We start from the raw sequence: 265,764 nt of genomic DNA, 5'->3' as shown, positions 1-265,764 counted from the left end.
GGACCTGCTTTGAATTTAAGAATTGAAGAATTTGTTTGTCGTTAAAAAATCGGTGTTTTCAATTTAGTGTACATAGCTAGTTTTTATTTTGTTCCCACCTCTAAACTACAATCTTGGAATAAAGCCGTTTAAGTTTTTACTTGTCACTCGAAGAGAACGCACGCGAGTTTTTCGTTCTTCCGCCAAATCCGAGTGAAAAATTACAGTCCACTGGCTAATTAAGCCGATTTGAGGAAAACATTTGGTCCTTCACGGCCGGATCGCTGAAGTAGTGACCGGACGGAAGTTTGACAGGTTGCCGGCGCGGGAACCTGAGTCGAAGAATCGCGAACAAAGTGTCCGCGAGTGAAGGCGTGGGGCGCGGGGCGTAGCTCCCACGCGGGAAGAAAAGTTTGTGATCCGGAAGTCGGGCAGCTGGAGAGCGGCTCGGGACGAACGGATTTAGACGAAATTCGGTGGAAACCGTTTAGTGAACACTGACCGAGGGTTGGTGAGTGAAAAAAGTGCGCGTGCTAAAAGTTCTCGTGTGGCGTGGGGCGTAGAACCCACGCGTTGAAAAAGACACTTCCGGCGGGGGCGTAGCACCCTTTAAGTGAAATCGGGCATGTCGAAACATGACTCTGCCGCGTACGCCTAAAAGTGCAAAAAAGAAAAAGAATACGCCGAAAAAGAAACCGGGAGTGCCCAAGGAAGAAACACAAAGCGGTGACGAGAAAAAGGAAGAAGTGACGCCGATCAGCAAGCAGTTGTGGGAGCAACGGAAAAAGGAAAACGCTCGCAAGATGGAGGAACAACTTAAGGCGCTGGTGCGTCAACGAGATGCAGCGGAGAGACGACAAGCGGGTGCAGACGGACTTGAGAACCAGTGCAGCGGCGCCGAACGAAAATTTGCGGAATCTGCATTTTCTGAAGTTCCAGCTAAGCGACATCGAGAATATCTTTGCTAAGTTCTGTGAGTACCAGGAGCAGATTTTCGCGATGGCACTCTCAGAGGACGAGCATGCCAAGCACGAGAAATGCGAGCTGGAGATCGAAGCGTTGCGCCGCGGGCTTACGCTTAGGATCAACGATATCATCGAGAAGCTGGAGAAACCCACACCGACCACTGCGCTCGTTCCGGCAGCCCCGCCGTCGCCAACACACAACCGAATCTTCCGCCACTAAGTGTACCTCTGCCAAAGTTCGACGGAACATACGAAACATGGTACTCGTTCAAGTCCATGTTTCAGAACATAATGGCGCGGTACACCAACGAGGCACCGGCGATCAAGCTGTACCATCTCCGGGACGCGCTGATCGGCAAGGCAGCCGGCGTCATCGATCAGGAAATGATCAACAATAATGATTATGACGCGGCGTGGGCTGTCTTGGAGGAGCTGTACGAGGACAAACGTGCGATCATCGATCGGCACATTGACAACATCTTCGCGCTGCCGAAGATAACCCGCGACAACGCCGCAGAGCTCCGGAAGGTCATTGACATCTGCGTGAAGAACACCGAAGCCCTGAAGAAACTGAACCTCCCAGTCGACGGACTGGGGGAGCAGATGGTTGTGAACCTGCTGGCCTCCAGAATGGACAAAGACACGCGCAGAGCATGGGAAGCAACCCAGAAGGCGGGTGTGTTGCCGACGTACGAGGCCACGATCACGTTCCTGAAGGAGAAGCGCAGAATCGCGGATAAGCTGGAGCAGAACAGTGAGAGTGAGAAAGTGAAACCGCAACGTTCGGTTACAAACGAAGACGCTGGTGGTGGCCAGCGAAGCAAAGTGTTCAGTGTGTAACCAGGATCACGAAGTGATTAAGTGCGACCAGTTTAAGCTGAAAAGTGTGAACGAGAGGTACAGCCACTTGCGAAAGCATGGCCTGTGCTTCAACTGCTTGAGGATGGGGCACCGCACCGACGGGTGCACGTCGACCAACTCGTGCCAGAAATGCAGCAAGCGACACCATACTTTGCTTCACACCGATGGGCCGAAGAAGCAGGAGGCGGCTGCGAACACGACGTCGACGGTTGTGCAGAAGCCCAACGAGGAAGGCCGCGCTCAAACTGTTCCGCAGACAACGGCGGGGACGTCCCAGTCCGGCCAAGGTTTGACACTCTGCACCACGTCCGAGGCCCCAAGGAAGCAGACGCTACTCGACGGCTGTAGTGCTAGTTTACGGCGCCGGCAGCGTACCCTACCTGTGTAGGGCGCTGATTGACTCGTGTTCACAAACCATTTCGTGACCGAGCGCTTTGCTAACCTGTTGGCGAGCAAAAGGAACGGACTGATTACCAGGTCAGCGGATTGAACGGGGAACGACCAGAATCAGTCACCTGGTGCGCGCGAAGGTCAAGTCCCGCGTTGGCAACTTTGCTGCCGACCTCGAGCTCCTGGTGGCCCCGAAGATCACTGGCGACGTGCCGGTGAAGACGATCGACATCGCAGGGTGGAACTTGCCACGAGACGTTGACCTTGCGGATCCTAACTTCAACCAGCGAGGCCGGGTCGACATGCTGCTCGGAGCGGGCATATTCTGGGATCTCATGAAGGCGAAGAGAATCACGCTGGCGGCGAACCTCCCATCGCTCAGAGACACGGAACTGGGCTGGGTGGTCGGTGGCGTGATGTCAGAATGTACACCAGTGATCGCACGTACATTCTGCACCGTGAACGAGGACGAAGAGCTGAACAAGCTGCTGAACCGGTTTTGGGAGATCGAAGGAGTCGAAAATCTGCGGCGACCGGTGACGTCGACGGCTGAAGAGAGTCTCGAGCACTTCCGGAGCACGTACAGTCGCAGGCCAGATGGGAGAATTGTTGTTCGCCTCCCGTTCAACGAGCGCAAGAGTGACCTGGGCGTGTCACGAGAGATGGCGATCCGTCGGTTCCTGAACCTCGAGCGGCGGCTTGATCAGCAACCCGACCTGAAACAAGAGTACGCCAAGTTTATTCACGAGTACGAGCAGCTTGGACACATGAAGGAAGTCGATGTCGGACCGTCCGAACCACCTGGATCCGCGTACTACCTGCCGCATCACTGCGTCTTGCGGCCCAGCAGTACTACAACGAAGTTGAGAGTCGTGTTTGACGGCTCTGCGAAAACGTCGACTGGAGTGTCCATAAACGACGCGCTGAAGGTTGGCCCCACGGTCCAGAACGACCTGTTGTCGATCCTGCTGAACTTCCGCTGCTACCGGTACGTCTTCACCACGGACATCCCGAAGATGTTCCGCCAGATTGAGCTGCACCCCGAAGACACGCCGTACCAGCGCATACTTTGGCGTGACGACCGATCGCAGCTGTTGAAGGTGTTCGAGCTCAAGACGGTGACTTACGGCCTGGCCTCATCTCCGTTCCACGCGACGATGGCGTTGAACCAGATTGCGGAGGATGGCGAGAAGGAGTTCCCGTTGGCCTCGGCGGCATTGAAGAAATCGTTCTACGTGGACGACGGACTCTGCGGAGCGCAGAGTGTGGAAGAAGCCCGATTGCTGAGTCGAGACTTGCGCAAGCTGCTGAACACCGGCGGCTTCGACGCGCACAAATGGTGCGCAAACGATCCAGCGATTCTCGAAGAAGTCCCGGAGAGCCTCTGGGAACAACGTTCGACCTGAAGGACGCGGCTGCCAAGTCGGTCGTGAAGACGCTGGGTGTGGCGTGGAATGCGTCGCAGGACTGGTTCACCTTCAGCGTGCTGCCACCCGAGGAAGAAACGAAGCCGCTCACGCGGCAGAAAGTACTCAGCGAAATCGCCAAATTCTTTGATCCACTTGGCCTGGCTGGTCCGGTGGTGACAACTGCGAAGCTGATCTTGCGGAAGGTCGGCACGTTGAAGAACATCGGCTGGTTGGATCCGGTTCCGGAGAGTGTGGCCAACGAGTGGCGTCGATTCCGGCAGCAGCTGCCTGCACTGAACGACTTTCGGGTCTCCCGGTGGGTCTACGACGAAGGGGCAGAACGCGTTGAACTCCACGGTTATTCCGACGCGTCGGACGATGCGTATGGCGCAAGCGTGTACGCACGCAACATCTACCCGGACGGCGAGATCACGATGCGGTTGATTTGCAGCAAGTCAAAGCTCCTCCCGAAGAAGGTCAAGAACGTCCCGAAAGAAATCAGCACTCCCAAGGGCGAACTTGAGGGTGCGCTGCTTCTCGCTGAACTGGTTGACAAGCTGATAAACGCCGTCGATGTTTGCTTCGATTCGGTGAACTTGTGGTGCGACTCGCAAGTGGTGCTGAGCTGGATCGCGAAGAAGCCCGACGACCTGGAACTGTTTATGGCCAACAGAGTGAGGAAAATCCAGCAGCTGACCAGTAAGTACCGGTGGGGATACATCCCGACGGATGACAATCCTGCCGACCTGATTTCGAGAGGGTGATGCCCAAAACTTGATCCAGCGGGTCATTTGGAAAGACGGGCCGGTGTCGATGAACAATCGCACAATCGAGGTTGTGCAACCCCTCTTCTCGACGGCGCGGACCTCCCGGGATTGCGATCCTCGAAGTGTCTGGCACTGGCGGCGCCGACTCAGCGATTGCGGATCTTCGACAAGCTCGGAGATTTCCGCCGACTGCTTCGCAGCATGAGCCTGGTGGTGCGGTTTGCGAACTACATCATCTCAAGAAGGAGGGTGGTGGTGAAGGGCTTGCCGACGAGCGAGGCGCGCGGCGGCGCTGAAGCTAATCCTGCGCTTGGTGCAACGAGAGACGTTCCAGACCGAGCTGTTGGCGTTGAAGGAGAGCCACTCGCACCGTCTGCGAGGACTGAACCCGTTCATCGATCCTGACGACGGCCTTCTGAGAGTTGGCGGTCGGATCAAACAAGCATTCGTGCCGTACGACAGCCGGCACCAGATCCTGATGCCTGCCAAGCACCCTGTCACGGAATCGTTCATCCGCTACGAGCACGTAAAGAACCTCCACGTGGGCCAGAAGGGCCTGCTTGCACTGATACGCCAACGCTTTTGGCCGATGAACGTCAAGACGACTATCCGGAAGGTGATTCGGGGATGCGTGACGTGTTTCCGAGTGGATCCAACAAAGACGGTTCAGCTGATGGGAGATCTCCCGTCGTACCGCGTGCAACCTGCCCCGGCGTTCTTCCACACTGGTGTTGATTTCGCTGGGCCGTTCCTGATCAAGTCGCTGACCGCAGCACGAAGGCCGATGATGACAAAGGGGTACGTGTCCCTGTTCGTGTGTATGAGCACAAGAGCCATACACCTGGAGCTGGTCTCTAGTCTTACAACGGATGGGTTTCTGGCTGCCCTGCGGCGTTTCACTGGACGACGGGGCCTGGTGAATAAGATGTACTCGGACAACGCGACCAACTTTGTTGGATCGGAGACCGAACTCGAGCGACTCGCCAAGTTGTTTGCAGAGGAGCAGCACGTTGAGAAGGTGGAGGAGTTCTGCAGCAGCCGCGGAATCACTTGGAGTTTCATCCCGCCACGCAGCCCACATTTCGGTGGAATCTGGGAAGCTGGGGTAAAATCGGTCAAGTATCACCTGAAGCGAGTAGTCGGCAACCAGAAACTCACCTTCGAAGAACTGACCACCGTGCTTGTGCAGATAGAAGCCGTGCTGAATTCGCGGCCTTTGACGCCGTGCTCCAACGACCCGAACGATTTGACCGCCGTGACCCCAGCACACTTTCTCATCGGACGAGAAATGCAAGCAGTTCCAGAGCCGTCGTATCTCCAGCTCAAGCAATCGGCGCTGTCCCGCTGGCAACACGTGCAGGCAATGCAACAGCAGTTCTGGAAGAGGTGGATTGCGGAGTATTTGCCGGAGCTGCAGAACCGCCAAAAGTGGTTGAAAACCACCAAGATCCAACCGGGCGCTTTGGTGCTGATCAGCGACCCGAACGCTCCGCCGATGCAGTGGCAACTTGGTCGAATCATCGCACTGCATCCCGGCAAGGACGACGTCACCAGGGTGGTGACACTACGAACAGCGAAGGGCGAGTGCAAGCGAGGCGTGTCGGAGATATGCCTGCTTCCGCTGGACCAGGAAGTAACGGAGGATTGAAATGCACCATTTCAATGGGGGAGGATGTTTGTCGTTAAAAAATCGGTGTTTTCAATTTAGTGTACATAGCTAGTTTTTATTTTGTTCCCACCTCTAAACTACAATCTTGGAATAAAGCCGTTTAAGTTTTTACTTGTCACTCGAAGAGAACGCACGCGAGTTTTTCGTTCTTCCGCCAAATCCGAGTGAAAAATTACAGTCCACTGGCTAATTAAGCCGATTTGAGGAAAACAGAATTTTTAAATAAAAAAGAGAATTTAAGAATTTATAAATATAGTTTTATGAATTTTAGGAAAGGAAACATTAAAGAATTCTGAATTTAAATTGTTTAATTTCAGGATGAAGAATTTGAAATCTCGGGTGAGTTTTCAAAAAGTCGTAAGAGCCACCGTGACCTCTGACACTATTTTCGTTTTTCTCGAAAAAGAGACAAAATTTCATTTATTTTTAGTTTGGGGCACTTGAAGGACATGTAGATGAACAATCTCGAGCATTTTTGATATTGGTTTTTTGTAAGTAGGTCGAATACCAATGCAAAAAGGACTTTGTTTACCAATGGCTCTTACGGCTTTTTGAAAACTAATGCGAGGAATATTTTATCCATAAGCACTACAATTGCTTATGCAATTAGAAATTCTAAATTACTTTTTCAAAACAACCAATGCGCCAAAGGTTTCCTATGTACATAGGACCTTTTGAAAAAGTAAGCTTGAATTATTGATTTTTATGCACCAAGTTTTTTATTTAAATAAAAACTCCGAATTTATGTAGTACTTCAGTGTTTCAGCCATTGTTGGAATTCGAGCGAGAAGAAGGAAAGCATTTCTCGCTCGCGAACGAGGGAGAGAACTTGTAGTATTCTTTTCTCGCTCGCGCTCGCATTCGTTCGCGTTCTCGCTCGCGGCGAGCGCTCGCGAGCGCCTCGTGCTAGCCGTTCGCCCCAAGCTAGCAATTTGTTTATCAGGCTTATGAATACGAACCAGGCGATGGTAAAGAGGTGTAACTTCAATCGCTGTGTTGTTTTTTTGTTCGTTTCTAACACGTTCAACTTCTCGCGAACGGGCAATTCTGGCTCGCGAGAAAGCCCGTTCGCGAGCGGAGGAGAGCACGGGCAATCGGTGAGTTTCTCTAGGCAGCTCGAGACTCGCGGCGAGAACTCGAGAGAGAGAAAATTTTCTCGCGAGAGCGCGATAATACCAACACTGGTTTCAGCATATAATAATTATGGAAAATTTAATAATTATTTAAGAATTTTAGTAATTAAGCATTCAGAAAATAAAATATATTTTTTAAAGAATTTAGAAATTTAGGAATATTAAAATTTAAAAAAAATGTGTTTTTGAAAATCAAGAATTCAAGAATTTAAAAACTAAAAAAATTAATGTAAGAATCTATGAATTTTAAAATTTGAAAATTTAAGAAATCAAAAATGATTCTAGAGTTTTTTGTTTGAAAAGGTCTTATCAAAATTTAAAATTTTTGCTTTTTGAGTATTTTTATAACCGCCTTGAGTTTTGTTTAAGGGGTTACATACATGTAGAAAATCACAAAATTTCATATTACAGAAAATTTATTAAATCAATTTAAAACATGATTTTCAAACACTTCATAATTTAACTGAGTTAGAGACGATTTAAGCTCAGAGTTTTGCCATGCGCAAAGCAAACTGTCTAACTTTCTGAGCGTTTTTCTCTGAACACCAAGTTAATTTACGGGTGCCACGATATCTCGAGATGGGACGGACCAAATTGGCTGAAATTTTGGGTGAAGACTCCCAAGACATATTCCGTGTGCATGTCGAAGCCCGATTTTAAAATTCTGAATTTTAGAAAAAATACAAAAATCAAAAACTGGCGATTAAAAAAAAGATAGAAGATAAAAATATTTTTATCTTTTTTTTAATAAACTTTTTGAAAATCGGCCTTCGTCATGCATACGAGACCGGTTTAACGAGTTTTCACCAAATTTTTGAGCCGATTTGGTCGAAGCAATGTTGAGATATCGTGGCACCCGTTTTTTGAAACTGCTAACTTCAAATAGCTATATCTCGGCAAAGCTGTTGTCTTCAAATTTGTTTTGTTAATAGATGAAAAGTAATATTTTAATGCCCTGAAAACAGATTTTAAAAAAAGTTTAAGTGTGTGCTCAAACCCACCTCTGACATTTTTGCCGATTTACATGTATGTAACCCCTTAAAGGACCTTTTTTTAAAAAAATCCAGAATTTAAGAATTTTGGAAATCAAAAATCTAACTAAAGAATTTGAAAAAAATATAATTTAAAATTTTCATAATTAAAAACATTACGTACTAAAAAATTGAAAATAGTGTTTTAACTAGTAATATAAGAATCAATACATTTTAGATTTGAGAAATTTAAGAAGACATACATTAAAGATTACCAAATTTTAAAGTTTTACATTTTCGATTTGTTTGTGTTTTTGTCTTTCATAATTTTAGATTTTTTCTATTTAATTATTTTAGTATTTTAACATTTAATATTTTAATAAATTAATTATTTTAGGATTAAAGAATTGAAAAATTTAAGTTCAAGTTTGTTTATAGGACCTTTTTAAAAATCCAGAATTCTTAATTCTGGAATTCAAAAAATCTTATTGAAGAATTTGAAAAATAAAATAAAAACATAATTTAAAATTTTTATAATCAAAAACATCATGTATTCAAATATTTAAGATATTTTTTAACTAGGAATATAAGAATCAAAAAATTTTAGATTTGAGAAATTTAAGTAGACATACATTAAAGATTACCAAATTTTAAAGTTTAACATTTTCGATTTGTTATATTTTAATAAATAAATTATTGTAGGATTGAAGAATTTAAGAATTGAAAAATTTAAGTTCATGGAATTCAAAAGTTCAAGCAATCTAAAATTTAGCAACATTTTAGAATTTACAGAATACTGGAATTACGAATCTTTAAAAATTAAATAATTTAAAAAATATATGATTTTAGCTAAAAATTCTAAATTCTAAAACATAAACTTCAAACAATATTTGCAAAGACCTTATGTGAATGAAAGAAATAACGGAATACAAAAAAAAAAGGTTTAGAAAGATAACTTTTTTTATAGTTAAAAATTTAGAATGAAATAATATTAGAGTTTTAGCTTATTTCTTTATTTTTTGATATGGTTAACCCACTAGATATTTTTTAGAATTTTGTAATTTTAGTTCTACTGAACAGTTTTAAAATATTTAAAGTGTTTTCACTTCAATGTTTGAGATTTCCAAATTAACAGAACATTCAAAATTAAGGAATTTTGTCACAGCGGCACTTGCCTGGAATGGCGTGCTGCTGCTGCTGCTGGTGACCAACGCCGAGCGTCGACATTGGCCCGAGCAGTGGCGGCGCCCCGTTCGGGGTGGTGGTGAAACTGGCCCCGGCGGTGCCACAAATCAGTCCTGCAGCGTGGGCAGCACACAACAAGAGACGAGAAACGGTTGAGGATAAGCTTGTACTGGAGAGGTCACCACACACAGATGATCCACTTACCTTGAGCTGGCGTCGTAATATCGATGTAGGTTCCCGTGGGCGGTAACAGCGTCGGCGGCGGACCGTTCGAATCACAAATAAACTGGATGTTGGCCTTCTGCTGCGAAGAAGAAGAAAAAGAAGAAGCAATTAGATGCAAGTTCGACCCCTCAGCGTTCCCTCTCCAAACTCACCTTCTGGTACATTTCCTGCATCTGCTTCTGGTACTGCGCCTCGTAGTTGGATCGCATAACCCGCTGCTGCTGTCCTCCGTTGTCCTCGCCGATGGGTTCGCTGCGCACTTGCTGCGCTTCCGAACTGGTTAGATTCGGCTCGAACGGCGACAGTTGTTGCTGGTTCTGCTGAGCCTGAGCTACGGCGGTCGCAGCCGGTTGTTGCTTTTTACGCAGCAGACTTCGCTGTTTGTTGCCAATTCCGGCGGCGGCGGCGGCAGCAGCTGCTTGTTGTTGTTGCTGCTGCTGCTGCTGCTGCTGGAGAATGGCGGCGTTGTTGGCGATGACCTGCTGTTGTTGTTGCTGGGCAGCGACCAAGTGGGTTGGGATTTGCTGGGAAAGGACTTGATGCTGTTGTTGTTGCTGGTTGGTGTTGTTGTTGTTGCCGGGCGCTCGGGACAGGCCGTGGGCGAGACCGTCCTTGAAGCCCTGCATCTGGATCAGTCGCATCTGGGCGAGTATTGAGGGGTCGGCCGACGCGATGTTGCCATCGAGGAACACATTCGGGTTGGCGGCGACCAGCATTTGGTTGTTGGCGAGCAATTGTTGTTGCTGCTGCTGCTGTTGCTGGTCGAGTACGCCACCATCCTTGGCAGAGGGGTGTTGTTGGAACATTTGCTTGTTGGAGACTCGATTCATTTCCGGGACTTCGTGAAGGCCGGGTGGTGCGGCAAGCAGTTGTTGTTGCTGCTGCTGTTGTTGCTGGTTTTGGGTGATGATGAGCTGCTGCTGCTGTTGTTGTTGGGCAGCGGCGGCCGCGGCTGCAGCTGCGGCAGCTTGTTGTTGTTGGAGTTGCTGCTGCGCTTGCTGGAGCTGGATCTGACCGTTGTTCAGGAGGTTCTGCTGGGCGGCCGTGTTGGCACTGATCAACGAGTGCGGGAAATCGAGCAGAAGCTGAACGACGCCAATGTGGCCACCCTTGGCCGCCTCAATCAGCATCGTGCTGTTGTCCTTGAGCTTGTGGAACGGGTCGGCACCGTTTTTCAGCAGGAGTTCCACGATGTTCTGATGGCCACCGGCACAGGCCAGTGACAGCGGGGTGTGGTCATTGTTGGTCGTGTGCCGATTCACGTCGGCGCCCTTCTCGATGAGGAACTTGACGATGCACCAGTGACCGGCGCGGCATGCCTTCATCAGCGGAGTTCGGCCCCCTTCCGACTCGTGCTCCAACTCCGCACCGTAGTACAGCAGAATGTCCGCCACCTCGGTGTGACCGTTCTCGCACGCGTACGTCAGTGCCGTGTCGCCGGTTTGGGTTTGCGCGTGGACATCGGCCCGATTCTCCAACAGGAACCGCACCAGATCGATGTGACCCTCCTGGGCGGCCTCCATCAGCGGCGTGGACGCACCCAGCTCGATGTCGGCACCGTGCTTGATCAGGTAGTCCGCGACCTCGACGAAGCCGCCGCAGCAGGCCAGCGTCAGGGCCGTCTCCTGCGTTTCCTCGGTTTGGGCGTTAATATTTGCACCTGTGAAATTGAGAAAAAGATTTGTTCAAATATTATTTTTTCAACACATTTAGAGAATCTTAAAGACATTTCTTAAGGTTAGCAAATCAAAAGCAAATTTCACACTAAAATTATTGTCCTTTCTAAATGAGAAATGTTCGCAACAGCTGGGTCAACACATTGCGAAACGAAACAATACCTTCTATATTCACAACTGACTTCTCACTTTGCGCATTTGTCCAGCAGTTATTCAACTTCATAATCGTTGTTTAAGCAACAAAATGCAAAATGAAGATTTTTTCAGGACGTGCGACAAAAGGTCGAACGATTTAAGATCGAATGGACAAAAGGTCGAAAGTGGACAAAGGTCGAATATGAAAAAGGTCGAATGTGAAAAAGTTTTTAAAAAAATCTGAATTTGTTTTAGTGAATTTTCTTATACGATTCATGCATTTAAACATGTACAAAAATAGTCAGATTTCTAAAATATTTTGTCAAATTAATTTTCTTAAACCCAAATTTAAATGTTTTGTAAGTTCAGTTTTCCATTCTTTTGATACTGCGCAGTTCTTCCAATAAGTAGCATAACTTCTGAATTATTTTTAAAAGAGTGCTTCCATTCCTTGAATTTGTTTTGTGATAATGTTTGTAAAGGACGCATTAGACTATCACAAACAAACAAACTTTTTGACAGTTTTCCTGCTCTATTTCTTTGCCTGCATTTGTTTGCAGAAACGTCACCCTGCATACATTTTGCTTTGTTTGCGAGTTTGGCAAACTGTCAAACACAAAAAAGCGCGATTTTGTTTGTTTGTTTGCCATAGTCTAATAGCTCCTTAAGTTATCCCATTCTTTTAAACATAAGCAGTAAAAAAAGTCTAACTTCAAAAAATATTCTTGACGGTTGTAATGGGACCATCCATGAATCACGTAAACAGTTTGTTTGGAAATCTTTTTTCAGGTCTAGTTTCAGGTAGTATTTTTTCTATTTTTATAACCAATCTATTCTTTATTGTTGTATTTATTTTTTCAAACATGTGCAATTTTTTAAAAGAAAGTCAAATTCAAGTCGAATTGCTAAATATATTTCTGGAGTTTTTTTTTAAAAAAAAGGACCAATAAACCAAATTTTCAGTTTTTGCGTTTTGGGTGATTTTTAATATTCCTGAATCAAGGCTTTTTCGAAAACACTCAAAAAGCAAAAACTGAAAATTTGGTTTATTTGACCTTTCCAAAAAAAAACTCCAGATTTTTTTTTTAATTTTATGTCTAACCCCCAAATATCAAAAATATCTTCAAAAATCCTAGGATTTTTTTTAAGTTCTAATTTCAATGAAAATTGAATAAAAATAAACTAAAAGCCGTTCATAATACCTTTTCATTAGGGACCTACATAGGAAATGAAATGATCTGGGAGAAATGTCAAACACCCAAAGTCGTTACAATTTAAGGTTGAAAAACTTGTTGTTTCATGTCACCTACGGTACGTTTTTTGTACCAAACAAACACACACATAACAAAAACTACTCGGGTGAGTTTTCAAAAAGCCGTAAGAGCCACCGTGACCTCTGACACTAGTTTTCGTTTTTCTCCAAAATGAAACAAAATTTCATGCATCTTTAGTTTGGGGCACTTGAAGGACGTGTAAATGAACAATCTCAAGCATTTTTGATATTGGTTTTTCGTAAGTAGGTCGAATAGCGATGCAAAAAGGACTCTGTTTACCAATGGCTCTTACGGCTTTTTGAAAACTAATCCGAGACTACTAGATTTTTTATAAACAACAGTTTTCCAATAATTGTGATGGTTATAAATCTCGATTTTTGGTCAAATTTATTTTACATTGATTCCGACCTTATTCTTGCATGGTCTTGTTGCTCGATTGGAATCCCAATTTGATAGTTCGATTGGAACCCTGAGAGTGACATTTCGCCTCTCCATATAGGCTCTCTACTTTTCATACATGTTTTCAAGATTCATGCATTTAGGCTCATGTTTAAACGTTTTTTTTTAATCAAATTTCGACCATTTAGCATTCGACGGTTGCCCATTGGGTGCCCAGAAAAAAATGATCTCCTGCTCCACAAGCGAAAAAGGATTTTTTGGGTTATTTTAAGAATCTGTGCAAATTTTGAGCGAAATCGGTTGAGATTAACCCACTGATGCCCGAGCCTAAAGTTGGTGAAAAAAAGTTTTTCATACAACAACGACTTTTTTAAATCGCTGATAAATTTTCAGGATTAAGTTTTACAGTTTTGATATGTTTTACAAAGTTGTAGAGCATTTCATTTTGAATGAGAATCTCACTTTTGGGAACAAAACCGACCAAACCGTACGAAAATTAGGTTTTCCATACATTTTTTCGATTGTTTTCCCATACAAACTTCACCTTCGAGGTATCAAAGGGCAAATGTTGGCCGATTTTGCTCATATTTGGCCCAGAACAATATTCAGCTTGTGGAGCGAGGTTTTAGAATACCTCCTGACTCAAGGCGGTTATAAAAAATACCCAAAAAGCAAACTTTTAAAGTTAGTTCACTGCTGTACGCATAATTGTCCCATGTTCAAAAGTGCAACTGAGAAAAACGCAATGGAAATTTTTCGACCGATTTCTGCGTTTCTACGCATAATTGTCCCGTGGATTCCTATTCGCCCTATGTGTCCCTAATCGCCCCAGTTAGTAGTTTATCACACTTATTTGTGATTCTCTTGCTATACAACAGGTAAACAAGACATAATGCTTCGTAAAAATAATGATTCCGTGTAAGAAAATACTTGGTGGGACAATTATGCGTAGAAGTTTAACGATGGGACAAACAGGCTTGTTGTTGTTTTTAATGAGTTTCCGAACAAAGTACCAAATTTGATGTGTTTTTCTTAAAGTACACATCAAACTAAACTTAAAAATGTCAAAAAGTCAAAATCGTCCAAAACTGACATGGGACAATTATGCGTAGAACGGCATTTATAAAACCTCAACAAAAATCATTACATAAATACAATAAAAGTGGATTAAGAAGATGGGAAGTGTTGATGGTCCACTTTTTCAAGGGGACAAGCGAAATTCTCCACGGTGTCCCCAAGTTAACTTTGCTCGGAGTTGGAGTTTGTTTTTGGAAAGGTGAATGACTGAATGAATGAGCTTCGATAAGCCACCAAAGAGCCCCTCACCTTGTTGTAATAGTAACGCCACCATCTCCTCGTGTCCCTCGCGGGCCGCCTCCATCAGCGGCGTGTACCCCTCGTCGTTGACCTCCTCGATGTTGGCGCCGCGCTCGATCAGCAGCATCGCCAGGTCGACGTGGCCACCGCACGCGGCCAGCGTCAGCGGCGACTCGAACGAATCGGTCGGCATGTTGACCTGGGCGCCGGAATCGAGCAGGAGCCGCGCCACCTCGACGTGACCGTCCATGGACGCCTCCATCAGGGCCGTGTGCATCTCGTCGGTTTTGTGCTCCTGGTCGGCGCCCGCCTCCAGCAGGTACCGCACCATGTCCAGGTGGCCCTTGTAGCAGGCCAGCGTGAGCGCACTTTCCTTGAACTCGTTCGAGTGCGTGTTGATGCCGGCACCGTGCTCCAGGAGAATCTGCGGGGAGAGAGGGTTGTCAGTTTGTAGTTCAAGACATTTGGGAGGAAGAGCTTGAAGAATGCGCGACTTAATCCGAACATCAGATAAGATCAAACTGGGGTCATCGCCCGAATCGGAACGCATTGGCCACAGAAGCTCCCCCAAGGGAACCTCAATGTGGCCGCATTCCGACTCCAGAGCTCTTCTCTCGGGTTCTAATCATTTGTCCGTTGGTCTGAGAAGTCTGTCCTGCGGACATTCAATCCTAGCTCACCTTGGCCACTCCGACATGGCCGGCCGACGCCGCCTCCATCAGCGGCGTGTGCCCGTTCTCGTTGTGGTCCTCGACGTTGGCGCCGCGCTCCAGCAGCAGCCGGACCGCGTCCTCGTGACCGCCGGCGCACGCGTACATCAGCGGGGTGTTTCCAGTGGACGACTGGGCGTTCACGTCGGCATCGTGCTTCAACAGCAGCGCAATGATGTCCACGTGGCCGGCCGAGGCCGCTTCCATGAGGGGCGTGCAGTCGTTCTTCTGGCCGCGGTCTTCGACCTGCGCCGACATCGCCAGCAGAACCTGTTGATAGATAGACAAAGTGGGTTAGTCCAGTCCGCACGAGTCAGTTAGCAAAAATTGCTCACCTGGGCCAACTCGTAGTAGCCGGCGGAGCAGGCCAGCGACAGCAGCGAGTCCCCGTCGTCGGTGGCCTCGTTCAGCGAGTTGCCCTCGCCGAGGAGCCGCCGGACGGTGTTGACGTCGTTGTCGGTGCAGGCCGCCAGCAGCGAGCGCGAGAGCAAGCTGAAATTACGAAGAGCATTTCTGGAATGTGACAAAAGAAACGTCGAGGAATGTGTGGGTTTGGGTGGGAGGAATCGGGAATCGGGGAACCAGGTTTGAATGTGTGTGAGGAAGTGGGAGATAAAAAAGAGGAAAACAAAGAAGCAAAAAACGGTGGTCGTGTCAATGAAAACGGGTTGGCAACAATTTTTTTGGTGGTGGGTTTTCAGGAAAAAAAATATAACAAATTTTGGCGGTTCAAATCAACAAAAGAAAAAGAAAATTAAAAAAAAACGAGAAGAAAGTCCAAATACTTGGGAGTTTCTGGAATTCCTTCCCAGTTGGTGAAAGAGAAAGTTGTTTGAAGAAGGGGGAAGAAGGGGATCTCGTCCAGGACGAACGAAACTCGCACACACTTACTTCTTATCTCGCGGGCTGCCACCGCCTTCACTAGATCGCATGCGGGTGAGGGCTTGTGCTGCTTCGTCTGAAAGAAAAGAATAAAATATAGAAAATAAAGAAAAAAAAAAAAACATATTTTTATTGATGGTTTCAACAAAGATTTCTATATTAAATTAGATTTCCAAAACCGACAGCTGTTCGTTTATTTGATTTTTTGCTAAAGGTGGCATTCAATTGCGGGAAACTTTGTTACGAAACATGTCAACAAATAATTTACAAAGTGTCTGTGATTGTGTTGCCCTATCACACTACAACAAGCACTACAGTCCAGACTTGATTATCCGAAGCCTCGTGTTTGTCGTTAAAAAATCGGTGTTTTCAATTTAGTGTACATAGCTAGTTTTTATTTTGTTCCCACCTCTAAACTACAATCTTGGAATAAAGCCGTTTAAGTTTTTACTTGTCACTCGAAGAGAACGCACGCGAGTTTTTCGTTCTTCCGCCAAATCCGAGTGAAAAATTACAGTCCACTGGCTAATTAAGCCGATTTGAGGAAAACATTTGGTCCTTCACGGCCGGATCGCTGAAGTAGTGACCGGACGGAAGTTTGACAGGTTGCCGGCGCGGGAACCTGAGTCGAAGAATCGCGAACAAAGTGTCCGCGAGTGAAGGCGTGGGGCGCGGGGCGTAGCTCCCACGCGGGAAGAAAAGTTTGTGATCCGGAAGTCGGGCAGCTGGAGAGCGGCTCGGGACGAACGGATTTAGACGAAATTCGGTGGAAACCGTTTAGTGAACACTGACCGAGGGTTGGTGAGTGAAAAAAAGTGCGCGTGCTAAAAGTTCTCGTGTGGCGTGGGGCGTAGAACCCACGCGTTGAAAAAGACACTTCCGGCGGGGGCGTAGCACCCTTTAAGTGAAATCGGGCATGTCGAAACATGACTCTGCCGCGTACGCCTAAAAGTGCAAAAAAGAAAAAGAATACGCCGAAAAAGAAACCGGGAGTGCCCAAGGAAGAAACACAAAGCGGTGACGAGAAAAAGGAAGAAGTGACGCCGATCAGCAAGCAGTTGTGGGAGCAACGGAAAAAGGAAAACGCTCGCAAGATGGAGGAACAACTTAAGGCGCTGGTGCGTCAACGAGATGCAGCGGAGAGACGACTCAAGCGGGTGCAGACGGACTTGAGAACCAGTGCAGCGGCGCCGAACGAAAATTTGCGGAATCTGCATTTTCTGAAGTTCCAGCTAAGCGACATCGAGAATATCTTTGCTAAGTTCTGTGAGTACCAGGAGCAGATTTTCGCGATGGCACTCTCAGAGGACGAGCATGCCAAGCACGAGAAATGCGAGCTGGAGATCGAAGCGTTGCGCCGCGGGCTTACGCTTAGGATCAACGATATCATCGAGAAGCTGGAGAAACCCACACCGACCACTGCGCTCGTTCCGGCAGCTCCCGCCGTCGCCAACACACAACCGAATCTTCCGCCACTAAGTGTACCTCTGCCAAAGTTCGACGGAACATACGAAACATGGTACTCGTTCAAGTCCATGTTTCAGAACATAATGGCGCGGTACACCAACGAGGCACCGGCGATCAAGCTGTACCATCTCCGGGACGCGCTGATCGGCAAGGCAGCCGGCGTCATCGATCAGGAAATGATCAACAATAATGATTATGACGCGGCGTGGGCTGTCTTGGAGGAGCTGTACGAGGACAAACGTGCGATCATCGATCGGCACATTGACAACATCTTCGCGCTGCCGAAGATAACCCGCGACAACGCCGCAGAGCTCCGGAAGGTCATTGACATCTGCGTGAAGAACACCGAAGCCCTGAAGAAACTGAACCTCCCAGTCGACGGACTGGGGGAGCAGATGGTTGTGAACCTGCTGGCCTCCAGAATGGACAAAGACACGCGCAGAGCATGGGAAGCAACCCAGAAGGCGGGTGTGTTGCCGACGTACGAGGCCACGATCACGTTCCTGAAGGAGAAGCGCAGAATCGCGGATAAGCTGGAGCAGAACAGTGAGAGTGAGAAAGTGAAACCGCAACGTTCGGTTACAAAACGAAGACGCTGGTGGTGGCCAGCGAAGCAAAGTGTTCAGTGTGTAACCAGGATCACGAAGTGATTAAGTGCGACCAGTTTAAGCTGAAAAGTGTGAACGAGAGGTACAGCCACTTGCGAAAGCATGGCCTGTGCTTCAACTGCTTGAGGATGGGGCACCGCACCGACGGGTGCACGTCGACCAACTCGTGCCAGAAATGCAGCAAGCGACACCATACTTTGCTTCACACCGATGGGCCGAAGAAGCAGGAGGCGGCTGCGAACACGACGTCGACGGTTGTGCAGAAGCCCAACGAGGAAGGCCGCGCTCAAACTGTTCCGCAGACAACGGCGGGGACATCCCAGTCCGGCCAAGGTTTGACACTCTGCACCACGTCCGAGGCCCCAAGGAAGCAGACGCTACTCTCGACGGCTGTAGTGCTAGTTTACGGCGCCGGCAGCGTACCCTACCTGTGTAGGGCGCTGATTGACTCGTGTTCACAAAACCATTTCGTGACCGAGCGCTTTGCTAACCTGTTGGCGAGCAAAAAAGGAACGGACTGATTACCAGGTCAGCGGATTGAACGGGGGGAACGACCAGAATCAGTCACCTGGTGCGCGCGAAGGTCAAGTCCCGCGTTGGCAACTTTGCTGCCGACCTCGAGCTCCTGGTGGCCCCGAAGATCACTGGCGACGTGCCGGTGAAGACGATCGACATCGCAGGGTGGAACTTGCCACGAGACGTTGACCTTGCGGATCCTAACTTCAACCAGCGAGGCCGGGTCGACATGCTGCTCGGAGCGGGCATATTCTGGGATCTCATGAAGGCGAAGAGAATCACGCTGGCGGCGAACCTCCCATCGCTCAGAGACACGGAACTGGGCTGGGTGGTCGGTGGCGTGATGTCAGAATGTACACCAGTGATCGCACGTACATTCTGCACCGTGAACGAGGACGAAGAGCTGAACAAGCTGCTGAACCGGTTTTGGGAGATCGAAGGAGTCGAAAATCTGCGGCGACCGGTGACGTCGACGGCTGAAGAGAGTCTCGAGCACTTCCGGAGCACGTACAGTCGCAGGCCAGATGGGAGAATTGTTGTTCGCCTCCCGTTCAACGAGCGCAAGAGTGACCTGGGCGTGTCACGAGAGATGGCGATCCGTCGGTTCCTGAACCTCGAGCGGCGGCTTGATCAGCAACCCGACCTGAAACAAGAGTACGCCAAGTTTATTCACGAGTACGAGCAGCTTGGACACATGAAGGAAGTCGATGTCGGACCGTCCGAACCACCTGGATCCGCGTACTACCTGCCGCATCACTGCGTCTTGCGGCCCAGCAGTACTACAACGAAGTTGAGAGTCGTGTTTGACGGCTCTGCGAAAACGTCGACTGGAGTGTCCATAAACGACGCGCTGAAGGTTGGCCCCACGGTCCAGAATGACCTGTTGTCGATCCTGCTGAACTTCCGCTGCTACCGGTACGTCTTCACCACGGACATCCCGAAGATGTTCCGCCAGATTGAGCTGCACCGAAGACACGCCGTACCAGCGCATACTTTGGCGTGACGACCGATCGCAGCTGTTGAAGGTGTTCGAGCTCAAGACGGTGACTTACGGCCTGGCCTCATCTCCGTTCCACGCGACGATGGCGTTGAACCAGATTGCGGAGGATGGCGAGAAGGAGTTCCCGTTGGCCTCGGCGGCATTGAAGAAATCGTTCTACGTGGACGACGGACTCTGCGGAGCGCAGAGTGTGGAAGAAGCCCGATTGCTGAGTCGAGACTTGCGCAAGCTGCTGAACACCGGCGGCTTCGACGCGCACAAATGGTGCGCAAACGATCCAGCGATTCTCGAAGAAGTCCCGGAGAGCCTCTGGGGAACAACGTTCGACCTGAAGGACGCGGCTGCCAAGTCGGTCGTGAAGACGCTGGGTGTGGCGTGGAATGCGTCGCAGGACTGGTTCACCTTCAGCGTGCTGCCACCCGAGGAAGAAACGAAGCCGCTCACGCGGCAGAAAGTACTCAGCGAAATCGCCAAATTCTTTGATCCACTTGGCCTGGCTGGTCCGGTGGTGACAACTGCGAAGCTGATCTTGCGGAAGGTCGGCACGTTGAAGAACATCGGCTGGTTGGATCCGGTTCCGGAGAGTGTGGCCAACGAGTGGCGTCGATTCCGGCAGCAGCTGCCTGCACTGAACGACTTTCGGGTCTCCCGGTGGGTCTACGACGAAGGGCAGAACGCGTTGAACTCCACGGTTATTCCGACGCGTCGGACGATGCGTATGGCGCAAGCGTGTACGCACGCAACATCTACCCGGACGGCGAGATCACGATGCGGTTGATTTGCAGCAAGTCAAAGCTCCTCCCGAAGAAGGTCAAGAACGTCCCGAAAGAAATCAGCACTCCCAAGGGCGAACTTGAGGGTGCGCTGCTTCTCGCTGAACTGGTTGACAAGCTGATAAACGCCGTCGATGTTTGCTTCGATTCGGTGAACTTGTGGTGCGACTCGCAAGTGGTGCTGAGCTGGATCGCGAAGAAGCCCGACGACCTGGAACTGTTTATGGCCAACAGAGTGAGGAAAATCCAGCAGCTGACCAGTAAGTACCGGTGGGGATACATCCCGACGGATGACAATCCTGCCGACCTGATTTCGAGAGGGGTGATGCCCAAAAACTTGATCCAGCGGGTCATTTGGAAAGACGGGCCGGTGTCGATGAACAATCGCACAATCGAGGTTGTGCAACCCCTCTTCTCGACGGCGCGGACCTCCCGGGATTGCGATCCTCGAAGTGTCTGGCACTGGCGGCGCCGACTCAGCGATTGCGGATCTTCGACAAGCTCGGAGATTTCCGCCGACTGCTTCGCAGCATGAGCCTGGTGGTGCGGTTTGCGAACTACATCATCTCAAGAAGGAGGGTGGTGGTGAAGGGCTTGCCGACGAGCGAGGAGCGCGCGGCGGCGCTGAAGCTAATCCTGCGCTTGGTGCAACGAGAGACGTTCCAGACCGAGCTGTTGGCGTTGAAGGAGAGCCACTCGCACCGTCTGCGAGGACTGAACCCGTTCATCGATCCTGACGACGGCCTTCTGAGAGTTGGCGGTCGGATCAAACAAGCATTCGTGCCGTACGACAGCCGGCACCAGATCCTGATGCCTGCCAAGCACCCTGTCACGGAATCGTTCATCCGCTACGAGCACGTAAAGAACCTCCACGTGGGCCAGAAGGGCCTGCTTGCACTGATACGCCAACGCTTTTGGCCGATGAACGTCAAGACGACTATCCGGAAGGTGATTCGGGGATGCGTGACGTGTTTCCGAGTGGATCCAACAAAGACGGTTCAGCTGATGGGAGATCTCCCGTCGTACCGCGTGCAACCTGCCCCGGCGTTCTTCCACACTGGTGTTGATTTCGCTGGGCCGTTCCTGATCAAGTCGCTGACCGCAGCACGAAGGCCGATGATGACAAAGGGGTACGTGTCCCTGTTCGTGTGTATGAGCACAAGAGCCATACACCTGGAGCTGGTCTCTAGTCTTACAACGGATGGGTTTCTGGCTGCCCTGCGGCGTTTCACTGGACGACGGGGCCTGGTGAATAAGATGTACTCGGACAACGCGACCAACTTTGTTGGATCGGAGACCGAACTCGAGCGACTCGCCAAGTTGTTTGCAGAGGAGCAGCACGTTGAGAAGGTGGAGGAGTTCTGCAGCAGCCGCGGAATCACTTGGAGTTTCATCCCGCCACGCAGCCCACATTTCGGTGGAATCTGGGAAGCTGGGGTAAAATCGGTCAAGTATCACCTGAAGCGAGTAGTCGGCAACCAGAAACTCACCTTCGAAGAACTGACCACCGTGCTTGTGCAGATAGAAGCCGTGCTGAATTCGCGGCCTTTGACGCCGTGCTCCAACGACCCGAACGATTTGACCGCCGTGACCCCAGCACACTTTCTCATCGGACGAGAAATGCAAGCAGTTCCAGAGCCGTCGTATCTCCAGCTCAAGCAATCGGCGCTGTCCCGCTGGCAACACGTGCAGGCAATGCAACAGCAGTTCTGGAAGAGGTGGATTGCGGAGTATTTGCCGGAGCTGCAGAACCGCCAAAAGTGGTTGAAAACCACCAAGATCCAACCGGGCGCTTTGGTGCTGATCAGCGACCCGAACGCTCCGCCGATGCAGTGGCAACTTGGTCGAATCATCGCACTGCATCCCGGCAAGGACGACGTCACCAGGGTGGTGACACTACGAACAGCGAAGGGCGAGTGCAAGCGAGGCGTGTCGGAGATATGCCTGCTTCCGCTGGACCAGGAAGTAACGGAGGATTGAAATGCACCATTTCAATGGGGGAGGATGTTTGTCGTTAAAAAATCGGTGTTTTCAATTTAGTGTACATAGCTAGTTTTTATTTTGTTCCCACCTCTAAACTACAATCTTGGAATAAAGCCGTTTAAGTTTTTACTTGTCACTCGAAGAGAACGCACGCGAGTTTTTCGTTCTTCCGCCAAATCCGAGTGAAAAATTACAGTCCACTGGCTAATTAAGCCGATTTGAGGAAAACACCTCGATTATCCGAAGGTTTGTTTGGGACTTCGGATTGTTTAATCAAAAACAAACGAAAAATCGGATTGTTTTTCATTTTCTTGTTTTAAGCATCAAATTTGACTTCTGTGATCCCATTTTAGTCAAATTTGAATACAGTAGTTGTTCGGAAACTGGGCTGAGAACGTAGCCCAGTCACAGAATGTTGCTCGTTGACTAAGCTGTACAAAAAATAACGAGGGGACCACTGATGCATAATATTTTCCAGATGGAATATAAAAATAAAAGTTACTCAAATTTATTTACAATGCTTACTTTTTATATTTCCTTAATTTTAACTTGAAATTAAACAAAAGTTTGAAAATAGTAGTTTATGCAACAAGTTGCAAAAAGAGGATTTTTTCAGCACGAGTCGTACATTTATCCAACGAGGTTCACCGAGTTGGATAAATACGAAGAGTGCTGAAAAAATCAAGTTTTGCAACGAGTTCCATACAACATTTTTTGCAATTCCAAAAACACATTCTGAGTGAAATTCTAAGTCAAATTTTCATGTATTTTGTCAATAATTCGTTTAGATCAATTTTTTTTTGAAAAGTATTACTTTTCGAAACAAGTGCTGAAAAGTTCAACTTTTCAGCACCCATTTGAGTGCTGAAAAGTAGAACTTTTCAGCATTTATTTTGAAAAGTGTTGCAATTCGATTCTGTTATTTTTGGTACAGAAAAGTAGGCTATTTCGTCGTTCAAGAATGACAGGAAAAGTGAGTAGTTTCACGACGGAATTGCAAAAAAGTTTTTTTTTAGATATTGAATATGATTTTTGCATCCATTAACCCCTCGGTCATTTTGGTTTGTTTTGGTTTTTTGACGTTTGTCTGCTTTTTAACTGGGCTACTGTAGTTGATATCCTGATAAATAATAAAATACATTTTTTCATCATTTCATCACCGCTATATTGGCCGCCATCTTGAATTTACAAATACTAAATCACTTTAGCGTAGTTTAGGGGTCATACTTAAACACAATACACAAAAAAAAACCAACGAAAAAACAAAATTTTTTTTCGTGGTTGTATTATACAAAGCTTTGATTATCTCAAGTGAAATTTTTCCGATTCCTTCGGTAAATCGAGTCTAAACTGTACAACTTATTTTTTTAACGGATTTTTTTTTTTTTGGTGATAAAAGTTAACTGTTAAAATCAAACAAGCAAACAAGTTATTTTGAAAAAAAATATCTTGAATTATGAGCAAATGAAAATTCAACAAACTTTTGAAGATCCATCAATTATATACCCTGTTCCCAGAGTGCATCCAGGTTTGACAGGTTTCTAAATTCTACTTATATTTCCCTTATTATAGACACTAACAATGTATTGACAATTTCTACTTCTGAACGATGTTCGGCAACGTTGTAGATTATGATGTGGACTTTCCAGAAAAAAATGGACATACGGAAGAAATCCCCACTTTTTTATTTGGATTTTTATCAAAATAGGTATTTTTACTTATTTCATTTACTTAAGGAGCTATTACACTACGGTAAACAGACAAACAAACTCGCATTTTTTGACAGTTTGCCTGCTTTGTTTGTTTGTCTGTATTTGTTTGAAAAAACGTCAGCCTGCATACACTTTGCCTTGTTTGCGAGAATGGCAAACTGCCAAACACGAGGGGCGTGACAAAGGCCTTATGTCGGTGCAAGTAGGCGTCCTGATTGAGGACCCAATCGTAGTAGACTTAATTGATGACGGAAAATAAAATTATCATTCTTGTTCAAACCACTGAGCTGAGTAGTTTACTTTTTACGAGCTCTACCACAATCTAAAAGGTTATTGGCCCAGATTCAAGAATTTAAAAAAGATGAATCCGCAAGTCAACGGTCAAGTTCAAGACAACCCTCAAGCCCCGCAGCAAGTTCCCCATCACTCAAACATGCTCAGTCTCCCGTCGATTGAACGTTTAACCGGCCGGGACAATTGGTCGACGTGGAAATTCGCTGTTGAGACGTTCTTGGAACTGGAGGAGCTTTGGGAAGTTGTGAAGCCAACGTTGAACGCTGACGGAACCTTGCCACCGATTGACGAACGGAAGTGCCGCAAAGCGCGCGGCAAGATTATCCTACTTCTAGACCCAACGGTCTATGTGCACGTGAAGGGCGTCAAGACAGCTCGTGAAGCCTGGTCGAAGCTGGAAGCGGCTTTCGAGGACGCGGGACTGATGCGGCGCGTTGGTCTTCTACGGAAGCTGATTACGACGACCCTCACGGCATGCGGTTCTATGGAGATCTACGTGAACGAAATCGTGTCCACCGCTCACCAGATCCGTGGCGTTGGATTTGACGTCAGCGAGGAATGGGTCGGAACTTTCCTACTCGCTGGTCTTCCAGAAGAGTACAAGCCGATGCTGATGGCCCTGGAAAATTCTGGTCTCGCCATTACCGGGGACAGCATCAAGACGAAGTTACTCCAGGAAATGCATTCGGTTCCGGAGAAGACTGCGTTCGTCGGACGAAAACCGTATCCGCCGAAGCAGAAGCCCAGCGCAGCCCAAGGACGGTCAGCTGAGCAACAACCAAAAGGACCGAAGTGCAAGCGTTGCCATCGACACGGACACGTTGCCAGGGACTGCCAATCAAGAACTGGTTCAGCCTTCGCAACGGTGTTGGCGACGAACGAAGGTTTTGAAGATGACAGCTGGATTTTTGATTCGGGAGCATCGGAGCATTTCACGAAGAATCGTAGCCTGCTGACTGGTGAACGGGCGGCGAGCGGTGTCGTTATGGCAGCTGACAAGCAACCGATGAACATCGTAGCCACCGGAACCGTCCTGCTCAAGCCGAAGTGTAACTCCGAAAGCCTGCCGATTGAAATCAACCACGTCAAGTTCATCCCTTCGATGTCCAACAATCTCTTGTCGGTGAGTCAAATCGTTCGACGAGGTTTCGAGGTACGTTTTACCAACCGTGGTGTCAGAATCGAGGATGCGGATGGCGATCTCATCGCTACCGGCCGCCACGACGTGAAGAACGGGTTGTTCCAGTTCGAGGAGAAGGAGAGGGATGTTGCGTTGACCCTAGCAGCTTCACCACCAAGCATGGACGTCTGGCATCGAAGGATGGGACATCTCGGCAATTCAAGTTTGAAGATGCTGAGAAACGGCCTCGTCTCTGGAGTGCAGTTCAAGGACGCTGTTGCTGACAACTGCGTGGTGTGCGCTAAGGGTAAGCAAACCAGACTACCATTTCCGAAGAAAGGACACCGTGCCAACGATATCCTGGAACTCGTGCACACGGACATTTGCGGACCGATGGAGGAAACGTCAGTTGGCGGGAGCAGGTACTACGTGTCGTTCGTGGACGACAAGACGAGACGGATTGCAGTCTACTTCTTGGAGACGAAGTCCGAGTCTGAAGTTCTTCACGCGTTCGACGAGTTCCGCACTCTCGCTGAAAGACAAACCGGGCGGAAGCTGAAAGTACTCCGCAGCGATAATGGTAAGGAATTCGTTAACCGTTCCTTCCAAAAGCGTCTACGTGAACTCGGTATCAAGCACGAGACCACTGTAGAGTACACCCCGGAACAAAACGGTATGGCCGAGCGGGTCAACCGTACCTGTGTGGAGCGAGCACGCTGTATGCTATTCGAGGCGAGGCTACCGAAGTCATTTTGGGCGGAGGCGGTGTCAGCTGCGATTTATCTCATCAACCGTTCGCCCACCAAAGGTCACAACCTCACGCCGGAAGAAGCTTGGAGTGGACGCAAGCCTGACCTGTCGCATGTTCGAGTGTTCGGGATCAAGGCGATGGCACACATTCCAAAGCAGAAACGCAAGAAGTGGGACGAGAAATCGAAGGAGACCATCCTTGTCGGTTTCGACGAGCAAACCAAGGGGTATCGTCTCTACGATCCTGTGAAGAAGAGCGTTTTCAAAAGCCGAGACGTGATCTTCATTGGCGAAGCAGGACGACCAGAGACTGCAAAACCAGCCGAAAGCAGCAACCCGAAGCGAGTGCGTACTTTCGTGAGTCTGGAGTTTGACAACATCTCGGAACCTGTAGCTGAACCTATCGTACAGGAGATGCTACCTGCGGCTAACCCCGCGGTACCTGACGCTGAACGCGATGATGTCCCGGAGCAACCAGCTGCGTTGGCACCTTCCGGACCGGAGGTCGTGCCACCTGCGACCGAGCCAGAGACGTCTGAAGATGAAGAGTCGGAGTCCGAAGCTGAATTTTTCTCGCAAGTTGAATCAAGCGTTGGCGAGAGCTCGGACGACAGTGACGTGACGATCTTGGCGCTCCCCCCGCGAAAAACTCTATATCCACCCGAGTCACAGGTGTTGAGGCGCAGCGGCAGGGAGCGCGCCGTCCCAGGCAAGTACAAAAATTATGTCCTTCCGAGCAAAGGCTTGCCGTCCCATCACTCCACAGATAACCCATCTTCTGTCGATTTTGCGGAAGCCGGCCCCAGCAGCGTTAAACATGGACTCAAGGCGAGCAAGGGTGCTACCAAGAAGTCGACGGATCCTCGAACGGTGGCCGAGGCGCTGCGCAGCGACGAAGCTGATCTGTGGCGGACCGCCATGGGCGAAGAGCTCCAGGCGCTGATGGACAACAACACGTGGGAGCTGGTGCAGCTTCCTTCGGACAAGAAGGCGATCGGTTGCAAATGGTTGTTTAAAACCAAACGTGACGAGCACGGACGTGTAGTTCGTCACAAGGCACGGATCGTGGCTCAAGGATTTACGCAAAAATATGGCACGGACTACGATGAAGTTTTCGCACCTGTGGCGAAGCAGGTGACTTTCCGAGTGCTGCTAACCATTGCGAGCCGCAGGAACTCCGTTGTCAAGCATGTCGACGTTAAAACGGCTTATCTGAACGGCGAACTGGAGGAAACAATTTTCATGCGGCAACCCGAAAGTTACACCACCGGCGACGAACGGACCGTTTGTCGTTTGAGGAGGAGTCTGTACGGTTTGAAGCAGTCCGCACGTGTTTGGAACCGTAAGGTGGACTCAACTTTCAAGTCGATCGGATTCCAGCAGTCGAAATCGGATCCTTGCCTGTACATGCGGCGCCAGAATGATACGTTTGCGTACATTCTAATCTACGTCGATGACATGGTCATCGTCACGCAGACCGAGGAGGAGTTCAACGCCATCTTCGAGAGTCTGCAGCGGAATTTCACCGTAACCAATCTCGGTGATATCCGACACTTTCTCGGAATGGAAGTCGAGAGAAGCGATGCCGGTTACAAGCTGAACCAAGCGACGTACATCCGGAAGCTGGTACAACGGTTTAATCTGGAGCAAGCGAAGCCGTCCAAGGTACCACTCGACCCCGGCTACCTGCAGCAGAAGGAGGAGGAGTGCAAGCCACTTCCCAACAACCAGGACTACCTCAGCTTGATTGGAGGTCTGCTGTACGTAGCGGTGCACACCAGGCCAGATATTGCAGTGAGCACGTCGATCTTGGCCCAGAAGTCCAGCAAGCCGAATCAACAGGACTGGAACGAAGCAAAGCGAGTTCTGCGCTATCTGGATTCGACGATCAATCACAAGCTCCAGCTGGGTGCCACGAACGAAGAATTGCAGATGTTCGTTGACGCAGATTGGGCTGGAAATTCACGGGACAGGAAGTCCAATTCTGGCGTACTGTTGCAGTTCGGAGGTGGACTTGTCGCTTGGTGCACAAGGAAGCAAACCTGTGTGGCGTTGAGCTCAACCGAAGCAGAGTTCGTTGCCTTAGCTGAAGGATGCCAGGAGCTCATCTGGACTCGCAGATTGCTAGAAGAAGTTGGAGAGGCAGCTCTTGGACCAACCAGGGTGAACGAGGACAACCAGAGCTGCATCAAGTTGGTGGAAAGCGACAAGATCGAGCGACGAAGTAAACACATCGAGACGCGCTACTTTTTCGTTCGAGATCTGCAGGAGAAGGGAACGATAAGGTTACAGTATTGCCCCACGGAGAACATGCTAGCTGATGTGATGACGAAGCCGCTTGCCAGGATCAAGTTGGAGAAGCTGCGTTCGGCGATTGGGATTCGACCGGATCAGTTCGAGGAGGAGTGTCGGTGCAAGTAGGCGTCCTGATTGAGGACCCAATCGTAGTAGACTTAATTGATGACGGAAAATAAAATTATCATTCTTGTTCAAACCACTGAGCTGAGTAGTTTACTTTTTACGAGCTCTACCACAATCTAAAACCTTAATATATTATTTTTTGCTATTTAATACATTAAGGAATTAAATTCCTCGTGTGATTTGACATTTGACAGCGCCACACCAGCTTTGAAAACATTGGTTTGCTTCGTATCTCTTTCACGCGCTCGGCTGTCAAGTTTGTTTTGGTTTCGCGCTTGGTCGCGGTGGACAAATAAAAAGAAGCGGAGGAAATTCTTGAGCAGGACGATGCAAAAGTGCCATAGGCGGAGAAGTTGCAGCCGGCGGATTATGATTACATTGGCCAGTAGCGAATCAAAAAGCTGGGAAAGTGCGGTTTAATCGAAGACGAGATCCTGGGACGCGCCTTGCGTCGGTCACTAGCAAGATTTCTTTGCAGCTGGTGGTGGCTTGTGACAGCGATGCCTTCAACAAGTCGACACCGGATGAAATAAAAATCTGTTGTCCACTCACGCTCGGATGCTGGAGTGATTAATCCGGCAAATGGTTCGACTAGCTGGCCACTCTAACGCTCGCTGGTTCAGGATCAGGGGTCAAGGAAGAGCAACCAGGAGGGAGTGGACCATTATAATTATGAGTCCATCAGGGTTGGTTATTCGAAATGGCCTTCAGTTCTGTTAGGTGGTGACTTTTTTGTAGATTTTATTGAATATAGACAAATAAAAAACTCAACTCTGTTGTTTCATTTATTTCAACAAGAATCGCATCAATTGTGGAACCGACGACGGCCGTCGGTGGAACCATGTTGAGATAGTAATTCTTGAAGTGTCTGGAATAAAGATGCCAAGTTGCCGATAGCTAAGGACTTTGATTAACACGTGAACAAATACACAACTTTCCGTTCCCGGGAAGAGTCCTGAATTTCCACCGGGCTCATGGTAGTACCGGTGATGGAGGTCGTCACGGGACTAACGGAGGTCAAAGACTCAGCGGTGATGAGGGTGGCAACGGGACAACATCGGGGAAACCACTTCTGATGGGTCTCGTTGAACATGCCCAGCTGTTTGGCGGGAGTGCTGACGAAGAAACCAGACCAAATAAATAGGACCATTTTTGCCGAAATATGTGGCCCATGGGAAGAATTGGAGTCGAGGATACTTTTCAGCAAACGCAGCATCCAGGTGTATCTCAATGCGCCGCTTCCACTGGGCCAGCTTCGATATCGTCCCTAGTACGTCCTGGTCACTGCCCTGGATGGCGCTGCGGAACTTTTCCGGTTTGCCCGTGCCGCGCTGGCACTTATCTGCTCGCCCTGCTTTTCGAGGACGCAAATTTTTGAGCCAAACACAACAACAAACACGCGCGGTGCCAAACTGTCAAATCAATGTAGTGTAAGGAGAGGTGGCGTTGTTTTGACCGTAAACAATCGTTAATGTATTTAATTCCTGCCGTTAATTAATTAAATAATTTAATTTCTTACTATTGTCGCGCCCCTCGGCCAAACACGAGAAAGGGCGAGTTTGTTTGCGGTAGTGTAATGGCTCCTTTAGCATATCTGTAATTGCTAAAAAAGATTTTTGCTGAATTTTCAGATCGAAGCCCGTCTAGAGACAGGGTTGAGATTAAAAGGGTTAAATAATATTTTACCAGCGTCATATTGTTTACCATCATTATTATCACATTTCCTTATAATTTAAGAGTTTTGAAGGGATTATTTTCTGTAGGTCGACTTTGAAATTATGGGAAAGTATATTCTGTTTGAAAACCATATATTCGGAACATCCACAAATTTGCAACACAGGCAGAAATTTGTCAAAAGTTTCCAAAGGCAACATTTCTTTTGAATAAGTCGATTTTCTGGAATATATTTTTGCCGTTTTCGAGAAATCATCATTTTAACAACCAAATTCCCAAGCTTGAGAAAAAGAGGAAATTGTTATGGAAACTATCTCTTTTTTTTCGCTCGTAGATCAAAAACCCAAAATAGGCAAGTTTAACGTGTTTTCAGAATCTGTTAAAATACTAAAGCGTAAAATCAACGTTAAATTTCAGAATTACAGCAAAAAATCTCAGAAAATTTTGCCTCATCTACAATAAAACTTACGTAAACTCTTACGAAAACAAATCATCAGATTGATCTAGATCACCGTCGAGTGTCGAGCATCGGTTGCTGCTTTCCCTGTTTGACATCAAAGTAACAAAGTAAACAGGGGCAAAATTGACAGGCGCATTGTGGATCAGGCAACGTCACGGTAGAATGTGTCCATTTCATTTTAGTAGGCCTCGATTTCTACATGGAAACTGACACCCTTCAAAATTCTTCTGAATCAAATCGCGATGTGGCGAACAACAACTCAGGAAGAGTTCAAACATCCTCGTAAAAAAAGCTGCTGCTGCGTTTGCCACTTTCATCATGAACAGTCAACCACTAGCGAACCTGAAGAATCAGCGGAAGCTAGCTCCTTCCGGAAGCCCGGTTTCTACGAGCAAATGATGATTGACCACTACTTTCACACCCAATCGCAGATGGATTTCTCCGGCCGGAAAACGATTGCCATGGTTCATCCGTTGGAGGAGTCAAATAGGGCTAGGTTTTTTTGTTTCCCAAATTAACTATAATCAACATTTCAAGATATCCATTTCAGGAAACCCTCTTCATACGTCGTCGTTCTCCAATCTCAATGCGCACGGCGGACGCCGTCTGTCGCTACTGCCGGCCCTTCCACCCGGACCGGTTCCAGCCCTCCTGCCCAACCTTCTCCCGAATCCACCACATCCCGCGCCGCGACTTTCCCTCGCCCCTCCCAACCTCCACAACCTATCAGGAAACCCTATGCCTGCCGGCAGCCCGCGTCCTCCACCGAAAGCTGTAACCGATTCAGCGATCTTACCTGCCGCTTCCAGCAGGGCTTCGAGGCGGGCCTTTTTGTCGTGGGAACCGGTCCCGCCGCCTCCACCACCACCGCCACCTCCGCCGCCCCCACCTTCGTGCTCCAGCTCCTCGTCGTTGTCCAGCAGGAACTTGCCCGCGACGACCGTGCTGCTGTGGATGTCGTCGTCGTCCTCCTCGTCGTCTGTGTTGCCGGAAGCAAGGAGAGTAAAATGCGTGTTAAATTTGACACTTTGGAATTGAAGGCGGGGCTAAATTTTGGCTCACCTTCGGAATCCTCATTGTCGTCGGCGTCGTTGTCGCAACTGTCCGACTCATCCATGTCGACGTCGTTCTCGCAGCTATCCGAACACTCCGTTTCTGGAATTTCGATCGATTGCTGATCTAGGGGGAATGAGTCAACCTGGAAGAAGCAGAAAACGTAAAAAAAAAGTTGAATTAGTAAAATGCATTCTTGTTTGGTGAAGAGGGAAACGACGAAGTTGCTTTTTCCCCCCGGGACAATCTTTATCCTTGCCGCATTTTGTGGGGGTTTTGGGAGGAGGAAGGGATCAAGCAAAGAGGAGCAGCATTGCCATAGCACACGTACAAATCATCAATCACACACGAGCAAAATGGTAGAAAAAAAACACACATACATACTTAAAGAGCAAAAGTAGAAATGTCTTTAAGAGGTTAAGGTAGGGTTGCCAAACTCTTAGAAAATTTCCGCGCTGCAGTGCTAAGAAAAGGACTCATTTAATCGCGTTGCTTTACACGTAACCCGACGAAGTGCCTTCCGATTCACGATTCGGAAATGTCATGTCCAAAGGCATATTTTTCACAAAAACCGTTTTAAAATACTGTTTCAACACTAAAAACTGTAATATGTTGAAAACCTTCAATTTTATTTATATTGCAAATAATTTAAAAAAACGTTTCTTAATCCGCCATTAAGTGGTTGGTGCCTTCCTCACATTTACAATTTAATTCAACTCCGAAGTTGTCCTTATCCAGATTTGCATTGTTTCCAAATCAAGTTCCAGCACCGAAAAAGACTTGTTGAAAAGAAGTTTATGAGTAAAAAAAATCTTACACAGACTTTTCCAGAAAACGTACAGACTATCATTTGAAGCAATGTGGCAACCGGGCGTTTCACCTCTGGCGCGACTCCCGCACGTAAACAAAAAGACCCGGCCTTTTGAGGTTATGCAAAAATCACTCTTTTTTGTATCTACATAAAACTTTTTCATGCCATAACTTTAAAAGTACTTCACTAAACAGAATAAAATTTAATAGGGTCTTAGGGGACCCCAAAACGAACAGAATAAGGTGGTTCAGTCAGGTCTGAGAAAATTGTGTGGAAAAAAATCATGTCTACACGCATCCCCACAGACATTTGTTCAGAATTTGATTCTGAGTCGATAGGTATACGTGAAGGTATATCTAGGAGGTGTATTTAAGAAGTTCATTTTTCGAGTGATTTTATAGCCTTGCCTCAGTGAGGAAGGCAAAAAGGTTTAAAAAATACCGTATTTTGTAAAAATATGAGTATTTGGTATGAGAAACCAGCAAACAAAAATAAATAAATCTGGAGTTTTTTTTTGAAAAGGTCCAATAAACCAAATTTTCAGTTTTTGCTTTTTGGGTGTTTTTCAATACCCCTGACTCAAGGCGGTTTCAAAAACACCCAAAAAGCAAAAACTGGAAATTTGGTTTTTTGGACCTTTCAAAAAAAAAAAACTCCAGAAATTTAAAAGAAACTCCGTATTTAAAAGATAAATGTCCGTGCAAGCCACAAGAAAGAGAAAATATTGACAACTGAAAAGTTTTTTTTTTTTTGTTGAATCCAAAGGACCGTTCAGAGAGGCATTCATCGAGATAGAAAGAATATCGAGGAATTCGCAATTCGCAATTCGCAATTTTCAGTGTAAGAACGGGCCTTGACCGATCTTATGCACCAGGTTCCCGACGAACACGCACTGCCCTTACACCTACATCTCACCCTTGCTCTGAGTCAGTACGAGCAGCACGCTAGAACACGCTTTGAGTGTTCGTGCCAGGCATGCACACCTTCTTTTCCGGTTACGCATTTTAACTCGGCCGGGGGTGGTACATTACGTAGGGTTTGATGTAAGTATAAGCGCCTAACCATTTATAGTGTGCCTATCAACTTTCATTAAAGCAAAAACTGTTTTATTTTTAGTTTGAATTCAAAAACTAGTTGTTATTTTACTGTGTTTTGTTTTCTCCTGAAATTTTTCCTAGTGTTGAGTCGTGTTTTTATGTTGCTATTTCTTTTGTCGCGGTGTTTTGTTACAATTTTTGGTCCTAAACATTTTATAAAAGATTTTCAAAAGTACAATAGTAATATTTGTGTTAATTCTTTGATCACTCCAAAAATTGAGTAAGGGCTCAAAGGCTCAAACCTCACTTGTTTGAAAAAAGGGTGAAGATTGAAAACAATGGACAGTGAAAGAAATATACTATTTGAAGAATCAATAGTAAAAGAAAGATAGTAATTTATGAAGTAGATAAATAAATTAACAATAATTAATAAATAGAGGTAACAAACAAGCTTAGATTGTATTGAGGGCAATTTATAGGGCAAATGAAAAATTATTCAAATAGATAAATAAAGAAAAGGCAGATGATAACAAAATTGACATCGCTGCCAAATTAAGGGAAAGCAGAAAGTATGTTACAGCAGCATCAATTGGTAAAATAGAGTGAAAAAGCGTTGAGAAATAAGAGAATCAAATGAGTAAAATCGAAATCAAATGGAGGATAGTAAATAGAAGCCGCGTTAGAAAATCAGTGAAACAAAATAAACAGAAGATAGGTGGTAGCTGAGAATGAAGAGAAGAGAAACCCCGTTGTGCGATGTTTCAGGTACATCCACAGCAGTTGACTCAACATACTGCGAATCAAAACAATACCGTCTACAATCACAAATTACATCCCTTTCCCACATTGTCGCGCCCCTTTCTTTTAGCCGTCTCGACTTTGACCCGCGGTGGTCAAAGGTTTACGATCCGTTTCCACAGGCCACCAGCTAGGTCATCATGAAAACCAAGCCAACGTGGAGGTAAGAAAATAGGACACTTGCAAGGAACCAGAGCTATACTGTCTTGATCAAGTATGATCTAACAGGACTACGGACGTAGTCAGTGACGCTCCTTCCAGGATGTTCCTCGCCTGAGCGTCAACTGAAGAGGTATCATCAGCATCATTCGCACTTGGCCTGCAGAAAGAATATCGAGGAAGGAAGAAAACTAAAGAATTCAGTTGGCAGGGCTTGAAGAAACATCCATAAATTTAGTAACTTTGAGATAACGAAGATCGGCTTTATTATGTAACAGTTTAAGTATTTAACACTCAAATTGTCAAACTGAAACAAATCCTTCAAAATTACGCGTTGTCTTATTTTTGGTTGTTGGGCAAAAGTATGACCCCTAATCTACCCTAAACTATTTTACTGCCCATGTTCGCATAAATGTCCCTTATGCAAAAACAACACGCTGAGAAAAACGTATTTGAAGTTTGTCCGGAAGTTTTCACGAAAAAACTGAATTTCCTCCTGATTTCTAGAACAAAGTACTGGATGTTGAAGGCTTTTCTGAAAGATCTTACAATTTTGAACCAAACTGCATCAATAACTTAAAAATGATGAAAATGCATTTGGAACATTTATGCGTTCAGGGGGGAAAATGCATTTTTTAAATTTTTAATTTTAGGCAAAACCACATTCAAATTTAACTGAAATTGGGTCGCAGAACTCGAATTTGATGTTAAAAGTATGAAAATAAAAAACAAGAAAAAATTTTTGTTCTTGATTGGATTATCCAAGGCCTATACAAACCTTCGGATAATCGAAACTTCGGATGATCGAGGCTTTGGATAATCGAGTCTGAACTGTATTTACTTATAGGGTTAAATTAATATTAAATATGAGAGAGGAAAAATAAATAAAATAAAATCGAGCTGAGACATCGCTGCAAAATTTAAATAAATGAAGTATAATAGGTCAGATAGGCTTTTTTTGCACTTTTTTTCGAATAATTTATTTCGATTAAATTTTGAGACTTCCTAAACTGATTGACACAATCAATACATCTCCTGGCAACCCTATCTGCCCAGCCAACTCTAAGAAAAAAGAACCCAATAAGATTCCTATCGTTTCGCTGCAGACCAACCCCGTCTTCTCTTTCCTATTTGTTAGAGGAAACGTCGTTCGAGGACACATCCCTCCACCCTGTCCAGCGGACTGGCAAGCGTTAAGGGATGGATGCAATTTTGGATGCAGCAACCACTTTTATGGCAACTTTCTTTACGACCGAATGCGCTGTTGCTCCAAAGAACCCCCGCGAGGGGTTCGACTTCTTCAACCAGGATAAGGGAGCGGTTTCTGAGTGGGCAGAGGACGAGACGAGACGATCCATCGCGAAACTTTCATGACAGTTCTACTGCTTTAAAATTTAAGTTTGCGAGGAGGAATTTAAGGACGGACCCCTCGCCTCACATCGCCGGTGGAAAATGGGGTAAAATTAACGATTATTCTTTGCTTTCAGGGGGGGTGCTCCTGGTTCAGGATAACTCTTTGTTCTCGTCTGTGGACGTGACGGTTTTGCCGCTCACTGATGATGATGCAACATAATTTTCATTGGTGAAAACAGGTGGTGTTGGAGCATTTCAACGAGGAGGGTAATTTAATCAAAAGAATGAGCGAGTTTGACAAAGAACCGAGTCGAAAAATGTTAAAAAACATCTTGGAAAAAAAACTTTTCGTCAAGTTTTCTTCAAATGGCACTTACGTCACATTGTATATAAAAAAAAACTATTGTACCTCAAAATGTGCCGTAATAGTTAACAATTTAAGGTTTAACTACGATTTCGTGACTCTTATATTAATGACAATTATAGCGCATAAGAAGTTAGCTGCTAACTTTTATGAAAAAGTGGCGTAACCGACAAATATTTTTTTTACGATCTTCATTCAGAAAATTTTAAAATATTTCGAACACAGTCATATTATAGGAATCATTTGACATGTTTGACCATAATCTCATCCTCAAAAAGAAGCGCCACATAAAAGTTTGCTGCAAAACGAAGTTCACGACTTTCTCGCTCGTGAATATTTTTGCAGTGCAGCTTGAAAAAGGGTGTGGATACTGGCAGTATTTATTTTCAACGGATTCTTTCTGCAAACGCCGTTGTTTTTCAACAGAAACTCGACGTCGTCAACATTCTCTCTTGTCACAATCGCATTTTTTTGTTATTGATCAATTTTAATTTTAGAATAATTCTTTATTTTAGAACGCATAAACATTAAAAGTTTATAAATCTAATAAATAACGATTGCGACAAGCACGTCGTAACACGACAAACTGCGTTTGGCAAGCGCCACCTCGAGCAGAAGAGCAAAAAAAAAAGGGGAGCTCTCAACCAGCAAAAGGAAAATCAATAAATATAAGGTGCTCATCAGCTTCAGTGGTGTGGTGGTGGCAACAGAAGGATGACGGAGCGAAATTTGATGAGGACAACATAGAGAAAGAAGAAAAAAACAATCTCACTTGAGGGCAAAACTTTTAACAAAACAAGTGCAGTGCAAAAGTTTAGAGGTTAGAAGGGAGAGCAAAAAAAAAAAAATGTTGCGTAAAATCTCACAGCTTTCATGCAACTAACGTAAACGTAAACTAATTACTTTGAATTTCCTCTCTTTCACTTTGGCTCCGCTCTCTCGGTGGTAGTTTGAAATTTAATTAATATGTAACTTTGAATTTGAGAGTGACGATGGTTGACCCTTTGGCGCAAACATCGCCGTCGTCACTTCCATAAAACAAAGTGACGCGCGTTAAACTGACAAATTGAAGTTTGAACCCATTGTGGAGAACAAAATAGAGAAATTTAGCTAAAAACTAGAAAGCTAGATTTAAACAAAGTGTCCGCGTGGTTTATGGATGGTCCCCAATTCATTTCACTATTGATTGATCGAGACTCTATGGAAATTTTGACAAATCAGAATGGTTTTTATGCTACTTGAATGAAAATCACCGATTCTGATAGAATTACTAAATTCACTGTTACTAATTTTGTCCCTAAATAACTAAAGGCAAAGTATAAAAAGTTGATATTTATAGTTAAAATCCTAAATTCTACAAACACTATTTTTTTAAACCCGCATCCTAACCTGACACCCACATTAAGATAGGGAAAAATCACATATGTAGCGGTTCATTGTACAAATGTGATATTTCCACTATCAGAGAACCTCCTTGTCTCGATGACAGCTTACCGGCCATCGATTAAGCCCTGAGACTACGCCAAAGTGGGTTCTCGCAGCATGAAGTGGTGTCCATGTGTAAAAATGGAAGCTTCAGCAATATACTGAACACTTCGATTTTAATTCCACATCGAATCAAATCATACTCTTTGCCAAACAAGCATCAAACCTATGACACTCATTATGACAAAGCCCAGGGTTTATGTAATATTTTACTGACAAAGATTTTTTTGTTTGAAGATGTAAAATTTTGAGGTGCGATATTTTACTTCCATTTTCATGTAATTTTACGTCAAATTCTGTGTTAAGATGTAATTTTTTTTTCACGTTTTTTTTTTTGTAGAGAATTACTGTAACATAGGTGTAGAATCTTTGATGAAGTGATAGTACACATAGAAATGTAATTTTACACATTTGTCTAGGTATTGTAATATTACTATGATAAATGTAATATTTACTTTAATTTATTTCACTGTGGAGCAAGTATGTGAGCAGATTCGATTTTTTTTTGTATTTTTTAATCCGACTGAAACTTTTTTGGTGCCTTCGGTATGCCCAAAGAAGCCGTTTTGCATCATTAGTTTGTCCATATAATTTTCCATACAAATTTGGCAGCTGTTCATACAAAAATGATGTATGAAAATTAAAAAATCTGTATCTTTTGAAAATTTTTTTTGATCGATTTGGTGTCTTCGGCAAAGTTGTACGTATCGATATGGACTACACTGAAAAAAATGATACACGGTAAAAAAAAAATTTGGTGATTTTTTATTTAACTTTTTATCACTAAAACTTGTTTTGCAAAAAAAACACTATTTTTAATTTTTTGATATGTTTTAGAGGACATCAAATGCCAACTTTTCAGAAATAATAATTCCAGGTTGTGCAAAAAATCTTTGAGCGAGTTATGAATTTTTAAATCAATACTTATTTTTTTCAAAAAATCGAAAAAATTGGTCGCAAAAATTTTTCAACTTCATTTTTCGATGTAAAACCAAATTTGCAATCAAAAAGCACTTAAGTGAAATTTTGATAAAGTGCACCGTTTTCAAGTTAAATCCATTTTTAGGTGACTTTTTTGAAAATTGTCGAAGTTTTTCATTTTTTTAAATTAGTGCACATGTTTGCCCACCTCTGAAAAAAATATTTTTGAAAAGCTGAGAAAATTCTCTATATTTTGCATTTTTGAACTTTGTTGATACGACCCTTAGTTGCTGAGATATTGCCATGCAAAGATTGAAAAACAGGAAAATTGATGTTTTCTAAGTCCCACCCAAACAACACACCATTTTCTAATGTCGATATCTCAGCAACTAATGGTCCGATTTTCAATGTTTAAATATGAAACATTCGTGAAATTTTCCGATCTCTTTGAAAAAAATATTTTCAAATTTTTAAAAACAAGACTAACATTTCAAAAGGGCCAAACATTCAATATTACGTTTATTACTAATGAATAAACTTTTTTTTTCGACACAAAAATTCTACACAGTTTCAGACACAGGTAGTGTTATCATGCTTTTAATGTTTGAAATGTTTTAATGTTTAGTGGAAAATTTAAATACTCAATAAAAATCGAAAAAGATTTTTCCGACCTTTTTAATTTTAACTTAATTTTAGAAATTCAAAACAATGTCTTCTACAAAACAAAAATTCGAAACCCAAGCATTACTTCACCGAACAACAAACACAGCAATATGGCACCGGATGGAATCGACCCCCGCCAGGGTATTGCCAAATTCGCGACTCGTGGGAAAATCGCACCAACAAATCGCAAGCAACACCCTCTCCGATACAGAAAACCAAACGTTTGCTAGCAGCAGTTTGACAGGATAATTGCCCGTAATTGGACGGTTAGAGACAAATGCAGATTACGGTTGAGGCAATACTTGGTGGGACGGAGGTTTCTAACGTGTTGCAACGATTAAAACGCCGATGTAACTGATTTGCAATTTAAAAGTACAAAGTGAAAAGGTTTAATTTTTGAAGGTTGAACAATTTTGTGGTCGAATATATTAAATATGTGAAATTACACAAGAAAAGATGTAAATTTACATGTTCCTCTGTAAAATTACCATGTTTTTTTTTCAATTGATTTCTGTTTATAAAAGTTATATACATTTTGGATGAGTTAATTGACTTTGTCAGTCTACCAAAGTTTCACTGTAGTGTGACGTCGGTCAAGGACGAAGCTGGCAACACTGCTGGGGCAAGCTTGAGCCAAAGGGCCAAATAATCGATCCGACATTCAAATTATCGCACATTATCGTCACATAAACCCGGATCGTGTATCATGAATGGTGGTGCGGTGAGTGAATCACGAAATTCGAGTTTTTCGACAATTTTTCGCAAAACTTTCATAAATTTCAATTAGGTGATCATTTTGTCAAATTTCACCTTAATTCAATTTCCCAAGTACGACCAAGTGAGCAGTGGCCGGAAGTGACCAGTGAAAGTGACGGATGGGAAGCTCTCTCGTGTCTCTGCCACAGCCACAACAATGAGCGCAAACAGATAGGCAAGGGGAGGCAGCTACTAATAATCATGACTTCCTCTCACGCGACACACTCCTCACAGAGCACGCGGTTTATGGATTAGCGGTGGCGATGGCACTTTTGACGGTTGGTACACTTTTTTGTTTATGATAGAAATTGCTATTTAGTCGTCTTCATGTAAGTGCGAAATAAACACTCGTGTTGACACTCTGAGCGTTTTTAGGATGTGCACGCTTTGTAAATTTCAAGCAAATTTTGCTGAAAAATTCTCGTTTCAATAAATTTGTCAAACATTAAATCGACATTGAATCTTTTTTATTTTCGACGTTCGCTTCACGAAAACATTCAATAAATTCAAGACTAATGTCATTTCTAACCTTGCTCCACAAATGAGTCAATAAAACAGGCGGTCCCAACGTGAAACCCAAAACCGACGACGTCCAGCAGCAGAGAGAATTACGAAAACAATCAACCCAAACCCTCCTCCCCCTAACCGGAGCCAAAACGTGAATTGTTTTACAACTACCCACTACTATACAATGTTCCCGACCGCGGAAAGAATAATTGCTACCGACCACAAAATCGTTTGTGCCAACTTCCCTCCCTGGATGTATGCAATGTACACCTACACCAGCACACACACTAAAATGCGTTTCCTCGAATTTTTCAGCACGGTCCCGATCGATTGACCTTTTGTGAAAGGTGCATTGTGAAACGGAGAAATTTTTCAAAAAAAGTTTATTTAAATAAGAAGTATGGCAACCCTGTTTATTGATTTGAGCACATAGATGAAAATTACTTTAATTTTTATAGCTGAATGGCGGAAGTTTTGAATTTAGACCTAGGTTTTTCCATTGAATAATCAATATTGGCAACCCTGTCTAGCGATGTGAGTACTAGAGTGAAATTTATTTATCTTTGATGGGTAGAAGTCGCTCATTTCTAATTAATAATTGTCGTATGGGAGGCATTCCTATTTCTGGCAACTATTTAATGGAATGCACACTAGAACTGAGATGATTCAAATTTGGCAACCCTGGTTAATGCTATGAGCACCTAAGAACTGTTAAAATCGTGCTTGCCATTTCATTAGGGCACATAACTTTTGTAAACAAGAGTGTGTCCCTTTCACACCTTATGTAAACTGTCATTTGAGTGAAAGAGATACACTATTGTTTACAAATGTTATGTGCCCTTTTGAAATGTTGGGCTCCAAATAACGTTTATTAGACGGATGTCCTTAATTTTGCATGTAGTGTTATCTAACTTTACAACGTTTTGTAGGCATTTTACTGAGTTCTTGGAATTTGCAATATCAGAACAACAAAATCTAAAGATAAGAGCATCGAAGCGTTTTTTTTTAATAAACTGTTTGTCGTTCATTATGAGCCCAGATTCGTATCGAAATATATAGCAATATACATCTGGCAACCATTATTAATTATATAAGCACTTAAATGAAGTTCTCATAACTTTTTATGCACGGATGTCGCAAATTTTGCATCTAGGATTTTTTTTTAAATAAACGCCACTTTCAGGGTTGTTACGGGAGAGTCGAAAAAAAAAATCCGCGCCAAATCCGCGCCGACCTAAAATCAGAAACCGCGCGAAATCCGCGCTATAGAAAAAAATATCGCGACAAACATTTAAGAAATTTTATTTTTCAATGAAAAAAAACTAACTCAGAAAGTATTTGATTAAAAAAACTCGTTTTATGTTTAAAGGCTCCAAAAGAATGAAAGCAATAAATCCATTAAAAAAAAACCCTCAAGGGACGGTCAAGGCTAGGGTCATGAAATAAAAATCTTCAAAATAGAAAATACAATATTTAAAAACCTAAAAATTGAACTTCAAAAATATAACCTCAAAATTCAATCAAAATCTAAAATTATAATATGATAAAATTTTAAATTTCGAAAGTCTAAATATTCAAAATCTGAGAATTTTTATACAGTTTGTAATCCAAAATCCTCGCTAAAATTTCACTCCGAAAGAAATTTAATTTCCGATATTTAAAATAATGTCTTCTCATAATTTCAAAATCTCTTACATAAAATAGGACTTCAAAAATTGTGGAATTCAAGAATTTAAGAATTTAAGAACTAAGAATTTAAAAATAAAAAAACATTTAAGATTTACGAATTTAAGAATTTAAGAGTTTCATGATGAAAGAATTAAAGAATTAAAGAATTAAAGAATTAAAGAATAAAAGATTTAAAGAATTTAAGAATTTAAGAATTAAAGAATTAAAGAATTAAAGAATTAAAGAATTAAAGAATTAAAGAATTAAAGAATTAAAGAATTAAAGAATTAACGAATTAAAGAATTGAAGAATTAAAGAATTAAAGAATTAAAGAATTAAAGAATTAAAGAATTAAAGAATTAAAGAATTAAAGAATTAAAGAATTAAAGAATTAAAGAATTAAAGAATTAAAGAATTAAAGAATTAAAGAATTAAAGATTTAAAGAATTAAAGAATTAAAGATTTAAAGAATTTAAGAATTAAAGAATTAAAGAATTAAAGACTTAAAGAATTAAAAAAATAAAGAATCAAAGAATTAAAGAATTAAAGAATTAAAGAATTGAAGAATTGAAGAATTAAAGAATTAAAGAATTAAATAATTAAATAATTAAATAATTAAATAATTAAATAATTAAAGAATTAAAGAATTTAATAATTTAAGAATTTATAAGCTTAAGAATACTAAAATTATTTTTGATTTGTGTTTTTTTTTTCTATATTGTTTTGAATTTAATATTTTTTAGTTTTTAAATTTTGACTTTTTAATTTTGATTTTTTTTAATCTTCAAATTTACGATAACCCAAATTTTTGGTATTTTAAATTTCAGATTGCTAAAATTTTGAATTTCGAAATTTCAGATTTTTTAAATTACGATTTTAGAAATTTCGAAAAAATGTATTTTGATTTTTTTGTTATAATAAAACTATTTAAACATTTTTTTTCGATTTTTCGAATTTCTAAAGCTTTGAATTTGGAATGTTCTGATCTTTTTATTTTCGTCAAGAATGTTTAAATTAAGAAAAAAAAATTTCTACCGATTAAATTCCATTCCAAAATTCGAAAGTGGGGGCCAGCTTCTGTTACGTCCAATCGAGCTCATAGAACAAGCCCCACCAGAACAAGCCCCAATAATAGTTTTTGTTACACATTCTAATTTCTATATCTTCGGGAAAAGTTTGTTATATTTGATTTACAAAATTAAAAATTGATTAAATCCAGCATAAAATTTAAAATTAAAATTAAATCATTACTCAAAACTCTAAAGAAATTAAATATTCAGAGCCGGAGATGTTAAGAAATGACAAGAAACATATAAAAAATAATTTCTACATAATCTTCATCTTCATTTTTCGACGTTTTGTACTAAGAAAATACAAACAAACATTTTCAGAAAAAAAATTCAATTAATAAAAATTATGAAATTCTTGCACTCATAGGAAAAAACAAATTATCTTAATTCCTGATAATATGTTTCTTAATAACTTGAAAGTAATTCTATCTCTCTCAATTAATTTATTTATCAAAATTGCCATCCGCGCGAAATCCGCGCCTGAGCAAAATTAGCCAGCAAATCCGCGCCAGATCCGCGGGAAACGCGCCGTCCGTAAAAACCCTGCATTTTTTAGTTATTTCACTGAGGTAATTGAAATTACCAATGAGGAGAATAAGTTTAAAATTGTAAAACCCTGTCAAATGAAATGAGCACCTAAGTGAATGTCGGTAATGTTGAATCCAAAACTAACCTCATAGTGTGAATTTACGCTCTAATTTGAATTAAAGAGCTAACTTATTATTTCACATGGTTGGTATGGTAGAAATTAATTTTCAGAACTTGTCATTATTTCAAGAGCATGACCACAGCACAGAATAAATAATTTTGTGGAATAATTAAAATTACACGGAAGAGATGTAAATTTACGTATGATTTTTGAACAGCAAAAAAAAGTTAGATTGTTACCTCCTTTTCCATTTAAATGTACATTAATTTATGTAAAAATTGTGAAATTACATAAAAGGGATGTAAATTTACACATGTTTAAAGGTATCAATAACACGCAAATTCTCTGACACAAATCTGTCAAAATAGTAAAATTAGCATTTTCAAAACGAAGTTCCGTTCATGGACAGGCTACGTTTGAAGGGGTTTGACCACATTCATCATTCGAACCTTCCGTTTTTCGCGTTTACTACAACGCACAGTGGGCGGAAACCCACCTCTAATCCCATTAAATTGAAGCCGCTGTTTTTTTCTTCTGAAAAATAGTTTTTCTTATGTAAAAAAATCTCAGGAATCGATTGGCGCATAGCAAACCCACCGGTAATGACGGGAAAGGGTCCATTTTGCCCCATTTGTCCTAATAATTGGAATTTTCTGTATTTTCACTCTAATAGTTAACCATAGTAACATTTATAGGATATCTTTATACTTATTTTAATGTAAAATTAGCAGGGGAATCGAATAGTGATATTTTGGAACCATTTGGCGTGACCCATTTTGCCCTATGGGCCCTTTTGGCGATTTTCGCTAATTTTACTCCTTTTACAGCATTTAGCGTAGGAATTTCGTAAACTTATTTCTGCTATACGTGCAAAATCGGCACAAGAATCATAGAATGCTAATTTAGGATCACTTATAATAACCCGTTTTACCCCATGGGCCATTTTTTCCTATTTTCCTAATTTAATTTGTTTATAGGTGTTTTGCATATAACTGTAATAAACTAATCACTGGTAATTGTATAAAATGGCCATGAAAATTTAAAGGAATTACTGTAAACGTCCTATTTTGCCCCATGCCCCCTTTTTAAAATATCTCATGTAATTTGAATTGTTTTTCGAAACAATTTGCAAAATATGGTGATAAATGAATTACTTTTTAATGTGTACGATGTTCAGGTAAATTAAATATTAATATTTTGGAATTGTTTGAAATAGCCCATTTTACCCAACTAGCCCTCTCATCATGTTTTAGGCCATTTAGTTCCTTTTAGAAGCGATTCGCATACAATACTTATTGCATAATGATAATTATCTGTGTTTTATGGACAAAAGAATTTAACATAGGTATTTTGGGATTATTTCGAACTGTATGCGATTAGTGCATCCTGCTCGTTTCAATGTAAACATCAACAGCGTGACCAGAAATAACAGTTTGTAACTGATTGATCCTGTTGAAAAATAAATAAGGCCGTTGCACATATTTTTAGAAGTTTATGTCCCTCAACATTTGAATGAAAAAAGTGTTTAAAATGCATTTTACACCTGCCCAGTTGTTTTGTAATCATTAGTTTTCAGAATATCTATGTTTTGACGTTTTTTTTGTCCGAGAAAAAAACTTTTCGAAACTGTACATCTAAAGAAGTTTTTCTAATTACAAGAAACCAATTTCAACAATAATAAAATTAAGATGTTATGGAAAAACTTAATTGATTGATCATCATAATCTTATTGATTATTTTTATCATGCTTATAAATTTATAGATTTTTATCATGCTTTAATCAGACTTATATTTCATCGATCACAGATATTCAATAGACTGAATGACACATCTGGGCTCTCCTCGCAGTACTTAGCGGATTTGGTTGCCTATTTTTAGATTGAGGATCTAGTAAATATTCGCCTTATCTTCCTGGAGCTTGATTCTCATTGATTATTTTCATTATTTTATTTAGTATTTGGTTGAAAATATGCTATAGAAGTATTTAATACCGCCTGCACGAAAAATTTATAATAAGGTGTTCTTTTTCCCTGGATTTGAATTTCTCGAGAAACGGAAAAGTATTTGTAGAATCCTGGAAATTTCTGGGATACCAAGATATTTTTAAAATAATTTTAAAAAACATTTATCACTACATTCGTAATGTATTTAAATCTGTCAAACTGCAATTTGAACAAGGACAGCAGATATTTCAGATATTATAATTTTAATATATTTTTAAAGCATCAAATGCTTTTTGGAAATGCAGATTTTCCAACAATAAATTTCTGATTCAACCGAAATCAAAAATAAAATACCCACCTTTTAAAGTATATAAAATTACAGAGAAAATATTTTAAAAGAAATAAATTTTCAGATGAGAACACTAAAATTTAAAAAAAAAATTCAATAAGCCAAATTACTATGCATAATAAAAAAAATACTGCTGACAAAATCCTTACCAAGTATTCAGCGTTTCCAGAGTTTAAACAACCAAATCAAAATTTCCAGTCCAAATATTTTTTTGTCAATTTCGGGAAAACCTGGACAAAAAATAAAAAACTCCCGGGATTCGGAAATTTTCAGTTAAGGCAAATTTCCATGAAATCCTGAGATGATCGCACTAACCAATAAAAATAAACTCAGAAATGGATATTTTGGAGTTATTGAGTTATTTATCGATTATCGATTTCATTTGCAGATTAAACTTAACAAAGTCTTTACAAAAAAAATCGTATGTAAGAGATTTTCTTTGTAAATTTTTTTACCTCTCCTCACTTTCACAAGTAAGAAAAGTACTCCAGACAAAAATTTACTGATTTAAATGATTATTATTAAATATTATTATTTTTGAGCTTTATTTTAAAGGAGTCTAATGCGTAAACCAGATTATAAAAGGCAATATTTTTTGCTTTGAAGAAACCAATAATTAATTCATGGGTATTTCCAGCTAAGGCAACACAAAATAATTGAATGCAAAACAAATAAAATTATTGGCAAGTTTTCGGAAACCAGCATTTGATTCATTCTAATGCTTGTATTCCTGTATTTTTATTTAAAATATGTGAGCAGATATTATTTTGAACAATATTTTATTTATTCCATTTGCATCATAAATCTGTCCATACAAATCTTCATAGCTGTTCGTATTTGTCTTTACAAAAATGTATCTTGATACTAAGAAGACTTTAGGAAACAAGAGTTTTGTTTTGAAATAACAACTATAACCAACAATGGCAATAGACTTTCAAATGAATTTGTAGGGAAATTTAGTAAAAAATAATACAACAAAATTATGTATTTTTACATCAGGTTATCAAGTGGATTTGCGCCAACAAGAAGAATGAATGAATGATAATTGGAAAAGAAACCAAAAACAATTGTCTTGAAAAACATAAAATATTATTAATTGTTAAGAAAGATTAGTATTTTATTCCATTTTTTAATGTTAATTAAGTGTTTGATGAACTTTTATTAATTCAATGAACAAAATAATTAAGTAAAAGTAAATCTTTCCCAGTTCCTATGGGAACACCCTTGAAGAGTATCGGGCCGGCATTTACAAAGCGGATTCAGTGGCAATTTCATTCTCAACTTAATGTTAACATGATAAGGTTAATGTTAACATTCCATAGGCCACCTTCCTAAGGTGTCGTGGCAAGGTCCAGTTTGTGACGATACACTACCTTCCCTTTACTAAGCAATCGAATCCAGAAGAGAAACGATCACTAGTTGTGTTGGTCCGAGCCGGGATTTGAACCCCGATCTACCGCTTACTAGGCGGGAGCGTTACCATTAGGCTACGTGGCTCACTCTAAAATAATTATTTAGCCTGATATTTAATCTTTTTTTACGATGCAAATTTATTAGAATCAAAAATCTGTACCGCAATAAAATAAGCCTTCTTAAATATTCCAAAAATAATGAGAAAAATAAAATCATAATAAAAAATAAATTTAGCAAACAATTTTGAATATATTCCAAAAACTAAATGAGAAAAAAATATGAAAAAGATTTTTTTTCAAAACGTATCTTGTGGAAGCTTTTGCAATAATTTTAATATATTCAATCAAATCAAATATATATTACACTTTGACATATAAGCTAACTTTAAAATCAATTACAGTCAAAAAACAAAAAAAATTCTTTGCTTCGATGAATTGATCAGTAAATTCAAAGGTTTTGAAAATTCTTTTAAAGTCCATCAATTAGTGACATGATTTTTGTAGAAAAAAGTACAAATTATTTATCAATAGTTTTAAAATTATATTTCAATTATCAGAAGCTAAACATTTCTTCGAAAATAATAGTAGAGTCAGATTCAACCATTCAATATTACATTTCATTATAAATTATGTTTTGCTTAGTATAAAAATGTTAAAATTCATCGAAAACCTTTTGTTTACACTTCAGTTTTTTGTTGAAATTTAGGTTCTTTTAATTGAAAGCCACCCAAAATCGTTCAAATATATAAATAAGAAGATTTGATCTGCAACTTTTATATGTTTTTATTCACTTATTTTTTTTTTCAATTGAATAGCTGTGATCGCTATAATACATTTATTTTTAAATCGATCGGTTGAGTTAATCCACTAAGATTATGAAGATCAATCAATAAAGTTTTCATTACATCACATCCTAATTTTATTTTTTAATGGAGTTGTTGAATTGGGTTTCTTGTGTTTATTAATTTTTCAACAGGATCAATCAGTTACAAACTGTTATTTCTGGTCACGCTGTTGATGTTTACATTGGAAACGAGCAGGATGCACTAATCGCATACAGTTCGAAATAATCCCAAAATACCTATGTTAAATTCTTTTGTCCATAAAACACAGATAATTATCATTATGCAATAAGTATTGTATGCGAATCGCTTCTAAAAGGAACTAAATGGCCTAAAACATGATGAGAGGGCTAGTTGGGTAAAATGGGCTATTTCAAACAATTCCAAAATATTAATATTTAATTTACCTGAACATCGTACACATTAAAAGTAATTCATTTATCACCATATTTTGCAAATTGTTTCGAAAAACAATTCAAATTACATGAGATATTTTAAAAAGGGGGCATGGGGCAAAATAGGACGTTTACAGTAATTCCTTTAAATTTTCATGGCCATTTTATACAATTACCAGTGATTAGTTTATTACAGTTATATGCAAAACACCTATAAACAAATTAAATTAGGAAAAATAGGAAAAAAATGGCCCATGGGGTAAAACGGGTTATTATAAGTGATCCTAAATTAGCATTCTATGATTCTTGTGCCGATTTTGCACGTATAGCAGAAATAAGTTTACGAAATTCCTACGCTAAATGCTGTAAAGAGTAAAATTAGCGAAAATCGCCAAAAGGGCCCATAGGGCAAAATGGGTCACGCCAAATGGTTCCAAAATATCACTATTCGATTCCCCTGCTAATTTTACATTAAAATAAGTATAAAGATATCCTATAAATGTTACTATGGTTAACTATTAGAGTGAAAATACAGAAAATTCCAATTATTAGGACAAATGGGGCAAAATGGACCCTTTCCCGTCCGGTGGGCTATGCGCCAATCGATTCCTGAGATTTTTTTACATAAGAAAAACTATTTTTCAGAAGAAAAAAACAGCGGCTTCAATTTAATGGGATTAGAGGTGGGTTTCCGCCCACTGTGCACAGTGGGCGGAAACACACCTCTAATCCCATTAAATTGAAGCCGCTGTTTTTTTCTTCTGAAAAATAGTTTTTCTTATGTAAAAAAATCTCAGGAATCGATTGGCGCATAGCAAACCCACCGGAAATGACGGGAAAGGGTCCATTTTGCCCCATTTGTCCTAATAATTGAATTTTCTGTATTTTCACTCTAATAGTTAACCATAGTAACATTTATAGATATCTTTATACTTATTTTAATGTAAAATTAGCAGGGAATCGAATAGTGATATTTTGGAACCATTTGGCGTGACCCATTTTGCCCTATGGGCCCTTTTTGGCGATTTTCGCTAATTTTACTCCTTTTTAGCATTTAGCGTAGGAATTTCGTAAACTTATTTCTGCTATACGTGCAAAATCGGCACAAGAATCATAGAATGCTAATTTAGGATCATATAATAACCCGTTTTACCCCATGGGCCATTTTTTCCTATTTTTCCTAATTTAATTTGTTTATAGGTGTTTTGCATATAACTGTAATAAACTAATCACTGGTAATTGTATAAAATGGCCATGAAAATTTAAAGGAATTACTGTAAACGTCTATTTTGCCCATGCCCCTTTTTAAAATATCTCATGTAATTTGAATTGTTTTCGAAACAATTTGCAAAATATGGTGATAAATGAATTACTTTTAATGTGTACGATGTTCAGGTAAATTAAATATTAATATTTTGGAATTGTTTGAAATAGCCCATTTTACCCAACTAGCCCTCTCATCATGTTTTAGGCCATTTAGTTCCTTTTAGAAGCGATTCGCATACAATACTTATTGCATAATGATAATTATCTGTGTTTTATGGACAAAAGAATTTAACATAGGTATTTTGGGATTATTTCGAACTGTATGCGATTAGTGCATCCTGCTCGTTTCCAATGTAAACATCAACAGCGTGACCAGAAATAACAGTTTGTAACTGATTGATCCTGTTGAAAAATAAATAAGGCCGTTGCACATATTTTTAGAAGTTTATGTCCCTCAACATTTGAATGAAAAAAGTGTTTAAAATGCATTTTACACCTGCCCAGTTGTTTTGTAATCATTAGTTTTCAGAATATCTATGTTTTGACGTTTTTTTTGTCCGAGAAAAAAACTTTTCGAAACTGTACATCTAAAGAAGTTTTTCTAATTACAAGAAACCAATTTCAACAATAATAAAATTAAGATGTTATGGAAAAAAACTTAATTGATTGATCATCATAATCTTATTGATTATTTTTATCATGCTTATAAATTTATAGATATTTTTATCATGCTTTAATCAGACTTATATTTCATCGATCACAGATATTCAATAGACTGAATGACACATCTGGGCTCTCCTCGCAGTACTTAGCGGATTTGGTTGCCTATTTTTTAGATTGAGGATCTAGTAAATATTCGCCTTATCTTCCTGGAGCTTGATTCTCATTGATTATTTTCATTATTTTATTTAGTATTTGGTTGAAAATATGCTATAGAAGTATTTAATACCGCCTGCACGAAAAATTTATAATAAGGTGTTCTTTTTCCCTGGATTTGAATTTCTCGAGAAACGGAAAAGTATTTGTAGAATCCTGGAAATTTCTGGGATACCAAGATATTTTTAAAATAATTTTAAAAAACATTTATCACTACATTCGTAATGTATTTAAATCTGTCCAAACTGCAATTTGAACAAGGACAGCAGATATTTCAGATATTATAATTTTAATATATTTTTAAAGCATCAAATGCTTTTTGGAAATGCAGATTTTCCAACAATAAATTTCTGATTCAACCGAAATCAAAAATAAAATACCCACCTTTTAAAGTATATAAAATTACAGAGAAAATATTTTAAAAGAAATAAATTTTCAGATGAGAACACTAAAATTTAAAAAAATTCAATAAGCCAAATTACTATGCATAATAAAAAAATACTGCTGACAAAATCCTTACCAAGTATTCAGCGTTTCCAGAGTTTAAACAACCAAATCAAAATTTCCAGTCCAAATATTTTTGTCAATTTCGGGAAAACCTGGACAAAAAATAAAAAACTCCCGGGATTCGGAAATTTTCAGTTAAGGCAAATTTCCATGAAATCCTGAGATGATCGCACTAACCAATAAAAATAAACTCAGAAATGGATATTTTGGAGTTATTGAGTTATTTATCGATTATCGATTTCATTTGCAGATTAAACTTAACAAAGTCTTTACAAAAAAAATCGTATGTAAGAGATTTTCTTTGTAAATTTTTTTACCTCTCCTCACTTTCACAAGTAAGAAAAGTACTCCAGACAAAAATTTACTGATTTAAATGATTATTATTAAATATTATTATTTTTGAGCTTTATTTTAAAGGAGTCTAATGCGTAAACCAGATTATAAAAAGGCAATATTTTTTTGTGCTTTGAAGAAACCAATAATTAATTCATGGGTATTTCCAGCTAAGGCAACACAAAATAATTGAATGCAAAACAAATAAAATTATTGGCAAGTTTTCGGAAACCAGCATTTGATTCATTCTAATGCTTGTATTCCTGTATTTTTATTTAAAATATGTGAGCAGATATTATTTTGAACAATATTTTATTTATTCCATTTTGCATCATAAATCTGTCCATACAAATCTTCATAGCTGTTCGTATTTGTCTTTACAAAAAATGTATCTTGATACTAAGAAGACTTTAGGAAACAAGAGTTTTGTTTTGAAATAACAACTATAACCAACAATGGCAATAGACTTTCAAATGAATTTGTAGGGAAATTTAGTAAAAAATAATACAACAAAATTATGTATTTTTACATCAGGTTATCAAGTGGATTTGCGCCAACAAGAAGAATGAATGAATGATAATTGGAAAAGAAACCAAAAACAATTGTCTTGAAAAACATAAAATATTATTAATTGTTAAGAAAGATTAGTATTTTATTCCATTTTTTTAATGTTAATTAAGTGTTTGATGAACTTTTTTATTAATTCAATGAACAAAATAATTAAGTAAAAAGTAAATCTTTCCCAGTTCCTATGGGAACACCCTTGAAGAGTATCGGGCCGGCATTTACAAAGCGGATTCAGTGGCAATTTCATTCTCAACTTAATGTTAACATGATAAGGTTAATGTTAACATTCCATAGGCCACCTTCCTAAGGTGTCGTGGCAAGGTCCAGTTTGTGACGATACACTACCTTCCCTTTACTAAGCAATCGAATCCAGAAGAGAAACGATCACTAGTTGTGTTGGTCCGAGCCGGGATTTGAACCCCGATCTACCGCTTACTAGGCGGGAGCGTTACCATTAGGCTACGTGGCTCACTCTAAAATAATTATTTAGCCTGATATTTAATCTTTTTTACGATGCAAATTTATTAGAATCAAAAATCTGTACCGCAATAAAATAAGCCTTCTTAAATATTCCAAAAATAATGAGAAAAATAAAATCATAATAAAAAATAAATTTAGCAAACAATTTTGAATATATTCCAAAAACTAAATGAGAAAAAAATATGAAAAAGATTTTTTTCAAAACGTATCTTGTGGAAGCTTTTGCAATAATTTTAATATATTCAATCAAATCAAATATATATTACACTTTGACATATAAGCTAACTTTAAAATCAATTACAGTCAAAAAACAAAAAAATTTCTTTGCTTCGATGAATTGATCAGTAAATTCAAAGGTTTTGAAAATTCTTTTAAAGTCCATCAATTAGTGACATGATTTTTGTAGAAAAAAAAGTACAAATTATTTATCAATAGTTTTAAAAATTATATTTCAATTATCAGAAGCTAAACATTTCTTCGAAAATAATAGTAGAGTCAGATTCAACCATTCAATATTACATTTCATTATAAATTATGTTTTGCTTAGTATAAAAATGTTAAAATTCATCGAAAACCTTTTGTTTACACTTCAGTTTTTTGTTGAAATTTAGGTTCTTTTAATTGAAAGCCACCCAAAATCGTTCAAATATATAAAGAAGAAGATTTGATCTGCAACTTTTATATGTTTTTATTCACTTATTTTTTTTTTTCAATTGAATAGCTGTGATCGCTATAATACATTTATTTTTAAATCGATCGGTTGAGTTAATCCACTAAGATTATGAAGATCAATCAATAAAGTTTTCATTACATCACATCCTAATTTTATTTTTTAATGGAGTTGTTGAATTGGGTTTCTTGTGTTTATTAATTTTTCAACAGGATCAATCAGTTACAAACTGTTATTTCTGGTCACGCTGTTGATGTTTACATTGGAAACGAGCAGGATGCACTAATCGCATACAGTTCGAAATAATCCCAAAATACCTATGTTAAATTCTTTTGTCCATAAAACACAGATAATTATCATTATGCAATAAGTATTGTATGCGAATCGCTTCTAAAAGGAACTAAATGGCCTAAAACATGATGAGAGGGCTAGTTGGGTAAAATGGGCTATTTCAAACAATTCCAAAATATTAATATTTAATTTACCTGAACATCGTACACATTAAAAAGTAATTCATTTATCACCATATTTTGCAAATTGTTTCGAAAAACAATTCAAATTACATGAGATATTTTAAAAAGGGGGCATGGGGCAAAATAGGACGTTTACAGTAATTCCTTTAAATTTTCATGGCCATTTTATACAATTACCAGTGATTAGTTTATTACAGTTATATGCAAAACACCTATAAACAAATTAAATTAGGAAAAATAGGAAAAAAATGGCCCATGGGGTAAAACGGGTTATTATAAGTGATCCTAAATTAGCATTCTATGATTCTTGTGCCGATTTTGCACGTATAGCAGAAATAAGTTTACGAAATTCCTACGCTAAATGCTGTAAAAAGGAGTAAAATTAGCGAAAATCGCCAAAAAGGGCCCATAGGGCAAAATGGGTCACGCCAAATGGTTCCAAAATATCACTATTCGATTCCCCTGCTAATTTTACATTAAAATAAGTATAAAGATATCCTATAAATGTTACTATGGTTAACTATTAGAGTGAAAATACAGAAAATTCCAATTATTAGGACAAATGGGGCAAAATGGACCCTTTCCCGTCATTTCCGGTGGGTTTGCTATGCGCCAATCGATTCCTGAGATTTTTTTACATAAGAAAAACTATTTTTCAGAAGAAAAAAACAGCGGCTTCAATTTAATGGGATTAGAGGTGTGTTTCCGCCCACTGTGCAACGTTTCAGACCGGTATTATACACACAAAAAAATATTTCCGAATGTTACATCATTTATGATGTAACACTTTTGCACATCATTAAACATTGAAATTTTAATGCAATTTGGTGTAAATTTGCAACAAATTATATGTTAAAACATGATTTTACGTGTGATTCAACCGTTTACGTCGAATCTCATGTTTACATCAACTGAATTTACATGTGTTTCATTTTTTCCGTGTCGAGTAAATTCACATATTTTTTCTGTGTAGGTACTGCTGCCGGTCGAAGGGCGCACTCTTCCGGGGGTTAGACCGCGGGGTACTTAATTGGAGGGGTGGGTGGATGGTTGAGTATCAAGACCTAGGAAATTGATAGCTTTCACCGCGGGCGGGGCTTACTGTCCGTCGTCGTTGTCATGGACGTTTTGTGAAAGTGAATGAATTTAAAGCTTTTGCCTCAATTAACCCTCAATGATTTTTATTAAATAGAAAATTTTAAACATCGCTGTTTTTTTAAATTTCAAGATTCCAAACTTTGAACTTTAAAAAATAGTTCAAGAAATTTATGCAAAATCACAAATAGTTCAGTACAGGGTTGAAAGCAAAAGTTAGATGCACCATTTAAACCTCCAACTTTCGTTACGAATCGATCACCGGAGGTCAGTCACGACAGCAGTTGTGGTCGTTGTGCCTCGACAAATGAATGAAAAAATGTAATCATAGCTGAACCAATTGTTAGAAAGTTGCACTTTTTTCGCAATTTAAGGCATACCACAACATTGATAATATCTTGGAGGAAATATCGGTACACATCTCTATTGTTAAAGTGTTTAGTTTTATAATGATTTGAAATTAAATTTTAATCATACAAATATTAACAAACTCATACAAAAGTTGATTTGATTTTGTCAAAAATTAACATATTCAGAAGTGTTTCTTTTCGAAAATTTATTTAAAATGTAATGTAATGTAAAATGTAATTTAAAGCAAAATTCAACATTAAAGTGATAACGATACATAAACTTTAAACAATGGAGATGTGAGTCGATATTAAATCCTTGACTTCAAAAAAAGTGAATTAGTCCCGAGTTATTTTAAATTATTTAGCTGAGAGAATGTAGATGTGCATCTAGAATATTCAAAGAATTCTGAATAAAATGAAAATATCGGCACACATCTCTTTAATTTTAAAAAAAATATAATGGTTTGATTAACATTCTTGTTATAAGAAATACTATGCTTACTACATTTAAAATTGTGTTGGCCTACTATCACATTAAATCTGGTTAAAATATTGTTAACAAGCAAAAAATGGTTATATTTGCAAGCAAAACCTTAGTGGAAAACAAACTCGACCCTCACAACTATGACAACACAAAAGCACATTCACAAACAAACACAGCTCAACATTCAAGTCTTTTTTTTAGTAAATAAAATTTTACACTGAATTAAAACGCTGCTTCGTTTTCTTTCTCACTCTCGCACGTTTTCCCCGCTGTCATTCTCCAGATTCTGCCGCGGGCTGTCAAATGCGCTGTCCAAGGCCAGAGAACTGTGTGCGGTGTTATTTGGTGTCAAATGTACGAAAACAAAACAATAAAACAATGTTAGATGAAGGGGAAAAAACAAAACAAAAGCACACAAATAATGTAAACAATCAACAAATAAGGAACGAAACGTCAAATTAGACAAACATGTTATGATTTTTTCTAAACAAAAATGAAAAATGGTTAATTTGGAACAACAAAAAGAAATATCAACAAAATAGGGTGACACTCGTGACGGCGACTCAACTTACCAGCAAATCTGGCCTTAGGCAGAGACAAGCCAGCAGAATCTGGGGACGAGAATCGGAAAAGTGAAAGAGAAAGAGAAGAAGAAACCGGAAGAGAAATGTAAACACACACAAGATGTGCGACAAGAACGTGATAAAAACGACCAACTGGGGACAGAGACAAACACAGACACACCAATAGAGTCGCACACGAACACGTTCAAACAGGGTGGAAATAATTTAAATTCCGATAGGCTCGACGCATTCTCGATTGACGCAGAAACAAGGCAACTGAATGAGTTCAATTGATGCGTTGCGAAGGGATTCTGTTATCTTAGTTGGGTGAATAAATCTTTTCATTGCTGCTCACATCTCTTTTTCAATTCGATTAGTTTTTTTAAATAAACAAATATTGAGTAGAGTTCTAATATGATTACTTATTTACTACTTTAAAAAATGGGGTGAAATCACGCCTAACATCTCTACTTTCTCTCAAACTTCACAGAAGCTGGATAAGAGGTTAGTTCCATGACATCTTGATAATTTTATTATGAATTTCAGAGATTTTTTTCTAAAAATAATAATAGAATTACGGCTCACATCTCTTGGAATCAATATGGAAGGGAAATTTTTTCTTATCATTTGATTTTGATTTATCTCTTTGCTAAAATTCTACAATGATTACCAAGACAGCAACAATTTTTTCTGCATTTTGCACGCCTCACATCTCTATTTTTTATTTCTCGATAGGGGCGTTATAATATGTGGTGCTGCAGTTTTTCTATATTTTTCAAAACGATAAGTTAGAGATTTTGTTTTTATTTTTATTTTGAGTGAGATGATACAATCACGGCTCACATCTCTCAAGATTACAGTTGAGCTGCTCAATATTTAAATATCATGGTTAAAACTTTACTTTTTGTCGCTTTTTCTTAATGCTCGACTAAAAGGAAATATTTATTGTTCAACCAACCTTGCAGTGAACCTTTCTAAAATTTAGTTTTTTTTTGCTGCAAAGCCTAAATCCAAAGATGAGCCGAGCCTCGAAGTATCTTTTGGCTTCTAAAGTGTTGTTGTTGTTGTTGTTGTTAAAGCTTACTTGTGGGTGTGCAGCAAACCGTTTACAGACCAAAGGCACATACCACAAATCGCGCAACTTGATGAAATTCGCGATGGATGCGAGGAGGAGGAACAACAACAATCAAACGAGAGTACTGCTGCTGCCTCAATCTTTTTTTTGTGTTGTTTGAAGTCTCTTTTCTCTCTTTCTAACACATACACTCTGCAGATCTCACTCACACCAACTCGCCTTCAAATGTGTGTTGCAAAAATTTGCGAAAGTGTCGATTTTAAATGAATAGGTAATTTCGCGGAGTTTTTTTTGTGCGCTCCACTCTCCGTATATTGTACATTTATATTGCATTAGACTTTGTTGTTGTTGTTGGAGTAGTTCGGGTTGGCTCAACAACTCGGCCGAAACTACAGGTAAAAACGACTAATGACAACGAAGAGGAGAAACGCTCGCCAAGAAGAAATAGCAGAGCGATAAACGCCGCACCACATTTCTTGAGTTTCGTCTTGCACTCGAGCCAAAGAGGTAATTTCCTATATTGAATGATGCCTTGGACGAGTACTAATACTTTGATAACTGATGAAGAATGGCGAACGATCAATTTTTAGAACCTGGTTCGGTTTCAAGGAGGAAAACAGCTGACTGGTTGGCAAAGATAACCTCAGTCGACGTTCAAAATTTTCAAAATTGCTTGTATTTTGGAGCTTTGCATAAAAATTCAAGTATAATAGAGATGTGAGTCGTCACCTAACCTTATGGTACGGAAGTGTGGTAATGGTAGGATACTTTGATGCTTTCAAAAATTAAATTTAATGGTTTAACAAAGAAATTCGATTAAAATAGGGATGCGAGGCGTCATATACAACTTGCTAGTATGCAAATATTGTAAAAGTAAAGCCCGTCGAAGCTCAACATAAAAAAAATATATTTTAGAATTTAATAAGGAAATCTAAAAGAGATGTGAGCCGTTGTGTATAACCTTCTAGTATGCAAAAGCATTGCAGATTTGATTGCTGTCGACTGAAAAACTATTGGAGACGAATAAAATAAAAATAAAAAAATAATTTAGAAATTTTAGCCGTTTACTAAACACTTTTCTGCCTAAAACAAATTAAAATTCTTAAACAACTTTTTAACGCAATGCTTTAAGTTTATCCTCCCATCATCGTCATCGCCAGGCGATGATCTAAGCCAGTGAGTCCAGCGAGTATGACGCGGAACGTGCTAATGTGGCGCACACCAAAAAAAAAAAAAAAATAACGCTGCCCAAGAATGATCAACAAACGGAGCGATTCGTTTAAGCCGGTCAGGCCAAGCCAGCTTTCTTTGCACAGCCGAGGCAGCAGGGTTCAACGAGATATGATGCCCTCGTGCCACTTTGAAGCTGTACGAGTGTGTGCACAAATGCGGTGAGCACTCCCCTCTTATGACTTTTCAATATCGGGTATTGAGGTCCTGTTTTGGTTTGGGGATGCCAGCCGTCAAAATTGTGTGCTTTATTATTTTAAATTGCACCTAATAACATTTGTTACGATTTGAAATGCAACGCAGGTTTAGAAAATAAAGAAAATAATATAAATATTATAAGAGATGGGGACCGTCACCAACTCTCACATCTCTCTTTTAATGTCTAGGTTGTAGATGCCTGGAATTAAACGTTTTCCAACATTGATTTCATATAAATCAACCTAAACATTTTGTCCGGAAAAACTCAGCATGACGGCTCACATCTTTTGCGAATTATCTTCCAAAACAAATCCTCTGCCTTTTCCCCTTTGATCGAATTTACTTCGCTCTAGTACTCTTTGGGGACGCCCTTGGGTGATAAAATTGGTAATTTATTACCGATTGCTGGTGTGCTTCGTGTGCGAAACATTCCACAAACAACCCTTTCGACCACAACCACGTCTGTCCCTTTACTCCGCGTGTAATGCAGGTGTTTTTTTTTTGATTCGGAGAAATCTCTGGTCGAACCGATGGGTGAGAAATTTCGAAAAGATTGTTTGTTATGGGTGTACAACATTTTGAAAGGTTAAAAAATATAAAAATTTGAAAATAATTTTTCAAAACAAACTAAAAAAACTCAAAAAATACGTGATTTTTATGGGTTTTGTTAACCTTTTTAACCGTCTTTTTTTTGCTGAGGTCATTATTTGAATTTTTTTTAGGTTATTTAAAAGAATTCAACATCTTGAAAAAACAGCAATTTGATGGAGATAAATAGAATTTTTCCAACGCCAGAGATGCAAGCCGACATTCACTTTTGGTTAACTTTTAATGAACGCCCCCCTTCCAATTATCCCTAATAATAACGTGTAGACCCGTTATCATTATCGCGCCGAGCCTCGTCGGGGCTCGAGGGTGGCAAGGCATGAGTCACCGGACCGCGTGGCGATGGCTTTTGCGTGTTCTGACCTTAAGGTCGCACCGCAGCACACGATTCCCGCGGGGGTCTACGCGGCCATAATTTGCATGATTTGGAGCGCGGTAGGGAAAGGGAGAGAGAGAGTCGCTACTGGGGTTCTGAAGGTTCGGGGTTTACCTTGAGATATAATTTAAATATTTTAGGGAAATTTAGATTTTGTTTGGAAAGAAGAACATAGGATATTTTTGGTGAAGAATCACTGTGTAAAGTAATGTTACATATCGAGCAGATGCGAGCAGTTATTCTAAAACTTCTATTCATGTTGAAGGATGGTATGATATTACATGATTCGTGACAGCAAAATGAAATAAAGGGTAGTTTCATTTGAAATCTTTTGATTTCATGTTCATTTCATTTTTTAAATAAACTTAATTACCAATAAAGTAATACAAACATTCAAAGAGATGTGAGCAACCATTGAAGCCCGATCATTAAAAAAGTATTGATCTAGTTTGTAATTTGTACCATTATTTCCTAATTAATTATGTATGTTTTTGGAAGTTGGATTTGTAATTTAGGAAGTTAATGTATGAGTTTTTTAAGGGTATTTAACAATTTAAATTAATACTTTAGCTTTGTTCAATTTTAAACAATGTTTGAGCGGTAACATCCGAAAATAAAACGTTCTGTAACGCAACGTATTTAAAGCAGGGTGGCCACCAGATTTCGATTTTCAATTTCCCGGTTTTTTCCCGGTTTTCTCCCGAGCCCAGAAGGAATTTTCCGAAATGTTTTTAAACCAAACTACAATGTTTTTTAGGCTAACGTTAGTACCAACATACTTTTTGAACGCATACATTTGGTTCAATGTTTGAATTCCTCAAGAAAGCTTTCAAATCTTGAGTAAAAATTAAGTAAGTTGTAAACGAAGCCGTTTTTATCTGTTTCAAATCCAAACATCTAATTTCCATAATGATTGGGATTTTTCATCATCATACATGTAGATTGTATAACCTAAAAAAAAATCGTTTTATTTTTTAGAATGAGATTAATTGTTACTACAATTTATTAATTTTAAAGAAAAGAATTGCAAAAATAAATTGTTATCAACATTTCCGAAAAATCAGGGGCCAAAAAATATTTTTCAAAAAACATCAAAATTTCAATTGAAATTTAAGTGCAACCAGCTGAAATCAATATAAAATGCATTCCCTTGCGTTTTTTTTTAAAGCATGTTTGGGTTTATTTAATTATCTTTTATTTTTTTTTAAATTTTACACCTTTAGTTTTTTTTTGTTACCGTCAAATCTTACATTTTTTGAAGACAAAACAAATAAACTAGTGTAAAATGTATTTGAACACTTTTTGCATTCAAATGTTGAGACTATGGATTGTTCCCCCACTTGACCCCGGCCAGAGCCGAGGGACAAAAACTTTGAAAAATATTAGCATCGGCCTTATTTTCAACATGATTTCAATTTTGTGTTGATTTAGTAACCACCTAAAAGTGATTGCCTGTATTTCAAGTGACTTTTTTGTAGCAGAATTCTAAATATATTGTATTTTTAAAATATCTGAAAATTTGACATAAATTTCAAACGACATTTAAAAAAACTTTGCAAACAAAAATTCATTGCAAGTTGTCCTTAATAATTTGTCTGGCTGAGAATCTCAAATATTATCAAATAAAATAATATTTACAAACAGAAACTCCATGATATTATTATTTTTAAGTTGAAATATATTATAATTCAACGGTTCTCAACCTTTTCTAGGCTAGGTACCCTTTTTCGTGTTACTTAAGCTGCTGGTACCCCCTAGCGTTCATACATGATATTTTTCGTTTGCATGAGATTTTTACATTCCAATTCACGAAGAAAGAAAGAATTTTGAAGTATTAAAAATGTCGTAAATCTTGTTTCTAGAGTTGTTTAAAAACATGTACTGGATAGGCCACACAACGTCCATGTACATTTCTTCAAATCAGTTTTCCTAATAAAGCTTCAAAATAAAATGTTGTACCCTGTTTTACTTTAAAACTATCTACTGAAAATGCCTTTAAATTTGGAGAAATTCTTCGCAATTCGCAATTCGCAATTCGCAATTCGCAATTTTCAGTGTAAGAACGGGCCTTGACCGATCTTATGCACTAGGTTCCCGACGAACACGCACTGCCCTTACACCTACATCTCACCCTTGCTCTGAGTCAGTACGAGCAGCACGCTAGAACACGCTTTGAGTGTTCGTGCCAGGCATGCACACCTTCTTTTCCGGTTACGCATTTTAACTCGGCCGGGGGTGGTACATTACGTAGGGTTTGATGTAAGTATAAGCGCCTAACCATTTAAAGTGTGCCTAACAAATTTCATTAAAGCAAAGACTGTTTTATTTTTAGTTTGAATTCAAAAACTAATTGTTATTTACTGTGTATTGTTTTCTCCTGAAATCTTTCCTAGTGTTGAGTCGTGTTTATATGTTGGTATTTCTTTTGTCGCGGTGTTTTGTTACAATTTTTGGTCCTAAGCATTTTATAAAAGTTTTTCAAAAGTACAATAGTAATATTTGTGTTAATTCTTTGATCATTCCAAAAATTGAGTAAGGGCTCGAACCTCATTTGGTTGAAGAAAAGGGTGAAGATTGAAAACAATGGACAGTGAAAGAAATATACTATGTAAAGAATCAATAGTAAAAGAAAGATAGTAATTTATTAAGTAGATAATGAAATTAACAATAGTTAATAACAAGAGGTAACAATGTGGTTAAGGTGTTAAGTGCAATTTATAGGGCAGATGAAAAATTATTCAAATAGATAAATAAAGATAAACAAAATTGACATCGCTGCCAAATTAAGGAAAAACAGACAGTTTGTTACAGCAGCATCAATTGGTAAAATAGAGTGGAAAAGCGTTGAGAAATAAGAGAATCAAATGAGTAAAATCGAAATCAAATGGAGTAAACAGAAGTTAACAGAAGCCGCGTTAGAAAATCAGTGAAACAAAATAAACAGAAGATAGGTGGTAGATGAAATAGAATGAAGAGAAACCCCGTTGTGCGATGTTTCAGGTACATCCACAGCAGTTGACTCAACATACTGCGAATCAAAACAATACCGTCTACAATCACAAATTACATCCCTTTCCCACATTGTCGCGCCCCTTTCTTTTAGCCGTCTCGACTTTGACCCGCGGTGGTCAAGGTTTACGATCCGTTTCCACAGGCCACCAGCTAGGTCATCATGAAAACCAAGCCAACGTGGAGGTAAGAAAATAGGACACTTGCAAGGAACCAGAGCTATACTGTCTTGATCAAGAAATGATCTAACAGGACTACGGGCGTAGTCAGTGACGCTCCTTCCAGGATGTTCCTCGCCTGAGCGTCAACTGAAGAGGTATCATCAGAATCATTCGCACTTGGCCTGCTTGGAGAAATTCTTTTTGTAAATTAAATTTTCGTTGTCTTTTTCATTTCTACAAACATCCCCCATATTTTTTTAAATTTTATTTTTATGTAAATTTAAATTTGTAAATAGTTTTTTTTTGAAGTTGTAGCTATTTTCAGTTGAAAAATTATTCTATAAAATTCTTTTCTGCTTTCTTTTTTGAACATTTTTGATCCATTCTTTTGTTGCTAAGATACAGGCCAAAAAAAATATTTTAAAATAGTGTAATTTGTGTGACAATTTGAAGGAAATGTCTTGATCTTTAAATTTAGAGAGATATTTACTGTTATGTTGTTTTCGTACCATGAGATCCATAATATCCACTTACAAAAAATCCTAATTTTTATTTTATGCAAAACTAATATTTTAGCAAAGAAAGGTCGAATTGAAAGTATCCAAATCATGAAACATAAGATTATTTTTACCAACATGGTAGTAAATGGTAGTTGGCACAATATACAAATTTGAAACAAATATTTGTAGAAAAAAAAAAAAAAAAACAAAAAAACGGTGCACTTTACTTCAAATTCATAAAATTTCTAAACGAATGCAAATTATATATTTATCATTCAAATATTTTTAAAACATTTTCTGATTGGTCAAAAACAATTCGCACGTAATTCATTGCACCTTAAGCATGGTTGTTAATTTTTGCTTCAAAGTAATTTGTTTTTTTTTTCTCTCAAATATTTTGTTTGGGACAAATGTCCGCTATTGCGGGGTTTGTCCTCCGACCCTGAGACCGCTCGTGGTACCCCCAGGGTACATGTACCCCAGGTTGAGAATCGCTGGTAGAGGAAACATTTTGCTTTATTAAAAAAATCGCCATGTAAAAATATAATAGGATACAACAGAAAAGAAACATCCATAACCAAGAAGCATGAGTCTATTACACAAATTCAAACATAGTTTTTGCGAATTCTTCATTTAGAATAACAGGAATAATATTCTAATTGAGAAAAGAACATATTGAATAATTTAAAGAGGCTTTTGTCAAATTTTAACTAAACTTAAAATATTTCCCCGGTTTGTCAGTCGAATTCCCGAGTTTTTCCCGGTTTTCTCCCGGTGGATAAAAATCCCGGTTTTTTCCCGGTTTTCCCGGGTTTTTCCCGAGGTGGCCACCCTGATTTAAAGAAAAATGTTTGTGCAGAAATGAATTTTAAACCCATGTTTTTGGAGCTCTTTTCAACGTATTAGCAAGACTGCATGTTTAAAGGAGATGTGAGCTGCAATACCAAGATAATTCTTTGAAGAAAAAATAGGAATTTTAATTCTTCCTAAAGAGTGCAAAGAAGGGCTATCTTTTTTTAAAGAGCAAAATGCTAAAATAATTCATAGATTTTTTTTCGCCATTTTTAAAGATGTGAGCAGCCATTTAATAATATTTTTTGGATAAGTTTCTTCATTTATAAATGTAAAATTTAAGAATTAAGCATTTTGAAGCGTTCAATGTATGAAATAAATTATCCAAATCCTTCCAAAGAGATGTGAGCAGTATTCGTACTCAAGCAGTCAATAGAATATGACAAACATACAAACTCGCTCATTTTGACAGTTTGCTCGCATTTGTTTCGGAAACATCAACCGGCATACATTTTGAGTGGTTAGCGAGTTTGGCAAACTGTCAAACACGAAAGTTCGAGTTTGTTTGTTTGGCATTGTCTAATACCTGCTTGAGTGAGTGATACTGCTCACATCTCTTTGGAAGATAAGGTCGCACCTAAAACTCGTAAAGAGCCATTTTAAATGTTTTAAAAATATTGTCGATATATTGAGATACGGAATTCAACTTTGAAACCTCGAGAATTAAGTTAAATCAAGTAATAAATTTCCTACATTGAACGCTACAAAATGTTCAATTTTTAAATTTAAAACTGAATAAATGTCATGATTAGAGGTGGGCAAAATCGCTCTTTTTCAGGAGCCGCTCATTTTCACTCGCTCATTAAAAAGAGCGGCTCTTTCGCTCTTTTTCAAAATGATGATGAAAAGGCTGTTACTAAGGTTGGTGTGATTTTTATAGTTTTTTTATTGGACTTTTACAAATTAAAGCTTGAAAATCATAGGTCTTGGTGGTCTATTTGTCAAGATTTCTATTTTAACCTTGACGTTCGAATAATTGGATGGCACTCAAACTAAATGTAGGATTTTGGAAAAAAAAATATAGAAATATTGCTGAATTGCGTTTATTTCAGCTAAAAGATCAATAAACAAAAAATATTTCAAGAAAATATTCTGCGAACTCTTTTCTACATTCTGATTAAATCGATAAAGTTTTAAATGAGCAATTCTCTACCAAAACCGGAAATGGATTTTATTTGTATTTTTTGATTTGGCTCAAACTTTGTGGGGGCCTTCCCTATGACCAAATAAACTATTTTGTGTTATTGGTTCATCCATACAAGTCTCCATACAATTTTGGCTACTGTCCATACAAAAATGGTATGTAAATATTCAAACAGCTGTAACTTTTGAGTGAATTTTCTGATCAATTTGGTGTCTTCGGCAAAGTTGTAGGTATTGTTGAGGACTTTTGAGAAAAAAATAGGTACACGGAAAAAAAATTGCAGATTTTTTAATCAAAATTTTTTTTCACTAAAACTCAATTTCCCAAAATACGTATTTTTTTATTTTCGAGATTTTTTGATATGTTTTAGGGGACAAAAATCCGCAACTTTTGAGCCATAGAAAAACATGGTCAAAAAATCTGCCGCCGAGTTATGAATTTTTGAAAAAATAGTGATTTTTGGAAAAAAATCGAAGTTTCATGCAAAAACAAGTTTGACATTATTTTTTAATGCAAATTGAATTCGAAAAGTACTTAACAGTTTTTTTTATAAAGGGCATCGTTTTGAAGATATAGCAACCGAAAGTTTGATTTTAGCGAAATATTTGCAGTTTTTCAATTTTTAAAAATAGTGAACATGAGTGACCGTTTCTAAAAATATATTTTTGAAAAGTTCAGAAAATTTGCTATTAAATTGTCTAAGAGACATTGAAGATTGGACCTCGGGTTGCTGAAATAGAGCCGCTTTAAGCAAAATAAACACGAAAATTGAAGTTTTCTAAATCTCACCAAAATAACCCACCATTTTCTAATGTCGATATCTCAGCAACTAATGGTCCGATTTACAATGTTGAAATATGAAATATTCGTGAAATTTTCCGATCTTTTCGAAAAAAAATATTTTCAAAATTGTTAAACCAAGATTAACATTTCAAAAGGGCGAAACATTCAATATTAAGCCCTTCTAAAATGTTAGTCTTGGTTTAAAAATTTTTAAAATATTTTTTTCGAAGGGATCTAAAAATTTCACGAAACTGAAAGACAATCTTGTGGGAAATTGGACGAGCTTTCCGATAAAAATATTTTCAAGACTGAAAAATCAAGTCTGCCATATAGAAATTGCCAAAACCCATCAAAAAACCTATGTTTTCAACATTTTTATTTTTAAAACCGCTGTAACTTCACAAGGATTGGACTTAGGACATTGCTCAATATGGAGACTTTTATGTAAAATTGTCTGGAGAATAGATTCTCGTGTTCGGTTTTTGAAAATTTTGAGGTTTAGAGCACTTTAAAAAAAAAAAAACAGTTTCAGTAAATGATTTTTGTATTTTTTTTAGGTGAGGTTTTCAAATTTAACTTTTAAACTTAAAAATCAAAAAATCTCATAAAAGTGGAATGTTTTTTTTCTGTCAGTGTATTTTTTTCGGAAAGCCCGTCAAATTTCCTACAAGTTTTTCTTTGACCACTTTTTGGTACGATGCAACGGCTTCGATATACAGCAATATTAAAATTACGAAATACAAAAATATTCAAAACACTTACGCCATTCTCAAATGTCATTATCGAGTGAAATTGGCTCCATATACACAAAAATGGCTTATATAAGCGTAAGATAACATGTCTAAAATGTTTAAATTGTTTGAAGAAAATTTGTAGTTTTTTAAAAGAATGAATTTACATTAATTGTTCGAGATTATAAATTTATTCCAAGTCAAGATTTCTAATTATTTTTGTTTTCGAAGGTTATATTTTTAGGAAGCTGCCTGTTTTAATCCTTAAAATCACAAAAAAATTCCAAAGATTTTGAAAATAAGTTCAAGATTTAAATACATTAGCTTGAAAAGTATACTTGAATACTTGAATATCTCTGGCTAAATAAACCGTCATCGCTCAAGAATTTCCAAAGTTCTAAACAATCTCAAATCTAAAACTAATCCGCTGACCAAGCAGCAGACACGAACCTAGGGCTGACTAAACGAGCGATCACTGCCTCGTTCTGATTATGGTGGTGTATGTTTTTTAATGTTTATTTAGTTTTCTCACATCGCTAACGCAAACCAGCGATAGAAATAGAGTAGAGGGAGATGCTAGTGGTGGTGGTGCTAGTATCGTACTCGCAGACCTTTGGTAGTGGTGAGTGAAGGGCGTACTACTACTCCACACACTCAACGCAAAGCCACCGTGGTAGTAGTTTTAGTTTTAATAAATTCGAGTTGACGATGACGCAACAATGCTGGCTGGTGGTTTAGAGGCTGGTGGAGTTGGGCAGGTCGTCGTCGTCGGCGCGGGGAAGGTTTTCGGTCGTGTGTGCAATGCATTCTTCGGGCGTTTTTTTTTTCGGCGCGGCTTTGAATGAAAAATTTAAGCCCATCAAACCCCCGGCGGAGACTGAGCGTTGTGTGTGTGTGTGACGATGTGTGTGAAGGGAGAGGAACTTCACTCATGTAGACACGGCGACCACTGACAGAGTGTGAAAGTAGCTGAACGAGCACGTTTTCTCCACATGTTTCACACGGAGGGAAAACGATGATTTGTTAGTTTTTTTTTCTCCTCACTAATCCATAAGTAGTGGCAGAAAGAAAATAAAAGTATTGCCAACTCTTCGAAGAGGGCCCTCAATCGAATCGAGTTTCAAGGAAAAAAAGAAGACTTGAGCTCAACTAACTCGACGATGTCTCCACATCGCGACTTCAAATCAACTCCCCGACGCAAAGACTTGGGACCGATTATTGCATGTCGACGGGAGAGTAAAACGAGAACGGTGCTTCTGGTAATTACTAGAAAACGAGCTCAATTAGACTAAACAACAGAACTGGCACAGTCAGGCAGACAGACTTGGAAGGTTCGACCTAGCAGCGTTGGTTTGTCGTTTTGTTGTGTGAGAAAGAGTGGTTGATAAATAATAAATTAAATTGAAGTTCTAATTTTACGACAGTTGCTGGTTATATCCAAAAAAGCTTTCGAAAAGAGATGTGCAATACAACAATAAAGACGGCCAGCCCTACTGCGTTGTGTTTGCCGCAGAGAGGATATATGAACGGATCACATTTCACATAATCTACCGGGGAGGAAGGATGCATGGACATACCGTACCAAACGGTTACAGACTAAACTGAAACTAACGAAATTATGTCGTAACGTCAGCTTCCAACAAACTGCCGTTTACAAACCCAATTTATTTGGGCGACAGCAGCAAAAAAAATGTGGTTTGTTGGTCTACTATTAATTACACACTTATCTCGCACCAACCAATCCCCTCGTGACGACGACGACGACGATGATGATGATGCATTGCACACCAATACCAGAGCGAAATCTGCATGTGATGGTGACCATCCCACCGTGCCGGACGACGTGGATAGGCGGACGGTTTTTTGTTGTTGTTGTTGAGCCCAACTAGCGACTACTCTGCGCGGGTGGGTAATTTGCCCTTTTTGCTGTCAGACTTTGCAAATCTCGACGGAAACTAGCGATTATAGTGGGGATTTGGATGTGGTCTGGTCAGTAAACAGTGCTTAATGTACTAATGATTACTTGGAAATCTAATTGGTAAATACTGCAAAAGATTACCAAAATGACCGCACCAACATAAACTATTGAATTCATTGAGTATCGTTATCTCATGACAGGGTTGCCAAATGATACATGACAGAATAATGTTTCATAAAACATCAAAATCAAATCAAACCATCCACATTAACGACCCCCGGGTCTTTTGTGGTCTCTATTGCAAGTTTCTGCTCGAACCTAGGAGTCCGAAGGCTTGAATGGGGAGAGCACCCAAACCTCTTCTTACTCCAAGGAACCTTCCACCCCAGTGTTTGAACTGACGACCTTTGGATTGCGAGTCCAACCGCCGCCAGCGATTCCACCGGAGTACACGGAGAAAAAAGAGTTCCTAAAATCGTGAACAAGCGTTCATGAAAATGGGAACCTTGAACAAAGTGTTGAAATCCCATGGTACGATTTTGAAAAACACTTTGTTCGTGGTTCCCATTTTCATGAACGCTTGTTCACGATTTTGAGAACTCTTTTTTCTCCGTGTAGACTTGGTTTGGTGTGTTGTTTGTACTTATGGCATGAAGACGACTCCTACACCTGGAATGACTTAACGGCTTAACAACCAAGGCCGGGACCGACATTTTACTTCCTCATCCAATGGAATGTTGCAGCAGATGGGAATCGAACCCAGAATCATCCGCTTACAAAGCGGACAGCGTAACCATTCGGCCACGCACTGCCACTCCATAAAACATTCCATACGATTCATAATTTATCATGGTTTCACTAAACACTTTTTAAGTTGCTGTTCTACCACGGGAAATAGTTTACAAGTCTATAAAAGTATTTTGACTTGTTTGCAAACAATTTTTTTTCAGATTGTTTTGCATAGGTAAGTAAGGTGAACTGACTTGAAGAAGGATTATCAAACCTTTGATCTTCTTGAAGTTGTTTAAGTTCCACTCAAGAAGTATTCCTATGACAAGTCAGCGTTGCCAGATCTCCAATATCCTAGCTTTTGTTTTTGAAATGTGTAGTAAGATGATTTATACTGCTAGAAAATACACTTTTGCACACCCCAAAAATAACAACAATCTGTTGATAGTCATACTCAGATTACCAAATCCACGCCCCAACCACCTCGGCTATTTCACCGTCTTGAATTTATTTGCAATATTGCATGCGATTTTACTTAAAGTTTTAAAAAAATTTATCTCCACCACCAAACAACATTATTTATAAAAAAAACAATCTAATCTGACCTAATCTAATCTAACACAAACGTCACGTCTTTAAAGTACCTCCGAGAAACTCCGGAAATGCATTACAAAAATTAAACCGGCCAGCCCCACAGCATTGTGTTTACACCTCAAAATGAATTCTGAGTAGAGGGTGACGAGCGGGAATTCCCGGGAAATCGACCATTTTTGGCCCTCTCGATTCCCGGGAAATTTTAAACTTATAAATATCGAAGCAAAATTATATATAAACTAATCAGAAAATTATTTGGAAAATTCTTAATTGTTTTGAACATTGGATGTTCAAGTTTAAATAAACCAATTCTTCTCTTATCTTCTTATTCAGAAAGTGTAAATTTAAAATTCCAATAATTATAGTTGAGAGAACCCAAAAAAAAAAAAATGTGGAACCCAAAATTTATCTTAACAGTAATTCCCCACGAAAACAGCATGATTCAAAAAAAAAGTTCTCCGATCGGGCTCAAAAATTTTCTGGTTCCTTGGCCGAAATAGTTAGACCCGTATTTTTTTGTTAGGGCCATTAGGGTGACCTACGCCGTGTTAGGGTAGTCCGGAAAATAAATTTTTTTTTTAATCATCATTTTTCGCAAAAACCACTTTTTTCAAAAATCATATCTCCGCGACATTTCATCCGATTTTAGCTGTCTTAGACGCAAAAGAAAGGTGATTAGTTTGGCTATTCAGGAAAAATAGTAAGAAGTTTCAAAAATCTAGCTTAACATTTCAAAAGGTAGTATGAAAACTTAAAATGCTGTTTTGAAGGTCTCGGGATCAAAGAGCCTATGTCTGAAAATATTTTTATCGGATTTCTCGGAAATTTTCACATAAGTTATCAAAAAATGGTAAAATTATGCTTTCGATACTTTGAGATACAATTTTATGAAAATAAAAACTGGGGGTTTCGACGCGCCACGCGCAAAAATGGAAAATTGACGAAAACGGAAAAAATCAACTTTTTTCACTAAAACTGCGATAACTTGAAAATTTCAGCGATAACCTATACGTACCAAAAGTTGCGTATTTCAATTAGGAAAATTTTGGTACCCTAATGGCCTATCTACAATCACTTAGCTTAGAAAATTTCACTTAGCTTAGGAATTTGAATCAATGGAAATGAATCTGAGTTTCTACAATGGAAAAGTAATCAAATTAGAAACTGACGTTTGGTTTGGAAAATTTCAAAATCTACGATAAGTTGACGTTTCCATATCAAAGGTAAACAAACAACTGCATAGCAACGTATATCAGCCCAGCAAGTTTTCTAAGTTGATTGTGGATGACGAACGTAAGTTGCAGACTTTCCTAAGTAACTACTTTACTTAGATGTTCTAAGCTAAGTGATTGTAGATAGGCCATAACATGTATAGGTCATCGCTGAAATGTTCAAGTTATCGCAGTTTTAGTGAAAAAAGTCGATAGGCTCTTTGGTCCCGAGACCTTCAAAGAGCATTTTATGTTTTCATACGAGCTTTTCAAATGTTAAGCTAGATTTTTGAAACTTCTCACTATTTTTCTCAAATAGCCAAACTAATCACCTTTCTTTTGCGTCTAAGACAGCTAAAATCGGATGAAATGGCGCGGAGCTATGTTTTTTTGAAAAAATGTGGTTTTTGGCGAAAAATGACGAAAATGGCCATTTTTCGGACCACCCTAACACGGCGTATGTCACCCTAATGGCTAAACAAAAAAATACGGGTCTAATTATCTGGCCAAGGAACCTCCAGAAAAATTTAGTGCCCGATCGGAGAACTTTTTTTCGTACTGTTTTCGTGGGGAATTGCTGTTAAAGTATACTTAGCAGTTACACCTCTGAAATGAAATTTGAAGTTTTTTTAATATGATTTTTATTTATTATTTCTAAGCGGGTAAAGCTTTTTCAAAATAAGTTCAATTTCCATATCCTCTCTCGAGTATAGCAATCCTCATGAGTCTCTAAGTAAATTTCGCTGTATCAAGGTATTTTTTTTTTTATTTTAATAAGTCATTTTGAGTTTTTGAGGTTGACTCCATATTAAAAATATATTTGGGGAAAAAAAACTCTGGCAATCTTTGTAAAGTAATTGTCCGCCAATTGTGAACATTCGGGGTTTCCTTATAACTGTAAATATTTCTTCAATGAATATTTACAGTTGACCTTGAAAAGGAAAAAAAACAAGTTTAAATTGTTGTTTGAGTCGTGATTTAACATATTGCAAAAATACCGATACAGAGAAATTATATATTATTCGTAAACATTTTAAACTAAAATTCCCAGTCAGTCCCAGAGTCCCAAAAAGCTCAATAAACAATCTTGTAACTGCAGATTTAGAAGAAAAAAAATAATCATAAGGTGGATAAAGTTCCTCTAAGTAATTAGGATACTTCATTAAACGTTTCATAGAATTAGTAAGAATCAATTGTAAGTAAATTCATAAAAAAAAACTTATTTTTTACTTTTATTTTAAATTATTGCCACTATTAGCATGGTAAAAAAATAACTTCCGGGTCCCGAGAATTCCCGGGAAATGGCCAAATTCTACTCTCGATTCCCGGGAAATTGAAAATCTCGAGAATCGTCACCCACTAATTCTGAGCAAGGATCACATGTCAGAGAATCTACAAGAGAGGAAGGATGCGTGGACATACCCCGCTTTCAGTCAGAGCTAAACTAAATCTGACGAGATCTTCAGCATAAAAATTTGTAAAATTTTCGATTAGGTCATAGTAAATTTTATTTGAAGAGTATATCTTTCCCCTCTCCCTTCAAAATTCCTCCAAACAATTAGGGTGCTTGAAGAAATCTAAAATTGAAATTTTCATTGAAAAACATAAGTTTTCCAGTTTATTTTTTTGAATTTTAATTTGATTTTTTCTTGGTTTGTTTTTGTTTGTTTCTGATAGTTTGGTTAATTCTACCACCTCCTAACATTAACTAAGCATTATCTTTCATTAAAGATCAAAAACTGGTGGAAAATTTGATTTTTAATTCATTTTTAGGTTGAAGCCGGGGATCGCGTTGTATAGTCGTAAAAGTTTGTGGTTTTTTTTCATAATTTAATTGATAATTTGCATTGATTTTTTTTCTACAGTAGCAAAACTGTAAAAATGAATAAAGCTATTTGTAATATTTTGATATTGAAATCTTAAAATCTATTTTACAGTGCACCAAAGCACAGCAATGCATTCAAACACCATAAAAAAATGAAGCAGCCAGGCCTACTGCATAAAGTTAACCGCAGAGATGATTCGTTGAAATTAACTGATTTTTATATTAAAATGAATGTTACATGTTATTGTAAATCTCTATATAAGTTTGAGATTAAGTTGTGTCATAAAGTATTTCAATGTTATAATTAGTTTAAACAACTGTATAGCAATTTCCCCAGAAGAAGCAACATTTCTAGATAACCTGTAACTCTGTTGACTAGCAAATTTCGACAGAAATAATTCAGATATTCTTCAGATATCGTGATTGCCACAACACGAAAGGATCAATTTCCAAGAAAAGAGTACCCAACTAAACCTCCTTCAAACTTAAAAACATCACTCAAAAAACGTGGCCCCATGATGTTTGCCATTCGGACAACATTGACTGTGCAAGTCGACAGTGGAAAGTTTCCTGCTCTTGTCTCGTTGTTTACAACTAATCGACCTCGTTGTCCGCACCGCCCTGCCCCTACTTAATCTCTACCTCGTCCGCGAGTACAACACTACACACTAAACATGCCGTTTTTACACGGGGAGGTAGATCCTTCAAATCGGGTAATCCAGAGCAATTTGGGGGCAGCACCTTTTTGTCGGCCAGCAGCGATTCCACCTTTTCACAGCGATTCACCATAATCTTTTTGCTTCACAGCCCTTTGGTTGCACCTTCCACAAGAATCGATCTCTTCAACCAGATATTTTCACTTTGCACAGTCCACCAGCAGCTCACTCAATCCACCGACGAGTGAGTGGAGGCCATTTTCTAGCACTGCTCAATTCTCAGACAAGTTTGCCCTGTCTCGTCCGTCCACACACCACACACTCGAGTTTCTTCTGCACTTGCCCCCCCTCAACTACTCGTGGTAGCGATTCTTCAATGATCCGTGTACTCTTCCTTCCTCAAGCCGGATTACAGAGTTCTTTTCTTCTGACGGAATGCTTCGGGAACCGTCCAGCAGGCAATCCCTACCGAAATCCAAACCTTCACCGTCGTAATCAGGTGGCACCCCGTCCAAAATCACTGCACTGCACTTTTTCACGCTCTGTCTCACTCCGGCTACCGTCCCGTTCGTGGTTCGTTTCTTGCCGGTTTGCTGTCTCACTCTTCTGTCCCGTACACTTCACACACGCACACTAGCTCGACGTAAATATCTACTGCTGAAACCATTACCATCGAAGAACAACCCGATGTACGAACCGACGACCGACTGATGGTCAATCACTAATCGCTGTCCCATGAGTCATGACCATGTCTGTCTGTCCCACCGCGCACTGCACAAAGAAGGTCGGAGATATCTAGGACACGTCACGCGAGAACCGTCTCGAGGGATTCCCAAACACGAAACACACCTTCCAGGACTCGATCGATTCCACCCTCCCATTACCGGACTAGGACCGGGGACGAAAAAAGGACACACGTACGAGAGACAACGTCAAAATCGCGAACCGTCTAAAGGTAGCGGTATGCGTGAGATCCGGCCGGATGCACCAATACCAGCGCATCCATTATAACCACATTCCGGGGCGAACGCACCAATACACACCGATTCTTCCGAGTTGCCGGCATATTGGTGGGATGTCCCAAACTACACTACTACCCACATACAGGACAATCCGCGACGACGACGACGACGGAACATCAGACCGACGGTCAGATCTTCACGGCGATGGGATTGAGCAATCGGCTGGCAACACTGCCGGAAGGTCGTTTCACCAACGAGTCCAAATTGGTGGTCACCAAACTGGACCGCGCCAACACCCCACCGCAGCGCCCCTGTTCGGGTGTGAAAGTCGGCTCGACACCAACATTTTCAAGGGAAATGCAGGAATAACATTAGCGGTGGTGCGGCCAAGAAGAAGACGAACCTGAAAGACAACATACGGTCGTCGTGTCTCGCGCAGAGGCAGCAAAATTTCATACCTCTTTCGCTGCGTTCGACGGTGGACCGTGTCGGTATTAAACTGGATGCTAGTATGCGTGAGATGTTGGTGGACTTTGCCGGTACCAATACACCGCAGCGAGCAGAGTTTATTATGGAACGACGTATACGTACGTACAGCAGCAGGGCACGTACGAACGGGGCAGCAGTGGTGCCAACCACGGTCGTGATGACCATCAAAACATTGGGTGGTCGTCGTCGGTCACTAGTCAATACTGTCTCATCTGTTATGGAAAGTTTTTGGAAACTTAGTAGCGAAGACTGTTGTAGATTTAGCGATACTTCACATAGACGCCCTTGCTTCTACATTGAAAATCAATGATCAATCAGATCAAAACCTGAAAGAGAATGAAGTCATTCGGTTGAGGAGATCCCCACGTAGATTCTTTCGTTCTCAAGCTAAACCCCTTTCAACGAATCATATTAACGTTAAACTTTACGCAGTAGGCCTGGCCATTCCAATGGTTATCGTAAATGAATCTATTTTTGGGTTTTAACGAAAATCCAACGAAAGGAATCTCTCAAATCTCACGTGACATTTTGTCGAAGGCGCAGCCAGTGTCGGACTAACATTCCTATCCACTTCACGGTGATCTTTCTACTGGTCGTAGCCAGCGCCGGTATCGATTAGCAAGATACGGGGCATTTGTGAGAGTTGCGAAGTGTTGATGATTGATCCCTACTCTTCAACTGTGGTTCACAGATCAATGTTTTTACAGTCACTTTTTCGATTGTTTGCTTGTTTTTCATATTTTATGCTATAAAATGGCATCAGTATCACTCAAATTGTAAAAAAATGCGTAGATGCATATTCTGGGAGACTAGAAAAATTTCTGCATACTTCTTTTTAGGTTTTAGGTAAAAAACACAGCCAAAGTTGACCCCTAAAAAAATACATTTTTAAAAACATTGGCAAAGTCACTTAAAACAAGAGCAACTCTCTACGAAATCGGCCGATTTCGACCATTTTTATTTTTTGTATTTTTTGATTTGACTCAAACTTGGTGGGGCCTTCCCTATGACCAAATAAGCTATTTTGTTTCAATGGTTCACCCATACAAGTCTCCATACAATTTTGGCTGCTGTCCATACAAAAATGGTATGTAAATATTCAAACAGATGTAACTTTTGAGTGAATTTTCTGATCAATTTGGTATCTTCGGCAAAGTTGTAGGTATTGTTGAGGACAATTGAGAAAAAAATAGGTACACGGAAAAAAAAATTTGCAGATTTTTATATCAACTTTTTTTTCACTAAAACTCAATTTCCCAAAATACGTATTTTTTAATTTTCGAGATTTTTTGATATGTTTCAGGGGACTAAATCTGCCGCCAAGTCATGAATTTTTGAAAAATAGTGATTTTTGTAAAAAAATCAAAATTTCATGCAAAAACAAATTTGAAGTTATTTTTTAATGCAAAATTGAATTTGCAATCGAAAACTACTCTACAATTTTTTTGATAAAGGGCTTCGTTTTCAAGATATAGCCACCGAAAGTTTGATTTTTGCAAAATATGTGCAGTTTTTCGATTTTTTAAAATAGTGACCATGAGCGACCATTTCTAAAAATATTTTTTTTGAAAAGTTCAGAAAATTTGCTATAAAATTGTCTAAGAGACATTGAAGATTGGACCTCGGGTTGCTGAGATACAGCCGCTTTAAGAAAAAGAATCACGAAAATTGAAGTTTTCTAAGTCTCACCAAAACAACCCACCATTTTCTAATGACGATATCTCAGCAACTAATGGTCCGATTTTTAATGTTAATACATGAAACATTCGTGAAATTTTCCGATCTTTTCGAAAAAAATATTTTGAAAAAAAAATAAATCAAGACTGACATTTTAAATGGGCGTAATATTCATTGTTTGGCCCTTTTAAAATGTTAGTCTTGATTTATTTATTTTCAAAATATTTTTTTCGAAAAGATCGGAAAATTTTACGAATGTTTCATGTATTAACATTAAAAATCGGACTATTAGTTGCTGAGATATCGTCATTAGAAAATGGTGGGTTGTTTTGGTGAGACTTAGAAAACTTCAATTTTCGTGTTTCTTTTTCTTAAAGCGGCTGTATCTCAGCAACCCGAGGTCCAATCTTCAATGCCTCTTAGACAATTTTATAGCAAATTTTCTGAACTTTTCAAAAAAAATATTTTTAGAAATGGTCGCTCATGGTCACTATTTTAAAAAATCGAAAAACTGCACATATTTTGCAAAAATCAAACTTTCGGTGGCTATATCTTGAAAACGAAGCCCTTTATCAAAAAAATTGTAGAGTAGTTTGCGATTGCAAATTCAATTTTGCATTAAAAAATAACTTCAAATTTGTTTTTGCATGAAATTTTGATTTTTTTACAAAAATCACTATTTTTCAAAAATTCATAACTTGGCGGCAGATTTTTTGACCATGTTTCTCGATAGCTCAAAAGTTGCGGATTTTAGTCCCCTAAAACATATAAAAAAATCTCGAAAATCAAAAAATACGTATTTTGGGAAATTGAGTTTTAGTGAAAAAAAAAGTTGATATAAAAATCTGCAAATTTTTTTTCCGTGTACCTATTTTTTTCTAAATTGTCCTCAACAATACCTACAACTTTGCCGAAGACACCAAATTGATCAGAAAATTCACTCAAAAGTTACAGCTGTTTGAATATTTACATACCATTTTTGTATGGACAGCAGCCAAAATTGTATGGAGACTTGTATGGGTGAACCAATGACACAAAATAGCTTATTTGGTCACAGGGAAGGCCCCCACAAAGTTTGAGCCAAATCAAAAAATACAAATAAAATCCATTTCCGGTTTTGGTAGAGAATTGCTCATAAGTAAAACTACCAACCCACAAATTTTCTAAAATTTTAAGAGTTCTTCTTTCCAATTCTTTTGAAAGATCAAAAATTGGTTGAAAAATTGATTTTCAGCGATTTTTTAAATCGAAGCCCGTCTAAACGCTGGGTTGGGTTGTAGAGGGTTAAGGAAACTTCTCGGCTTGAGACATTAATTTCAATTGCTCGACTGTAGCTAGCTTAAATTGAATGATCAATAAGTTATAGGGTGACCATAAAAATGGGAAGTTGCAGGGAAATGAATTTATTACAAGAATCTCAGATTTTTCCCAAATTTTCCTAATTCCTGGTCCAACTAATGATCAGTTTGGTTTTAAATAAAATTTGGTAATACATTGAATAAAAATCATTTGAAGGCCTCTGGCCGTTTTATAAAATGTTATAAAAATATTAGCAAATTCTTTTCAATAAGAAATCAATAGTGCAGATATGGCAACCCTGCAAAAAAAACTATTATAACTTAAGTGAAATGGTACAAAACTTTCATGTGCCCAGAGTTTTTAATGAACTAGATGTTCCAGTCTAAATAAGACAACGTTATGCAATCACAATTGAAGTGGTAACGTTTATTTTTTTTTTTTTTTTTTTTTTTTTTGGGAGGGTGATCCAGTCGCACATCGTTGATGTCGAAACCTCTAAACTGGGCCCTCGTCCTGTCACGTCCGTCAGTAGTCTTGTCGTACATTACAACTAGAATCAGATCTGCCAATGAATTAGTACACTTCGACCAAATAAACACTGACGCTGTATGGATCTGACTCTAGAATAAATGCACAGTTGTGTGTTATTTATAAGTCCAAAATGTTCAATTATTCATATAAGTCCAAATATTCATTTGCGGATAACTACATAACTTGAATTGAATACAAGATTTAAAGCAACCTATCCGAAAGCTACTCTTATCTTAATTCCCCGACATTTTAATTATTAATAAAAAAAACGTTTCTTTTAAAACCTGTCTGGCTTCTTTTTAAAAAACAAAAAAAAAATAACAGTTGATATTTTACAAGTCGTGAATTGAAAAAGAGACGACCATTTGTTCGTCAGAATTCCAGTAGATCCTCGATTCGCAACAATGGTCGATACAATCATAATCCGGCAACCGTTAGTTCAACAGATCAACGAATTTAGTCCGATATCATTTCACTATTGATTGATCGAGACTCTATGGAAATTTTGACAAATCAGAATGGTTTTTATGCTACTTGAATCAAAATCACCGATTCTGATAGAATTACTAAATTCACTGTTACTAATTTTGTCCCTAAATAACTAAAGGCAAAGTATAAAAAGTTGATATTTATAGTTAAAATCCTAAATTCTACAAACACTATTTTTTTAAACCCGCATCCTAACCTGACACCCACATTAAGATAGGGAAAAATCACATATGTAGCGGTTCATTGTACAAATGTGATATTTCTACCGGCCATCGATTAAGCCCTGAGACTACGCCAAAGTGGGTTCTCGCAGCATGAAGTGGTGTCCATGTGTAAAAATGGAAGCTTCAGCAATATACTGAACACTTCGATTTTAATTCCACATCGAATCAAATCATACTCTTTGCCAAACAAGCATCAAACCTATGACACTCATTATGACAAAGCCCAGGGACAATTGAAGTGGTAACGTTTATAAAGTAATTTTATCTAAATTTGTCTGAGCTACAAATGTTCGTAATGTGACTCAAGAACCCGTACGTTCAAATAGGGTTGCCAAATATTTTTACTCCATGATTCATTGAGATGAATTCACGAGTCAATATCCATAAGTGTGGCATGATGAAAACCGGTTATTATTTTCATCAAAATGTCGGTTTCTAGAAAGTTAATACGAAAGTATATAAATATAAACTAAGTGCTCATAACTTTAAAACTTCATGTCCAATTTTCTATCTTTTCATCAAAGTTTTTAAAATTATAAAGAAATGGGATTTATTCCAAGAAAGGCAAAACAAAAGAAAATTCATTTTGTATTCCACAGTTTGTATTATATTATTTTATTAAAAAAGAGCATTTCTGCCTACTATCTGTCTGGCCTAACGAAATTGGCAACACTTCCCTGTCTTACAAAAACACAGAACAAACTGAAACCCGACTGTCTGTCACCAGGCTACCCAAATCAAGCCATTTCCTCGAAAACATTCTAGCCAACGACTTTGGAGTATTCTCTACATTCTGGCTCATGTTATATCACACATTAGCCCTCTTCCATGCTTAGTAGGATAAGGGAAAAATCGGCGAAAAATCCGCTTCTCGAGCCAAGAAAGAAAATCGATCGACGCGTCGTCGAGAACAGCAACTCAGCAAAACATCAGAAAAGTAGATTCCTTTCTTCGCTCTCCAGAGTCCATGTGGAAGATATTTTGTAATGGTGGCTGGCGAAACCAAGTTTCGACGAACGATGCGAAACGAAAGAAACGACGACGACGACGACGGTGATGGTGGAGCAGTGAGAAAAAACTAAATAAAATAAACGGAATTTAATCGTGCAGGCCACACACAACCAGACCTTGCTTTCGTTGGCACTGGCTGATGGGGAGAAACACTGGATGTGGATAGTGTTGAAAGATGAGATTTTGAAATTGTATTTAACAGACAATCAAATCTTAGTAAATGGCAAAACCATGTCATTATATGAATCTTTACACCGAATAGGTCAGGGGTGACCAAAGTATGGCCCGCGGGCCAAACGTGGCCCGCGAGGTGATTTTTTGTGGCCCGCGGACCCATTTTGAATAATAATGTAAAATGGCCCGTTGACCACTTGTCAAGTGATTCTATACTTTTCCAAAATCAAGGTTCATTTTGAACTTTTTTATGATAATCTTTTTTTATTTTTTGTTAGTAAAAAATAATGAGGTTTCAATATTTTGATACCCAATTAAGGACAAAAATATGTTGTTCAAAGATCTTAATAATTGAAACAATTTCACAAGTTTCGAAGGTAGTAGAACTAGTAAACTTTCATAATACATTTTTGGAAATATTTATAAAACGTTTAAAGTTCACTTACGTAGAAATCTTTAATAATTGCAAGAATAATAGTATTCTATATTAATTTAAAAGTCATAATGACCCTTTCATGAACTGACCTTTAAACTTACTGTGTACTTAGAAACCTTCCCTCGGGTTTCGAACTCATGACAGCTGGATAACAAGTCAGACAAAATATTAAAATCGAAGAAATAAGGCTGTTGCAACTATTTTACAATTTATCGACCAACCCTCTCCTCACCCAATTATTAAGAATTGGCTCAAAAAATAAATTAAAAAAACCTCAAAAAATCAACAGAAATATAAGTGCAATCAACTGAAATCAATTAAAAATGCATTCCTCTGCGTTTGGTATCATTTGAGAATGTTCGGGTTATTTATTCAAAAGTAATTTGAATGTTAGTGAATTTTCGATGTATAATGTTTTTTCGTTAAAATGTTTTTTTTTTGTTGAATCTTCCTTTTTTTTTTAATAATGATTTGAATTTATATTTACTTGTTCCTAAAACATAAAATCCTAAACATAAAATCTAAACACAAAAATTTGATTAATATCACAAGTACATTCAGCTTAAATTTTAAATGAAAAAAGTGTTTTAAAATTCATTATATACCTGTCAAGTTGATTGCAAAATCATAAATTTCCAAAATTTCTAAGTTTTGAAGAAAATTTTATTTTTGGAAGAAAAAAAGATTTTGTGGTGCTGAACATAGTAATTTCATAAAAGTTCAAAATATTTTTAAACAAGCCCAAACAAGCTAAATAATATTATCAATGCAGAAAAAATAATTTTAGATTATTTTGAGTTGATTAGACTTCTATTTCCATCGAAATTTTCCAGTTTTGTGAAAAAAAAATTTTGCCCCCTGAATTTTTCGAACCAATTTTGAAGGGAAGTGACATAAACTTTGAAAAATATTTGAAACTGCCTTACTTCGAATTAAAGAAAATGTTCAAAAAACAATTAAAGATGTATTTTCAATTATTTTAAATTAAAATAACGGAATTTCGTTTATTTAAATTACTTATTTTGCAAATTTGGCCCGCAAGCTCATTTGGGCTTCAAATTTGGCCCGGCCTTTAAAAACTTTGAGCACCCCTGGAATAGGTAGATCATGATCTGGCAACCTGTTACAAGATACCTACTTTAGGATTGGTTTACTTTACTAAGCAATCGAATCCAGAAGGGAAAATATAGACTGATTAAAGATGTTCGCGATGTCTTGTCCTGTGTTTCATTCCCATCTGAGTCCAACGATCATGTTTTTGAACTCAAAGAATACTGGAATGTTTAAAATCGATTAAATCACGGCAGGGTTTGATCCCCGTCCTTTGGATTGGAAAGACAAAATGCTATCCACACAACCGTTTAAGGCTTGTGAGCATTAGAAGGAACTAGAGTGGTATAGAACCCAAAAATCGGGCAAGATTAATACATTTGCATAACTCATAGGTGCATTTGTATTTGCATCTACATTATCACGCTCCTTAGACCATTATCCTTCTCAAAATCGTTCAACTCCCAGCGAAACTTACTTGGGGATACTCTGGAGCAGGGTTAACAGGTCAAAATTTGAAAAATCAGGCAAAGTATCGATTAAAAATCTGGAAAAATCTGGCAGACAAAAATCTTACAATTCTGAATAATGAAGATGAGGTAGAATATGAATTAATTCATAAGTTTGTAGAATTCAAATGTTTTAACTAATTAAAATGGCCTAAAAATGTTGAATTTACATTCACTTTAAGCAAAACTCATTCTAAATTTTATGATTTTCAATAAAATTCGCTCATTTTTATCAGAAAGTTGTTCAAAACTGGCATTAAGTGAAAAATCTGGCAAAATCTGTCAATATCTGGCACAGAGAAGGTTGAATCTTTATTCTGGCTGACACTTGAAAAATCTGGCATTCCCAGATTTATCTGGCAACCCTGCTCTGGAGATTTTCCCTTTTCCCTTTGAAAAAGTGGAGCGTCAACCATCTTGCAAATGGTGTTGTTACGAGGGGAACTGCTTGAAATCAATGTTTTCAAACATATTTGGCAAATTTGAAACACATTTGATAGCAAACTGTGGCAGTGTAGACCAAAAGAGCGCCGCGCTGGTATTTTGTTAGATCCTCTCCTCTCTGAGCATATTCGTTTGTGACTCGGAGCGTCGGACGAAGTAGACGAAGAAATTCACGAAGTATTTGTATCGCAGTGTGAAGCGATTGACCAAGTCGCTGGCAGCTAGCGAGTCGTGTTTACTCACGAATGGTCGTGAGCAATGCTTGAAAAGGGATCTATCACTGAACGGGACTGCTCGATATTCGATAGAACTTTCAGTCAGCGATCATTTCCCAAAACGATATTTGATCGCTGACACACAACGCCTATCATGACCGTCATTGCTTGGCGACGGTCGATGAACGTAAACACGAAGACAAAACGAACGAAAAATGAGCACCACTCAAGCAGCCGCCTGAACGAGACAACTTGCTCTTTCTCTTTCTCTCGTTTTTGTCTCTCTCTTCCTAGTGTATGCCGCGTGGTGACAGGAGTCATATGATTGCTATCATTGGAGAGATGATCGGAATCTCGGTAGAATGTCAAACGAACGCTCTCTAGGCGATTTTTCTCCTGGAGGGAAGGCAATGATTGTGTGAGTGACTTTGCGTAGCACTCATTCCTTTGTGTGTGAAACGAACGAAAGCAGAATGTAAAAATCAGGTTGTATCACAAAAAAAGTCGAAATTTCTCAAGCCCTGGTCGTGAGCAGCGATGGAATAATCATCATCAAAAGAAAATCTTTGGACGTTCATCAAGAGAAAAAAATCCGAAGGGAGCATGGCTCTCCTCTCTCGCGCACGAATGATCGGTAAAAGGGATTTAAAAAAAAAAAATCATCATCTTGATTATTCGGCGGAACATTTTTTTCACTACTACACTTGCAAGAGTAACGTCACACGTTGAAAAATGACCTGTCACATTTTGTAGATGGCCAATGTGTGTAAACAAATTGAAATAAATATTTTTAGGTGGTGCTGACAAGGAAATTCACAAAAAATCAACAGCAGATTGATTTTCTTGGAGAATTTCGGGAGCGATTTTATTTTGCGTGATTTGTCTCCTCTCTCTTTTCGCGGGTTAAAAGAGTTCGCAAGCGAAATTGATTGTTTTGCGATTATTCCATCCCTGGTCGTGAGTGATTTCTGATCTTTGAGTAAAAAACCAGGACCCTTGGTTGGAAGTCTGACTTGTTTTATGTAACTTTATCAATGTTTTCAAAAATGCTTTTTTTTATCAGGGGTCAACTCAGGGCAGGCTGTTCATTACAAAGACTCTCTATATTTTTTGAAAAATAAATTTTGTAATGTGTCCCAGACTATGCCACTACGTAATTTTCTACAATTTCAATGACAATTTCATGGTAGAAAAAATAAATAAGGCATAAATAAAAAAAAAGTAATTATAGGAGACAGTAGAATAAGCCAAATAAATTCAGAAACAAACATACACTAAGCAAGAAAAATAAAATTAAAATACTATAAATTGAATGAAAAAATAAATAAAAAATTAAACAAGAGAAGAAAGGTTATTCGAAGAGCAAAAGTTGCTTAAAATGACTTCCTGATCTGGCCGCAGGGCATAAAAAGGAGGATGAGATTTCAAACGCTAATCTTCGTCCAGTCAATTAAAAAATAGCACAATTTATGCACCGTTCAATTCAAAATTTTGTCAGCAATTTGCTATCAAACTCTCAAAAACGGCTCCATTGTTTAGCCATTAAAAACGCAAACCTTAAAAATATTTTCAAAGTGCTTAGAGCAGCCAAGCAAATTGCGCTTCCCTAACGCCGACGAGAACTTCAAGTACCTTGATTGCATCCAATTGACCACCGATAGAGCGTTTCCCCAACACGGACGTGAACTTCAAGTACTTAGAAACCTTATCCTATCATTCAATTTCCAGTACCTCTTGATATGAACTAAACTGACATGAACTACGTTATTCAACGCCATTCTGACGAGTTTCCTTATTCTGACGTTTTTTTTATTCTTAACTTATTTTGCGATCAGATTAAGACCGAGGATCAAGACACCTTGCACTCCATACTTCGTGATAATGTACGAGGGTTACTTGATCCAAACGGGCCTTACAGGTCTTGAACCTGGGGATGTATTCGGAGAAAATCTGCCACAGCTCAGCCGAATTGTGTTATTTTGACGTTACCAACGTAAAATCGTTTCCCAAACACAGACGTTAATTTCAAGTACCTAGAACTGGGTCGTTATGACAACTGACGTGGTTGTTAAGGTATCTACGATACAGCAACAATTACTCAAGGAAATCTTTGTTTGGCCAACTTTATTGAGTAAGCCAATCAAGTTTTAATCAATTCAAAATAATATCTTCGTCAGACAAAAAAAGTTATGCATCCAATAGACTATCGTATAAATTTCCATCAAAAACCTAACGTTTGTGAAATTTATTCTTTCAAGAACCTTCCACACAGATTGACCCCAGAGTTACGAGACCATCCCCTCTGCTCCTTCGCCGCCGACCAAAGCGGGTGACGGCGGGGAGGAAGGTGTGCAAACACACGTACAACACACTCACTCACGCTCTCACACACAAACACAAAGGAAACTTGGTCGGTCCGTCCAGCTGCCACACACAAAGCAGCAGACACCGATTTCGAGAAGGAGGAGGAAAAAAATCCGCAAAAGAACGAATGGAATTAACAAAAAAAAAAACGAACGGGATTGCCGTTTCTTCTTGTCTGGCAGAACATTACCTCCGACACCGATTCCTCGTCCGATTCCGACGAGTCCGACACGCGGGGCTGGAACTCGGAGAACGTCGTCTCCGTGTCGGACTTGGCCGGGGACGAGTGGCCGCTGGACTGCTGCTGCTGTCTCGTTCCTCCACCGCTCCCACCGGATGTTCCGGAATTGTTGGCGGAGGTGGTGGAGTTGTTGTTGTTGCTGGTCGCCGAAGTGGACATTGTTTTAGCATTGCTAGGACCACTTCCGGCGGCGGGAGGTGAAGCTGCCGTCGTTGCTGTTGCAACTTCCGGTTGCTGAACACGACACAAATTATTTTGCTGCTGCTGTTTCGGATTCGACGGGTTCCCAGTGCCTACTGAGACTCCGTTATTACCAACACCACTGCAGCTGCTGCTGCCACTAACACTAGTTACTACACTACCACACTGATGATGATTATTGGATGACGACGTCGACGTCGAAGTAGGCTGCTTTTGCAGGGCCTTCGAATTATTCGATTGATTCACCTTTTTTACCCCACTTGCCCCCCTCGTCGCCTGCTGCTGCTGCTGGTTTGACCCCCGGTTCTTCACTAGGCTGCTGCTGCCGGAGGACTGTTCCGCATTCTGCATCTTGGCCAACTCCGGAGTCGGCCAATCCGCCCCGCGTCAACCACCCACGTAATCGGTTCCGCCGCGCGACTAGTCAAACCGACAAACCCCACTCCGAACGATGTGGAAAATTACCTCCGGAAGAAAGAAAAAACGGTTCCGAACGGAGAAGAAAAAAAAATGGGACCAGCAGAGAAAGGTTTCTTTTCAGAGACGATTCTTTTGCACTTTGCCTTCACTTCGGGTGCCTTCTCTACTGCGTGATGTCCGCAAAACTGTTCTTCGACCGACGACGACGGGCTGCGGCTCTCTCTTGGGGTGCGCGACTACCTTTTGAAAATGGCGTGTGACCAATGTCAAATTATAATACAGAAATCCAAAAACTTTTTTGGCCGATTCATACAAAATACTACAGTTTTTAACATTTTGTGTGTTGTGTAATTTCACTTGACTGACCCGTGGACGCCGTTTTCAAATGTTATTAGGGAGCGTTATTTTATTACGTAACGCAGTTGGAGGAAAGGGGGCCGAGTTACGCTCCATACAAAAAAATAAAATTTGTAAGGACATTTTGTAACGAGGAGAGGAGGGGGGAGCGAGAGATAAAAAATTAGATTTTTGCGTTACGTAATAAAAGAACGCTCCCAAGCGAGCCGTTTCCGGCTAGAGAAAATTTTGCGCTCGTGATTTGATTTCAAGCGAGTTGTCAAAACCATAACCGAACGAGGGGTAGCTGATGGTGACGTATTAGAGCATCTCCACTGCAGGGATGAATTTGATGAGAAAATCATCCATTTTCGAAAATAAAACATCCAAATTTCGCCGCCAACATTTCAAAAAGCATCATGTACAAACCACGCGTTTTGAGAAAATTGCATTGAATGTTGAACATCATTTTGCAATTCTAATTTTAATATAAAAGCAAAAGACGATGTCCTAATCATAGCAAACGATAAAAAACGTTGCTTTTATTGATACTTGATCATCCATATTCAATAAAACATTATTTCTGGGGTTTTTTTTGAAAAGGTCCAATAAACCAAATTTTCAGTTTTTGTTTTTTGGGTGTTTTTTAATACCCCTGACTCAAGGCGGTATGAAAACACCCAAAAAGCAAAAACTGGAAATTTGGTTTATTGGACCGTTTCGTAATAAAAGATCGCTCCCATATCACCCTGCTGTCATTGGAGGGGAAGCTTTGTTAAGATTCGTTTTTCTTCGCCGAATGTACATGGCACTTTTTGCAAGTGGAGGGGATGTTTTGTTGTGATTCGCTTTTCGTTGGCAAATATACATGGCGTCCTTTTCAAAATGCGTTTTTTCGTCACGAGGTTCATGTAGTCTATTATTTGACAGGTTGACGGGACTTGATAAACGGGCACTGCTGATGCCACAGATTTTTCTTATGTTACTTTATTTTAAATCAGGGGTGCCCAACCTTTTGGCCCTGCGGGCCAGATCTGATTTTTCTAAAGCAGAGGCGGGCTGGAACTAATGTTGGTGAAAGTAAAAAACAGTAAAAATTTTTTTTCATAAAATTTATTTTAGAGCATAAGCATAAGCATAAGCATAGGTGCCCACCCGCAGTTGCTACTCCGTTATTGACCAGGACCTCCAGAAGTTACATCCACGAGCCGTGGAAGATAAGTGGGTGCTATCTTTCCTCGCTTCGCAACTTCTCAAAGGCCCCTATCATGCTGATCAATACCGGCGCCGGCCACGACCAGTGGTAGGGTCACGGGGAAGTGGATGGGAATGTTAGTCCGATACTTGAGTGATAGAGACCGTCCAATCGACTGCTTCTCCGACAAAGTATCACATGAGTTTTGAGGGGGTTAGTAGATGGGTATGAGGTCAGGATTCACGAGTGGCAGTGATGTGACCATGAGCATTTTGTTTATCGGTTGAAAATTTTAAATCTTAGGCAGCCGGCTGCGGAAAGATAAATAATTGATTATTTAAAAATGTTAATCGAACGCGTGCCAACCGAGCAGTAGTGCTATGGGCTGGACTTATCAGTATATTTTTATTGTTTGTACAATTTAGATTACGCGAGCAAATTTTAAAAATAATAAATAAAAGACGCTTTACTCTTCATAAAATCGGTAGTTTGATGAGTTAATAAATTGTTACGATCAACGAATATAAACGAAAAGAAAACAGGACACCACGATTGTAATGAAATTAAAACAATAACTTAAACGAACTAAACCGGCGGCGTGCCTTCAAATCAACGATGATAAAATAAGGACTTATGAAAAATAAAATATCAAGTAAAAGAGCTTCGAAAAACACGTTGCAGAGTAACCGCGAGGTCCCGCTACTCACAATCGAGCATGAGCATGAGCATGAGCATGAGCATGGTTGACTGCCAATGACTCCGTTATTGACGGATCAGCTGAAGTTACACAATGAACCAACAGATGAATAGTGGGAGCTAATCATCCTCACTGTATAACCCCTGAAGATCTCTGCTTTAAGTCAATACCGGCGCCCCCCCAAGGAGATGCAGTTCAACAAAGGTAGGAATGTTAGTCCGATAGTTGAAGTTGCAGACTCATCAGACACAGAGTTTGTCGCTCTATACCTGTTGACACCGCATGAGACCGTTGAATCCACAGCATCTCCTTCAAGCATCACGGGAAGTGGGGAATTGTGTTAGTAGGGAAGGAAAGGGAAGGTCAGGATTCATCTTGGTAGATGATATGACCAGAAAGTGAAACAATCGTTGCCTTCCGAGCTACGACGCTATGAGAAGGTCTTATCAATCGCGTATTTTTTACTTCTTACCGCCGGCGTGCCATCCGAGCAACGATGCTTTGGGAAGGACTTTCAAAACGAAATGAATTTTGAATTAACGTATTATTCGGTGATGTACAATTTAGGATAGATTGTAAGATGATATGACCAAAAAGTGAAACATTATCGCTGCCTTCCGAGTTGCGACGCTTTGAGAAGGACTTATCAATTCCTTAATCGCGTATTATGTTTAACTTCTTACCGCCGGCGTGCCATCCGAGCAACGATGCTATGGGATGGACTTTCAAAACGAAATGAAATTATAATATATAATTCAACGATGCGAATCTCTATTTCAATGCTTTTCCGATCTACTTCTCGCGGGTTCGCGCGCATCGATTCACTCTCCGATCGATCCAACGAACACCACACGACTGATGGCCCAACTTCTCTGGCCACACCGCGATCCCTTTTTCAATGATTTCGAGAACTTTCTACCACTTTCCCGCGGGTTCGCGCGCGTCGATTCACTCTCCGATCGCTCCAACGAACACCACACGACTGATGGCCCAACTTCTCTGGCCACACCGCGACCCCTTTTTCAATGATTTCGAGAACTTTCTACCACTTTCCCGCGGGTTCGCGCGCGTCGATTCACTCTCCGATCACTCCAACGAACACCACACGACTGATGGCCCAACTTCTCTGGCCACACCGCGACCCCTTTTCAATGATTTCGAGAACTTTCTACCACTTTCCCGCGGGTTCGCGCGCGTCGATTCACTCTCCGATCGCTCCAACGAACACCACACGACTGATGGCCCAACTTCTCTGGCCACACCGCGACCCCTTTTTCAATGATTTCGAGAACTTTCTACCACTTTCCCGCGGGTTCGCGCGCGTCGATTCACTCTCCGATCGCTCCAACGAACACCACGACTGATGGCCCAACTTCTCTGGCCACACCGCGACCCTTTTTCAATGATTTCGAGAACTTTCTACCACTTTCCCGCGGGTTCGCGCGCGTCGATTCACTCTCCGATCACTCCAACGAACACCACACGACTGATGGCCCAACTTCTCTGGCCACACCGCGACCCCTTTTTCAATGATTTCGAGAACTTTCTACCACTTTCCCGCGGGTTCGCGCGCGTCGATTCACTCTCCGATCGCTCCAACGAACACCACACGACTGATGGCCCAACTTCTCTGGCCACACCGCGACCCCTTTTTCAATGATTTCGAGAACTTTCTACCACTTTCCCGCGGGTTCGCGCGCGTCGATTCACTCTCCGATCACTCCAACGAACACACGACTGATGGCCCAACTTCTCTGGCCACACCGCGACCCTTTTTCAATGATTTCGAGAACTTTCTACCACTTTCCCGCGGGTTCGCGCGCGTCGATTCACTCTCCGATCACTCCAACGAACACCACACGACTGATGGCCCAACTTCTCTGGCCACACCGCGACCCCTTTTTCAATGATTTCGAGAACTTTCTACCACTTTCCCGCGGGTTCACGCGCGTCGATTCACTCTCCGATCGATCCAACGAACACCACACGACTGATGGCCCAACTTCTCTGGCCACACCGCGACCCCTTTTTCAATGATTTCGAGAACTTTCTACCACATTCCCGCGGGTTCGCGCGCGTCGATTCACTCTCCGATCGCTCCAACGAACACCACACGACTGATGGCCCAACTTCTCTGGCCACACCGCGACCCCTTTTTCAATGATTTCGAGAACTTTCTACCACTTTCCCGCGGGTTCGCGCGCGTCGATTCACTCTCCGATCACTCCAACGAACACCACACGACTGATGGCCCAACTTCTCTGGCCACACCGCGATCCCTTTTTCAATGATTTCGAGAACTTTCTACCACATTCCCGCGGGTTCGCGCGCGTCGATTCACTCTCCGATCGCTCCAACGAACACCACACGACTCCGAGGTCCCGCTACTCACAATCGAGTCAAAAAATTCAAAAACGCGTGCTAATGGTCTATCCTAAATGTCAGCGTGTCTTTCGATAAAAGATTCTATAGAAATGAGTTTTTCACCGGAAAATTTAACAAATTATTTGGGTTGTATCCATCTACTGGTACAGTTGTCAGACTAACGAAACGACAGCAAAATAATCAAGAACGCGTGTACTGAATTCTTAAATAATAACCCTATAACGATTTTTTCAATAAGATTTGGATTTATCGACCGATTCTGTAGATTTTATGCGGTTTTAAATATTTATTGGGCTAAATATGAAAAAAAAAAAACAGATAAACTCATTCACACACTCATACACCCATGAACTAATTTACTTTTGTATACCTCAACATTATAGCGAGCAAGATTTTTAAATTCGACTTGAAATTATAATGAAAATATAATGAAAACAGCCATACACACACACACACACACACACACACACACACACACACACACACACACACACACACACACACACACACACTCGTTTCCATATCTCCATCAAAAACTCAACCACGTGCATTCCGCTCTCACCAACACTGACACAAGGACGAAACACACAAAATAAAACAGAACGCTCTCACCCGAATCACAGCTTTGCACACAGTCGCCTCTCAATCGCTGCCGCTGCTCTCCACTGAGCGACACGTTGGCGTAGAATCGTCATCCAACACCTCTCACCAGATGCCGCAAGCGCAAAGCTGCCACCGCAAACTCCTCTCACTCGGCAGCTTACTAATGCAGTCATAACCCCAAACAAATCTCTTCACCTCGAAGAGCACAAACCTTTTCACTTCTTTTTAATCCCACCCATGCAGCACCACCCACTTGACTTCTTGACGGACCGAAAATAAAACCAAAATAATAACTTCCATCGACATAAAAGAGACGGGAAATAACACAAAAAAACAGGACTGCGCGTCCACACAGGCACCTCACTACTGATCTTTTTTCATAAAATTTATTTTAATAGATTAATTTAAGTAAACAAATACATAAACAAGTGTTGCAAATAAGATTCAAATAACTTGATTTTAAGAAAGAAATTCAAAGATTGCTTTCAAAGATGTGTTTAATTGATTTACTTTTATTTTGTTTTGGACAAAATTGTATTGACACAAATTGACGACAAACTGTCGATTGAAATTGAATTCCGACACCATAAACTAAAAAAAAAAAATATCAAAATTGCGTCGTTGCAAATTTTAATTGGGTCCTAAAATGAAGCTTAGATTGCTGATATTATTGTTTAAAGCGATAAAGCTTATTTTTCTGAGTACAATGACCCTTTGCACAACCACAAAGAGTTTAAAATGGATTATTAAATCAATTTTGAAAAATTAACCTCGCGGTCCTTCTTGACAGAAAAGCTCCTACTTGACAGCTCGTTCCAAGGGGAGTTTATCCATTGAAAAAATGTTGACTTGTCAATTTTTTTTGGCATTAAAATGAAAAAAAGTGATCAGAAATTGTTTTTAATCATATTTTTTACCGTTGTACAAAAAAAATTACACAGGGCTTGAGTACCCAATTCTAGTTTGAAAAATCAAAAAGACAAGATAAAATTTATTAAAACGAAATTTGGATTCAAATCTTTTCTACGAAAAAACCATTTTTGCGTTGTTGTGCCCCTCATTCAAATATTTTACAAAACATTTTAAAATTATTTTAAAGACATGAAATTTAAAAAAAAGTGTATTCAAATCTCGATTCCAATATAAATCTGAAACTTTCTTAGAAATATTGAGGATCATAAAAATGCCAAAAGTCAGAAATGTCAAAAGTGACATTTCTGAAGATAAGAGAGGGGTTACTCTCATTTCTCCGAATTTCTCTCGATTCCTCCCGTTTGCTCCCGGAGTAACTCTCGTTTGTTCTGGTTTCTTCACTGTCTTGCCCCGAGATTCCAATATAAATCTGAAACTTTCTTAGAAATATTGAGGATCATAAAAAATGCTATCTAATTTCTTGACTTCTTTAGATTGTTTTTTTATTTTTTTTTTATAATATTTGTTTGGAATAATATTTTTTGCCCCCTTATTTTTTAGACCAAATTTGAAGGGGGGCGACATAAACCTATCGAGAAATTAAAAGTGAGTGTGTGCGTGCAACATGGAGTTAAACTTTTCGGAGTGCCATGGGAACCTTCATAGCAACTGCACAGAAAGTTTAACTCCATGTTGCACACACTCTCACTTTTAATTTCTCGATAATGCCTATAATGTGAAAAAAAATTGACAAGACAACATTTCTCCAATGGATCAACTATGGTCCTTTGGTCTTTTTCTGTAAACAAAGTCCGCGAAGTTAATTATTTCAAATTGATTTTCAAATCCATTTCAAATCCTTTACAGTCGTTGAAAGGGTCATTGTCTAGAGGTCATTGGTCATTGTGCTAAAAAAACAAGTTTTATCGTTGTGAACATTGATATTACTTATTTAAGTTTAGTTGGACGACAACCACAAAAGATTTAAAATAAATTTTTAAATCAATTTCGAAAAAATAAATTTACGTCCCTTCTTGACAGAAAGGTCATGACAGCTTATTGTCATAGACTAATTAATAATAATCTATGTTATTGTATACAAGGAGACCATAGTTGATTCATAAAAAAATGTTGTCTTGTAATTATTATTTTACCGTTAAAATAAAAAAAAAAGTGATCAGAAATTGATTTAATCGTAGTACATAAAAATAGACCTAGCACTTTAGGGAGCTTTCTTTTATTACGTAACGCAGTAGGGGGGGGAGAGGGGGTCGGAGGCCGTGTTACGCTCCATACAAAATTTTTAAAATTTGTATGGAAATTTTGTTACGAGGGGGGGGGAGGGGGTCTAAAAGTCCGATTTTTCGCGTTACGTAATAAAAGAACGCTCCCTTAGGATATGGAGTTTCACCAAGAGTTTCACCCTAACTTCACACGAATCACCCCTCGCACCCGAACTTGATCCGGGCTCCCGCATCGCGTGATTTTGACATGTTTTTGTTTTGTAATCTGCCTTCAGTCAGTGCGTGGCAGTCTCTCTTCCCTTCTTCGATTCCGGTGCCTGCTGCTGCTGCTGCTGCGGTGAATCAGATTCCTGCATCATCCTGGAGCTCTAGCCGGTGATTAAGAACCAGATTAAGCTTGAGTTAAAAACGGACCAACTCCTGCCCAACAATGCCGACCGTCGGAGTGAAGCGCGACCTGCTGTTCAAAGCTTTGGGGAAAACTTACAGTAAGTTGTCGGTTGAGGTTAATTTTCTTGTGTGTTTGTGACCGGTTCTTTTATTTTTCGGTTCGGAACAGCCGACGATGAGTTCCAGAAGCTGTGCTTCGAGTTTGGACTTGAGTTGGACGAGGTCACGACGGAGAAGCAGATGATTACGAAGGAGCAGGGCGAGGTGGATGCGGCCAAGGATGCTTCGGAGGATGTGATTTACCGGATCGATATTCCGGCCAACCGGTACGATCTGCTGTGCCTGGAGGGGCTTGTTCAGGGGTTGCAGGTGTTTCTGGGGAAGATGAAGTTCCCGGAGTTTAAAACGGTTGCACCGGCGAAGGGGGATCTGCAGAAACTGGTTATAACGGAGGCTACAAAGCAGATTCGTCCGTTTGCTGTGGCGGCCGTGTTGCGCGATGTGACCTTTACGAAGGATTCGTACGCGAGTTTCATCGATCTGCAGGACAAGTTGCACCAGAACATTTGCCGGAAGCGTGCGTTGGTGGCTATTGGGACGCACGACCTGGACACGCTGAAGGGACCGTTTACTTACGATGCCAAGGCGCCGAAGGACATTAAGTTTGTTCCGTTGAACCAGGACAAGGCGATGACGGCGGAGGAGTTGATGGAGTTTTACTCGACGCACGCCCAGCTAAAGGCTTATTTGCCGATAATTCGTGACTCGCCGGTTTATCCGGTAATTTACGACGCAAACGGAGTTGTTCTGTCGCTGCCGCCGATCATCAATGGGGACTACTCGAAGATCAAGCTGGAGACGCGGAACGTGTTCATCGAGTGCACGGCGACGGATCTGACGAAGGCCAAAATCGTGCTGGACACGATCGTTTGCATGTTTTCGGCGCATTGCGCCAATCCGTTCACCGTGGAACCGTGCGACGTGGTCAACCCGGGCAGCACCACCCCGGTCCAGTACCCGGAACTAGCCTTCCGGAAGGAAACCATTTCTGCAGCCAAGGCCAATGCCTACATCGGCATCGACGAAAGCGCCGACGCGCTGGCCAAAATGCTGAACCGCCTTCTTCCAACCACGCAAAACACCTCCAACCCGGACCAGCTGGAAGTACTCATCCCGCCCACCCGGCACGATATGCTGCACGTGTGTGACATCTACGAGGACGTGGCAATCGCGTACGGCTACAACCGCATCCCGAAGACCCTCCCGGCCACGATGCACATCGCCCGGCAATACCCGCTGAACAAACTGACCGAGCAACTCCGCGAGCAAATTGCCCAAGCCGGATTCACCGAAGGCCTCACCTTCACGCTGTGCTCGCGGGACGACATCGCCGTCAAGCTGAACCAGGACATTGAAAAAATCCCAGCCGTTCACATCGCCAACCCGAAAACCCTCGAGTTCCAAGTCGTGCGTACCACGCTCATCCCCGGACTGCTCAAAACCCTGGCCGCAAACCGCAAAATGCCCCTTCCCCTTAAGCTGTTTGAAGTGTCCGACGTGGTCCTCGCGGACGCCAAGGCCGAGGTCGGGGCCAAGAACGAGCGTCGCGTTTGCGCCGTCAACTGCAACAAAACGGCTGGCTTCGAGGTCGTCCACGGGCTGCTGGATCGCGTCATGCAGCTGCTAGAGGTGCCCTGGGACAAGGAGCAGGGTTACTTCCTGCGGGCGGTGGACGATCCGTCCTACTTCCCGGGACGGTGCGCCGCCATCGTGTACAAGGGCACCGACATTGGCCGCATCGGCGTGCTGCATCCGACGGTGCTGACCGCGTTCGAGCTGACCACGCCCTGCTCGGTCGTCGAGTTCAACATGGAGTATTTCGTTTGAAGTGCATTTTTTTAGCGAGGACTGCGGCAGTAATATGCTTTCGTAATTTATTCGCAGTTGGTTTCGAAAGTTGAGCAAATAAATGCGCTGAAAATAAGAATATTATTCGCATTTCATTCAAAGAGAAGCTTCCTGTTCATAAAACAAAAACGCCTAAAGTTATACTTCCCGAAAAGTTCAAAGTTTGGGAAAAAAGCTCCAACGCTGTTTCAGTTTCCGCCTGTTCCAACGAAAACGTCAAATTGCTTTTCCAACCAGCAAATGCGATGTTGGCGGGAAAATTTGAAGACGATGGAGTGCGTAAATTTTCTCTTTTTTTCGTCTGTTTGGAGAATCGGTAATCTCGTCGGAGCGGTTTTCCGTTGTCGTTTAGGTAAATAATATTTATAAAAATGTGAAAAGAAAAGTGAATAAGCAGTGTTTTGCGATGCTTCCGGAAAAAGCTGAACAAAAGGTGAGTGGAAAAAGATGCAGGTGGTTATGTTACACATGACCAGTATGACAAAGAACTTTGCACAAGGCTCTCTAAATAAAATCTATTTTTTAATAGCACGCAGAAAAATAAGGCATATAAGGCTTTCTAGGCACAGTGAAAAATATATAATTTAACCCAAAAATGACGAACTTCTCGTCACAGTGTCCTGATGCAAACATTGATCGAGCTCGAGCTGTCACTGCCCTGTGAAGTATGTTTTCTGACATATCGGGCGGCCAGTCAAAAAAACCAGCTAGAAGTCGCCTGACAGAAAACTTTTTGCTAGAAAGAGATTGGAAACCTGATGCAAACAAACGTCCAGCTGTAATGTAAACATACTTTGAATGTATTGGTAAATCTCTGACTAGAAAGCCTTATTTGAATCAACAAAACGTTTTGTTGATTTGAAAATAAAGAATTTTGTTGAATCAACGCTAAACGCCAAAGCAACTTTTTCAAAACAACAAAAGATTTTTGTGGAATTGAGAAAATCAAGGTTTGTTTCAACGCAAAATCGGCGTTGATTATATTCAACAAAAAATTTGTTAAATCAAACCTCGTACAGGCTGATTCTACAAAATATTTTTCTGCGTGAGGGTGGGGGCCAAATAGAAGAAACGACAGAACCGTCTGGTTGTGCCAAGTTTCTTCAAGGGTTTGGGAAACATTCTAGAATCAATTCTCAATTAACTGGGCTCTTGACACGGAACCCGCGAGGTAAAAAGCTGCGGCGATTTAGTACCTATAGATAAAATTGTCCCAGACCGAGGAATTTCCCTTTTCGGTATTTAAATAAGTGTATATGCTGTCTGGCTACAGCTGAGTGATCGAATGGTGGTTCTATCATGTGAACCCTGTCGTTTGTATTCAATTTTCAGCTTAAAATCTGTGATTAAACTAAAAAAAAAAACTGCCATGAAAATTTTAATGCTCAGCCTCGTGCTCAACGTAAACAAAAACACAGGCAAGCAAACGGACAAAACGAACTGTCAAAGCCAAGAAGCGTAAAGTTAAGGTGGTCTCGTGATTCGAATCTCGTTAGTATATTAACAAGTATATTAAAATAATGTAAGTATTCTTAAATTAGCTAATTATACTTGGAGTTTCCTGCCCCTTGGAAAAAACCTTCCAAGAGTTCTTATTAAATTAAAACGAAATTTTATTACTTCCAAGTTTTACAGCATTCTTTGTTTACAATCTCAACGGAATTTTTTTTTTTTTTGAATTAAATATACTTTATTGAATCTTTCTTATAATAATTACATTTGGTTTACATAATAAGTGGTCAGCTGTGGCTCTTCAGCTTTAGTTTGCTTTTCGTGATTTAAACACTGTTCATATTCATAACTTTAAAAGTATATGATTTATCATTTTTGTAACACTAGGTACAATGAAGAAAAAAATAAGAAAACATAACCTAACCTAAAACTAACTTAATCTTACCATAAACTAAACCAATCCTTGAATCAAGGGGTATTCAGATATAGCACATTTTTCCCTGAATTTCAAACATTTTTCTTGAATCTTCTGATCCAACATTTTTACTTCTGCTAATTCATGAACCTCACTTGATCTTGTCCAGCCAGGAACATTCAAAACCATTTTGAGTACCTTGTTTTGGACACGCTGGAGCTTCAATTTATGAGTTCTAGCGCAACACTCCCAAACAGGTACTGCATACTCAATAACGGGGTAAATTATTTGTTTGTAAACTGCTAGCTTATTTTTCAAAGATAACTTTGATTTTCTGTTAATTAAAGGATACAAACACCTGATGAGAATGCTGCACTTGTTCAATATTTTATCTACATGCTGCCGAAACAAAAGTTTCGAGTCAAGTATGAGACCTAAATAGACAACTTCCTTTGACCAGGGTATTGAAACATCATTCATTTTAATCAAAACATCATCCTTTGGGACAAATCGGGCCGATTTGGAAAGTGGAAAAATGATGGTTTGAGTTTTGGCTGCATTTATGCGAATTTTCCAGTCGCCAAAGTATTCGGAAAGAACGTCAAGACCCTTCTGAAGACGGCCGACTAAATATCTGGTTATTTTACCCTTATAAATAACGGCAGTGTCATCAGCAAAAAGTGACAACACACCATTACCAGGAAGAGTAGGCAAATCAGATGTAAAAATATTGTACAGAAGTGGGCCAAGAATACTTCCTTGGGGAACCCCAGCATCAATGTTGAATAATCCAGAAGCAATCCCATTCAGAAAAACCCTGAACGATCTCTCCGAAAGATAGTGCTGGATAATTTTGATAAGATACATTGGAAAACCGTATAAATACAGTTTATGTATCAAACCATCATGCCAAACATTGTCAAAAGCCTTCTCAACATCCAACAAAGCCATAGCAGTTGATTTAGACTCAAGCTTGTTCTGCTTGATGATTTTAGTTACTCTCGTAAGCTGATGAGCAGTATTATGTCCCTTTCGGAAGCCAAACTGCTCATTCAAAATTATATTATTATCGTTGGTAAAATCCAAAAGCCTTGAATAGATGACCTTCTCAAAGAGTTTGGACAGACTACTCAAAAGACTAATGGGACGATAACTTGTTGGCGATGTTGGATCTTTTGAGGCTTCAAAATTGGTATGACTTTGCCCAGCTTCCAATTGGTGGGGAAGTAACCAAGTTGCAAACATTTATTGAAAATATTGGCTAGATGTTGAAAGAACTGATCACTCTGTTTTTTCAACACCAGATTAAAATGTTATCAAAGCCTGGAGCTTTCATATTTTTCATTTGTTTAACTGCAACTTTGACTTCCTCACCAGAAACATGGGAATCTGCAGGAAATTCAAAGGTAGAGTCATTGATTGTTGAAATACTATTGGCAACTGATGTTTCTTTACGGCTGGTCATGGAAGCGCCAAGATTATGTGAACTAACAAAATGAAGCCCAAGTGCATTTGCCTTTTCCTCGGATGTAATCAAAGGAGAATCCTCAACAATAAGAGGAGGAATAGGCTTTGGTTTGTTTTTAAGAACTTTTGAAAGTTTCCAAAATGGTTTTGAATAATTCCCAAGCTGGCTTACATGTTTTGAAAATTCTTGATTTCTGATATTGTCAAGTCGGTCTTGTATGATTTTGTTCAAATTGTTAACTGAAATCTTTTGTCATAGTCCCCAGTCCGTTGATATTGTCTCCTATAAACATTCCTAAGTCTAATCAAGTGTTTAGTATCTACGTCAATATCAGTTACCTTAAAATTAACAGGAACCTCCCGAACGTTGGCAGCCTCTGCTTGGTTGATAGCCTGCTGGATCACCTCCAGCGAACGATCAATATCAGCAGAAGTTTCCGGGTGTTGATCATAGTCGATGTTGCTGTCGACCACTTGCTGAAACTGCTGCCAGTCAACGTTGTGGTAATCTTTCCGGGTTGGTTGCCGCTGCGGAGTAACGGAAGCTCCAACCTCCACAACCACCGGATAGTGATCAGAACTCAACTCTTCAAACACCTCAGGATGAGCCACGTTCTCAGCCATATTGGTAATGAAGAAATCGATGATTGAGTGATTCCCAGACCGAGCCACCCTCGTTGGACGATCCGGACTCACAACGTTGTAGTATCCGTTTTGCAGATCGTTGTGCAGAATCACTCCGTTCCGATTCCTCCTGCTGTTGCCCCAAACTTCATGCTTCGCGTTGAGGTCACCAGCGATGATGTACTTTGCGCTCCGCCGTGTCAGCTTCTGGATATCGCTCTTCAGTTTTGCTGCTGAACCATCTCTGGCATTCACCTGACGTGGGCAGTATGCAGCAATGAAGAGTACTGGGCCAACCGAAGTGGGAATTTCCTCCAACGGCCTCGATGATGTCCAGCTTAAAGTGTGGCAGCCGGCGTGGCTTGAGATCACGATGAACAGCGACAAGCACACCTCCTCCTCCAGACGTGGTCCTGTCGAGCTGCGTCGCGATCTTGTAGTTTTGCAGATAAACTTTTTCACCGGGCTTCAGATGAGTTTCCGTGATGGCAGCTACGTCGATCTCCTTCTCGCGAAGAAAATCCACCAGCTCTAAGTTCTTCCTCCTAATGGAGCAAGCGTTCCAATTCAGCAGCTTGAGGGACCTACGATCCATACTGGATGACGAACGAGGTCAGCACTTCAATCTGCTGGGTCTTGGTTTTGCATCCACGCAGTGCAGCGGACATCTGTTTGAAAATATTGAGGAGTTCGGTTGAGGTGTAAAGATCATTACCATTTTCCTCAACTGCTGGTTCTTGGGTTGGTCTTGGCTCCTGGCTGAAGCCCGGTGGTGGCGGTCTCGGCTCCTGGCTGGAACCCGGCCGTGGATGATTCATCTCAGCTCTCTTCCTGGGATCCAACGGCAACGGTGCCAAGTTCGGGACCTGGCGTCGCGGTTGAAGAGGTGGGAAATTTTGCTCCACCAGGGCTGGAGGAGTTCTACGACGCTGAGGCTGATTCTTCGTCGATGCTTGCTGCCGAATTTTCACGAACTCAGCTCTCTTGGGGCACTTTCGGTCGGTTGACGAGTGCTCACCGTTGCAGTTGAGGCACTTCACCAGCGAATCTTGGATGCACTGGGATGTGATGTGCGCATCGGTACCACATTTGGCGCAACGACGCTTCAGGTGGCAGTTCTTACCTCCGTGCCCGAAGCCCAGGCAGTTGAAGCATTGTGTGACGTCACGATGCACTGGTCGGTATCGCTCCCACGACACGATAATGTTGAAAACCGCTCGGATTGCCTTCAGCTCAGGAAGCGTCGTCGATCCCTTAGCCAAATGCAGCAGGTAGAGCTGGTCACGGTACTTGATGTCTTTGTTGCGTCGGCTCATTTTGTGCACGGCCAACACATCCAGTTTCAAAACTTTTAGCTCGGCAGCTAATTCCTCCACTGGCATGTCGTACAGACCTCTGACGACGATTTTGTACGGCTTATCCATGACGACATCATGGGTAAAGTACTCCGCCTCGTTTTCGGTCAAGTAATCCTTGACCAGTTGATAGTGCTGCCTGGATTGCACCAGCACCTTAAATCCGTCCTGACACAGACGAATGTTGCCTTGGACTTTCCCAGACTTGATGAGTTCAACCAGCCCCGCTCGAAAGTCGATCGTTGCTGCTGATTGCCTCACATAAAAAGGAGGCAGTTTCTCCTTTCGCTGTTTCACTTCATTCTCCTTTGCTTCCGCTACCTGGTCCTCGTCAGGCAGTCCAGCGAACTTGTTGTTCTTCAAAAGCTGCTCCTCGTGCGATGAAGAGTTCTCCTCCTCCTCATCCATCGGTACAGTACCGTCGCTCTTTTTCGTCTTTTTGCTGTTCGATGTCACTTCCAAAAGCACCTTCCTTTGGAAATTCCCGGTTTTTGGCCATCAGTTGAGGCCTCAACCTTCCTTTTGGAAATTCCCACTTTTTTGCCTGCTTGAGCCGCAGGTAGGGCAATATTGCCGGCGTTTTGCGCCGGGACGCGACGAGTCATGTTGATTCAGACAACCTTCACCAACGAATGCTCGGATAACAATGACAATCTCAACGGTAGCGCATGGCTTGCTTCAATGTCCGAAAGCAATTCGGTTTGATAAGATATCGAAAATTGTTTCACAACAGATTCCAGTCTGATTTACAGCCTCTGATAGACACTCGATATGAGATATTTGGAAATGGTCCCTCCGTCCAAGTTTAGTTTCGGATTAGCCTTCGTTCTGAAATGATCCTGTTGCGCATTCTGTTGGTAGTATTCTGTATCGGAACTACGTTTGCTACGGTTGACCTGATATCCGCTGAGAGTTACACTGTAGAGCAGCATGAAACCGTTACCTCCGATGGCTACGTACTAACCATGTTCCGGATCCCAGGAACACCAGGAAACTCCAGCCGACCAGTTGTGTTTCTTCAGCATGGCCTACTCTGCTCGTCAACCGACTGGCTCGTACTGGGAGCGGGACATTCCCTGGCCTACTTATTTGCGGATGCCGGATACGACGTTTGGCTGGGTAACGCTCGTGGTAACACTCACTCGCGACGACACGTAGCGCTAGATCCCGCGAGGGACGAAACGTTTTGGGACTTTAGCTGGCACCAGATCGGGCTGTACGATCTGCCGGCCATGGTCGATTACGCGTTGCAGGTAACCGGGGAATCGGCGCTGCATTATGTTGGTCACTCGCAGGGCACTACGGCGTTCTTCGTGATGACTTCGCTGCGGCCAGAGTACAACGGGAAGATCCGGTCGATGCAGGCGCTGGCCCCGGTGGCTTTTATGGGTCACTTGCAGTCACCGTTTCTGCGGGTTTTGGCGCCGTTTGTCAATCAGATCGAGGTGAGGTTGGGGGTTTTGAGGTTAGGTTTTTCTATTCATTCAGTTTCTCATGATTGTAGTGGATTACCGGAATGCTCGGAGCCAATGAGTTCCTGCCAAGTAACAATATGCTGGCGCTGGGAGGACAAAAGTTCTGCCAGGACACGTCCCCGGTGGTTGAACTCTGTGCCAACACGCTATTTCTGATTGGTGGATTCAATTCGGCTCAGCTAAACCGGAGTTCGCTCCCGGTCATCCTGGCAAATACTCCAGCCGGAGCTTCCGTCAAACAACTGGTCCACTACGCTCACAACATCAATTCGGGTAGCTTCCGGCAGTTTGACTACGGTTGGGCCTTTAATCTGGTCCGGTACGGATCGATCCTGCCTCCAAAGTACCCGTTGGATCGTGTAACGGCGCCGGTACTGTTACATTACGGAGAAAATGACTGGCTTGCCGCTATCAGTGATGTCCATCGTTTGGCAAGGGAGCTCGGGAATCTGGTCGCAATACTTCCGGTTTCCGACCGGAAGTGGAACCATCTGGACTTCACTTACGCTGTGGACGCCAAAATTCTACTCTATGAGAAAGTCATCGACATTGTTGAGCAGTACGAAAACCTAACCTAGAAATAAAGAAAAATTTGGTCACCCTACTCTACTCATTCCGTCCATTAATTAAAGTTGTCGATGGGCTTCTGTGCAGGACAGGTTCTCCCCTCGGATCGCGTTTTCTTGGGAATATAAACAAGGGAAAGAGTTTATGTAAGACTCCCTAACCCTACAAAGATGCTTCCCCTTCGCCGTCGTCCGGAAGATTTTCCCCTTTTCGTTTTATTTCCTTCCTTCCCAAGATCTCGGTAGGCTCTGAGGCGGAAAGCGAGAAAAACTTCTTCCCCTTTGGTTATCAGAGGTGGCTGTGTCGGAAAAAATATGTAGTCTAGTTAATGAGTAAATGAGTCGACGGAGGCCGCCAGCTACGATCCGGGATGCTTGCCTGGTCGAATCTTGACTTAATGAGCCGGGATTGCGTGGGTGGGGGATTCTTGAGACGAACTTTTGGGGAAGGGGTTTCGGAGTGTTGACCAATCCAAATTTAAAGGGCTCAATAGCTTATATTCGACAAAATATTCGACTTAAAATTTGTTTTTTGAATATTTCATAACAATGTTTGACATTTGGTAAATTCTACTTGAAAAATACTAAGAAACTTTTTGTTATACATTCTATGATGTGATCACAGACAATAAAACGGAAATAGCACAGAACTTCAGCCAACTGTCAAACGAGCTGTGGTGAATTCAAAACTGCCTTGTTGAGTTTGTGTTGTTCGAATTGACCGTTAAATTGTTGACTGGTTTTTTGCCAAGAGACTTATGTTTGTTAGTCTGTGATTCAACCAAACAATTTCTTCTCATGAAGTTTTCCATAGCTTGCTGCGACCACAAAGTGCGTTAATGTTTGGCACGTGCTTTACTCATCTACGAGGCAAACCCTCGTGGTAAAGCAACTGATAACGGGCCTGCCCCCTCCAGCCCAAGCTTCCTCTTATCAGTGGGAAGAAACGCCTGCTCCTGCTCGGTTCTGCCAGCCTGGCCAAGTTGGAGCTTAATGAGTAAAAGTTTCCCTGTTAGACAACCAATTAACAGTCTTGTTCTTTTGGTTTTACCCCCTCTCCTTCCACGCCAGGCTAATTTGATTGGGGTGCGGCCGGCTATGAACATCAGGGGAAATGGGAGCTCGTTGGTTGCGAGCATGGCGAGCGGTATCACCTTAAGGGTTGATAAGGACGGGGGGCTTTTAGTTACTCGCTCGTAAAAGTCGAATGATTTATAGCATTTGACTCATTAGTGTCACTGGCTACCAGGCTAGGAGAAGCAAGCTGGAGGGCGCTGTGACTTTCTTTCCAAAGCTTGCTGCGATTTTGGGCGCACTAATTAAAAGCGTTTAATTGGGGCTAATTGAATTCGGTGTTTCAAATTGACCGAAAGCTGAAGAAGCTGCTGCTGTTGGACCTTTTACAACAAATCTCGTTCGAAAAGCTTGACTAAATTAATTGGAATGCCAACATGTAATACAAAATGGTTACTAATTAGCAGGCCAACCTAGGGGGGACTCATTAGGATGACAATCGGCCAGGAGTCTAGGTAGGCCAGGAGGCACTGTCTTTCCCAAAACTCTCATCTATTTCCAAAAATTAGACAACTCCCTCCAAAGACAATCCGACAAAAAGTTTATTGTTTTCCTCCCTTCGTTACTTTTTGCTCTGTTTACTTTGCGCCACGCCACATGATATTGATTAGCTGTTGGAGGAACTACATACATAAAGAGTCCCGGAACGTACGGATCACCATGACTTGGGGTTATGCAGCCTACTTCGATGGATAAGCTCTTCTTGACAAAAAAGTTGCTATAGAAAAAGTTTTTGTCTCACCTAAAACTTAATTCTGATATAAATTACAAAAAAAAACTAAAATCGCCTTTTATAAACTTACTTTAAACATTTGCCTCAAAAAATATTTTTGACGGTTATGCCCTTATAAAATGTTAGACATGAATTTAAAATTCCGTAGTAACAGTTCAATAGGGCGAATCTGCGTTTGTAAACAAGCAGTCTATCCCCCTTTTAATTTACGTTAACTCGACGGTACCATTTCAAAAGGCATCATGTACATTTTGACGCTTTCGGAGTTATTGCATATTCTGAAAGTACTCCTAGTAAGCTACCTCTCCACCAAAAATGAGCAAAAGTTACTTAAGTAAAGTCTGTTTAATCATGATTTTAAATAAAGTAACATAAACAAAATCTCTGCCATCAGCAGTCCCTGTTTATATAGCCCTGTCAACCTGTCAAACAAAAGACTACATGAACCTTGTGACGAAAAAAAAGCAACATGAACAAAGTGCCATGTACATTCGGCGAAGAAAAACGAATCATAACACAGCGTCCCCCTCAATGACAGCAGGGTGATATCCCAAGTAGCACACTTTATTCGCCAAGAGATTTCCGAACTGCTTGTTGAACTCGTTTACTATGTTTTCCCAACGTCCCTAAGGACTCTTGAACGCTGGAAAAAGCGCACGTTTTTCTGTTGTTGAACATCTCTTCATCCGTCAGAAATGTGCGTGGTTTAAGTTAGTTTTGCAAATGCAAATCATCCTTGCATAGAGAACGTTTGTTAAACATGTCATAAGAACTCTTGACTATAAGATTCTGAATTGGGTCAGGTGAACGTTGTTAGAACCGTTTAACAACATCCTGCCTTTAAGATTCAGAAGCAAGTTAGGAAAACCTTTTGAGAACCGTCCAAGAACATATCGTGGCAGACAAGAAATTTAAAGAGGCTTTTCATAACATACGTCCCAAGTTTTCGCTTTAAATATATTTTTCTTTATTTTAAACTTTATTTGTGAGTAATGTCACTTTACAATACTTTAACTACTAGTTTTGTGATTTATCAGTTTTTACAGGGATACGATGAATAATAAAATATCAACCAAAAAATTCATTCAATTTCATTATTATGCTTTTGGAGATTTTTTTCAATTTTGAGTACTAATCAACATCGCTTGCTGCTACTCTGCTGCTGGTTCCCCGGTGGCTGCATTTTCAGTTTTCCTTTTGATGAAGAATCCTCACGGCAAGTATCGAACCCTCGATCACTCCAAATGTCACGTCCGGGCGCGCGTCTGCATCTTTCCACGAGGTTATATTGGATGAGCAGGCCTAAACGTCAATTAGAAGTCTGCGGTCATCTAGCTTTTACCAAGTTCACTAACAGTTTGCTAAAACTTCCTTTGAACATAAGCTGTTTCTATTTTTAGAACTATCTGTGCTTGTTTCGTCAACATGTTCTTTCTCGGTTTTAAAACACGAAGGCAAACTACACATAAACAACTTGTTTACGAGAAATCCCAGCCGAAGCCAAAGGTCAATTCATCTATGTTATCATGTTTAGCAAACTGAAATGAAACATCATGTTTGCAAACGTCATTTTGCTCTCCGAGTTCTACAAGCATGTTTCATTTAAGTCAGAATAAACTTCAAAATGAACTTTTCGTAATCCGTTGCTAGATTTAGCATTTATGTTACAACCATGTTTAACAATGGTTTTTTGATCAAAATTTGAACAATTTACCAATTGTTATGACGCTTGTTCAACAATTAGCGTATAAAAACGCTTGTGCAGCAATTGTTCAACAAAAAAATAAAAAGCGATGTTTTTCTTGCTACTTGGGATAGACGTTGGTGATTTCAAAAGATGTTATGTTTGTTTTTCTCAAATAAAATTACGGAAATAATGTTTTATTGAATTTGGATGATCAAGTATCAATAAAAGCAACGTATTGCATCGTTTGTTAACATTAGAACATCTTATTTTGCTTTTATATTAAAATGGGATTTGAAAATGGATGCTCAACATTCAAATGCGTTTTTCTCAAAACGCATGGTTTGTACATGATGCTTTTTGAAATGTTGGCGCCGAACTGTCACTTGAGCATAAGGGATAGACTGTTTGTTTACAAACGCAGATTCGCCTTATTGAACTGTTACTACGGAATTGTGATAATATTCTTATAGAAAGGATTAGAAAATTTCTGGAGTTTTTTTTTTTGAAAAGGTCCAATAAACCAAATTTTAAGTTTTTGCTATTTGGGTGTTTTTTAATACCCCTGACTCAAGGTGTTTTCAAAAACACCCAAAAAGCAAAAAACTGGAAATTTGGTTTATTGGACCTTTTTTAAAAAAAAAAAACTCCAGATTTCAGGTGTGTAATTACTAATTTGCTGTTTCTTTTTCTTTTTTGTGGCTGTACTTCAAAAACCAGAGTTCGAATATTCAAAGTTTCCCAAAAAAAAAAGAATTGGAAACCTTTCAAAAAAAAAAAAAAATAAATAAAATGTATCAAACTTGGACAACCATAGGCACTGTTGCGTTACGGAATAAAAGAACACACACTTGTAAAAACACCTGGTTTTAATTAAATTAATTATTTCTTTTTTACAATTAATCCCCGTTGGTGGCCGTCATCATTCGCCGGTTCGGTGGATGCGACAACCAAAACCGATAGGAGGTAAATTCCGCGTTCGTCGTGACGTCGTCTCCAAAACATTGTGATAATTAAAAATTCTACCCCCACTTCCCCTTCCACGCTCTCATGACGTTTTAAGTTAAATGAAACAAAAAGTCTCCCTCCTGTTCGTTTCCCATTCTCCTCTGCAGAGTAGCGCAATGAGAGTTTCACTGATGAAGATGAGTTTTCCGCACGAATTTCAGCGCTCTCTCTTGCTCTTTTGTGATTAAATTAATTCTCGGGTGAGTTTTCAAAAAGCCGTAAGAGCCATTGGTAAACAAAGCCTTTTTTGCTTCGGTATTCGACCTACTTACGATAAACCAATTTCAAAAATGCTAGAGATTGTTCATCTACACGTCCTTCAAGTGCCCTAAACTAAAAACAAATGAAATATTGTTGCAATTTGAAGAAAAATGAAAATTAGTGTCGGAGGTCACAGTGGCTCTTACGGCTTTTTGAAAACTCACCCGAGAATTTATCGTTTGTTTTTGTACATACCTTCAACGGCCTTGCTTCGCCCGTAGTAGGCCATAGTGTGGGGTGTCCATGAAAAGTTCGAGGAAGATGTTCATCAACAACGTAGAGCATAATTCTTGTGAATTTATCAAATTGCAGTTTTTTTTTAATATTTTAAAACAGCTTTAATTGGGTACTAAAGCCCTATGTCAATTTTTATGTACAACGGTAAAAAACACGATAAAAAACCATTTCTGAACTTTTTTTTTTCATTTTAATGCAAATTTTTTTTTGACAAGACAACATTTTTCCGATGGATCAACTATGGTCCCCTTGGAACGAGCTGTCAAGTAGGAGCTTTTCTGTCAAGAAGGACCGCGAGGTTAATTTTTCAAAATTGATTTAAAAATCCATTTTAAACTCTTTGTGCTCGTACAAAGGGTCATTGTACTCAGAAAAATAAGCTTTATCGATGTAAACAATAATATCAGCAATCTAAGCTTCATTTTAGGACCCAATTGGTGTTTTTATACCGATCGTGGTTTAATGTCGAGACCCGTGGTGTAGGGGTAAGCGTGGTTGCCTCACACCCAGTCGGCTTCGGTTCGATCCCAGACGGTCCCGGTGGAATTTTTCGAGGCGAGATTTGTTTGACCACGCCTTCCGTCGGACGGGGAAGTAAATGTTGGCCCCGATCTAACCTAGAGGGTTAGGTCGTGAGTTCAGTTCAGGTGTAGGAGTCGTCTCCCTGGGTCCTGTCTCGGTGGAGCCGCTGGTAGGCAGTTGGACTAACAATCCAAAGGTTGTCAGATCGAATCTCGGGGTGGATGGAACCTTAGGTGTAAAAAAAGATTTGAAATTACCTAGTTTCGAGTAGCAATATCGCAATCGAGAACGCCAAGGCAATGCTGTAGAGCGAATAATTTGATTTTTTTTATGTTTGGTTTAGTGTAATCTTGCCTCGTCATCTATTGCCATCCCCCCTGCAATGTGACGCTCTTTTTCCCTGATACTAATTGCCTCCCATCTAGTTAGCCATGAAGAAACAATACCGAATAAGAGTGGGGGGAAACATCGCATCTCCCCCTTCTGGAACACGGTCGCCCTTCGTAGTTTTCACTCATTAAGCCGGCATTCTACCAGGCGTCCAGACCCAGCCAGCAGCAATTCCAACGCCAGACACCGCCATTGGATGACCGGGAGGCCGGGGAACCCATCCCAAATCCGAAACAACAAAAACCCCGAGAGATCCGCCGCCGCATGGTCCAAGAGCTGGAAATGAAATTCTATGTACTGCACACAACTTCATAGCAATCGCAGTAGCCAGAGCCGCCTGTCAGCTGGAGCGTGGCGGCACAACCTAACCTCACCGACGTGATATCAGACAAAAAGAGGGGAAAAGTAACGAAGAGGAAGAGGAAACGAGAAGAAAGGGAGGGAAGGGTGACGCAACTCTTTTAATTACTCCCCCGTCCACCGAAACGTCGACAACGACAAGTGTCTTGTCTGTCGATAGCACTGGCTTGTGTACATAGAACGGTACAGAACATAGCAGGCCATGCCGCCGAAACGACGTGCACGACGTGGTGTGAAGGTTTGTGGAGGTGAGAAGCAGGGTGAAGGGGGAGGGGCGGGGATCAGACCGATAAAACTTGGGCTGGAGAGTTGAAACTGTGGTCAAGGGTCGGAAGGCTGGAAGAACCTGCGGTGGGAACCAACCAGCTGGAAGTGATTAGGCGGTTACTAGACTTCTCTTCTGTGGATACAGTTAGTTACGCACTATTCAAAATCTTTAAAAAGTTTAACATGATACAGAATTACAAAAATACAAAATGACAAAAATACAAAATTACAAAAATAAAATAATAAAGAATACAAAAGTAACAACAATACACGACCGACGATTTGACTCTTTAAAGGAGTCATGTGTCCTTCTACGTCAAGAGTCCATCCCAGACTGCCATGCCGTTGCATGGCAACGTATCAAGCGATACATCGCTTGCTCTCTCCAGACTATCTCGTCTCTCTTCTTATGTGTCCAACGCAAGAGACAAGGTAGGGATGAGTAATTAAACATCGTTCGCCGCTTGCCGTGTCTTTTCTGCAAGCAATCGCCAAAATTACACATGACGACCTTTTCGAGGTTAGTTCTAGCAAAAGTAAATAACCGAAAAATAGGGAAGGCTGTAAGAAGCTGTCTGCCGGGAAGATTCCGGAAGTCGGCGAGTTCGACCTCCAGTCGGATCCTGGCAACCGGTGATTTCCAACGCTTAATGAGTGAAACCGGAACAAATTCGCTCAATTAGTGATGTCCCCTCTTCCCCTTTGTTTTCTTCAAACCAACGTGACGTTCGTCGCTAATTAGTCGCAGATTCTTCAACACAGTGCCTCCTATGATGTCTTACGGCCGGGTCGCGGTAGCCATGAGTGGTGCTACTGCACCGATGATCTGCGCCTACTGTGTTCTGTGACAGAGCTTCCTTCTCCTCACTTTCTTTCTACGTCTACCGTCACTATAGTAGGACACGGATCCGGAAGATCCGCTCTCCGACAGTCTTCACACTCACAGCTGGTCGTTTGCGGCCAGGAACTCATGTCGGCAACCTTCTTCCGAAAATTTCTCTGACGGGGTGAGATTCACGCGAGCTCACTTTGGGTGCGCAGGAGGCCATGATGGGTTTCGACGCTCTCTAGTGAGTGTGACTTACTTAGGTGGCGACGCGGCCTACTAAGTCGGTCTTGTCGGTAGCTTCTTCTTGGGTGGGGAACGGCAATACGAACCAATAAAATGCCAGTTCCCCAAGTTGGAACGGGAAAGCATGCCGGCAAGAAGCGTCGGATGTTTTAAGTCGCGCTTCTTGGGTTTGAAAGTGAATTCAGAAATTTTACGAGAATGTGTGGAATGTGCAGTGTAGCAGCACTTGTTGAGCGTGTTTCCCCTCCTTATCGTGATGATTTTTTTCAGGGCGAGTTCATTCATTAGGCGGCCATGTGAGCTTGGGTGGTAGTTGAGTGGTTTGTAATTTCTTGTTGTTTTTGGACGACTAAGGAATTTGGTTTTGCAGCGTGACGTCACGAAAGCACACGTACACACATTTCACAGAAGACACGTGAAAAAAGCTCGAAAAAAAGTTCAGTTGGTGTAATACATCAGTAGGCGTTGATGATCCCCTGAAATTTTGGGAAGTTGAAGTAAGGCTAAATGTAACCGAAATACGTTATTTTAAATCACCTCAGTGATTGGTGCCTTCCTCTTAAAATCAATTGAAAAAGCTTTCTGATTGTATTCAATTGCGCCTGAATACATGCAAACAAAATGCTATAAAAAGCGTTTTTTTGCGTTCATGCCATAAAAGCAATAACATGAAGAAAGCTTTGGCTAACGAGGCTAATTCCATGAAGCTTAGTGCTGCCTCAGCCGGATTTTTTGCAATTTTCACCCTTTTTTGTATCCGTCAAAATTATGTTTTAGCACAATAGCTAATAAATTTTGATAGCGTTGTCAGATCTTCAATGTTTTGGGCTCATTTTTTGATTACATATTCAACGATGGGTCGTTTGATAGATCCGGACACCTTTTTCATACAAATTTTTGAGATCTGACATTAAAAAAATGTATAAATAACACTTAAGTGACCATAACTTTTGATCTTCAACTTTTTGGACGCGCTTGAAAGGTCTTACAAAAACCCTTCTTTCCTTTCCTTACAAAAACCACCCTTTTTACAATCGTTCAGACTTTGGTCAAGATCGTTTTTTTTGTATAACTTTTGAAGTACTTAACTAAACATCATTATTTATGCATAGTGCCGAGACAATCAAGTGCAATTATTTTGATCAACATCCAACCACCCGCACAGACATTTGCTCAGAATTTGATTCTGAGTCGATATGTATACATGAAGGTGAGTCTAGGAGGTAAAATTGAGAAATCGTGTTTGAATGATGTTGGATAATCTGGAGTGTTCCTTGAAACTTGCTATAACCAAGTACACCAACGAGTAGAGCAACTTGTTGTGAACATTTCTGTTTATTTTCACTTTTACTAAAATTTATTCCATTCCTTTCACAAGCTTTAAAAAAATATATTTCCCAAATGTATTCTAATCAAACGAGAATGCATTGGGCCACGCCCATTTTTCTATTTTCAGCTTAGTTCTTTTTCATTCCAGCGCTCTTTTGGGTCTGCTTAGTGCTGCCAACTGTGATAAAATTTTAAGCGAACACTCACGAAAAGTAGCATTCATAGCGAAAGTTTCCTGGCGTCACTGGCTCACTCCAACAGGCGCTGCTGGTGGTGTTGGTGGCCACTCTTTGTTCTTTATTTGACTTCGCTTCTCGAGCCTTCGATTGGAATGGGTCGCCAAAAGGCAAACGTCAAAAGACTTGGCGCGTTTGTTTTTTTTATGGCGCTTGCTAGTAATTAACATGTTTTGGGATTATTTTTCAAGTGAGTGACTAACTAATGTGCAATAGAACATGTTGCCGAAAGTTGGAAGCAATTTCATATCCTAAGCGCTTTGGAAACGTCAGCGCAAGTGAAAAGATATTGATGGCGACTTTCGTTAAGCAGTTAAGCTCTCGTCTTGCGTGTGAATGTGTGTGCCAACAAAATGATGAGAAATGGTCTCGCAAAATAGAAATTATGATCAAACGTGCATTAAATTTGATCTTTTTGGCCAGTAAGTGGCATTAATTTGCGTGCTTACCCGAGGCGGTGCTGGTGTTGGTTAGTTTAATAGTTAAATAGTTTTTAGTTTATTTGTTTATCCCCAGATATTTTTGAAAGAGAGTAGACAGTAGCGGACGGTACCGGACTTGTATTGGCCTTTTTACTAACCCTTCTTGTAACCCTTATATAGGTATAGAGTCCGGCTTAATTTTTGAAAATTTGCAAACAAATGATAATGATATTTTTTTGAAATCCATAAAAAAAGTATTTGTGACCTTATAATGCATTTGAAGCCATTCCACGTATATCTTATGTTTCCATCGAGATCGAATTCTGCACTCAACTGCATTTCCCAGTCATGATTTCCCGATAGCGAATCCGATTGGTCGGAGCCATTATTGGTCGATGAGTGCATTTTAATGACATCATTTGACAATTTCCACCGTGTGTGATATAACAATTGGTAGTCAAAGTCCCGCTCATTGGCTCCTGTTACCGACCAAGGGGAGAAATTCTGGCAAACACGATGCACTCATCGTGTTTACAATCATTGGACCCATTTATGAAAATTGAGAGACCTCTTTACCGATGTATCAATTTTAAACATATATTTATAGACATGTATCGAAAAAAGGGCGCACCAATCAAATTACCCCGTTTATCGGAGGAGGCCTAATTAGGCTCGTTGTCGCGAATCTCCTCCCGAAAATGCTGCACTCCTGTTGGGCCACGAAAATTCCACGAATTGTCGACCCGTTCTTTGGCCACGTCGCGACGCCTTATCAATCGCGGGAAACTTCTTAACCGTATTGTCCATCCAAACCGCAGGTCAATAATTTTCCACGAAAAAATCGAACAAATGTCACCGCCAAGATGGCCCCCAAGTAGCTTGGCCCAGACGAGCATGATTCCGAGGCGCCATTATGCCCATTAATCGGATCTCGAGTGGCGGGGGAGGGCGCGCGCCCGCAAATTATGCAAAATGCACTACACGATTCTGTTTTTATCTGAAATTGTGCACAGGACACGCGAAACAATTGACAAACAGCACAAAAAAAAAAACAAAAATTGATTTGCACGGCGAGCGCGCGTGCCCGCAATTAATAATAAAATGCAATTAATTGGCAATTTACTGCGTGTGTGCGCGCGCGCCTGCATGGTAGGCAGCACGCGTTGCAGCACACCGGCAAAGGGAAGCCAGCCAGCCAGATCGGGCGAGCAGAACGCATCGTCGACGGCCGGTTGTATTCTGTGACGCGGGATATATTATAATGTGTTGGTTATTGGTTGGAATAATAGAGTATGGTTTGCGGGATGAATAGTTGAGTTAAATAAAAAATATTTGTTTATTTTGGCAAAAGATTCTATTTACTTTTCAATATCACTCGACTGTAGTGAAACCTTTTCAGATATTTCACTGATTAAAAGGCCAATTAAAAAAATGTGAAATAACACAACATAAAAAAAAAACAAAATTTAAATAACACTTGTTGAAAAAGTACAAAGTTCTTTACTTTTAACAATTTTAGTTAAAAAAAATAAAATTACACAGTACAGTTGCTTCCCAATCATTAGTTTTGAAAATATCGAGAAATATCTCGACGGATTTATTTTTTCGCAAAAAAAACTTCTCGTGGGACTTTACATTGGTATTTCGTGAAAATTTAAAATGTTTTCAAATGAGTTCAAACATGCTGAATATGGTTATAAACGCGGGAAAATGCATTTTAATTGGTTTTCAGTTGATTAAACTCAAATTTTCTTTAACATTTTGAAGTTTTTCGAAAAAAACGGGCCAACTTTGAAGGGGGGGCGACATAAACTTTGAAAAATATTTGCAACGGCCTAATTTAATTCTTGATGAGTACACTACAAAAGACATAACAAAAGTTGAAAAATCATAAGTTGAAAATTAATCTTGTTGAAAAAATACTCAATGAATTTATTAAAAGTTGAACACACTTCAATTGAAATAACTCAAGTTGAAGAGAAAACTCAAGTTGAACATATCCTGATTGAAACAACACATGTTGAAAAAACAAAAGTATAACCAATCCAAGTAAAAGAGTAGGAGGGTAGTCATCAATGAGACACTTTTGGTTTTTACACTTCAGCGATTTTTGTATTTTTTTCATTACCATGTTTTAAAGAGCTTTTTGATGCATTTTCTTTCTTTTAATTTGTTCTAACATTGACCAAAATATGAGATCGATCTGACGTCTACAGCCAGAGTTATTCAACTGTCTCATTGTAGACGCACTTGGCAGGAACAATGAGACAGCTGGGGAACAATGAGACACTCTGCAAAAATCAATACTTTTCTAGTAAAACATCATGTTTTTATAATGTTTCATTGCAGGTGACTTGCTTCGAATATTTTCAAGCAATTTTGTCAACATGAAACTTCAATTAACAAAAGTTATACTAAAAAGTATTTAAATTTTGTAAAATCCCTATATTTTACCAAATAACCTTATATTTTTGGATAAATGAAGTTCAAATCAAAGTTCAAACTCAGTGTCTCATTGTTACCCATGTGCCAAAAAGAGTGGGGAACAATGAGACAGCCCTGGATTCTGGGTATTTTCTAAATTTTGGTCAAACCTTATAATAGGATATTGTAGCCCAACTCATGCCATGTGAAATGACGAAAGAAATTTGGAGAAATATTAGTTTTTGTGTTAATGGCAGCCTAAGAGCGAAAATGTAATTTTTGCAATTCCACTGTGAAACTGTCAACTTTTCCTGCCCTTCTAGAGAAACGAAACGGCCTACTTTTCCCTACCAAAAAAAAAAACATGTATGAAAATTATTACCTTTCAATAACAGTGCTGAAAAGTTCTACTTTTCAGCACTGAAATGGGTGCTGAAAAGTTGAACTTTTCAGCACTAGTATCGAAAAGTAACATTTTTCAATATTGTTTTGTTTTGAACGATGAATTTACTAAACACATGAATGTTTGACATAAAATTCCATTAAATAAGCGTTTTTCGGAATTGCAAAAAATGTTGTAAGCAACTCGTTGCAAAACTTGATTTTTTCAACACTCGTCGTATTTATCCAACTCGGTAAACCTCGTTGGATAAATGTACAACTCGTGCTGAAAAAATCTTCTTTTTACAACTTGTTGCATAAACTACTATTTTGCAATTCCGTCGTGAAACAACTTACTTTTCCTGTCATTCTTGAACGACGAAACAGCCTACTTTTCTGTACCAAAAATAACAGAATCGAATAGTAACCCTTTTCAAAACAAATGCTGAAAAGTTCTACTTTTCAGCACTGAAATGGATACTTAAAAGTTGAACTTTTCAGCACTTGTTAGGAAAAGTTATACTTTTCAACATGTTTCTGGTTTGAATGATTCATTGAATCAATGCATGGGCATTTGTCCTATAATTCTGTCCAAAGGGTGTTTTTCGGAATTACAAAAAAAGTTGTATGGAACTCGTTGCAAAACTTGATTTTTCATCACTCGTCGTCGTCGGTGAACCTCGTTAGATAAATGTACGCCTCGTGCTGAAAAAATCATCTTTTTGCAACTTGTTGCATAAACTACTATTTTAGTAATAATTTACTTTTACACCCCAGAATCAAACATGTATGAATAACTTTGCAAGGGAGCTTCCATAACCAAAGCCACTATAATGGCAGACGTGTATCTAGTAGACACATCTTTCCCCCAAATATGAGCCTGATTGGTTGAAACTACGTCTTGTGAGAGCCATTTTATCATTGTTCCCCGTGTCTCATTGATGACTACTCTACCCTACAGTTTGATTTTGCCTTCCTCTCTGAGGTTATGCTATAATCCTGCTCTAAAATAATAGTTTATGCAACAAGTTGCAAAAAGAAGATTTTTCCAGCACGAGTCGTACATTTATCCAACGAGGCTTACCGAGTTGGATGAAAACAACGAGTGTTGAAAAAATAAAACTTTGCAACGATTTGCTTACAACATTTTTTGCAATACGAAAAACGCTTCTAGAATGGAATTTTGTGTCCAACATTCATGTGTTTAGTAAATTCACCGTTCAAGACAAAAAATATTTAAAAAATTAACTTTTCGCAACTAGTGTTGAAATGTTAAACTTTTCAGCACCCGTTACAGTGCTGAAAAGTAGAACTTTTCAGCACTGGTATTGAAAGATATTAATTTTGCATTCTGTTATTTTTGGTAGGGAAAAGTAGGACTTTTTGTTTCTACAGAAAGACAGGAAAAGTAGACAATTTCACAGCAGAATTTCAAAAAAAACCTTCATGTATACATATCGACTCAGAATCGAAAACTGAACAAATGTCTATGTGTGTCACTCGTTTTTCTCAGCACTGGCTTAACCGATTTTGGTCAAACAAGTTGCATTCGACTCGGTTTGGAGTCCCATAGGTTGCTATTGAATTTCATTAACATTCGATAAGGAGTTCAAAAGTTATGTATAAAAATGTGTTTTCACATATATCTGGATCTCACTTGAATGTATGTAAACGATGTCCGGGTCCATCTTTGGTTAGGTTATCGAAAAATTCTTCCAATAAGTCCAAAACATTGAAAATCTGGCAACCCTGTCTCGAGTTGTGACCACTTATGTGATATTTTTGTACTTTTTTATTTCGGTTCTAAAAAATTTAAGAAATTTTTGTTCAAACACATCACATTACTATTTGTTGGAAAAAAAGTGAGGATGGCATCAACCACATCTAATCTAATCTAATCAGACCCTAGCGCAGCCAATCTTTCGAAGGGATCCTGGAGAGTACCTTAGGTTAGATGACGCCTAGCACTCTTCTTGTCACTTATTAACATTTGTAGTGTGCCATTGCATTAGACGGCATTGAAACATCACAAGCGTTAAAGCGGCCAGGCCTACTGCGTAAAGCCGTATCGCAGAGATGACTCGTAATTGGGTTGAGTTTGAGCACTGAGTGTTCGAACAACAACACAATTCTGAATCGACAGGGGAGGAAGAAGCGTGGGGACACACCACCATACGCTCCGAGATTTTGGATGTATTCGTTGGGAGCACCATGCTAAGAAGGTTTGGTACTCCGGGACCCTCTGGGATGGGACATTGTATTCCCACGAATCAGTCATGCTTTTGAACGGGTTCTCCGTTCGTTCAAGTTCACTCAGCAACACGGAAAATAACAGCTCTGAGAACGAACGCTCGTCTCTAAGAAACGTTCGTTCAGTAGGCGCTTTTGAAACGAACGGAGAACCCAGTTCAGAACTCTAGCTTCTTCCTTTGATGGGACCTCAGTAGACTAGCTAAACTTGATCCACTTTTAATCTCACATTGATAAATAAGGCCTGCTAGCTCAGTGGTAACTAATGAGTTCAGTAATCAAAGGCATTGAGTTCGAATCTTTCGAATGATTGTTTTTTGTTGAGTTCGATTTTTTTTCCTAAACTTGAAACGCTTGATTTTTTTAAACCACGGTGGTCATAAGGTTTCGCCTATTTCTTAGGTTAAAGCCTCAGATGCATTTTTGAATATAAATCGTTTAGCTTTTGTTCTCCTAGCCTCTCCACTTGGATTTTCCCTTGAATGGTATGATAATTTAAGTCCAAAAGTTGTTTTGCTACTCAACTAAACACCAAAAAAATGAATTCAAAAAAATAAGATTCGATCTCACTTTCACTAATTACCAAACATTCATGTTACCACCGATCTAACCAAGCTATATGATATTCAGTCTACTGATTGTCAATATAAGTCTAACTGTCGCCATGAAGAACCTTTGGCTACAGGCGGTTCACAGAACGCGTTCCAAGTGTTGAAAGAGAACGGCACGAAAAAGTGTCGTTCTGTTTTTGGAACGAAAACAGTATTTCTAATTCCAGTCCAAGATCACCACCAAGTCGTCATGGCCTAGTGGTTAGCATTTTTGCTTACCAATCCAAAGGACAGGGGATCGAACCCCGCCTCGAGCGACTTTAATTTTTCGTTCATATTCATCATTTCAAATTTATGTGTTCTTAATTTTCTCGTTGGGAGCAGATGGGAATCGAACCCAGAACCATTCGCTTACAAAGTGAACACCGTAACCAGTCATCCACGGCCGCTCCTTGAGGATGGCATCAACCACATAGGTGGATAAGGTAAGTTTAAAAAAAATGCTTTTTGTTAAAAATAGAAAACTCAAAAAATGAACTTATTGACTTATTGACTAAGAATCTCGAGCTAAGAAAATTTCTGTGCGTGTCTATGTCTGAATTAGATCGTTTTAGCCTTATTCAATTCGTCTTGGGATCCCATAATACATTTTTAGAAAAGTATTTGAAAGACCTTTCTATCGAGTCCAAAACATTGAAGATCTGATAACCCTATACAAAGTTAGAAGCACTTAAGTGCTATTTATACACTTTTTTTTTAGGTTGGATATCAGATATTTTGATGAAAACGTTGTCCGGATCTACCATGCGACCTATCGTTAGATGGGTATTCCAAAGACTTTTCCAACGAGTCCAAAAGAATGAAGATCTGACAACCCACTTATGTGTTAGTTATACATTTTTTGGAGTTGAATCTCAAATATTTTGATGAAAATTATGACCGAACCAATCCTGCATAATCAAAAGAACTTTCCAATGTGCACAATAGATTGAAAATCTGACAACCCTATCAAAACTTTATTAGTGTGAGGAAGGAGGAAGGCATTAAGGTGGATTAAGTAACGTTTTAAAGTAAAATCAAATTAGCAATCGAAAAGTACTTTACAGTACAGTACTTTTGATAGAGTGCACCGTTGTAAGATATAGTCACTTAAAGTTTTATTTTAACTGAAAAAAAACGGATTTTTGATTATTTTTTTGATTGTATTCACGACTGTCCATTCAAAATACTTTTTGCGAAGTCAGTATGTAAATTTTTCCCATGACCCATGGAGAGTATCGGGGCCGCATTTACAAAGCGGATTCAGTGGCTACACAGCAAAAAAATCGATTGTAAAATCGCATGCAAAAGCATGCACATCACCTTAAGAAAAAATCACATGAGAAAAAAACATGTATCATTGTATGAGAAAACGTGTACACAAAAGGCATTTACGCAAGAAAAAATAAAAAGGTTTCGCACACTCCAAAAATATTATCAATCTGATAAGTGTCATCTCCAGATTACCAAGTCTGCGCCCCAACCATCTCAGCTATCTCACCGTCTTATTAAATGAATCCGGCCTCTATAATTTGTATAAAAAATACATAAGTGCTCATAACTTTTGATAGGTCAGATCTCCGACGTTTTAGGCTCATTGGAAAAGTCTTCAAAAACCTTCCTAAAAATATAAAGCAAAACGGGAAAAAAAACTCATGTTTAATAACTTTAGTTGAAATAGTTCAGTTTTTGTTTAACCTTTTAACTCTAGCTGGTCACCGAACCTATTTCGCCTGCATGTATACAAAACCACCCATAAAGGGGTCGCTCTCTCATTCCCGCAGCCAGCACTCACGCACTGTTCTGTGTGTTTCCCCGAAATTGCATCAACTCAGGCGCAATCAACATATTTGCACGCGGCCGGAGCGATGCACATTGCCGAATTGCAGGCGCAGCATGCACATGCACTTTTCCGCAAATGAGATTTTAACATTGGACACCTCCTGGCCAGTTCTCGGCGCCCGTTAGCCGACGAAATTAATGAGGCGTTTCTGGTGCGTCGTCGTCGCACCCACATTGTCTTATTAAAATAATTCACGCGGGGGTTGATATTATCATTATCTTAATTTCCGATTGCCCCTACAATGCGGCAATTGGGGCCCAGAAAAAAACGACCATCACAAATAATTAAGTGGCCATTAGAGAGCGATTGCGAGATTGCGTTTACGCACACACGCACACAAAAGTGCATCGGTAATGATGTAAATTGTCTTCGCAGCAAGATAAATTAGCAGGATCGCATCGCGCAGTGTTGCATAATTGCAGGCGCGGCTAAAAAATGCGCGCCCTCTGTTGGTTGGCGCGACACGTGACGACCTCCGCCGGATCCTGACCGTCGGGGAACGTTTTTGATTGTGTTAAAATTTATTATAAAATTTCGCATCTCATAAACAGCGCGAAACTGTTTGTAAATTTATTATTGCGTTTTTTTAATGAACATTTTTTAACAGTTTTTAAATGTTGATACATGAGTGCGTTGTGCCGTTAGTCGTGAGAGTGATGGTTGGCCGTTGAAGGACGTTTAGTTGGTCACTAACGGGAGCGCAGAATTGTGGGGAGAAGCTTGGTGCGATTTCCTCATCCCAAATGGCACACAGGAATTCAAGTCCCTCGGTAGTTGACGTATAATTTGCGCGTATATAAAACCACGTGGCCTTCGTCGTTTTTTAGTTTCTGAATTTTACCCAAATTTACAGTCGAAATTTCACAATATCAATCTACACTTCGATTAACCCAATGAAAAAAGAGGTATGAAACTTTTTTTTAATGTTTAGTCTTTAGTTTAAAAAAGTTTTTACACCTGTCCAGTTGTTTTGCAATCATTAGTTTTCAAAATGTCAAAGCATTGACGAAAAATATATATATAAAGTTTTTCCGATGCTGAACATTGTTATTCCATAACAGTTCAAAATATACTCAAACGAGCTTATGCATGCGAAATATAGTAATCAATGCAGGAAATGGCATTTTAGATTGTTTTCAGTTTATTAGACTTTTACACTCAAATCCCGATGGTTTGACACCAACTGTTGTCAAAACTTTTTAGTTTGACACCCCTTTTCTGGGGGATGGCAACCCTATTCCGACCAAAGCAAACTGAAAACAGTCGATATTAGCAAGGTTGTCAAATGAGAGCCCACAACAAAAGCACTAGCTGTCAAATGGTAGCCCATAACAAATCATTGTTTGGGTTTTTGACTTTCAAATTTCCCGCAATTCAAACGATAAATACCTGAAAAACACGTGAATTGTTTTGCTGATGGCAAGTTCTATCATATCCTTGGAGATTCCATCCCAATATTGGCTGAAAACTCATATCGAAAAAAGTGAATTTCCTGTTTTGCTTTTTTTGCGAACAAACAGTGCGCCCGTGTACACTGAGAATCGGCATGAAACATTTTTCAGTTTGGTTTTACACATTTGCATGGGACTTTTGAGTTTAACCAGGATAACACACTTCGTGTTACCGTAGTAATATGTGTAATACTGATTCTCAGTGTTTGTTATCTGAACTTCCAAGATGGCGGCTTCTTCGCTACCCTGCCGCTGCCCCTTTTAAACGGAGTTCACACACACTACCAACCGTTTGTTTTGATAGTGTGCGTGAGCGCCGTGTAAAAAGTGACAGTTCGTCACTTTTTAAATTGACTTTGACCAACCAACGGGGTACAAACTAAAAAAGTGTCAAATGAAAAGGGGCTAACCACCGGGGGTTGAGTGTATTTTCATTGAAATTTTCCGATTACATGAAAAAAAATTTACCCCCTGATTTTTCGAACAAATTTTGAAGGGGGAGAATTTTGAAAAATATTTGCAACGGCTTAATTAATATCTAAAACTTGATCTAAAACTTTGTTGAAGACACCGAAATGATCAGAAAATTTCTTCCAAAGAAACACATTTTTGAACATTTCAAATCCAAATAAATAAAAACACACATGCACTTGTTGTTTGAGCTAAACGTCAAATTTTAGCTAAAATTAACCCTCTACAACCCAACCCCGCCTCTAAGGGAGCGTTCTTTTATTACGTAACGCAGTAAGGGGGGAGGGGGGGTCGGAGGCCGTGTTACGCTCCATACAAAATTTTTAAAATTTGTATGGAAATTTTGTTACGAGGGGGGGGGAGGGGGTCTAAAAGTCCGATTTTTCGCGTTACGTAATAAAAGAACGCTCCCCTAGACGGGATTCGATCTGAAAATTCGACAAAACTCAATGGTTCTACCAATTTTTGATCTTTAAAAAAGCATTTGAAAGAAGAAACCTTAACATTTTAGAAAATTTTAGGGTTGCAAGTGTGACTTGTTTTATGTGACTTTGCCAATGTTTAATTTTTTTCAGGGGTCAACTTTGGCTGTGTTTTTAATTAACATTTCCTATATTTGAAGTAAAAAAAAGTAGTGACTATGCCTCTACGCATTTTTTACAATTTAAATGTTCATGGTGCCATTCTATAGCAGAGCAGTTCCCTACGGAATTGGTCTTTTTCTTAAATTTTATTTTTTGTATTTTTTAATCGGGCTGAAACTTTTTAAGTGCCTTCGGTATGCCCAAAGAAGCCATTTTGCATCATTAGTTTGTCCATATAATTTTCCATACAAATTTGGCAGCCGTCCATACAAAAATGATATGTGAAAACTCAAAAATCTGTATCTTTTGAAGGATTTTTTTGATCGATTTGGTGTCTTCGGCAAAGTTGTAGGTAGAGGGTGACGAGCGGGAATTCCCGGGAAATCGGCATTTTTTTTACCTTTCGATTCCCGGGAAATTTGGTCGAGACTCCCGGGAAATTTTATACTTATAAATATCGAACCAAAATTAATAAACTAATCAGAAAAACATTTGAAAAATTCGAAATTATTTAGAACATTGGATGTTCAATGTTCGATTTCCAAGATTGAATTGATCAATGCTTCTCTAATCTTCTTATTCTATTTTTTTTTATTCTAATAACAAGTTCAACAAAAAGTTTGTGCAACTTTGGAAAAATCAATCAGTGCGAATGAAGATTCGTAAACATTTTAAACTGCAATTCGAGTCCCAAAATGGCTCGAGAAACGATTTTGTATTTGTAGATTGAGGGAACACTATTGGCTAGTTAAAAAAATTCCCGGGTCCCGGGAATTCCCGGGAAATGGCAAAACTCAACTCTCGATTCCCGGGAAATTGAAAATCTCGAGAATCGTCACCCTCTAGTTGTAGGTATGGATATGGACTACACTGAAAAAAAGGTACATGGTTAAATTTTTTTTCGTCATTTTTAACTTTACTTTTTGTCTCTAAAACTTGATTTGCAAAAAAAAACACTATTTTTTTTCTTTGATATATTTTTAGAAGGCATTAAATGGCAACTTTTCAGAAATTTCCAGAATGGGCAAAAAATCTTGATCGAGTTATGATTTTTTGAATCAATACAGATTTTTTTCAAAAAATCGAAATATTGGTAGCAAACATTTTTCAATTTTATTTTTCGATGTAAAATTGAATTTGCAATCAAAAAGTACTTAAGGGGTTACATACATGTAGAAAATCACAAAATTTTATATTATAGGTTATTTGATAAATCCACTCAAAACATGATTTTTAATCACTCCTGAAAGTTTCATGAAGATATTTAATGATTAAACTGAGTTAGAGACGATTTAAGTTCAAATTTTGCCATGCGCAAAGCGGGCTGTCATACTTTGTTGGCAGTTTTCTCTAAACCCCGATTTGATTTACAGGTGCCACGATATCTCGAAATGGGATGGACCAAATTGGCTGAATTTTTAGGTGAAGACTCTCAAGAAATACAAAAATCAAAAACAAACGGTTTTTTTAATATGAAAAATATTTTTATCTTTTTTTATAATAAACTTTTTGAAAATCGGGCTTCGTCATGCACACGGAATCGGTTTAACGAGTATTCATCAAAATTTTGAGCCGATTTGCTTGAGACTGTGTTGAGATATCGTGGCACCCGTTTTTTGAAACTGCTAACTTAAAATTGCTATATCTCGGCAACGATGCAACCAAATATCTTCAAATTTGTTTTGAAAGTAGGTGAAAATGTATATTTTAATGACGTGAAAAAAGAATTTAAAAAAAAGTTGAGGTGTGTGCTCATACTAACCTCTGACTTTTTTGCCAATATACATGTATGTAACCCCTTAAGTAAAATTTTGATAAAGTGCACCGTTTTCAAGTTAAATTCATATTTAAGTGACTTTTTTTGAAAATATTAGCAGTTATCCATTTTTTTTAAAATAGTGCCCATGTTTGCCCACTTTTGGAAACAATATTTTTTAAAAGCTGAGAAAATTCTTAATATTTTGCTTTTTCGGACTTTGTTGATACGACAAATCAAGTTTTAGAGACAAAAAGTGAAATAAAAAATCACCAAAAAATTTTTTACCTTGTATCATTCTTTTTCAGTGTAGTCCATATCCATACCTACAACTTTGCCGAAGACACCAAATCGATCAAAAAATTCCTTCAAAAGATGCAGATTTTTGAATTTTCACATATCACTTTTTGTATGGACAGCTGCCAAATTTGTATGGAAAATTATGTGGACAAACTAATGATGCAAAATGGCTTCTTTGGGCTTACCAAAGGCACCAAAAAAGTTTCAGTCGGAATAAAAAATACAAAAAAAATCGAATGACCGAAATCTCAGAGAATTGCTCAGCAGTGAACAACAAGCAATCAATTTAAAAAAATACTTAAAAAACATGGCAAATTAGAAAGGCAGCATGTAATGATAGGAGGTGGTAGAATAGGCCATATACTATCAAAAACAAAGATGAACGAAACAAGATAAATGAAAATTAAAATATTAAAAATAAAACAAGAAAAACAAAAAAACAACCGAAGTAAAGTTTTTCGTAAAGCAAAAGTTGCTCAAAATGACCTCCTGATCTCGGGAAAAATAAAAATAAAATTGAAAAAAAATGATCAGTTGAGGGTTACATGCTGAATAAATCCCAAATTTTTTTTTGCAATCTGGAAGCACTGCAATATACAATTTGTAGACAAAAAATGTAAATGTGGAACCAACCATCATCAGGTGGATTAAGTACCTCGCAAATGTGCCCATTCCTTCCTGCAACAATGTGTGTGTGCTGTGCGTGAGTTTGCCAAACGTGGTCACAACTGAGCGCATCCCTACCGGGACCGGGATCGAATGGCTCGAAAGAGGACACTTCTGCTGCCCCGTGCACACTCTGGGATGGTGAGTGCAATTGCACTTTCTCTTGATTAGCGTTCTGGCTCTGGGTGAAAATCAAGCTTAGTTTTTAAAAGTGGCTTAACATTTAGGGTTGATGTGTTTTTTTTTTACATTTTTAACAAAATTACAAATACATGTTGCAATGTCGGATTTTTAAAATTTTCCCCCTTTTCAAATACTCTTCTCGACATTAGTCATCAATCTCAACTTGCACCCAATTCACGGCAGATGCATCTGCCTCTGTGAGAACTGCACTTTTAATTGTTTGCGCTCTCTCTCGCGCGTGCGAATAAAATTGAGTTTCGCGCCAAATTCCGAGATGCACACTCGCGAGATTGCAGCTGAGCGAAGGGATGCTGCACGGGCGAGATATCATCGGAGAGCAAAAATGCACTTGCGCAATAGGAATGTTATGCAAGTTTTTTTTTTGTCGTTATCTGAGTGGAATATTCTGCTAGTCAAGCAGTTTGGGTGCTTGTGCGCCGATGTTGAGAACTTGCATTAAAATATTTGGCTGAAATTCGAAATAAAAATAGATTGCATTTAATTATAAACGAATTTGAGCCTGGAAAGTCCAGTGCAAAAAAATATTCAGCTCAAAAATTACGAACTCTTCTTAACAGTGTCCTGATGCAAACAACGAGCGAGCTCGAGATGACTTTTGCTGGAAAAAGATAGTAGATCTGATGCAAAAAGACCCGCACTTGCCATGTAAACATATTTTGAATGTTTTGGTAAATTTCTGACTGAAAGTCTTAGTAGGATTTAGATACATTTGCTATTTTTATCTTACTTTGAAAATCTACACGCAAATTCAAAAACGTCAAAATCAAGTAATTTAGTAATTATTAGGGTGTGACACAATAGCAAATTCGGGTGTTTCCCCAAATCTGTCACTTTTACAAATAACTACTAAATCGTCCCCGTCGTGCTAACTTGTCATACGTGCCCCAAAATTCGATTTGAATTCTGAGATATTCAATGAAATCTGAAAAAACTCCGTGCATTTTTGTAAAAAAAAAAAAAAAAAAAGTTTCAATCTTGTCGTGCTATCTTGACACAGCCTGAAAATTGATGTAAGTGCGACAACTGGCCAAAGGGATTTCAGTTCAGAACGCGCTTGACGCATTTACGAGTTAGACTACCGTAAACATTTGTAAACATAACTCGGGACTCCAGCAACCAACTTCAACCAAACTTCGGGACAATGCCCATAATAGTCAGCCGAACAAAACGTGTTTGTTATTGTTTACATTGTGTGCTTTCGTTTTTGTTTATTCACGACGACGTCGAAATGTTAGGTTTTGACGAACTCGCAGTGATTCTGAATGTGCCTGTACTAAATTGAAACATTTTTCCTGTGCATTTTTTTTATTGCACTTGATATTAAACTTGACCATGTACTGTGTCATTTGAGTTTTATGACCCCGTCTGATCTCGTTCGTCCACGTAGAATACATTACATGCACTAGTGCTGTGCTAAATAATGGACACTTATGTTTCAAAAGGGCTTAAATTAGTAAACATACAAGTAATTGCATCGTCATCCGAAATTTTATCTAGACTTTGGATCTAGAATGACAGTTTTATTTAAATTTCTATATCAGAAATTTTCTCATGAACACCGTGCAATGCGGAAGGAAATCTCGGGCCGCGAGGATCCGTTCGTAATATATAGCCCAGGTGCTGACCTTACCGGTATGACGCGCACACGCCTGCTTAGTGGAAATCCAGTTTTTCAACGGGTTTTGCGAGTAGTACCGGCGAGAGTACACTGATCGTAGTAGCTTGATTACCGTGACTATTACGGTGTACGGTGCCGGTTGACCTGTTGGATGAACTTGCACCAGTCGAGGTGGATTACAGCGCTGAACTCTCCAGGATGACTAGATCAGTTCTGTTCAGAACGTTGGATTGATTGGAGATGGTTGACGCGACCTGGATCGGCTGTTGTTGCCTTGTTGGCGGGTTGATTCTTGTCAGTGGAGAATTTGTTCCGGTGGACGAGTTTGAAGTTAGCAGTAACGAGTTGACGTTTGTCAAGCCGAACAAGTGGTTGAAGTTGGAGGAGGATGACGCGGAGTTGCTTGTGCCGGAGCTGATCGTCAAATATGGGTACAAGGTCGAAGGACACACGGTGATCACCGAGGATGGGTACGTGCTGAAGATGTTCCGGATTCCGCCAAGACAACAGCCAATCGAAAAGAAGCTACCCGTTCTATTAGTCCACGGTGTGGTGGCAAGTTCAGCGGACTTTGTGGTCAGTGGGCCCAACATTAGTCTGGCTTACCTGTTGTCCGACAACGGTTACGACGTCTGGTTGGCAAACGTGCGAGGATCGCGTTACTCCAAGGAGCACACCAAGCTACCGGTTGAATCCAAAGAGTACTGGGACTTTACCTGGCACGAAATCGGATACTACGACCTTCCGGCCATGATCGACCACGTCTTGAACGCTACCTACTCCAACAAGCTATTCTACATTGGTCACTCGCAAGGAACTACCGTGTACTTTGTGATGTCCAGCAGTCGACCAGAATACAACGACAAAATCGCCCTCATAACTGCCCTCTCCCCGGCCGTAACCCTGAAGCACGTCCGGAGTCCGATCTTGCGCTTCATGCTGGACAACGTAGACACGATCAGGAAAATCCTCGATGCGTTGAAAATTTACGAGTTCCTACCGTACAACGATGCCGGTCTTCAGATAGGTCGAGCCCTCTGCCAACCGGAAGAGAAGAAAAATTGGTGTATCCTCCTCTTTGGATTGGCAGCCGGCCCGCATCCCGGCGGAACAGATCCGGTAACACGCTTTGTGATCGCGACTTCCAAAAATCAAACTAATTCTGTGAATTTTCCAGCGTCTGATTCTGTCATATCTAGGTCACTACCCGCAGGGTGCCTCCGTCAAGCAGATGCTGCACTTTGCCCAGGTGTTCCAGAGCAATCGGTTCCGCCAGTTCGACTACGGCCGGAAGGGTAACCTGCAAAAATACGGCCGTCCTGAACCACCCGCCTACAACCTGACTGCGTCAACCGCCCCGGTGCTAATTTATTACGGACTCAACGATTGGTTGATTCACCCCAAGAATCCGCGGGACCTGTCCCGGATGTTACCACGGGTAATCGATACGATCGCCGTCTCCGACCGGCAGTTCAACCACATGGACTTTGTGTTGGCGAAAAATGTCCGAAAGGTGCTGTACGAGAAGATTTTGCCAACGCTTGACAAGTACAACCGGAAGTGTTAGAAGTATTGCAATTGTGTTATTGTGCTGTGATATTTTTTACGTCAATACATTTTTTTATACAACTGTCAAAAAGCACGTGTTACGCGTAGCGTTACATAATTTGCGTGCACTCTATTAATAAATCTACCCTTTCACTTTGGGGAGAGATCACCGATTATCTCACCGGGTTAGACTAATTAGAGTCCCGCACCCGACTAACCGGCTCGCGCGCGCACGCCGGCTTAGTGGCATTTTAATCAGCCTGCTCAGAACCCGGCTGTTAGAATGATAGCTTGATTAATTGCGAGCCCGGGTTCAGTTGGGAGTGTGGAGTTGACCGGGCAGGACCTAACCATGAGTTCCGGAATGATCGGCTGGTGGATGTTGATCGTACTTGTTGGCAGTGTGTTGGGACAGAATGAGGTTGACACTACGGAGAATGACATCCCGCAGAAGGAGGACCAGGACGAGGCCAGTTGGTTCCAGATAGACGACGAGGACGGCGAGTTGACCGTGCCGGAGTTGATCACCAAGTACGGGTATCGGGTTGAAAGCCACGCGGTGATCTCTTCCGACGGGTACATGCTGACGGTGTTCCGAATTGCTCCGTGTCAACCACCGGAAAAGAGTCAATATCCGGTGTTGATGGTGCACGGGTTGATGACAAGTGCTGCGGACTACGTGATAACCGGTCCGAACAACAGTCTAGCGTACCTACTTGCAGATCGAGGGTACGAAGTGTGGTTGGCCAACATGCGTGGAACCAGGTACTCCAAGGGTCACACTTCCATAACTCCAGATTCGCCAGAGTATTGGGACTTTTCCTGGCACGAAATGGGATATTACGATCTGCCGGCGATCATCGACTACATCCGGGCGACCAGTAACGTGTCCAAAGTTCATTACGTTGGTCACTCTCAAGGAACCACGGTGTACTTCGTAATGAGCAGTTCACGACCCGAGTACAACGAAAAGATCGCCCTAATGACCGCCCTCTCCCCAGCGGTGATCCTCAAGCGAATTCGCAGCCCAATTGGTAGACTCACCCTGGACCTCGTTGAATCACTGAAGCAGCTTCTGCAAGCACTCGAAATCTACGATGTGTTCGCGTACAACAAAAATTATCACCAACTGGCCAAGTCAATATGTCCGAAGGAGGAGAAGGAAAGCATCTGCTACCGGTTGGTATCCCAAATCTGCGGACCAAACCCGGACGCGTACGATCGGGTAAGCAATCCTCAAGCCTGAAACCCCCCAATAAAACTTAATTGACCACCCCTCCCTCAGAAACTCATGCTAGCCTTCCTGGGTCACGCCCCGGCCGGCGCCTCCGTCAAGCAGCTGATGCACTTTATCCAGCTGAACCGGAGTGGGCTGTTCCGGCGGTACGACTACGGCAAGAAGGGCAACCTGCAGACGTACAGCAATTGGAAACCGCCTTCGTACAACCTGACGGCCGCTTCCGCGCCCGTGTTGATCTACTACGCACTGAACGATTGGCTGGTGCACCCGCGGGATGTGCAGCAGTTTGCCCGGAAGTTGCCGCGGGTGGTCGGTCTGAACCCGGTTGGGGACAAGCAGTTCAATCATCTGGATTTTATTACGGCGAAGACCGCCCGGGAACAGCTGTACGACAAGCTGATGCCGGTGCTGGACGGGTTCAACGACTAGCGCGAGCGGACGGACGATCGTGGGAATCGGTGAACAATGTAACGGAACGGGTTGTGATTCGCGATTGTCGGCAAATTCCTTTGGGCAAGTTTGGAGAACAATATGTTTAACGATGCACCGGATTGATTAAGGGGTGTGAGAAATTTGTGTAAGTTATTCATATGACGAATTGTATACATCGGTAATTACTGTTGGACAGGCTGATTGATCTGGGTAATTGTGCTTTACAAAGTAGGCTGGAAGTATATTCTACGATAACAGTACTTACAGTAGACAGTGAGACATGAAGTGTCATCACGTTTTGATGGTGCCTCCTGAGTTTATTCGCGGGACAAGCAAGCTTGAAAAGTAGGCCTTGTTTGATACTCTCTGGAGCCATCATTGTTCAGTACATTGAGTGATTTGTTAGCATGTTAGCAAAAAACAATTCAGGACTTTTTTAAAGGACCAATAAGCATAATTTTATTTTTTCTCTTTGCACTCAGCATTCGAAACCGCCTTCAGTCTGGGGTATAAGGCTTTCTAGTCAGAGATTTACCAATACATTCAAAGTATGTTTACATTACAGCTGGACGTTTGTTTGCATCAGGTTTCCTATCTCTTTCTAGCAAAAGTTTTTTGTCCGGCGACTTCTAGCTGGTTTTTTTGACTGGCCGCCCGATATGTTAGAAAACATACTTCACAGGGCAGTGACAGCTCGAGCTCGATCAATGTTTGCATCAGGACACTGTGACGAGAAGTTCGTCATTTTTGGGTTAAATTATATTTTTTTCACTGGGCCTAGAAAGCCTTATTAAAAGAAACCCAAAAAACCAAGATTTTTTTTTGTTTACTAGACAAAAAAACTCCAGGTGTAAACAAATATTTTACACGAAGCTTTTAAACCTCTAGATTTTTGTATGCGTTGCATGCAAGCAGTAATGAGCAACATTTTTTTCAGTGTGGTAGAAACCTGAATAGTAAATAAGCTTACGCAAATATCAAACGAGTCAAATTCAAAAGCTGTCAAAGGCAAACTTATGGGAAACTGGACGAGCTTTCCGGTAAAAATATTTACGAGACTGAAAAATCAAGTCTGTCATGTAGAAAGTGCCAAAAACCACCAAAAAACCTATTTTTTGACATTTTAATTTTTTAAACCGCTGGATTAGACCGAAGGATTAGGCATAAGACAATGGTCAATATGGAGATTTTTATGTAAAATTGTCTGGCGAATCGATTCCCACTATCGGGTATTAAAATTGTTGACGTTTAGGCCACTTTTCAAAAAAACAGTTTTAGTAAATGATTTTTGTATTTTTTTTAGGAGAGACATACCATCCTGCATTTTTCGTCAGTCTTTTCGTAACATGTTAGCATATTTCCTTTAAAAAAATTTAACGAAAAAGAATCGTTATATCACATTAAAATTTGACTTTTAAACTTAAAAATCAAAAAATCTTATAGAAGTGGCGTATATGTTTATTTCAGTGTATTTTTTTTTTTCAGAAAGCCCGTCCAATTTCCTACAAGTTTGTCTTTGACCACTTTTTGATACGACGCAACGGCTTCGAGATACAGTAATTTTTAAATTACAAAATACAAAAATATTTAAATATCTTACGCCCTTCTCAAATGTTATTTTCGAGTACTATTGGCTCCATATACACAAAAAATGCTTATAGGCCTAGGATAACATGTCGTCAAAGTTTCATTAAAATCGGAGAGGGTCGGGTTAAAAGTACCAGAAAAATTCCTGATTTGAGCTGGAATTGGGTCCTAAAATGAAGCTTAGATTGCTGATATTATTGTTCACAGCGATAAACCTTATTTCCTGAGTACAATGACCCTTTGTACGACCATAAAGAGCTTAAAATGGATTTTTAAATCAATTTTGAAAAATTGACCTCGCGGTCCTTCTTGACAGAAAAGCTCCTACTTGACAGGTCGTTCCAAGGGGACCATAGTTGATCCATCGAAAAAATGTTGTCTTGTCAAAAAAAAATTGCATTAAAATGAAAAAAAGTGATCAGAAATGGTTTTTAATCGTGTTTTTTACCGTTGTACATAAAAATTGGCATAGGGCTTTAGTACCTAATTGATCTTACATAACCTCTTGTTTTGGACTTCCTCAACAAACGTCAAACCATACTAATTTTACGAAATTGAAAAGCTTCGTACATTGCATATCAGGACATTTTATTTTTTGTTCGACGTTTGCTGGGGGAAAACAAATGTGACATCGAAACGCTTGGGTCAATACGGACTATTGGGAAATAATAGAAAACATTGTTTTTGATTTGCATTTAGAGATATTATTGACAGATGGAACAGGATTACTATCATTGGTGATAAGAAGAGAAACAAGCGCACTTTCATTGTAAATAAAAACGTTTTCATTATCTCAGATAAGAGCGTACTTTCCGGTCGACCAGCGAATTCCATTGTTTACTTAATCTAATCCCAATTTCGCCTAAAAATAAGCCCCCAATACGGCGCTTGCACCCGCGGGTCTGATTGGTGTGGTGGACCTTCCTCCTCCCTCCCTCCCTTTGATCTGCTGCTACAATCTAATCAGTCTGTCGCGTGACCATTATCTATTGACACACCAGCCAGGCTTATCTGCTTATCTCTAAACGCAAACACGGTAGTAGCGGATTTTCCCACCCGCAGGTCAAGTGGTCCTTTGTGACGGACGCGCCTACGCGTACGCCCGCAAATCGGCCAGTAGTTCATCGTACAGTAGCGGCCGCACGTTGATGGCCCAGATAAAGTCCATGTGGTTGAACTCGCGCTGCGAGACCAGGTACGTCTTGTGGACGTTCGGCAGTTCACGGCGGAGAAGTTCGACGTCCTCCGGGGCGGCCAGCCAGTCATTGGTGGAGTGGTAGAGCAGGGTCGGGGCTTGGACGTTGTCAAAGTTGTACCTCGGAGGGATCATGGAACCGTAGCGGATCATGTTGATCGTGGCACCGTGGTCAAACTGCCGGAAGATGCGCGATCGTACCGTTTGGGCGTGATGGATCATCTGGTTGGCGGATGCTCCCGCTGGGGAGTGTCCGTGGATGACCGGAAGCATGGTGTAGTTGACCTCCTGCGAGTTGAAGCCAGCGATCAAGAACGTGTTGATCGTGCACATCTGCTGGAAGGGTGCTCCGTCGTGGCATCGGTCGAGTCCACCCTGGATGTCCATCTCGGAGGTCGGTGCGAAGTAGTACGTTCCCATCATCTGCAGCATCAACTCCGTGGTGTGAAGGAACGTCGCCAGGAAGATCACGTAAGGGCTGCGCGTGTGGTGCATGTAAGCTGCCGGAGCCAACATGTGGGCACTCTTGATGCGACGGTTGTAGTACGGATGCTGGGACATCATGACCCAGAACACGGTGGTTCCCTGGGAATGTCCAACGTACTGCAGAGCCGTCTCGCCAGTTCGGGCCAAGATGAAGTCGATCATGTTGGGCACGTCGATCGAGCCGACCTCGTGCCACGAAAAGTCCCAAAACTGTTGAGTTGAGTTGTTCCGGGTGCGATGACGGTTCGAGTACCGATTTCCACGGGCATTTCCAATCCAGACATCGTAACCAGCGTCGGCCAGCATGTACACCAGACTGGTCTGCGGTCCCATCAGGATGTAATCGGCGGACGAGCTCAACATGCCATGCTGCAACAGGACTACGGGCTTTCCGGGTGCCGGTGGGGACATTGGACTGCCCGGGCACCGGTGCAGTCCAAGGAGGTAGCCATCGTCAGTCTCTAGGATGTGTTCCTCAGCGGGGTAACCGTATTTTCTCAGTAATCCAAGCTGTAGAAAAGATTAAGAGCCATTAGTAAAGCCGCTAATCCAAGTGGCTTACCAGCGGTGACTTACCGCATCTAAATGCGCATCCTCTATAATATCCGGATGTATTTGACTGTTGACTCCAACAAGCACTAGAGTGGCAAAGACCAACAACACCTGTTTCATTCTATGTGTATCGCCTTGGGTTAAAAAATTAAACTGTACCAAATGGTTCGCAGGGGTCTGCTTATATAGCTGGAGATAACGAACTGACCACCCCCCGTCGATGCCGTCATCACCGATGATAAGATTCAATTTGGACTCCCCGGGCTTATCGACCGGGGTCCGACTTCTGTAAGATTTAGGGGGTCGTAAAATACCTGCGCCAAAATTTCCAGTGCGATCCGCTTTCACCGACCAACAGCTGCGCGCACCACTTCAAGCCCTGTGACGTCTCAAGTACCCTCAAAACTAATCCAACTTTAACCCCTTTTTGCTCGGAACTATTTAAAACCTATGGCGGGAACCGGACTCATCACTCAGTTCTGCAGCTGCAATCATGGCGCAACTACTTCCATCAATCCCCATCCTGCTGGCCCTTATCAGCTGGGCGTGTGGAGTTCCGACGGCCCGTAACATCTCAGCGACTCGACACTTTCAAGTGGACGCCGAGGATGCACACCTGTCCGTTCCGCAGCTGATTCTGAAGTACGGCTATGGCGCCGAAGTGCATCACGCCACCACCGAGGACGGTTACATCCTGGAACTGCACCGGATTCCCAAACCGGGAGCTCCCGTAGTGCTGCTCATGCACGGACTGCTATGCAGCTCCGCCGATTGGGTTTCCATAGGCCCAGGAAATGGACTGGCTTATTTGTTAGCTGATCAAGGTTATGACGTTTGGTTGGGGAACGCCCGCGGGAATCGGTACTCTCGGAAGCATCGCACCCTAACCCCGAAGATGTTCGCCTTTTGGCAATTTTCCTGGCACGAGATCGGCTTCTACGACCTGCCGGCTTCAATCGATTACGTGCTCGAAAAGACCGGCAGGTCGAAACTTCACTACATCGGTCATTCCCAAGGTACCACCAGCTTCTTCGTGATGACCTCAACCCGTCCCGAGTACAACGCCAAGATCGCCCTAGCCCAAGCCCTCGCCCCGGTAGCCTTCACGGCTAACATGCAGAGTCCGCTGCTGCGGATCATGTCCCTCTTCCAGGACACGCTGGCCGCCCTGTTTGAGACCTTCGGCGTCGCCGAGTTCGCCCCGAGCAACGCCATCCTGCACGACATCTCCAAGCTCCTGTGCACGGCCCAAATCTCCAACAACCTCTGTCTGAACGTGCTGTTCCAGCTGGCCGGCGCCAACCCGGACCAGGTCGACCTAAAGCTGATTCCCATCCTGGTGGGACACACGCCGGCCGGAGCGTCTACCAAGCAGATCGTACACTATGCGCAGGGCGTTCGGAGTGGGCAGTTTCGGCAGTACGATCACGGCACGATCAAGAATCGGTTCGTGTACGGGACGCCCGACCCGCCGGTGTACAATCTGACGCGGGTGTCCGCTCCGGTGGTGTTTTACTACGCGCTGAACGACTACCTGGCCGTTCCGGTGGACGTTGAGCGGCTGTCCCGGGGGATTGGGAATCTGGCCGGGTACCGGCAGGTGCGCATGGAGACGTTCAACCATTTGGACTTTTTGTTCGCCAAGGACGTGCGCACGCTGCTGTACGAGGAGATTCTGGGGAACGTTCGGCGGTATGGGGGGTGATTCGACTAGGTTTAAATTTTTGTAATAGTTTTATTATTAAATTTGTAGTCTAGTGAAAATCGTTGTTCTAATTTGCCTGTATTCCTTGCTGTATTCTTAGTTGTACTTGTCAAGCATCAACAGCACTTTCTCGTAGAGCACCTTCCGGACATTAGTCGCCAGCACAAAGTCCATGTGGTTAAACTTCCGGTTGGCAACGGGAACCGCGGCGATGAGATTGGGTAGCATTGTGGAAAATTTCTGAGCATCTTTTGGATGAACCATCCAATCGTTCAACCCGTAAAAAATTAGCACCGGAGCGGTTGCGGCAGTCAGATTGTACGCCGGAGGTTCCGAACTTCTGTACTTTTCCAGGTTTCCTTTCCGTCCGTAGTCGAACCACTGGAAGCGTCCTCCACTTGCCGCAACCTGAGCATAGTGTAACAACTGGTTAAACGAGGATCCTTGGGGGAAGTTTGCTAGATATCTTAGGAGCAACGTCCGATCAGTTTCTTCCGGGTGCGGACCGAATATCAACCCATAAAGTTGAAGGCATAGGTCATATAATCCTTTTGTTTGGCAAAAAGATCGATACAGTTTACTTTGCGGCAGGAACTCGTAGATTTTGTAAAATTCGAGTGTTTTCTTGATCGCATGAGCATAATTACATGCGAAGCTTAAGATTGGACTCCTGAAGCGCGTTTGGGCAACCGCTGGAGAAAGTCCCGTCATGAGGGCGATTTTGTTGTTGTATTCTGGACGAATATTAGCCATAACGAAAAACTCGGTGACGCCTTGCGAGTGGCCGATGTATAAAAGTTTCTTGAAGTTAGTAGCGTTGAGTACGAGGTCGATTATGGCCGGTAGATCGTACACTCCCATCTCATGCCAGGAAAAGTCCCAGTACTCTTTGGACTGAACCGGAAGCCTCAGGTGTTCTCTGGAGTACCGTGATCCGCGCATATTTGCCAGCCAGACGTCGTAACCGTTGTCGGACAACTGATACGCCAGGCTACTGTTTGGACCAGCAAACACATAATCGGCTGAACTGGACAGTAGGCCGTGGACCAAAAGCACTGGTTTCTTTTTAACGCACGATCGTTGTCTCGGAGGCATTTGAAACACTTTAAGAACGTAGCCATCCTCGGTGATCACGTTGTGATCTTCGACCTTGTACCCGTACTTGACGATCAGTTCCGGCTGAAAATTTAAAATTGATCAGCAACCCAAAAGAAAAATGCATTAACTTAAAAAAAAACTCACAACCAACAATTCCGCACCGTCGTCGTCCCGTTGCGAACTATGAATCCCCACGACAGCGAAGATCAAGGGCACGATCAACCACCAAGTAGTGTTGTACATCGCGACAACACCACCTTTCAAACCGGCGTTACAACAAGAACTGACCTACCTTCTCGTTCTGGGATTGTACCGAATGCTGCAAAATCCAAACCAATTGAAGGACATTGCAGTAATCGAAAATGAATCAGCTGGACGCAGTAGGCCTGCTCGTTGGACAAAAAAAAACTGGACTGCATTGAAACGCAACGAGAATGTTTGAGTACAATATTTTATTAGTCAAACTTGTCCCAGCATTTTTAAAATCTTCTCGTAGAGCACCTCGCGGACATTCTTCGCCAACACAAAGTCCACGTGGTTGAACTTCCGGTCGTCGACTGGAATCGCGGCAATCACACTTGGCAGTATCGAGGGCAGCTTTTGGGCGTCCTTAGGGTGGACTAACCAATCGTTCAATCCGTAGTAGATTAGAACTGGAGCGGTTGATGCAGTCAGATTGTATGGCGGAGGTTCCGGACGGCCGTAGTTTTGCAGGTTACCCCTCCGGCCATAGTCAAACCGACGGAATTTTCCTCCGTTGCTAGCCAACTGAGCAAAGTGTAACACCTGCTTGACGGATGCACCCTGTGGAATGTGACCTAGATATGACAGGATCAAATTCTGTAACAGTGGATAGAAGTGAGAATCTTGAAATATTAGGATGGAAGTATCTACACCTACCGGATCAGTTCCGTCTGGGTGTGGACCGGCCAAGACTCCAAGCATTTGAATGCACACGTTATGTCTCACCTCGGGTCGGCAGAGAGGTTGAACAATTCTAAGGCCAGCTTCGTTGTAGGGCAGGAACTCGAAGATTTTCAACGCATTGAGGATGTTCCTGATCGTGTCGGTACCGGGTCGTACCAAGGGCTTTATCATCTTTAGAATAGGACTTCGAACGTGCTTCCAGAAAACTGCCGGCGAGAGGGCGGTCATGAGGGCGACCTTTTCGTTGCACTCCGGACGAGTTGCGGTCATTATGAAATACAGCGTAACACCTTGCGAGTGTCCGATGTAGAACAACTTCTTGGCGTTGGTTACGCTCAACATGTGGTCGATCATGGCCGGTAGATCGTAGTAGCCCATTTCGTGCCAGGAAAAGTCCCAGTACTCTTTGGACTCGACTGGTAGCTTGAGGTGGTGCTTGGAGTAGTGCGATCCTCGCAGGTTCGCCAACCAGACGTCGTAACCGTTGTCGGACAGTAGGTACGCCAGACTGTTGTTAGGACCACTGATTACATAGTCCGCGGAACTGGCCAGCAGGGCATGAACTAACAGCACAGGCTTCTTCTTGGCGATCGTTTGTCGCCTCGGCAATATCCGGAACATCTTCAGCACGTACCTATCCTCGGTGATCACCGAGTGATCCTCACCCTTGTACCCGTACTTGACGATCAGCTCCGGCTGAAAATCGGGAAAAGATCAAGCTACCTGCCAGGATTTTACAAAATTTCACTTACGACCAACAGTTCTGCGTCTTCCCTGAAAGAACCACCATTCATGGCGATGGCGCCAGTCAGGTACAAGATCAACCACCAAGTTTGAGCGAGCATCGCGACGAAACTCCTTTCAATTCAACATTCCAAAAAGAACTGACCTACCTGATTCTGGAGCAGAAGTTGTAATCGAACGTAACGAAGGACATCATGTAATTGTTGAATAACCAACCAGTTTTGCAGAATTTCCATTAAGTGACGAAGGGCAAGGTCTTCGGAACTGGAATTATTTTTATTTCGCACTGAACTCCTCCAACGTTTGTACAATCTTCTCATAAAGCACCTCACGAACATTCTTCGCCAACAAAAAGTCCACGTGGTTGAACTTCCGGTCGGCAATGGGAATTGTGGCGATTACATGTGGAAGCATTCGGGACAGCTCTTGGACATCCCGGGGATGAACCAACAAGTCGTTCAGGCCATAATAAATTACGACTGCAGCTGTTGATGCCGTTAGATTGTACGCCGGAGGTTCCCAACTGCCGTACTTTTCCAAGTTACCGTCGTGGCCATAGTCGAACTGCCGGAACTTTCCTCCGTTGCCGATTAACTGAGCAATGTGTAGCACTTGCTTGACGGAGGTACCTTGTGGGTAGTGACCTAGATATGTTAGTGCCGTTCGCTGTAACGAAGGATTTCAGTAAGCATTTTGAATTGATTGGGGTGATGGTTTTGAATGTACCGGATTCGATCCTTCAACATGTTGACCCGCGACTAATCCAATCAATTGGAGACACAAGTTATTCTTCACATCCGGATGACAGAGAAATCGTCCAATTCGAAGAAAATTTCCGTTATACGGTAAGAACTGGAAGACGTTCAGCACATCCGTGATCATCAGGATCGTGTTGGTACCGGGTTGGAAAAGAGACTGTACGATCCTCAGTAGTGGATTTCGAAGGCGCTTCCACAAATTTGCTGGAGTAATAGCAATCATGAGTGCGATTTTGCTGTTATATTCCGGACGAGTGCTGGTCATGATAAAGTACACGGTAGTTCCTTGCGAGTAACCAACGTAGAATACCTTCTCCGAGTCGGATACCTTCACCACATGGTCGATCATGGCCGGGAGATCGTAATACCCAATCTCGTGACAGGAAAAGTTCCAGTACTCTTTGGAGTTACCCGGTAACTTGGTATGCTCCTTTGAATAACGCGTTCCTCGGAGATTCGCCAACCATACGTCGTATCCAGCGAGGGCCAGCAGGAACGCAAAACTGCTCGAACCATTGAGCACAAAGTTCGCCGAACTGTTCCAAAGTCCATGCACTAACAATACAGGCTTCTTTCCAACGATATTTTCTCGCTTCGGCAATATCCGAAACATCTTCAGCACGTACCCATCCTCGGTGATCACCGTGTGATCCTCAACCTTGTAACCGTACTTGGAGATCACTTCCGGCTGAAATTCGGGAAACGATCAAGCCGCATTCTAGTGAATTCAGCGATCCTCTACTCACAACCAATAGTTCCGCGTCCTTGTCGTCTACCCCGTACTTAAACTGTTCACGATCGCCCGCGATCGTGGCAGCAGCCAACTGGCAAATCAACCACCAAGCAGTAGCGCGCATCGCGACGAGACGATCCTTTCAATTCGAAGGTCCAACCAGAACTGACCTACCTCATTCTGGAGAAGCGAAAACTGGATTGAAATTGCATCAAAATGGGAAAGGTCACCAGTATCTACCGCAATCGAGAAACTCAACATGGACTAGTTTTTTTACTCTAATTACTTTATTCTAAAAAAAAATCACATGTATGCTACCGCACCCGGTCATACTTCTCGAGCACGGGTAAGATCCTCTCGTACAGCTCCTTTCGCACGTTTTTCGCCAACATAAAGTCCATGTGGGTGAACTTCCGGTCGGCAACGGGAACCGCGGCGATCACCCGTGGCAGTTGTTTGGAAAGCCTTTGCGCGTCCCTCGGGTGAACCATCCAGTCGTTCAGGCCGTAATAAATTAGCACCGGAGCGGTTGAGGCAGTCAAATTGTACGCCGGAGGTTCCAAACTGCCGTACCTTTCCCAATTACCCTCCCAGCCATAGTCAAACTGTCGGAAGCGTCCCCCGCCGTTGACGACCTGGGCGTGGTGCAGCATCTGCTTGACGGAGGCTCCCTGGGGAAAGTGACCTTGGTAGGTTAGAACTAATCGCTGGAAAAATGAAACCTTAATGAAGATCGAACAAGATCGGGATGTCACTGTGGTTTGATTACCGGATCTAGCATAGCTGGATTTGGACCGGCCACTAGCGCAAGAACGCGAACGCAAGGGTTATTCCTCACATCCGGTTGGCAGAGAGCTCGAACGAGTGGAAGACGCTGATCGCTGTACGGCATAAACTCGTGAATATTTAACGCGTCGAAGATCTTCTTGATCTTGTCCACATTGTTGAGCAAGAAGCGCAGGATCGGACTCCGAACGTGCTGTAGACCAACTGCCGGGGAGAGGGCAGTCATTAGGGCGATTTTGTCGTTATATTCCGGCCGAGTGCTGGTCATCACAAAGTACACGGTTGTTCCTTGGGAGTGACCAATGTAGAATAGCTTCTCGGAATGTGTTACGTTCAAAACGTTGTCGATCATGGCCGGTAGATCGTAGTACCCAATTTCGTGCCACGTAAAGTCCCAGTACTCTTTGGACTCAACCGGAAGCCTAAGGTGCTCCTTAGAGTAACGCGATCCTCGCACGTTTGCCAGCCAGACGTCGTAGCCATTATCGGATAAAAGGTATGCCAGGCTACTGTTGGGACCACTGATTACATAATCAGCAGAACTTGCAAGCACTCCATGAACCAACAGCACTGGTTTCCTCTTCAACATCAATTGCCTTTTTGGCGGAATCCGAAACATCTTCAGCACGTACCCATCCTCGGTGATCACCGTGTGGCCTTCGACCTTGTACCCGTACTTGGTGATCAACTCCGGCACCAACAGTTCCGTGTCCTCGTCGTTGAACCAACCCTCCACCAAATTCTCCTCCAACTCCGACCCACCACTCGCGACAATCATCCCAATCAACAAGTGCAAGATCACAACACCAACCTCCATCGCGAACCGTACGATCCACCTTCCCGACAAGAACTGGTGTGGACACTGAGCTCAAATCTGCAAGTTCAGCCAACTTTAACATCTCGTCGTGGTAATCAACGGGGGTTGACCGGGCAAGTTGAACGCTACCCGCGCGCTAAAAAAACTGGATTTTCAACGGCACGGTCAATGTCGCGATCGCGATCTTCGCGAGGACATTTCTTCGTGTGCACTTGCCTGCTTGCTGTAACGGGTGGAAACGTCGAGAGAAGAGAACTTTTTTCTTCGATTTACTGAGCATTGGAGTGGAACAAATTTGACTTTTCGTTGATCGTTGCAGGGCTAAATGGTATGGGTGTTACCGAGCCTTGGTTCCGAATATTAGCGGTGTATGCACATCGGAAGGAATCGGTCAAGAAAAAAATCAAATGGGCAGCAGCGGCAGCGAAAGCACGCCAGAGAGGGTGAAGAAAAGCCCCAAGAAAACGCTCCCTCTACTTTGTTCTGCTGTTCGTAAAGCTGTTTCTTGACCCCTTTCCTTCCGATCTCCATACTAGCCTATTAGCTCGATTGGACGGAAACTCGAGCTTCCCAAGCCAGGCACTTTTTCCATAAGATTTTGTACGGGGAAAGTCACTTTTCCAATTGGGACCATTTTGTATGTTGTACATCGCAATTTTGTCACTCCTTACGATCAAATTGTGATATCTTGACACATCTTGAAGGGGACCAACATGCCCAAAGGAATTTCAGTCAGAGGCCGTTTTGTTACTCTTGAATGCAGTTCTACTGTTTACATTTTGTCCTGGGACGGGACGGCTTGATAGGGTCTTCTTTTTTAATGTTTACGTTTGTATTCTTCTTCTATTTTTTTGCAAAAAAATTCGTGTTCGAATAGAAATATCAAGCAATCTGAGATTCACATAGCTTGACAATTCAAATTTTCTTGATGATATTTTTCAACTCAGTGCTCAAGCATACGGATGACTTTTTCTTTGGTTGAAATTTCGTTTAGATTTTCGCCGCAGATTTATTGAATTGGGCTGTTAAAATTGTCCCGCCCGTGTGGGTCAATCGGACCGCGCACTAGCTCACAATCCAGAGGTTGCTGGTTAGAATCCCGCGGCTCCGTGCCATACTTTCATACACTTAGGAGCCCAGGGCGGCGAAGTCCTTGTAGTTAAAAAGGAAGACACTAGTTGTTGGTACTAGCAATGGTGGCCGACAGCTATAAAGTCAACTTCGTGTTAAAATTTGCGGTTGGACGTGGGAGGAGAATCCTGAGTCTATGTTCCATCGTTTTACGGTAGATCCGTTCATAAGGACATGCCGGATACAAATCACTATAGGGGAAATCTACCCATTTTAATCCTAATAAGCGGTCGTGTTTGAATGATGCTGGATAATCTAGAGTCTCCCTTGAATTTTACTAAAACCAAGTACACCAACGAGTAGAGCAAGTTTTTGTGAACATTTCTGTTTATTTTCACTTTCACAAAAAGTTATTCTATTTCTTTACCAAGCATTTAACAAAAAAAAATTCCCAAGGGTATTTTAATCGAGGCGAATGCATTGGGCCACGCCCATTTTTCTAATATCGGCTTAGTTCTTTTTTCTTCCAACACTCTGTCGAGTGTTGCCATTTACGCTGACAGTTCAAACGAACACTCACGAAAAGTTGCATGTATAGGGAAAGTTTCCTGGCATCGCTGGCTGTGCTGCTGGTGGTGTTGACGGCCAGCCTTTGTTCTTTTTTGCCTTCGTCTCTCGCTCGGTTTTCTTCAGCCTTCGATTGGAATGCAAAGTGAAAATTGAAACGTCAAACGACTTGGCGCGTTTGTTTTTTTGATGGCGCTTGCTAATTTATTAAATTTTTCGGGATTATTCTTCAAGTGAGTGCCATACTAATGATCAAAAGAACATGTTGCCGGTAGTTGGAAGCAATTTCATATCTTAAGCGCCGTGAAAAAGTAAGCGAAAGTGAAAAGTTAATTTTGGCGATATTCATTAAGCGTTTGAGGGATTCTCGTGTGTGTCACTGTGTGTGCCAACAAAATGATGAGAAATGGTCTCGCAAAATAGAAATTATGATCAAAAGTGCATTAAATGTGATCTTTTTGGCCAGTAAGTGGCATACATTTGCGTGCTTACTCGAGGCGGTGCTGTTGCTGGTAAGTTAATAGCCCAAATAGTATTTTTGGAGCTTTAATCGAGCATCAAACTCTCCATATGACGAAGATAGGTGTTTGATTGGAAAGGGTAGATTTCCCCTAAATGGTTGGCAAATCAAAGATGACTCGAGGTCACGCTCGAGGTAAATGATACGATACGATCACGATTTCACTTCTCCAATTTTTAATGTATTTTTATATGAAAGATTTTTAATTTTCATTTGGATTTGAAAAAATGCAATATGATATATATACGTTTTTTGTTACATCAATCTAAAAAAACCTAAAAAAGCCAACAAGTCATTAAATGGAAGGGGAGATTTTTTTCTCAGATCTGGTCCTGTCGTTGTCCCGTTACGCAAAGAAAGTAAGTAAATCTTCCCCAGTTTCCCAAAGAGGAGCACATTTGAAGAATGGTGCAGTGCACAGGTTTAATATTGTTCAATCTAGATGACATTTATTTGTAGAAAAATCAATTATCTGCCAATTATGTGCCACTACAGCCAAAACGCGTAAAAAATGTTTTAAAGGGGCAAAAGAATCGTCAGTTCTTGAAATGTATTGATTTTTTTTATGAAAATGCTGATAAGTCAACATTTGGTGTACGATAGCAATAAATGCCTTTCAATTGAGAATATTTTAATCAATTTTTTAATGCAATTTACCTTTATTTGTGAAATTGATATATTTTTATTTTTTTTTTTTTCAAATCAAATTACTATACTTTCCATTTTCTCCTCATAAGAAAGGACTGGTTTAGGTTGACAGAAGCGGCCATGTTGAAAGTGGTTTAGTTTGACAATAGGTTTGTTTCTTTTTGTTTATCCCATGGGAGCGTTCTTTTATCACGTAACGCAGTAGGGGGAGGGGGTCAGAGTCCGTGTTACGCTCCATACAAAATTTTTAAAATTTGTATGGAAATTTTGTTACGAGGGGGGGGGGAGGGGGTCTAAAAGTCCGATTTTTCGCGTTACGTAATAAAAGAACGCTCCCCATCCCAGATTTTGTCTTAAATTCAACCAAATTTTGGGACAATGTTCAGAAACGGCCAGCCAAACAAAAAGGGTTTGTTATTGTTATTGTTTACATTGCGCGTAAAAATATTAAAACGCGTTTTTTTCATATTCATATTAAAAATAAAATTCTAAAATGAAATGAAGGAACCCAGCACTTTAGTTTTATGATGGTTTTATGTCTGTGCGTTTGTTAATGTCTAACACCGTAAACAAGAAAAAAAGGTACTAATTTTCAAGGCTAATGGCATTTTTTAAACTTACATTGGGTTATGAATTACTTAGATTTTTTTTGTTGACCGATAGCATACACAAATGTATAGCTATGGAGAAATAAACGACAAAAAACGGAGCGCCGACTAACTTACCTTTTTCCTGCTTCGAAATTAAGCTTTTTATTTAAAAAAAATCGTAATCCCACCTTTCATACTTAACCTAATCCATGCAAACTGACAAACTTTAAAAAAGTACAATTTTTTTATTGTTTGTTATAGTCTAATACCTCCTTTAGTTCGCAATTGGTCGTATCGGCCATTAGTACCTACAGCACTAATTTGCATTTTTGTGTAAAATAAAGTGAATTTTCAGGTTTTTTTTAATTAAAACCATTTACAGGACGAACAATTTTAAGCATTTTTCAAATCTATTATTCATAAACTGATCAAACCTATCAAAGACCCTTTTTCGATTTCACTCTTGAACGTCAAATCGTTCAAATTTGTTCCAAGATGTTTCCGGAAGTGATCGTTTTGTTCGATTTGACGTTTGAGGGTGGAGTCGAAAAAATGGAAACAAATCCATACAACCATTTTTTTGTACATATGAAAAATTGTCCACAAGGTGAGGGGATATGAGATTTCCAATAAAGTGTCTACTTGGTTTATAAATGGTCCCGAAGAAAAAATTACTTAAAAATATGAAAATGCCATATCGTTGCTTGTGTGCTATCTTGTGACACTTTCTATCTTGTTACAGCAGAACTTAGATACAAATTTGGATTTTTCTTCATTGTTTTCAAGTTTTGATCATTTAAAAATAATATAATATCAAAACAAATATTTTTATTTTTCACAAATTTCTACAGTCACGAAACCATATTTATTTACTCACATACTATTTAAATTACTTTCTTCATGCTATGTGCCCCATTAACCAGCCTGTGGCACAAACCAATCAACAAACCGGCATAATAAATATTTCCTACAAATTGCCGCCATTATCCGGCATTGGAACAATCACAGCTTGCTTTGATTAAATACCTAACTTGAGTGCATCACAAACTAATGCGTCAACGCCTACTGCCTTCTAGCGTTTTCCACCGTACTGATCCAGCATCGATAGCAGCTTATCGTAGACTTGCATCCGGGCATCTTTTGCAATCAAAAAGTCCAAATGGTTAAACTTCCGATCGGCAACGGGAATCGCCGCCACCAACCGGGGCAGCATTTTGGAAAACGTCTCAACGTCCTTCGGATGCACCATCCAATCGTTGAGCCCGTAGTAGATCAGTACCGGCGCCGACGAAGCTGTTAGATTATACGCCGGTGCCTTCCCGCTGCTGTATGCTCCAAGGTTCCCCTTTCGGCCGTAATCGTACTGCTGGAACTGCCCCCCGCTGCGTATCAGCTGGACAAAGTGCATCATCTGTTTGGTTGAGGCGCCGGCCGGGGCGTGACCCTGGTAGGTTAGGGCCAACCATTGGTCGAACATCTCCGGATGGGGTCCGGTGATGAGTCCGACGATCTGGGTGCACGCGTTGTTCTTCTCCTCCGGTGGACACAGAATTTGCGCTATGCGATGGTTGTTTTCGTTGTGTGGGAGGAACTCGTAGATGTGCAACGCGTCGAGGACCTTCTTGAGTGTGTCTGAGGTTTGGAGCATGAAGCGCAGGATCGGACTCTTAACGCGCTTCAGGATGACCGCTGGGGCTAGGGCGGTCATGAGGGCGATCTTGTCGTTGTATTCCGGTCGACTGCTGGACATTACAAAATATACAGTGGTTCCTTGCGAGTGACCAATGTAGAACAGCTTGTTGGAGTTGGAGATGTTCAGCACGTGGTCGATCATGGCTGGTAGATCGTAGTATCCCATCTCGTGCCAGGTAAAGTCCCAATATTCTTTGGATTGAACCAACATGGTGGAGTGTCCTTTGGAGTAACGCGAACCTCGTACGTTTGCCAGCCAGACCTCGTAACCATCGTCAGCTAGTAGGTACGCCAAACTGTTGTTGGGACCACTGATCACAAAGTCCGCCGAACTGCCCAACAGTCCGTGAACCATCAGGACCGGTAGCTTCTTCACGGAACGTTGCTCTCTTGGAAGAATCCGGAACATTTTCAGCACGTACCCATCCTCGGTGGTCACCGAGTGACTTTCAACCTTATACCCGTACTTGGAGATCAGCTCCGGCTGAAAATCATGAGTCGATCAAGTCACTTTCAAACAAATAACCTCCAAAACCTCTACTAACCACCAGCATATCCGCGTCCTCATCGTCCACCTTGAACCAGTTGTCTGTCCGCTCCATCAGCTCCAATTCGTTATCACCAACCGCAAAATCTTCCAACGGAACTGATCCACCCTCCACCAGGATCATCCCGATGAAAAGTAGAAACCCAAACCAACCAGCAAACCCCATCACGACTCACTGTTCCGGTGTTCTGGTCAGAACTAAGCCGCACTAGGTCATCGTCATCCTGTGTGCAGTTCAGGCCCTAATCCGCGCAAGTTCAACTCGCGCGTCATCGCGCGCCTCTAATCGCAGGGTAATCAACTCTATCGCATAATATTCTAAACCGGCGGCAGTAGGCTGTGGCTTTCCGTCAACGTCTCGCGTGACGGCCCGGGAAGGTGAACCTGGTGCCTTTGATGATCCTCGAGCGCGCGCGTCGGATTTTCCTTCCGCAATCTGATGACGACGACGACGCGTCGATGTCAACGTAATCGAGCACGTGGAGTTGTGAGAAAGACGGAGAGCAAAGTGATGGAGAGAGGGTGAGAGAGTTTACTACGCTCTGAGTGCAGTAAATTATTCGAGAACTTGTTCTAAAACTTGGGTATGGGTTGCCCTGAACGGGATCGTTGCATTCCTCAAACGATGCATGTATCGAAGAGTTGCATGCAATAAATGCACTGCAACGGATACTATATTGTATCGAGAAATTAAAAGTGCAACATGGAGTTAAACTTTCTGTCAAGCTTCTGTGAAGTTTACCATGACAGTTGCGAAAGTTTAACTCCATGTTACCGGCTCACATCTCTCTTTTTAATATCTCGATACAATCTGGTAGTGACGTCATAGTAGAGGTCGATGTAGGGATGCTTATGTTGTGATAAAATGCGTTTTTTTTTCAGTTTCAATTCTTTTCATTTTTTTAAGATTTTTTTTCGTCTATTTTGTTTTTTTATATGTTCATTATGCAAAAATGCATTATGCGTTTTTTTTTAAGACGAATTCATAAAGTTTCCAGTTCTTTTGCAAAAAATCTATGCACAAAAAAAATGGTAATATTCATCAGGAAATGGTGACAGTTTGGGTCCAGATAAATGTGTAATATTACATCAGAAACTGGTAAATTTTCATCAGGATCAAAAGTTTGCATATTTTTAAGGTAAAATTACTCAAAAAGTTGTAATATTCAACCAACCAAATTTTCAACATTCCAAAATTCAACTTTTTTTGGCTATGTAAGTCAATGACTAGACTATGAATTTATCCAAAGTACCGTAAACCGGGGTGACATTTATAAGATTTCAATTTATTTTTGGAATATTTTCCAACTGGTAAGGTTTGTATGAAGCTTAGTATTTTTAAAACATGTAGGGGAGAGTGGGGAGACTTGATCCCCTTTTTTTGTATCACACATAACTCTGTCAATTTCACACTGACAAAAATATGATCTTTTTGCATGAATTGAAAGCTTAAACATTCAACTATGTTTGGCTGATAAGGGTATTTCATCAGATAAACTCTTCGAATAATGCCAAGCTTTTTTTAAAAAAAAATTAAACCGGCATGTTCAAAATGTTGGGGGTAATTTGATCCCCCTTTCAACATTTTGAAGAAATCTTAAGCAAAATGTTTCTTATTCATCCAAACTTTTATTTTCTATAAGTTACAGCAATTTCACATTAAACCTGTACGTTTGTGTTCAAAATATAACAAGTTTAGCATGTAAAATATTTAAAAACTTAAAATTTTCTTTTTTAGACCAAAATTGAGCATGTTTACAAAAGCTGGTAATTTTTGTTTACAAAACTTTTGAAAAATGGTTCAAACTGCAGTTATTTATGTACAACTATACTAAAGGAAACTATGTACTAAAACCCAGCCAAATTATTTGATCTTGAGGCTGATTCCAGTGACTATAAAAATGCAGGGATCAAGTCTCCCTTAACGCACTTTTTTAAACAATTGATTGTAAAAATAGTATGACGATAAATTTAACGTCAAAAGCGTAAGGGTTTTGGAGTTAATTTGTTTATCAAACAATTCATGCATAAAAAATATTTTTTTGAATAATTTTTGAGTGTTTTCTATACATATCAAAACAAAGAAAAAAAGATCTCTTGGAAGTTTTTTGCAGCACTTCTTAGAAAAATGTGTGTAACTCAATCCAAACATTTTTCAATTTTTTTCTTTGTTTTCTACAATGAGTTTTAGTCAATTTCGCACAACTTTCTAGAACAAAGCTAATTGTTTTACCCACATGCTGACGAGATACAGGCTTGGGATCAAGTCTCCCCGTGGATCAAGTCTCCCCACTCTCCCCTACTGGGGTAGGCCACACAAGGTCCATGCACTTTTTTTGGAAAAAAAAGTTTTTTCAATAGTGTTTTAAAAAAATAGTGGCGTTGAAAATTCTGATTTTTAATCAATGTGTAATCATCAATCAATCAATGTTTGTATTTAGTTAACTAAGTTTATAAGCTTTTTAATAAAATGCATATAAGGCTGGTACAAATATTTTAAAAAGTTGTTTCCCCCCCCCCCCCCCTTCAAAATTGTGCCGAAAAATTAGGGGTCAATTTTTTTTTTCAAAAAACTTCGAAATTTCAATGAAAATTAAAGATCAATCAGCTGAAATCAATTTAAAATGCATTTAGAATCAAAACACTTTTTTCATTCAATTGTGTAGATAATGGCTGGTTATCTCAATTCTTGTATTTTTTATTTGTTTTACCCCCCCCCCCCTTGACCCCGAGTCGAGCCGAGTGACAAAAACTTTGAAAAATATTTGCATCGACCTAAATTTTAGGTAAAATTGTTAAAAAGTCAGAATTCTGCCAAAAATTCCGCAAAACTAGTTTTGTTTATAAAATTTTCGATTCAATTTGAAATTTGGTTTACTGAAAATGCCTTTAAATTTGGAGATTTTTTGAATTATGTTTCAAAAACACATAAGGAACCATCCATATACCACGTGGACACAATAGGGAGGAGGGGAGGGGGGGGGGGTTGGCGATTGTCCACGTTCCATATAAAAGAGATTTTATTTGTATGGAAATTGTCCACGATGGGGGGAGGGGAGGGGGGTTGAGATTTCCAAAAATGTGTCCACGTGGTTTGTGGATAGTCCCTAATATTTATTATCTAAAAACACATTTTGCCTTCTCTTACTAGAAACTTGTCCAAAGAATCCGAAAATGCATTCCATTCTCCGATTAGAAATCATGTTTATTGAGAAAATTAAGACATTCGATTTTTCAACTGCTGCTTCAAGTTTTAACCATTTGTAGTGATTTTTCAAAGAAGTTATTCTTTCATTATTGAGTAATTTGTTAAACCGAAATGTCAAAATCACTCAGCGGTACCAACATCACGAAAAAAGGGTGCCATGGCATGACAGCCACATTTTTTTTCTAATGTTGGTGCTACCACAGATAACAGATGTACATCTTGGTTCTAACTTGTGTGTAAACCGTGTAAACTAAAAAAAATGCGTTGCATACAATCTTGCATCAAAAAAATTAGAGTGTGCAGGATACGCTTGGCGGCGCCACCGTCGCGGCTGAGAATACTTGACTTAACAATTAAAAAGGCTCAATAATTTCGAAAGAAAATAAATGTTAATCATTTAAAGAAAATAAATGTCAATTCATTTAAATATAAAATTCACTTCTGTATAATTCCAGTTGACTAAAAATAATGCAAAAATGCATTAACATTAATGAAAACATAACAGAAAATTCATTCAAAAATTATTTTTCAAGTGACAACTTAAAATAGTCCCTTTACACATGTTATGTCCGATTTCATTTTGTTTACCTTCTTTGGCGCGTAAAATTGCAACCCTCTGATGAATGACAGTCAGACATTGGTCTGATGTCGTTCGTACGGAATGTTTTATGCAGTGATTAGATGGTTCAACGTTCTGCTACTGTAGGCCATCATGATTTTGGAAGTGGCGCTATCTAGGCGGATGGTGCACACCCTAGCTCTTTTCAACGTATTTTGGTTTGAATTTTTACACACGTTTTTCAATGCTGTTTGTTCAATGATATACATCTGTTCTCTGTGGTGCTACTGTGCGATTTTGACATTTCGGACGTTCACCATTCCAACGCCATCTTCGCTTAAAAACCTGGATTCATTTTTTTTAATTTGCATCGCGGCCCTTCTTGATAGAATAGGTCCTGTACTTGACAGCTCGTTCCAAGGGGACCATAGTTGAACCATTGATAAAATGTTGTCTATTCATTTTTTTTTTTTGCATTAAAATGAAAAAAAAAGTGATCAGAAATGATTTTTAATCGTGTTTTTTTACCGCTGTACAAATTTAACATAGGGCTTTAGTACCTAATTAATTAATAATTCTATTTCGCTCACAAGTCACACGGAGAAAAAAGAGTTCCCAAATTCGTGAACAAGCGTTCATGAAAATGGGAACCACGAACAAAGTGTTCAAATTTCATGGTACGTTTTTCAAAATCGTACCATGGGATTTGAACACTTTGTTCGAGGTTCCCATTTTCATGAACGCTTGTTCACGAATTTGGGAACTCTTTTTTCTCCGTGCACGATGACGAGGATTTCTTTCTCGTGAAACTCCACAGTCCTATCGGCACATTTTTCTCCTTTGACTCGAATCTCATGTTACGTTGCTTTCATGCGTGCTTTGGCAATTCAGTCGGTAAATCTGACATTCCAAGTGTCGTCACAGCGTCGGTTTAATGGTTTCTTTCGACTTACTGAATGTTGACATAAGAGTTTTTTAAATTTGCTTATTTATTTTCGTCTCAATCTCCTTGGTTTCGTTAGCGATGTCTATTCGATATTTACAAAATTTCTTCTATACAAGTTCCGATATGTACAATGCAACTTGCACGCAAGTCACTTCAGGAAGCGTCCCGCTCCGCTCTTTCCACGTTCCGAACGACCTCGTCGTACAGCACTTCCTTGACGTTGTTGGCCAGGATGAAGTCGGCGTGGGTGAACCGCTTGTCCGGCACCGCGTAGCTTCCCACGACGTTCGGGATTTCCCGCTCCAGCTGCAGCACGTTCAGGTAGTTGACCACGTTGTCGTTGTACCCGTAATAAGTTCTAACGGGGGCGGTTGCCCTGGACAGGTTGTAACGAGGAACTGTGGAGTTACCGTAGACCAGGGCGTTTTTGGTTGGGTATTCGTAGTCAAACTGTCGGAAGATGCCATCGGTGATGATCTGGAGGTAGTGCAGGGCCTGCTTGACGGAAGCTCCCGCCGGGAAGTGGCCGAGGAATATTTGGAGCATTTTGACGTCCAGCTGTTTGGGGTTCGCGCCTGCCACGTTGTAGATGATCGTTCGACATGCGGTTTGCTGGGGGGCCGGACATAGCCACTTCCAAAAGTGGTACTGCTGTTCGAAGTGAGGGACGACCTCCAGGAGGCCTGCGGCGTCGAACGCTGCCTCGATCTCTTGCCGCAGGGTGACTCCGAGTCGGATGAAGCTACTCAGGCTGCGGTACATGTAGACTGCAGGGGAAAGCGCTTGCAACTGGACGATCTTGGCGTTGTACTGGGGTCGACTGGTCAATGCGATGAAGCTAGTCATGGCGCCCTGCGAGAATCCGATGTAGTGTAGTTTGGAGAACCCGGTGCGATCCAGGACAAAGTCGATCAACGCCGGAACGTCGTAGAACCCGATTTCGTGGAAGGTAAAGTCCCAGAACTCTGCGGAGTTCACCGCAAGGCGTTCGTGGTTTCGGGAGTATCGATTCCCGCGGGCGTTTCCCATCCAGATGTCGTAACCGCGATCGGCCAACAGATAGGCGAGCCCATGTTTCGGCCCGATCAGAACCCAATCCGAGCAGCTGGAGAACAGCGAGTGCATCATAAAGACCGGATGCTTGCCGGAGTTTGTGCGGGACGGAATGCGGTACATTGCCAGCAGGTAGCCATCCTCGGTGGGCACTTGGTACTCCTCGACCTCGTAACCGTACTTGCGGATCAGCTGGGGCTGAAAGATCGGTTTTGGTTTGAAATATTTCATTTGCTACCTAAAGTTGATTGACCTTGACGTCTTTAACGTCCTTCTCAAGATCAATCAACAGATTGAAACATTTCACTTGACAGGTCAAGGTCGATCAGCTGAAAGATTTCAAAAAAAGGACCTCTCAACTTACCACCGTCAGCAGGGCGTCCTCGTCTTCCACCACGAACGGCGCCGAACTGTTGTAGACGGCATGACCAGCCACAACAGACCCTAAACAGATCAACAGCAAAACAATAACCGACGATCGCGCCATTTCAAACTCTCCTTCTCTGTACTGTATCCCTAACTCCGTCCACTTCCAAGCCCATCGATCAACTGTCCGCCCGGTTTCGAGCCGCGGGGCTTCCGCGACTGATTTGTTCTTAATTCTAGCATCTAACAGCGTGTCGAGTTGATCTGCCACCACCACCTTCCTGGTACCCTAATGACATGCATTACCCGAAAGCGGTGCCTTAATTTGTGCGTTTATTGCCGTTGCAATTGCACATGGCTGCTGGTCAGTCGGCGGTGCTACCTGTAATTACAGTCCTCGGGCGGCATCATAATTCACCGTGCAGTGAACGCGAGATCAAAACAAAGAGAATTTCCCGTGAGCGTGAGCGCGCGGGCTTTGTTTTGGCGCGCAATGTTGAACTGGTTTGCGGTTAGTATTCTGGGCAATTACCCCGGTGGAAAGTACGAGCGTGATCAGATGTGACCGATTAGGTGGGTTTTGATTTAATGAGAAACATAAGTCGATTTGCGGTGGAGGTGGTGCCGGTTGACTACCTTGGGATTGAGATATCTTGGCGGTTTTGACAGTTGGTTGGTGGAGCTGGGAGGAATGTGACAGTTTGCGAGATTTCAAGTTATCGGAATGTACTCGTGGGTCATGTAACCGGCTGTTGAAAGACGTAAATGGGCAAAAATAGACTTGATTACTGAATAAAGAGCGAAATGATCAATCTTATCGTTGCCAAATTTATGACTCTTTCAAACTGTGCTGGGGGGTTTGGATTCAGCCTGGAACCATTCTAAGGGGCAGTGAAATTTGGGATGGGACAGCTACTGGTTCAGGTTTTACTGGTCACGTTGGTGGCACTTGCTGGGTTTACTGATGGCCAGGTTCACCCAGATATCGCGGAAGATGCCTACTTGGATTCGGTATGTCAAGGCATGGTTGGTTTCTGCACTGTTTTGTAAAACTTCTTCTTCAGCTAGGCTTGCTGCGAAAGTACGGTTACCCCGCCGAAGAACATATCCTAGAGACTGACGATGGCTACCTGCTGGGACTGCACAGGTGTCCGGGCAGTCCGGTATCTCCACCAGCTCCCGGAAAGCCCGTAGTCCTGCTGCAGCATGGCATGTTGAGCTCGTCCGCCGACTACATCCTGATGGGACCGCAGACCAGTCTGGTGTACATGCTGGCCGACGCTGGTTACGATGTCTGGTTGGGAAATTCCCGTGGAAATCGGTACTCGAACCGCCATCGATCCCGGAACAACGAAACCCAGCAGTTCTGGGACTTTTCGTGGCACGAGGTCGGCTCGATCGATGTGCCCAACATGATCGACTTCATCTTGGCAAGAACCGGTCAATCGGCACTCCAGTACGTTGGTCATTCACAGGGAACCACCGTGTTCTGGGTCATGATGTCCCAGCATCCGTACTACAATCAACGGGTCAAGAGTGCCCACTTGTTAGCTCCGGCAGCCTACATGCACCACACCCGTAGTCCGTACGTGATCTTCCTGGCGACCTACCTTCACACCACGGAGTTGATGCTGGAAATGATGGGCACGTACTACTTCGCACCGACCTCCGAGATGGACATCCAGGGCGGTATTGATCGTTGTCGAGACGGAGCTCCGTATCAGCAGATGTGTGCCATTACGACTGTGGGGACCGATTCGGGACTCGTGAATAAAAACGAACCGTCTCGTTCGAGGTTAGAAAACAGTGTGTTTTATTCATGTGGTTTTTTCTCTCTTCGCGGGTGTGAGTGTATGCGTGTGCTATTTAACGGGGGGTGCATCAATGCGATTGATTGCACCACCACATAGTCCCCCCCAGTTACACCAGAAATCTTACTCTATGCCCAGATGGTGTAACTACAGTTTTTCCGTCGCTTCTGGGATGTTCGTCAATGGCTGGGTCGCAGGTGTAGGCCGGTTTGACGCGATCGATGGAAATTCGTTGTGTTTTCCCGTTAATTTCGACGTCCATGTGCTTCTTGTCACGAGCAACCATCTTGAACGGTCCCTCGTAAGGCTGCACCAACGGTCTCTTCACTGCATCAATTCTCACGAAGACGTGAGAGCACTTCTCGAGCCGGCGGTTGACGAAAACAGCTGGCTTGGCGTGGTGATCTGGATCAACCGGTTTCAGCTTACCCATCGCATTCCGGAGCTGCTTAGCGAACTCCGTCCGGTCTTCGTTGTTGGTTTGCTGCTCAAGAAACTCGCCAGGCAATCGTAGAGTTTGTCCGTAAACCAACTCCGCCGCAGAGCATCCAAAGTCCTCTCGGAGCGCGGCCCGCAAACCAAGCATGATCAACGGGAGCTTGTCGCACCAGTGCTTGGAGTCCACCGCCATTATGGACGATTTCAGATGCCGGTGGAAGCGCTCGATGATGCCGTTCGACTGTGGGTGGTAAGCTGTCGTCCTGATGTGCTTGCAACCGATGATCCTGGAGAGCTCCCGAAAGAGTTCTGACTCAAACTGCCTGCCTTGGTCCGTAGCGATGGTTTCCGGAACTCCAAACCGACAAATCCACATTTCGCACAGCGCACGTGCCACAGTTTCCGCCGTCATGTCGGGTAACGGCATTACTTCGGGCCAACGGGTATATCGATCAATAGCTGTTAGCAGATACCGATTACCATTGCACGGCGGCAACGGTCCAACAAGATCGATGTGGATGTGGCGGAACCGGCTGTTAGGGGAGCAAACTTTTCCAGCGGGGCCTTGGTATGCCGATGGATCTTGGATCGCTGACACTGCACACAGGATTGGACGTAGTGTTTGACGTCCTTGTTGATGTGGGTCCACACGAAGCGGTCCGTAACCATCCGCCGAGTCGATCGTATACCCGGATGCGCCAGGCCATGGATGTGCTGGAGCACCAGTTGGCGGTGTTGTGGTGGTATGTAGGGCCTGACCTTACCTTGTGAAGTGTCGCAGTAGAGTGGCTTCGGCGTTAATGGTGTTTGACGGAGCTCAATTTTCAGTCCTGTCGACGAGCTCAGTAGGCGCTGCAGTTCGCTGTCGTTTGTCTGATCTGCTACGATCTGTCCGTAATCAATCGGCGATGGAGCTGCTACGGCTTCGATCCGGGACAACGCGTCCGCGACGACATTGTGTTGGCCGCTGATATGCCGGATGTCGTTGGTGAACTCCGAGATGTACCGCAAGTAGCGATCTTCGTGGGGGAGCCTACTGTTTGGACTGGATGTCAGAGCAGTGGTCAGTGGTTTGTGGTCTGTGAAGATGACGAACCGCCTCCCCTCCAGCATGTGCCGGAAATATTGCACCGCCATTTTCATCGCCGTGAGCTCCCGTCCAAACGTTGAGTACCTCTGCTGGGATGGACTGAACTTCTCGGAGTAGAACCTAAGGGATTCCATTGGCCGTCGGCGAACTGCTGTAGGACTGCTCCAGCTGCTGTATTCGACGCATCGATCAGCAGGCTCAGAGGCTTCGTCGAATCCGGATAGTGCAGAAGAGTCGCGGTGGCCAACGACTGTTTGCACTTTTCGAATGCTTCCTAGCATTGTCGGTCCACTCCAGCTTCCGCGAATCGTTCTTCTTGTTGCCCGGTATCAAATCTCGCAGGTGAGACTGCGTGTCTGTCGCGTGCGGCAGGAACCTTTTGTAACAGTTAACCAGGGCCAGAAATCGACGAAGCTGCTTGACGGTTGACGGCAACTTGAACTCGGTAACAGCTTTAACTCGATCGGGCAGTGGAAGGATACCGTCACCGCTGACGGTGTAGCCCAAGAATTCCACGGTGCTTTGCGCGAAGTGGCTCTTCGGAACGTTGATGACCAACCCGTACATCTGCAATCGCTCGAACACTTTGCGCACGTGCATGTAGTGCTCGTCGGGAGAAGCCGAAGCAATGCAGATGTCATCTACGAAGACTACGACGTACTCCATGTCCGCGAAGACCTTGTGCATAAACCTTTGGAAGGTCTGACTGGCGTTGCACAAGCCGAACTGCATTCGGGTGAACTCGAAGAGCCCAAATGGAGTAATCACCGCCGTTTTTGGAATGTCGTCCTCCTCAACCGGGATCTGATGATAAGCCCTTTCGAGATCGAGCGTGGTGAAGATCGACTTCCTGGAATGCGTTCAGTAGATCGTGAATATGCGGGACAGGGTAGCGATCAGGGACGGTCACCTGGTTCAGGCCGCGGTAGTCTCCAACAAATCTCCATTGGCCGTTCTTCTTCTGCACGCAGTGGAGGGCTCGCCCAGCTGCTGCTGGACGGACGACAAATCCCGAGTTCACTCATGACCTGAAACTCCTTCCTAGCGGCTTCCAGCTTATCTGGTGCTAAACGTCGACATTTGCTCGACACCGGAGGACCCTTCGTTTGAATGTGGTGCGTGACGTCGTGTTGCGCAGCAGATTTCATGGTCGTCGGAAGGGTGACGTCACGGAACTCGACGAGAAGGTCTCGAAACGGATGATCCGTGGCCACGACCGTTACGCTGTGGACGCTTGCGGTTGTTAGACCGCCGGTAGACGACAGTTTGGTGAGTCCGTCGATCAGACGGCGGTGTTTCAGGTCAACGACGATTCCGAAGGCCGCTAGGAAATCCGCGCCGATTATAGCCATTCCAACGTCAGCGACCAGGAAGAGCCAGTTGAACCTGCGTCGCAGTCCCAAATCGGTAGTCAGCACGCGCTTGTCGTACACCTTGATACGAGAGCCGTTGGCCGCGTGTAGATCGAATGCCGCTGCTCCTTTCATCCGGTCTCTGTTAGTGGCCGGAATCAGAGACGTCCGAGCCTGTGTCAATCAGGAATCGTGTGTTGCTTGTGCGATCATACAACAAAATTCGGCGGCTTTGAGTACTTCCGTCCACCTCCGCCGACTGTGGTGAACGCGGAACTAGTTTTTTTGATTCTGGAACTTGCAGGGGTCCCGACACCTCAGAGCACGGCCGCCGTACTTCCGGTGGAACCAGCAGATTTCGTCTCCGTCTCCATACGTGCTCCGGGAACTGGATCGCGCTGCTGAACGGCTGCGGGAGAAGCTTCTGCCGCGATCAGCTTTGAGGTTACGAATTTCTTCGGTGAGAGCAGCAATTTGGCAGCGCAGATCGGGGTCTTCGGGCTTCGTCGTGGAGCGCTGGACGCGGCGGAAACGTGACGCGTTGAGGAATCCATCATTTTGTCCGCCATTTCTGCCAGCTTGCCGACCGTCGTCCCGTCGCTGATTGTGAGAATGTTCTTGACGTCCGGCGGGAGTCGCTGAAGGAACAGCATCTTGAGCAGGTCGTCGGAGATTTTCAGACCTGCCGAAAGTTCCATCATTTTCGCGAGCAGATGGGTCGGCCGCATGTCCCCCAGATCGCAGGCATTCAGAAGGCGTTCCAATCTGCCCTGAGGCGAAACTTGGAAACGAGAAATCAGGCGCTCCTTTACCGCTGCGTATTTGTTAGCTTCCGGCGGGTTCGTAATAATGTCGGCGACGTGACAAATCACCGTCTGGTCAATCTTGGCCACAATGTGATTGAACTTGGTGTGGTCCCGCACTACGTTGGCCAACTCGAACTGCGCCTCCGCCTGTGCGAACCACATGCCCGGATCGTTCTTCCAGAAATCCGGAAGTCTTACGGCCACGCTGGCGGCCACTGCTGCGTTTTCGACGACGGTAGGATCGGGGTCGGGCATTGTCGAAACTTCCGCTTTTACGCGTCGGGGTCACCAATTGTGGGGACCGATTCGGGACTCGTGAATAAAAACGAACCGTCTCGTTCGAGGTTAGAAAACAGTGTGTTTTATTCATGTGGTTTTTTCTCTCTTCGCGGGTGTGAGTGTATGCGTGTGCTATTTAACGGGGGGTGCATCAATGCGATTGATTGCACCACCACACGACCTTCCTCATGGCTGGCTTCAACTCGCAAGAGGTCAACTACACCATGCTTCCGGTCATGCACGGTCACTCCCCGGCGGGAGCTTCCGCCACGCGCAAACGGTGCGATCGCGAATCTTCCGGCAGTTTGATCACGGTCCAACCATGAACATGATCCGGTACGGCTCCATCACACCACCCAACTACAACCTGCAGAACGTCCAAGCTCCCACCCTGCTCTACCACAGCACGAACGACTGGTTGGCCGGCCCGGAAGATGTCCTCCTGCTCGCTGGACAACTGCCGAACGTTCGCAAGCGCTACCTGGTCCCCCTTCCGGCCTTTAACCACATGGACTTTGTTTGGGCCATCAACGTAAGGTCACTGCTGTACGATGAACTGCTGGCCGATTTACGGGCTTACGTTTGAAATTTGAAATATTTCATCTGACTTTTGTCAAACGAAATATTTCAAGACTTTGGAAAACAAATAAATCAAACACATTTTTTTGTCATTCAACTTTAATACAATTTCTCTTTATTTTAATTTTTTGTTTCTTCCTTTCGACTGTCCGCTCGTGGACTTTTCTTAAAACAACTAAAGGATACAATGTTCTTTTTTTTACATCACTTGGATTGCATCTACAAAACTAGAAATCTACTTAGCGTCTAAGCTCAGTATTTCATACACAGGAAAATTAGTTATTCTACCTATTAGTTGTGATTTTGTGGCCTCCGACCTCAGATCAAGAGATAATTGTACAATTCGCAGCTAATCTCGCGACACGAGCGCCGCCTTTATCGACTCGTACGTCGACTTTGTCGACTCTACCCTAAAATTTGAAAAAAAGAAATGTCAGTATCACTAAAAATTTAACTCAAACTAATTCTCAAACCTCAACGCCAGCAGCGGCTTCAGCGCGCTGCGGATGTTCCCGTAAACGGCCGGATTGGCCGCTTCCTGCACGCGCAAAATACTGTTGGCCACGTCCGGAGGGCGCGTGAAGAGACGGGACGGCCTCGACGGCAGCGCCACCGCGCCGGCAAAGTCTTCGAGGGCGCGCTCGCGCAGGTACAAAAAGGGCCGAATCACTCGAACCTGGCCACCTTCGCCCGGCGAGCTGGCGCTCGCGATGGCCTGCGTCGTGTGCAGCTGGCCCTGGTACAGCAGCGACGTTAGGAACCGATCGGCCAGCTTGTCCAGCGTGTTTGCCAGCGCGAGCACGTTGAAGGCTTTGCGCGTGGCGAACGCGACCAGTTTGTCTTGGAGGTTTTCCGTAGATTCTGGAAGACACAAACTTGAAACATTTCACCTCTCGCGAAATTTCATCCAAGCCACAAACCAGTCTGCTCGTAGAAATAGTCCACCTGAAGTTCCCGCAGGTACAGCATCAGGGCGCGCGGGTCGACGCCACAGTCGCCGAAACTAACGGTGGCCAGCGTCACGTTGGTGAGGTGGCGGGCGCGGACAAACTGGCGCAGCAGGTGCAGCAAACAGAGCGAGGAACTCGATCCGGACAGACAAACCAGCACGCGGTCACCCTCCTTGATCATGCCGAAATCGTCCAGGGCCTGGCGGAGAAAGTTGGAATTAACTCCGTATTTTTTTCAAAACAAAAATTACCCGCTTCAAATCGCATGCAAAATCAAAAAATCATATTAATTAGGCTCGAAAAAATCTTGATTTTTTTTTTGAAAATGTTTAAAAGTTTCTGCTCGGGTAACCACATTCCACAGGTGTTCACTTTGACAGACAGATGGCGCTTCAGTACTCAATGGTGCTGCCACCTCACTCTGAATCGGTTTGGAATGTGGGAACGTGAGGGGCAGAAATGGTCAAAATTGAACAAAAATAGTTGATTTAGTGAAATTTTAGAAAAAGTTGAAATTTAGCACCTTTTAATTGGTCGTTTGATAATGTTATAATGAATTATAAATTTTAATAATTGTTTTATCATTTTTCACGAGATGTGAAATTTATTTTGTAAACTTATGTTTACTTACGTTTTCGTCATGACAAATGAGAGATTTTTAATTTATAATTATAAATCATAAATAATTTTAAATGTGCTAAAATTTAACTTATAAACTATTTTATCAGTGATAACAAAATACATGACAAATAACATGATAAATTTAATGGATCATGAAAAATGTAGGAAAAACTTGCAAAATTTAGTGTTCGTATAACAGATAGTACTTTCCCTTTAATTCTAAATTGCTGTTCAATAAATCCAAGTTTTGATCATCTTCAATATAAATAATAATGATTATTCACTCCGAAAAATTTCCAATTTCCACTGGACTTTCAAATCATCAAATCGTCTTCAAACTTAGTGAAAATTTCGCGGTACTTTAACTTTACTTTAGTAAAGTTTTCAATCAATCAAGTTTGAATGTTCTAATTTTTTAGTATTCTTCCTTCAAAATAAAACGGCAGTCAAATTGTTACTATACAAAAAATTAAAACATCGATGATTAAAATAGCGATCATCGACACAGCGAAAGTTGGCTGTTACTCCTGTACCCCTTTTTTATTAGAATTGTTAGATTTTTAACTTTTAAATCATTCAAAATTTACCAATTCATAGAAAATCTGAGCAATGTTTCAAAAACTACTCACAATTTATTTTTGAGTCAAAGTCAACTTTAAAAATTGGATTCACCCATTTTAATCACTCTAAGCCGTTCGACCAATTCTCATCACTTTTAAAGTTTTCCGCTATTAAATCAACATTTTTCAGATGCATAAACAATGGAGAGTTGCTTGCTCACTTTTATTTGAGCTATTTATTACTTTGGAACAGTCAAACACACTTTATGAAAGCTGTAATTCATGATCAAAGTGGATTTTTAATAGATCAAAATATTTCAAGAAAATCCACTGCAGTTAACCAAAATCGAATTAGCAATACAACTATCGTGTTGAGAAATTAGATTGCAAACACACATTTTTCACATGCTTGGTATTTGACATTGACGTTTAATTTTTATGGCCTTATTTCCAATAATTAGTAAAAAAAACTTTGCAATATTTTTTATAAGACTGGCAATGTTTTCACATTTTTTTTTTCAGTCTTTAATAATTCTTGACAACTATGTTGATTAATACTTCCATTTCCGTATTAATAGGGCGAATCTGTAGATTTAAACAAACAGTCTATCCCACTTGCTCTAGTGTCAGTTCACGTTGAGTAAGAAAGGGATAGGCTGCTTGTTTACATCTTCGGATTCGCCCTATTAACTTTTCAATACGGATTTAAAATGACAAGTTTAATCAGCAAACATTATTGGGTTTGGTTATATTTCAGTTATTTTTTCATGATTTCAATTATTTTCGAGCCTTTGTTTTGAGAAGGAAATTCTTTCAAGATGCCATGCTTTCTAAGACGTCCCATAAATAACTAAATCAATGAAATTAAAATTGTTTTTTTTTTAATCTAGGATGATGAATTTGATGAAAGTATTAAATTTTGTGTTACCATTTAACCAATTGAATTTTCATGCATGGTATTACGAGTAAATTTACAGTCCAATCACCGATCCATAGCGGTCCAATCCTTGCAATGAACTGTTCGACCGTTTTGTCCAGTAGTCTGATTCGGTGTGTGGATGAGGAGGATGCACTGCCATTGCCAATTTGATGAGTTTCTAATTAGATGATCACTAGTGGTTGGTTTGGGGTTAAAGTAAGGCATAAGGGGGGTGGTCATGAATCATCAAGAAAAAAAGAGACGGAAGAAGACACCAAAAGAAACAGTTTCAAACACCATCGGTATGAGTGTAGTTTATTGTTGTTTTACACATCGTTATCCTGCTTCTCTCTTGTTTGCTTGACTTGTGTGGCTACTATACAGTAAATCACAATGTGTTACACAACAACTTCTTGATTAACTCTGTTTAACATGACTCTCTTCAGCGCTTAAAAACTCTCGACTTAAAAGTGATAACGAAAATACTAACAATCTTTAGCTTCTTTTACTCATTCTTTGCTCGCGGCTAACAAAAACTTCTAGTACGACTCTCTTTCAGCTTATGTGAGGGATAAAAAAATAAAGTACAAACATAAATATTTCTGACTGGATATTTCTCCGCACATTTCAACTCGAACGTCCTCTTAAACTTTGAACCAATCTACCACTACGTTCATCATCTTTACAACGCGTTCAAGATAGAAAGGGATAAAGAAAAGAGAAAGAAAGACAACAAGCGATTATAGTAGAAAGCCTGCTTGGATTTTGTTTGTGGTCGTGAAAGGTGTGCTCAAAATGGCGGCTAACGAAATGAGCGCGCGCAGCGAGAACAATAGGAACTACCTCACAGTGTGTGTGTGTGTGTGTGTTGGGTTAGTGATGCCTTGCTTCGAAACGACTTTTAGTAGGATTATTGTTTTAAATATATATGTTTTCTAGACTTGTAGCAGAATGTTAATAATTGCAAGCGTGGTTACTTGTGTGTTTCAAAATGGCGTCAGCCAACACAAACAAAAATGGCGGCCTTTGACAAACAACCAATGGTTAGTCGCGCCCCGAAAACGGAGTAACGTGCAGTGAGCGACGGCGCAAGCATGTTTAGTCATTAACCTCGGCTGCCTGCTTCCAGATGTCCTTGGGGAGGTTGTGCCACTTGGCGACTTGGCCATCCACCGACGGTGACGAACCGGCCGCTTCTGACAGATCCTGCGAGGGTGAACTCTTCAGCACGTTGGGCTGGCGGATGAGTTTGGAGGAGGGTGGCACGGTAATGTCTACTTCTGGGGTGGTTGGTAAGCGCAAGGGATGATCTTGGAGTGGCTCAAAAGCAGACGGGAGCGCTCCCGATTCGGACACTACGCGCCGTTGAGGCATCTCTACCCGACTGGACGACTCTTCGAGTTGCGCTGAAATGGTACGGTTTCTACGAGAGAGGACGCCAAGCTTGAGTAACATAAACAAATTTAGCAGGCAATGCGCAAAGCTTACCTATCCTTACCACTGCGCAGCTTTTCGTCCGGATCGCTGAAGCACATGTTGATGCCTGAGTCCTGCGAAGACATTGAAGATCGCAGGTCGAGCGTCTTTGCAATGGCACCAGTGTACGGGAAAGCCGGACTGGGCATTGGGAGCTGCGAGGGTGGCCCCATTGAAGCGACCACAGTGCGCGAAGGCCTCGGGAACGACTCCGATCGGTGCTTGTCGATGTCAGCCGATTTGGGTCGATGATAGCTGTCCGGCGTAACGTCACTATGCCTTTGGTGCTTGATCAAACTGGCGGAAATTACAAGAGGAGCATGGGAAAGCGACAAAAATAAAACCGGGTGTTAGTTTGCGCGTACTAGGCTTTAATCTAGACATCCAACAGGGGACACAGAGGAAGTGCGAAGGGAAGATCATTACAGTTTTGGGCCGGCCGTGTTCGACCGCAGGATGTCCGGCGGAGAGTTTTTGCGCGCCCCGAGCATCCCATCCGGCGAGTAGATTTCGTCCATCGAGTTGACCACGTCTCGGATCTCCGACTTGACGTCCGTCAACATGCCCTTGCTAAACTCCTTCAGGTAGTCGACCACATCCGACGCCGAGATCGAGTCCCGCTTGTTGTCGTTGGTGAAGCTGGAAGAAGGGTTGTTGTTTTTCCACGTATAAAAACTTAAATTCCTCAAAAATTACCTAACATTCCCCAGCGAGCTAAAGGTAGCCCCACTCATGTCCAGACTGTCGGTGCTCTCCAGCACATCCTCCACCTTCGAGATCACCTCGCGAATCTCCGACTTGATCTCCGTCGCGAGCTCTTTGGTTACCTCCTTTACGTACGCCTGGATGTTTTCGGCACTTTCGCTGCAGAAGCTGCTGAAAAGATTAAAGATGGCGACGGTAATTTGAAATGTTCTGAACAAGCGACGGCACGCAATCACACACACTTATTAATGAAAGCAACTAAGCTAGTGGCAGATCTGTACAGGGTTAGGACAACAAAAAGCACTGTCTCTACGAGGGATGAGTGAGAGGAGGGCCAAAATACATCGAAAACCCGCAAAAACACACATCCGGTGACGCTACAGCGAAAAAAAACAGAAGAAGACAAAAAGAAAAGTCGGTTTTGTCCGCTAACCTTCCCGCCGTCGGTTGGAAGCCATCGGTCGCCATCGCAACTGCAGTGGACAGATTTTCGCTCTGATCGATGCTGAGGTCGGTCTGGCTACTGCAGGAACAAGAGCGCTGCTTTGGCCGCACCACCAGCGTCCGCGGCTCGCTGACACTGGCAGTTCGAGCGTACGTCGGCGATATCCGACTGGGTAGACGCTGGTGGTGCTGCTGCGCCTGTTGCTGTTGCTGCTGCTTCTGCAAGGTCAGACCCAGATTGTGGCGCGTCTGGGGACCTAGAAAACTGAAATCACCGCAGATTTCACCTCCACCATCTTGCCCATCACCAACAACACTACTACTACTAGTGGTCAAGGTAGATTCGGTTTTGTTAGTGTTACTGTTGCTGCCGCCGCCGCTAACGGGCCTTCCTGCGGCATTGTACGCCGTCGTACTGGACGACGATCCCCAGCTATTGCATCTGCAGCCGAAGCGCCAAATTGAAGGAGAATACAAAAGAAATCAATGGTTGTTATCTAAACACTAGAGAGAGAAATGTTAACCTTGCTACATCTACTAGATAGAGAAGACACACACTTGGTTTAGTCACACTCTAATCGCCGTATCTACGTCCCAAAGTCACCTACCTGTTCCGACTGATGGTACTGTTGTCGTGGGCCGTCATCAGGCTGGTCAGCTGCTGGTGCTGCTGAAGCGGTGGGCTGTAGCAGCCACCGGTGACTTCGCCGGATCCGAGCGAAAAACGCACGATCGGTGGCGAAGAGGTGGGCGTCGGAGTTGGCGTTGGCGTCGGACTGTGCGATTGCTGGGGCGAGCTGGAGTGCTGCCGCCGGATTGAGATTTGCAGCGGCGAAGCCGGCAGGCTGCGACTCTTGAAGCGTTTGATGTCCAGCGCCGACAGGCTGTGGTGCCGGTGGATCATCAGCAGGGAGGTGTTCTCGGGAACTGTAAGAATCGGTGAAATTAGTGTTGGGATTCGAGGGGCGTGGAGAACTACTCACTTTTGGTGGGATCGAAGGGAACGGTGTTCTTGACGCTGTGCGAGTGTCCCAGCAGTAATTCGTGCGCTTCTCCTGGCAACATGTACCAGCGAAGGTTCTCCACCGAAGTGTGCGGTAGCTTTAGGATGATCTCTTCCGAAGACGATCGCTGGGCCATTTTGCGTGCTCGGTTGAACAGATTGCGTGCCGTTTGCAGACAGTCCGAGTACGTTTGCGGGAACGTTCCCGGTCCGGAAATACGCCGATCTGAGAACAGCATCTTTCCGTCGGTGTACCGAATAGCTCCGAGCCATTTGCGCTCCTTAGCTAGGGAGTTTGAGTGATGACGCCACTCACCCGTTCGATCGTCTACTTCGTACTGAGGCAGCAACTTCCACGCTTCGGTCGCGACCATCTTGATCGCCTCCAGGATGAAAGCCACCTCGGCTTCAGGCATAAAGAACGGGAACGTGACTCGGATGTACCCCGGGTGGATGCTGGCGGCCTTGAGCGACTCATCGTTCAGTACCTTTTCGTACTCGACGGCCATGGCCGGGTTTATCCCGAGCGAATCTGCTATCATGTTATCCGCCGTTGCCTGGATGCCAAATGCGTCGTTCAGCACGGCCACCACAAACCGATGATGCAGGAAGGCCCCTCGCGGATGGCGAACCATAAAACACAGCGTAGTCAGGCGTTTTGCCGTAGTGCACGGTGGTCCTAGCAGGGCAATCTCCGGGATTGTCCGCACGTGCGCTAGCATTTGTTTGCAAATCTTTTCCATTCGTTGCATGATCGCTTGCACTCCAAGCGATTCTTTCAGCTGCAGAACCAATCCTGCCCGGACCGCTCCCACAACTCCTACGGTATCAACCAAAAACGACACACTATTCTCAACCAGTTTCTTCTTAATAACCAGCACCCCAGGTGCTTGAACTCCTCCAACCATCCTACTACAGTGGAAAAATATGGCATCTTTCTGCGCTCCAGGCAACACCGGATTCGTAACGATCGGTGCACACGACGCTACCACGCTATGATCCCAGATCGACAATGCATCGTACTGATGCAGCAAAATCGTAGTCGCCACATCATCAGCCAAAATCCCCGTCAGCCTTGATGCCCCGGAAAACATCCCCACCATCATGCGCTTCCCGTCCGAGTACTGCAGCAGGCGCTTCTCCAAATCTACCAAGTCCAAAAATCCCTCGTGATTCTTAGCTATCCTCTCCACGAGCCACCCACCGTCGATCCACGACTTCAAGTTCCCAATCGGCTCGGACGTGCTGACAAACAGAATCGGTGGCCCCACCGCCGAGGACGACATTTGACTAGCGGTACTCGACAGCAGAAAGCACAACCGTTCCGCTGGGTTATGGCAAAAGACGATCTCGTCCTCGGGGCTGGCACCGACGGCCGCTCGGACCAGATCGCGGGCCTCATTGCTACAAAATTGTTGCGAATCTTTGGTAAAAATAGACATTTAGAAAAATGGAGCCTAGAAGTACTTACTCGTACAGGTGTGACTGGAGACCGGTGACGGCCGAAATGCAACTGATGTCGCCGTACGCCGGCAGGACTTCCTTGTTGATGTAGTCCTCGAGGAACTGCAGCGAGCGGCCGGACGAGGCGTAGTCGGCGTAGACGACTGAAAGTGTGGGAAAAGGAAGAAGGTTGAAATTTATTTTAGTTACTTTGTGATTACATAGGTTAATTAATTGCTAACTTTCCAGAAATATGAATTAATTGGTTGGTCATGAAGAAATATTACAAAAAATAATTCTTATTTTTTTCGGTAAACCTCGTTGAATAATTGTATGACATTAATTTAAGGAATTGCAAAAAAACCATATAACGTAAAATAATAAGGTTCACAAATTATTGACAATAATTAAACCTTTAAAAAATCAAAAATGCTAATCGAAAAACATAAAAACATATTTTTATATTAAATGTTTTTTTACTTTTTTTTTAAATGCAACTTTGACCAAATTTCTAACTTTGTTTCCCACATTCCTCTCACTAGTTCTCCCGTTCACATCTTGGCAGCGCTCTCAGCAGCTGGGTAACTCACCGCGCTCTCTGCTCGCAGGTTCTCACTCTCGGTTCTCACGCGAGCGAGTTTCATTCCGTGTCAAACTGTCAAACCGTGCGCATCGCAACAAAATCGTCGGTCGTGTTTTTCAGGAAAAAGTTGAAAAAAAGTTTTAAAGTTGTTTGTTTTCCTTCGCAAAATGGAAACCATCTTCGAGATCCAGCGGCGCCTGCACGAGGAGTGCGACCGGCTCGTGATGGCCATGTCCGAGGAGCTGCAGACGGCGAAGAAGACGGTGAGTAATTTTTGGGTGATTTGCGTTGCCGGAAGTTGTTTGTTTACGATTTTTCGCGGTGGCTTTGCAGACCAAGGAGAAGGTGCTGGCCGACCACCGGATCAAGATCTACCTGGAGCGGTACCAGAGCTGCAGCAAGTCACTGCTGGAGCTGTACCAGGACAAGGACGGCGAGCGGAAGCAGGAGATTAGCAACATGAGCGTGAACGAGTTCAAGGAGTTTTACTCGCAGTTCAACTCGCTGGTGGAGTTTCACCAGAACCACGGGAACAATGTGGCGGTGCCGGCGTCGATTGAGTTTTCCAAGTTGCGCGACCAGCTGAACGATCCGGGGTATTTGGCGGAGGTGGTCAAGTTTAGCGATGTGGAGAACTACGGGCAGTATCTGGATCTGCACGAGTGTTACGACAATTACATCAATCTGCGGGATGTGGACCGGATCGATTACATTACGTATCTGTCGGAGTTTAACAAGTTTGGGGACATCCCGAAGAAGCAGAAGAACTTGAAGTACAAGAAGTACTTGGAGCTGTTGCACGACTACTTGTTTGGGTTCATCACCCGGTCGAGGCCGCTGTTCTTCGAGCTGGAGCACACGGTCAAGCGGAACGAGCTGCAGTTTGAGGATCTGTGGAAGAACGGGGAGGTCCCCGGGTGGGAGCGCGCCAAGGACGTGGACGAAGACGCTGCGATCAACCTGAACGAGTTTGGCAAGTGGGAAGATCTGACCTATCTCGGGTTAGACCGTCTCAAGGCCGCCCTCCAGGCCATCGGCATGAAATGCGGCGGAACGCTAGAGGAACGTGCCCAGCGTCTGTTCGCCTGCAAGGACGACAAGAACAAGGACAACGAGCGCAAACGGCTCATGTACAACCAAAAGGACAAGGACATCTCCCTCCTCGAGTACAAAATAACCCGCCTCGCCGAGCTCGTCGACGACCAGATCTACGAAACCAAAATCAACCTCCAGCGCAAGCAGGCGCGCTACACCCTGGACGAAAGCGACGAAGACTCCCTCGACGAGGTCGAATCCGACGACGACGACGGCATCCCGTACAATCCCAAAAACCTCCCCCTCGGGTACGACGGCAAACCCATCCCGTACTGGCTGTACAAGCTGCACCAGCTGCACTTTACGTACGAGTGCGAAATCTGCGGCAACTACAAGTACAACGGCCCCAAGGCGTTCCAGAACCACTTTAGCGAGTGGCGTCACGCCCACGGAATGCGCTGCCTCGGCATCCCGAACACGGCCCACTTTGCCAACATCACCAAGATCGAGGACGCGCTCATGCTGTGGGACAAGGTCAAGGAGCAGACGTTCTCCAAGATGTGGGTCCCGGCCAACGAGGAAGAGTTTGAGGACTCGCGCGGCAACATTCTCAGCAAGAAGGTGTATTTGGATCTGCAGAAGCAGGGATTGCTGTAAGCGGGGGATCGCGCGAGGAAGGGTTGTTTGAAAAAAGTGCATTTCAGCGATTGTGTGGTGAGGAGAATAAATTTAGTGTGGCGCCAGCAGAGCTTGCATTTGATTGTTTGATTTGATGACAGGCGTCCCTCGGCTGGCACTCGACAGTTGTCTCATAAGCTTAAAATAGTATTGATTTGCTGTTTTTTTTTCAGATTGCTTGGTTTAAAGTGTGAATGATGATGGCGGTTTCCTGCTCGAATGGGACGATCGAGTGGAAATTCACACTATTTACCGGGTTGGGCTAATTTTGTTTTGAAGAGACTCTTCTTTAAGTGAACAATGATCTATTAATATGAAATTTAACCTTTCTGTTCAAGCACAAAAGCATTTTCAAGGTGGTTATGAAATAGTAGTTTATGCAACAAGTTGCAAAAAGAGGATTTTTTCAGCACGAGTCGTACATTTATCCAACGAGGTTCACCGAGTTGGATAAATACGAAGAGTGCTGAAAAAATCAAGTTTTGCAACAAGTTCCATACAATATTTTTTGCAATTCCGAAAAACACACATGAGTGAAATTTTAAGTCAAATTTTCATGTATTTTGTCAATAAATCGAATGAATCAAAAAAATGTTGAAAAGTGTTACTTTTCGAAACAAGTGCTGAAAAGTTCAACTTTTCAGCACCCATTTGAGTGCTGAAAAGTAGAACTTTTCAGCATTTATTTTGAAAAGTGTTGCTATTCGATTCTGTTATTTTTGGTACAGAAAAGTAGGCTATTGCGTCGTTCAAGAATGACAGGAAATGTAAGAAGTTTCACGACGGAATTGCAAAAAGGTATTTTTAGTGCTTTTTTATCGATGAAAAGCAGCCTGTTTCGTCATTTACCATTTACCGAACATGTACTATATCATAACTAACATTTTGAAGGCCAAAATATAATAAGTTTTAGGCCCGGTTAAAAAATCAATTTCCATCTTGAAACCATCTAACGCCATGATTCGAAATCCGGACACTTAGTAGCATATCACTTTTGTATTAGCTGGCAAAAAATCATGTAATATTTAAGTTGTAAATTTATAAATATCATCAGGATGTAGTATAAACAGTAAATTTTAAGAGAAATCATGCAATTATGTCTTTTCTAACGATTTTTCATTTTTCATGATTCGAAATCCGGACACTTTGGCTTCGAATTCCGGACACTCGGTTTTTCTTACAAATCGCACAAATTTGGATTGAAATGTTAGTGAATGGCATTCTTTAGGTCTCAAATAAGCTTTTAACATCAAAACAATCGAAACATTGTATAGAATTTTCCTAGAATTTAAAGAAATCACAAACAAAATTTTCTACTTTGCCTTCCCGGTGCTTCGCACGCCTCTGAAATATTTCAGTGAAATGTTTCTCATTTTTGGTAAACTCATATTTTTATTTAATTTAATTGTTTTGGCATTGACTACAGCGTCCAAACCAATTTGAAATGAAAGTTGATGTTAGAATTCATCAAATAACACAGTTTTGACAATTATTATGCAAACTTATATTCAAATAAATGATAAAACAAAATGAGGTGTCCGGGTTTCGAAGCGTTATCAAAAATGAACAAAAATTTAATTTTTTTAAATTTGACTTGCGTAAACGTTAGTGAACTCAAAAAAACATAAAATAACTCAAAAATGACGAACTCCTCGTCACAGTGTAAAGTAAATCTTTCCCAGTTCCTAAGGGCATCTCCAGCGCTGGGGTGCAAATCAAATTTGCACCCGCCTTTTGAATACCGACATCAAATTTGCCACCTTGAAAAAACTCCGTCATCCCCACCGCTAGGGTAGCAAATTTGCCACCGAAACAAGCCCACCGCGGGTTGCAAATATGGGTTTTAATCATTTTTTGCTCTCGTTTACCTTCAAAATCAATAATTATGTGTTGATTCATGCCTAGAAATGCTAAAAGTTTATTAAATTTTTTAATCCTATTGAAAATTTCAAAGAATTTAATTTTTCGAAAATGTCGAACGTTCAACCATTTGCTACCCGATTTGATTCAAAATTTCAAAAAATCAAAAATTCAAAATTTCAAAAATTTAAAACGTTAAAAATTCAAATATTCAAAAATTTAAAACTTCAAAAATTCAATAATTTATATAAACCAAAAAATCAAAAATTCACAACTTCAAAAATTTAAAAATTCAAAAATTTAAAAATTCAAAAATTTAAAAATTCAAAAATTACAAAATTCAAAATATCAAAAATTCTAAATATCAAAAATTCAAAAATTTAAAAATTCAAAAATTCAGAAATTTAAAATATCAAAAATTCATAAACTCAAAAATATAAAAATTCAAAAATTCAAAAATTTAAAAATTTAAAAATTTAGAAATTCAAAAATTTAAAAATTTAAGAATTCAAAAATTCAAAAATTTTAAAATTCAAAAAATTCAAAAATTCAAAAATTCAAAATATCAAAAATTCATAGATTCAGAAATTACAAAATTCAAAAATGCGTTTAAATAGCTTAATTTTTTCTGAAAGTCAAAAATTCGAAATGTGTTTAAATAGCTTAATTGTTGTTGTTGTTTTTTTTAATCTAAATTGCAATTTTTTCAATTTATTCAATTTTTTCAATCTTTTTTTTCAATTTTTTAAATATTTTTCATTTTTCTGATTTTTTTTTCAATTTTTTTAATTTTTTTTTGAAGTTTCAATTTTTTTCATTTTTTTTTGATTTTTTTAATTTTTATTTGTTTTGATTTTATTTTTTTTTAATTTTGTAATATTTTTTTTAGCCTTTTTAAATTAAAAAAAAAATTTGTTTATTTTTTTATTTTTTTTTAATTTTTTTTAATGTATAAAACAACAATTTAATTTTTTTCCGTGCATGATTCAGTTTTCCGTGCATCATTCCATTTGCCGCAATTGCAAACCAGCAGAATAGCGGATAGCAAAGTGAAATCCCGAAGAACTGAGACCAAATTCGCTACCGCGACAGGTACCGCGGTGGGGTTGACGTCGGGTGCAAATTTGATTTGCTTCGATGTTTGCTACCCGCGCTGGAGATGCACTAAGGGGAACACCATTGAACTGTATCGTGGCCGTGTTTTAAAATGCATTACACCTCTATCCAGTTGTTTTGCAATTATAAGTTTCCAAAATTTCTAAGTAACGTCATGATTCGAATTCCCGGACGCTTCGAAACCCGGACACTTCATCTTGTTTTATCAATTATTTGGATAAAAGTGCGCATTATGAATATCAAAACTGTGTTATTTGATGAATTCCAACATCAACATTCATTTAAAGTTTGTTTTAACGCTGTAGTTAATGCCAAAACAATGAAATAAAATAAAATTTTAAGTTTACCAAAAATGCGAAACATTTCACTTGAAATATTTCATAGACGTTCGAAGCACCGGGAAGGCAAAGCAGAAATTTATGGTTTCGATTTCCTCAAATTCTAGCTAATTTTCATATAAACTATCGATTGTTTTGTCCAAATTTGTGCGATTCATAAGTAAAATCGAGTGTCCGGAATTCGAAGCAAAAGTGTCCGGATTTCGAATCAGCTTTTATCAGTGTCCGGAATTCGAAGCACAACAAGTCATTTTAATTTTAAAATTCTGATGAAAAATTGTTAGAAAAGACATATTTTGCATGCATTTTCTTGAAACTGATTGTTTATACTACATCCTTATGATATTTCTACATTTCCAACTTATTACATGATTTTTTGCCAGCTATAACAAAAATAATGTGCTACTAAGTGTCCGGATTTCGAATCATGACGTTATTGACGACAATTTCATTTTTGCGAGAAAAAAACTTTTTATGGTGATGTACATTGAAATTCCATTAAAAGTTCAAAATATTTTTTGAACGAGCCCAAATTGGGCATTTTAGATTGTTTTCAGTTAATTAGATTTCTATTTCTATAGACATTTTCAAGTTTTTTGAAAAAAAAAACAATTTTTTGCCCTCTGATTTTTCGGACCAATTTTAATGAGGGGGTGAGAATAAAAACAACTGAGTTAATAATCGCCCTATAAAAGATAATAACTTAATATTTTAAATATTTTGCTTTCAAACTTATAATGGAATCATTCAAGATCTAGAAGTTTCTAACTTTAATCGATCACTTACACTATGATTCATAAACATTAACCTTATTATTTACTGCCTCACTCCACCTTCTCAGTTTGCAATAATTGACCTTTTATTTTCATCATAATCAAATCCCATAGCCACATCATCACCCGGTAATTAAATTCTGATAATGTTAATTGAAGCTCGTTTATACACTCTCTAATTAAACTACCCGATTACTACACACTCACGCTGGTTGCGATGAAATCACGCGTCACGATCGCAAACCGCGCGCTACTAGTTAGTAGTATGTTTCGAGATAGTGCCCAGATAATCGCAGTGTGCAAACAGCAAGGTAATTTTAAGTCGTTGCGGAGCCTGTTTGTCTAACCTAGTTTGCATCTCGTAAAGTTGAATTAAAATTACCAAAAAAGTTTAAGTTCTACTCTCAGTGTTCTTTGACAGCTGTCAAATGAGATTTCTGTCAGAAACATACACTCTAAATCAATCTTGCTGATTTACCCAAAACGCAGCAGTGCTGCCAATTGAGCCAATTCCGCGTGAAATTGCTTCCCCCAAATGACTTCCCGTCGTGGGCTCCAGCATCATGATTCACATCTTGCAGCGTCGCTATAATCAACTTAATCCAGCGTAGTTTCTTACCCAGATGTCTCAATTGGGGAGACCACCTTCGGCGAAAGTGACCATCGCACACAATTGGCACAATTGTGTGCGTGTGTGTTGTCAGGCCGCGGTTTGCGTCATCGCTAGGATGCGATGCCTACTAGATCTCCGATCGCCGCCAACTATTCTGATTGGTATCAATTTAATTCAATTTGAGCGAACATTCCGGGCCTCTGTGACTTTGTTTAGCGTGTACTGCTGAAGGGAAGTTGCGGAAGAAAGACTTCCTGTCTAGTTTCGGCGTGCCTGCTTGGATCGAGGCTTGGATCTTCTGGAGTCTTATTCGAGAAGCTGTCAAAACTGACAGCAACGAAAGTTTGACATTTGTTACTGTCATTATTTTTTGGCAGGCAAAGAAGTGAAAACGTGTAATCGACAAGCCTGCTTCGCCTGGAAGATGGCATGACTAATTCCACACGATTTGCGTAATATTTGCAGTATAAAGCGAGTAGATAATCTCGTGGGAGCGGTACCGGAGTGCGAGAGTAAACAACAAGCTGCAATTGTTGATGGGATAAGTGGTTCGTGCTAAATCGTTAAAATGACAGAACACGTGTGTGACGGCCCGCCTGCTGGGACCAGGAAGAGATCACGATTCCCGATGCCATAATGGCGGCTGACGTTTCAATTTGCACTTTTAATCATATTTATAAAAGAAAATAGAACTCTGCTATAAAAAGTGTTATTATTGCCATAAACCCACTCTAATCTTGACAAGCACCTTTTTCTGGGTTGTCCCAAACGCCCTTGCGTTATCGGTCGAAGCCGAAAAAAGCAGATTACACAATCTGAAAAAAAAATGTAAGAGGACAATGAGCCCCGGGCAGCTTTCTTGATTGGATTAGTGCGTGCGGCAATGTTGTTGTTGTTGTTACGTATGGTGAACGACCGATGTCAGCCCAAAAAGACAGGCAGATCCGCGCCGAATGTGGGTCAGCAGTGTTTCTGCGTCAAACTAGGAAGCTGTTTCGGCAATCCCTTAGCTGCAAGGGTCCAAAAAAGAGTTTATAGCGGCCGCCATTATTGCACATTTGACAGCTCGCGTGCCGGAACGCTCCAATTTGATCAAAAACTGACAAAAATATCAAATTTGGCCAACCATGGCCTACTGCTGCCACCAGCGCCAGCTGTGTCGGTTCTGGTTTTGTGCGAATATTTCGTTCAAGGACGTTGGTCCCCTCCCCCCGCGGCACAAAACATTCTGCCAAACTTTGCACAGCCGCCTCGGATCGCAGAGCGAGTTTTCCCTTTCATTCCTGCAGCATTGTTGTTATCGCGCACGCACCCTCTTTCTCCACACCCCAAGTGAACGACCTTCAACCCGCTGTGTCTCTACCCCCGCCCCCCACCCCTTTCCTCTTCTTTTCATCGATTTTTCCCTTTCCTCACTCGTTTTGTTCGTTCGGCCTACTACGCTTGAGTTTGTTTCGACACTTGTGTGTACGGAAGAGCTGTCACACACGCAGCGTTGCTTTGTTTATCTTTGGATCTTTTTTTTATGGCGCGGATTTTTCGCACAAACTTAGTCCTTGGAAGCTTGATTGCGATTTTTATCTGCCACGATGCCAATCATCAGTTGAATTTTACGAGCCTGGGCAACCTTCGCTGATGCGGGGTGCGATGAACCCGTTCGGCCATTATGGCACTAGGTGACAGGTGACGCACCATAATGGCGACAGAGTTTGACAACCTCGGGTGACCCGAGCAGAACAGATTCGCGGAGTAAACAAAGCATCAATCTTCGCGGTTTTTGCAAACTATTGCGACACTTTCTAGCTGTGTCAAGTCAAGATGAATTCGTAAATTTGTGCACGACGCGATAAACTTGCTAAATTTCAACAAAAGTGGAGGAGAGTTGGAGGAGAGTGCGTGTAGCACGTGACCTTCGGCTAGAGGCAACTCTCAGTGTAGAGATTCCCGCTTCGCAATTTGCCTCTTTTTCCCGCGGGTTCCGCCAGCGCGCCCACCACGTTTTCTCTGTGTTCGGTCAACGAACGTCCTTGGAGGCGGCCGTTGTGACGACTCTCGGCGTTTGTTCCCCTACCCTGTTTTGGGTCCGTCACGATTTTTCATTCATAGACGCGCGTTCAAGACCGAGTGTGACTTTCTCGCGCGCTGACAACACTGTCCGAAGTCGGTCTATGTGCTCCATAACAATGCAAAACGAGGAAAAATATGGTCACGACGATCCAAGCAGGCCTCGCTAGAGTTGGTGCAACTCCGCCGTCCATGGCCAACCTAGACCAGCACAGAGGGTTCTAATATTAGATCAGTCGGCTGTCATTTTTCGTTTCCGCCAATATGGTTTTCATTCATCGAACCGAGGCGAAATTGACGGCTCGGGACTGGTTGCGGGGAAAGGGAAAGATAGGAACAGTAGGAAGCGGGGCAGGACAACATAACCTAACCAACCATGTGCGAATTAAAGGTAGCTCGCCGATGCAGTCTAGCGTGGAAGAATTGGTCTGGCGGCGATGAGTAGGCCATGACGGCGCAGGCTAGAGAGCAGTGATGGTGTTTATTGGTTTATTTATAAACAACGAGGTAGAGTCGAGTGTTGAGAGAGGAAAGAAGATAATTTACTGCTTCAGACGGATCGCAGTAGTCTGGAAGCTATCCTTTGTTGATTGGATACTTAATTAGGAATGTTTCAAATTCCAATAAAAAAATACATTTTCTTACTTTTATCGACCTTTCCAGATGACCAAATTCAGAAACCTAATTTCTACTAAGTATTAAAAGAATACATTGAGATTTTTTTTTATGCGCTCCTCGTTTGGTGAAAAGCGAACTTTTCAAAAATTATTAATTTGTTATAATTTTACATTTTACAATTTTTTATTTGGATGAAAATTAACATTATTCCCTAAAACTGTGATAACTCGCCTAATTATTTCCTAATGTTTTTTATCAATAAAAATAAATACACTAATCAAACCCCGATGCTTTGAAACCAAAGGGGAAAAAATAAAAAAGAACAAAAATATTCAATAGTAAAATAAAATAAAATAAAATAAAAATGTTCATTCAAAAACTTCAAACAATTATTAATTATGAACAAAATTGAATTATTCCGAAATCAATAATTTAAAATTTCTTCAGAAAATTAAAAATTTATAAATTCTCAGACAAGACAAACAAAAATAAAATTAAGAATTATGTTATAATGAAATAATGAAATTAGGAAATTAAGAAATTAGGATGTTCCTATAGGAAATTAGGAAATAATGAGGTAAGGAAATTAGGAAATTTGGTAATTAAGAAAATAAGAAATTAGAAAATTCGGAAATTAGGATGTTAGGAAATTAGTAAATTAGGAAGCTAGGAAATTAGGAAATTTAGTAATTAGGAAATTAAGAAATTAGTAAATTAGTAAATTTGGTAATTAAAAGTTAGGAAATTTAAATATTAGGAAATTCTAGAATAATTCTAAAATTCTAAAATTCTAAAATTCTAAAATTCTAAAATTCTATAACTCTAAAATTTTAAAATTTTAAAATTCTAAAATTTATAAATTCTTAAACTCTTTGATTCATACTGGTTTCGAATTTTAAATTTTTTGATCTATTGAATTTATAAATTCTTAAATCTCGATTTTAATAAAAAAAATTCAATCCTGCATATATTTTTTTTAATTTCCAAAATAAATATTTTAAAAATAGTTGTAATTTCCTTCATATTTTTTTGTTATTTGAAATTTCTGAAATATTTGTTTTTCTATACTTTCAAATTTTTATTTTTGAATCATTTTTATTGTCCAACAGCCAATAAAGACAACTTCTATTTTTTACTCCGTTTCGACCAAAAAACTAAAACTGTCCTTTTAATTGTGCATGTTGAGATTCGCCGGGATTTTCTATTATTCTAACGAATATAAAATTATTAAAACGTTTGTAACTTTCAGTCGCATTCAAAAAGTAAAATTCAAATTCTTTGATTTTTCATCAAAACATATTACAAACAAGCACCCCGCGAAGAAACGTCAAACGCCACTTTCCGTTTCTGTTCCTTTTCAGCTGCGTACCGCTTAAGAAAAATCTTTTCGTGACCCTTTTCTTGACCGTTTCTTGGGCGTATTTTTATATGGAGTTTTGTGTTCCTTCCGAACTGCATATCAGCCTTTTACACGGAGTTCACACACACACTACCAAACGTTTGTTTTGACAGTGTGCGTGAGCGCCGTATAAAAAGTGACAGTTCGTCACTTTTTAGTTTGACTTTGACCAACCAATGGGGTTCAAACTAAAAAAGTGTCAAACGAAAAAGTGTCAAACGAAAAAGTGTCCAACCTCCGGGGGTTGAGTGTATTTGTGCTACAATACTTTTAATTTTTATGTTTAGTATATTTTAAAAGTGTAAACAATTAACGTTAAAACGTCAACTCAATCCAGCCAGTGCTTCCAGTTTCATTGTTTTGATTATAAATAACATTCTAAATTATGGTTCCGATTATCACAATTGTTATCGCAAATACATGCAAATCTGAATCGATTATTCTCACGTGTTCCGCTCTGGCTGTCTAAAAAAAGCTTCCGCCAACTCGCTGCTGCGCACCGAATCGAGCACACTTCGAAGCAATAAATCAACTCCAGATCACGTATTCTAAGCAAAAAGCAGGACCGCTGCCGATTTCCATCTTCATCTCTGAAATCGTCCGCATATATAATTAAATTAAACACGATTCTACACGGCAGTGTCCGCAAAGCCATAAAAAAATCTAAAAAAGAAAAACAATTTAAATTAGCACGTTCGGCTCGCAGCAAGCCATGGAAAAACAAAGCAGAGTTTATCGCCGCGCCTGCCTCGTCCGCCAACTCCCAAACCTAACCTCACACTAATCGAGCACGCGAATCTGGACAAATTCGGATGCTTCTAGCTTCTTCTTGCTTCTGGTCCGCGACCATTGACCGCGCCGTAACGGCGTTCGTTGGGCGAGGTCAGGATGGACGTCGTTTGTTGCTCTTTTTTTTTCGCTCGATTCTCGTTTTAGCCTGATTCATCCCGTCCGATTGGAACAAGAAGATGTGAGCACGACGCGTGTGCTTTATTTCGCAAAGATGTAGGCAAAAAGCAACGGCTTTTAGCGTAAAAGCGAGCCACTTCCTGCTTTGTTGCGAGAATAACAACAAGTCATCCGGGCAGTGCTGCCAGTTTGGTGGAAAATGCGATAGCTGTCGAAATTGGGCGCCATTATGGCAACCGGGAACTGTCAAAATGAAATTATTAAAGGGCACAGCCCCATTATGGCACCCACTGCCTACTGTCATTAATCTTGCAAAGGGTTCGGCGTGCCAAATGGTCATAAATCAGCACTTGTGCTGCTCGTGCGGCTCGGGGGGTGACCTTGGCAGCCAACTCAAGCCTTGACCGGCGAAGCCGTTGTCGAGAGAAATCGAGAGGAAACTGGTTCTGGCCAGACGATGAGGATCTCTTGCAGCGAGTAAGGGAATTAAGCACAAAACAGGTCCCGTGCGCCGCACGTCATATCTTCGCGCAGTCACGTGAGTTTGGTATTTTGTTTTGATTTCGTGGTTTTGAGCAGGATGCGCGAAGCGGAATTTGCGAGTTTTTTTTATGGCGCAAACGTCACGTTCCTTCAGGCAGGTCGTTCGACCCCCGCAATAAAGTTTCATCTCGCGACAATTTCATAGCAAATGTTTACAATGGTGCAGCGCTATCGACAGTAAATTTCCCTCTGCAGCTGCTCAAATTGCCGGAAAGGATTGCGAGTCGCTTTGTTTACATTTGCAAATTGTCACTTCGTTTCAAGGGAAATTCCTCCCATTATCGACACACAGAGTGCACAGTTTGTAACGAAAATCTTTACCACATCTGCTAGTACATTTGCTCGGGGCAAGGACGCCGCAAAGGAAAATTCCCCTTAATTTTATTTAGAAACAATTAACCGGTCATTGTGTATTTTTAGTGCGCGGTTCGCGCACGGGATGGTTGACCCCATTTTTTGGCGAGCCGCCATTATGGCTCAACTGTCAAAAGTGTCGCTGGCGCTGCAATCGATCGCGGCAGGCCGGTTCTCGAAGGTGCCATAAATCTCCCGCAGCTGTCATCCATCATGATCGCATAGCCTGCTGTATTTCCACAACTAGCACCAGCTAGTAGACGGCAATTTACTTCCTCCTCCTAACGAAATCATAGTATGCTAAGTCACCGGCTTCTCGATAAATTCTCATGGCATGTTCTTTGCGTCGAGCAACTCTGTGCCAAGAGTCCTTGACGGGTGTTGTTCGCTTGAGATAAAAACAAATATGTTTATGGCAACAGGGGGAACCGGTTTCAGGGGCCACCTTTCACCACCGTTGGTTATTTTCCGTCAAGCTTGAGTCATACCAAAGATTGTTTGCGAGGGGGGATAATTGTTGACTAGTTAGCACAAACCATCGGTTTTGCTGATTGATCGAAGCAAGCCACTTGATGCCGTCCGCGGGCTTGATTAGGGCCCAATCTAGTGCCTGTTGGCATTGAACCGATGATTTGTGGCACTTTGTTGAGCGCGCTCGCGCGCCAAATGTCAACCGCCAGGGTTGCTAGATTTTCAGTTGCTATAAAAAAAATTACAACTCCAACAAACCGTGACCATTTTAATTAAAAGTTCCAACACGTTGCCGGCAGGCAGTCTTTCCACTTGAAGCTGCTGCACCCACTACTCTCCGAGTAATCGATTATGAAGCGCTTTGTTTACCTGTTCCCAACACGTCCTCATATGGCGCAAAAGGTTGACAAGCGCGTAGGTGTTCAAGGAGGTTGGCAACATGCAAACGACTGAGGCTGTTTGTTTACCCAACTCAACCTTTCGGCTTGCCTTGTTGACCTTCAAGCTAGTGGGAGCTGTAATGAAGGAGAATGATTTTGACACCTGTCAGACCACCGCCACCGGCCTACCCGGATTACTGAGAGTAAATTCTTGGCATGCTGCGATTCATTAGACGGAAATGAATCGCTGGCGACCTCTCTTCACGACGACGGTGTAAACAAGCTGTCACTTGTTGGCGGAGGGGAACAATTTTCCGCCAAACCGGTTGCCAACTTTTTGACAGCTCGGCGAACGTCACTCCAGAGTTGCCAACCCACCGCATCAGTCAATGAGCCCCATCGTTGGTTCTTGTTAGAAATGTCGAAAAAAATGCCGTTGGCCTTGGTCCAAGTGGATTCCGAAATAGTCGCGAACGCGAACGACTAACGACGTTGCATTTTGGGCTAATTTTCCGTGCGGGTGCTGCCCACACGTCAGAATGCTTTAAAACGACGCTGCTACAGGTGATTCTGAAAAGTGCTCCGAGCGGATTTCCCGAGAAAATTGCTACACTCAATCACAGCAAGCCGGGTGATAATTGCAAGCCCAGTAGGCGGTGCAGTTGACATTTGCCACAAGTCATCTATTACGGGCTTGCTTTGACCGCGCGACACGTCAAATCGATTAAGACCTAATCACGTAAAGATTATTGCCATTTGACAGCCGTCAATTAGCTAGCAAAGTTGTAACAGTGACTACTTGAAATCTAGCTGTCACAGCTCTTTTTATAGCATCCACCATTATGGTACTGTGACAGCTCTTGAAAGTGAGGTTGCTTGCGATGACTCTTGAAACGCGAAACCGTCCTATAATCTCGACAGAAGTCCACTTGAGACGTACTCAGGAATCTATTTTCGACCCCGCTAGGCATTTTGTCGAAACAGCGAGACGTTTTTCCGGTGCTGTCATAGCAGGGTTGTTACGGAAAAGACGAGAAAAAATCCGCGCCAGATCCGCGCCGACCCCAAAACCCAATCCGCGCGAAATCCGCGCCATATAAAAAAACCGCGACAAACATAGAAGAGAGTAACATAATGAATGCAATTTTAAACGAAAAAAGAATAATACAGAAGGCATTTGGATCAGTACCGTTGATCAGTTGTGGATTCATATCCCACCTGTACCAAATGGAACCTTTTTTGCCATTTCTGAAACAATATTAGCAAATTATAAAATCTAGGGATTAAGTACTTGATAATTCTCGCCAAAACTTTACTCTGGAAAATCGAAACACGAAATTTCTATTATTTTCTTCTCTAAATTTTTCTAATCTAAAATATGACTCCGAAAATGATCCGAACTAAGAAAATGGCAAAAAAATAATATAATAATTTGAAAATTTAATGATTTAATGATTTAATAATTAAATAATTAAATAATTAAATAATTTGATAATTCAATAATTCAATAATTTAATAATTTAATAATTTAATAATTTAATAATTTAATAATTTAATAATTTAATAATTTAATAATTTAATAATTTAATAATTTAATAATTTAAAAATTTAATAATTTAATAATTTAATAATTTAATAATTTAATAATTTAATAATTTAATAATTTAATAATTTAATAATTTAATAATTTAATAATTTAATAATTTAATAATTTAATAATTTAATAATTTAATAATTTAATAATTTAATAATTTAATAATTTAATAATTTAATAATTTAATAATTTAATAATTTAATAATTTAATAATTTAATAATTTAATAATTTAATAATTTAATAATTTAATAATTTAATAATTTAATAATTTTATAATTTAATAATTAAATAATTTTATAATTTAATAATTTAATAATTTAATAATTTAATAATTTAATAATTTAATAATTTAATAATTTAATAATTTAATAATTTAATAATTTAATAATTTAATAATTTAATAATTTAATAATTTAATAATTTAATAATTTAATAATTTTATAATTTAATAATTTAATAATTTAATAATTTAATAATTTAATAATTTAATAATTTAATAATTTAATAATTTAATAATTTAATAATTTAATAATTTAATAATTTAATAATTTAATAATTTAATAATTTAATAATTTAATAATTTAATAATTTAATTATTTAATAATTTAATAATTTAATAATTTAATAATTTAATAATTTAATAATTTAATAATTTAATAATTTAATAATTTAATAATTTAATAATTTAATAATTTAATAATTTAATAATTTAATAATTTAATAATTTAATAATTTAATAATTTAATAATTTAATAAATTAATAATTTAATAATTTAATAATTTAATAATTTAATAATTTAATAATTTAATAATTTAATAATTTAATAATTTAATAATTTAATAATTTAATAATTTAATAATTTAATAATTTAATAATTTAATAATTTAATAATTTAATAATTTAATAATTTAATAATTTAATAATTTAATAATTTAAAATTTAATAATTTAATAATTTAATAATTTAATAATTTAATAATTTAATAATTTAATAATTTAATAATTTAATAATTTAATAATTTAATAATTTAATAATTTAATAATTTAATAATTTAATAATTTAATAATTTAATAATTTAATAATTTAATAATTTAATAATTTAATAATTTAATAATTTAATAATTTAATAATTTAATAATTTAATAATTTAATAATTTAATAATTTAATAATTTAATAATTTAATAATTTAATAATTTAATAATTTAATAATTTAATAATTTAATAATTTAATAATTTAATAATTTAATAATTTAATAATTTAATAATTTAATAATTTAATAATTTAATAATTTAATAATTTAATAATTTAATAATTTAATAATTTAATAATTTATTAATTTAATAATTTAATAATTTAATAATTTAATAATTTAATAATTTAATAATTTAATAATTTAATAATTTAATAATTTAATAATTTAATAATTTAATAATTTAATAATTTAATAATTTAATAATTTAATAATTTAAAAATCATATAATTTGATAACTTTCTTAAAAGAATAAAATTAACAAAAAAATCAATGGTAATATTTTCGTTATTTTTCAATTTAATAATTCGTTTTTTTACGTTTTTTTTTTGAGTCTGTAATGTTTTGACAATTTCAAATTATGAATTCTATTTTTTTTATTATTTGAATATGTAAATTCTGACATTACATTTCGCTTTTAGACGGAGATTTTAGCAGATTTCTAAGTGGATTTCGTCATGTTGTGATAATTGGGAGAAGAATCAATTCTATCTGAATCAGAGTGGCAACAATTTTTTTATTTTTCAATAAATCAAAAATTTAAAAATTTAAATTTTATATTTAAAAAATTGGAAAATCTACAAAGTTTCATAGCCTAAAATTTTTAAAATTCTGTAATTTTTCGAATTTTGTTATTTTGATTTTAATAAAATTGGTATTTTTTTGAATTGTTAAGCAGATGTTTTAAAAATAATGAGTTGTAATGTTATGTTAAATTTATATAACAAATCTCAATACATTAAAAAAAATCGCTCCTTGAAGATTATTTCAAAGTTTCGTATTAAGAAAAAATAACAATCAATAATTTTTAGAAGAAAATTTTCTTTGTTAACAACTTCTTAGAAATTGATGTTTTCGCACTCAACGAAAAAGATTGAATTTATTTTATTCGTAATAATATTTTCCTTTGTAATTTGAAAGAAATTCTATCGCTCTCAATTATTTTGTTTATCAAAATTGCTATCCGCGCGAAATCCGCGCCTGAGCAAAATTAGCCAGCAAATCCGCGCCAGATCCGCGCGATACGCGCCATCCGCGCCATCCGCGCGATTCGCGCCGTCCGTAACAACCCTGGAGGCACCCTCATGGCCTACCGAGACCCGATTTGTTTATGTTTCATTAATTCAAAACAACCCAAGAGATTCGTGCGTCCCCCGACTGTCAATCAAACCGCGCAGCGTTCACAGTCAGCTTACTTGGATTGTCAATTGATCATGTGCGACCGGCCGGCCGGCGTGCCCGGCGAACTCTTCTCGATGACAGTGGCCCAATGTGGGTCACACACGCTTGACGTGTGGGTGCTACAATGACACCTGGGCGCTCCAGGGGACTTTAAATTACCTGTCGAAAAAGAGCAGAGAAAAAAAAACGAAACCGCAATTAGAATGTATTGAGTTACACACGCCGCCGCAGACGGGAAGTGAGCGGTGTGAAAACAAAAACACGAGACTTAATCTGTCATTGGCCGTGCGAAGAGGAAAGAAAACAACAACAATGACAACAATGAACCGTCGCGAAGGCTCATAACTCACAATTGGCCGTGTTGTACGATGGTGAACCACTTCCCACACACACACGGCGGTGACGATCGATCGATCAAAGCACACCCTGACACGCCAAATATGGTGATCCAAGATGGCCGCCGCGTGGCGCGGTATAAATTTAAATAGTTCTAAACGAGACTCAGCACCGATAATGTCAACGACCTTCGTCAAAAGAATTTGTTTGCACTTTTATTCAGCAGTGCGCAGGAAGCGCATCGTTTGACAGTTTCCTGTCAAAATAACGGGCGAGGGCACGCGAGGCGAAGAAGGCGTTAAACGGTTTTGATTTAGAGCTGTCCGGTTGGGAATGAAAAACATAAACAAATTCTTGTGCGTTTGTTTACACTGTTGATCAAATGAGCGTGTAAAAATCCATCTGGCGGAGCGATCTCGCGAGAGGGTTTGTTGAACTGTTGTGTTTATTTTGTTGGAAATTTGACAGCTAGCCATAACGGCGCTTGCTATAAAATGTTGTTATTTATGTAAGTGATCATCGTTCACAGTTTTAAAAAGTTGCAATCCTGCTGAAACTGATACCTTGCAAGTGACCGAACGTCCGTCAACTTTTTCATTCAAAAATATTCGACAAGACCTCATTTCCCGAGGGCATTTGCGGCGGGCGATCGCGTTGCCAATTGGAGACTGCTTGTCTGGCACAGCTGCGAACAATCTGCCGTCAAACGGACCAACACAAAAAATACCCAGAATTTCGTTTTCAATTAACCAACCAAGTTCATCTCGCAGGAGGAACACGGAGCGTAAAAAAAACAAATGTGCCTTGCGGTGACAACCGCGAACTGTTCGCGGAAAGTTAATTTTGATTGACGGATGACCTACTTTTCGCGAAACGTGCACACGAATGACAACTTGGATGGGTGGAACAATTTTCGGCAACCCTGATGGTAAACGTCAAACGCCGAGAAGAACCCTGACCCCGCGCGAGGATCTCACATTTCAGCGTGCAATCTGTCAAAATTAGTTGTCATGCGATGATGATCGATGTCTGGCAGACTTGGTTTGCTATAAAAAAATCGTTTCGGTAGACGACGACGACGCACTGTCTGCGCCGAAAAATATGTCGGCGATCGAGTCAAGGCTTGATTATCGCGACCAGCCGGCGAGATCAGGGCCTGCTGTGGGAACGTGATCGCTTCGGGTGCAGGTTGACGTCATTTTTCAACCCGGGGGTGCAAGTGTCGCTCAGATGTCAAAAATATCGAGAAAAAAGGAAAGTTGGATTACGCAAACAATTAAAACGGGTATTTTTTTTTTGTTGGAATCCTGCTTTAAGCGAACACCAGAGCTGAGAGCTGTGGGAGTGGATTAGCGGTTCACTTTCGCTTTATTTTTATGGCACCCTCCATTATGGCAACGTTTGACGGATGCAATGACCCAATAGTTTTTTCGGCAGCACTTTCTTATCCACGCGATGCTCTCGTACAACGACAGATAAGGGTTCGAATACCGTTCCGACACGACTGATAACAGCCCAATGTTAATAATACAATGGTAAACAAACTCTCGAAACAAAAAGCTCGTGCTTTTGTTTACTTTTTCTCTTTGCAGCTGATAAACCACACTCACAACGGATCGCACATGTATTGGCCATGTTTTACACTGCAATTTGAGCGACGGTGCAAAGTTGGCAGTCTGGTCGAACGAATGGAAGGTAAATATTTGCCATCTTATTCCGGATGATTATACTGGCGCGGAGGAGCGGTCGGGTTTGCCGTCGTTGTCACCTTGTTACCGCAGAAGTTAATGATGGGAAGTGAGCAATTTAATTTGCTATAAAAAATAAAAACAATCTGACATCTGTCAAATTTTCCACAAAATTCAAGACAAAACTCAACACAACGCGATCTGCCAAACAAGCAAACATTCCGAAAGAGACAACAGCAACATTCCTCCTATTTCAAGGCCGATTCCCATGACGCGGCCACATTCCTGAACGGAGCGCGACTTCCCATGGATGCCTTCTTTGTTTACATCCCGACTTTCGTAACAAAGAATGGTTCTGTGCGCTGCGAGGGGACTCTTATCGCATTTCAATCCCGCCTCAAAAGGCGCATATGTGACAACAACAACAACAACAAAGCAACCGCTGGATTCTTCTTTCTTTTTTTTTTGCTTTCTGCATATTTCGGCCGACTCTTGGCACGCTCACCGATCGAAGCAAGCGGAAAATCGCTTTTACGGCCGAAAATAGCGTTGGAAAATCGCTTTTCGGCGAGAGAAATATAAATAGACTGGTAATTGTGGAAACCACTGGTTGAGCATTTCCGTTGTGTAATTTTTGCGGTTTGATTTTTTTGTTGACAAATTGTCTCCATCGGAAGCAAATTTTTCCGATGGAATCAATAAAATTACGGTTCCCTCTCAAATTTGTTTAAAATTTGGTCACGGTCGTTCGACAGCTTGTGGTGCGCAAAAATATTGGGAATACTCAATCGGTTCCCGCATAATTGAGTTGTGTAAACTTAATTTTGCCCTTTCGCACAAGCTCTACACGGGAGTGGTCACCTTACGCCATGTTGAGGTGAAAATTTGGGATTGTTTTGGTGCGTTTGACAGTTGTTGGTGGTTTGTTTACCGTCACGTCATCGCCAATCGCTCAGTCCCTAATAAAATTGAGTGGTCGCAAAGAGATTGCAAAGAGTGACCGAAAATTGGTTTACCGCCGTTCGGCCAAAAAAGTCACCAACCCAAGCATGCCCTGGAATTCGGTGCATTTCAAACACACAAATCGATTCCAAATTGCACGCGCGCCTCGCAAGCAAAAAAGGCAACTTGTTGACAAACAAACTTGCAGAATACCCCCAAGTGACCGAAGTTGTACCCTTTTTTCGCCGAAGAGGTGTGCTCTGTCACGTATTTTGTTTTCTTTCCACTGAAGAATTGCGATTTTAGGTCCCTTTTTATTCAGAAGTGCAATTTGAGAGCTGGAAATTGGAAACTATTTACACTTTTAAATGCGCTGTTTAGCAAGAAATTCTACATAAATCAAAATGACTAATCGATTTTGAGCGTGTGCTGCGTCGCGCGCTGTCAAAGTGACAGCTCATTAAAGCAAACCACTTTCATTGTGCAAGAGTGTCATCTTCGCGGCCCATCCAAGTGTGTAATAAAAAACGAGAAACTAGTTGTGGTGGGATTGTGTTTTTTTTTTACTGCAACCGACAGTAGAAAGTGAATTGCAGCGGCGAAAGAAAATTGAAATCGAATTTGAAAGAAATAAATGAATTATGGCGCGGATATGTGTGCGCAGGTAGCAACGCGAACTGTCACGAGACGCGCATCCAAGATGGTGGTGGCGCCGGGTGGCGACATCAGACAATTGCAACCCAGTTTGCAGTTTCTTTTCCGATGGGGCTAGCAGACAGTTGAAGAATTTACGTGCATTCATCAGCGCGATGTCTGGCGCAACCGCCGGTGGTGCGGCTTGATGTATGGGAAGAAAGAAATGTAAACAATTTGATAGTGACAGGAGGAGGAGGCGGCGGCAGCAACAAAAAAAAAGGAGGAGGCGGGGAAAGTGCATCTCTTGCGGATCACACCAAGCGTGACCTTCACAGCCGATTAGTGGGAACTACTCGGTCTATAAATATCGGCCTACTCTGCGTTTGGTGGAGCACCATCTGCCGGCGGTGGAAGAAACTATACAAACAATCTCCCGGGGGAATCGGCGGCTTGGACGGCGCGTGTAGATTCCGATTCGTCGAGGGGTAGGACACTAGCACCGCAAAGAAAGGTGCCTTTAAAAAAAACAATAGATTTTTTTGTGGAAATTTCCTGGATTGCAAGTGTAGAGAAAAAAGCTGTCAAATTTTGGAGAGTCTCCAAATAAACCCAAAACTGTCCTACCACTTGCACCACCAATGCCAGAAGTGCGGAAGCAATCGCAAGATTGATCGGCTCTATTAAAGCACCGGCTTGTGCAAATAGGGTCGTCACCCACAACTTGGATGCGATGAAATCTCGCTCATCCGTATCGTTGCACCGAGCGCATTTCACCAAGTCGGAAACAAATCGAGCGTGAGCGACCAGTAGTGTTAGCTGTGGCTGTGTGTGCATGTCAATGTTAATAAGTCAAGATCACGTAGCCTGCTGTGGGATCGCTGGTTTGTGAGTTATGATGGGGTGTGGGATATCAACTTCAAGCGCACTTTGTGGTTATGTTTTTTGCTAGAATTGAGATGGCAAACAGAGGCGTTATGAGCATTAGCTTATAGGTTATGAGAGGTGTTGCACCGCAACCTGTCAAAGGTGTGTAATCAGAGCAGCGCCCGGAAGTGTGACAGGTGTCAACTACCGGGTGTCGTTACAACAAGTGTAAATTTTGGTTTCTTTCTGTTTGAGCCAAATTTGAGCTGTTCATCAACGAACAGGTCATGAAACTGTCAAAAATAAACACAACTCCGCTTGCTTCTCTCTCGCCGTCCAATAATAAACAAATTGTTCAAATTTGCCGAAGGAAGCACCGCCTGCTCAATCCCAGCAGCTTCCATTTATTTTCACATTAATTCATTTAACGGACTTCCGTCGAAACGAGTTCGCGGACCGGCCAAACAAAAAAATAATAAACAACTAACAATCCAATTAAAAAAGTTTATCACGGGGCACGCGAATCCAAACTCGAGGTGTCAATCGCAGCAAGCCGGAATTTGTAGTTGACCTTTTGTCCGCCCGAGGGTGCTGCCAGGCGCGTGCTATAATGACGATTTTTTTTCACGCGACATCAAACGTGACCAAAGCTGCAGAGTGCGAGCAAATATTGCCCAGCAAAATGGTTGACACTGGTCGCTCTTGAAAGTTTGCAGTGCGGTTTCTTATCAATGGATTGCATTATCGCCTTCGGCGAGAAGTAAACAAACAGATTGGAGGCAAATTCCACAAGGGTAGCCATTATGGCAACATCATTCCCAGCCGACGCCGCCATTATGGCAATGATTTTGACAGTTGTGCTGACACGTGTGCAAGGCACGATGCGACGATCGTTGGGGGCCTGATAAGCGTACTGCTTTGTTTATAGTTTGCACGCGTGGTTTACTGACCACCAGCGAGACGATTGCAGATTTCGTGCGCGATCGGCGATCACGGCCGCTGGACGTGACAGTTGCGCAAACGCCCGCCGTCTTGTCAATAAAGGCATTTTCCATCATCGTAAACGGGCGGGGCTTCCTGGTGCAAGAAGGGGAAGACAGGGATGAGAACTTCTCTACTGTAGAATTTTCGTCAGATTTTGACAGATGTCATTGTGGTTTGTTCATTGCTTTTAAACAAATTTGATAAAAAAATAATTATTTTGAATGCATCAAGAAAACTTCCTGCTTGCCCTTTGCGCAGCAAAGTTTGTTTACAAATTCAAGGCACGGCACCGGGCCGCCATATTGAAAACAGCTGGCGCAGTGTGTTTGATGACAGCAGTGCTGGCAGGCCGGCCGGCGGCCGAGGCGGCTTGCCAAAAGCTATAAAACACCCTAGTTTAGCACCTTTTTCTTTATTGGGATTCCTGTATCGGAGCCGGCGGTGAGGCGCGATTCGCAAACTGCAATTTGCAAATTGCGCACTTGTTTAGCGCCAATATGTGTGTGTGTGTATGTGTTAAACGCAGCAGGCGCAGGAATTTCTCATCGTTACACACACCCACCGACTAAGCAACTTTTGCTGAATGCCACAAGTTGCAGGCTTGCTACGATCGCGGGTGACATTTGCCATAAAGTTTTTTTGGGTACAAAGACCAAAACAAACGGCTTGCTAGATCGGTTGTTTGGTTGTTTCTCCGTCTTATTTTTTGAAATGTCAAAAAGACTTAGTTAATATAACCGAATTTGTCAAAATCTCTGCAAATATAAACATTACACGATCCACTAACTATCAACGTTTGTTGACGTTTATTGAGCGCCGTAATGGAAGTGTCACCTCGTTTGCATCTCAATGAGAGTCGATTATGCAAATGCTTCATGAATCTGTGCAAACTCGCACACAAACAAACAATTTCGTGCAAACATAATCGCTGTCTTTATTTTTACACAGTGCAGCCGGCGCCATATTGTTTGTTTACATATCGTTTTGTTTTCGCCAAAGAAGTGGTGTTAACTGGGCGAGTGTGTTTATTGATAATTTACTGGTCTAATGCAGTGTGCAACACCGTCCATGTGGAGTAATGTGCGTCATCCCGTCACAGTAGGCCTTGGGCGCCGCCATGTTTAACCGGGTGTAATAATTGGATCTAATGCCTGACGAAGTGCGAATTAATTAGAACTTGTTCCGTGGCCGAGGGGGTTAGACTACTTCCGACGCGCGTCACCAATGTTGGCATTGAAGCTAGCTTATTTGTCACACGTAGCGCCATAATGGCCACCCCTTTAAATGTCACTTAAAATGCAGCGTTGACGTTTGCCGTGCGACGTTTTATGGCATGGCCTACTTTTGTCGAAATTTAGCGCCGTCCCCGAAAAATTTAACCCAAAAGCAAATTTGGCGGCAAGGCTCCTTTCGGAATGAATTAACTCATTTTCCAAAACGAAAAAAAGACGTTCGTTTGTCGTAAAAAAGTAATTACCGAGAGTGACCGACCGGCGCGGCACGTACAGCCGTTTTGGGCGCATCAGCACATTTTGCACGGCAAGGGAGCAAAAATAGAGTTGCACCACTTTGCCATAAAAAACTACTAGAAGGTATTTGTTGTTGGTGCGACAAATTCCACTGTTTTGGGACCGAAAATAAAAACAATCTCTTCAAAACAGCTCGTGATAATAACTGGCGAAATTAGTACGGAATTTCGTCGAACCATAACAAACAAGTTTTGATCAACCCCTATTCAGCTGTCAATCAAAGCAACACTCGGCCTCAGCGCGAGCCCTGTCACTTTGACGTAACGGAGATACTGACCCGCGCGGGTGTCCTCTTATGACCGCGCCCCCTGTCTATGTCGCCGACTAGGGAAACCAATCTTTGCTTTTTAATCATAGCAGGCTGTGATGCAACACGCGTTTTCGTCGCCGCCGCCTTTATGGCACGAAGAATGACAGTGGCAAATTTTACTTCAGAGCAACACGTGAATTTTACAACCTCGAAAAGGTTCGTGAACTTTGGCATTTCAGAGTAAGAGTTGAGTGGTGTTGAATTTCGCCTAAAGTGTAATCTGATATTTGTCACAACGAGTAAATCAAGTGTAATTAGGAAGTCATAAAGATAAGCAACCAAAACCGCAGCAAAACTTGATTATTGTCCTTTGAATGACTGGGTTGTCACTTTGACAGTTGTGCCATTATGGCGCATGCTATAAAAGCTCTACTACGGGCCGTGGTGACTCAATGTTATTGCCGCGACGGCATCGAATCTTGTTTGCGTTCTTGTCTTGCTCACGTTCTTGGGGTCACCAAGAGTAGAACTGGATTGAGCCGGATTCCTGTGATTGGAAGCGCGATACGTGTGTTGCCGGTGCATATTTGCCCAAGGGGTAGGGAAATCGGCCGGAGATTGTCATTGCCACGGCCTTGCCAGACCGGATGACAAGGTGATACAAGAAGTGTGGTTTTGTGACAGTTTGGGACAAGAAAGTGCAAGATTAAGGTGGTATTTTCATTCTGAACTAGAAGTTGCTATAATGGTTCTGACACTTGTTGCGTTTTATTGCAAAACGGAATATTTTTCTGATCAAGTTGAATCGATGAGAAAATTAATCAATTAATCATCGGTCACAGGTCGTCCGTGAACCTTTTCCGGGTCCCCACGGTCTGTTGCATCGCCCAGAACATCAGGACTGCCGCGACCAACCCATTCAACCGGCCTACTTTACATGCATAATGACCATAATTGTGAGCAGTGCAAAACGCAGTATGCCTTGCGCGCGCTATCTGACAGCTAAAGTCGCTGATTGCTGATAATGGACTTAATTGCTACCTTCTCCGCGGCCAACTCTTGTTCAGCAAGAAGCCAAATCGCGTGATCGGCACCTCCCTCTCTAGCTAGGTTGGTTGCGAGCCAATTGGGGTCACACTCTAAACGCTTTCGGGGTCATTCCCTCTGTAAGTGTCTTCAAGGTTGACGAGCTGTCAGAAATGATTTCCTAACCACAGCACCAATTTCCGCACGCAACCATACATACTCACAGGTTAGGTAATTGGGAGTAACAGAGACGCCGCAGCCTACTGTGTGGTGCCGGCGCAGTAATTTGCATGCGGTTGACTTGCCAACGAAACGTGTTCGTGGCCTTGCCGGTGGCGGCGAATAGCTAGGTAGCCAGCCGAAGAGAACTCCGAACGCCGATCGCAGTCGGCCATGCTAGACACTGTGGCGGCGCGGCGATCGTCGTCGTCGTCGCCGCTAGGAGGCGCGCGCGCGCACAGTAGGCCAAGCGATCCAAGATGGCCGCCAGATTGTGTCCTTTGACGGATCAGATCGGAATCGTGAGTTCGCGATTCGCGGAATGTTCTAAAATTCCGCACTCCCTTCAGCGAATAAAACAATTCAAGATGGCGGCCAAAACTGACAGCTGCCGCCACTGTCAGGCGCTGCCGAGCGTGTAAATTGTGTGACTTTGCACCAACGGCCACGGGTGAATGTCGGGCAAAACATGAAAAAAGTTTGTTGTTTTTTTTAGCCAGGCCGCGCGATTCGCGAATAAATGAGATTTTAATTGAAGGTTATGGCGAATTGAGTGGTTGCATGCGCAAATTTGTTATTAATGGCGGGCGGCGGACTGAACCGGTTTCGCATGCGTGTGTTGTACCTTATGCTTCGCGATATTTGACGAACGTCGAGGGTTTTGTAGGGTAGAAATTGTTCGCTGAACACCGGTGTTAGCGATTTGAGCAACTATTTGAAATTGAAACCTTGCTTTGAAGCGATCGAACATTAGTGAAAGTAATTAGGGTCACTTTTGGTGACGGAATTTGACAATTATTTGACCATTAGCCTAAATTTTACCGAATTAAAAAATCAATATTATTGCTTTTAACAAGATTTTTTTTGAATATGAGCATTTTTTTATATCAGATTTTTTTTCAAGGTTACAGTGAGTTTTTGCTTTCTGCCAAAAAGTGTACTAAATCATTATTATTTAGGCTATTGAAAATATTTTCTATGGTTCCACTCCCTTCAAAATTGGGTCGTAGAATTAAGCTTAGATTGCTGATATTATCGTTCACAACGATAAAGCGTATTTTTCTGAGTAAAATGACCTTTTATACGGCCTTAAAGAGTTTAAAATGGATTTTAAATCAATTTTGAAAAATTACCTCACTGTCCTTCTTGGCAGAAAAGTTCCTACTTGACAGCTCTTTTCAAGGGGACCATAGTTGATCCATTAAGAAAAAAGTTGTCTTGTTAATTTATTTATTTTGCATTAAAATGAAAAAAAGTGATCAGAAATGGTTTTTGATCGTGTTTTTACCGTTGTACATAAAAATTTAAACAATTTAAATTTAAGACCCTATTGGCACAAAAAATATGTTTTGAAAAACTAAAAAAAAGGAAATAGAACTTTTATCAACTGAAGGCTTTTTGTAATACATTTTCTGCGTAAATAATTTTATTTTGCATGATTGGTCTCTTTTAAAAATATTTAAATTTTTCGGGAAACTCCAATGTAAAACCGCTGAAGTTTTTTTTTCGCGAAATTGGTGCTCCTCAAAATTTAGCTTCTTTAAAAAAATTTGATGAACAAGTGAAAAATGCATTCAAAAAAAAAAAAAAAAAAATGTTTCATTAACATGTTGAAACCATGACTTGATAATTCAATTGGAATATTTTATTCGGGATGATATACAAAAATTACAGAATTAAAAAATACAATTACAAAAAAATATAAAACAAAAAAAAATAAAAATAAAATAGATCAGGTCCGCAAATTCGAAACGAACTGCATTCGCTGAAGCTGTCAAAAGCTTGTAACCACGCAAAGTATGTAGATTAGATAAGGTAAGGTGGGAATTGCCAGCTGTCAAAATAGTTAGCACGAAACCCGGAGATTTTCAGAAAAGTGAAAATTTGACCATTTTCCAGACAAATTTCACCGGATTTTTTTTTCTGTGGGGTGGTTTAACATGCCAAACTGAACCGAAAAACGCGTTAGGTTGATTTTTTTTTGAAGAAATATTTGTGTTTTAAAAGCGTATTTATGTTTTTAAAGTATATTTCAACGAATCTGCTCTGCGGTAAACTCAGCGCAGTAAGCCTGACCGCTTCAAATTTTCTTGTTAAAATGCGTATTCTGATTTGAATGTGTAAAATTGTTAAGAATTTTTTACACTCAGAAAGAATTATAACAACCAAAAATTTCATTCAAACAAATGTTAATAACAACAACAACACAAATCCCCATTTCCACCCACCTTTCCTTCTGCCGAACGGTCCCAGGAACGCGACCCCCTTCCCGATGACGCTGTCGTCGATGTACTTCATGATCTTGGCCGTGTCCTCGGGCCGCTTGGCCGTAACGAAGGCCGCCCGGGGTTTGGCCGGCCGCAGCGGGAAGTCATCGCCGCTCAGCGACAGCGACTTGGTGCGGCTGGCCGCCTTCTTCAAGCTCATCCTTTGCTGTGAACTCTGCGGCTGCGGCAGGTTCGCACTCTGGTGGTCACCTTCGTTCTGGTCGATTCCACCGTCGCGGATGTCCCCGACCGGTTCGACGTCGTTCCTCCCGGTAGCAGCCAACTTTGATCCGCGACACCCTCGAGACAAGACCAAGTTGGCCACGCGATTTTTATGACTTTTCCTCGTGTCAAGCGCAATTTGCACAATAATATTAACTTCTTCTTCTTCTTATTCTATGGGTTGCACAGACAGACACAAAACAATAACATAAAACACAGAATGGTGGCGATTTTTGGCACAAATTCGACCGAACTGCTTGACTCGACCTTTTCCGGACACGTGATTCTCGTTGGCTTGCTTTGATATCGCTTCAACGACGAATTTTCCTACCGGAAACCACTGACAGCCAATTTTCGTACACTTCACCACTTTGACAGCTACTTAACTTGTTCACTTGTCTTCTTTAACGGTTGATGCTTTCTTCGTGCCTTTGTTTTGTATGTTTTTTTTTCACTTTCTTCCTTACTTGCTTTTAAATATTACCAACAACTGTGTTACACTTTACTCTGTTAACTTTTTTTTAGTTTCTTCAAAACACAAAGACCCTCCTCTATCCCAGTGTGTCATGCGCCTAAATCCACATTCTAAACCACTTCCCCCATCCCTTTTCTCTCGGTCTACTACGATGATGGCAGCTACGACAACGACTACTTCGACTAATAGTGCTAAGAAGGCGCGATTTAAAATTTGTGAGTGTGTTCTATTCTCAGAGGAGAGGCGAAAAAGAAAGCGCGTGCACAGCTGACAAAGTGCGAAACTCGAATGTTTTGGCGATCCGTCGGACGGAGACCGTAAGGTTCACGATGGACCGACGACGACGTTGCAGGTGTTGGTGCGAGGGAACAAGAGAGGAGAGCGAAACAAGAGAGAGAAAATGAGGTGCGAAACACACATACACAAGGAAGAAGGAGCGAAAAATGAGCGATTATTGTGGTTTTTGAAATAAATCGAAACAACAGCGCGAGTGCTTTTCATCTCGCGAAGCAATTTTCTGTTGATCTTTTCTGAGTGTATCTCAAATGTCACACGCAAAACCAAAACAAAATTTCGCCGCGGCACCAAACTGAAATGTCGCCAGTTGAGCTGCGAAAAGACTCGCGCCGCGACTTACACGGAGCACGGAATCGATCACAAGGATCTACCGGAAATCGTTCTGTGAGCGTGGATTCGATCAACCAGATGGACTTTTTCATGATGTCTAACTTGGAGAAGGCAATTACAGCGCTTTTGATTTTCAAATTGGTAGCTAGGCCTTCCCATTTTGACTCTAAAGCTTACTCAATCGGCACCCGCAATAACCCGTATCATCAAAACTTTCCCGGTGGCGGGACACAATGGACCGGATTGAGGCCCTCGACAATGATGGCCACTTGTTTTTGTTTTATTCAGACGGAATCCATCCGCAATCAGCAACTTAACCAAGACTTTTTCCATCCTGCGTCTTTTTCTGAAGCTGAAACCCGACTGACCTTCAAAAATTACCCCAATTGAAACAGTTCTAGTGGTAGCGGAACTAAAAACCAAGATTTAAAAAAAAATAATTTAATCTAAAGCGTTCAATTTCCTCGGCAAATCAGAAAAAAATCAGCCACGTTTTTCTCAACATCTGAAGCCGTCAAAACAAAAAAGCAAACACACTGATTCAAAATCACCTAAACATGCTTGACAGATATTTCGCGACAGAAAATCGTCGCGAGAGTTAAACCTGCTCAATTCGGTTTAGTGCCGCGGCGACAATATGAGAGGGAACAAGTGTTACACCCAAAAGAGGAAGGTTGGACTTTTGACAATAATTCTTTCAAAAGACGCACATGATGGTGCCAAATTCGCAGCATTTCTATTTTCGCTCAAAATATCGCCTCTTTTGATGGGGAAGTCACATTAAAGGTCAAATCTAGAGTTTTATTTGACTAGGTCCTATAAACATAAGAGATACAATAGCTTAGGCCGATGCAAATATTTAAAAAAGTTTTTGTCCCTCGGCCCTGGCCGAGATCAAGGGGGGAGGGCAAAAAATAATAAAATATAAAAATTTAAATAACAAGCCAAAGTCTTCACATTTAAATGAAAAAAGTGTTTTAAAATGCATTTTACACTAGTTCAGTAACTTTGCAATCATTAGTTTTCAAAAAATCTAAGATCTGACAAAAACAAAAATTGTATCGAAAAAAAGATTTTGCATCGAAAATTTTCAAAAAATCTTAAGATTTTTTAATAAACCCAAACATGCTAAAAATGATTTTAAACGCAGAAGAATGTATTTTAATTTGATATCAGCTGGTTTCACTTGAATTTTCATTGAAATTTTGAAGTTTATTATAAAAATATTTTTTTTGCCCCCTGATTTTTCGGGCCAATTTTAAAGGGGGTGACGAAAACTTTTAAAAATATTTGTACCAGCCTTATAGGACCTTTAAAAAAGCTCTAAAAATGTAAATCGGTATGTTACGACACGTGGTTTCCGAGATATCGCAGTTTGAAAATGGATTGTTTTACAATTTACTACAGTGACATGCTGTTCCCCTGAATTATTTCTATTTTTTAATTAGGTGCATTAAAATCGTGATTAAAATATTTAAAAAAAAACCTGTAAGAAACGAGGTTAGAAAGCTTTTGCTTAGTTCTGGAGTTTTTTTTTTTAAAAGGTCCAATAAACCAAATTTTAAATTTTTGCTTTTTGGGTGTTTTTAGAGCCGCCTTGAGTCCAGGAAGGTGTTGTGTCCTATCCCTCGCCTAGACCAGACCAGAATCCATGATAAAGCTGTCAGACCAAATCTGTCAGACCAAGACTGTCAGACCAAAGAGCAAAGCGTAAACAATCTTGGTCTTCGACGTAGGTGAACACAAATCAAGAAAATTAATTTATTTTGAATTTTATTTTTTCAATTCAATGACTGGTTTGGGACTGCAAAATGAATGAATGTACGTCAGAAAATGATTAAACAGTGTGGCGGCCTGTACACCGACAATTAAATAAGCAGTTAAAAGCCTTATTCTTCCACTTTAATTTTTGATCGTGTTTTCGGTTTACACCTGAACAATCTTGAAATTATATATACGGATTTGTGATTCGTCTCTTTCCATCATTCCCTTGCTTGAGTCAGGGGTATTCAAAAACACTCAAAAAGCAAAAAACTCCAGAGTTGATGCTAATCCTAGTGAAACAACATTTGTAACAGTCACTGTGCGAATTAAAAAGCAAGTCTCTCGCTCTCTCTAAACTTTAAAACAGTTTTAAATATCAAGAGAGAATTGCTTCTCCAACCTGCAGCGATTCAATCTAGAAAAATGCGTGCGTGAGAGAGAGCTTGGTCTTGTTTGTTTATGTTTTCTATTGTCTGGCCCGTCGTGGTATATGTAGGTCGAATTTGAATTTTAACAGACACAAAAGAAGAGAGAGAGAGAGAGAGAGAGAGAGAGAGAGAGAGAGAGAGAGAGAGAGAGAGAGAGAGAGAGAGAGAGAGAGAGAGAGAGAGAGAGAGAGCTACAAAAGAGTGTCGCGAATCAAACAAAAGCCAAAGTAAATAAACAAACGAAGTAAACACAAATACACACGCGCAGATTGCGTCACGAGCTCGTAGTAATAGTAAATGTAGCTTGCGTGGTTTGATTCTTGCTAGAATGTTGAACAAGTAAAACAAAATACGGATTGCGTGACTGTGTGCGTGTAAATTTTGGGTTTGTTTTGATTGAGAGAGTTGCGACGCAGTAGCAGAGAAAGTGGAAGGGGAGTGGAAAATTACTGCGTTGTTTTTGTTTTGATAGAGGTATTCGTAACCTGACGCTATGAAAAAAGGAGATTTCAGAAGGGAAAATTTTTAATTTTTGGGTAAATATAAATTTAAACAACTGACGATGCTCGATTAATTTTCTTTCAAAAAATCTTGCACTAAAATAATAACGAATTGCTTAACACTCTCCGTTAAAATTGTTCCTAGCCCTAGGTTTGAAATACAAATGTGGAACTTATTATTAAACTCAACATTTTAATGATTTCTATTATATCTTCATTTCAAAAATCAAATAAATTATTCGCTCTACAGCATTGCCTTGGCGTTCTCGATTGCGAGATTCTTACTCAAAACTATGTGTCCAAAGGCTTAATCGTTGAACCGGGATTCGAACTGAAGACCTTTGGATTGTTAGTCCAATTGCCTACCAGCGACTCCACCGAGACAGGACCCAGGGATCCACCTGGGCTAAGCTTTTAATTCCCCCTTCCGACTTAAGGCGTTATCAGACAAATCTCGTCTCGAAAAAAATGCCACCGGTACCTTCTGGGATCGAACCCAGACCGACTGGTTGAGAGGCAACCACGCTTACCCTTACACCACGGGTCCTGGAATTTAAACCAATTAAATTACGCAAACAAAATAATTACATAACATTTTAACAACAATTATCGGGCTATAACAAACAGGACAACATGGACTGCTCTAACTTCCGACGGAAATACCTACTAATTTATCAAGATCATCACGACCTGCAACAACTCCTAACCATGTAAGCGCCAATCTGTCATCTTAACGCGACTGGTATAAATAGTCCATCGCTCGGGCTCATCGCCAACTGTGATCACTCAAGCAGCGCAATCGTGTTTATCATGCTGCTGTTCCCGTTGGTCGTCGTTTGTCTCTTCCGGCCTACTCCGACCGGTTCAGTCAGCACCCAGATCGAGCTGGAACGGCTGGAGCAAATCGGCGGCAGCCACCTGTTAGACGCTTCCGGAACACGCGTTCGGAAGTACAACCGGACCGTATCCGTGCTGGATGGGACGTTCTCCATCCTGAAGGATCTGGACGATTCGTTAGAAGTACGCGGGGTGTTTAGACGTCCGGCAGCTATTATTTTAATGAATTGAAATTTTTCGTAGTTTACGGTAACCGCGGCCCGTAGTGCCCTCGGCAACAATCAGTTCAACGAGTACCCGATGAAGGTTCCCCGCAAGAAGGGTTGCCAGATCTTCCAGCAGGAGTACGCAGAGTACCAGCACGTTTGGGCAAATTATACCAGTCTACCGAAGGTTGTCAAGGGTGAGCAGGCATTTTGTCCACTTCCAAAGGGGGACTACTGGGTGAAGAACTTTGCACCGGATGCGTCCTGGGTGCCACCGGTGGTTCCGGAAGGGTACTGGCGGATGACGTTGGAGATCTACGGCTCAAGTGGAGAGCTTGAGGGACAGGTGCGGGGCTTCTTCCGAGTTAAGAAGAGTTTAACGTAAGCCTTAGGGTTAGGTGGAACTAAAATAAACTCAACATCTAGGGGTTAATCACTTCGAGTGTATTACATACGCACATAATACCTACCCAAATATTAGTGCAGTATCAAAAATGGTTTACCCTTTGCTAAAAACTCAAAAGTTCATCAGAAGTTCGTCGAACTGTTAAGAAATCTTATAAGGTTGATCTGGCGTTTGCTATCACAAAAATACGTATTCTCCGAATCGCGTTTTTGAAAGCAGTTATAAGAAAAACTGCCGAAACTATGAAAGTTCTCTGTTTTTTATTTAAGTTTTTTTATGGCCGAAGTCCAGTTTCACCTTAAGCTAATCTTTTGTTTTAATTAAATTTTCAAGTTGGATCTTGAAGGACTGGATTGCAGCAGGCCAGACTGCCAGAGTAGGACGATGAAATAGAAAAGTTACCAACACAGGTAGGGGAAATATACCCTTTTTAATCAAACCACGCAAATGTATGCCAGTTACTGGCCAAAAAGATCAAATTTCATGCACTTTTAATCATAATTTCTATTTTGCGAGACCATTTCTCATCATTTTGTTGGCACACACATCCACACGCAGGGCGAGGCTTAACGAAAGTCGCCATCAATATCTTTTCACTTGCGCTGACGTTTTCAAAGCGCTCAAGATATGAAATTGCTTCCAACTACCGGCAACATGTTCTTTTGGACATTAGTTAGTCACTCACTTGAAAAATTATCCCGAAAAATGTTAATAATTAGCAAGCGCCATACAAAAAACAAACGCGCCAAGTCTTTTGACGCTTGACTTTTGACGACCCATTCCAATCGAAGGTTGAAGAAAACCGAGCGAGAAGCGAAGGCAAATAAAGAATAAAGGGCGGCCACCAACACGTTCACAATTCGAACGCCATCTTCGCTTAAAAACCTGGATTAGGGGCTTAAGGCTCTGGAAGGCATCATCCCCAATCGGCCATTTGGCGGCCATGTTTGTTTTAGAAAAACATTCAAATCTTGATTTAGAAAGTTTCAATAAAAAAAAATGTTTTCTTTGTGTTGTTTGTAGAACCATTTTACGTATAGTGATTATTTTTTCATTTCATGTTATTTACACGTGTGACAGTCAACTGAGATGATCAATTTTACAAAGAAGTACACTGGTACCCCGATGGTTTGACACCAACTGTTGTCAAACAAACGGGGTCACTTTTTAGTTTGACACCCTCTACACACAGAGCTCACCCTTACTACAGAATGTTTTGTTTGATAGTATTTGTGTGATAGTATTGTCATTTGCGGGACAATAATGGAGTCAACATCATCAGTTTTTACCTCAGGACCTAAACTTCAAAATTAAGGGAGAACTAGTTTAACTGAAATTTCAGCAACCATCAGTTTATTTTAATGGTGAAGTGTAATTTAAAATTAAACCATTTTTAATTTGTACCTTATGTTTAATAATGAATAAAGTTTTGCTCAAAGCAGTTCCTTCTTGATGCGAAGAAACAATCGCACCTGCCCCTGAAGCTCCCCCGATACCACGCTGTAGACTTCCCACGTCATTCGCCAGAAGCCGTCGGGAACTACCGGCGGAACCCAGGACGGATCCGACGGGAAGTTTTTCAAATAGTAGCTCCCCTTCGGAAGCGGACAAAACGGCTCTTCGCCCTTGACGACCTGCGGCAGATTGGTGTAGTTGAGCCAAATATGCTGATACTCGGCGTACTCGTCCCGGATGATCTGGCAGCACTTCTTGCGGGGAACCTTCATCGGGTACTCGTTGAACTGATTGTTGCCGAGAGCACTACGGGCCACGGTAAGGGTGACTTCAAACGAATCGTCGAGATCCTTCAGGATGGAGAACGTCCCGTCCAGCACGGACACGGTCCGGTTGTACTTTCGTACGCGCATGCCGGAAAGGTCCATCAGATGTTCGGCGCCGATTTGCTCGATGCGTTCCAGCTCTACCTCGATCAGTGCCGAGGTTATTCGAGCTAGATAAATCACCACCAAAAAGCACCACATAACTTGCCTTTGCCAAACAAAGTAGGCACAGTGGGTGTTGCTTTAGTTGGAGCGACCATTTTATACCAGATTTGATGAGATGACAGATTGAGCGGTACATGACATGCTGTGGTTAAAATTAGTTTGTTTTGCACGTGGTACGATGTAGATTTTATTAGTGATTCTTGTTTTATTCAAAAAGATACATTGTTGTTGAAATGAGTTGCTTGGTCAGAAAATGTTTTCTCAAATCGAGAATGTAAAATTTTTTTTGGTAATTAAATTGATGTAGATTTCACAATAAAAAAATCTTAACAAAACAATCAATGTTATTATTCGCAGCAAATATACTTTATTAGACCCATCTTTGGTCACTGGACCCTCCTTCAGAAAATATCTTTCTTGACACGAATGAACAATCGCACCTGCCCCTCGAGCTCGTCCGTCACCGCGCTGTACATGTGCCAGGTCATGCGCCAGAACCCTTCAGGAACCACCGGCGGCACCCAGGACGCATCCGGTGCAAAGTCCTTCACCCAGTAGTCCCCCTTGGGAAGGGCACACAACGCTGGCGGCGCCTCCTTATCCACCTGGGGCAAGTTGGTAGTGTTGGCCCAAACGTGCTGATACTCGGAGTAATCCTCCAGGAAGATCCGACAACCGTCCTTACGGGGGATCTTCATCGGGTACTCGTTGAACTGATTGTTCCCGAGGGCACTCCGGGCCACGGTTACGGTGAACTGTTGAAATTTTTAAAATTAGGAACCGAACATTATGATGGGAATCGTAATACCGCCAACGACTCGTCCAAATCCCGCACGATGGAGTACGTTCCGTTGATCACGGACAGAGTTCGATTGTACTTCCGGACGCGTATGCCGGAAAGATCAAGCAGGTGCTCACCGCCGATTTGTTCGATACGGTCCATCTGAACCTCGATGACGAACGAGCTGATCGGAGTAGGCCGAGCTAGCCAGATGCCGATGATGACCCACGGAATCAGCATGGTTTGCCTGGCGTAAACAAAGTGATCACAGTTGGCTTGTTTTCGCTTTTATGACAACTTGTCGCGAGATGTTAGATTGCCGGTGACATGACATAGTCTACTGCGATCTATTTTTATAGGGGCGTTTACATCCCACTGTTACCATTGTGTCCTGCACGAACCATAGTGGATATTGATTATCGTGGCCGAAATTACTAAATGTGGATGGCAAGGATTCTACATTTAAAAAAATATGAATATTTAGCAAAATTTATTCGTCACAAAGTGAGTGAATTTATTTAGTAAGCCGAAGGTACACCCGGAACACCCCCTGCAGTTCACCGTTACGCCATGATTCCAACGTCATGCGCCAATAGCCCGCCGGAACAACCGGAGGCACCCAGCTTGCATCCGGAGCCAAGTCTTGAACCCAGTACGTTCCCTTCGGAAACGGGCAAAAACTGCGAGTCCCTTCCGCAACCCACGGCAGGTTCGTGCTGTTGACGAAGACGTACTGGTACTGCTGGTACTCCTCGATCATAGCTCGACAGACCGACTTCTGGGCAATCTTCATTGGATACTCGTTCCACTGGTTGTTGCCGAGTCGACTGTACGCTACCTTGAGACTTGCCTATCAAACGACATTTCTTTTTACCAAGGTCGCTAAAGATCGGACAGCCGGTACTCACCTCGTAGGTTTCGTCAAGATCTTGGTACACGACGAATGTCCCATTCAATGTAAACGTGGTGCGGTTAAACTTCCGAACACGGATCGCGGATGAGTCTGCTAGATGGGCACCGCCAATCTGCTCGAGCCGTTCCAGCTGGATCGCGATGGCCGCATCGGTCCGGGTTGGACAGAACAGGAGGGCGGTTGCAATCGTTAGCAGGGTTAATATAGTCCATGGTCACGTACAGATCAGAGCAAGGTCATATCTTGTCTTGTTGGAGGATTTTATACCCGTCCTGTGTGCAATTGTGACGTGTTGATGGATAATAAATGCAACAAATGAGAAACTGACGATCTACATGCTTCACGTGGTTGAGTAGGGACACATGTTTTAAGATTTCACAAGGATAACATCAAGTTAGCAAACAATGGAATAGTGAAAAACACCGAATCGAAAAAAAAAAAACATTCAGGTTAGTCATTCTGACAGGTACGGTCACGCGGCATGCCTAAAGATGGTCCACTCTAAATAATATTTAGGCAAAACGACACCACTATACTTGTCAAAAAAGTAAGTAATCTGATCGTATCGATTTCGTCCGATTTGGACGAAACTTTCAGCTTATGTTTGAATACCATACCACTACGACAAAGGGAAGAACTGTGGGAAGACTGTGTAAGTTGCCTAGGAATTGATAATGCATGGGGAATAGAACCATCTCCACCTGAACCAGATTCTCAACACCGGTCGTTGCCATCTCCACAGCCCATAAGGAACATGGAAAGAGATTTGGAAGACGGGAAGTGTTGATGCTCCACTTTTTAAGGGGACAAGGGAAAATCTCCACGGCGTTCCCAAATAAATTTCATTTCGCTTGTAGTTGGACGGTTTTTGTAAGGCGCGCTAAGCTAGGGATTATCCATAAACCACGTGGAGACTTTTTTTTATCTGAACGCCCCCCCCCCCCCTATTGTGGTCAATTTCCATACAAATGAAATCTTTTTTGTATGGAGTGTGGACAATCGCCAACCCCTCCCCCTAAGCTGTCCACGTGGTTTATAGATGGTCCCTTTAGTACTTCAAATGTTGCTAAAAACGATTTTAGAAAAAGTCCGGAAGATTGTAAAAAGGGTGTTTTTTGTAAAAAAAACCCCACCATTAGGGTGGTCCAAATCCGGGCGCATTTGGGGCTACCACCTGAAATTATAGATTGAGCCGGCCGCGCAAAAATGGTCATTTTCGGAAGCAAAAAATCTTAAATATATGGTGTCTTCGAAAATTGTTCCAAATTTAATGAAGGTCCTACATCTGAAAATTGATAAAGATTGGACAACTTTTGCGCCCTCCACAGGTAAAAAACTGAAACAGTTGCTCTTCTCCATTCATTTTGAAGATTTTTCCCATACAAACTTCAAGCGATTAGAGTGAGAGGTTCCCGTGGTCAAAATGAGAACTCATTTTTTTTCGGAATTTAGCCTAGTGATGAACCAATCTATAATTTCAGGGGGTTGCCCCAGAAAGCCAAAAGTAGAGAGTATTGTAATCAATCATTAAAAATAATTCTTTTATCGCAAGAATGAAAAATGTGTGGCTCTGGAGGACCTGGAGTTGAAGTCAAGAAATCTTAAGAAAGTTAAAGTCGAGATCGCCATTAATTATAATTATGAATGGAAGATGTCTGTGGAGTCGATGCGGTATCCATCCAGAAGCTGTCTTTATTGTTTGGTTCCTTTTGAAAAACTACTGGTTTAGTGAAAATCTCTCTGTTTGTTGGATCAGCTTCGGTAGGATAAGCGATGTTTATTTGCTGCACGAGGAAGAGCTGCAGGATTCCAAAATCAGCCAGGGAATTCATCTGCGACATCGCAGAATGGCACTCACTCGCTAGAAGTAAAAAAAACTCTTCTAACCAATCGAAACCTGAAAACACACCAAATTTTCCAGCAAAAAATGTAAATACTAGACAAAATTAAACACATACTACTGATTATAAAACAGCTCATTTACCAGTAAGAAAAAAGTCATGCTTGTGCTTGAACAGCCTCCTACTTTGTAGATGTAAACAAAGTGGGATCATTCAAAAATCTTGTTACGCATTCTCTCTATTCATCACCCAGCTAAAGCCCTATGTTAATTTTTATGTACAACGATAAAAAAACACTATTAAAAACCATTTCTGATCACTTTTTTCATTTTAATGCAAAAAAATGACAAGACAACATTTTTTTCGATGGATCAACTATGGTCCCTTTGGAACGAGCTGTCAAGTAGGAACTTTTCTGTCAAGAAGGACCGTGAGGTTAATTTTTCCAAATTGATTTAAAAATCCATTTTAAACTCTTTGTGGTCGTACAAAGGGTCACTGTACTCAGAAAAATAAGCTTTATCGCTGTAAGGGAGCGTCTTTTATTACGTAACGCAGTAGGGGGAGGGGGTCGGAGGCCGTGTTACGCTCCATACAAAATTTTAAAATTTGAATGGAAATTTTGTTACGAGGGGGGGGGGAGGGGGTCTAAAAGTCCGATTTTTCGCGTTACGTAATAAAAGAACGCTCCCTAAACAATAATATCAGCAATCTAAGCTTCATTTTAGGACCCAATTGAAATTGAAAGGTCCGCCCTTTTGTCCCTATTTTGGATAGCATTACCCTCTAAATGTGAGGAAGGCACCAACCACCTAAGGGTGGATTTAGTAACGATTTTTTCAACTATGTGCCAGCTGTCACAATTATTAATAATCGCACCATTTTTTGTTGGGAGAGTAGTTTTTAACATGAACTGCACGATCCAGCTATAAGTTGCGCGTGTAGAATACATGTGGTGTTCAAAAGGTATCTCTGTGAAGAATCACACTAAAATTGCGTGCAAAATGACGATTTCCTCGGAACACACGTCCTATAATGTTTCCCAACAGCCCAAGTTGCATGTCCCGTCCGGGTTGTTGTAGATGCCATCCGGTTTCTTTAAAAGCGCGTAAATTTGCGGGCTTTTGAACAGTACGTCAGCAATGAGCTGCTACCACCTCGTGATAATCCTTGCCACCGTCCTCTGCGCTGAGGTCCTCGCGATTTCCCACGAGGTGCGTCCGGAACGGTTCGAGCAAATGCTAGGCTTCGAGTACGTCAACACGACCGGAATCCGGGTGAGGAAGTTCAACCGCACCACGTGGATCTTTGACGGGCAAGGCGAGGCGTTCCAGGACTTTAACGATGACTACATGTTCACGATCACGATGGCGCACAGTCGGCTGGGGAACAACCAGTGGAACGAGTACCCGATGAAGATCGCCCGATCGGGGGCTTGCGAGATCCTGAACGGACCGTACAAGGAGTACCAGCATCACTTTGTCGAGTACACGAATCTGCCGCGGGTCGGAGAAGAGCGCGTATGTCCGTTCAAGAAGGGTCTGTACTGGGTGAAGGAGTTTGCGCCCGGTACGGACTGGGTACTGCCGGTCGTTCCGGAGGGCTATTGGCGGTTCACTGGGGATGTGTACGACAAGGAGGGGCAGCTGATCATTCGGTTGGCCGGGTATTTCCATCTTTCGCGGAACATGTTTGAATAAATAAATTAGAATTGGTGAAAGCTCAATCTTAAGGTGAAACTTTCAGCCATGTATTCAGTTCAATTTTACGAATTTCTGCACCAAAGTGAATCAGCGTATGCCGGCAGTACCCTTCTCGAAGGCACTGGAGGATGTTTTTTAATCAAAGTCGAATATTTCTTAAAATTTACATAATTTTGTAGAGTATTGACCATCAACATGAGGTAGTATGCGGTATACTTCTAACTGTGTTCACAAATAGTTTCTTCTGATTGTTCAAATTGTCGAACTTGTACCGTTCGTCAAAGTCCCGGAATGTTTCCGCTTCCCCGTCGAAGATCCACGTGGTGTGGTTACACTTTCTCACCCGGACTCCGGTCGAGTTGACCAGCTCGAACCGTTCCGGGCGACAGACAGCACTTCCGAGCTGAAGAACGCTACGCCAAAGAGAAGTTGTAATCAAACCATAGCGAGAACACTGCGTGAAAGCTGTAGGGGTTTCGTCCTTCAAAATAATGTAAGCAATATAAACATATTGACCGTGTTATAATAACCCGAAACAGACAATTCCTTACTGAAGCGTGTACTTGGTTTTTGACAGCGCATCAAAGGAGGCGCGTGTTTATGTTTACGCTGTGGACAGTTGAGAGTGAACGTTTGGCGCTGAAGTGTGAGTGTGATTGAATTGTGCTGGAACCGGTTGGCGGAAACCGGAGCAGGACACGACGGAAGCGGACGCGAGGTCAGTGGAAGGTTAATGATCGGCAGCGATGGTGCTGCGTCCGGAACGTCGTGTCTCAAGGAGTCTCGGTTGCAACTCTACAAAAGCTGAAAGGTTTCTCATTTTTAAAGATGCTGGATATCGTTGGAAACGCTCCTTCTTCGACAATGTTCGACAGAACCTGGCAACATTTCCGGAACTATGATGGACAACTGCTACTGAAAGGTTACAAAATAGCATTGTACTATCCGAGATTGGTACCGTAATGGTACGTTCGATTGATGGCTAATTTTGCACTGAGTGCCTCACTCAGAGCTGTTTTTCAAAGGTAACTCGCGCGAGTTCCGCACGAGTTTTACCGCCATCTTGGAACTAAAACTCTAGTGTCGCACTAGATATTTTTAATGTGATGTTCGATTGAACCAAAACCACGGATTTTTAAACGAACGTACCATTAGTTTGATTGATGACAGCAACGCACCGAAAATGTAACGTTTGTTTTATCGTCCTAAACGGTTGTCGATATCATCCGTAACTGATCGGTATATAAACCCACAAGCTAGATACGAACAAGCTTCCATAACCAAGGGACGATGGGAAAGTCAACAGTACTCACGCTAACCTTGCTAGTGATCATCTTCCTGAGCATACCGACTAGTTCGGATGCTGGTATGACTGTCCAGTTGGAACGAATCGAGCAGATCGGCGGCGAACACTTGGTGAACTCGACCATGGTCCGCGTCCGGAAGTTCAACCGCACCACCTTCACCATGAACGGGACAGGTATCCTGTTGCTGGATCTGGACGAAACTTACGAAGTGAGTCGAAATTTTATGGGTGGAACGAAAATTCAAAGATGTCGTTTTTCAAACTTCTTAGGCAAATGTTAAGGTCGCCTACAGTCGACTCGGGAACAACCAGTGGAACGAGTATCCGATGAAGATTGGTCAGAAGAACGCCTGCCAAGCAATGGTCGAAGAGTACCAGCAGTACCAGTACGTTTTCATCGACAACACGAATCTGCCTCGTATCCCGGAAGGAACCAAGAGGTTCTGTCCAATTCCCAAGGGAACGTACTGGTTTCGGGACATTGCTCCGGACGCTAGCTTTGTTCCACCAGTTGTTCCGGCCGGCTACTGGCGCATGACACTGGAGTCCTGGCGGCAGGGTGAACTGCAGGGTGTGTTCCGAGTTTACGCCCGTCTTACCAAGGGATTAATATGATTCGGTGGATTAGATCATCACGGAACTAGTTTTGACAGCTTGCGATTTCGGGTTTACGTTACCTTAACGTTGATTGACCTTGGTGTGATATTTTCCTCTCATTGTTTGCATCAGGACACTGTGACGAGGAGTTCGTCATTTTTGGGTTTAATTATATTTTTCACTTGCCTTTGTATTTATTGATTTGCTTAAAACATAATTTTAGTAAAATAAACAACATTTACTTCCATCGTGTTTAGAAATCATGAAGCAAATTGAGACAGTTCTAAAGAACTGATTATTTCTTTGTCTAAATATTATAACATTTTATGAGTTAAGAAAAAATCTTATTTTCAGTGTCTGAATAAACCTTTATTCCATATGTTTCTCTGTAAAAAATCATTTCAGACTGTTCCCCGAAATTCGAAAAGGCGGGGACATTGATTAAACTAATTCCGTTAAACAGTGTTGCGGGGTTCGCCCAACCCCCAGACACAACCCAACATATCTAAATCATGCCACTCTTTATTGTGGTTTTTGAAATAAATCGAAACAACAGCGCGAGTGCTTTTCATCTCGCGAAGCAATTTTCTGTTGATCTTTTCTGAGTGTATCTCAAATGTCACACGCAAAACCAAAACAAAATTTCGCCGCGGCACCAAACTGAAATGTCGCCAGTTGAGCTGCGAAAAGACTCGCGCCGCGACTTACACGGAGCACGGAATCGATCACAAGGATCTACCGGAAATCGTTCTGTGAGCGTGGATTCGATCAACCAGATGGACTTTTTCATGATGTCTAACTTGGAGAAGGCAATTACAGCGCTTTTGATTTTCAAATTGGTAGCTAGGCCTTCCCATTTTGACTCTAAAGCTTACTCAATCGGCACCCGCAATAACCCGTATCATCAAAACTTTCCCGGTGGCGGGACACAATGGACCGGATTGAGGCCCTCGACAATGATGGCCACTTGTTTTTGTTTTATTCAGACGGAATCCATCCGCAATCAGCAACTTAACCAAGACTTTTTCCATCCTGCGTCTTTTTCTGAAGCTGAAACCCGACTGACCTTCAAAAATTACCCCAATTGAAACAGTTCTAGTGGTAGCGGAACTAAAAACCAAGATTTAAAAAAATAATTTAATCTAAAGCGTTCAATTTCCTCGGCAAATCAGAAAAAAATCAGCCACGTTTTTCTCAACATCTGAAGCCGTCAAAACAAAAAAGCAAACACACTGATTCAAAATCACCTAAACATGCTTGACAGATATTTCGCGACAGAAAATCGTCGCGAGAGTTAAACCTGCTCAATTCGGTTTAGTGCCGCGGCGACAATATTGCCTCCAAACGAACCATCTACACTTGAATTGAACCTCACTTCTCCACGGGCTTCACGGTCATCGTGGTTACGGCGCCGGCCACGTTCGCACCGTCCTTGGTCAGATAGAACTCAATCTTGAAATGACCATCACGAGTGAACGCCTTGTAGCCCTCGCCCTCGAACAGGTACTCCTTGATCCAGTACTCCTTCTGGCCCGGCAGCGGACACTCATCAAAGTGCGGGAAGTTGCTTATGTCCTTGACGCTCTCGTAAAAGTACATCCGGTAGATCGTCTTCATGTACTCGCACAGGGGTTTGCTGATGTGCATCATCTCCTCGAACTCCTCGGAACCGACCTCGGCACGGCTGAGCGTGAACACGATGCCAAAGTCGTTGTTCAGCTCCTTCGGCATGAAGAAGTTGCCGGACAGCTTGAAGTTGTACTCGGACAGCTTCTCCATGGTGTAGTTGTACTCGCAGTACTGCTCCGAACCCTCGATGGTTTCCATCTTCTCGAAGATGAAGTCGTAGTTGATCTGTGGGATTCAATAGGGTAAGTTCCGCTCTGTTGACCCGCTTTGAACTACCTCTTCCTCCTCTTGAGCTGCAACCACGACCACTAGAACTACCACTGAAAGTATTAGCTTAAACATGATGAAAACTACACCCACTTCCGATTGGAAGAATTGCTCGCGAATCTTCCAACTTTATAGTCCAACCCGGGACCGGAAATGCTCCAGCGCTGCAGCTAGTTCATCGCGATCCATGTAGATATTGGCTCGGTTTCCGCTCACGCAGAGTCCCTCCTCTGTTATCTTGCCACATGTATCGCGAGAGTTTCGCGTGACTTCGAGCGTTCGCTCTCTCCTCGTGTACAGTCCGTCGTAGACCCGGTCATTACGAGTCAGTTTGAAGAAGAGTGTCAACCGGAGAGTACACACAGCGTACACAGAGTGTCATCAACCAAGTTTCAAGTGGGCTTTGTCTGAGAGTACAAGACATGCACCAGTGGCCAACGACCGGGATTGTCCTGATCGTCGTCGCGTTGACCGGGTTACTGCAGACCAGGGGGACTTTCGGCGTGGGATTACCGACCCCTTGGCAGCGATGGCCGCTGCTCAGGCAGCTGTACATGGCCCGGACCGGCGTGGCGTTTGAGGATTGCGGTACGTAGTTTGTATTGGAGGTCGGGCCCTTTTTTCGACATCGCCTGACCACGATGACAGGTGCCTTCTTAATTGGCCTTTCAAACATTCCGACGTGCTCAAAGTCCAAACTTCCAGAAATAGATAGGCGGCTCTGATTGCAGAATTTGTCAAGTGATTGATCGGCTGTCGATTTGTTTACCGATTGGTATAAATAACGCTTCCAGTGATGACTGGTTTTAACAGCGCTTGCTCGTGACCTTTGTCCTTAACAGAAACAGGCCACCTGTCAAGAAAGCTTGGGTTGTGTCGAAGATGTTGACATTTCATTACTTCTAAAACGCAATAATGACCACTTCCCTCCGCAGGATCAACCTACGACGTCCTGTCAATCGAGATGTCCAGCTGCTCGAGCACGCCGTGCACCATGGTCCGAGGAACGCACGTTACCGTCAACGCCGAGTTTACCGCCAATGGTAAGCCCATACGTTATGACACGTCTGTAAACAAAAACAAAACAATCTCTGTTGTCAAGTAGTTTGCCGCTCTTCTGTCATAAAAGCGTCCGCCATAGCAAACTAATTTACGACGCTTTGCGAATCGAAAGTGCAACGTAAACAAACTTGACGTCAACGGTTACTAGGATGCTCTTATTTTGACAGGCGCCAGCACGGGGTTGTCCATGGAGCACGAAGCCTACTTTATCATAAATGCGGTCCGGACCAAAGCAACCATAACGCCCACCAAGTGTGAAGGAACGATTTGTCCGCTGCAAGGAACGCTCGGCCTACTGTTTTCGGCGTCCATTTACGTGAATCCTCAACTGCCAGCGGTAAGCGCGCTCCATTATGGAAACGTGAGCTGATTGTATAGCAACCATTCTCTTCTTTCTTTTTCACGCGACAGTTGCGGGGAACGCTTCAGTGGAAGCTCAAGAACGCTAGCAACGAAGCGTTGCTCTGCTATAAAATTCCGATAACGATTCGTTGATAAAAGCGAAAGGGGATAAAGCGCCGCGCAAGCGCGCGCTTTTGAGATTATGGCGAACTCTAGTTGTGAAACTGGGAACTATGAGACTTTGAAACGGACAGACTGGCAACGCTGGCTTTGGACTTATGGCGTTTGTTTTAAATGATTTTTAATAAACGAAGCATTATTAAGTTATTTGTTTTATAAGTTGTTTTTTGATCATACTTGTTTAAAATTATTATAAATTTATTTGAAATAAAAAAAATCCACTTAAAACTGCTTCAGTAACACTACTTAATCTCAGCAATAAAAACTAACTTTCCACTTAAGAACCCATCCCATCAAGCTTTTCTGAACACCTGTTCGCAGCAATTCACCGGCTCAAGTGGCCGCGGAGAAATGTCTACAATGCCGGACAGTGATAACGGCTTGCAACATCCACTATAAAATCGTGATAACGACGTTTAGTTTCCCAGTAGTTATCGAAACGAACTATTTAAGAAATCTCTTCCCTTCGTCGATTTAGTCCGATAGTAGATCCCGAAGCAAAATGAACGTAATTCTGGTGGTTCTGGTGGCACTGGTTCCAGCGCTGGTCCTGACCGACGTGGTTCCTGTTCAGCAGTGTAAGTAGCCATCTGCAGCTGTCAAAATGACAGGAAACGACGGTTTGACACCGGAAATTGTGTCAAATTTCAGGTAAATCCGGTGGCGCCCTCCCATCCGGGGTGGACATCGAGGGTTGCACCAAGGTGCCCTGCCAGCTGGTTCGCGGCCAGGATGCCGTAGCCCACGTAGACTTTACGGCCCTGTCCGAGGTGAGCAAGCTGCGACCGGTTGTGCTGGCCACGGCCCTGGGCATCACCGTTCCGTTCGAACTGCCGGCCGATCGTCAGGACGCCTGCGAGTGGCTCGAAGATTCGCGCTGTCCCCTTTCGGAGCAGGAAGAGGCCCGGTACGAGCTGCGGCTGCCCGTGGAGAAGTCCTACCCGCCGATTGGCGTCGACGTCCAGCTTCAACTGGTCGACCAGGACGGACAGGTCGTGAGCTGTTTCAGCGTTGAGGCGAAGGTTGTTTGAGTGGAAATAAAGTTTGTTTGAAGGAATTTTGGGTTTTGTTTTTCTTGACCGTTCCAAGCGGCCATTATGGCAAACTGACAATTGTGTACACTTTGAAACTAGTTTGAACGTGAACAACAACCGATTACCTTTCAAGCTGATAAAATGAGCGGAAGCGTTTGGCTTCTGCAATTTTTTGGCAGTTGCCACGCTTGTCAAGATTGGATTCTCCCGCAATATATCTGCATGCAACCCCGTGTACACGAGAGCGCCTTATCAGCCCTGATAACACCCGAACAATATTATCAAACGACCCCCAAAATTGGTGCACTATCGATGCTATAAAAGTACCGACCAGGGGGTTTGAACCCTCACAGTCACTCTCGGAATTCGCCGCAAGTCACGTCCACACCTCAGCCAAGATGTTCAAGTTCCTGCTCGTAGCCGCCCTGGTGCCAGCGATGGCCCTGGCCAACGTTGCCTTCACTGGCTGTAAGTTTCCCCTATCACCACAGTGGTTGGTGTCTTGACTCACCAAACCGCCCATTGCCCATTGACAGGCCCCAACGGAGCCCCGACTCCGGCGTCGCTGACCGTGAACCAGTGCTCGGGTGATGTGTGCATCCTGCAGGCCGGCCAGCCCCTGACCGCCACCGCCACCGGAATCGTGAGCCCCGTCGGATCTGCCACCGCCACCGCCCACATCGTTGCCCGCGTTGCCGGTCTGGACGTCGGATTCGAGATCCCGCCGGCGCTGGTCAACGCTTGCCAGGTTGGAATCGAGGGAGGCTGCCCCGTTGTCGCCGGAACGCCGTTCACCTACACCCTGAATGATCCGTCCCTGGACGCCCCGGCCCGTGACATCGAGGTCGAGATCGAGGTCGGTCTGACCGGCGATGGTGGCTCCAACCTGGGATGTCTGCGTTTCCGTGCCCGTATCCAGTAAATGGTTTATGCTGCTCCATTGTTTTGGGCGACGTAATAAAACTGTTTTATGGCATAGAAATCTTCTTTGTTGTCTTCTAGTTGAGTTGCTATAAAACTATGACATTTAACCTAGCACGCACACAAACTGGCCGCAGCTGCAGAACATTGTTTAATTCTTGACTTTTTTTTGATAAGGTCCTATAAACAAATGTAAACATTGAGTGTATCCCTTTCACACCTTATGTCAAAGTCCATCGGAGTAAGCGGGATACACTCAATGTTTACATTTGTTTATTGGACCTTATCAAAAAAAAGTCAAGAATTGTATCCTCCGGAAAAGATCCGATAGCAATTTTGTATGGTTGGATTTTAAATTTTTTCGTCGGTCGTTGAGCCGACGGTCGTTTCCAACGAACGAGTCCAGTTAGGAACTGATCTTACAATATAAACAATTGTAACTTTGGGTTTATCCCGCCTATTCCGATGGACATGCCATAAAGCTTTCTAGGCTTTTTGCTAGAAAGAGATAGCAAACCTGATGCAAACAAACCCCCCTAATTTGAATGTGTTGGTAAATTTTTGACTAGAAAGCCTTAGAGGGATACTCAATGTTTACAATTTTTTATAGGACTTAAAAAGGCCTGTAAAAATTTGATACTACCCATTTTAAGCCTAATAAGCGGTCGTGTTTGAATGATGCTGGATGAACTGGAGTGTTTCTTGAAATTCACTAAAACCAAGTACACCAACGAGTAGAGCAACCTTTTGTGAACATATCTGTTTATTTTCACTTTTCTTAAAAGTCATGCTATTCCTTTTACAAGCATTTCAAAAAACTATTTTCCAAATGCATTCTAATCAGTCGAGTGCATTGGGCCACGCCCATTTTCCTATTTTCAGCTTAGTTCTTTTTTCTTCCAGCGCTCTTTTGGCTCTGCTTAGTTCTGCCAAAATTGATGAAATTTCAAGCGAACACTCACGAAAAGTCACATGTATAGCGAAAATTTCCTGGCATCACTGGCTCACTCCGACAGGCGCTGCTGGTGGTGTTGGTGGCCACCCTTTGTTCTTTATCGAGAAATAAAAAGTGAGAGTGTGTGCGTGCAACATGGAGTTAAACTTTTCAAAGTGTCATGGTAACCTTTACAGCAACTTCATAGAAAGTTTAACTCCATGTTGCACACACTCTCACTTTTAATTTCTCGATTTGCCTTCGCATCTCGCTCGGTTTTCTTCAGCCTTCGATTGGAATGGGTCGTCAAAATTCAAACGTCAAAAGACTTGGCGCGTTTGTTTTTTTGGTGGCGCTTGCTAATTATTTACATGTTTCGGGATTATTTTTTAAGTGAGTGACTAACTAATGTGCAAAAGGACATGTGGCAATTTTATATCGACTTTCGTTAAGCAGTTAACCTCTGATCTTGCGTGTGGATGTATGTGCCACCAAAATGATGAGAAATGGTCTCGCAAAATAGAAATTATGATAGAAATTATGAAGTAAATGGCATCATTTTGCGTGCTTACTCGAGGCGGTGCTGTTACTGGTAGGTTTATAGCCTAAATAGTATTTTTGGAGCTTTAATAGAGCATCAAACTCTCCATATGATGAAGATAGGTGTTTGATTAGAAAGGGTATATTAACCCTATCACATATTTTGAAAACTTATGATTGCATATCAACTGTACGGATTTCTAATGAATTTTCCAACGATTTTTTTTTGTTACAATGTTGTAGTCCTGGCTTGCTATTTCAATCATAGTATTTTTTGATTTCACAGCTCGGCAAATCTGGCTTTTTTTTTAAATCTACATATCTGAAAAAAATCTTTTTACGGGTTAAATCTCATTTTAAATTCAAATGCAAAACACCAGCTCCACAGAAAAAAAAAATGATTGTAATATTCATCAGGAAATTGTGTCATAATTTTTTTTTTTACACTAGGTGTAATATTAAATCAGGAATTGGTGAATATTCATCAGTTTCTGATTAATTTTCATCAGGCACATTTTTAAAGAAAAATTAATCAAAAAAAGTGGTAATATTCAACAAACCAAATTTCAACCTTCCAAGATAAAACTTTTTTTCTGTTTCCTGTTACGTCCAATCAAGCTCATATTTGGGAGTTGGGCTCAGTATTCCAACCGGAAAAGCTCATGAATGCCCACTAAAAAGTAATTTTGTTACATCCTAATAACCATATGATTTATTTTTTGATTATGGAACGTTCAGGAACATTTCTTCGAACTTGGTAATCAATAGCTCCCTAAACATCTCCCCGACAATCAGCAATAACATGCCACCCCACCAACAAGCACCTTTTTTCCTGTTATCAGTTTGGTGCAGAGTTTGGGCTCGATTCCATTGTTGATAAGTCAAAACACAATGATATCAACAATAATATGCCTTTTTTTTTGTTTTTATGTTTTTACCGGTATTTTTTTCGCGACAACCGCCGGCTATAAAACATGGCTAGCTGTGATACGACCGGCATTTGTGAATTTCTCCAAGCAGATCGCAGTAGCCTTCCAAACCAGCCAAGATGTTCAAGTTCCTGCTCGTAGCCGCCCTGGTGCCAGCGATGGCTCTGGCCGCCGTAAACTTCTCTGCATGTAAGTTTTCTGCAACAAACTTGTGGTTTGTGTCTCGACTAATGTTATTTTATGGCAGGCCCCAACGGCGCCCCCACGCCCGCGACGCTGACCGTGAACGATTGCGCCGGAAGTGTGTGCACCCTGACCGCTGGTGCCCCGCTGACGGCCACGGCCTCCGGCATCGTGAGCCCGGTCGGATCGGCCACGGCCACCGCAAACATTGTGGCCCGCCTGGCTGGTCTGGATACCGGATTCCAGATTCCGGACCCGCTGCGTGACGCTTGCCAGGTTGGACTCGTCGGGGGCTGCCCGATCGTGGCCGGAAACGCGTTCACCTACACCCTCAACGATCTGTCGCTGGACGCTCCGGCCCGCGGAGTTCAGGTCGAGATTGAGGTTAGCCTCGCCGGGGACGGTGGTTCCGCGCTGGCCTGTCTGCGCTTCAACGCTATCATCCAGTAAGGAGCGGTTTGACTGATTTGTGATAAAAATAAAGTGATTTTTGAGATTTTGTAAACAGGTTGTTTTTTTTTAATCTAGTATGTCAACAAGCAAACAATTAGATTGGCCAGGCCCACTACGTTGAATAACACGTCAATATGATTCATTGCGTTAGAGGACGATCCCGTCAAACTCAACGCACCCGATCTGGGTCGATCCGGCCTGGAGTCCAAAGCGAACCTTCACGTTGATGTGGAGGATTGGCAAATACAGGGCCGGATAAGAGAAGGTGTAATTGAGACAATTCCGAGACTGACTCCGCCAAGGGAAATCCGTGTGTACGCCTGGACATTTTCTGTGCTTACGGGACTGACGATTCCGCGGACTTCGGCTTTCAGCGTCTGGCCACGGCGCAGGATACACGGCGGGACGGAGCAACCCTGAATGGTCACGGAAGCTGGAGCCGGTGCTCCGTTGGGACCTTAAGGAGGACAGTGTTACACTGGGTTGTAGAATTAAATTTCAACTTACAGGCTCGAAAAGAAGTCGAATCTGACTTGACCAGGACCGGAACTAGAACGACGACGAGAATAAACTTGAGCATGATGATTTGAGATAATCCTGATACTAACTAATATCCATTGAGCTAGCGAGAACGACTTAAATAGGCTGACAAATCATCTCAAGTTGGATATACTAAGCAAGTTCTGAGCACGTTTTCAATTTCGTGCGCGAGCTAGTTTGGAATGCTAAGGTTAGCATCACTCTGTTAAGTAATCGTTTTAATGCTCGAAATTATCGATGTGAATTATCAGTCTTAAGATGGATTTTAACATGTTTATTTACTTTAATGGCATTTTCTCAACATCTGATACCTACCTACCTATAGGTAGGAGTTAGCTTTACTGCACTGTTGAATGATATTTAATTCAATGTAAATTAACATTAAGGTAACCAAACTGTTAGAAACGTTATAAATAAGCCGAAGAGAGTTATTTACGTGCGCATGTATTGCTTGTGCGTGGTACGCTAGTGTGCTTACGTGAAACATCATAAATCTCTAGAGGGGTAAATAAACAGGGCATCTTAATCATTTTTTCATAACTTATTTTTATTAGGTCCTTTTAGGTGCTGTGACCAGGATAGGACCGAGGATCAATAGTAAAATAAATAAATAAAAAAACCGTACCCGAATTAGATGATCATTTTCTCGTGCCATGTGTCAGCAAGTGTGCGATCACGTCAATCTGTTCCTCTTGCAAGGGCATCCTAATCATACTGGATGTAAACATCCACTAACGTAAATCGAGTGCACTGATTGGTTAAAACTCCTCTTCAATACGTTCTCAATATTTTGCAAGAATTGAGATTTTGAGATTTTGTAAACAGGTTGTTTTTTTTTAATCTAGTATGTCAACAAGCAAACAATTAGATTGGCCAGGCCCACTACGTTGAATAACACGTCAATATGATTCATTGCGTTAGAGGACGATCCCGTCAAACTCAACGCACCCGATCTGGGTCGATCCGGCCTGGAGTCCAAAGCGAACCTTCACGTTGATGTGGAGGATTGGCAAATACAGGGCCGGATAAGAGAAGGTGTAATTGAGACAATTCCGAGACTGACTCCGCCAAGGGAAATCCGTGTGTACGCCTGGACATTTTCTGTGCTTACGGGACTGACGATTCCGCGGACTTCGGCTTTCAGCGTCTGGCCACGGCGCAGGATACACGGCGGGACGGAGCAACCCTGAATGGTCACGGAAGCTGGAGCCGGTGCTCCGTTGGGACCTTAAGGAGGACAGTGTTACACTGGGTTGTAGAATTAAATTTCAACTTACAGGCTCGAAAAGAAGTCGAATCTGACTTGACCAGGACCGGAACTAGAACGACGACGAGAATAAACTTGAGCATGATGATTTGAGATAATCCTGATACTAACTAATATCCATTGAGCTAGCGAGAACGACTTAAATAGGCTGACAAATCATCTCAAGTTGGATATATTAAGCAAGTTCTGAGCACGTTTTCAATTTCGTGCGCGAGCTAGTTTGGAATGCTAAGGTTAGCATCACTCTGTTAAGTAATCGTTTTAATGCTCGAAATTATCGATGTGAATTATCAGTCTTAAGATGGATTTTAACATGTTTATTTACTTTAATGGCATTTTCTCAACATCTGATACCTACCTACCTATAGGTAGGAGTTAGCTTTACTGCACTGTTGAATGATATTTAATTCAATGTAAATTAACATTAAGGTAACCAAACTGTTAGAAACGTTATAAATAAGCCGAAGAGAGTTATTTACGTGCGCATGTATTGCTTGTGCGTGGTACGCTAGTGTGCTTACGTGAAACATCATAAATCTCTAGAGGGGTAAATAAACAGGGCATCTTAATCATTTTTTCATAACTTATTTTTATTAGGTCCTTTTAGGTGCTGTGACCAGGATAGGACCGAGGATCAATAGTAAAATAAATAAATAAAAAAACCGTACCCGAATTAGATGATCATTTTCTCGTGCCATGTGTCAGCAAGTGTGCGATCACGTCAATCTGTTCCTCTTGCAAGGGCATCCTAATCATACTGGATGTAAACATCCACTAACGTAAATCGAGTGCACTGATTGGTTAAAACTCCTCTTCAATACGTTCTCAATATTTTGCAAGAATTGACAGTTCGCTTTACCTCAATGTTTATTATTGAATCAAAACACATGAAACGTCAATCAACGCTGAGGTAACGGAGCCGAACCAGCGTTTATGGCTGAAAGGCTCGTTAATAAAGACAACTAACTAACGGAAATTTTGACCTGACAGTCAAGCTGTCAGTTGTCAAATTAAACACGATAAAAACACGAAAAATAAGTTCAAACAAACACTTTATTTACACAATGGTACCGTCAAACTCGACGCACCCGATCTGGGTGGCCCCGTCGCGCAGTCCCACCCGGATCATCACGGTCACACCGCCGAGGGGCACCTCCAGTGCCGGATCGTTGAAGATGTAATCGAACGGTTGGCCCGCCACCAGCGGACACGACTGAATTCCGGCGACGCAGGCATCGGCCAGCTCCGGCGGCATCGGGAAGCCCAGATCCAGTCCGGCCAGGAAGACGTTGATGAACGCCTCGACGTTGTTGGTGGACACGGGGCTGACGATTCCGCGGGCTTCGGCCACTAGGGGCTGGTCACGGACCAGCTGGCAGGGCAGGGCGGTGCAACCGTCGATGTTAAACGAGGACGGGACCGGGGCTCCGTTGGGGCCTTTGAATTGGTATGTATTTGGTTTATTTAAGCCACTTGAAAGGTTTTTGAGGTTAGCTTACATGGTCGGAACGGAGTCGGACTGGCCAGGGCCAGAACCGGAACTAGGGCGGCTACGAGGACAAATTTGAACATGTTGGCTTCGCGATACAAGCTGTAAGCGGTTGGTTCGAGTTTGGACCTTAAATAGACCAACGCGAACTGATAAGATACGGTTTTAAACAACAACCTAAGTCACGGAATTTGTAAAGATTAGGTTATCGAAATCTAGAAAAGGTAAATTTTAAGTTAACGTCATGGTTTATGGCACCATCGAGATTAGCTATAATTACATCACATTTTAGTTCACGTTTAGTACAACGGTCTTAAACCGTCAGCAATTTCAGCAAATCAAAACAATTCGACGCAAAATCATCCAAAGTTCACCTCGTTTTGACCCACGAGGTTTTCCCCCATGGTATCACACCTCCTGGTGACGCAAACTCAAAGTTCAGGTTTACGACCCCCGCAACGCAGTTGCTGATTGTAAACAAATGTTTTCTGCAGCAGGTCGCTTCCCTTTTTATGGCACGCCAATTGCGCCATAATGGCTCCGGGTTGAAACGTCAAACACTGATAAGTGTTTCGCAGTGTTGCCAATCTTCTCAAATAAAAACCAATTTCAACTTAAGTTAATAGATTTATTATCTTTCCCTAGAAAATTATAGCATCAAACTCGACACACGCCACCGGCATGGCCTGATAGCGCAGCCCGACCCGGATCAGCACGGCGATCCCGTTCAGCTGAATGTCCAGGCTGGTCTTCTCGAACACATACTCGAACCGTTGACCGGCGACCAGCGGGCAGGACCGGATTCCGCGCGCGCAAGCATCGGCGAACTCCGGTGTGATCGGGTACTCCAGGTCGATTTCCTGCAAAAACACGTTGATGTACGCCTCGACGGAGTTCGTCGACACCTGGCTGACAATGCCGCGAGCTTCGGCCGTCAGCGGTTGGCCACGGTATAGGGTGCACGGTAGCGCGGTACAACCCTGGATGTTGAACTCCTGCGGGACAGGGGCGCCACCGGGGCCTGCGGGAAAAATTGGAACTAGATTGTTCGAAACTTTTAGTACTAGTGGTGAAACTCACAGCTTCGGAAGGGCGTTGAGCTGGTTACGGACAGCACCGGGATTACGACGGCGGCGAGAATAAATTTTAACATTTTGAACTGAACTGTTGGAAATCGTACAAAAGACTGATTGTATCTTTTGGTGTTGCTTTACTTTGGTGACAGGAAAAAGATAAAAGTTTTAAGCCTCTGATATCGCTACTGTCCGAAAATCATTTCTGATAGCAGACATTGTTTGGCATCTGCCAGATAAAAAATTGGCAGACTTCAATCAACAATCACTTTTCAGTGAGGCGGTTTTAACCTGTTTCTGGGTAAGACTGGGAAAATGTACAGCAATATTTAAATACAATTTCAAGTTTTTTAAATCCTTTTATTGCAGATTCCAGCGATTTTTAGACAATCGTGCAACTTGTGGAAAGCTCTATACAAAAGTGCACACCTCAAACTACAGCAGAAAAAAACTGTCTAAGACACACACCCTAGTTCAAAACTGTTCTAAAGTGTTCGAAAGCAACAAAGCTCAGTCAAGACACGCACCACTCTAGGCGAGCGGGAGGGGGGGGGAGAAGGGGTAGGATTTCAAGTGTGCAATTTTTTTTATTAACAAGTATTGCTATAAAAACACAATCTCATAAAATAAAAATAAATTTTTATAGCATTTTTTTTTATTTCGTTAATAACTCAAACCAAATTTAGGCAATACGAAAAAAAAGTTTAGAAGCTGATTGTTCTGTAGATTAGGATGTAACAAAAATGACTTTTTGGCGGGTTTGTTTCGGTAGGCGTAATGATCCCAAATCCAGAATATGAGCTTGATTGGACGTAACAGGAGCATTCAAATTTTAAATTGGATTTAACCCGTAAAAAAAGATTATTTTTTTATGTCACTTTTTGAGGCGTTTTGGCCACTGAAGCGTTTATTTTCAACATCATTGGCGTGTAGGCCAGATCCTTGCGCATCTTTTGGTATATATAATATTGAAATTTGAAGCACCCTGGAGCTCGGTACAGACCCTCAAAGTTTTGCATTTTTTCGAAAAATCGGCCCCGGCAAAAAAGATATGCGTCGCGCCTTGCCACGCCCTAAACGCTATTTGATTTTGCCAGGGCTGTGGAGTCGGGTCATGTTTCAAACGTCTCCGACTCCGACTCCGACTCCGGCTTTCTGAGATTAGCCGACTCCGACTCCGACTCCGGCTCCGGCTTTCAGCTCGAACCGACTCCGACTCCGACTCCAACTCCGGCCTACAAATTCTAGCCGACTCCAACTCCGACTCCGACTCCAGCTTTCAACAAATGGTTAGCTCCGACTCCAACTCCGACTCCACATATTTTTAAATGTTTCAAAAGTTAGTTAACTCTTATTTCGAAAACATTGATACATAAGATTACTTAAATGCACTCTAAATGTCCTGTTTTTCTCAAGGAAAATAAGTTCGAATCACAAAACTGAAAAAAAGTTTCCAGGTAACAAGTTTTAAACGTTATTGAAACAGAAATCAAAAATATCTCCAGTATTAAAGGCATTTTCAGAAGAACAATTCTAGAGTTTTTTTTTGAATTGGTTCTATAAACATATGAAAGACAATAGTTTATAGAACCTTTTTTAAAAAAAAACCTCATTTTGACCTCATTTTTATGTAAAATCGAATTTGCAATCGAAAAATACTTTACACATTTATTTAAAAGAGCACCCTTTTAATAATATAGCCTTTCAAATTTAGATGTTGTGCGAAAAAATCCGGTTTTTTGATTTTTTTTAAATAGTGTCCTTGATTGTCCATTTCTAAAATATTGTTTACGAAAAGTTCAAAAAATTTCTTACTAATAAGATTGGACCACTGGTTGCTGAGATTTAACGGATAAAAGAAAAAGAAACAGGAATTTTTTTGTTTTTTTTTTAGTCTAACCCAATCAACTCTCTATTTTCTAATGTCGGTATATCAGCAATTAATTGTCCAATTTTCAATATTTAAAAATGAAACATGCGTGAAATTTTCCGATCTTTTCGGATTTTTTTTTGAATTAATAATAACATTTCAAAAGGGCCAAACATTCAATATTTTTAGAAATGGACAATCATGGACACAATTTAAAAAAAAATCAAGACACCGGATTTTTTCGGACAAAATTTAACTTTGAATGGATATATTTTTAAAACGGAATACTTTATCAAAAAATGTGTAAAGTACTTTTCGATTCAATTTTACATAAAAAAGGTCAGAAAATGTACAAGATATAAATTTTCACATAAATCACTGTTTAAAAAAATCATAACTCGTCGGCAAAATTTTGGAGATTAGTATTAGTGAATCAATGACAAAAAAAAGAAGTTTTGTGAACAATAAAAAAAAACATAATTGTTGTTGAATTATAAATAACTCCGACTCCGACTCCGACTCCGGGTTATCAGAAATGTTCGGCTCCGATTCCGACTCCGACTCCAGCTCATAAAATTTAGCCGACTCCGACTCCGGCTCCGACTCCAGCTGTTCGAGTTTTGACGACTCCAACTCCGACTCCGACTCCAGGTCCCCAAAAAGACCCGACTCCACCGACTCCGGCTCCGACTCCGACTCCGACTCCACAGCCCTGGATTTTGCTGAGGTCAACTTTTCGAAAAAAAATGCCAAACTCTGAAAGTCTATACCAAAATATGCGCAAGGATCTGGCCTACACGCCAATGATGTTGAAAATAAACGCTTCAGTGGCCAAAATGCCTCAAAAAGTGTCATTTTTGAAAAAATCTTTTTTTACGGGTTAAATCCCATTTAAAATTCAAATGCTCCTGTTACGTCCAATCAAGCACGCAGCAAAATAAGGCATATTTGAATCAACGAAACATTTTGTTGATTTGAAAATCAAGATTTTTGTTGAATCAACGCTAAACGTCAAAGCAACTTCTTCAAAACAACAAAAGATTTTTGTGGAATTGGGAAAATCAAGGTTTGTTTCAACGCAAAATCGGCGTTGATTATATTCAACAATTTTTTTGTTGAAACAAACCTTGTACAGGCTGATTCTACAAAACATTTTTCTGCGTGAGCTCATATTTTGGATTTGGGCTCTAACGCCCACCGGAACAAACCCTTGAATGCCTGCCAAAAAGTCATTTTAGTTACACTCTAGTATGTATGATCTCCATACCCGCAGGCAACTTGGTGCTGGTAACATTTACACACAAGATCCTCTGTAATTATTAAGTCAAATGTAATTACAAAAACCGACTCGGTCCTAACCAGGTCCCAGTACCGAAAAGGACCTAATAAAAATAATTTTATGAAGAAAAAAAAACTTGGTGCTGGGATCGAATGTGAGCGCTACACCCTTACCAAAAATCATGATTTTCTGAGTTCAATATCCCACTTTTCATACGATATTCTGAGTTCAGGTAATACAACCATAAAAAATGTTATATGGGTTGAACTGAAAAATTCGTATGAAAAGTGGGATATTGAACTCAGAAAATCATGATTTTTGGTAAGGGTGTAGCGCTCACATTCGATCATCTTTTACTGCATAGTCTGTTCACCCACGTGCATAAGTTTTTTGCAAGAATTTTAGTGCTACAAATACCGAGATTATTATTTTACGGTGGCGCAGATTTTATTTATCAGCAAAGCAAGTGCAAAGTTCACAAATGCATAAAGTTTCCATTTATGACCTGGTAACGTCGTCAATTGATTGCAGTGTAAAAATGCGTTTTATGGGATAAGATTATTCGATAGTCTTAAAAGTACTGAATTCTGGCATTTTTATGGCATCACATAAGATAAGATATGCATTCGATATGCATCAATATCATCCAAAACATAATAATTAAAAAAGAGGAGTTTTTAAGAAAGTTGGTTATAAATTAATTTATGGAATTAAAATAACAAGAATACAAAAATACAAAAATAATAAAATACATACACAGCAAATAATGTAGTAATCCAGCTGCGTGTAAAAGGCCTGGGTGTAAAATAAGTTTTGCATTATTTTATGAAATTCTGTGTAATATTACACCCTGAAATATGTAGCCCATCAGTATGGGAAACCTACTTGACCGAAATTTCAAGCTCACATATACGTTTATCCTTTCCATATTTCATCGGTCTGATGGCCGAGCGGGCTAAGGCGCCAGTCCTTAAGCTATGAACAAGATTGTCCGTTCGACGCAGTGGTGAACGCAGAACGCTGTGCCAGTTCGATTTTTCCATCAACTGTCAGTCGAACAATCTACAAGGGTTGCTTTGTTCAATGGTCGATGACTGGCAGGCTATGATGACAGGCGCAAAATTTTGCGTTTGCGTCCAGGCCTGACGGACAATCTTGTTCTTACCTTTACTGTAGGTGCTGGGTTTGAGTCCCGTCGGTTGCAATTTTTTTTGTTTTTACAAAAATTGTACATGCAGCGTGTAATATTAAGTGTCTTTTTTGACGAAGGTGATGTGCATGCTTTTGCATGCGATTTTACCATCGGATTTTTTGCTGTGTAAATAGGGAAAATATACCCTTTCTAATCAAACACCTATCTTCGTCATATGAAGAGTTTGATGATCGATTAAAGCTCCAAAAATACTATTTAGGCTATAAACTTACCAGTAACAGCACCTCCTCGAGTAAGCACGCAAATGTATGCCACTTACTGGCCAAAAAGATCAAATTTAATGCACTTTTGATCATAATGTCTATTTAGCGAGACCATTTCTCATCATTTTGGTGGCACATACATCCACACGCAAGATCAGAGGTTAACTGCGTAACGAAAGTCGCCATCAATATCTTTTCACTTGCGCTAACGGTTTCAAAGCGCTTAAGATATAAAATTACTTCCAACTACCGGCAACATGTTCTTTTGCACATTAGTTAGTTACTCACTTAAAAAATAATCCCGAAACATGTAAATAATTAGCAAGCGCCACCAAAAAAACAAACGCGCCAAGTCTTTTGACGTTTGAATTTTGACGACCCATTCCAATCGAAGGCTGAAGAAAACCGAGCGAGAAGCGAAGGCAAATAAAGAACAAAGGGTGGCCACCAACTCCACCAACATGCTGGTGCAGCGCCTGTTGGAGTGAGCAAGTGCTGCCAGGAAACTTTCGCTATAAATGATACTTTTCGTGAGTGTTCGCTTAAAATTTCATCAATTTTGGCAGCACTAAGCAGACCCAAAAGAGCGCTGGAGAAAAAGGACTAAGCTGAAAATAGAAAAATGGTCGTGGCCCAATGCACGCGATTGATTAGAATGCATTTGGGAAATATATTTTTTTAAATGCTTGTAAAAGGGATAGCATAAATTTTAATTAAAGTGAAAATAAACAGAAATGTTCACAAAAAGTTGCTCTACTCGTTGGTATACTTGGTTTTTGTGAATTTCAAGGAACACTCCAGATTATCCAGCATCATTCAAACACGACCGCTTATTAGGCTTAAAATGGGCATATCTTCAAAACATTTGACCGACTTTTCAAAACAATGAAACTTCCATAACAAAACGCAACTCTTTACTTTATTACTCAGTCCCAAAATGCTTAACCAACGATGCGGGCATCGAACTCCAGACATCCAACTATGGCGTCTCCGTCACCACGCAGACCAACCTCAACCTGGACGGTCACTCCGGTCAGCGACAGGGCCTGTCCGCCGTGGTTCAGCTCGTAGTCGAAGGTCTGTCCGGCCGACACGGGGCACGTTCCGGGGGCGGTTCCGACGGCGCAAGCATCCTCGAGGCCATCCGGCATCGGGAAGGGAATCTGCAGACCGGCCAACCGGATGACGATGTACGTGGACAGGGTGTTGGTGGCGATCGGGCTGGTGATTCCACGGGCGATGGCACTGATCGGGGCTCCGTTCTGGATGTCACAGGGCAGCGCGGTACAACCGTCAACGTCCGTCGACGCCGGCAGCGGGGCTCCGTTTGCGCACTGGCGAACCGGGGTCTGGGCCAGAACCAGGGCAGGCACGAAGGCGGCGATCAGCAGGAACTTGAACATCTTGAGGGCTGTACGGGACTTCAACTGGGGCTGTTGGGGTGCACCAATTGGGTTTTATAGCGATGCGTGGGGTCCTCTTATCAGTTGGGGTTGACGTTATCAAGTGATTAGATAAGCTAGTTCTGTGTTTTTTGGGACATTCGGATACCTCGTAACTCAAACAGGGGTTGGTTTCTTGGAAAAAGGGTTTATTGATCAATCACTGCTCTACGAAAGGAGACGGGCGTCAAACTCCAGACAACCAATGACGGATCCATCGGCCGCAGTGATTCCGACCTCGGCCTGGACGGTAACTCCGGACAGAGTCAGCACCTCATCCTGGAAGCTCAGCGTGTAGTCGAAGGATTGTCCGGCGGAAACGGGGCAGGTTCCGGGGGCGGTACCTTGGGCGCAAACATCCTCGAGACCATCGGGCATCGGGAACGGAATCTGCAGACCGGCCAACCGGATCACGATGTAGGCCGTCATGGTCGGAGTGTCGACCGGGCTGACAATTCCACGAGCTTCGGCCACCAACGGGGCGCCATGGACGAGGTCACAGGGCAGGGCGGTACAATCGTTGATCTGTACATAGGCCGGTAGACCAGCTCCGTTGGCACCTATAGGCGAAGGGCGTTTACGAGGGGCGCTTAGGGTCTTAACTGAATTTCTACTCACACTGGCGAACCGGAGTCTGGGCCAAAACCAGAGCCGGCACGAAGGCAGCAATCAGGAAGAACTTGAACATCTTGAAGAAGAAAACTAATGCCATGGTCAACAGCTGGGGTTCCTTTTATAGGCAAAAAACGCCACCCATTCGATTAGATAATCCAACCAACAGGTCATCAGTCATCGTTAAGTCATTACAACAGCACTTGGGCTACAAAACAAGCTTTATTTTTAGCCACAAAGCACTTCAGTTCGAAGCAATAAATGCGTCAAACAGCACGCAGGTCACCTGAGAGCCACCATCTCCGGTTAGCCCAACCTCAATCTGCACCGTAACGCCGGTCATTCCCAGCGATTGACCAGCAAAGTCCAGCGTGTAGTCAAAGCTATCTCCAGCCGCAACCGGGCAGGTCCCCGGAGGAGTTCCCGCCACACAGGCGTCCGCCAGCTCCGGTGGCAGCGGGAACGGAATCTGCAGACCGGCCAGCCGCACCGTTATGAACGAGTTTAAGCTGGCCGTCGCGACCGGACTGGTGATTCCTTCGGCGAACGCTACCACGGGGGCACCGTCCACAAGCGTGCAGGGCATCGCCGTACAGTCGTTGATGATGACCGAGGCCGGCAGGGGTGCTCCGTTGCCACACTGACGGACCGGAGTCGTCTGGGCCAGAGCCAGCGCCGGCACGAGCGCAGCGATCAGGAAGAACTTTAGCATGTTGGGGTTTTGTTCCGAGGTTACCTGGAAACTGAGCGCGGTGACCGTGGTCAGGGGCCTTATATAACCTACCGTGGGGGGTGATCCCCTTGCATCCGGCTGAGAGTGCAGATTAGATAATCCCCAAGTGGTCACTGCTTGACACGATTGACCCCCCGACAGATATTCTTGAAATCCATTGCGACTCAATTTGTAGTTTAATAGTGCAAGGGACAAAACTCAAAGAACGACGCCATTTTGGGGTCGATGTCTATTTTGGGCCATATCAAGATGCAACCCGTCAAGGTTAGCAACTCGACAGGTACAATCGGACCGTTATCGGTCAATCGGTTGCAATTTTGCAAAAGTCGCCAAAAAGTTATCAGCCAGCATGTGTTGTATGATTGCAATCGGAGAACGAACGGCGCGGTCAGGGCATCTTTTGTTTGTTTTGGGAAAACAGAACACACGTAACAGCGTCATTACAGGGGGTCTGATAAGATAAAGTTTTTTTTTAAATATTTCTCAGTGAAAATTATTTTAAGCATTTTTTTTAAATTAAGCTATCAACGCTTTGAGTTCAATGATGATCAGTTTGAAAATCAGACTAAAAAATAATGTTTTTTTTTCAAATTGTAAATATATAGAATCCCCTGGAGTTTTTTGTTATTGTATTATTGTATTATTGTATTATTGTATTATTGTATTATTGTATTATTGTATTATTGTATTATTGTATTATTGTATTATTGTATTATTGTATTATTGTATTATTGTATTATTGTATTATTGTATTATTGTATTATTGTATTATTGTATTATTGTATTATTGTATTATTGTATTATTGTATTATTGTATTATTGTATTATTGTATTATTGTATTATTGTATTATTGTATTATTGTATTATTGTATTATTGTATTATTACATTATTGCATTTTTGTATTACACTCAAACCAACTGTTGTCAAACGAACGAGGTCACTTTTTAGTTTGACGCCCCTTTTACACGGAGTTCACACACACACACACACTACCAAACGTTGGCTTTGATAGTGTGCGTGAGCGCCGTGTAAAAAATGACAGTTCGTCACTTTTTAGTTTGACTTTGACCAACCAACGGGGTACAAACTAAAAAAGTGTCAAACGAAGAAGTGACCAACCACCGGGGGTTGAGTGTATTGTACTATTTTATTTTTTTTATTTTCGTGTTATTGTATTTTTTTAGTATCGTATTTTTGTTTAAATGCATTTTAAAATTTTGGTATTTTCATATTTTTCGGATTTTTGTGTTCAAGTATTTGTGTATTTTTTTTATTTAGTTTATTTTTGTATTTTGTTTTTTATGTTAACAAAATATTTAACATACACTTATTTAAAAAATATTGTTTCGCATCCACACTTGACAGAAAGTATCTTCTTAGACAGCTCGTTCCCTGGGGCCACCGCTGATTTATCGAATCACAGTTGTTTGTTCCATTGCCCAGTGGTCCGAAACCGAAATCTAGCGTGACAAAATTGATAGCGGCCACACGTTAAGATTTAGAGCTTTGGTGTCTTCGGTACAAATGTTCAGGGTCAATCGGAGCATCTTTTGGTATGGTGGACATTAGGGTGGTAAAAATTTTAGGGTTGTTCAGAATTTTTATTTTGGCGGGATGACGAGATAGCGCTTTGGTGTCTTCAGAAAAGTTATAGGGAACACCATTCTGAGCAACTTTGCTGAAGAGCACAAAGCTCTATCCTCAAATGGGAAGTTTCTAGAGCCATTTTTGTAATTTAGGTTGAAGTGTTTATGAAAAAATGAGTTTTTTTAATTTATCAACTCAGGCTTGTGTCGTAGCGAGTTGGTGTCTTCTAGACATTTGTAGAGCTTATCAAAACACACATTTATCTTCCAAGAGAAAAAATCGGACCTTTTAAACTAAAGTTATAGCCAAAATACGACGAAAAAGACGCTATTTTGAAATCTGAATAACTCAAAAAGGTGGTGGAGTTTGACCTCGCTCTTACAAGCATCTGAAAGTACACATTCCAGAGTACATTTGCTGAAAATATCTCGGAATAAAAATGTTCATTTGACAAGCTCTACAATTGTCTAGAAGGGCCCAAAAATGTACAAAATGATCTAGTGAATGTAAAAGAAGAAACAAGTTTTGGCTGAAATATTTCAGGAATTAACAAAATAATTAAATTTAAATTGTTCAAAAAAAGTAGTCAAAAACTATTCTGTGCAATTTTTTCATTGCTGCATGCTAAAATTTAAACACATATTACCAAATGAGGGTTAATTATTTTTCCTATAATTTAACACATCTTGGTCGATTACATGGGTGCATACCTTAAGGCGATTTTGTAATGACCCCAAACTAAATTCATAAACAAAACCATTTAAACTTCAACCTAACAAAATGGCAAATTCCATTCATAAACTAAATTTGGCGAGGGCTGCAAATCTGATGCAAACTAAACTTTCCCATAATCCTTTCTCTCTGAATTTGCTGCTAGCTAGCGGGTATTGGATTAGTTTAGTTTTTACATGGGACTTGATTTCTAAGGTCTGTTTCAGCGAAACAGTGCATCATCATCATCATCATCATCATTTTTTTCCACAAGCTGCAAACACTCACTAACTTGCTCTATTTCAAAGTTGCGAGTGACATGTTAGATTATCTCAACGATGATTTACATTGAACTGCTTATGATCAAGGCATATTCATGGTCAAACAACATTCAGGTAACGCTCACTCTAAATCGTGAACTGTCAAAAAGAAACCAATCTTAAAGGTGAAATCTGGGTGGGTGGTGCCAGGGTGAAATAATGTTTATTTCTGGAGCAACATTTGAAAAGGGCGCATAAGCATTTTGACAGCCAGAACTATTTTGCAAATTCAGAGCCAACAAGTAGCTATTTGACAAAACTCGCAGTGTTATAAAGTTGCTGAGAAGGCCCACTAACTTGGACTTCGCACTAATTTATTGCTATCGATCGCACTATTGCGACTTGCAGGCTTGCCACACGTACAGATATTTTTGGCACAGACCAAACACTCAATCAAGTATAACTTTAAAGAAAATAATGTTTATCAAAAACTAAACAAGTAAAAAGATGCAAAAAATGTTTATCTTTTTAGTGCAGTTTACAAAAACTACTCAAGTGTATTTTAACTGTAAAAATAATTAGTTTGAGTGTTTGGTCTGTGCCAAAAATATCTGTACATGTGGCAACGCTGGCGACTGTCAAACTGGCTTGGAAAATTTCAAATTTCCTAAAAAATGATCAAAGCGAGCCGAGGTTACCCGCTTGTTTTTCAGCTGTCAATCGCAATTTTGAAGTGCGGAAGTCTAGTTTGGTGGAAAATGCGACTGGAAATGTAAATAAACAACCGCTGGTTGCCTAGTTTTTCAAACTCTTGTTGTCAAAAGTGCTAGAGAAAAGTGCGGGCCAAATTCAAGTTTCAGTGCAAGGTTCAATATTGTTTAATATTTCGAGTTTTGCGAAAAAGTTTCCTGTTTTCTCGGAATTTGCAAAATAGTTCAAGCTGTCAAAATGCTTATCCGCCCTTTTCTCGTGTTGCTCCAGATTTATACCAAAGTTTTTCTTTTGATGAAATGTTGATTTATTTATTTTTTTCCTTCGGGGGGTAAGGCTAAGACCACAGTTGGTCCAACTTGCCAAATGTTTAAACATTTACACCCCTCTAAATCAGCCTGACATCCGCCGCAAAGCAGGTCGCCTTCGCGCCGCCATCACCGGTGATCTCGAACCGCATCCGGACGGTGACGCGCGTCAACGGTGCCTCCACCGGGGCCGTTCCCGTCAACGTTACCTCCTGTCCCGCTGCAAGCGGACAGCTTGCGTCAATGTTGGCACACCCGTCACGCAGATGCTCCGGCGTCTCGTACGGCACGTTGAAGTCACCAAGCCGAGCGGAAGCCTCCACCGTCAGCGTGTTGGTGGCCATCGGAGGGGCGAAGCGGACCGAGAAGTTGAAGTCGGTCAGGTTGGGAACCTCGCACGGCATCACGTTGCAGCCGGGCACGGTGACCAGGGTGGGATGGGGGTAGTCATCGCCACCTGTGTGGGGTTGGGACGGTGTGGTTACTTGGGTTTGAGGTTACACCCAAAAGTTTACTTACAGCGGTGAACTTCCAGGGCGGTTGCCGCACCGAGGACGGCTAGCAGGATTAATAATTTCACCATGGTGTAAGCGGTAGCGGTGACGGACTGAACGAATTCGCAACTACCAGGTGATGTTTTGTAGCCTGGTGATTTCCCCCAATTTAGATTAGATAACCCCGCGGGTCGTGAAGGATAAGAAGTCTGGTTTTGACAGGTAGTTACAGCATTTTTTTTATTGAGCAATTAAGTACGTTTAAGCTGGAACAATGGTAGCCGACGAGCGGAAGCAGAACAGCGGCGCTCCATCGGCGGCCGTCAGCTGAAGTCGCAGATCTACGGTCACGTCGGCAAACGGAGCCGAGGCCGGAGTGCTCAGGTGGTAGTTGATGAACTCACCGGCCTGGATCGGGCAGCCTCGTCCCTTGAAGAAGTTGCACGCGTTGCGCTGCTCCACCGGAAGGTCGTAGGGCACGCGGAAGTTTCCGAGGAAGATATCCAGGGTGGCCTCGACGGTGGCCGAGGCCCGGTCGGCAATAAAGTCCAGATCCATGTCGACCATGCCGCCCATCGGGATCACGCACGGTTCCTGGACGCAGTCGAGGACGCGAACTTCCTGCGGGACCGGGGCGTTGTTTTCACCTGGAGACAGACCAATGGAACCATGGTTGGAGGAGTTCCTGCGGATCACTTATTGAACTTACATGGTCGAACGGCTAACCCAAAAACGGCTGCCGGCAGCAGGATGGCCAGAAATGTGGATTTGAACATCGTGGATTTGTGTTAAACTGCCCGCGTGTCTTGACTGCTAGGGGCAATGGTCGGTACTGGGATCGGAATGTATTGCGGACGGTCAAGTCTTGTTGGTTTAGACTCTGGCGAACAGCCGATTCGGTTTATCAGTGATTTATACCGGTGACGACATTAAATGGGTTATCTGAATTGGTCGACAATAATTGTACATGCGTAACACTAAATATCAATGATTTGGTCGTTTAGTCGAGTCATTACCCCGTGCCGAAGCTTGGGTTTTTCTAGAATTCATTACGCACAAATCAGAAGGCGATTTGCCAATTTACGTCAAATGGACTACGCAGCTTCTATCGGATGGTGAAGTAAAACGTCGGTCCCGGTTTCTCCTGTCTCATCAGAGGCGCTGGAGCAGAAATCCCACGTTAGAGGAAGGCCATGCCCCGGGGGGCGTAGTGCCAATAGTTTCGGACTACGCAAAATACACCTTGCAGTTGCAATTCCAACCCTGCGATTAACGTTTTCACAGCTTCAGCATCAATTGCCTTGAATCAAAGTAAACAATGCTGAAGGTAAGGTGTTCACCGACTGTCAAACACACAGTATCAACATTTGTTACATTTGTTTAATCAGTACCAAAACAAAAGAATTTGAAAAAAAAAAACCGTTAACCCCACCGGCTGACCACAACAGCTGCAAGCAAGATAAGCTCAGGTGACCAGATAAGACCGATAAGACCCGACTCCTTTATAGGGTGAATCGATAACCGAAATCTGGTCCCATGTCAGTCTTGCACTGTTTATCAGCATGGTCGCGCGGAACTTTCTCCTGCTGGCCACTTTGGTACCAGCACTGGTGCTAGGACTGAATCCAGCTCCTTGTAAGTGACTCAAAGCCTGTAAGTTCTTCAAAAATCTCAACGTACCCTCTCAGGCATCCGCAACTCAGGTCCACTTCCGGCCGAGGTACGCGTCGTCGGATGTCCCCCATCAACACCCCAGGAACCGTGCGTCGTCCCCATCGGGTCCACCGTGGACAGCGAGATCGATTTCGTGCTGCAACGTCCCACGACCAGCCTTCGCGCCACGCTCGAGATGTTCCTCGGTGACTTCCGGATCCCGTGGAGCCTGCCGGAAGCCCAGCAAGACGCCTGCCAGGATTTGATGGGCGGGGTGACCTGCCCGTTGACTACCGTCGGCCAACGCATCAAGTACAACCTGGTGACGGAGGTGTCCGCGCCCTTCGCCGGCGTCACCGTCGACATGGAGCTGATGCTGACCGACGACCAGGGCCAGTCGGTGTTTTGCTACCGGTCGCAGGCGACCGTCGTTTGAAAAAGTAAAATTGTTTTCCGTTTTTGCACTCGCAGAAGTTGGTCTTTGATTTTCCTCGGAATGATGACGACGACGACCGGACCACAAATCCGTCATCCATTATGCATACGAAATCGCAAATACTTTAATGGAAAAAGTCTTAACAGAGACTGGGAAAGTGAGGTTGGAATTCAAGTTGAGTGTGTTCATCCTAGAGATCCTAAATAGGGAGACTGGACGAAGTGAATTTGACGTACCCAAACAGACGCGAGTTTGACGTATCCAAACGAGCATTTGCCTTTACGCTCAGCAAACCTTATCAGTGTTGCCAAGCTCAAAACATACGTTGCCAGATCGATTTAGCAAGCTTAGACCAGTCTCCCTATTTAGGGTCTCTAGTTCATCCCAGTTGGCGACGCCGTCGCCGACGGAGTTTCGTTAGCTGTCAGTTGCAGGGGTGAGCTTCTAGACCACGTGTGTTTGTGGAATGCTCTCGATTACAGTCATTACCCTAACCTCACATTTCTGCTGAGTTGCCGGAAGCATTTCTCAGGAAACGGTACTATACTTACCTATTATTTGCCTAATTAAAATCACCTTCGCGTAATCGAGCGACACTATTTTGATTGCGAATTTCCTTGGAAATCCAAGCAGGCGTTGCGTGCATTAAATTTGACGTTTAAGAAGGGGTGACGACAGTGCTGCCGCCAGCTGGCTGCGTCGGAATTAGCGCAAAGTTGAAAGTTTTTAACCCCCGCGGGACTTTGCGGGTGCGGTTTTTCAAACTGTAATCGGACACGATAATGGACCTTCCGGCGGGGATGGTTGTGCGGAAGGATTCGGGGGGCGGCGGATTATGCGATTTAGTTGGGAGCTAATTTGGTAAGTAATTGATACGTTAAAATGTTTTCGGTTGGGATAACAGCAGTGGAAAATTTGTTTTATTTAACTTGAAGTTTTTCTACGTGCAAGTTCAAAATCAATCAATTTTCGTAAAAACCGAATTTACTCAGAAATTAGTTAATGGGAAATCTGTCAGATTTGAGTGAATTTAGTTCTGAATGCAACGAAAATTGAGTGAAACTCATCTAGATCTGAGTTACATTTACTCAAATCAGACGGTAACTAATTACGCATTTCTGAGTTTTTGACGAAACATGAGCGATTTTAAATTGGAGTGTATATCAAAAAGTGATAGCTGCAAATAATAAATCAATTTAAAACAATAAAAATAAAACCGCAGCTTAAGACAAAGCCGTTCCACACAATGGGCTCACCTCAATAATCCATTTTATCAATTGTCACCTGCATCAAGTGCACAGTTGGCCAAAAGATTACCGCGGTCACCACAATATGCAAACTTTGCGGAGCATCGTTCCTTTCAACCCGCAACCGCAAAAGTGTCACTAATTCTTGGTCGAACACAATTGCGATGTCGCACGTCGCGCGCGGATTACGTTACCACACCAGACAAACGTCAAAAAGTGCATTGTTTTTAATCCCTGAGCGTTGACAGCAGTGATGCAGTGCGCGTTGCATACCATGCAGGCGCAACAGCAAACGGTAAGCCTCTTCCGCGCGAGGATTTTGCACTTGTTGTGAGAACAAGTGACGCATCGATTTTCTTCTCCTCCTCTTCGATGGATTGAAATAGGGAAAGTGTCAAACTTCCTAAATCAAATTTCGCCATATTAGGATCGAAATTTCATCAGTCACATGTCTGTGCACCTCCACCTCTCTTGAAATCGCAGTAGCCTTGGAAAAAGAGCGAACTGGGAACGGGGAATTGATCCCTCAAAAATGGGAACACTGATCGGATTATCCGACTCAATCTTCGACTGAACGAAGCAGACGACGGCGGCGGCAAGATGAAAGGCAGACGCAATTTTTCACAAAAGAATGAAAAATATAGAAAGAGAAATCTTTCTTCCCGGGGTTTTGCCGAGATCTCACATGAGCTATAATTCCATCAAAAAGAGGTGCACTTGCGGCAAATGACATTACCGGCGCCAATTTCCCCGCAGCTTTCATCGACTTCAAATGAACCGGATAAATTTAATATTCCGGAAATCGAAGCCAATCACAGCTGGCAACACTGCCGCGCTGACAAGCTCACTCAAGCAATATTTGAAAATTGGACTCAAATTCCCGGAAAAATAAACTTCCCCTTAACCAACCAAACAATGCCCGTAAATTGCAACCGTTCAGAACGCATCGAAAAATGTTTAATATCAATTAACGGCCGCATTGTTTTCCACTTGCGCTGTCAAAATTGGCCACCCGTCAAAGTTGGCCATGGCAACGCCGACGGGCGCACGACCCCCAGGCCCGGGAAGAGCACAGAATTGCTCACTAATTACCCCTCGTCACAAGGGGCCAGAAGCCAGAAAATTAAATTGCGACGTGGTAATAACTTCACGGCTGACTGCGATGAAACATTTTCATGATGACGATGATGAAGGATGTTTGACGTAACACACATGACAGTCGAGCAACAGGTTTTTAGGACCGTTCTCGGAAAAGTTGATGGGATGAGAACGGAATTCTTTTGAAGATACTTTTCACATGAGGAATTTTTGTGCGACTGGAGCACATTTGTTGAGCAATTTTGCTTTAGAGAGTTGTCGTATGTGCCATAATGGCGTGTGCTATAAAAATAGAACGTTGATTTTGACGTTTATCGTTAAGGTGAATCTAAACTGGCCGGTGTTGCCAGTCAAAAAATCTGTTGCTTCTTCCCATTAACCCTTGACAATCTTGACTGCACCCTTCCGTAAACTCATTAGACCACTCATAATTTGATATTTATTCCAGCACCAAATTAGCCGTTTCGGAAAACCTCACCCCTCTACCAAAACCATTTGCCGGTATTCAATTTCAGTGGCTTTCCCCCTTATTTGCTAAATCCCTGCACGTCATGTTTGTTGCCATTACACTGATTTAGTCTAAAAACACGAGAGGGATTCTCTAAAAGGGTCCCCTACCGAGTTCACCCCAAACCCCGCAACGTGACTTTAAACAACACGTCTTTGATAGGAATCTTTATTGAAATTTTCACGCCGAGGCACCGCCGCGCGATCATCGCAATTGGCCGTGACTTGACGTTTCGTTCCGTTGCGCCGTTAATGAGGTCGTTAAGGTGCAGCGCAACTGTCAAATGCAGCGCCGTTACTGTCATCCCAGTGGGCGTGGGAAAACCGCGCGCGGAATTAATCAGGTCGCACGAGCTGAACTTTTTGTGTCAATTTTGAGGTAAGGAGAAATACGAAAAGAAAATCTTTTGTCCTGGAGGAGGGCTTTATTCTTTGAGAAAACAGGGTGGGTAGCACGGGGGATTATATTTTGGTCCGATGACGGAAGGTTCAAAGTGGGAATCCACCTAACAGCGGCACTCGCACAATGCCCATTATTGAGGATTAGACGAGCACTCTCACACACACAGGACTTTAATCCGGCTGGACAATGGCACAATCTTGTTCTTCTTCTCGGTGACGAGCTCAACCTACTGTGACTAATAATGACGCATACGTCGCCATAATAGTTTGACAGGTGCCCGCGCGTGCCATAATGGCGGTTCACCCCTTCCGGGCAACACTTCAACTGCAAAAAATTCCACAGTGGGCTCAAGTGGCTAATTTCTATGCATAATTTTCACACCCTTTTGCGCGCTCGAGAGCTCGCACTCCAATCAATCTGGCGTCGATTATTGTTATTAAGTCATTACACGAGCGAGTGCGACATGGTGACAAAAAATAACAACCAAATTGGCCTTATAAATATGCATTGCCACTTGAGAGAGGAGGAAAATGTTTGCGAAACGAAAATTGTTTCAATATTTATGCAAATCGTGAGGTAGGTGCAAAGGGGACGCAAAAGCCGACGATGGATGGGAAATTGATTTTTATTCGAGGGCTACTAGATCGAAGGGTTGTCAAAATTGAGTTGGAGGGACTTGCTTTCTTTTTTTTCTGAAGAGTTTCGACACATGGTTTGTTTTGTCAAGTTTAAAAGTAAGGTTTATTTGCTTACACTAGAGAGATTTTCACAGGAGGAGTTGACACACTATTTACAAAATGCAATACAAGCAATAACAACAACAACTTCACCAACTTCAGTGCGCGGTACAATCGCAGCAAAAGTTGACCGCTCGTTCTTCCCAAACCCACAGCTCTCGCAATTCCCCGGGAAGACCTTCCGACCCAACGTTGGGTTGATCCGCTCCACCCGGAACACACTCCCCGGACCTCCTTCGCAGAATCTTCACCGTGAACGATCGTGGCCGGCAGTGGTAGTGTCCGTACCAGCAGCGCGTTTTGGCGCACTCCACCGTCCGCAGGAACCGCGGGAAGTACTCCAACCCCAGATCGATCCACCGGATCTTGCCCTCACACTCCCAAGGCCTGGCGTTGGACGCCGCTTGTCCCCGGCCTCGGTACGCCCGCGAAGATCTGCTCTCGTGGCTCATGTCGTTCAACAGGGCATTGAACGCCGTTTCCCTTCGTTTTAAACGCGGAGGTTTCAGCACTGGATTCGCCGTATCGCTGACGTGATGAACCGCCCATGCTGGATCATCCCCCAGCTCCATCAGATGATCTTCTTCCACGTAGAACGACGGGTATAGGCCGCGAGGACCGCCCCGCTTCCCCGTGCCCTCCCCACGAATGGCCTCCTCATCCAGCACCGGCGGCTTGTCGATGCTCATGTAGCGCGAGTTGAAGGCCGGCCCCAGAATGTCCGACAGCACCGGAGCAGGCAGCTCCGTACAGCTCTTCTTCAGTTGGCTCATGACTCGCTCCTCGGACAGCGGTGCAAAGGTAAACAACAGCACCACCAAAACGACGATCTCGCAACTCATAGTTCTTCACCGCTCAACGTCCGTCAACGCACTGATCCCGAAGCAATCGCCGGTAACGGCTTTCTTTAATCGTAGCTCTGTACCTGTGTGTACCAGGCCATAGACCATGCCGAAAGGACACGCGATCTTGTGAACCTGCCTGCTCGTCTGCAAAAAGCAGGCTATGCTGGCAAAGTGTGAAGATCGGCATGTAAACAAACAGTAGGCGGGATCGATTAGCAGTTTGCCGTTTCCATGGCTACCCGGCGGCTGTAAAAAGGGATTGCCCGGTAGTTGTGTAGTAGGCTTTTGTGCGTTGCGGGATCTTCGACGGTTCTCTACGAGGACAATAGAGTTTGGTTTATTGGTGGGAAGCTTACATTTTACCTATTTCGGGTGTATCTGTGGGAAACACTTTCGGGAATATAAGTTTACAGTGAAACGCCGTTGGTTTGACAGGTTGGCAAAACTTTCATTTGAAAATGAGTACGTGAAATACATTTTTGTTGAGTCTCCTACTGGTTCTGGTTTGCCCTGGTTTGACGTTTATTGAGGATGCCGATAAGTTTGGTTATGTCATCTCTTATAATTTACCAACGCTCTCCGATAAGCAAATTCGAAAACATTATTTTGTAGATGTTGTAAACGTCAACATTTTTTCGATTTAGCTGAAAATGTTTCAAAAATTGTTTACAAAATCGAGAAAATACATTTAAATTTTAATAAATGGCCCATGGTAAAATAGGTCGATTGGACAAAACATCGAAAGTGAACAATTGGTCTAATGTATAATAGGTCGACAGGACAAAAGTTCGGGGAAGCGGGTCAAAAATAAAAATTCAAAAGGAAAACTCCCTATGGCCTTAAATCAAATTGATATTTCACTTCTTTATTTTAAGAAATCAAAAACAAAGGTTCCTTTTATACGTGCTGATTAAACGACACTGGTAGCTGTCAAAATGCAGTTTTTTTTTGCTATGGCAATGACTCCGAACTTATATTCGATAAATACCAACCTGCACGATTTAAAACTACATATATCTAGTGACTTGATTCTACCTGAGCGGCGCGTGTCCATACAAAACCAAGCAGGCTTCTTGGAAAAGTAAACTAGCCTTTCCTTCCTTTGACAGCTTGATCCCTGCTTCAATTAGGAGATCCGCGCCACAAAGACCATAATATCCTCCAAGAGTCATCCACAAAATTGACGCAAATTGCGCACATTGCAATAACAGTACCGGCCGAGAAATCCACTTCACGTCACCACGCACATTCGACACATTGCAATTTTCTCACCCCTCGGCGCTCAACCTAACCTATACTATTTTGCCGCCGGAAACCGGAAACCGGAATCCGGGAAATAAAGTCCGACGGGTGTGAGATGACAAAGAATGCTATGCTTTATTGTTGTCGCCAAGAAAAAGATTTGTGTGAAGGTCCTCCGCCGTAATCCTCTTACGTCATGTCCGACGTTTAGAGGGTTTTCCTCAAGTCTTGCGTGGTAGGCCATGACGGCGGTGACACAAGTCAAGGAGATTTCTTTCTGGAAGTGTTTACGTAGCAAGCCGGGTTGCCAGCTTGATTCGATAAAAAACATACCAAAATAAACAAAATCTGGCAACCCTGCACGAAGTGACATCTTCACTTTTCCACATTCCCCGAGATTGTTCCGGTACCGAATCAAAGAATGCCAAACATGTTGTGTCCGCTATGATTTGATAGAGTCATCCACCCAGCTTATGCGGAATTTGTCATCACGAGGGGTGGTGACCACATTACCACGTGTCGGTCGTTCTTCCCCCACCCCCTCGGATGGCGAGGCACGTCAAGAAGTTTATTGAAATTCCTGGTATAAATTGCTGTTCTACGTCGGCGGACCAGAGCCGGGACCGGGGTCAATCAAGGTAAGAACGTTAATTGACGCGCGCGCCACGTGGAAAACTGGCAAACATTCCTGTCGGTCCACGTGGCGTTATTAATTGTCCGTTGATGAAGGGAAGCATTTAAATTAGTTAGTTGCAAAGTCGCGCTCCCAATAACAGTTGCTAATAAGAGTTCAATTAGCTCTTGCGGAGAAGTTTGCTGTTGCGAACAGAAAATTTTAACCTTAAAATAATTGCTGTCCGGTGACATGGTCCAAGTAAGCTGCTAACGAATTCTGTGTCAGTGGACTATCTCTAGGATGTCGCCTGCTGTGGCGGTAATGAGCAAAGGACGAGCAGTTGCTTTTTTTCGTGACGGGCTGGACTGGAAACGCCTGCTGAGATGGGGTTGACCACATTGTTAAAAGTGGCACACTCGAGTGCAATCAGACATTGGACTGATTTGAAGATAGACTCAAGGATGGCAACCATGCGGTGACAATCAGAGACGGGCGATGGTCATTTTGATGTCCTTTTATTGGGGTTTTGTGGAGTCATTTGGGACGTTTTTGTTTTGCAAAATGGGTGAGGATGCTTGAATGGTCTTAGATTTAGTTTGTTTACAATTCAGGAATAGAATTTACTCATTTTTAAAGTCTTTAATTTATTTCAGTAATTTTATTCAGATTAGATTCTTCAATGCTTAAAATTAAAACAATAATCATGATTTAACAATTAAACATGGTTTTTTTTTTATGGCTGGTTGAAAGATTTTACCATTATTTTAAATAAACAAATTATGTAAGATAATTTATGCAAATTAATATAAATACAGTAAAAAGCTGACTCCCCCTCATTTCAACAAGTTAGTAATTTGATAACAGCTGATAAAGAACTTCTCAAGTGGCCAAACCAAATCCCACCAGTTAATTACCCAGAAAAACACCCTCCAGAAATCCCGCCACAAAACCCGATTACGAATTAGTCATGGGAGCCAGCGCTGGTAAGCAACAGCCCGGCAAATGAGCTCCGGCGAGGCTTCCTCCAAGGGCCCAGAATTAGTGTGACCCCAAAGTGGCCACCGCCACCAGCAAGAACCCTGCTCTGTAATCGGAGTGTAATCTCTTTTCGATCATTCGACCAGTTCATAAGCTGCCGCTCGTCTCTGTGCGGAGAAGGTGAATAAATTATGTTTCGGTTTTGGTGTTTGAAGGGTGTCGTCCCCCTCAAACTTTCCCTGCTGCAAAACGACGGCTAAACGACTGTATTTGCGCACATTTCCATCCTAGTCCTCTTTTGCTGAATTTTGGGGGGAAATCTTACTCCGGCTCAAGATCCTTCCGCGTATGATAATAACAATAATAAGATAATCTTCTTATACGCAAAATTCTGGGCTTTTTGGGTGTTGTGGAAGGTAGGACGGAAATAGCTGAAATTTAGTAAGAAAAAACAAAAAACTTATTTAAGAAACAGAATCACTAAATCTTCAGACAATCCATCATTTTCCAGAGCCCACTGAGATACGCGTGTAATGCGTTCCATCTTACTTGCACATTTTGTGCGAAAATTAAATTTCCATTCTTCGTGGCCTACTACCCTTCCCCCTAAGCCCAACTCTACGAGGATCTAGATCAAAGTCTTCACGACACTGTCACCAAGCATTTTTCCTTTATTTTTTGGTGAGCGCTTCTAAGCCAACATCGGGAATTTCGCATATAGAATAACACTAATCCGCTTCGGGAAAATGCATTATCGATTACCGCACTTCCTTCCTAAGTTCGTAGCTCTTCTTTCCTGGAATTTCCCCACACCCAACTTTTTCCTGCGACATGGCAAATTTACCCCCGAAGAATGGCTTTATTACGGCATACGGTCGGTGTGCGAAAAATTTCCTCCCTATTTTTGCAGATAATGTGATTTTAGGTCATTTGTTCACCATGCCAAATTATGATCAAGAATTAATTTAAAAAATAGTTTGGAAAAAGTATGCTTCTAAAAAAAATAGTTCAAAAAATAAAAAATAAATCTTTTAAAAAATATGGATCTTCCCAGCCAAGGGTAACAAGTTTTCACCGTGCGAATCGCACATTTTTTGCCAAATAGCGTGTGCGATGGGATTTTGATTACGTTACTCCCGAAAGAAACGTTTCTGTGCTACTTTCGTCCTTTGGTAGACATTTCTTTAACAATGGCTGAAAATAAATAAATAGTACAGCATTGGTTTTGCATAATTTTGTCAATAATTTTGTTTTGAGAACAAAAATTGTGGGACTAATCTATTCAAAAACAAAATTTTAAAAAGAAAATTAAAGCTTTGGAAATTCATACTTTTCCTGTCATTCTATAGAGTCGAAATGGCCTACTTATCATCACCAAAATAGTAGTTTATGCAACAAGTTGCAAAAAGAGGATTTTTTCAGCACGAGTCGTACATTTATCCAACGAGGTTCACCGAGTTGGATAAATACGAAGAAGGCTGATAAAATCAAGTTTTGCAACGAGTTCCATACAACATTTCTTGCAATTCCAAAAAACACACACTGAGTGAAATTTTAAGTCAAATTTTCATGTATTTTGTCAATAAATCGTTTGAATCAAAAAAAATGTTGAAAAGTGTTACTTTTCAAAACAAGTGCTTAAAAGTTCAACTTTTCAGCACCCATTTGAGTGCTGAAAAGTAGAACTTTTCAGCATTTATTTTGAAAAGTGTTGCTATTCGATTCTGTTATTTTTGGTACAGAAAAGTAGGCTATTTCGTCGTTCAAGAATGACAGGAAAAGTGAGTAGTTTCACGACGGAATTGCAAAAATAATATTTTGCAGCCATATACACTCATTATACACTCCACACCCGGTGGTTGGTCACTTTTTCGTTTGACACATTTTTAGTTTGTACCCCGATGATTAATCAAAGTCAAGCTAAAACCTGACGAACTGCCACTTTTTACACGGGACTCACACTTACTATCAAACCAAACGTTTGGTAGTAAGTGTGAGCTCTGTGTAACGAGGGTGTCAAACTAAAAAGTGACCCCGTTCGTTTGACAGTTGGTGTCAAACCATCAAGGTTTCAGTGTAGCAATGATTTGAGTGCTGAAAAGTTGAACATTACAGCACTTGTACCGAAAAATAGTGCTTTTCGATACTGTTTCGCTTTCTGAGTTGACCAAACATACCAATAAATCCTACTTTAAAGTTTTTTTCGGAGTTGTCAAAAAAACGTTGCATGCAACTCGTAGCAAAACCCGAATTTTAAACAACATTTTGCAATTTGTTGCATAAACTATTATTTTGGGGTCTTTCGGGGTAGATTAAGACCGTGATAAATCCGGGAATACTAGGTATTTCTGCGAAAATAGTTTTTTAACGTCCGATTTCCCGTCCCGAGAAAAACATCCCATGAATTCCAGGGTTTTACCATAAAAAAATGTTTCCGTTTCCCGGAAAATTTGTGAGCAATTCCATGTCAAATAGGGAATCGGTTGTACCCGACCCTCACCGATTTCAATGAAACTTTGTAGGCATGTTATCCTACGCTTATATAAGCAATTTTTGTGTAAATGGAGCCAATTACACTCGGTAATGACATTTGAGAAGGGCGTAAGTGTTTTCAATATTTTTGTATTACGTAATTTAAATATTGCTGTATCTCGAAGCCGTTGCATCGTATCAAAAAGTTGTCAAAGACAAACTTGTAGGAAATTTGACGGGTTTTCCGAAAAAAAATACACTGAAACAAAAAAACACTCAACCTTTAAGAGATTTTTGGATTTTTAAGTTTAAAAGTCAAATTTGAATGTGAGCCCGCGATTTTTTTTTTCGTTCAAAATTTTTGTGAAAATAGACCATTAGACTCACGAAAAATGCAGGATGGAGCAACTCACCTAAAAAAAATACAAAAATCATTTACTGAAATTGTTTTTTTTTTCAAAAGTGCTCTTAACATCAAATTTTTCAAAAACCGAACACGAGAGACGATTTTCCAGACAATATTTACCGGAAAGCTCGTCAAATTTCCCATAAGGCCGATGCAAATATTTAAAAAAGTTTTTGTCCCTCGGCCCTGGCCGAGGTCAAGGGGGGGGGGGGGCAAAAAAATAAAAAAATATAAAAATTTAAATAACAAGCCATAGTCTTCACATTTAAATGAAAAAAGTGTTTTAAAATGCATTTTACACTAGTTCAGTTGTTTTGCAATCATTAGTTTTCAAAAAATCTAAGATCTGACAAAAACAAAAATTGTATCGAAAAAAAAGATTTTGCATCGAAAATTTTCAAAAAATCTTAAGATTTTTTAATAAACCCAAACATGCTAAAAATGATCTAAAACGCAGAAGAATGTATTTTAATTTAATTTCAGCTGGTTGCACTTGAATTTTCATTGAAATTTTGAAGTTTATTGTAAAAATATTTTTTTGCCCTCTGATTTTTCGGGCCAATTTTGAAGGGGGTGGGGGGGGGGGGGGGTGATAAAAACTTTTAAAAATATTTGTACCAGCCTAAGTTTGTCTTTGACCACATTTCAATTGGATGTATGGGCTCACAGATATAAGCTAATTTACTATCCAGGTAACTATACTACACTGAAAAAATATTATGTTTTCAATTATGAGCAATGTAATTAGCTTAAATCTGTAAGGGGACCATCCATAAACCACGTCGACACTTTAAGGAGGGGGGGGGGGGGTTATGGCGATTGTCCACGATCCATACAAAAAAGTTTATTTTTGTATGGACAATTGTCCACAAGGGGGGGGGGGGGGGTAACAGAATCCCAAAAAAGTGTCCACGTGGTTTATGGATGGTCCCAAGCCCATACATCTAATTGAAATGTGGTCAAAGACAAACTTATGGGAAATTGGACGAGCTTTCCGGTAAAAATATTTTCGAGACTGAAAAATCAAGTCTGTCATATAGAAATTGCCTCTTCTTAGTACCAGTAAACTTTCTGACCATTTCGAACAAATCAGCTGTTGAAAGGTAGTCCATATCTCAGCTCAGGATAATATCTGCACCAATGTAATTGTTGTAGCAACCTAATAAAATGAATGAAAAATTTTAGCGATTTTTTTGCGTTACAAAACATCTAAAATTTTCAAAAAATCTAAAAATGTTTGAATAAATCTAAACATGCTTAAAATGATCCTTAACGCAAGGGAATGCATTTTAAATTAATTTCAGCTGATTGCACTTAAGTTCCAATGTTTTTTTTTAAGTTCTTTGAAAAAAATTGCCTCTAAAAATATTGTATCAGCCTGAAACGACAAAAATGTCCAAAATTACCAAAAATCCTAAAAAGAGCAAAATTACCAAAATGGCCAAAATTACAAAAAAAAAAATGCCAAAATGACAAAACATTCAAAAATGACCAAATGGAGCAAAATACCAAAATAACCAGAATTCCCAAAATGAAAAAAAAATCCAAAAATAACCAAAACGAACAGAACGATCAAAATGACCAAAAACGACCAACATGACCAAAATGACTAAAACAACCAAGTCGACTAAAACGACCAAAATAACCAAAACGACCAAAATGACATAAATTCCAAAAATGACTAAAATGACCAAAATCACCAAAACGACCAAAATGACCGAAATTCCAAAAATGACCAAAATGAGAAAAACGACCAAATAACCAAAATGACCAAATTGACCAAAACGACCAAAACGGCCAATATTACCAAAAATGATCAAGATGACCAAAACAACCAAAATGACCAAAATTACCAGATCGATCTAAATGACCGAAATTCCAAAAATATCTAAAATGACTAAATTGACCAAAATGACCAAAACGACCAAAACAAACAGAACGATCAAAACGAATAAAAATTATCAAAATGACCAAAACTAAAAGCACAATCAAAACAATCAAAATGGCCAAAACGACCAAAACGAACAAAATGACCAAAATTACCAAAATGACCAACGACCATAATTGAAAAATTATTATGAAATTATATTATGATAGAAATGACACAAATGTCAAATGGGTAATTCTCTACCAACTCACACGAAATCGGGAAAAGTTGCCCCGACCCCTCTTCGATTTGCGTGAAACTTTGTCCTAAGGGGTAACTTTTGTCCCTGATCACGAATCCGAGGTCCATTTTTTGATATCTCGTGACGGAGGGGCGGTACGACCCCTTCCATTTTTGAACATGCGAAAAAATAGGTGTTTTTCAATAATTTGCAGCCTGAAACGGTGATGAGGTAGAAATTTGGTGTCTAAGGGACTTTTATGTAAAATTAGACGCCCGATTTGATGGCGTACTCAGAATTCCAAAAAAACGTATTTTTCATCGAAAAAAACACTAAAAAAGTTTCAAAAATTCTCCCTTTTTTTGTAAAAAAATTTGGAACTTGTCATTTTATGGGAAATTTAATGTACTTTTCGAATCTACATTGACCTAGAAGGGTCATTTTTTCATTCAGAACAAAATTTTTCTTTTTAAAATTTCGTGTTTTTTCTAACTTTGCAGGTTTTTTTAGAGTGTAACAATGTTCTACAAAGTTGTAGAGCAGACAATTACAAAAATTTTGATATATAGACATAAGGGGTTTGCTCATTAACATCACGAGTTATCGCGATTTTACGACAAAAAGTTTTGAATAAGTTACTTTTTGCTTTTTTCTTTGTTTCGCCGTCCGTGTCTGTCGCGGGTGACCATGAACGGTCATGATCGATGACGACCAACTTTTTCAAAACTTTTTTTCGTAAAATCGCGATAACTCGTGATGTTTATAAGCAAATTCCTTATGTCTACATATCAAATTTTCTGTAATTGTCTGTTCTACAACTTTGTAGAACATTGTTACACTCTAAAAAATAACCCTGCAAAGTTAGAAAAAACACGAAATTTTAAAATGAAAAATTTTGTTCTAAATGAAAAATCACCCTTCTAGGTCAATGTAGATTCGAAAAGTACATTAAAAAATGTACGGAAAATGGGAGAATTTTTAAAACTTTTTTAGTGTTTTTTCGGAATTCTGAGTACGCCATCAAATCGGTCGTCTAATTTTACATAAAAGTCCCTTTGACACCAAATTTCTATCTGATCACCGTTTCAGGCTGCAAATTATTGAAAAATACCTCTTTTTTCGCATGTTCAAAAATGGAAGGGGTCGTACCGCCCCTCCGTCACGAGATACCAAAAAATGGACCTCGGATCCGTGATCAAGGATAAAAGTTACCCCTTAGGACAAAGTTTCACGCAAATCGAAGAGGGGTCGGGGCAACTGCGGGGCAATGATGTTTTAGTCCCCAGCTATTCAAATCTTTTCCAGAACATTAGGGAGAAAATTAAATAAATTGTTACTAAGATTTGAATTTATAACTGAATCAAAGTTACTAAAAGCAAACAGAAAAAGAAGTGTGTGTGTGCAAAAAAACCCTCAAATCCACACTCACGCGCTCAGGTGTCAAGTGGTTGGGAAAAAAGACCCCACACAAGGCATTCCGGAAGCCCTCCCAAATTGCTCCACGCAGTCGCTCACACATAACCTCACACACACACTCACATAAACGCAGAATGAATAAAAACATTTCCGGCAGCGTTGCTCAGCGGATCCAATCCCAGCAACCTGACGATGGATGGGGCTGAAGCACATAACATTTCTGTCCAGCTCAGCAAACCATGGCCTGCTACCACCACCACCAACATCATCATCATCATCGGGATGCTGCGGTCTTCCCACACCCAACATAACAAAGCAAACACATAGCTGCAGCTACAGATTTTGTGTGACAATTTGCGACGACGACGACGACGGCTACTGCGATGAATAAACCAGAACCCTGGTTGCTCGCGCGCCCCGTTAAACAATGCAAAAGAGGGCGTGACCACGTGGCGGCATGCACGTGCCAGAGAGCTATTTTTGGGAGTTTTGGCAAAGCAGAGGACCTCCGATCCGATGCATCCGCGGCACCTGTTGCTTCCTCTCTTGGCACGGTGGAGAGCATTCCGGTAGGCGGTGACGGGCATGCGCAGTCCGCGGCTGAAGGACCATTGGCTGGAGACATCAACACAAGGGGGTCAGGACACGGATTCGACTGGCGGAAGCTCAACAGTTCAGTTCAGTTGCAGCTGAACCGCGGTCAACGTCGAACGTCTTCTTCCGGATAAGCTACGAGGGAAGTTTTGTGTGTGTGTGTCATGCAAGTTTTGTAAGATGGAAGTTGGTGGTCAGAGGATGCTAGCTTACAGTGGTGCCACAGTTCAGGAACACCAGGAAACGGGAGTAGCCGCTTCGGAATCGAGCTATTTCCAGCAGTTCTTCTACCCACAACAGCGAAACCTGGTCCAGATTCCACTGGATCTGTCGCTGCGACAACCGGGCGATGTCCCGATGACTCCACCGACGACGCCGTCGCCCCCGCGAAAGCGTACCAAAGTGTCCGCGACTACCTCCGGTGAAGATGTCCGCAGCGGTCAGTTCTCCGACACTCCGGTCTGCATCGACAACAAGAAGTACTTTGCTAACACCGGACAGCACTTCCGATACTTTGACGATTCGGCACGGCTACCACCGTTCAAGGCGTTCCGCGAACCTCCAACGGAACCGCAAGCGGAAGAGTTCATCGATATCACCGGCCAGGAGGAGGATTCCAACGTGGACGTCGAATCCCTGGAAGATCGAGAAGAGGAAGACGACGACGACGACGACAGCCAGCAGTCGATCAACATCGTTGACAGCGAAGACAAGGAGAACGAAGCTGCCGTACTAGTAGATGGTCAGCGGTACTTTGAGAACGAGAAGCTTCACCTGCAAGCCATCGAAGGATTCGCCCAGCTCTTCGAACGCAGCTTCGTCGGATACGATCGTCCGCGTCCTTCCAACAAACAACCTCGCCCGAAGGCCGAACGCCGACGGATCAAGACCCGGAAGCAGCTGGTCGATGAAGACAACACCAGCCCAGTGTCCGGAACCCTTATTCGCAAACTTGCCGATGGCGAAGAGCTCGTCGTGCGCAAAGGAGACATCGACCCGGCTTTCAACGTGGTCGAAATCACCGACGAAGCGAAGGAACTCCTGTCCAAGATCGACAACAAGATCGGATCGTACCTCTGTCAGCTGTGCCGAGCCCTGTACGACGACGCGTTCGGATTGGCCCAGCACCGATGTTCCCGGATCGTGCACATCGAGTACCGATGTTCGGAATGTGATAAGGTGTTCAACTGTCCGGCAAATCTGGCCTCGCATAAGCGCTGGCACAAGCCGAGGGGAGTTGGTGGTGAAGGGGGAGGAAGAAAGGGAGGGAAAGTTAGTGAGGGAAGCCGGAAGAGCCAGGATGATGAGTGCATCGAGATTGTGGATACGGAAGCGGACGGAGAGAGGCAGCAGCAGAAACAACAGATGGAACGACAGGATTCGGTGCCGACGGAAGTGGTTGTGGAGCGGCAGGAGGAAAGTTACGGCTGTGGCCAGTGTGGGAAGAGCTTTCGAAGGTGAGAAGTTAACAAAGAATCGTAGAAGTGAAAATTGATTGGATGGATAAAACTTAAAGAATGGCATAGAAGAGAATATTCTCCAGAGTGTATTATTTGGATTACCCAAATTATAACGTTTTGCAGCTGTCCAAAGTAGGAAATCCCGTGCAAAGCGTCGAACAATGAACTGGAAGTATAAATATAAACATCAGTTGGAAAACGTACTTTGACAGTTTAAAGCAATCCTTCGACGAATTGATGGATCCAAATTTGGAGATTTTTAAAGAGAGTTTTGGAGAGTATGCTACCAAAAATAATGGCAAAACGACGTGAATCGCGATAAAGGAGCTATTACACTACGGCAAACAAACAAACTCGCACTTTTTGACAGTCAGTCAGACAGCCTGCTTTGTTTGTTTGCCTAGATTTGTTTGTACAAACGTCAACCAGCATACATTTTGTCATGTTTGCAAATTTGCCGCAACTGTTTGTTGTTTGCGGTAGTGTAATGGCTCGTTGACTCTTGATGGTTATTAGCACACCCCTTATATTTATATATTTTTTCAACCCTGCCAAGTTAGAAAAAAACACTAAATTTTCAAATGAAATTTTTTGTTTTAAATGAAAAAAATGATTCTTCTGGGTTAATGTAGATTCGAAAAGTACATTAAATTTCCTTTAAAATTACACGGTCCAACATTTTTTACAGTTGAGTAACGGAAAATGGCAGAGTTTTTAAATCTATTTTAGTATTTTTTTTACGTTTTCTGAATTTTGAGTACGCCAATTTTACAAAAAAAAAGTCTCTTTGACACCAAATTTCCACCTCATCACCATTTCAGGCTGCAAATTATTTTAAAAAATGTCTTTTTTCACATGCTCAAAAACGAAGGGGTCGTACCGCCCTTCTATCACGAGATATCAAAAAATGGACCTCGGATTCGTGATCTGGGACAAAAGTTACCCTTTAAGACAAAGTTCCTTGCTGTGTGAGTTGGCGGAGAATGACCCAATTATGTTACGTTCATTATTATTTTTTTATGTATTTTTTTTCAAATTAAGGTTTCTTCAATTTAAATTTTTTAAGCAATATATCGGAAAAAGACGTTAAACTTCAGAAACAAAATATTTCCATAAATAAACTGATGCTTTGCCAATTTTTGACAGTTGCTTAACTGTAATGATGTTTAAGGCATTTTGTGATACTATTCGTTCAGAAATTTCTTCAATCTGGATAGAAATGTGAAATTTAGCTTTATTTTTTTTTGTGGTAGCGATGTAGTAATCCATTCCCCACGGCAAAACCACACCGCTTTTACTTCCATAAAAAGGTGATTGTTATGGTCGGATTACCAGACGAATAAAAATTGATGATCGAGCAGTTTTTGAAGTTTCACTTTTTTAAACTCAACAACACGTTAAAGAAAATTGAATTCAAAAAATACAATTAGATGTTTGTTTTACTAAGTTTATTAAAATACTGCTGATGAAAAGTTCAAAGTTGTTCAAGCTCAATAAAAAATGGCAAAATATTTTTTTGTTGTCACCAACATCAATTTTGTAGCGTTATTGGAACATTTTTCAAATTTACTATGAAAATTGTTCGTGTGAAAATGCCTTATCTAAAGATATTTTTGAATGACACCTAGAAACTGATTTAGCTGGATTTAGTGTAAAATTGTCCAAACGAATCGCGAAGTAAAATACTTTCAACGGCCTTACTTACTTTTATCATTTATCTTGTTTTAAAATTTGTCGAATACTTACTCTTAGGAAACTTTCAACACTTCTTTACCATCTTAGTACGATTTCATACCATTATGTATTCGTGTTTTTCATTAAGAATTCATAAATTCGTATTTTTTATTTTATAAAAAAAATCTTTGACCTACGAATGTCACTCCGGTTTACGATACTCCAAGAAAAAAACAATTCATAACTGCATTAATACTTGTATTATTTTCATACCTAACATAAATGTTGAGTAGGCTGACAATAAAAAAAATTGACATCAGGGATCCCCTCTGACTCGATTCCTTATGCAAAAATAAGTACCGTAAACCGGGGTGACTTTGATAGGATTTCAATTTGTTTTCAGCATATTTTCCAACAGGTAAGGTTTTTCTCAAGATTGTTATTTTTAAAACATGTACTGGGGTAGACTACACAAAGTCCATGCACTATTTCGGAATAAAAGTTTAGAATGTTTAGAAAAATAGTTAAGTTAAAAATTCTTAGTTTTAATTCCGGGGTGACTTTGATAGTCATAGTTTTTCTTGTTAAAATCATATTTAAGATATTCAAACTTTATTTGTACCCTAAATGTACCATCACTAAAGCAGCTGATATAGTTTTTAAGAAAAAAAAAACAATGTTTGTATTTAGTTAACTAAGTGTATAAGCTTTTAAGCAAAATACAAATAAATTTAAGGTAAAATTGTTAAAAAGTCGAAATTATGCGTAAAATTTGTTAAAACTGTTTTTTTTTTATAAAATTATCGATTTATTTTGCATTTTTTACAGAATTTGAAACACGAATCACAAGTTTTCACATTTTAGATGAAATTTATTTATTTTTATTTTATTTTCTTATAAATTTGGAGATTTTTTTGAAAGGTGTTTCAAAAACACATATTATTTATTATTTACAAATTTATTTAACCTTCTCCTAGTGGAATATTGTCCAAAGAATCTGAAAATGCAATCCGTTTTCCGATTAAAAATCATGTTCATTGAGAAAATCATGACACTTTGAGAAGTTTAACCCTCTACAACCCAACCCCGCCTCTAGACGGGCTTCGATTTAAAAAATCGCCAATAATCCATTGTTCAACCAATTTTTGATCTTCAAAAAGCATTGGAAAGAAGAACTTCTAAAATTTTGGAAAATTTTAGGGTTGGAAGTTTGACTTGTTTTATGTGACTTTGCCAATGTTTTTAAAAATGTAATTTTTTTAGGGGTCAACTTTGGCTGTGTTTTTTACTAACATTTCCTATATTTTAAGTAAAAAGAAGTATGCAGTAATTTTTCTAGTACCCCAGACTATGCCTCTACGCATTTATTTACAATTTAAATGATAATGGTTCCATTTTATAGCAGAAAATGTGAAAAACATGCAAAAAATTGAAAAAGTTACTGTAAATACATGAAAAAATTAGATAGGCAAAATGTAATGATAGGAGGTGGTAGAGTAGGCCAAATACTACCAAAAACAAACATAAACTAAACAAGATAAATGCAAATTAAAATACTAAAAATGAAACAAGAAGAACATAAAACTAGAGAAGTAAAGTTTTTCGTAGAACAAAAGTTCCTCAAAATGACCTCCTGAACACGGGAAAAATAAAAATTTTCGAAAAAAAAATTTGGGCAGTAGAGGGTTAAAATAATGACTTTCATCAACATTTTCATAACTATAGTTAACTAACTATTTACACTTGTTAAAATTTTATGAAAAGTTCTTCTTGAGATACTTTGAACACTTCTCTACCATGGTCAGTATGTTTCTAAACCATTCCTTACGTATTTTAATTGTACTCTTCATTTTGCGAAAAAATCGCAAACCTATCAAAGTCACCCCGGCTATCAAAGTCACCTCGTTTTACGGTACCTGTGCCAATTTTGAGCCAAATCAGTTAAGGCATAAGGGTCGTTATTTACCGTTTAAGTCTCATGGGAAAATCGCAAAAATGTATGTAGAAAAATTATCGTTTCTGTATTTTTCCGCCAGGTGGCGCGGGTCTCGTTCAAAATTGTCCAAGTGTGAGATTCTTTTAAGAAATTCAATTCCCTACAACTTTGCCAAAGGGTGCAAAACGATCTGAGTTGATCCTGATTTTTGGTGATATTTTCAGTCAAAAATACTTTCTTGCACACTTTCTAAATACCTCTATTAAAACTATTTCAAGTATATATGCCGATTTCTTTTCATCGCATTGCTAATAACTCATCAGGATCAACTCGGATCATCTTGCACCCTTGGACAAATTTGTAGGAAATTGAATTTCCTATAAGAATCTCACACTTGGACAATTTTGGGCGAGACATGCGTCACCTGCTGTTTTTGCGATTTTTCCCATATAAATGATAAAAAGCGACCCTTTAACTTAAATCGATTTGGCTCTAAACTGGCACAGTTACTTATTAAAGAAAGAATCCAGCCGAGCCAGGAGGTATCTCTTGAGATTTGCCAAAATTTTTAATTTTTCTTGCCACCCAAATGTTGAGTCAAGTTGAGCAACCCAATAAGTAAAATTTGAGTGATTGATTGCCTGTTAATTTATTGCAATTTAAAAATACTTGATAAAAGGAAAAGTTCCATTAAAATAAAAAAAGTGATCAGAAATGGTTTTGAATCGTGTTTTCTATTGTGGATTTAGCTGGTTGTTGGATTTTCAGGTACAGTCATCCCACATATTCGGAACACCCACAAATTCGGAACACTTTTGTGGTAATTTGTCAATAGAATGCAAAATGCAACATTTCTACCGACCCTGCTATTTTTAGGGCCTTTATTTGGATATTCTCTTGCTATTTCACTAGTAAAAGTAATACTTTTTAAACAAAAACTGCGTTTCAAGACTATTTTATCCAGAGCACCAAAACACTGCCTCCAAATTGCCTGTTCCATGATTGTGGGATGTTATTGTGTCTCCCACAATTGTGGAACACCTGAATTTAACTGATATTTTCACAAAAAGTTATCAGACCATTCATAAAACATTACTAAGCATGAGTTTTATTGGTTTCAGAGTGCAAAGTAATTATTTTGTAAAAAAATATGTACTCCTGGGGAGAAAAGAAAGTTTGTTTACATCGTAAGAAAAAACTGTTCCGAATTTGTGGATTTCAAGGGTCAATGTTTTTCTTTGAAAACTTGATATAAAACGTAAAAATGTATAGTCGGTCTATACATCAATCGAAAGATCGCAAGAAAAGCTTTCACATGAAGGTAAAAGCAAATCATTATGTTCAATCATCGATTTTATATGATTTGTTGAACATTGGCCGATCTGTAAACTGTTCCGAATATGAGGGATGACTGTATCTTCTCACGGTCATTAGAGACGGTCGTGGATAGACCTAGGGGTTCCCAATTGATGTGAAAAATTTCAATTGATAGAAAAATTATGGATTCAAATTTTGATTTTGGCTATCATCTCCGACATCAGAAATTATTAGTTGATCATGTTCGCAATTTTTTTAATTCAGTCAGAAAAATATTATTTTTCTTGATTTTTTTTTCATTTTTAATTACATGATCACCTCTAAATCTGGCTCGATGCCGCCATCATGCGACCGCGTCCTCTGTTTGTTTGTCAACAAAGCTGCAGCTGGATCGTGAGACAAAGTGAGGGGGGAAGGGTTTTGACATTGTTATGCCCGCATCTGACCCGCCGGCTATTTCGACGGTCGTTTCCAACGACCGAATACAGTTAGGAACCGATCGTACAATACCGTTGTACATACAAATTTACATAAGGATTTTAGGACCCTATTATTACAAAAAGGATGGCAGTTTTTTTTAACTAGGCATTTGCTTTCTGTAACGATGTTAAATATTTCACTTACCTTGGTACTTTTTTTATCTGGTGTCATGGTTGCTTTTCACATTTTTTTCAACACCAAAACACAAGAAGCAATTTAAGAAATTCATTGTAGGAGCTTTTACCCTATCAAAAACATTCGATAAGACACCTTGAAAACTGCACAAAATATGTACTAAACACATTCAAGGATCTTTTTAACAAACAGTATCGAATTACGAGCACATTTGTCACAAAAAAGATATTTCGATGAGATTAAATATTAATATTATTTTCACTTCCCGAGCAGTCCAGACGACAGCCGACGACGACCCGCGACCAAAACAGGAAGCTGTCAATGAATCGAATAAGAGCAGGGTTGTACTTGGTTTACAAGATTTCAAATTTTCTCGAGGGAGCATCCATAAAATACGTTATAATTGTGAAGAAATATTAGAAATTTTGTTTCTTCTTTATTCTTGGAAACTTTAAAATTATCAACTGCAGTGTATAATTCTTAAAAGTAATTTTGAATATGCTTCAACTAGATTCTGACCACAATAATGTTTATCATAAGCTGATCCCTATCTCCATTCCCTATTCCAGGCAAAGTTACCTTAAGAAACACCTACAATCCCATCAATCCCAGCTGGACTCCTCAACAACGTCGCCATCCCGTTCCGTCAACGGCACTTCCGCCTCCAGCGCACCATCCGGTAGTGCCATGCTGTCGGCGGCCACACTGGTCCACCAAAATGCCGCTGCGGCCGCAGCACTCTTTTGCGGTCAACCCTCGACGACGCTTTCCCACTCGTCCCAAGCTAGTCCTCTCACCAACGGTCACGTCCACCACGGTCCGTCGGCGTCGTTCGTCCGGAACGGACTGTTCCCGTTTGCCAGTTATGGCAGTGGCCACTTTACGAAGGATTTGGCCGGATATTCGGAGCTGGAAAAGCGCCGCTGGCAGTCGCTCAGTGAGCTGTACCTGCAGCAGCGGGAACGGCTTTCGGCGTTCCAGTATGTGCGGCACCACCAGTACGAGGACTACTTGAAAAGGTTAGCTTGGTGGGAATTTTCTGGGGTTAATTGAGCGACACTAATTTTATATTTTTTCTGCAACAGCTTTCAACCGTTCCAGTTTGGGCGGGACAAGACCTGACAGAACGTGTTGCGGCCAGTGCCGCGTCTCGCTGCACCGGTCTGGCCGCATGGACAGCCCGTTCCGGGGGCGTCATCGTCGTCGACCAGTCCCAGTGAACCGCAACAACCGGTTGTAGTGAGTCAAACGACACCGCCAGTGGCGCCACCGACGGCAGCAGCTCGCATTATTGAGCATGTTCATCAAAATACTGTGTATGAGCGACTGGAGTGAAGAAAGTTGGTGATTGTTAGGCAAAAATGGTTAGTTTTTGGAAAGTGAATCTTAAGTAACCAAATTACCGAGGTTCAAATTTCGAAAGTAAGTGTGATCGTTCGCTAGATTTCCCGTAGGACCGTGTTATGAATATTTGGTAAGTCCCCTTTTGTTTCAATCGAAATCGAATCTCCGTGACAGACTGTGTACATAGGGTGAACCGTGGAAACCCCCTCTCGGTAAAAAGAAGTGAGAAGGAATCAAATAACATCAATAAACGACCTTTTGATAGCGCATTATAGTAGCAATATAATCAGTTTACGGGCTTGTTTTATTTCCTCGGCGGGATTGCTTTCGTCCCTTGAAAATCTTGAAAGAAAATTCCCAGCACGTCAACAGGTAGCGGCTAATCGCTGGACAAACACAGCCAGAAAGCGAAGGGTCGCCCAATTTCCGGTTTCGCCGGAGGGAAATTGGAAAACAAACAAATTTGTCCACCCCTCCTTTCATGTCCAGTTTGTAAGTCGCACAGGTAAGAATGTGGCGTGATTTCGGTGAGTTGTGTATTGTCTGCGGTTGATGTGACATTCGTTGACGATGGTTTTGGTAATGTCACCGCCGGGAAATCTATCAAATATTTAGTAATGGCTGTGAAAAGCGTCCGGCTATTTGATGAGGAGTTGGATAGCGTCCGGCTGGGAGTGGCAGTTTTGGCGAATTGATTTTGAATCGATATTTCTGTAGTGGTAGGGACCATCCGTAAACCACGTGGACAATTAAGGAAGGGGGGGGGGGGGGCGGGGTGTTTTGGTGAGTGTGCACGCTCCATACAAAAAAGTTTTTTGTATGGACAATAGTCCACGTGGTTTATGGATGGTCCCATATCGGAGTAACCAACTATTGTTATCGAGATTGTTATATTGTTTGTGAGAAGAATGTGGGTCTCGTGGCGCAGGGGTAGCGGCTTCGGCTGCCGATCCCGATGATGCTATGAGACGCGGGTTCGATTCCCGCCTTATCCACTGAGCTTCTATCGGATGGTGAAGTAAAACGTCGGTCCCGGTTTCTCCTGTCTCGTCAGAGGCGCTGGAGCAGAAATCCCACGTTAGAGGAAGGCCATGCCCCGGGGGGCGTAGTGCCAATAGTTTCGTTTTTTTTCGTTTTCGAGAAGAATGCTTCATGAACTTAACTAACAAATAATTTTTTGGCTCTTTTGTTCTGACTTTTTATGCTTTATCCATAAAGTGCGTCAGGCCAAAAACAGCCAAAATTTACCATCTCCACCGCCCCCTCCCCCTTATACTTATAACTTATAACATGCAATGTCAGACTTGATCAGATCCTCCTTCCCCTAGAACGTGACATACTTTATGGATGACGTCTTAGTGGTTTCACACCAAGTTCCATAATTAGAACTGCCAAAAATGTAAAGGTTAAATTATTACATAATTATAGGTCTTGCCATTGAACAGTTCCAGTGTAGAAATGGCTTTTTCTTGAAACCTGTCTAATTTTATATTTTCAAATATTCTGCTAACATACTCCAAAATGACCTAAAAGTTGTTGTAAACAAACAGTTTACGAAATGCACTTTTAATTAACAAACCCACACTCACACCCGCAAGGGAGCGTTTTTTTGTTACCTAACGCAGTTGTGAGGAGGGGAAGGGGGAGGGGGGGGGGGTTTGAGGCCATGTTACGCTCCATACATTTTTTTTCAAATTTATATGGAATTTTTGTTAAGAGGGGGGAGGGGGTCTAATAATCCAATTTTTTGCGTTACGTAATAAAAGAACGCTCCCCAATGTAAACATACAGTAAATCCTTCTCGTTGTTATATAAACATCAACGTTCATCAAATAAATCGTGCTTGCCATTTCATTAGGGCACATAATTTTTTTAACCAAGAGTGTGTCCCTTTCACACCTTATGTAAACTCCGTAGTAACATTTCAAAAGGGCGAATCTGCATTTGTAAACAAGCAGTCTATCCCTTTCGCTCATGTGACAGTTCACGTCAAGTAAGAGGGGGATAGATTGCTTGTTTACAAACGCAGATTCGCCCTATTGAACTGTTACTACGGAATTGTCATTTGAGTGAAAGGGATACACTATTGCTTACAAAAGTTATGTGCCCTTTTGAAATGTCAGGCTCCAAATGTGCTGTTTGTTATCACTCCATCTTTCGCCCCTTTACTTTGTTTGGCTTGAAAACACCACAAAACCAGAATGATCATCGTAAATCCACCCCTGAACTGTCAAACGTTCATCCAGGTTCAGCCGTCAGTTCATTTGGCGTATCGTAAGTTTGGAATTTGTTTCATCGAAATTTCTGTTTAAATTTATAAAAAGATTGTTGAATTTCGGGACTTACATTTTGAATTTGAATACTTCAGCAAAGTGCGTGGAATTGAATTTGTAAAGAATTGTGAATTGTGAGAGGTTGTCAAGTGATTCGAAATACAGCATTTTTCTCTTTCTAAAACTTCAATAGTTCATTCCGTGTTCACTTAATGGGGCTCTTAATTTTTTCTTCTGTGTTAAAAGTGTTTGCAGAAAAGCTTCGTTACAAAAGGTAAGAGATATGTTTTCAGAACACAAACCGGTATGAAATATTTATTTTGGTAACTGATCTGAAAATAATAAACAGCTTTTTTAAATAAAAAAAATCCTTAAAGGTAGAATTATTATTTTTGTTTGTTTTTTTGATACACTCAAACCCCGGTAGATGGTCACTTTTTCGTTTGACACTTTTTTCAGTTTTCCCCCGCTGGTTGGTCCAAATCAAACTAAAAAGTGAAGAAATGTCACTTGTTATACGGCACACTATCAAAACAAACGTTTGGTAGTGTGTGTGAGCTGCGTGTAAAGAGGTGTTACACTAAAACGTGACCCCGTTCGTTTGTCTTTAAGCAGTTTAAACTCGATTATCCGAAAACATTTGATAATCTAATAATTAAAACATGTTTTTCTACCAATCAAATTTTAAATAAATATGTAACTTTTTCGAGGACTTTGAATATGTATTCCAGTTTTGACTGTTTAACAAATCGATCAGAAACATAAAACAAAGTACAGGTTTTCGAGAATTTTTGATACTTTTTACTATGATCAACTTAAAAAATGGTATAGAAACTTGCATGGACGAACCAATAAAAGAAAATGTTTGTTTTGGTCACAGGTAAAGTACCCATAAATTCGCTGTGTCTAATGTTATTTGGACTTTTGGAAGTTTCACAAATATTTCATAAAAAATCATAGGAAAATTGATGGCCTCTACCTTTTCACAAATAAAGTTATTAAATAATAACGTGTCATTATCCTCTCCCACCAAACGGCTTTAAACTGTCCATAACCAAACAAATAACAAAACCTCAACTGCCCTTCGGCAGCCATCAAAACAGCTCACGCAGAAAACATTTAAAAAAACCGCCACATCGTCCACTTTTGAACAATTAATAATTCATGCTCGTTCCATCAGAACCAATTTCGCCGCGCGGAACACGATGACGAGTCGCCAAATGACAACTGTCAGCCCAATTCCCATGCAACATGATGCACAATGAAACAATGTCCCTGTGAGGAGGAGCAGGCCATTGATTGCTGACTTGACATGAGGTGAAGGCTCGGTAATGACAAAATCGAAGGTGGCGTTTGTTGGTTTTTTCTGCATCCTTGTTTTTTTTTTTTGTGTGTGAATAAAATATGAGATTTGTTCTGATGTAATGCACTTCTGGTAATAGGTGTTGTTTTTATGTAACAATTTTTGTTTTTTTTTTTTTCAAATAATGTGTTTGCTTTAATTCAAATTGAGAACACTAATTGAATAATTGTTGCAAGGATAAAACGACGCCTACTTATGTCTTTGTTCTTAACAAAGTTGTCCTAAGATAACGTTTTTCTTTTGATTGTAAAAGCCCTACAAAAAAGCAAATTGAGTGATTAAGACAAACCGATTATCGGTGTTTCTAATTAGCAGCAGCAGTCTTAATAACAAGTTTTCCCATGGGCCACAGGATCAATGATTTCATCGAATGAGTATGAGTCCTTTTATCGCAAAGCCGGAAGCCACGTCAATAAATTGAAGCCTTTCCGGGGCAGCCGACAACTGCGAATTTCTCGAGCCCAAGTAATTGCAGCACCTGTCAAAACAATTAAAGGACGAGTCAATTACCGTACACTTAAAACAACTCTATTAAAATTGTTCCTCTTGTAGTCATGTATTATCGTCCAAGGTGAGGTCGCAGTTCAAAAAGCAAATAGTTGACCAACTTTCCCCTCAGCGTTCGCCATTAAAAACTAATAAAAAGATCCACGGCTGAGGAAAAGTTTGCCCTTTCCTTTCCCCATCTCCCTAAGCAAAGATTCATTATAATTTAATTTTCCGGACCATTTTTT

At 41.3% G+C, this 265,764-nt stretch overlaps 36 protein-coding genes across 45 annotated transcripts; 16 read left to right on the top strand and 20 right to left on the bottom strand.

Annotated features, from left to right (window-relative positions):
- Positions 1-9,275: 9,275 nt before the first annotated feature.
- Positions 9,276-87,287, bottom strand: LOC6033904 (ankyrin repeat and KH domain-containing protein mask). Of its 4 annotated transcripts, none has more exons than XM_038260352.1 (10): positions 86,287-87,287; positions 31,788-31,923; positions 31,522-31,704; positions 15,957-16,023; positions 15,401-15,578; positions 15,036-15,335; positions 14,365-14,779; positions 9,707-11,214; positions 9,534-9,630; positions 9,276-9,442 (listed from the first exon to the last, which is right to left on the bottom strand). In XM_038260352.1, exons 1-10 carry the CDS (start codon positions 86,887-86,889, stop codon positions 9,291-9,293), a joined length of 3,639 nt encoding a protein of 1,212 aa, XP_038116280.1. In that variant the 5' UTR covers positions 86,890-87,287; the 3' UTR covers positions 9,276-9,290. The 4 variants fall into 4 exon arrangements, with proteins under 4 accessions (XP_038116280.1, XP_001844293.2, XP_038116844.1 ...); XM_001844241.2 differs by having other exon boundaries at positions 9,534-9,633; positions 86,287-87,283; XM_038260916.1 differs by having other exon boundaries at positions 9,534-9,633; positions 15,401-15,557; positions 86,287-87,281.
- Positions 87,288-94,594: 7,307 nt separating this feature from the next.
- LOC6033908 (phenylalanine--tRNA ligase beta subunit) lies at positions 94,595-96,709 on the top strand. Its single transcript, XM_001844245.2, has 2 exons — positions 94,595-94,818; positions 94,890-96,709. The coding sequence occupies exons 1-2, from the start codon at positions 94,761-94,763 to the stop codon at positions 96,605-96,607; spliced, it is 1,776 nt and encodes a 591-aa protein (XP_001844297.2). The 5' UTR covers positions 94,595-94,760; the 3' UTR covers positions 96,608-96,709.
- A 6,041-nt stretch (positions 96,710-102,750) lies between these two features.
- On the top strand, positions 102,751-104,012 carry LOC6033909 (lipase 3). The gene is made up of 2 exons (XM_001844246.2): positions 102,751-103,386; positions 103,446-104,012. Exons 1-2 carry the CDS (start codon positions 102,775-102,777, stop codon positions 103,992-103,994), a joined length of 1,161 nt encoding a protein of 386 aa, XP_001844298.2. The 5' UTR covers positions 102,751-102,774; the 3' UTR covers positions 103,995-104,012.
- Positions 104,013-128,271: 24,259 nt separating this feature from the next.
- LOC6033910 (lipase 1) lies at positions 128,272-129,703 on the top strand. The gene is made up of 2 exons (XM_001844247.2): positions 128,272-129,234; positions 129,293-129,703. Exons 1-2 carry the CDS (start codon positions 128,356-128,358, stop codon positions 129,680-129,682), a joined length of 1,269 nt encoding a protein of 422 aa, XP_001844299.2. The 5' UTR covers positions 128,272-128,355; the 3' UTR covers positions 129,683-129,703.
- Positions 129,704-129,998: 295 nt separating this feature from the next.
- On the top strand, positions 129,999-131,628 carry LOC6033911 (lipase 1). Its single transcript, XM_001844248.2, has 2 exons — positions 129,999-130,888; positions 130,949-131,628. Exons 1-2 carry the CDS (start codon positions 130,016-130,018, stop codon positions 131,330-131,332), a joined length of 1,257 nt encoding a protein of 418 aa, XP_001844300.2. The 5' UTR covers positions 129,999-130,015; the 3' UTR covers positions 131,333-131,628.
- A 2,056-nt stretch (positions 131,629-133,684) lies between these two features.
- LOC6033912 (lipase 3) lies at positions 133,685-135,336 on the bottom strand. Its single transcript, XM_001844249.2, has 2 exons — positions 135,180-135,336; positions 133,685-135,113 (listed from the first exon to the last, which is right to left on the bottom strand). Exons 1-2 carry the CDS (start codon positions 135,273-135,275, stop codon positions 134,013-134,015), a joined length of 1,197 nt encoding a protein of 398 aa, XP_001844301.1. The 5' UTR covers positions 135,276-135,336; the 3' UTR covers positions 133,685-134,012.
- An 85-nt stretch (positions 135,337-135,421) lies between these two features.
- LOC6033913 (lipase 1) lies at positions 135,422-136,927 on the top strand. Its single transcript, XM_001844250.2, has one exon. The coding sequence runs from the start codon at positions 135,649-135,651 to the stop codon at positions 136,858-136,860; it is 1,212 nt and encodes a 403-aa protein (XP_001844302.2). The 5' UTR covers positions 135,422-135,648; the 3' UTR covers positions 136,861-136,927.
- A 13-nt stretch (positions 136,928-136,940) lies between these two features.
- LOC6033914 (lipase 1) lies at positions 136,941-138,218 on the bottom strand. The gene is made up of 2 exons (XM_038253569.1): positions 138,103-138,218; positions 136,941-138,039 (listed from the first exon to the last, which is right to left on the bottom strand). The coding sequence occupies exons 1-2, from the start codon at positions 138,199-138,201 to the stop codon at positions 136,957-136,959; spliced, it is 1,182 nt and encodes a 393-aa protein (XP_038109497.1). The 5' UTR covers positions 138,202-138,218; the 3' UTR covers positions 136,941-136,956.
- A 180-nt stretch (positions 138,219-138,398) lies between these two features.
- LOC6033915 (lipase 1) lies at positions 138,399-139,744 on the bottom strand. 2 transcript variants are annotated; one of them, XM_038253521.1, is made up of 3 exons: positions 139,638-139,744; positions 138,859-139,581; positions 138,399-138,798 (listed from the first exon to the last, which is right to left on the bottom strand). In XM_038253521.1, the coding sequence occupies exons 1-3, from the start codon at positions 139,728-139,730 to the stop codon at positions 138,418-138,420; spliced, it is 1,197 nt and encodes a 398-aa protein (XP_038109449.1). In that variant the 5' UTR covers positions 139,731-139,744; the 3' UTR covers positions 138,399-138,417. The 2 variants fall into 2 exon arrangements, with proteins under 2 accessions (XP_038109449.1, XP_038109440.1); XM_038253512.1 differs by having other exon boundaries at positions 138,399-139,581.
- A 145-nt stretch (positions 139,745-139,889) lies between these two features.
- LOC6033916 (lipase 1) lies at positions 139,890-141,370 on the bottom strand. Its single transcript, XM_001844253.2, has 3 exons — positions 141,134-141,370; positions 140,356-141,075; positions 139,890-140,295 (listed from the first exon to the last, which is right to left on the bottom strand). Exons 1-3 carry the CDS (start codon positions 141,242-141,244, stop codon positions 139,906-139,908), a joined length of 1,221 nt encoding a protein of 406 aa, XP_001844305.2. The 5' UTR covers positions 141,245-141,370; the 3' UTR covers positions 139,890-139,905.
- An 18-nt stretch (positions 141,371-141,388) lies between these two features.
- LOC6033917 (lipase 3) lies at positions 141,389-143,149 on the bottom strand. Its single transcript, XM_001844254.2, has 2 exons — positions 141,890-143,149; positions 141,389-141,827 (listed from the first exon to the last, which is right to left on the bottom strand). The coding sequence occupies exons 1-2, from the start codon at positions 142,721-142,723 to the stop codon at positions 141,435-141,437; spliced, it is 1,227 nt and encodes a 408-aa protein (XP_001844306.2). The 5' UTR covers positions 142,724-143,149; the 3' UTR covers positions 141,389-141,434.
- Positions 143,150-146,927: 3,778 nt separating this feature from the next.
- On the bottom strand, positions 146,928-148,954 carry LOC6033918 (lipase 1). The gene is made up of 2 exons (XM_001844255.2): positions 148,357-148,954; positions 146,928-148,295 (listed from the first exon to the last, which is right to left on the bottom strand). The coding sequence occupies exons 1-2, from the start codon at positions 148,522-148,524 to the stop codon at positions 147,192-147,194; spliced, it is 1,272 nt and encodes a 423-aa protein (XP_001844307.2). The 5' UTR covers positions 148,525-148,954; the 3' UTR covers positions 146,928-147,191.
- Positions 148,955-153,090: 4,136 nt separating this feature from the next.
- On the bottom strand, positions 153,091-154,803 carry LOC6033919 (lipase 1). Its single transcript, XM_038249705.1, has 2 exons — positions 154,489-154,803; positions 153,091-154,322 (listed from the first exon to the last, which is right to left on the bottom strand). The coding sequence occupies exons 1-2, from the start codon at positions 154,609-154,611 to the stop codon at positions 153,225-153,227; spliced, it is 1,221 nt and encodes a 406-aa protein (XP_038105633.1). The 5' UTR covers positions 154,612-154,803; the 3' UTR covers positions 153,091-153,224.
- A 494-nt stretch (positions 154,804-155,297) lies between these two features.
- LOC6033920 (lipase 3) lies at positions 155,298-160,928 on the top strand. Its single transcript, XM_038249706.1, is given in 4 exon segments — positions 155,298-155,501; positions 155,555-156,229; positions 160,443-160,530; positions 160,533-160,928. Coding segments are annotated over 4 exon segments (1,191 nt in total). The 5' UTR covers positions 155,298-155,393; the 3' UTR covers positions 160,853-160,928.
- On the bottom strand, positions 160,927-198,469 carry LOC6033921. Of its 5 annotated transcripts, none has more exons than XM_038249698.1 (12): positions 197,432-198,469; positions 168,995-169,130; positions 167,504-168,927; positions 167,129-167,447; positions 166,510-166,962; positions 166,068-166,247; positions 165,798-166,010; positions 165,384-165,668; positions 165,006-165,318; positions 161,766-161,994; positions 161,319-161,706; positions 160,927-161,255 (listed from the first exon to the last, which is right to left on the bottom strand). In XM_038249698.1, the coding sequence occupies exons 1-12, from the start codon at positions 197,628-197,630 to the stop codon at positions 161,195-161,197; spliced, it is 4,200 nt and encodes a 1,399-aa protein (XP_038105626.1). In that variant the 5' UTR covers positions 197,631-198,469; the 3' UTR covers positions 160,927-161,194. The 5 variants fall into 5 exon arrangements, with proteins under 5 accessions (XP_038105626.1, XP_038105627.1, XP_038105628.1 ...); XM_038249699.1 differs by having other exon boundaries at positions 166,068-166,244; XM_038249700.1 differs by lacking the exon at positions 166,510-166,962 and having other exon boundaries at positions 197,432-198,468.
- Positions 169,598-171,330, top strand: LOC6033922 (splicing factor 3A subunit 3). Its single transcript, XM_038249704.1, has 2 exons — positions 169,598-169,812; positions 169,883-171,330. Exons 1-2 carry the CDS (start codon positions 169,717-169,719, stop codon positions 171,239-171,241), a joined length of 1,455 nt encoding a protein of 484 aa, XP_038105632.1. The 5' UTR covers positions 169,598-169,716; the 3' UTR covers positions 171,242-171,330.
- Positions 198,470-202,272: 3,803 nt separating the features above from the next.
- Positions 202,273-202,964, top strand: LOC6033923. The gene is made up of 2 exons (XM_001844260.2): positions 202,273-202,506; positions 202,567-202,964. The coding sequence occupies exons 1-2, from the start codon at positions 202,297-202,299 to the stop codon at positions 202,912-202,914; spliced, it is 558 nt and encodes a 185-aa protein (XP_001844312.1). The 5' UTR covers positions 202,273-202,296; the 3' UTR covers positions 202,915-202,964.
- Positions 202,965-204,286: 1,322 nt separating this feature from the next.
- LOC6033924 lies at positions 204,287-204,938 on the bottom strand. Its single transcript, XM_001844261.2, has one exon. The coding sequence runs from the start codon at positions 204,915-204,917 to the stop codon at positions 204,369-204,371; it is 549 nt and encodes a 182-aa protein (XP_001844313.2). The 5' UTR covers positions 204,918-204,938; the 3' UTR covers positions 204,287-204,368.
- Positions 204,939-205,246: 308 nt separating this feature from the next.
- Positions 205,247-206,031, bottom strand: LOC6033925. The gene is made up of 2 exons (XM_001844262.2): positions 205,690-206,031; positions 205,247-205,636 (listed from the first exon to the last, which is right to left on the bottom strand). The coding sequence occupies exons 1-2, from the start codon at positions 205,900-205,902 to the stop codon at positions 205,283-205,285; spliced, it is 567 nt and encodes a 188-aa protein (XP_001844314.1). The 5' UTR covers positions 205,903-206,031; the 3' UTR covers positions 205,247-205,282.
- Positions 206,032-209,547: 3,516 nt separating this feature from the next.
- On the top strand, positions 209,548-210,198 carry LOC6033927. Its single transcript, XM_001844264.2, has one exon. The coding sequence runs from the start codon at positions 209,559-209,561 to the stop codon at positions 210,114-210,116; it is 558 nt and encodes a 185-aa protein (XP_001844316.1). The 5' UTR covers positions 209,548-209,558; the 3' UTR covers positions 210,117-210,198.
- Positions 210,199-211,403: 1,205 nt separating this feature from the next.
- On the top strand, positions 211,404-212,069 carry LOC6033928. The gene is made up of 2 exons (XM_001844265.2): positions 211,404-211,634; positions 211,696-212,069. Exons 1-2 carry the CDS (start codon positions 211,410-211,412, stop codon positions 212,038-212,040), a joined length of 570 nt encoding a protein of 189 aa, XP_001844317.2. The 5' UTR covers positions 211,404-211,409; the 3' UTR covers positions 212,041-212,069.
- Positions 212,070-212,375: 306 nt separating this feature from the next.
- Positions 212,376-214,037, bottom strand: LOC6033929. 2 transcript variants are annotated; one of them, XM_038248758.1, is made up of 3 exons: positions 213,928-214,037; positions 213,355-213,876; positions 212,376-212,545 (listed from the first exon to the last, which is right to left on the bottom strand). In XM_038248758.1, the coding sequence occupies exons 1-2, from the start codon at positions 213,991-213,993 to the stop codon at positions 213,394-213,396; spliced, it is 549 nt and encodes a 182-aa protein (XP_038104686.1). In that variant the 5' UTR covers positions 213,994-214,037; the 3' UTR covers positions 212,376-212,545; positions 213,355-213,393. The 2 variants fall into 2 exon arrangements, with proteins under 2 accessions (XP_038104686.1, XP_038104685.1); XM_038248757.1 differs by having other exon boundaries at positions 212,527-212,550; positions 213,360-213,876.
- A 170-nt stretch (positions 214,038-214,207) lies between these two features.
- On the top strand, positions 214,208-215,646 carry LOC6033930 (NPC intracellular cholesterol transporter 2). Its single transcript, XM_001844267.2, has 4 exons — positions 214,208-214,506; positions 214,854-214,961; positions 215,148-215,317; positions 215,392-215,646. The coding sequence occupies exons 1-4, from the start codon at positions 214,341-214,343 to the stop codon at positions 215,473-215,475; spliced, it is 528 nt and encodes a 175-aa protein (XP_001844319.2). The 5' UTR covers positions 214,208-214,340; the 3' UTR covers positions 215,476-215,646.
- A 282-nt stretch (positions 215,647-215,928) lies between these two features.
- LOC6033931 (NPC intracellular cholesterol transporter 2 homolog a) lies at positions 215,929-216,559 on the top strand. Its single transcript, XM_001844268.2, has 2 exons — positions 215,929-216,080; positions 216,154-216,559. Exons 1-2 carry the CDS (start codon positions 216,005-216,007, stop codon positions 216,531-216,533), a joined length of 456 nt encoding a protein of 151 aa, XP_001844320.2. The 5' UTR covers positions 215,929-216,004; the 3' UTR covers positions 216,534-216,559.
- Positions 216,560-216,867: 308 nt separating this feature from the next.
- On the top strand, positions 216,868-217,513 carry LOC6033932 (mite group 2 allergen Gly d 2.02). Its single transcript, XM_001844269.2, has 2 exons — positions 216,868-217,004; positions 217,073-217,513. Exons 1-2 carry the CDS (start codon positions 216,935-216,937, stop codon positions 217,456-217,458), a joined length of 456 nt encoding a protein of 151 aa, XP_001844321.2. The 5' UTR covers positions 216,868-216,934; the 3' UTR covers positions 217,459-217,513.
- A 2,396-nt stretch (positions 217,514-219,909) lies between these two features.
- LOC6033933 lies at positions 219,910-220,548 on the top strand. Its single transcript, XM_001844270.2, has 2 exons — positions 219,910-220,049; positions 220,108-220,548. Exons 1-2 carry the CDS (start codon positions 219,980-219,982, stop codon positions 220,491-220,493), a joined length of 456 nt encoding a protein of 151 aa, XP_001844322.2. The 5' UTR covers positions 219,910-219,979; the 3' UTR covers positions 220,494-220,548.
- Positions 220,549-223,338: 2,790 nt separating this feature from the next.
- Positions 223,339-223,909, bottom strand: LOC6033934 (NPC intracellular cholesterol transporter 2). Its single transcript, XM_001844271.2, has 2 exons — positions 223,803-223,909; positions 223,339-223,740 (listed from the first exon to the last, which is right to left on the bottom strand). Exons 1-2 carry the CDS (start codon positions 223,873-223,875, stop codon positions 223,361-223,363), a joined length of 453 nt encoding a protein of 150 aa, XP_001844323.2. The 5' UTR covers positions 223,876-223,909; the 3' UTR covers positions 223,339-223,360.
- A 497-nt stretch (positions 223,910-224,406) lies between these two features.
- On the bottom strand, positions 224,407-224,989 carry LOC6033935. Its single transcript, XM_001844272.2, has 2 exons — positions 224,873-224,989; positions 224,407-224,813 (listed from the first exon to the last, which is right to left on the bottom strand). Exons 1-2 carry the CDS (start codon positions 224,943-224,945, stop codon positions 224,434-224,436), a joined length of 453 nt encoding a protein of 150 aa, XP_001844324.2. The 5' UTR covers positions 224,946-224,989; the 3' UTR covers positions 224,407-224,433.
- A 5,333-nt stretch (positions 224,990-230,322) lies between these two features.
- Positions 230,323-230,887, bottom strand: LOC6033936. The gene has a single exon (XM_001844273.2). The coding sequence runs from the start codon at positions 230,831-230,833 to the stop codon at positions 230,372-230,374; it is 462 nt and encodes a 153-aa protein (XP_001844325.2). The 5' UTR covers positions 230,834-230,887; the 3' UTR covers positions 230,323-230,371.
- A 113-nt stretch (positions 230,888-231,000) lies between these two features.
- Positions 231,001-231,593, bottom strand: LOC6033937 (NPC intracellular cholesterol transporter 2). The gene is made up of 2 exons (XM_001844274.2): positions 231,491-231,593; positions 231,001-231,432 (listed from the first exon to the last, which is right to left on the bottom strand). The coding sequence occupies exons 1-2, from the start codon at positions 231,582-231,584 to the stop codon at positions 231,041-231,043; spliced, it is 486 nt and encodes a 161-aa protein (XP_001844326.2). The 5' UTR covers positions 231,585-231,593; the 3' UTR covers positions 231,001-231,040.
- A 94-nt stretch (positions 231,594-231,687) lies between these two features.
- On the bottom strand, positions 231,688-232,247 carry LOC6033938 (NPC intracellular cholesterol transporter 2). Its single transcript, XM_001844275.2, has one exon. The coding sequence runs from the start codon at positions 232,194-232,196 to the stop codon at positions 231,729-231,731; it is 468 nt and encodes a 155-aa protein (XP_001844327.2). The 5' UTR covers positions 232,197-232,247; the 3' UTR covers positions 231,688-231,728.
- Positions 232,248-235,815: 3,568 nt separating this feature from the next.
- LOC6033939 lies at positions 235,816-236,425 on the bottom strand. The gene is made up of 2 exons (XM_001844276.2): positions 236,316-236,425; positions 235,816-236,253 (listed from the first exon to the last, which is right to left on the bottom strand). The coding sequence occupies exons 1-2, from the start codon at positions 236,377-236,379 to the stop codon at positions 235,877-235,879; spliced, it is 441 nt and encodes a 146-aa protein (XP_001844328.1). The 5' UTR covers positions 236,380-236,425; the 3' UTR covers positions 235,816-235,876.
- Positions 236,426-236,509: 84 nt separating this feature from the next.
- LOC6033940 lies at positions 236,510-237,184 on the bottom strand. Its single transcript, XM_001844277.2, has 2 exons — positions 237,000-237,184; positions 236,510-236,937 (listed from the first exon to the last, which is right to left on the bottom strand). The coding sequence occupies exons 1-2, from the start codon at positions 237,064-237,066 to the stop codon at positions 236,552-236,554; spliced, it is 453 nt and encodes a 150-aa protein (XP_001844329.2). The 5' UTR covers positions 237,067-237,184; the 3' UTR covers positions 236,510-236,551.
- Positions 237,185-237,807: 623 nt separating this feature from the next.
- LOC6033941 lies at positions 237,808-238,416 on the top strand. The gene is made up of 2 exons (XM_001844278.2): positions 237,808-237,925; positions 237,979-238,416. The coding sequence occupies exons 1-2, from the start codon at positions 237,853-237,855 to the stop codon at positions 238,377-238,379; spliced, it is 474 nt and encodes a 157-aa protein (XP_001844330.2). The 5' UTR covers positions 237,808-237,852; the 3' UTR covers positions 238,380-238,416.
- A 3,936-nt stretch (positions 238,417-242,352) lies between these two features.
- Positions 242,353-243,343, bottom strand: LOC6033942 (protein trunk). Its single transcript, XM_038248074.1, has one exon. The coding sequence runs from the start codon at positions 243,211-243,213 to the stop codon at positions 242,470-242,472; it is 744 nt and encodes a 247-aa protein (XP_038104002.1). The 5' UTR covers positions 243,214-243,343; the 3' UTR covers positions 242,353-242,469.
- Positions 243,344-253,120: 9,777 nt separating this feature from the next.
- Positions 253,121-261,688, top strand: LOC6033943 (zinc finger protein 354A). The gene is made up of 3 exons (XM_038249526.1): positions 253,121-254,505; positions 260,620-261,069; positions 261,136-261,688. The coding sequence occupies exons 1-3, from the start codon at positions 253,229-253,231 to the stop codon at positions 261,170-261,172; spliced, it is 1,764 nt and encodes a 587-aa protein (XP_038105454.1). The 5' UTR covers positions 253,121-253,228; the 3' UTR covers positions 261,173-261,688.
- The last annotated feature ends 4,076 nt before the right edge of the window (positions 261,689-265,764 follow it).

This window comes from Culex quinquefasciatus, chromosome 1, assembly GCF_015732765.1.
Source record: "Culex quinquefasciatus strain JHB chromosome 1, VPISU_Cqui_1.0_pri_paternal, whole genome shotgun sequence".
Lineage (NCBI taxonomy): Eukaryota > Metazoa > Arthropoda > Insecta > Diptera > Culicidae > Culex > Culex quinquefasciatus.
The sequence above is the reverse complement of the archived record's forward strand: the minus strand, read 5'-3'. Positions and strand labels throughout refer to the sequence as shown.

Coding starts and splice junctions, on each gene's coding strand:
- LOC6033904 (XM_001844241.2), bottom strand. CDS start 86,889: ATGCAGAATGCGGAACAGTCCTCCGGCAGCAGCAGCCTAGTGAAGAAC. Junction 15,336..15,400: donor GCTACTACGAGTTGGCCCAG/GTGAGCAATTTT, acceptor ATCTATCAACAG/GTTCTGCTGGCGATGTCGGC. Junction 9,443..9,533: donor TATTACGACGCCAGCTCAAG/GTAAGTGGATCA, acceptor CCCACGCTGCAG/GACTGATTTGTGGCACCGCC.
- LOC6033908 (XM_001844245.2), top strand. CDS start 94,761: ATGCCGACCGTCGGAGTGAAGCGCGACCTGCTGTTCAAAGCTTTGGGG. Junction 94,819..94,889: donor AGCTTTGGGGAAAACTTACA/GTAAGTTGTCGG, acceptor GGTTCGGAACAG/CCGACGATGAGTTCCAGAAG.
- LOC6033909 (XM_001844246.2), top strand. CDS start 102,775: ATGATCCTGTTGCGCATTCTGTTGGTAGTATTCTGTATCGGAACTACG. Junction 103,387..103,445: donor CGTTTGTCAATCAGATCGAG/GTGAGGTTGGGG, acceptor TCATGATTGTAG/TGGATTACCGGAATGCTCGG.
- LOC6033910 (XM_001844247.2), top strand. CDS start 128,356: ATGGTTGACGCGACCTGGATCGGCTGTTGTTGCCTTGTTGGCGGGTTG. Junction 129,235..129,292: donor ATCCCGGCGGAACAGATCCG/GTAACACGCTTT, acceptor TGAATTTTCCAG/CGTCTGATTCTGTCATATCT.
- LOC6033911 (XM_001844248.2), top strand. CDS start 130,016: ATGAGTTCCGGAATGATCGGCTGGTGGATGTTGATCGTACTTGTTGGC. Junction 130,889..130,948: donor ACCCGGACGCGTACGATCGG/GTAAGCAATCCT, acceptor CCCCTCCCTCAG/AAACTCATGCTAGCCTTCCT.
- LOC6033912 (XM_001844249.2), bottom strand. CDS start 135,275: ATGAAACAGGTGTTGTTGGTCTTTGCCACTCTAGTGCTTGTTGGAGTC. Junction 135,114..135,179: donor AGGATGCGCATTTAGATGCG/GTAAGTCACCGC, acceptor TCTTTTCTACAG/CTTGGATTACTGAGAAAATA.
- LOC6033913 (XM_001844250.2), top strand. CDS start 135,649: ATGGCGCAACTACTTCCATCAATCCCCATCCTGCTGGCCCTTATCAGC.
- LOC6033914 (XM_038253569.1), bottom strand. CDS start 138,201: ATGTACAACACTACTTGGTGGTTGATCGTGCCCTTGATCTTCGCTGTC. Junction 138,040..138,102: donor ACGGTGCGGAATTGTTGGTT/GTGAGTTTTTTT, acceptor TTAAATTTTCAG/CCGGAACTGATCGTCAAGTA.
- LOC6033915 (XM_038253512.1), bottom strand. CDS start 139,730: ATGCTCGCTCAAACTTGGTGGTTGATCTTGTACCTGACTGGCGCCATC. Junction 139,582..139,637: donor AAGACGCAGAACTGTTGGTC/GTAAGTGAAATT, acceptor CCCGATTTTCAG/CCGGAGCTGATCGTCAAGTA.
- LOC6033916 (XM_001844253.2), bottom strand. CDS start 141,244: ATGCGCGCTACTGCTTGGTGGTTGATTTGCCAGTTGGCTGCTGCCACG. Junction 141,076..141,133: donor AGGACGCGGAACTATTGGTT/GTGAGTAGAGGA, acceptor CCCGAATTTCAG/CCGGAAGTGATCTCCAAGTA. Junction 140,296..140,355: donor ATGTTGAAGGATCGAATCCG/GTACATTCAAAA, acceptor CCTTCGTTACAG/CGAACGGCACTAACATATCT.
- LOC6033917 (XM_001844254.2), bottom strand. CDS start 142,723: ATGGAGGTTGGTGTTGTGATCTTGCACTTGTTGATTGGGATGATTGTC. Junction 141,828..141,889: donor ATCCAGCTATGCTAGATCCG/GTAATCAAACCA, acceptor TCATTTTTCCAG/CGATTAGTTCTAACCTACCA.
- LOC6033918 (XM_001844255.2), bottom strand. CDS start 148,524: ATGGGGTTTGCTGGTTGGTTTGGGTTTCTACTTTTCATCGGGATGATC. Junction 148,296..148,356: donor AGGACGCGGATATGCTGGTG/GTTAGTAGAGGT, acceptor CATGATTTTCAG/CCGGAGCTGATCTCCAAGTA.
- LOC6033919 (XM_038249705.1), bottom strand. CDS start 154,611: ATGGCGCGATCGTCGGTTATTGTTTTGCTGTTGATCTGTTTAGGGTCT. Junction 154,323..154,488: donor AGGACGCCCTGCTGACGGTG/GTAAGTTGAGAG, acceptor CCGATCTTTCAG/CCCCAGCTGATCCGCAAGTA.
- LOC6033922 (XM_038249704.1), top strand. CDS start 169,717: ATGGAAACCATCTTCGAGATCCAGCGGCGCCTGCACGAGGAGTGCGAC. Junction 169,813..169,882: donor TGCAGACGGCGAAGAAGACG/GTGAGTAATTTT, acceptor GTGGCTTTGCAG/ACCAAGGAGAAGGTGCTGGC.
- LOC6033921 (XM_038249698.1), bottom strand. CDS start 197,630: ATGAGCTTGAAGAAGGCGGCCAGCCGCACCAAGTCGCTGTCGCTGAGC. Junction 169,131..197,431: donor ACCGTTCGGCAGAAGGAAAG/GTGGGTGGAAAT, acceptor CCACACTTTCAG/TCGTCTACGCCGACTACGCC. Junction 161,256..161,318: donor AAGCCGCTGCTGGCGTTGAG/GTTTGAGAATTA, acceptor TTCAAATTTTAG/GGTAGAGTCGACAAAGTCGA.
- LOC6033923 (XM_001844260.2), top strand. CDS start 202,297: ATGCTGCTGTTCCCGTTGGTCGTCGTTTGTCTCTTCCGGCCTACTCCG. Junction 202,507..202,566: donor ATCTGGACGATTCGTTAGAA/GTACGCGGGGTG, acceptor AATTTTTCGTAG/TTTACGGTAACCGCGGCCCG.
- LOC6033924 (XM_001844261.2), bottom strand. CDS start 204,917: ATGTGGTGCTTTTTGGTGGTGATTTATCTAGCTCGAATAACCTCGGCA.
- LOC6033925 (XM_001844262.2), bottom strand. CDS start 205,902: ATGCTGATTCCGTGGGTCATCATCGGCATCTGGCTAGCTCGGCCTACT. Junction 205,637..205,689: donor ATTTGGACGAGTCGTTGGCG/GTATTACGATTC, acceptor AAATTTCAACAG/TTCACCGTAACCGTGGCCCG.
- LOC6033927 (XM_001844264.2), top strand. CDS start 209,559: ATGAGCTGCTACCACCTCGTGATAATCCTTGCCACCGTCCTCTGCGCT.
- LOC6033928 (XM_001844265.2), top strand. CDS start 211,410: ATGGGAAAGTCAACAGTACTCACGCTAACCTTGCTAGTGATCATCTTC. Junction 211,635..211,695: donor ATCTGGACGAAACTTACGAA/GTGAGTCGAAAT, acceptor CAAACTTCTTAG/GCAAATGTTAAGGTCGCCTA.
- LOC6033929 (XM_038248758.1), bottom strand. CDS start 213,993: ATGTTTAAGCTAATACTTTCAGTGGTAGTTCTAGTGGTCGTGGTTGCA. Junction 213,877..213,927: donor CAGCTCAAGAGGAGGAAGAG/GTAGTTCAAAGC, acceptor TGAATCCCACAG/ATCAACTACGACTTCATCTT.
- LOC6033930 (XM_001844267.2), top strand. CDS start 214,341: ATGCACCAGTGGCCAACGACCGGGATTGTCCTGATCGTCGTCGCGTTG. Junction 214,507..214,853: donor CGTGGCGTTTGAGGATTGCG/GTACGTAGTTTG, acceptor TTCCCTCCGCAG/GATCAACCTACGACGTCCTG. Junction 215,318..215,391: donor TGAATCCTCAACTGCCAGCG/GTAAGCGCGCTC, acceptor TTCACGCGACAG/TTGCGGGGAACGCTTCAGTG.
- LOC6033931 (XM_001844268.2), top strand. CDS start 216,005: ATGAACGTAATTCTGGTGGTTCTGGTGGCACTGGTTCCAGCGCTGGTC. Junction 216,081..216,153: donor CGTGGTTCCTGTTCAGCAGT/GTAAGTAGCCAT, acceptor GTCAAATTTCAG/GTAAATCCGGTGGCGCCCTC.
- LOC6033932 (XM_001844269.2), top strand. CDS start 216,935: ATGTTCAAGTTCCTGCTCGTAGCCGCCCTGGTGCCAGCGATGGCCCTG. Junction 217,005..217,072: donor CAACGTTGCCTTCACTGGCT/GTAAGTTTCCCC, acceptor GCCCATTGACAG/GCCCCAACGGAGCCCCGACT.
- LOC6033933 (XM_001844270.2), top strand. CDS start 219,980: ATGTTCAAGTTCCTGCTCGTAGCCGCCCTGGTGCCAGCGATGGCTCTG. Junction 220,050..220,107: donor CGCCGTAAACTTCTCTGCAT/GTAAGTTTTCTG, acceptor ATTTTATGGCAG/GCCCCAACGGCGCCCCCACG.
- LOC6033934 (XM_001844271.2), bottom strand. CDS start 223,875: ATGTTCAAATTTGTCCTCGTAGCCGCCCTAGTTCCGGTTCTGGCCCTG. Junction 223,741..223,802: donor TCCGACTCCGTTCCGACCAT/GTAAGCTAACCT, acceptor ACCAATTCAAAG/GCCCCAACGGAGCCCCGGTC.
- LOC6033935 (XM_001844272.2), bottom strand. CDS start 224,945: ATGTTAAAATTTATTCTCGCCGCCGTCGTAATCCCGGTGCTGTCCGTA. Junction 224,814..224,872: donor CTCAACGCCCTTCCGAAGCT/GTGAGTTTCACC, acceptor TTTTTCCCGCAG/GCCCCGGTGGCGCCCCTGTC.
- LOC6033936 (XM_001844273.2), bottom strand. CDS start 230,833: ATGTTCAAGTTCCTGCTGATCGCCGCCTTCGTGCCTGCCCTGGTTCTG.
- LOC6033937 (XM_001844274.2), bottom strand. CDS start 231,584: ATGGCATTAGTTTTCTTCTTCAAGATGTTCAAGTTCTTCCTGATTGCT. Junction 231,433..231,490: donor CCAGACTCCGGTTCGCCAGT/GTGAGTAGAAAT, acceptor CTTCGCCTATAG/GTGCCAACGGAGCTGGTCTA.
- LOC6033938 (XM_001844275.2), bottom strand. CDS start 232,196: ATGCTAAAGTTCTTCCTGATCGCTGCGCTCGTGCCGGCGCTGGCTCTG.
- LOC6033939 (XM_001844276.2), bottom strand. CDS start 236,379: ATGGTGAAATTATTAATCCTGCTAGCCGTCCTCGGTGCGGCAACCGCC. Junction 236,254..236,315: donor CGCCCTGGAAGTTCACCGCT/GTAAGTAAACTT, acceptor AACCCCACACAG/GTGGCGATGACTACCCCCAT.
- LOC6033940 (XM_001844277.2), bottom strand. CDS start 237,066: ATGTTCAAATCCACATTTCTGGCCATCCTGCTGCCGGCAGCCGTTTTT. Junction 236,938..236,999: donor TGGGTTAGCCGTTCGACCAT/GTAAGTTCAATA, acceptor GTCTGTCTCCAG/GTGAAAACAACGCCCCGGTC.
- LOC6033941 (XM_001844278.2), top strand. CDS start 237,853: ATGGTCGCGCGGAACTTTCTCCTGCTGGCCACTTTGGTACCAGCACTG. Junction 237,926..237,978: donor AGGACTGAATCCAGCTCCTT/GTAAGTGACTCA, acceptor GTACCCTCTCAG/GCATCCGCAACTCAGGTCCA.
- LOC6033942 (XM_038248074.1), bottom strand. CDS start 243,213: ATGAGTTGCGAGATCGTCGTTTTGGTGGTGCTGTTGTTTACCTTTGCA.
- LOC6033943 (XM_038249526.1), top strand. CDS start 253,229: ATGGAAGTTGGTGGTCAGAGGATGCTAGCTTACAGTGGTGCCACAGTT. Junction 254,506..260,619: donor TGTGGGAAGAGCTTTCGAAG/GTGAGAAGTTAA, acceptor TCCCTATTCCAG/GCAAAGTTACCTTAAGAAAC. Junction 261,070..261,135: donor TACGAGGACTACTTGAAAAG/GTTAGCTTGGTG, acceptor TTTCTGCAACAG/CTTTCAACCGTTCCAGTTTG.